Source organism: Balaenoptera musculus, chromosome 2 (assembly GCF_009873245.2).
Source record: "Balaenoptera musculus isolate JJ_BM4_2016_0621 chromosome 2, mBalMus1.pri.v3, whole genome shotgun sequence".
Classification (NCBI taxonomy): Eukaryota; Metazoa; Chordata; class Mammalia; order Artiodactyla; family Balaenopteridae; genus Balaenoptera; species Balaenoptera musculus.
Genome location: NC_045786.1, coordinates 95,981,704 through 96,270,061, shown reverse-complemented (window position 1 = coordinate 96,270,061; position 288,358 = coordinate 95,981,704). Strand labels below are relative to the sequence as shown.

At 36.4% G+C, this 288,358-nt stretch overlaps 1 long non-coding RNA gene across 2 annotated transcripts; it reads left to right on the top strand.

Moving 5' to 3' along the window:
* The first annotated feature begins 140,397 nt into the window (after positions 1–140,397).
* On the top strand, positions 140,398–268,608 carry LOC118890492. 2 transcript variants are annotated; one of them, XR_005018753.1, is made up of 3 exons: positions 140,398–140,482; positions 141,180–141,260; positions 266,386–268,608. It is a non-coding gene; the product is annotated as an uncharacterized LOC118890492 (long non-coding RNA). The 2 variants fall into 2 exon arrangements; XR_005018752.1 differs by lacking the exon at positions 266,386–268,608 and adding an exon at positions 248,020–248,068.
* Positions 268,609–288,358: the final 19,750 nt, after the last annotated feature.

Sequence of the window (288,358 nt, the reverse complement as noted above, 5' to 3'; positions counted from 1 at the left end):
AAATTTAGTCACTGGTCAAGCTAAGCTGAAGGTGATTCTGAGGAGAGATGACTTCTGCTAAAGGAGAACAATATTAATGGGAGCCCTTCACCATCAAATTAATAATTTCAGATAAGAAGATGCAGTGGGACAGAGTGTGTCTATGCACACGTGTGTGCCTGTTGCAGGATGCCAGGAGTGAAGAAAGGTTGAACTGAAAAATGATTTTGTACCAGAATTTTATTTTTAATTGCAAAATAATTTTACAAAAACCAATACCCAAATTCACCTTTTCCTAGTGCCTTATAATGGTTTGAGAGATGAATTTTCTAGTACAGAAGTACTAGAAAGTACACACACGCACCCCCCACCCACTCCAACAGAAGCAAGGGTTAAAGCTAAGCTGAAGGAAGATTAACAAAAGCTCAATGAAGAAATAGTAAACAGTGTTTCTATGGCTGAGTGGTAAACAACAAAAGCAGACCTTATTAAATACAAATCAAATACAAATGGCATCACTTTGTTTCTATGTTGTGTTTTTAATCAGCATCATTTTTTCTCTATCTGTGATGGTGAAACATTTCAAGGAAGGAGATTCATTTTTTTATTTTTAACATGAACATGTTTTTAAACTCAGAGCATAGATTATAGCCTGGGTTCAGTTATGTTTCTTTGACTCCCCAGTATGCAGAGAAGAATCAGCCTATTGACAGTAATCCTTGAATATTGATATTCTCTTCAACTCATCTAATATTCTTCACATATTCCTGGATCATTAAAGATGGATAAGAGAAATTCACAAACTTGTTTGTTTCATCTACCTAACTCGTAATATAATAGAGCCGAGCAAAATAAATCATGTTGTGTTATTTATTTTTAACTTTTCAACTTTGCTCCCCTCCAGAACATTATTTACCCTCAGGGTTTCAGATATCCATCCAAGCGGATGACTTCCAAATCTCCATTTTCAGCATTGATCTTTCACTCAAACTTCAGTATTCAATTTATAACAAGCTTCGAGACCTTTATGTCTTATGGTCTTGCAGACTCCTGATATTCAATAGTTCTCAAACCAAAATTGGGCACATTTCCCATACCTTCTCTCACTTTTCAAAATCTCACTCTCTGTTTCCAGAACTACAATTTTCCCATTCATCCAGGCTAAAGACCTTGAAATTATCCTTGATTTTGCCTCTCCGTCATCCCACATAACCAGACTGTTACCAAATTCTAACTTTCTTTCATGTGCAGGGCACTTCATACCTTTCCTTAGACTCCTTCTTTCATCTTATCTTCCCCACCTCCATTGGTACTAGATGAATGGGCTGATATAAACATGAAGGGAGCTTTCTCTTGGCTGGGCTGTCCTTGTCAACATTTTAGTCAATTAATTTGGACAAAATATACAAATCACTATGAAATAGGCAGATGGCAGGACTATGAAAGGAATAGGGAGTCCTTTGCTTGAAAAGAATCAGAATCCACAAGATATAGACTCATCACTCCCTTTCTTTATAACCTCTTGATGGTTCTCTATTGTCTTCAGCCTGGAGACCATGATTCTCATCCTGGAACATTAGTCTTTATTTCTTCTCATTGTGTTCCCTGCACCTTATAATTCCTTCATGTGTCGTGCCTTTTCACACCTCAGTAACTTTCCTCAAGGGGTTCCGTCATTTGGAAATAATCTCGTACTACAGGTATTTCTTCTTCTAAAAAAAAGCCTACTTACTCTCATCTATGCCATCCAGCAATCACATTCCTTGATATTTACCAGAATGAGTTGAAAACTTATGTCCACACAAAACCTGCACACAGGTGTTCATGGCAGCTTTATTCATAACTGCCCAAACTTGGAAGCAACCAAGATGTCCTTCAGTAGGTGAATGGATAAACTGTGGTACATCCAGACAATGAATATTATTCAATTCTAAAAAGAAATGAGCTATCAAGCCATGAAAAGACATGCAAGAATCTTAAATGCATATCAGTAAGTGAAAGAAGCCAATCTGAAAAGCTACATACTGTATGATTACAGCTATATGACATTTTGAAAAAGGCAAAACTATGGAGAAAATAAAAAGATTGCCAGGGGTTGGGGTGGGTGGGCACAGGAGGGATGAATAGACAGAGCACAGAGGATATTTAGGACAGTGAAAATGCTCTGTATGATGCCAAAATGATGGCTAAATGTCATTATATATTTGTCCAAACCCATAAAATATACGACACCAAGAATGAATGGTTAACTGTAGACTTTGGGTGATTATGATGTGTCAATGTATCAATGCAACGAATCTGCCAGTCTGGTGTGGGGGGGTGTTGATAACTGGGGGAGGCTATCCCGGGGGTGTATGGGAAATCTCTGACCTTCCCTTCAATTTTGTTGTGAACCTAAAACTGCATTAAAAAAAAAATAAAGTCAATAAAATAAAACAAACAAAAAACTCCTACCTATCCTTCAAGGCCTAGCTGAATATCATATTCTCTCTGTTGTTTTCCTCAATTCCCTCAACCCTCCTAATAAGAATAAATGCTTCTTCAGCTTTTGTTCCCACAGCATTTTCCATAAGCATTCCATCATAGTATTTACCATTTTGTGGTTTCTTTTATTTACTTCTCAGTGTCATAGCAACCTGTGAGCTGTTTGATGGCAAGTAGTTTTACCTTTATCTCTCTCTCTAAATTGTTAGCGCCCAAAGAAACAAGAGGCACCTAATGGGTACTTGATTGGTTGCTGTATTTTGTTCATTAGAATAAGGGGCCAGCCCTAACTAGGTGAAATTGAATGTGAAAAATATTCTGTTCAAGTATAAGCCACATAGTGTGGGCTTTGTGGCTTATCAGCTACATGAATAAAGGTGACCTGGAGGTTTAGTCAACAGTAACCTCATTTGAGAGCAATGTAATTATGGGTAGCATCAATAGGAATAAATAAGTTATGTAGACCACGGGAAGATATAATCCTATAGTCTCCTTCATTGGCGTGAAAAAAGCTATAATGCCTAAGATTTCTATAATACTCTCTCCTATAAAATTTTGGGGATCACATTTTAAAAGTAACCCAGACAGAATGAAACATTTTTTCAAAGGTGAACAGCAAGGATAGTGAAGGAAATAAAAAACATATCCTAAGAAGACACTCAGAAGGAGACAAGAACACTGATTTCTGATGATCCACTGAATGTCTAAGGTATGAGTGGAATTAGGCTAGTTCTGTATGACCACAGGATGAAATTAGCAAGTAAGGGGTATGAACTTACAGGAGTCAGATTTTGCTTCTGTGAAAGAATATTTTCTGATTATCAGAGTGGTATCTAGGTAGCCTAGCTCACCGCTAGAGGTGGTGTCACTTGGTACACACTGGGCATCTACTTTTTAGGAGTGATCAGATGGGATCAATTAGATATTCTCATGGATGTATTTTTTTCTTTGATTGACCCATTTATTACCATCAAAAATTAAAGAAAGAACTTATATACATTTAGATGGAGCAGAACTCGTTAGTTCATTAGTTGCCAGAGTCCACATTATTTTATTGTCATAATTATTTGCTGCATACATTTGTTTTCAACCTGCCTAGTTCTTGAAAACCTTTGAGTTTTCAACATCTGATTTGAAAGATTTCTTCCAGTTGTGAGATTTTAGGCTTCTCTTCCTCAACATAAATTTTCCTCTCTATCTGCACAGTCCAGTGTCTTCATTGGTCCATCGTAGTTTTCTTCACCTGCCTTGGAGGACCTAGTGTAGTATGAGACCACTGGCCTTGTAACTGAAGCTCTAAATTGGGCAGGCTTATCCACTTTGTTTTGGGCAGTAAGACTTGGACATGGAGGTGCAGAGATGAACTCGAGGTCTCTTCAGTAAGGATTGCTCACAAGAGGAAGAAGGACAGCATAGAACTAGGCATGCCCAGTGATCCTTTCCAAATTAAACTGTAAGATAAAGCAGTCTACTTCCCCAAGGGCAGGGTGAAACACAGATTTACACTTTTTGGGTTCCCTTCATAAGAAGGAAACACAAGGAATGGGAAAAATATATTTTCCATTAACATCAGTGTCTTTTGCTAATTATTTTACATGTGTAGATCTAATCTCCCCCAAAGATAAGATGTTTGAGAGCAGGCATTTACCATATTATTTCTTTGTTTAACTCAAAGTGCCCAGGACTGTGTAAAGACTTTATAAATACTAAATACCATCACATGATATAAACAGTAATGAATGAGAAATCCAGAGACTCAAGTTATAGTCCTAGCTCTGCTACTATGAGATCTTAATGTTCCAGGCCTCAGTTTCTTATCTGTGAAATGGGAGGATTGAAAATAAGTACTATCCAGGAGGGAATCATAAGCCTAAGACCAATAAGTATGGTTGAAATAGATTGCATGAATTGGTTATAAGAATCTATTCAGAAGTTAAAATGAAATAAAATGTAGTTATTCACTGATCTTGCAGAAATGACTTGCTATAATTGAATTTAATATAAGTGAAAGAGCTTGAATATCTACAAAAGCATCTGATAATGACATAAATGTCTGTTCTGCGCAGTTAGTTCCAATTTGCAGGTGCCTAGAGCATCTTCTTCCTGGGCAGAGTCGTATACTCCATACTTATCTTTTTCCATCTTATTTTATCTTTAAAATACTAATGTTCTGATCTGGCAAAGTGTTCTGGAGGAGAAGGATCTGGTAACCTAATTCACACAAAGGTGAGAGGTTCATGCTCTGTGTCTGTTCATAGCAGAATTGTAGGAAAGTGTTACACACTAGGTGGGGAGATATTTTTGGACATGGAGCCTTTTTCCAGCATCTTTCATACCATATTACACAGGCATCTGTTCAGTCTATGCACACTTATAAAGCCAACTCAGCCTGTGTTTGAGTGAGATGATGATTGTGCATGTGTGCGGGGTGAGGTTGTGTGTCATGCACCATAAAGGCTGGCTGACAGGGAGGTCCATGGCTGGCTGTTCCACATACAAATGGATTATCCTGTGAACTATCTTGAAATATATAAATCTGCTTGGATTCTCAAGGGATGGACTAGATAACTTAGTAGGGTATTTTTTTGTTGTTTTTTTGTCTGTCTCTATTTCCTGAGATCTTTTCTGAAAAAAAATTTTGGGTCTCACATGTTGGAACAATTATCCAAGAATATTTCATCCCTGAGAAAAATATAACCCTTGAGTTGCTGCCAAAGTCAATGAGATCTATGGCAGCTTGCCTTCTGCACACAGACCTTGCACATTAACACTTTAAGGACGCGAGCAGAGAGTACGTTTCACTGTCTCCTGCAGCTCACTTGTGAATGAAGGCGGGAGACTGACTAGGACCTCAAGGAAAGTGCCCTATGGCACCTGAGGAAAATTTTATTACAAATTATGTGCTAAATGGGCTCATTCTGTTTTTAAGGTTGCCAGTCATATGCTGTAAACATCATTTCTTTTCACATAACTGACAACTTGAATAAAATATTTAAAAGGCATTCTTCAAAGTTAGAGAATATTGTGACACGGATCATCAACCCGTTTCCTCTACTCCCTGGTGGCAAAGCTAACTCCACTTCCCAGCCCTCCTTTGCAGCTACTGGGTTTCAATCAATGAAACAGGGTTTCAATCAATGGAATGTGATCAGAAATGACATACCCGCTTGTGGGCCTGGCCCATAAAAGCTTCCCAATCATGACCCTTCATCTTCTTTTCTTTTTCCAGTTAGCTAGGATAGAGTCAGCCCCCAGGGTGACATTGGGAGACACTTGTTGAAGATGGTGGAGCCTGAGTCTCTGACTCATCTCTTTTTTTTTTTTTTTTTTTTTTTCTGACTCATCTCTTAATGAAGATCTACCCAACTAGAGACTCCTACACTGGACCATTATGCGACTGAGAAATTACCTTGTAGTGTGTTAAGTCACTGATATTTGTAGGTTTATCTCTTACAGTGGTTAGCATTGCCTTGATCAATACAGTTATGATTATATTAATTTTCCTGAAGGTCATAATTTATATTGAATGGTTTTTAGGAGGGACAACATGTTTTTTGGTATGGTAAAATTATGTCTGATAGGAAATTACACTCTTTGACTTTGAGATTTTTCCCTCTTCCACACCTGGCATGTACTATCTGAACATTTTCTGCTTCTGCCTAATCTTACCTAAGCTTATACTGATGCCCATTTGCCTTCTTGTTTTATTCTTTCCTCCTTTGTTTCTTCTCTTCCCTTTTCAGCTCTTCTGGCTCCCTTTTCTCACTTGGCATGTTCATTCATTCATTCAGCTAGTACAATATTAACCACATACCTATTACATATTAGATGTTTGCTGGGTACTGAGTAGACAGTGGTAAAAGAAATAGGCTTGGCTCTTCTCTCATCTCATGGAGTTTCTGTTGGGATATAGGAGATTGAAAATAAACTAGAAAATAAACAGATAAACTTATAATAATAAATTATGGTGTGTATTATGAAGGAAATGAATATGATCCAGGGATGAACAATAATGATGGAATGATGCAGGGAACCCTGATTAGAGAGGATTATCACAGAAGGTTCTGAGGAAGTGACATTTTAGCTGTGAACTGAGGAAAGTAGAAAATTAAACCATGGGAGGGGTAGGGGAGGAGCATTCCAACATGTGTAGTGGCACTGAGGCAGGAAAGTATTTCGCAGGTTCAAAAAAATTAAGGAGGCCACTGAGTGTAGCTCTGTGGATGACGGAGAAAACTATATTGAACAGATGAAATTAGAGGGTACATGGAACTGTACAGGACTTCAAATGTTGTGGGAAGGAGTTTGGCTTTTAATGGAAGTGCAATGACAAATGATTGAAACATTTGAAGTAGGAAAGTCATACAATTAATATTTTAAAAATACTCTAACTTTTGTTTGGAAAATAGATGGTAGGGAGCTCATGAAGAATGATAATCATCAAGGAGAATTTCATGGTTGTCCAGGTGAAACATAATGTAATTTGAACTGGAGGAGAGGCAGTGGGGACAGATATCAATGTATTTGCTGCACAATTTTAAATACTTGTGTGAAAAACAAACAAACAAACAAATAAATAAATAAATAAATAAATAAATTCCTGTGTGACCTCCAAGTTGACATGTTAAATGGGCATTTAGATACATGAGTCTGGAGATCAGAGGAGGGTTCTATGCTTTAAATATAAATTTGGGAGTTGTATTAGTGTATAGTGTTTTAGTCACAGAGAAGAGTAAAAGATCCAAGGCCTCTACTTATGCTCACAGTGTGCTTTTGGGGTCAAAAGTTCCTATAAAGGGAAACAGGATACTAGAGTGTCATTCAAACATGGCTGTAAGATAGGCAATTTACTAATCAACCCACAGCAATTAGAAATATATTTCCAGGTGGTGTTCAGAAAAGGTGATGGGCTGCATCAAGCCATCTGCATCCCCCTTTCAATCACCATTGTAAAGATGCAAAATTTACAAAAAAGGAAAAAGTTGACATTGAGGCTTGTAAACTATATACTGGTAGGTTTCCTGAAGGGCAAAGGGATTGAACTTGGAAGGAAATATGTAAGAACCAGGAAGTTGCTTGGTAGACAATGCTGAACCTCTGCTTGAACTGAGCTTTGTAGCTTCGTCTACGCTGTGGGTTGAGTCAACTCCACCCTGGTGACAGTCAAGAATGGTTTCTGGGGTGAGAGCCCTGGCTGGGTGGTGTTCTGCTTTAGTGCCAGGTCTCAGGTGTGTAGATCCACAGATGGTGGCCACTTGTGAGACTTATCACGGGACATGCCCTGAGATAAAGGCCCCAGTGGAAGGAGCATGCTTAGCTAAAATGTGAACCGAATCTTCTTTCCTTTCTCAGGCAATTAAAGAGCTTCGGTGCACACTGTTCACGCAGGCGATTCTTCTATTAGAGAAGCAGATTGACTCCATTTTGATCATCCTGCCCTCGTCTGCTTGGCAAGCGCAGTGTGATGTCCATATGCTCTATTGTTCCCGTCAGCAGGGCGCTAACGTTTCTTTTGCTGCTGCTCTCACTTCTGTGGGGGATGTTTTTTTAGCCCCCTTTTCAATGTTGCCAACACATACATATATATTTTTAAAACATAGCACTTATTCTGGAACTGCAGAAGGTGTGAGCTCTGTGTCCTCTAGCCATGGTACTGCATTTTCATTCAAACTCTGCTTCCTGCCTTCAAATGCAGCGTAGATTAGTTTTCCAAAGAGGTACAGATCACCAGTAAGTGGCAGTAGCCTGGCTTAAAGACAGGCTGCACTTACACTTCAGAGGCGACTGCCTGGAACTGGGAAATGGTTGCAGCCAAACGGAATTTATTAGCGGGATCTATAGAATGTGTTTGAAGAGCTATGGTGGTGTGAGCCGGCAGGCACACAGGTTGGCCCACCATCACACAAAGTCAAACAGGCCAACTGCTCAGGGGATTCAGACTGGCATGCCTTGTCAGCATTTCTTTATTTCTTCCTGCAGAGAGACACAAATGGAACAAATTTTCAGTCCCAGTGACTTATGCTTCTTGTGCAGTTTTCTCTCTTCCTTAGAGCTTCCTTCCATGTTCTCAGCCCCCACTCTAGCTTCTCTTCCCCAGATGGTGTTAAGGAAGCAATTGTTTCTTTAGTGGTTCCAGCTGATTCCCTCCCTGCCAGTACCTGGATTTCCTGTTGGGCTGGATTTTTAGTGGGGCTGAATTTTCTCAGTTCCTCAAGTAAGGATTTTAAACTCTATATTCAATGAAAGGGCTGTGGAATTTCACTTTTTCACAAGAACTAATCAATGTAAAGTGTGGGCTACACTGCACCTATTCTGAGAGACCCCCCCAGGAGTGGGAAAGATCCTTTATTCTACTTGGGGATATGGAGCATTCAAAACCCATTTCAGAATGTTGATTTAGTTCTTCCAGATGACTTCTGTGCAGAATGCCTTCCCTGCTAGGGATCATTCAATCTCTAGTGGAGATAGCAAGTTATGGTGGGAAGAGGATGGCCTTTGCAGCCAAACTCAGGTGGACTCAGATGTCAGCTCCATCTTTACTGACTGGGAGACCTTGGAAAAGCCAGCCTCAGTTTCCCTCTCAGCCAAATGGGATGAGGATCTAGTGGTGTGACTTACAATTTTGGGAGTGGGGCAGAAGAAGAATCTGATATTGTAGTGATAGGACTTCCTGTGGGATAATATTCCTAGGTTTTCAACATTTTAACTTTTTATCATGAAGGAAATCTTGTAATTTTGACATTTTAAAAACAAATAGACTTATAACCTTTTTTTTTTTTTCACACAATAGCCAACTTAACGCTAACACATTTCGTGATCTATTCCTTTTTTGACAGAAATCTGAATTCTCTATCCTAGGACCTTGGATTGGGATGCTGGGTGGGGCATGTTCTAATCTGTGTGTATTTAGTTGAGATAGGCAGATTTTCCCTCCAATTTTCCCCTTCCTCCCTACCAGCCCTCAGCATCAGGATTAAGTGAGGTAATGTTTGTTACATACCTGGAAATCAATTTGAACTATTTGAGGTTTAAGCGACTAAACTGACTTATTATCTCAATTTCCTTCCACATTCAATTTTATTTTTCAATACCAAACTCTCTTGAAAGCAGCCTAAACCTTCTCATTTCTACAACAGGGATTTTTTTTTTTTTAACATCTTTATTGGAGTATAATTGCTTTACAATGGTGTGTTAGTTTCTGCTTTATAACAAAGTGAATCAGCTATACATATACATATATCCCCATATCTCCTCCCTCTTGCATCTCCCTCTCACCCTCCCTATCCCACCCCTCTAGGTGGTCACAAAGCACCGAGCTGATCTCCCCGTGCTATGTGGCTGCTTCCCACTAGCTATTTTACATTTGGTAATGTGTGTATGTCAATGTTATTCTCTCACTTCGTTCCAGTTTACCCTTCCCCCTCCCCGTGTCCTCAAGTCCATTCTCTACGTCTGCATCTTTATTCCTGTCCTGCCCCTAGGTTCATCAGAACCACTTTTTTTTTTTAGATTCCATATATATGTGTTAATATACGGTATTTGTTTTTCTCTTTCTGACTTACTTCACTCAGTATGACAGACTCTAGGTCCATCCACCTCACTACAAATAACTCAGTTTCGTTTCTTTTTATGGCTGAGTAATATTCCATTGTATATATGTGCTACATCTTTTTTATCCATTCATCTGTCAGTGGACACTTAGGTTTCTTCCATGTCCTGGCTATTGTAAATAGTGCTGCAATGAACATTGTGGTGCATGACTCTTTTTGAATTATGGTTTTCTCAGGGTATATATCCAGTAGTGGGGTTGCTGGGTCGTATGGTAGTTCTATTTTTAGTTTTTTAAGGAACCTCCATACTGTTCTCCATAGTGGCTGTATCAATTTACATTCCCACCAACAGTGCAGGAGGGTTCCCTTTTCTCCACACCCTCTCCAGCATTTATTACAACAGGGATATTGTAATTATCTGTAGTTATCTGAAACTGCTACTACTGTTGTTGATAGAACATCTCTGTAATTGTGGTGGAAATTTTTTTCCTCTCCTCTTTCATAACTTGGGTGAATTTTATCTGAGTGTGAAGAAGCGCACAGCAGTAGTTTAAAAGAGAACCACAATGATGTCTGGCCATTCCCACCAGACTCTCTGACTCATTCCCACCAGATGCATCTCTGCCATATGAATATTCAGAGAGCCCCGAACAGTCCATTAAAAACAAAGTTGAGCTCTACCTGTTTATAGATTATTTCTCTTTGTAATTACACTATGTTTCAGCAACTAATGGGAATGAAACTTCTTAACAAAAACAACTGACTTTCCATAACATGAATTAAAGGAGAAATTAAGGTCAATTCTGTTTCAAATAACTGTCTCAAAAGGAAAAAAAAAAAAATCTCTTTGTTAATCAAAAGCATCCAGATCTACTTCCCCCTATTAATCCAGGTATATAGAACCTCCTAGCACTTGTAACCAATCTCTGTCTGCTCTAATGGATATTTGGAACCTTTATTGATTTGGGTAAATTTGCTTCTTCTAAGGTCAATAATGATAAATGAGTCATGTTCTGCATGAAGTGACTTGGTACTTTGAACTAAATGATTGTAATTATCTGTAGTTATTCTGTAACTGCTACTGTTACCGCTGTTGACAGAACATCCATGTAATTGTGATGGGGATTTTTTTCTCCATTCTTTAATAATTTGAGCGAACGTTATCTATGTGTGGGGAAGCTCACAGCAGAGGCTTAAAAGGGAAACAGGACAGTGTGGGGCACCTTCCCTTGTACTTTTGTCCTCATCTGCCACATTCCCACTCTTCTCACTCTGGGTTGGTGTTGGTCACAGCCTGCCACTCAAAATGATACCTGGGGACATTGAGGAAGGGGCCAAGCCATGTACTGCCACCCAATGCCTTTCCAGTGGTGAGCTTAATCAGGCTCAGAACCCAGAGATGAAAGGTTAATTGCCCACTGTGTTTCCTAGGCCATCCTAAGAGGGTATCTGTTTGGAAGTGATCATCTACCCTGCGGTGTTAAGTAAATACTCACTGGAGATGAGAAAACCCTGCCTGCCCACAGCCCTTGCTGTGCTTCCACCTGCAGCCGAGGTTTGAAGGGAGTCATCTATGTGTGGTACAAAGCCTGCATTCTGCTTCCACGATGCAGGACAAAGTACAATAGGTGCTGATGGCACGTGTGCTTTCAGCTGACCTCTGGTTCAAGGGCTTGGCCATCAGCGCCTCAAGCCTCCAGGTGAGGACAGTCTAGAGGCAAATTAGAATGGAATTAAAAGGAAGGAAGTTCCACTTCATACCCTCCACTAGATGCTTCTCCTCTTAACCAAGGGCCTAGAGATTTGTGTTTTAACATGCATAAAGCAAATTTTAAGTTTTTAAAATGTTCTAAGAGAAAAACATTAAGTTGGACAAAGTATTTCATCTTTCTGTGCCTCAGCTTCAATTCTAGCAAAATGAAGTTGAAAGAAATGACTGCATTTTGAAGATGTCTGGTTGCTCTAATCTAGGATTCTGGGACAATGGGGCTTTTAGGGAAAGGGTGCAGATATTACCTTTGAATGCAAACAGGTGTTAGAAATGTCTTTATTATGGACCCTCCCAGCCAGCACCAAGGAGACGGGTGAGAGTCCCAATTTTAGTCGTATGAGTGCTTCAAAACTCAGAAAGGGAAGAGAGATGGAGTCAAATCTTGCTGGGATGAGGAAGCATTTTGCTAGAAATAAAATGAAGAGAGAGAAAAGAACTCACTGGGTTAGGTCCCACACATGCCAGCAGACTTGCAGCAAGAAATACCTTTATAAACTACAATTAAAGCAGAATACTCAATAGGAGAGAGCAGGACACAACTTGTGCTTTCAGAAAGTACAAGGGCATAGATGACAAGAGCTTGCTTGAGTTTAAAATGATAGGCTGAAAAGGAAGAGAGGGATGAAAGCAGATGCAGTTCAGAACCCAGGAAAGAGGCTGTTTAATGTTGAAATTCACTACAAGGAGAGCTATGTGACTTAATGCAAGTTGCACAACTAGACAGGAGCAGACCAGGGCAGCGGATACCTCTGTGCTCTCTCCCAGCTGAGCTGATGTTGGGGCTTATCTCGCCTTTGGAGGAGCAGCTGTGAGTGGGGTAGGACGTTTTGGACTGGGCGCCTCCCTGTCTTGAGGGTCCTTCGTGGTGAAGAGGGAACAGTAAGGATTAGTCTTTGATTCCAGGACCTCTCAATCCCTTCCTCATTCTCCCCACCTCTCCTAACCTCTCAGGTCTAGAGGTTCCCAACTGAGATCCATTCTCATTTGTTTGTGCTCTGTTCTGGGAGCGGCTGGTAAGACATTTTCATCTGGTTCTCATTTCCCACATAAGTCTGAGACCTCCCCCAAATGTGGGTTTGTTTCCCATGAGAGTAGGGGAGTGGGCCATATCCCTTACCACCCCAGCCTGCACATGCTGATGAAAAAGGAAAACCTATAAATAACTGAGGTCACCTTCAGGCACTTCTGGCTCTCTCAGCTGAGGAAGGCATTTGTGGCTACCTCCACTGGTCTTATTTCTGCGGGCATCAGTAATGAGGTGGAAGCCCAAGAGAGGACAGCCATGCTCGGTCATAGCATGGCTGTGAAGGCAGCAAAATGAGAAAAGACACTGAGAAAAAATGGTACACCATGATTGATAGGGCCACTGCTCCCTTCTCCATCTTTCACTGAACAAACTGTTGAAACAGCCGACACTGCTGTAAAGCCAGCAAAAACTGATGAACTTGTAGCAGGTGTTAGCACTTGTAGCCATCTAATTTCAGCTTAAACTCCCCAGTCCCCCGAGAACGTAGTTATGGAGACGGGGGAAAGTGAGAGCATTCCTGTTTAAAGTCTGGAATCAGAGGTTTTGGCTAAAGGCCAAAACCTTTAACCCGATTAACTCCTCTCTGAAACAGGAGAACATCAAGAAGAGACTGAATCTACTATGTATTACAGATAAACCAAGTGGAGGGTCTGGTTCAAATAGTGAACCTGTTAAGAAAGAAGAGAATTAGCGCTAATGGACTGTTCTTTTTCTTTCTGCATATGAACTATATCAACTGCAGCCCTAATCCAACATCTGTCTGCCAGATAATGTGCACAGCTGTATGTGGGTCATTATTTGTCGAGGAACAGAATATCACATGGTAGATGCTGTGCACTTCACATGAATTGAAAGGAAATCTCTTACAGGAGGCCGCAAATATAGTTAGCCTTGCCTTTCAGTTTGGCCTTTATAATTATTTTTCTTTGAGCGCCCATTCTGCAGAGAAATTTACCTTAGAAAACAGAACAATGGAGTGGGCATTAGGGCAGCCAGCTCACTCATTTGCCAGGGCCTTTGTTCTTCACCAGCTCTTGTTGCAACAAAATACTACATCCATTGCATCATCTGTGCCTTGACTATCCTGCAAGTATTCCAGATTGAGGAGTGCAGGCAGAACTGGGTCTGTCATGGCCTTGGTGGACATCAACTTAATGTCAGACAAGGAAGTGATGCTGAACAGAGAACAGCAACTGTTCAATGTCATTGTCTCCCTGACATTATTAAAGAGGCACTTAGTAGACAACTGGGACTTGCTGGCTTGTTGGCTATTACTTTAACCTTTTTTTTCCCTACTACCAACCCATGGGGGTCTCTTCTGCTACTTCTTTTTCCTTCTTTCTTCCTCTCTCCCTGACCCAGGCCTCATCCTAACATGAACACTTCAAAGGAAAAGAGTATAGTAATTATTAAAATTCATATAAAGTGAAGGAATGGAAAATATGTTATAGATCGTATATTTGCAAAGGGTGAGAGGGAAAAATGCTTGTTGCTGGATATACCCCAGGGAAAATGAAGCATGTTGTCTGGTATCAACCCGTAATAGCCACACACATCCCAAGAATCATTTCACTGAGCCCATTGGCTGTCCCTGCTCAACAGGATTCTTGTAATGAAATAATGTGTAATAACATATCTTCCTTCTAGAAAAACTTTCCTTCTTCACTTGTGCAGGTGAGGGATAAGGGCACAGGGAAGATGGAGATGGGTGAGGTGGGTTCTGTTGCAGCTGCATTGCATACCTGGGCCAAGATGAGGCAGAAGCTGAGAGACGGGGGGAAGGATATTTCACAGACAGTTTAGTGCCCAAATTCTGAGAAGCCCTTTCATTGTTGTTGGTAAATGAGAAAGGAAAGGACAAACAAGCTCAGCAAATGGAGAAGCAGCAGTTATAAACACTAGGGGCCCTGAAACATCCCATGGAAATACTTAACTTTTGTACCTTTGTGTTGGCTTGTAACCTTTCATTACAAACAGAAATGCCATGGGATCAGTGCACAGCTATTTATAGGCTGTGATCCCACAGCATTTCATATCATCCTAGAGAGTTATAGACTACGCTGTGGGGCAGTCACTTTTGTTGAGGTCATCAAAAAACTCTAGTTACACCAATCAAGCAAAAAAAAAAAAAAAAAAAAAAAAGTAAACTAATGGATAATCCCTAAAGCAAAGAACTAACTTTGAGCGGTATGGGATCCTACATTTCCCATCTTCCATAAACTGGAATTTCCCTTTAAGGAATTAGATCAAAAATTATAATTATTATTGGCAAAACTGGCAATGGGAATGAAAGAATTCATTTTCTTCAGAAGTCAAACACCACGGGTTTGTTTGAAAAGAAAAAATGCTAGCAACTGCAACCTCTATCACTCTTTTCCTGAGCACTGATGGGAAGAGAACTATTAAGAAAAGTTATCCTCAGCAAATTATCAGTTGCTGAATTATGAAATTAGAGAAATTGGAAGCAGCTCTGGCTCTGGGTCTATTTCCCCTTTCCCACACCAAAATGGAATCTTAAGTGAAAAATTGCAGCATCTCCACCCTGTAATGAAATGTGTAGAAGAAATGAAAAATGCATTACTTTACCCCATGTGTATGTACTACATCATTACACCACTGAGAATTTCACTAATGATACAGAACATATGGGGGTCTTACATAATGAACTACAATGAGGTACATTAAAAATATAGATGAGTTTAATTTAATATATTTATTTAATTGCTTACAAAAAACTTTTATCAGGCAGTTTCATAAGACTTCTATAGATGTCTGTTCTTCCCATTGGTGGAGTCCAGGCTCTGTGTTATTGCCAGATTTACACCAGCATGAGTAGAAAGTGATTTAGTTAGCCACAATGAAGGATATCCTAAGGTCCAAACTCATGCTTGTTTTAATGATTTGGGTTGTGAATTCATTCTATTCATATCTTCTTCTGAGTGTTGGCTCTAACTCTGGGCAAAGTTCTGTGGTTCAGTTTAACATGTTCCCATTTGTGATAATCATTTTATTTCCCCCATAGGTTGTTGCCTTCTACCTTCTTTCTCTTCAACAAAAAAAACTGTTGGGAATATTTCAAAAGTTGCCATCCTAGTGCCACAGAGATATGAAAATATAATTTGATAGAGAATGTGAATGCTTTTTAATACAGAGTATAATTAGATTTTACATCCTTCAGGAAGTAGGAAGTAGTTTGGCTTATAGTTAGTATTGGATGGTAAATGTATTAGATTTAGATTACTCAGTTTTTCATTGGCTCTAGTTCAAAATTGTTTGTTCAGCTTTACTTGTGCAGTATAACCTCAGTCTCTAGTATTTTAAGAGAGTGAAACTACCTTAGGGTTTCAAAGAGGAAGAGAAAAACCTTATTTTATCTTGTACAGTTCTGATTTTTGTTTAAGAGTATTTACATTCAGGGCTTCCCTGGTGGCGCAGTTGTTGAGAATCTGCCTGCCAATACAGGGGACACGGGTTCGAGCCCTGGTCTGGGAAGATCCCACATGCCGCGGAGCAACTAGGCCCGTGAGCCACAACTACTGAGCCTGCGCGTCTGGAGCTTGTGCCCCGCAACAAGAGAGGCCACGATAGCGAGAGGCCCGCGCACCGCAATGAAGAGTGGCCCCCGCTTGCCGCAACTAGAGAAATCCCTTGCACAGAAACGAAGACCCAACACAGCCAAAAATAAATAAATACATTAAAAAAAAAAAAGAGTATTTACATTCAGCAACAGGTTGCAATAATTCAGAAACCTCATCCTCGCTTAAAACTCAGACTAAAACTCAATTTTCTGTTACGATAATTTTATATAACCCCTGTTACATCTCAATTTATGGAAATAATTAGAGCAAATTAGATCACAGGAAAGTTTAATTAACCAGGCATAGTTTTGAGTTAAAGTTCATTTTCTGTGAAAATTAGAAAAGCCTGAGTACTTGGTTCTTCATTATATGATGATTCGGCATCATACATCAGTGGCATCCTGGGCAAGTGAGGGTGGGGCAGTGGCCTGGAGGGTGATGTCCCACTGACTTGGAACTGGAGATAATGACATGAAACCTGAACAGTCAAGAAAGAGGAACACTGCAAATAGAGACCCAACTATTTCCAGTGCATTAAACTCCAGGCTAAAATTTCCTGCACTCGATTATGCATTTTCCACATTACTTAAGAAGCTATTGTTTGATTTTTTAAAAAAAATCAGCCTCATGGGAATTCCCTAGTGGTCCAGTGTTTAGGACTCGGCACTTTCACTGCCGTGGGCCCAGGTTCCATCCCTGGGTCAGGGAACTAAGATTCCACAAGCCACACAATGTGGCCAAAAAAATAAATAAATAAAAAATCAGCCTCTTATTCCTGTATCATATCTGCTGGAAGCCATAGGATAGTGTTTGTATCTGAATATTTAGGCATGGGAATTATATTTTATACATGAAGGAGTAACTTTTCTGATTTTACATTCACTATCATGCTTTAATTTTTCTAACATTCATATTATAGAGTTTTCTACAAAAGCAATATACATAACATGTGGCTTAATATTTACTTTGTATACACATAGAAGATTTGGCAAATCTTTTTCTGATGATTAAGGCCTTGAATTAAAATGTATCTAGTCATGGTACCTTTAAAGCCTGCTTAAATCTCTCTTTCAAGAAGCCTCCTTGAACCCTCAGTTTGTCTCCCCTGCTCTCTTATAATACTCTCTCGTAGTCTGCCTTGATTTACGGTTACTTATGCATACTCCCTACACTCTTGTAAGCCAGGGACCTTCTATCATCCATCTTTGCATATGCTACAACACTTAGCACAGGGTTTTGCCTATAGTATGTGTTCAATAAATATTTTACTGATTGTTAATGTGAGGAGCTGTTTATTATTCAGACCACACGGTTTTGAAACACATCTATGTGCAGTCTATACCTTTGAATTTCTTCTTTCAGTGCAGCAGCATGGAGAGCAAAGACTAACTCGATAACTCATACTGGAAGCAGCTCAGGGTCCACATGTTCACCACCACCCATTTCCCCTGACATTTCTATCCAGCTCACTCAGACAACAATTCCACTGTGGAAAGCAGGAATCACACTAGCCAAAAATCATGTTAAATCAATATTTTGTATCATAAGTGGAATGCCTTCAAACATGGAATTTGGCAGATCATACAGATCAACCATGAAATTAAATTTGACTTCCCCTGAATATAGTGGGTCATCTCAGAAACTTCTTGCACAGGGGAGTTTAAATAAATATAGTAAATCTTTATTCACTACAAAAAAAACTAAATGCATTTGTATGTAACTTACTCTCAAATTAAGAATATGAATCATTTAGTTTGATTTAAATTTGACCAAGTACATTTTTTTCCTATCTCTTTTCTATAATCACTATAGCATAAATTCTAACCATGGCCACTGTTTCCCATCAAAACACATAACTTTTTAATTTAGTTTTTTAAAATGCTTTTCTTCACCCCTTTCTCCCACCCCCACCCCTACCCTCTACCCCCAACCTCTGGCAACCACTAATCTGTTCTCTGTATCTATGAGCTTGTTTTTTTTTTTTCTCTCTTAGATTCTACATATAAGAGGGATCATACAGTATTTGTCTTTCTTTGTTTGACATATTTCACTTAGCATAATGCCCTTGAGGTCCATCCATGTTGTCACAAATGGAAAGTTTTAATTCTTTTCATGGCTGAATAATATTTCATTGTGCATATATACCACAATTTCTTTATACAGTCATCCAATAATGGACACTTAGTTTGTTTCTGTACCCTGGTTATAGTAAATAATGCTGCAATGAATATGGGGTGCACATATATTTTTGAGTTAGTGGTTTGGTTTTCTTTGGATAAAATCCCAGAAGTGGAATTACTGTATCATATGATAGTTCTGTTGCTATTTTTATTTTTTGAGGAAATTTCATACTGTTTTCCATAGTGGCCACAGCAATTTACATTCCCACCAACACTACACAAGGATTCCCTTTTGGCCACATCCTTGCCAACACTTGTTATTTCTTGTCTTTTTGATAATAGCCATTCTAACATGTGTGAGATGACTTCTTAATGTGGTTTTGATTTGCGTTTACCTGATGTTTAATGATGTTGAGCATCCTTTCAGGTACCTGTTGGTCCTCTGTATGTCCTCTTTGGCAAAGATATTCTGCCCCTTTTTAAATCAGATTGCTTGTTTTTGTTTTACTGCTGAGTTGCACAAAAGTTCTTTATGTATTTTGAATATTAGCCTCTTTCTAGATATATGATTTGTAAATATTTTATTTAATAGGTTGCCTTTTCACTTTGTTGTTTTCTTTGCTGTGCAGAAGCTTTTTATTTTGATGTAATCACACTATATTTTTGCTTTTGTTGCTTTTCCTTTTAGTGTCACATCCAAAAAATCATCACCAAGACCTATACCAAGGAGCTTCCACCTATGTTTTCTTCTAGGAGTTTTATGGTTTCAAGTCTTATGTTCAGGTCTTTAATTCATTTTGAGTTAGTTTTTGTGTATAGTATAAGATAGTGGTACAGTTTTATTGTTTTGCATGTGACTGTCCAGTTTTTCCAATACCATTTATTGAAGAGAATATCCTTTCCCAGTTGTATGTTCTTGGTTTTTTGATCATAAATTAATTGACAAAATATGCATGGGTTTATTTCTGGGCTCTCTATTCTGTTCCAATGATCTATGTGTCTGGCTTTATGACAGTACCATACTGTTTTATTTACTATAGCTTTGTAATATAGTTTGAAATCAGGGAGTGTGATGCCTCCACATTTTTTCTTTCTTAAGATTTTTTTAGCTTTTCAGAGTCTTTTCTGATTCTGTACAAATATTAGGATTATTTTTTCTTTTTCTGTGAAAAATGCTATTGGAATTTTGATAGGGATTGCATTGAATCAGTAAATTGCTTTGGATAGTTTGGACATCTCAAGATTATTGATTCTTCCAGTCCATGAACATGGTGTCTTTCTCCATTTCTTTGTGTACTCTTCAATTTCTTACATTAATGTCTTGTAGTTTTCAATATACAGGTCTTTTACTTTTTTGGTCAAACTTATTCCTAGGTGTTTTATTCTTTTTGATGCAATTGTAAATGGCATTATTTTCTTAACTTCTCTTTCTGATAGTTCATTATTAGTGTATAGAAATGCAACAGATTTTTGCTTATTGATTTTGTACCCTGTAACTTTACTGAATGTTTATTAGTCCTAAGAGTTTTTTGATGGAGTCTTTAGGGTTTTCTATATATACTATCATGCCATCTGTAATTAGTGACAATTTTACTTTTTCTTTCCAATTTGTATTCCTTTCAGTTCTTTTTCTTACCTAATTGCTCTGGCTAGGACTTCCAATACCATAAATAAAAGTGGCGATAGTGGTTATCCTTGTTCATTCCTGATCTTAGAGGGAAATCTTGCAGCTTTTCACTGCTGAGTATGATACTAGCTGAGGACTTGTCATATATGACCTTTATTGTGTTGAGGTATGTTCCTTCTATACCCACTTTGTTGAGAGTTTTTTCATAAACTGATGTTGAATTTTACCAAATGATTTTTCTGCATTTATTGAGATGATCATATGGTTTTTATTCTTCATTTTGTTAATGCAGTATGTCACATTGACTGATTTGCAGATGCTGAACCATCCTTGCACCCCTGGGGTAAATGCCATTTGATTATGGTGTACAATCCTTTTAATGTATTGTTGAATTTGGTTTTCTAATATTTTGTTGAGCATGTTTTCATCTGTGTTGATCAGGGATATTTTCTTTTCTTGTGGCATCCTTGTAATTTTCTTTTCTTGTGTCATCCTTGTCTGGTTTTGGTTTCAGACTAATGATGGCCTCATAAAATGTGTTTAGAAGAATTTCCTGTTCTTCTGTATTTTGGAAGAGTTTGAGTAAGATTGGTATTAATTCTTCTTTAAATGTTTGGTAGAACTCACTAGTGAAGCCATTTGTTCCTGGACTTTTGTTTCTTGGGAGGTTTTTGATTACAGATTCAATCTCCTTACTAGTAATCAGTCTGTTCAGATTTTCTGTTTCATCATGATTCAGTCTTGGTAGGTTGTATGTTTCTAGGAATTTATCCATTTCTTTTAGGTTGTCAAATTTCTTGGCATGTAATTGTTCAGAGTAGTCTATTATGGTCCTTTATGTTTCTGTGGTATCATTGTAATATCTTCTCTTTCATTTCTGATTTTATTTATTTGAGTCTTCTTGCTTTTTTTTTTCTTGGTGAGTTTAACTAATGGCTTGTCAATTTTATTTCTCTTTTCAAAGAACCAATTCTTTGTTTCATTGGTCTTCTCTATTGTCTTTTTGGGCTCTATTTCATTTATTCTTAGCACATTGTTTCATTTAGTATATATTTATTATTCTTCTCTAATCTTTGTTATTTCCTTTTCCTTCTACTAACTTTGGACTTTGTTCTTTTTTCTAGATCCTTGAGGTGTAAAGTTAAGTTGTTCATTTGAGACTTTTTTCTTGTTTCTTGAGGTAAATATTTGTTGCTATGAACTTCCCTCTTAGAACAGCTTTTGGTATATTCCAAAAATTTTGGTGTACTTTCATTTTCATTTGTTTCAAGGTACTTTAAAATTTCTCTTTGATTTTTTTATTTGACTCATTTGTTCAGTAGCATGTTGTTTAATCTCCACATATTTTTTCTTTAATCACAATTGCATAAAATTCCAACCATGGCCACTGGTTCCCATCAAAGCCTATATATTTTATGGTATCTGAGGGCCAAGATTTAATTTTAGAGAATAGTTAAAATTAATATCTTATGATATTTATTGTAATTAATAAAAATATCTATCATTGTCAGACTTATAAAGAGAGGTTGTAGTATAATTGACTGTATTTTATCAAACAAACATGAGAAAACAAAGGCATAGAGAATTTGCCAACGGTCACAGAGCAGGCGTAGTTTAATGTCAGGTGCATGTCTTTTTCTTGTGTTGTTAGGATGTTGAGCCATACCATCTGTCTGTGAGTCTCTGACTATTTATTATCTGAAACTGGTTTGCCTATCATAATGTCTTAAGCAGAGTCCTGAGTATCCCCCAAATACATTTCATTTGTCTCTGAAATGTTTGTAGACATATTGGAGTATTATGTCTGATATCATAGGAATTTGAAATGCATCAAATAAAATGAAAGCACACTGAAAAAATATAACTTCAGTGACCTTCTCATTCTACCAATAGGTTTAGTGAACTTGCCATACATTTAAAAAGAAGAATTTATGGTCTAAACAACCCCTCCCACTTTACCCAAATCATGGAATTTTGACTAAAAGTACCATTGAATTGTACACTTTAAATGGGTGATGTGAATTTATGATATGTAAATTATATTTCAATAAAGGTGTTAAAAAATAAGTATACTTCCTGGATTGCTGCAAGTGAGTAAACATCAGCAAACACGCATAAATTGTTTAGAAAGTCACCCAGATGTAGCTATTCAAAGTGTCATTTTAGACCAAAGGTTTGAATGCTGGAAGATAATTTATAACTCTTCTGGTTGCAAAAACTAGAGGCCCAGAGAGGTTGTATAATCTGGCCAATATCTCACAGAGAGTTAAAGGCAAAGGCAGGTTTTGAAGCCCATTCTCCTACACAGATGAGAGCAAGACTTGTAACTTTAGGTTCTCATGAGTTTACGGCATTGCCCCTGTTTTTCATGGTCTATACATCTTCTAAAGTTTATGATCTCTCAGTCATATTGTAGTCTTATGCTTAAAACTGTCAGATCACTTGGTACTGGCCACAGAACCTAAAAGTACCTAAATGAAAAAGGCTGAGTCTAAATAAATATTTCTGTGGGAAAGAAAACAAATGCTTCCTTTTCCTTTTCTTGGTTCTTATTTAATTAACCTTATAATTCATGCCCTTTGTTTTAAGCTATTTCAAGTCATTTCTGGGAATGGGTTAAATTTGAAATTTCAAAAAAATGAAATTATCAATCATAAACTTGGTGTTACATTGTCTACTCTGTTGATTTTCTCTGAAATCAAAGGTTGCAGATACTTAATAGTATTAAGTCTGCACTGAAGACTGGTAAAAACTGCCTGTATGCTAGAAGCCATTTTTGAATTAAAAATTTTTGAACTTTTATCTGTAAATGGAAATAGATCACTATGCTTGGAGCAAGTATCCATTTCATTGTACCATATTGTGAATGAATTCACTATAATGGAAACAATCTTTTTTTAACCTTTATTTTTAGCTGTAGGTCTAATTTCACTTTGAAAAATATGGGCTTCATATTTGCAGCCAAATGAACTTCATGTTTGCAATAAGAAAGATGTGCTTCATTATTTGAAATAATAACCCATGTTTTACTGAGAGACATAAAAGAAGACTGAAATGAATGGAGAGACACACCATGTTTCAATGTAGAAAGAGAATTCTTCAAAAACTAACTTCTTCCTAATTTCCAGGTTTAATTCAATTTTATTCTAGATCCTAGAAAGTTTTTTTCCCCTTAAATTAGATATTTTTAAGTTGACCTGAAAATATAAAAGAGTGATACGAGACAAGAAAATAAGGCAGGGGGGCAGGTATCAGAGGAAAAGTGATATGTAATTTTTAAAAACCCATGATAATAGGTATAATAATAAAAAATATGTACTGGCATAAGGATCAATGGAAATAAAAATGGAAACCAGGGGAAAAAAGACCCAGTATTGTATATATATATACTAGAATTTTTTTTTTTTTTTTTTTTGTATCTTAGTTCCCCGACCAGGAATTGAACCTGTGCTCCCTGCAGTGGGAGCGTGGAGTATTAACCACTGGACCACCAGGTAAGTCCCGACATATACTAAAATTTAAGTGAAATGGAAAGATAAAAAAAAAGCCACATCCTCTGGAATTTGCTTTGGATAGCAGGAGAATAAATACTGTCTTTCAGACCCTGCCCAATATCTTCTCCCCTTTTGCTTATAGAGGTGTTAGTGGGAAATTAATTCAACCAAAGGATTTAATACACAAAATTTGAAGCTATTTTAAAGACAAACTCTGATTCCAAAGCTCTGCCTGTTCTTTGGCCCCAAGTCTAACTTGGCCCCAAGCTAAAGCCATGGGGCTAAGTTAGACTTCCCATTTGGTTATGAATGCTATCTTAAGAAGAGGACCCTGAGATAAGTATTGGAGTGCAAGTAGTTGATTTGGGAGGTAATCCTAAGAAATACTGTCAAGGGAATAGAGAAATAAGACAGAGAAGGAAGGCAGCCAAGAAAGTTTTTGTTGTTAACCACCTTACCATTGTGGGCAAATGGAGCCTGATCTCGCTGGGAAAATCTGGGAGCTGGTGTAAAATATGCACCTAGACTCTTCTGTTCCAACCCATCAAGGGTAAGAGAACTTGGGTATTTACACAACAGTTATTTGTCGAGGGATGCTGGGTTGGGAAAGGGGCAGGCAGTAATCTCTGGGTACTTCCAACCGTCTGCTCCCATGGACCAAACAAACTTTGGTGGCCAAATAATGCCTCAGGCAATAAATCCAGGTGTTGGCAGCTGGAAGTCAGGCCAGTAAGCTCTGAAGTGCTAAGGGCAAGGGGATATAGATGAAGAAATAGCAGTGTGTCTGATACAAAAGCCAGTACTCTAGGCATTTACTTTGCACAGCAAAGAAATCAGACTTTTTAGTTTTCCTGTGATAACTTGAACTGAAAAAAGGTGGTGAAGGATGGTTGATAATTGCTGAGCTCAGGAAAGACATATGACAGGTGAGAGAACTCAGTAGGGAGAAAGCAACTGGCATTTGGGCAATCTAAGGAGAAATCTTTGTGACAGTGATTGGAGGGTGCTGCTGTGAAATTTTAGACACAGTGATGTTTTATGATGAATCTTAGGGTGTTTCCCCTTCCATGTTATACTCTCCTTCAATTATCTCCAAACTTTCAGTAAAAATCTGTTATGCATAATAGCCCTGTGTTAGCAGTGCCTTGGGAAATAAAGATGAAGGGACTGTGCCCATGCTGAGAATGAAGCTGTGCAGAGTGGTGATGAGATGGTTAGAAGTGGTTGACAATTGAGCAAGATTTTTATGTGAGGTGAGCACCAGAGAATGTAAATCTCCACAGGAATCCCTGGAATACTGGGAAGACTGCTAGTAATCGTGTGACTTTATGTAGATTTTATTTTAAAAAATAACCGCAGAAAGCTACAGGACTTGATTCTGTCTCTACTTAAAATTTTAATATATTGCTTATTACAAATTTTTGCATTAGTTTTGAGTTTTTAAAATATTGCATCAAAATATTATTTATCTTGATTATTGAGGTTTTCTTAGTGACTCCTTAAATTTTGCCCTGCAAGTAAGCTCCTCACTCATTTCATCCAAGTTCTGGTCCCAACATAGGGCTATTTAGGTCATCTGTGAAAGATAGTATTATAAATTACTGGGGAAAGAAAGTGGTGGTGGGAGAATTGATTTATCTATTTAAGAAAATATACCCTAAGTTCATTCTTTGTAGCAAATAAATTTTAAAGTGTTAAATAAATAAAATTAAAGTATAAGAGAATAATATTTGCTCTCAGGATACAGAAGTAATTCCTACACATATAGCATAATTGAACTACAGAACAACTTAAAACTTCAATTTGTTTCAAAAAATGTGAAAGGTAGACAAGGAAGGAAATTTACAACAAATATTTTGAAAGGACTAAATCATCAATATGTTAACTTGATTTTGGAAAAGTAACTTTGAAGTTTGAATAAGGATCCTTAAAACTGTCTGTACTCCTTAATACAGAAATCTCACTGCTAAGAATCTATCCTTATGAAATAGTTGGAGATGTGGCCAGAGACTTATATATAAATGTAGTATTATGTAGGGTTATCAGCAATAACAAAAATTCTTGAAGGAATCCAAATATCAAAAAATACAAAGATGGTTGAAGAAATCATGGCAGAGTGATAGGATGAAACATTATACAACTATAAAAAATATGCTTTTAAGAATATTTAACCTGGGCTTGAGCTACAGCAGTGTGTCCACATGGCTGGGGATGGCATAGCAGAGAAGGTGCCAGGAACATACGTTTGAGTTGAGATCATTGCAATGGAGACTACAGATGACTCAAGGACAGAGGCCCATCTTCCAAAATTTTCTGGATTTTAAATCCTAAGTTCTGTGCAAGATTGTTAAGGAGTGGAAATAAAAGGTGACTTAAACTGTATTTCTATCAAACCCTAGGGAGTGAGTTTCTACGTCAAATGTGATTTGATTTAGAAAAATAAATATATATCACACAAGATATATAATCTCTTAGTGATGGGATTATGGGTGATTTTCATTTTCCTGTTTATACTTTCCAGCATTATATTTAAGAATGTATTCTTGGAGCAAAGGATTTTTGTATCTCAGCTTATCACTTTGGCATATTTTCCAGATGTTTAGGAAAAATGTCTTTCAAATAAATGTTGTAATTTTTTGCTATAGGGAAATAGAGGCCTCAAAAAATGGAATTATTTTTTCCCAGTAATTTTCATATTTTGATAGTAGAAAGCCATATATGTGTAAAAGGGAATGAGAGGGCAGAAGTGTATTCTATGCTACAGCAAACAAATGTCACGACATGCTCTTTGGAATGAACTTAAAGATAGTTGATTAAAGATCATTTTCTGCGTTTCTTATATGGTCAGTATTCACTCACTTCTGTATGAAGCCACAGGTTGTAACAGGAGCACGGAACTGGATATCAGGGGACTGAGAATCTAGTACCCCTTCTATCACTCCCATCAAAGAGATCTTGGCCACCGTTCACCACCTTTGTTGATTCTAAAAGGAAGGATTTTCTGTAGGTATTGATTTTTGGTTGGGTCTCTTTGAAATATTTGCAAATGTGAATCTTGATTTACTAAAATCTTAGGTAGAATTCATCTTTGGATCTGCCCATTTGGAGCTTACAAAATACATGCCAACCAATGATTGTATTTTATTCAATCCTTGGTATCTTTGAAGCTGGAGACATAAATGGTCACAAGAGAACCAACCTCAGTTTCTAAAAAAGCAACATGTTTTTGGTCTGGGCAAATGGGAAGTAATCTCCCATTAGAAGAAGAATATATATATATATATATATATATATATATATATATATATATATATGTGTGTGTGTGTGTATATATATATGTATATATATATGTGTATATATATATGTATACATATATATATGACTAAACTTTTCATGTGAAGACAATTGATAGTATTTTTCTTTTTTTGATTGATGGCATTTTAATGAGCATTTTGATTCTAGGCATGCCATGGCCTCAAAAACTAACAGCAAATGTGCTTTATGAATAACAATGAATCTAGTCAGTACAGTACCATCATGTCATTTGCTCAGTGGGAATATCCAGTGCTGTACCACAAATGTTAAACTGTTCTTCCTTAAAGGAGGTGACATCATGCAAGAACTTCAAATCCAGTATTAAATGATTTTTTTTTTTTTTTTTAATTACAAACGCAGCATCCCCTCCCTGCTTTTTCCCTCATGAGTTGCTTTTTTTTTTTGTCTTGACTCCCTGACCCAACGAACTTAGTGAATCACTGGGTGCAGTTTGCTATTTGACTCACAAGATATATTGACTGGCAGACTCATATATTTTCTCCCTATTTACAAACAAAAACCAAAATAAAGAAGAAGAATGGAAGACAGGAATCTTTAAAAATTTTATTGAAAAATTATCATTTTGTTTGAGCATAAAGATGAATATCCTAGAGCTGTGAGCTAAGGAAAAGGGGAGTGGCCTGTGGAGCACACTTTGGATATGATGCCACCTTTCAGGTGGCTTTCATTTTCATGCCTGGGAGACGAGCATCTTAAAAAAAAAGCTGGCTATTGCATATAAAGTTTAGAGAATTGAGTATTGTCTACTAAAGCAACAAGATTTATGAGAGATGTCTGGCTCAATTGCATTAGGGAAAAAAAATGATTTCAAAAAAATCACTTCCCTGCCTTTTAAAATGAAAACCATCTGCAATGAAAATTTTTAAATGATAAATCTTCTCCTTTCACACTGCTACTGATAAATGGTTAGTTTTCTTCCTCTTTTTGGAGGGGGCAGAATAGATATATAGGAGTATGTGATATTTGTGTACACATACCTTTTATTAAATGTCTGTATACTTTTTTTCGGGAATTTTAAATAAGACTCTCAGTTGTTTATTGTTATTATTATTATTATTATTATTATTATTATTATTATTATGTGATATTATGAGAGCTATTGCATGGAAAATCTGGACTGTAACTTTTTGGAGTTGACATTCAATAACATTTGACCTTTCTTACCTCTGAAGAAAATATTATCCTGTCTCAATAAATATAGTGATTCCAGATCCATAGGGTATATTTAAGTCAAGGTCTGTTCAATGTAATATTTTAAATTAGTCAATTTATACAAGTTAATATTTATATTTGATGTTAAACATTCAATCATAGATGCTTTTTGTAATGCAGTATACTTTTCATTTTGATAAAAACCTACAAATTCTAGCATTTATTAGAAGTGTAAAAGAAAGAAATAACTCCATAATTATCATGTGCTCACATACACATGCGTGTGAGCAAACACATACAGGAGGGCAGTGACTGAAGTAATAAAGTTACATGTTAGCCTCTCTTTTTTTTTTGGTTCTCTACTGTAAAAGCATTTAGGCAAGTGTGTGCATTGTTTCCTTTTACCCAAATCCTGACAAAGGGTGAGAACCTAATAAATGGCAATGACAATTCACATAAAATCATTCTATATATTCTGTGACTCTCAGTTTATTAATCTAGAGTGCACTGAGTCTCATCTGGCTTACTGTGAAGCAGTAGGGAGTAGAACTATCTGTAATGGTGGTTTCTCTTCCTTTCCTCAAATATAGGGGCACCCAGGCTCCTTTGGAAACACGCGAGTTTAATTGGAAATTCTGGCGCCTACTTCACTAGTCATAAACTAGGTAATTGTTTCCTAATGCAACCTGGCAGTGCCATTGAGGGCAGATTATACAGAGCTGCCATCCTGAGGTGTTCTAAACAAGTGACAAATCATTAACAGCAAGTCTCTGGATCTCCGTGAGTGAGCTCTGTGGCTGCCACTGGAGGGAAACAAGACCAGAGAGGAGCGAGGGAGATCTGAGTAGGCAGAAGCTGCTGCATTAATGACTGGCATTGCCAGCACTGTGTGCTGCAGATGACTGCGGCATCTTCACTTTCACCTTATTCTCAGAGGTGTTGCTATGGGTACCATCTCAGAGGTGTCACAGGAAAAAAGAGCAGGAGGTAGACTGATGAACAACATAGGGAAGTAAAGGATATGCAACAGCACAGCAATATGAAGACATCCTTCCCATACAAATGAGTGTGTTGCATACTTCGATAGGGACCCATTAAATATAGAGGATGGCAGACAGGAGAGTTGGTTGAATTGTCAACAAATGACAAATAAAAGGTGCTTTGGAACTATTTTATGGCCCCAATTATCCATAAGATAATAGTAGTACTGGACCTTTATCACTCAGGGTACAATCTTTGTCACTAAAGTAATTTATGAGACCCTGGGAATTGTATGCATGTGTGGTATATGGGTGTTTTTGTGATACGGAAAGACTTGGGAAAGCTGTTCATTATTTTAAAGGCTATGTTTTTCTGCACTCTTTTCAAACTCCTGCTCCCTCCCATGATCACAGATTCTATGAAGGTGCCAACTCCCTAGCATTTTGACTCTGAAATTAAACGTCGTTGTAACCTTCCCTCCTGCAATATGTTAATCATCATTAGCCTAATTCTTTCTCTTTCTCTCTGTCATATGTTAGTCTTTGAATAAAAGTCAGGAAAAAATTATTAGGAGCATTTTAACAAATTGCAGCATTTCAATGATTATGTCACAGTTGTCAGATTCCTTCCTAGCAGAGTTAGAAAAGTGACATTTTCGTAGTCTCCTAAGTTTATTCAACTTATTAAAATAGCATAAACAACGTTGAGGTGGAAAACAGGTTTTCCTACAAACCTTTATTAGTGTGTTATAATCATAGAGTCCAACCATGTATATATTTATAGGGGACATTTTAAAAAATACTCCGGTGGAAATGCAGAACAACTTCCCCTCATAGTTTGTTTGGAAACTCAAAGTTCATATTTTATGGGTCATGTGGCATTCAGCCTTTCCAAACTGGCTGGAATAGTTTCTGTAGAGATATAGCTAGAATTTTTTTGTTTTGTTTTTGTTTTCTTCCCTTTTCTCTTATTTATTTATTTTTTTACTTTTGCTCTCCCATTTTAAAATCATGGTAGTTGCTCAGAATGTCAACCAAAATAACATTCATAATCTGAAACCAGTGCCCATTATTTTCACACATATATCATATAACTGTCATTGGAAACCAAATTCTGGGGTGATTTGACCAAACTCTTGGGAGGCTATTGCAGATACTTTTCTATAAAAAAAAATATGTTTTTACTAAAATCATACAAAAGGACCCTTGGTCCTGACCCTACTGCATATTTATTTTTTGTAGGCATCAATTTACTCAGGCAAAGAAACAGGAGAAGTTCTTAGAGAAAGATGAGGTCCTAACTTTCAGACACTTCTCTTTTTCTGGCTCTAACTTAAGGTATAGATCGTTGTTAGAACTAGAAGCAGATATTTATGGGAAAATGAAATTGAATTTGACTAAGCAGCAAGAGCTAAGACAGTTTAGAAAAAATAGAGTAGACCTAGTCTTTATTTATTAATTTGTTCATTTATTCAGCACTTAAGGAACAGCTCTCATGCACAAGGTACTATACTTGGCAGAGAGAAACAAAGACAAACAAGAGACAGACCTCTCCCAAGGAGCTTGCATCTAGAGGATGCCATCTTTAAATAGCTTCTTTTATAATGCTGTGAGTAGTGTGTATGTATACTAGTGTGATCTGAGATGTTTAGAAATGAGTGAAGTAGAGAGGAGTATAATTCACAGAAGGACTTCCAGAGTATCAAATAAAATAAATTATTTAGTTTTCAAAGGCTTTTCAGGTATAAAAAACAACTTGAAGTATTAAACACAAGATGAGCACAATGAAGGTAGCATTACAAATTTGTTAGACAGGGTATATGGGAGCCAATGTAAGGACTGTGATTGAGAGAAACTTGGGATAGATCTCCAAATTTGGGACTTTGTTACTTACATATTACTATTTCCACCTTGAGAAGAAAATATTCTTTGCTAAAAGGCATTAATTATTCCTGTGAATTGTGCCATCATGGAAAGTAAGCTTTAAGAGGTTCTTACAGTCGGTCCTGGGTTTGTACTATATGATCTGGACATTTTCTGTAGCAGATTTTCTTGAAATCAATTATTGTCTTTTATTATAAGGTTCAAAATAATTTTCTGTCCAACTATGATGTTAAGTTGCATCTAGTCCAACAAGAATAGTATTGGGGAGGAATTGTTTGTTTTGAAAAACTCAATCATTAGTCAGTTAACTGAAATTCTATCACTAAATTTGGCTTTTTTGTTTTGAATTTCTCTCATTTCCCAAGATTTAAAAATTGTCTGGAGATAGTAGAAACATTTAGGGTAATATAAAGTTACTAGCTCAGCACTTGTACTTACTGAACAATTAATAATGCCACCTGTCATTATTAGTGACAGTCAAGGTAACACATATTAAATCTTGCAAGACAGCTAGAGGCCATCAAGTCATCCTCCTTAATACTACAGATTTTAGTAAATTTTAGAAAATGATCCAGCTGACTTAAAAGTTGAATTTAACATATTTACAACCTCCAAATCTATTACCAGGTGACTATAAATTGCTTTGGGATTTTTTTTAATACTCAAAAAAGAGGTCAGCTTTTACTACAATGTAAAATTTAGAGGCTTTCTTGAAATACATCTTCAAGAAAGCTGCTAACAATTTTTATGAAACCATTAAATATGCAAACACTTGTAAAGGACAGTGTATCTCTATATACATACATATGTATATAAGTGTGTGTACGTGTATTTATACATATTTATATAAAACATGTGTGAATACACACTCTCATATTTATCTGTACATATGTCTGCCCCTGCATCTGGAAGAATATATTTGTGTTTGTAGAGAGTTGGTCCAGTGTTCATATCCAAATGCAGATTTTGACTCTTCGAAGCAAATTTTCATATTTGCATGTCTTCCTTTCTCAGTAGTTTTGCCAGTTGGTGTATTTCTTTGCTTGTTTCCACTTTTTCTTCCTCTGCAACATCCCCCATGAAGTGGCGCTGAAAGATCACGTTAGCACAGTTCCATGATGTGAAATACCACAAGTCTGCAATTTTTCAGTCTTGAGAGCATAGCTGGGTTGAGAGGATGGAAATCTTTCAGTAATTATACCAGTTTGTATTCGTCTCACATTTGGGACCAAATACAAATCCGATCCACTCTTTCTCCCTGTGAATATTCATAAAAAACAAAGTGCCAATTCTGGGCTAATCATGTATGGAACCAAACATGTTGGTAAGTCCTAAGTATATACTGTATGTATGTATACATAAGAATATATATATTTATATACACTAATTTTGCTTGTGTCCTCCTCTGTGCAATTTGTTTGTTTAGTATAGGGGTTGCTGTTATAATGTGTTAATAAGCTGCTGAAAGCTTGGCACCTATTACTTGAAATGACAGCTATGTTAGAGAAGCCTATTAACACTCATAGCAGCAGTTCTGCAGCTACTAGAAATGAATTTCAAAGAAAGTAAATGAACAAAAGCAATTTATATCTCTAAGGAAAGCAAATACCATGCCCAGAACCATATATATACTTTGGAAATGTACAGTATATAAAATGAAAAAAAAAAAAAACTCCTCTTCCAGTTAAAGAAACAACGGAAGAGAACTTTGGAGAAAGGAAGACTGCCTAAAAGATTTCCAAACAACCTTGAAGACATAAATGTTAAAGATACCAAGCATAACTTCCTCTCTTTGTTTCTATTGTATTTAAACTAGAACCATGTCAAACTCAGTTATAGGAATAGAACAGTATAGGTAGAGGAAATTCACTTTTCTCTCTGCGAGAAAAATTTAAATCATCTGGATTTAGCTCAAACTTTTTCTTAGTCTCTGAACTTAGAAGGATACCATTCGTTATTGTTCTGTGAGGCAGGGCACTTTATGAGTTAGTTCACCCTGCCTTTGAACTATTTTACTTACTTTTGACTGTCACTGAAATTTTACAAGATGGCTAAAAGTCCTGGTTAAACCTTAGCCATGATAATAAAAATACGGTAAGTTAGATTGGGAGTAGGTTTTTTTTATGATATAGCCTGTGTGTGTGTGTGTGTGTGTGTGTGTGTGTGTGTGTGTGTGTGTGTGTGTGTGTGTGTTGGGAAGGTTATATGATGATATTGGAGAGAGGATAGTTCCATAATTTTAGGCTAAACTTAGATTAAACTGTTAATTTTTAAGGCCCTTGCTTTTGAAACCAAGTGAAAGGAAAAACATCAAAAGACTTTTACATTTCAACTTACACACAGAACTTAGAAATTTTAGACCACTTTCAGGGTTTGTATAAAGCTATCAGCCAAAGGTTATAATAGGCAGTTTCATCCCTAGAGTAATTTACATTATTACCCTTATCTCTTTAATATTAGGATTGCAATGTCTTGGACACATAGTAGTACTGTCTTTGAATTCATAGCAACATCTTTGTATTATCTATGTATTGATCCTCTGCCCTCTAAAAATAAATCTTGAAAAGTCTTTGGGAGTGATAGAAAACAGGTGCATACTCTAAAAATCTGTATAAATGTAAACTCAAAACCATTCTCTGTGTGTGTGTGTGTGTGTGTGTATGCACGCACGTGCACATGCATGTGTTCATACACTAATAAGGCTCAAGTTTGGGACAGATTATTGTAATGTCAGAGGAAAGAGGTGAGCAGAAAGGCAGTTCTTCTGTCACTGAAACTCAAGGCAAAATATGCTTTGAATATTGTCCAAATGGAACTTCAGTTTTCCAGATAGGGAGACACTATAATTGCCCTTTGAGACACTAACTAGAAATGCTCTTATTTTAAGTTCCATTAACCAAAACTTACTTTTACCTGGCCCTTCTAAGACTCAACAGTACAATGACAATTGATACTCATTATGATTATCCTAAAGGGACTCAAGTAAGGTAAATTTTTGCTTTTCAAATTACTAATAGTTTAATTATGCCCAGTCTTGTTAGTATAAAGTGATTTTTAAAAAATAGATTCTAACATCTTAAAAATATATAATTTGTATATGATATAGATAGTAACTCTACTATTTAGAGTAGTTGAATAACCCAAATCTCCTATTCCATGTCTAGTAGAGAACAGGCCTGACTTAAAAGAAGCCGCATTTATTGGAATTTTCTAAAGACTTGTATTCAGAAATGCCAATTACCAGTTGTTTGTGAGCTGCCCAATATTATATTGTTCTGAAATAGTCTATGAAGTAGAATCTGGTCATTCAAAGGATAACAACAAAAACAAAGACTATGTAACATTAGCATTTCCAATGGTAAGAATTAATTTTATAATTTTACTTTTTAAAATGATTATTTAAGACTTTTATTAAAAATATGACATGTATATGGAAAAATTTATGAAGCAAGTGTGTATAGTTTAATGACTTACCATGAAGGAAACTCCCAGGTGGCCACCTCTCAGATGAAGAAGTATCAGTTGCAGCATCTTAGAAACTTCTTTCCAATCACTGCCTTCCCCTGCCTCCCATCACAGTAACCACCATCCTTACTTCTTTTCTTTTACTTTTATCACCTAAAGTCGAAGTTTAGTCTTATCTGCTTTTTACACTTACATAGATTCAACCGTGCAATGTGCATTCTTTTGTGTCTGGCTCTTTATAAAGTTCCATGTTGTTGCAGGAACTGTACAATATTTTATTGAATGGATGGATATTTGGTTACTTTTCAGTTTGAAATGATTTCAGGCAATGCCGCCTTAAACCTTTTACGTGTTTCCTGGTACACATGTGCATGAGCTTTTGTTGGGTAGATGTCTATGAGAAGAATTACTGAGAGATAGGTTATATGCATGCTCAACTTCAGAAGATAATGTCTATCTGTTTTTCAAAGTGGCTGTACCAATCAATTTACACTTCTGTTAGAAGTATTAGAGAGTCTTGATTTCTCTACTTCTTTGTCATCATTAGTTATTTTTAATCTTTTAAAATAATAGTCATTCTTGTGGTGTTTTATTGTGGTTTTAATTTCCTCTTCTCTTATTAGTAATGGGGTTGAATACTCCATGTATGCATTGGTTTACTTTTTGTGAGAGGCAGTCTTTTCTTTATTGATTTGTCACAGTTTTCATTTTTTAATGTTTTGTAAAGGAGCCTATTATTAGTTATGTGCTCCAGATATTCCACTGTGTGGTTTGTCTTTTTACCCTCAAATTAGTGTATTTTGATGAACAGGTAATCTATTCAAATTTTTAAAACTTTGGTCACTTTTTTTAAAGTTAATTTTTCTAGATATTCTATTTAATCTAAATTTTCAAATTTATTGGCATAACATTGTTATTATCTGTAGCATCCATAGAGAAGTCACTTTTTAATATTGATATTGATTATTTATGCCTACCAATCTTTTAATTTTATCAGTTTTATCGGGGTTTATCAATTTTATCAGTCTTAAAAAACAAATTTGATTTTATTGATGTTCTCTATTATACATTTGTTTAATTTGCAATTTCTCCCCTTTTCCTTATGTACTTCCATCTATTCTCTTTGGGTTAAATTTCTGTTCCTTTTGTAATTTAAAAAGATGGATGCATACTTCATTGAGGTTTAGTTTTTCTTCTTTTCTAATATATGCATTTAAAGCTATAAATTCCATTATAAGTAACTTTAGCAACATTCCATGATTTGAGAGGTCATAGTTCATTATCATTTAGTTCAAAATATTTTCTAATTTCCATTTTTATTTTACTTTCATCCATGAGTTATTTAAAGTATATTGCTTAATTTTCAAACATATGGGGATTTTCTAAATTGCTTTCACTTATTTCTAGTTTATTTGCATTGATATGAGAGCACATATTCTGTATGGTTTCATTCTTTTGAAATTTGTTAAAATTGCTTTATGACCCAAGAAATGGTCAGTTTGGGGAAATTTTCCTATATGCTTGAAAAGAATGTGTATTCTGAAATGATGGCCATGTTTAAATATGTTTATGATCATATTGTTAAATACTTCTATATAATTTCTAATTTTGCCTGTGTGTTTTATCAAGTTACTGAGAAAAATCTTTCATTATGATCGTCCATTTGTCTATTTGTTTAGTTTTGTCAGTTTTTTCTTTAGACTATGATAAGGGCACAAACATTTTAAATTGCTATAAATTTCTGAATTATACTTCTAATCATTACAGTGTCCCTCTAGGTCCATCCATGTTGCTGCAAATGGCAAGATTTCATTCTTTTTTATGGCTGAGTAATATTCCATTGTGAGTGTGTATATATATGTATATACATGTGTATATATGTATGTATATATATATATACATACATACATACATACCACATCTTCTTAAGCCAGTAATCTGTTGGTGGGCACTTGGGTTGTTTCCATGTCTTGGCTGTTGTAAATAATGCAGCTATGAACATTGGGCTCCATGTATCTTTTCAAATTAGAGTTTTTGCTTTTTTCCAGATATATACCCAGGAGTGGGATTGCTGGATAATATGGCAGCTCTATTTTTAGTTTTTTTAAGGAAACCCCATACCATTTTCCAGAGTGGCTGCACCAATTTACATTCCCACCAAGAGTGTACGAAGGTTCCCTTTTCTCCACACCCTCTCCAGCATTTATTATTTGTAGACTTTTTGATGATAGCCATTCTGACTGGTGTAAAGTGATGCCTTATTGTGGTTTTGATTTGCATTTCTCTGATAATTAGTGATGTTGAGCATCTTTTCATGTGCCATTGGCCATCTGTATGTCTTCTTTGGAAAAATGTCTGTTTAGGTCTTCTTCCCATTTTTTGATTGGGTTGTTTGTTTTTTCAACATTGAGTTGTATGAGCTGTTTGTATATTTTGGATACTAACCCCTTGTCAGTTGCATTGTTTGCAGACATTTTCTCCCATTCTGTAGGTTGTTTTTTTGTTTTGTTGATGGTTTCCTTTGCATTCTTTTTCATCGTCTCACAATTTGTCTTTAATTGAAGCATTTAGTCCACTTACCTTTAACGTATTTATTGATATATTTGGCTTAAATCTACTATTGTTTCAAGTGGTTTCTATTTGTACCATTGGCTCTGTGTTCCTTTTTCTCCTTACTATTTTCTTCTGGAGTAATTATTTTTCATAATTTTACTTTGATTCTGTTGGCATAGAAGTTATAAATTCATTTATTGTCCTTTTGATGATTACACTAGAAATTACAGCATTCATCCTTGACTTACAAATTCCTTATATTAATTGATGCTCTTATCCTCTTCTTGAATAATTTAGTTTCATTTACCCTCTCCTTCTTTTATATATAAATGTAAATGAAAAAATTTAGTTATTTTTGTAGTAAATATTTATTAATATCTACTCTAATATTTCTGTTTTGTAGGTTTCCAATTTTTGCTTAGTTTCCAGGCTTCCACCTAAGATTATTTTCCTTCCTATGAAGAAAGCCCTAGAGTATTATTTATTGTAGGCCTCTTGCTGAAAAATTCTCTTAGTTTGTCTGAACTGTATTAAGCTCTTATTCTAGGTGAATAATTTTTATTCTAGAAGAATAATTATAGAAAACTAGGACTCTAAGTTGACAGCAACATTTTTTCCTATACCTTAAAGATATTTTTGCATTATCTTCTGGCTTTCATTGTTTCTGTTGAGAAATAGGCTATAATCTGCAAAGTTTCAGTGGTTTTGCTATTATATCTCTTGGTATAGCTTTCTTTGTATTTATTTTTGTGGGGTTCATAGGGTTTCTTGAATCTATGGCTTGATATTTTTCATCAGTTTTAAAATGTTCTCAGCTATCATGTCTTCAAATGTTACCCTTGCTTCATTCTCTTTCTTTTCTTTCTCAGACTTTGAACTATATATTTCAAACTGTAGCTCTTTTAACTGTGTCATCTGTGTCTAACCAGATCTACAGGATCTATACTGAGCCCTTGTGAGTCTGTTTCTAATGTGGTTTTTACTATTTTTAAAGTTCCATTATTTTTGTCTCTCCATGTCCCTGGTTAGTTTTTTTTATTGTATGTGAAAAATTGTTTACAGAAATAATATGAAAACTAGGATGATGTCTTCTAGATAATATTTTATTTGCTTCTTCCAGATGCCTGGAGAATATTCTGTAGAAATTTTCATGCAGGGAAGTTAGTCCAGTGTCTGACATTGGGATTCTTTAAAGCTGCCATACAGTCATTCTAAGGTCTTATCTAATTCTAGTTTACCCTTGCTTTTTTTTTTTTTTTTTTTTTTTTTTACCCTTGCTTTTACAGTACAGCTTTTCTAGATCCTAACCCAAAGCAGGGAGAGTTCATAGAGCCCCTTTCCTTGGAGACCCATGGACTCTGATACAGGTCACTTATACTTAAGAGGCTTCCCCTTCTTAAAATTAACAGATGCCCTCGGAGGAAAAGGGGCCCTCAAAATACACTCATCTCCCTGGGTCTCTGTTCTTCCCTAGATCTTCAACTGATAAGTCTTTGCTACTTTAGTAGCTCTCCTATGCCTTTAAACATATATTTTTTGATGTGTATTTTGTTCAGCCTCTGGACTTCCTAAGGAGGTGGTTTAATCTGAATTACCTGGTCTGCTATTACTGTAAGTGGAAGTATTCTCCTTACATTTGTCCTAAATCTTTCTCAGTCTTTTATGAGTTTGAATAGTTTATGGTTAAAGTTTAGATTAAATTTTATTTGGGAAATTATTGATTATTTATACAAAGTAAGCTGGATCATATATGTCAATATTTTACATCTTGTTGATCTGAGTCTTAACCATGATGTGTCACTGCCTTGGGTTCAGAAGCAGATATTCTGATGAATATTCTTGTGAATGTTTTTTATTGGGAACTGTTCCTGGGAAAAACTGATAGGGACCTAGAAGAGAAGGATGCAAGATCCAAGAATTGTAACTTTGACATAATGATGCAGAGGGACTCTGAAGACCATGTTGGTCACACCTCAGAAGGATTCAAGTTGGGGCAAAAGAAGCTAGAATATTTTGACCCCTGTATCTCTCAGTTGTTGTTTAAGGGATGTCCCCAAGGTGACATAAATATGTATACTTCCTGCTTTCCAGTTACAGATGCAGAGACTGTTTGCATAAAAGCACACTGGAAGCTGGTATGCATCTAATTAGTAAAGGAATCTAAGGAGATATGTGCAGAGTAATGATAGTGGCTGCAATAACTTATAAGGCTCTGTCTTAATGTAGGTCCATGGATGCAATTCAGGGAGTCCACAACTTCAATGGGAAGAAAATATACTTGTATTTTTACTAACCTCTAATAAAATTTAGCATTTTCTTTAACTATGTGAGTAGTAATATTATCAATACCTGCAAAGCAGTACTTGTCCCTAAGTAGCACAGGACCTAGCACATAGTAAGTAAATTGCTCAATATATTTCACGTTTTTAAAGGTATAAAATAAAGAATACTGAAATTATGTTAAAACTAGTCTCTGAATTATCCACATTTCTAAAGTGAACCTTCTATAATTTGACTAGACTGCGAACATGTTGCTATAATCTCTGATCATCCAGTATGCTATTTAGGAGTATAATAACAATCTAGTTTACTAGTCAAAGATATGATGATTAATTTCAGAAGAGAGCATATGCCCAGAGATTTGGTTAATATTATATAAAAACATCATTACTAGCGTGGGGTATTTTCCATATAATAATTATATACAAAGAGTCCCTGCATTATTCTTTTATAGTCCCATTCTGGGGTCACTATAGAAGAATGGATTAGAGGGTGGATGACAGTGACTTTAAGCACTTATTATCTTAGATTCCTTAAATTTTATAACAAACTCCATGGCTCCATATATTTAGGAAGAGAAAGAAAGGAGAATCATTTTAAAAACTTGCTTTAACATATAATCAAGCATTTTTAGTTAACCTTTATGTTGCAGTTTGAAAGAAAAAAATTTTTAGCTAATTAACAATGGACATTTTTCTAAAATTAATACCTATACAGGGAAAGGAATGCTGTCCAGAACCAGAAGTTTTAAAAAAAATCTAAAACTCCCTTGTGAGCCAAATATCAACCCCAAAGCCAGAGATAAAGAATCCTTTTCAGTGTTATTCCAACATTACTTGTAGAATATAGTTTTATATCAGGAAAGCTATCTTGGATCCCACCTAAGGCAATTTCAATACTGAAGAGCCCAAGCATAATGTTATAGACCAGTCAGGTCGTTGGGATGGTTTGGCACCATAAGAAAGCAGCACAAATAGGCTATTAAGTATATTTGATTTATTCTACTTCCTTCCTGATATGAAATGTGCCTGTCCATTTTATGGAAAGCCAACTTTTTCTTTAAAGTGGTTACTTCTAGCTTGATGATCTTTTTAAAACTATGGAAAGATTCTCAGAAACTTGGAAGTTCTGTAAAGACTCATCCCTACTGATTCATGTGTCACCTCAAGTTCATGTTTACTTGGGGTTAGTATTACCTTCTTAGAAAGACTGTTCAACTCCAGTCATTTCCTGAATTTAGTAACTAAATCTCAATTACATTCCTAGCAGACTCTCATTTCTTCCTGGGCTTTGTGTATTCTTCTCTGGGCCAGGAGCTTCCTTGTATATCAAAGGCAGCTTTTTGTAGAGAAGGGAGACATGAAGGGGCAGAGGAGCCTGGAACCTGACCCTGTGTTACTGCTTCTGCTTGAGAAAGCTGAGAAGTTAAAAACACTCACTAAATAATTCCCTTTAAATCAGAAGAAAAATGATTTTTTACAGTTAACAGTTAGATGCGAGATGATTAATGTTTTCAACCTTGAGGGCAAACTCTGACTGTTTAGTATGAATTTTTTATTTCTGTGTTTCAAGTGAAAAATATCCCGGGGCCCTTTTGAATGTCAAACAATTAGTCCAAATTCAAAATGTATTAGGTTAATTGTGTATTTTTAATCTAATTTTAATATTTTTTGACGGTGAAATTGATAAGCTAGCATTTATTTGCTTTTGAAACCTTTCAAAGTTTATAACAATTTTTATCCCTTTTAAATGATATTAATGCTTAATGATAAAAGCCTGGCCTAAGGAAGAGATAACATTGAAGAACTATACCAACGCATGGGTCCAGGGTATAAGCTGTCTATCTGGTCTGCTTTCTTCCCATGAGTATGCAGTATATGTTCTGGAATTTAGTGTGGGGCTTTCTCCTCTGGGGGACAATTGACTCAGTTATAAGTGAGAGAGTAGGCAGATGTGAATGCCATCCTTAGTTGTAACACTAGATTTCATAGAAAGACAAAGGGACTAACCTATATGGTCTTTGTATGAGAGAATAAGAGGTAACTGCCTGTTTTTCCTGATAGGAACATAGGGACAGGCCTGAGTTAGGATCCCTTCTCATCTGTGTTACTCTGAGCAAGAATAAATTTCTTCAGCTGTTAAATGTAGAAAATAAAACCTACCCTAATATGTGTACCTTCAAAAACAAATCTGGAAGGTTATACAACACACGGGTAACAGTAGTTATCTTAAGGAGGTGATTTTATTTGTCTTTTACCTTAGATAGATTTAAACATTTTTTTAAACAAGAAAAAATGTAACAATCTTGTAGGACTATTTAAGTTTTGACTGTTCTCAAAAAATTTTTTTATCAATAGAGCCCCTTTTTGAAAAGGCATCTTATGTGAAACTTCGTTACATAAATATATGTATGCGGAGCTACTATGCTGACAAAGCCCCATGCCCTGGCCTTGTCTTCCTTCTTCGGGTAACCCCTCAGGCATCTCCATGAAGCTCTGAGCTCCATGGAATAGTGACAGAAACCCACTTTGATATGGGTTATTGGAGACCATGAAAGTAAAGGACCTTGAACAATGCCAGCCATGTAATATTTACTCAAGTAATGCTAACTATTAATGTTATTATTGTCACCAGTTGTTTTTAGACTTCATTCTGGGAGAAAGTAGTATAATTTACAAAAGGAGAAATGAGATAACACGTCCTTTCCTAGAAGAGCATTTACCAATTCCCAGTCTGTGGTGCTTAACTGGTGAGTCCATTTTGCTGGTCCAGACTTTGTGCTGAGCCTACTGGCCGGTCAGCCAGTGTTGTTGGCTCAGGATTACATAGTTGTACTTTTTCCAGTCTAAGCCATGCAGATAAAACAGTATGGGGGCAGCTGAAGTGTAGGCAGCCCAGGGGTGTGGAGCTTGCTGATATCTCTTCTTTCCACTGGGGCTTCCTGATTGCCTCCCTTAAAAGCTTAGCCTTGCCTTGTGTCTCAAGATCATACTCGACCTTTAGCATAAGAAGGAAGAAGGTCTCGTTTACAATTTGGTGATTCAGCATTGATATTCTGACTTATCATTGATATTCTTGAAACATCTCCCTCAATTCTGAAAACCAGGACTCCTACTGTGCGCTGGAGCTGACTTGTATTGGCTCATGGAAATCAGTTTTTCATTTTTGAGGAATTATGCAAGCTGGCAGTTGTTGCATAGTAGCTTGAAATCAGCCATGTTGGGAGTATTTACACTACAGAAATTGGCAAACTCTAAAAAAACAGACCTTTCCCCTGAAGAGTTATTGGAACATCTACCAGAATATCACTGGTTTAGGCCACCAACTCATGCTCTGTTTCTCATAACTGGATTTTTATTCTTTCCTAGACCAAATTTCCGCCTTCACATCACGAAAAGATTTGGATCCTTTATTCTTGTCAGACTTGACTCCAATGGCAGGAGTTTGATCTTATATCCCCGCTCTAAGCTGGGACCCTGCTCTCCATTATCTGCTCACAGATCTCTCCCAAGGCCTGTCTAGCTAAGATTTATGAATATATCACCATTGCAGTAGTCCCCCCTTATTTGCAGTTTTACTTTCTGTGGTTTCAGTTACCCACGGTCAACCACAGTCCAAAAATATTAAATAGAAAAATCCAGAAATAAACAATTGATAAATTTTAAATTACACGCCATTCTGAGTTGCATGATGAAATCTTTCACTGTCCTACTCTGTCCTGTCTGGGAGGTCAATCATCCCTGTTACCCACCATTGGTCGCTTAGCCATCTAAGCTATCAGATCTACTATTGCAGTATCCTAGTGCTTGTGTTCAAGTAACCCCTATTTGTACTTAGTAATGGCCCCAAAGTGCAAGAGTAGTGATGCTGGCAATTCCACTATTCTCTTACTGTGCCTAATTTATAAATTAAACTTTAGCATAGGTATGTATGTATAGGATAAAATATAGTACATAGAGGATTTGATACTATCTGCGTTGCAGGCATCAATAAGGGATCTTGGAACGTATCCCCCATGGATAAGGGGGGGACTACTGTACCTAGATTTTCTTGTCTCACTTGTTTGGGTCTTGAACTACCATTCTGCATTCCCTATTATGTGGTAATAGAGCCCTTAGTGCTTGTCCTAATATCCATTTATTAACTTCCTCTTTAATTGATATGTTTTATCTCATAGTCTGCAATTCCTTCCAGTCTGTGTTTCCAGGTCTGCTTTGTCATAGTCTGTCTCAATTAACTGAAATAACTCAGTAGTCTTTCTGTAGAATTTTTTTAAAGTTTTGAATATACTGCTCCTAGAGATCTTTTTCCATATTGTTAGCCTCTAAATTATTTAAATGTAATTTGTTAGTGGTTTTAATTTTAAAACCTAATTTAACACTTTAATAAATAATAACATTTAATACCCATAATGAGGGTTCACCATATATAGTATTTAATTTCTTAACACAGCACCTATATCTTCTCATAAAATAACTAACATTAATTGTTGCTGTCCATGTCCCAGACACTGCTCTGAGTGCTTTGCATGTATTAATTCACTTAGTCCTACAGAATTCCTGTGAGACATGTACTATTATCATCTTCATTTTACAAATGAGGAAATTGAGATAAAGAGAGGCTGTGTAGCTAATAAATGGCAGGGTGATGGTTTGAACCAGAACCATCTGTCTCCAGAGCCATGCTTTTAACCATTCTACTATCCTGACTCTTCCTAAAATGAAGCGCAAAGCTATTGCTTTTGAGAAACTCCATATTCTTTTATTGTTAATGTTGTCAGTTCACCCCAGGAAGGGGAGAAATGAGAAAGGTATAACCCAACAAGAGATTGTCAGACTGAAAATTCCCTTATATCCAAGGAGAGTGGGGAAATGACTTAATAGAGGGACCATTGAACTACATAGACTCACAAGCTAAGAAATATACTACCACACTCTCTGTTCCTTCATTTTAGTTTTTTCTCCAGTTATAACAATATTCAGTAATGTGGCCCATTATAGCAGATGCAGAAACTTGCTGAAGGAGTGGTATGCTGACTTAAGGAAAATATCTAACAAAATTCAATATAAAATGCATGTACATAAACGTGTTAAAGTTTATTTTATTTGAGCATAAAATTAAATATATAATATAAAAATCTGTGTTCATTATAATGTTCATACTGTCTGGTAAAACTGAGGTTCTGGAGTATCATTAAAGCTAGGATAATTCTGAAAATTTTTCTGTAATGATATTTTTCCCATTTACCCTCAGAAAAATAACACCAAATTATATCTATCCAGGCCATGACATTAGGCATATTGAGTAGGAAATAATGAAATTGAATTGTAGCAAGACAAGGATGAAGAGGCAATAATTTTTGGTCCAGGAGCATTTTCTGGAAAGTTCACAGGAGAAAGTAAAATCTAGCAGATTGAAAGGCCTCAGGAATCATCTGCATTAAAAAAAAATTCTCCAGATGATTCTTATGAACCTCATAGTTTAAGAACTACTCTTCAGCAGGTCAAGCTAGTAGTCTAGCAAAGAACTGAGTAGTTCACTGAATATTCCTAATTGCAATTCTTAGTCTCACTCACAGGGTGAGACTCTCAGGATAGAACCTAGAAAAGCAGAAATGGGCGGATAGTAAAGGAACATTTGTAAATGTCAATCCATGTGTAGGGGTTGTATCCTCCTTTGGGCTCTCATCACAGCTGCTTATCAATGGAGTTCATGGAGAAAAATGTGTGAAAAACATGGAAACACATTAGACAGGCAACTGGAGTCCCTAAAATGTGATTTCCACTTTGGAGTCTAAGCAGGAGACAGACCCAGCAGTGAGCCTGGGCTCAGTTTACCATGTTAACCCATTTTCTTACATCTTATTGCCAGAAGAATAGTGGAGGAGAGTTTGTTGTTTCTTTTACTGCATATTGTCAGTGGGAGAAATGGTTGATCCTCTTGGGGATATGCTTAGATTTACTCTGTCAAGTCCAACAGATACTGTTATCATCAATTTCATCAATTTCTAGTTGAAGAAACTGAGACAGATAACGTAAATGCTATGAATATATAGCTAATATATGGTGGATTTGAACTACAGACCAGGTACATGGTTCCTAGTGTTTGAATACTGCCTTCAGCCCATGTTTGTCAAATTTTTACAGAAAATATTTTGTAGAAAATATTTGTCTATGATACTCATGCTTAATTAATATCTGTTGAATTGAATGAGAATGAGGGAAAGACCCTGGCAAGCATTTGTAGCAGAGGCAAATCTTTTGTGCTTTTCCTTTCTTTCTTCAGTTGGCACTTCCTCTCTCTTCATTGCTCTCCGATCTGGTGCCTGAGCCCACTGCTTGTTTCCTACATGCACAATGTCTTCTGCTTTGGTTTTCTACCTGTTCCACTCAGCACCCACAACACCTACTCCCCCATTTGTGCTTTGACTTTCTCTCCTCTTCACAAGATATTGTACTCTTCCTCTGTCCAGGACCCTCAAGACACAGAATTCTGCTGTGTGATGGTCAGATAAACTGTTCCTTGCTGCTCTCTATAAGGTATCAAGTAATATCTAATCCAAGTTAAATTAAGCATTTCCTTAAGGAAGTACTTCCAGGGCTATAGAAATACTTGATAGGAGTTCCATTTTCAGTCAGGGATGCTTTGGTATGTTTAAACCCAATAGGCAGAGGCTTAATTCACTTATATATAAGGCCAGCCCTGAACATTGGAATTTATTTAAATACCCTCCAGAGACACTCAAGTCTTTAATGCTGCACACATAGAGATTCAAACCAAGCACACACACTGACATTTTCCTGCCCCTGCTTCCCTAGATGCTCACAATATTTAAGGCCGAGCTGATGTTGGGAACTCCCATGAGAATGGAGCTGCTCCTCTGTGAGTTTGCCTAATGGGGCAACTGGCATTTCTTAGTCTGCCAGAGGAGTGCTGAATGCAATGACTGCAAAGTCTCCAGGGGTTTCAGTTAGCTTGGAGCCCAATAGAGCAGGCTGTTCAGACTAGATCCAAACCACCTAAGAAATCAAGTATGAGGAAGACTGGTCTCTCTTTTTTCTCTCTCATTTCTCAGCTGCAAATTGCTATCTGCTTTGCAAGAGGCATTAAACAATGAAGAATAACTGATGCCACTCATATTTTAGTATCAACAAGACATTTTTGCATGCATATTCTCCTTTGATCCTCACAAGTACTATTTTTCTTTTTTTAGATCTGGGATTATGATGAGGCTGTAGATTTGGGATTTTTCTAGGTCTTTTTCAAGGCCACCTAGCCGCAGGTGTGACAGAATTATTCATTAAGATTTTAATTTGCAATTTGTTCTCAATTTTTCCAACCTCATCTTGAAATGGTAACCTGGCCTTTTTGTTCTTGAGCCCTTTGTGATGGGGTCAACATCAAAGTAACCCACCTTTGTTTTCTAACCTGAACTCTTTGAGGAGGTTATTCCAGGGAAATGGAGAGCAGTGAGAGCATTGTAGGGGAGGGGAATGTTTGCTGCAGTGAGCATGAAGGGAAAGGAAGACTTTCCCAAAGGAGAAGCAGCAGCGATCTGAGATACCTTGGAATTGGTGCTTTCACTTCTTCACAGAGCCTTGGAGTGGAAGCAGGACATCAGGAGGAAATGACTGTGATTCACCTAAGGAGGCTGGACCATAGGTAACAAGGTTCCCAGGCTCCACAAAGATATCCTGCCCAAGAAGGTGGGCACATGCCTGCCTCTTAGGGACCAACATGGGCTTGGACAAAAACCGTGTCAGGGGTGATCAGAGACCAGAGAGGCCACCATAAATTTCTGCTTTACATAATATTCTGAAACACTGATGTCATCCTGGACTGGGGAGAGATACACTCTAACAACTGGGATTAGATTTGAAGGGACAGGATTACTGACATTTGATCAGGTTTAAAAGCCTGAGTTTGTTAGGTAAAATTTAAGCCTATTAAGTTGGAGAGTTCAGAATAGCAAATTTCGTTGTCTTTCCACAGCGCTTACTTCTCACAAAATTTACATTTAGGTGGATCTCAGTGGGGGAAGATCTAGTCATGCCATTGTTATGTATGCTTGTGGCAAAAGAGAAATCCAGCCCCTGTCCGTTATCGGATTTTTCCAATATTAATTCTGTGGCCATGAACCACATTATATTACTGGATAACTTGATCTGTCAGCTAGTATCAGGGGTCTAGGATGCCCATTTGGGCAAGACTAGAGGCACAAATTCATCTCATGAAATAAGCTGATCGCTTTCTTTGGTGGGAGTAATGACTTATAAAACACACTGGAGGAGACTGGAGAGATTGCTTAAAAATCAAATTGCTTATTAGATTTTCCAGCTCCTTGAACAACTTCTAATATTTTCTAGACAGAGCCATTTACATATACGCTCTGCCTTTGGATGGTAAAACATAACAATTTTATTGTTATGTTGCTCCATAGCAGAAAAAATTTTATGATTCTGTGTTTCATTAAAAATCTTTGATCCCCAACTTAAATTGAGCTGAAGCTAAGAACTAGCTTACATATTTACATATGGTATTTGGTCATTACACTAAAAAACAAAACAAAAACAAAAGCAGGGAGGTTAAACAGAAAATCTCTCTGTCATGCTAATCTCTCATCTCCTCCTTCTCTTCCTCCTTGTCTTCTCTCTTCAATATACAGACCTCAGAGAAACACTACAGAACCACAAATTACTGTGGGGTGCAACTCCTACTTAATAACGACATCCCGTAAGTTAGCAAAAATCTGCCAACATCTGCAAGCTCCTCTACAGAGTTGTGAGCCAAAGTTAAAAATCATGTGTGACAGTGCTGTGGAAAATACAATTGATTCCAGTCTGATTGTGTCAGTTCCAAACAGAGACAATATTGATGATGCTGAACAGTAATCTTATTGGGCTTGGACCCAGTTGAACATTGGTCTTTGTCAACTCATTATTCCACTATCAGAGGGATCTCCGCGGATTGATCTTGCCAGCACTTCTTGATGTGTCTCACAAATCACTGTTCTCCTGTTGGCAGGCAGATTTGAGTATTGCACAGTAATTGCTGGGCTTTTTCCCCTCTTTCCCCACCTCACTCCCTGCTAGGAGACAGCAACTACACATTACAAGTCATTGTCACATGAAAGACCAAAAAGTACTAACAAGATAGAGTAGGTAGGTGTGCAGTCCTGGTGATGCCAAGAGCTATAATGCCAAGAGCCATACCACGGATATTTTTTGATTGGCAAAATAAAGTATTAAATCCTCTTTTTTCCCCTTTAGACAGTTAATTAGAGAGATCCCTGAACTTTTCGGAAGACTGCAGCATTGCCTGTAGGAAAGTTCAGCTCTGTAGTCCAAGGGTCTAGTTTGGGTGATTAATGTTGTCACTGCATTTTTAGCAAGTTTGAAAAGTGTATTGTCTCATAAGTAGTGGTGGGTAGGAATAATAAGGCAATGAGCATAACATTTTGTACAAGTGACCCAATTTGACATTCCCCTCTATACATAAAAGCCTTCAAAAATCAAAGTTATTAATCTAGTTAATAAGATACCAAAATATAAATGGATTTCTGGTGTTTCCAGGTGGACTGGTCAGGATAAAGTCAGGCCTTTGTAATGGTGCCACAGTTAGTTTTCTTCTTGGATCAAAGCCTCTGACAATAGTGTATCCATATATTTGTTGGATAATCTAGCTAATTGGAGGGGAGCACCACCAAGGATGATCTAGGATCACATAGTTTTAGAATGTGTATTTGACATCACATATGTCCTCAATCATAAGGATTTGCCTGATGTTCTGGGAATTCATAACACTTTGAATCAGTGATAGAAATTTAAATTCCAAACTTTTAAGCAATAATGATTGCTTAAAGGGCCCATTACTCTATATCTTTTGTAGTTTAAACAGCAAGAAATGCTTATGTGGTGTTTACACATATGAGAGATGAACACTGAGGCTGCTGGCTGAGATTGCTTCTTTTCTTCTGACTCCCTTTAGCTTTTACACTTTCTACACTCAGACCTGTATCTTATGAAGAGTTACCAAAAGAGAGATCTTCTATGAGCTTACTGCAAGTTAAAACTGGTTGTAATAAAATTTTTGTATACAGTATTTTGGAGGTTCCTGATAATGATGCCTGTGGAATTAGCAGAATCCTCATTGTGACTTCTTCCTTGCTGTCTGTCATTTCTGGAGTCAATAGTATTCTTTTGGCAGGAGCCATTCCTATACGATAAACTCCATCACAAAGCTGTTTGGTGATGCACTGTCATTGGTTAGAGAAGCTGAAGGTTGTGCTTGCACTCTACTCCTTGCATAGAATTGTTGTCTGCTTCCTACTCTGTGCCAAAAACTATAGTCAACTGAGAGTTCATATGATGGATCAGCCTAATAAAACTTGATTTTTCTTTACTGACTTCACTCTATTTACTTTTCACACCTCTCCTGGGTTGGAGAAGGTAATTGAGTGTTGGGATTTGAAGTCCTCCTGCTGGGGTGGCAGGCTGCATAGGGAGGTAAAAATAAGCAAAAGATAGTTAATTGGGTATCAAGCTTAGTTATTCCAGCCGAACATGAAAGCAAGAATTACACCAGAGGACTGACAGTGCAGATAATGGAGTGTTGACTGTTTAGAATCCATTTGACACCACAATCAGAGGGTCACCAGAGGTGAGAGTGAGGGCAAAGTTGCACTCTTCCTCACCCTCCTTCAACGACATTTTTAACAGCACAACTTGATCACCCTGGTCAGCCTTGAAGATATGCCGAGATGAGGGAATATCTCAAGGGTTTCTCTTTATCTTGGTTTTAGGTGAGAATATTGATGCTCCTGAGCTGATTGGATATGTGAAGAGCACCTAATTGAGAAACTGTGTCTTATTTTTTTACTACTGATGCATCATAAAAGAACAAAATACCTTTTTCTCTCCAACTTCAAGAATTGGAAGACTTCACCACATCAAGAAAGTTTGGTCACTGTAAACAGCAATCACTATAATTATTGGAATATACTGATAGTAGTGTTTAGTGGTTTGAATGCTTAAGAAATCATCATGTATCATCACTAAAAGAAAATCAGAGAGCAAATAAAGATTTAACCAAATGACAGCCACAAAAAGTCCATACCTAAAATACTATTTCCTTTTTGCCTATTTTTTCATTTTATTTACATATTTGAGGGGTTGAATTTTATTGTTTGTTTCTGGCAATTTCTCATGCCTTCTTTGGGACATCTACCTTAAGTGGATAATAGATATTTATACAGAATTCTTGACTATGAGAAAATCCAGGATTAGAGGAAATCAGGGGAGGGGTCTTGGCATGATTCTCTTAAGCATGTATTGATGCTTTCATGACCACCTATGTAGTTGAGGATGTAGAATGACTTAGCAGTTGCTTGTGGCCTTCAAGTCCTAAGACATAAGATAAAATAAAACTTCTAATGTTTAGAAAATGTAATGCTGGCTTCATCTTATTCCAAGATGCCATTTTAAATGGGAAACTAAAGGACAGCACAAAGATTCTATAGTTCTCAAAACACCCAATCCAGAAGGCCTTGTTAAATACATATCTTGAACCCCTCCGAGTGAGTCCCTCAGTACCTTCCTTTCAGATCAGAGATGTCCTATTAGCGGCTTGGCCTGAATACCAAAAACGCATAAGATTCTTGATTTGAGGCCTACATTTCTTGTGTTAGGAACCAATACTAACTTCATGGGTATGTGACCTGTGCAGTTAGGGCTCCGTGCTTGCTTCATGCTCTGCTGCTGCCATCTTGAGTTTCTTAATAATATTTGAACAAAGAGCCTCAAATTTTCCTTTTGCACTGGTCCCTACTCATTATGTGGTCAGTCCTGTCAGGGACCTCTGATTTGCTCTCATACTAAGTTGCTTTCTTTCTTCTTCCATCCCTTATGAGCAGAAGGAATGTAGAGATCTGTAGGCAGAGATACATAAGGGAGTTGTTTGGCCTTTAAGCATGTCTCATGTCCAGCTGTCCAGACTTTCATCCAGGGAGACCCAGCATCATGTTCCAGGTCATACACACGGCCATCACAGGACTCATCAAAATCCCTTCCCAGTGCTCTTGGTAATACTCTTCCAATGGGACCAGTCAACTTTTTATCCTTTAAAGTAACAACAAGTGCATTTTATTTTAAATTAGATTTCCCATAAACATTAAAGTGACTTACAAAATAAAAATAATACCCCTTCCCGTTTGAAAACTATAAATCAAATAAATCTGAAGTCTCAAAATAATATTCCTCAGATAAAGATAAGAAGAACATTGCCAGAGCAAATAGTCACCTTCCACAAAAAATGCCCATTCTAATTTCTAAATCTTGCCTACCATTGTACCATTTGCAGATGTTTAATGAAAATTATTTTATCTCTCATAATATTTGGCATCATGACTGTCAAAACTTAATTTCGTAAGAAGTACACCCAGGATTTTTTTTATAGCATTGTCAGTCCATAAGATGGGACTTCAGACCTGGCTTTGTCAAATGAGTTGTCCTTTGGAATTCTCTCTAGCACTTCTATCTGTGGTATTGTGCCCAGCTCACTGCAGAGGCTCCCAACAATTACTGTTCCCACTTTGTAAATATTTGCATGATTAATTTTTCCTCATGTGTGTATATCTAACCATGAATACAAACAGCTTTTCATTTCAAATAAGCGAGCAGGCACCCTGAGGGGCAAGATCATACATTTTTATGAAGTTGCTGCTGTGGAAATTTATAATTTTTGCAGAAAATTTCACTTTTTTCTGCGGCAAAATGAAAATTTAATCCCTGTGAAAATGAATTTTCATTTTAATAAAGTGACAACAATAATAAAACATGTAGATTCTTATAATTTTTAGGGGGAGCGGCAGTACTCTGTTCTCTTTGCATTTACATAGCACCTTTCCCAACAGTAGTGGGTACTTATAATTTTGAGGATTGTGTGTGCCTCTATTCCCATAAGAAAGAACTCTTGGGCAGCTTCACAAGTTATGAACATAATAAACCAAGGAAATAAAACTTAGGTTATTAAACACTTTGAGAAAATTTCTCTGATGTGAGGAGTCAATGCCAGAAATTTCTGTGATCATGGGGAAATCATTAAGACATGGAAAGCATTGAGAACAAGAGAAATTTCCCCTTACAAAGTTCTAGTAAAATAAATGTGTCATTTACTTTGATTTTATATTTTGAGTGATCAAGACAATTTAAGGGTCTGTGACTTTTTAATCCAAGAGTCTTTGACCACTTAATTCATGTTAGGAGTTTTAGATGACTAGTCTAAATGTTTGTCTGACGGCAAGGCATTGTTTCCCAAGGTTAGCTCTCACATAATCACCTTTGGGTGGTACATGAGATGACCTTAGGTGCTACAGTAATGAGCACTTTTTGTCTTAACTATGTAGATATTTTAATGAGTAATTGAATATATATATACACACACACACACACACACACACATATATATATACATAGTGTGTGTATAAAGTTTTTAACAAATCTTGTTCGCAGTACCTTAGAAATATCCAGTATGTGATCTCACCATCTTCACACTACATTCATGACCCATCCACCATGATATCTCTGCTAAATTAAGACCATAGTCTCCTAACTGACCTCCCTGCTTCTACTCTTCCTACCTGCAGTTGATCTTTCTCATGGGAATCAGAGATAAGCTTTAAAAACATAGGTTAGGTCCTGATTTTGTCAGCTCAAAATCTTGCGGTGGCTTTTCCTCTCGCTCAAAATTAAAGCTAGGATCCTTGCCATGGCCCACAAGCCATGCCAGGTCTTTCCTTTGGCTACTTGCCTGATTTTATCTACTGCCACTCTGCTTCAGCTTCCTTGCTATTTCTCCATCATGCTGAATGTAAGTTGGTTTCAGGCCTTTGGAATTTCTTTTCTTTCCTCTTTCTAGAATTCTCTTCCAAACTATTCACATGGCTCTCTTCCACACTGAATTCAAGACTTTGCTCAAATATCACCTGATTTGGCCCCTTCACTAGTAACTTCACTTTCTATCTCTTCACTCTGCTTTGTGTTTCTCCATAGCTGTTATGCCCAGTGGTAGACTGAAGAAATGGCCTCTATTTGTAATCCCATCCTGTATCTGCCCTCTTTGCCATGTGACTCTAATCTCTCTCACTCTGACACTGGGCTTGGCTATATGACTTTCTTTGGCCAACGGTATATTAGCAAATATGATGCAGGCAGAAGCTTGAAAAAGTGTGTGCTTGTTTCTGTTTGAATATTGCTCTTATGCACTTTCTATGAATACCTGCTGGAGGATAAGTTTCCTGGAGTAAGACTGAATCACCCTCTCATCCCAACCACAGCAGTCTAGAGTAGCCCACAGCTGGCTGACTTTCAGCTTTGTAAGCAAATTCGCTGGAGACTAAGAGAGATGAACAGCCAAGTCCTAAATAAACGACCCACAAACTCATGGAGGAAATAAATGATTATGTTTAAGATGCTCAATATTGGGGTGCTTTGTTATGCCACATTATTATGGCAAAATTATTATGGCATATATCCCCTAATGACATATTACATTTTAAAAATTTATCTACTCCAGAATATAAATTCCTAAGAATGAATGTTCTGTCAGTTATAGTTACTTTTAGTACATGATGTTTGACATATAGAAAATATTTATCTAATAAAAGTTTGTTGAACTCAATGTGTTTTATGGATAGCAGTGCTTAGGTTAAGTGTAAGGTAGGCAGTGCCATGACAATTCACCTAGGCCATATGAATTGCAGTTGCAATTGTAAGATGCTCTGGAGTCTGGGGATTGAGCAATTATGATGTTGGTCTACTAGTGATTAAAGTTTGGTAAACACTGTCTTAAGGTACTGGGGTGTTACATAATATCATGTTTCAAGCCTTTCTAAATAGTCAAGCAGAGGCAGGGATTTGCAGATGCCTTCTGTGGAACTTCCATACATATTTCCTCTAATCCTAATATACATCATCAGATAAGCAACTTGGACAGGGTGCCTAATCAATCCAGGAAGATGCTGTGATGACATTTTCAGAAATGTACAATCACAGAGAACTTTTACCACTGCTGCCTAACATTAAGGGATAGATAGTTTGAAATAGCTTTTTGGTTAATTCACATTCACTGTTAAATACAACAATTTATTGAACACCTAGTATATACATACATAGCCTTGGTCTGGGCCCTGGGGATACAAACATCAAAAGACATTGTTTGTTTATTAATACAGCAAAAGAATCACACTTTTTGAAAAAAATTGCTCAAAACAATTAATGACATTCACTAGGATAGGGGATGGGGGCTACAAAAATAAAAATATATAGATCTCTCTAGTCAGGTACTACATATAGCCTAAAGCTGAGTCTCTTTCTGATCTCATTCACTGAAGTATCAAGTCCCATGACCCACAATCATTTACCACTGAACATTTAAATAATAATTTGTAATTTGTTTAAGTGCTTAACCATAGTTGTCAACCACCATGTATCCAGTTTCCAGAAGTCAAAAAGATAATTGAATGTATCTAAGTAGCACACTCAGTCACAACAACAGAGCTTAAATGCAAGACTTCCTTCGTGTAATTTATAAGGCAGGAGAAGTGACTTTCTTGATGTTTTACTACTGTGATCGGAACTATTCTGTACCTGTTTTGCAGAACATCATTTTTTAAGTTAATATGGTCTTGAGTATGGCCCCACATACACTTGTGCTACCCGGTGAATTTGATATTTTGTTGTCATTGTCCAAATTAGCCAGCTGTGCCAAGATGGACTGACTGACTGTTGCATACTTGGTCTCTCCCAAATATATGTGTAGTATACATATATATCTAGTACATGAGAGCTCTCCCTTCACATTTTCTTTACTATTTTAAAATTTTTTAATTCATAAATTTAAGTATCAGATGGAATGTTTTGAAGCCAAAAAATGACCGACCTGGACTCCTGAGCTCCATGATTTATGTGTTCCTTGAATGCCATAGAGTGACCATATTACCCATACAATATTCACCAATCAAACAATTATATGTAAATCAGATAGATGTTATAGAAATTTCTTCCTTCTATATTTTATTTGTAACAAAGGCAGTATATATATTTTTTAATTTAAGTTGTCTTAGCTGCATGACAACTTTTTCCACTTTGGAGCTAGAAAAGTTACAATTCAAACTCTTTACATTAACATGCATTGGATATCTTGGAGAGAGAAAGTATGACTATGCATGTTTCCGCAATCTATTTCAATACAGAATCTGTCTCCCCACCCCCAGTGGTACACCTAGCTGAATTAATATTTTATAGAATATGGTTTGGGAAATTCTATGTAATATATACATATTTGAATCATAGCTTTATACCTGACCAATAATAATATTTCAACATTTAGTTAACTAATTACTAAATTCAACATTTATTAAGCACCTACTATGTTTCTGACTCCCTTCTGGGTTTAGGAGGAAGATACAAAGATGGTCTTTATACTCTTTATAATTTATTTTGTTATGTATTTTTAGTATATAGACTTGTTCGGGGTAGTACTGACCAGAAGCAATAATAAAACAAAGATACACATTTCAATTTATAAACCAACTAGTAAAGGTAAAAAACTTGTAATTTGGTTGTGAACACTGTAACACACAAAGGCAGGAGCTGGGTGTATTTCTCCATTTCGCTTTTTTTTTCATGTATTTCTCCTTCTACCATTATCTTTCCCCTTTATTCCTGACTCCTTTTCTGTTTCAATTTATTGTCAAAATGCATACATGTATGTCTTTTCACAATCTGTTAAATCAGTATTTTGTTAAATATTGTACTAAGTTAACCTGGTTATATTTACCTGGCATTTTGCCAATTTGACTTTGCTCTCATTGAGGGCAGGCAACTTTCAGAGCACCTTATCTTGCACAAGTTGTCTTTTAGTTATCTTTAGTTGTCTTTTAGTTATTTGGTAACTTGATTTAATTGAGTCATCACTTCTGTATACCAGTAGTGCTCATGACATCGAGCATTACTAATCCCATCGGTGGCCCCCAGGGAAAAGGGAGGTGAATGTTGCTGTACTAACACTAACAGGAAACACTGGGGAGACTTTTAAGTGAATTTTGAAATTGGTGACCTGGCTGGAGAGAAGGTATTTTTTTGAGCTTAGGCTGATATGATATATTCAAACATACATGCTCCTCTTTATTTCTCAAGCATCTGTATCAAAGATTTTACCATGATTTAAATCTGATTCAGGTGGTGAAACATCTGGAAATCATGATGGCATTTACTGAACATCATAAAATGTTGACATATAAAGCTAAAATTGTGTAATGTACCATTTTGTGCTAAATCACATGCCATCTTATGCTAGATTCTCCTATAGATGAGGAGTGGCAGGTGCCAAATATACAAGAAAAACTATGATGAAAATACTTTAAAGAAATTTGATTTACAAATTAATGAATTGGGAAAAAGTCTGCATTGTTCAATTTTGGTCATGAAACCTCCAAATACAGCTACCAGAATGATCGTTTTAATAGCCTAAATGTGTACCCAACAGAAATGTGATTTTTTAGTTAAGAGCAACTCTACAATATTATATTTCATAGGCTGAAAGATGGAAGTACTAGTCTGGATAAAATTATTCCCCATTTTTAAACTAAAAAAAAAAAAAAGAAAAAAGCAAAATTGGTTACAGCCCTGTTTCTGCAGTTAGAGAATTAGAAGAATTTGGGTTAGTTTGACTCTTTTGTTTTGCACATTTCTAATCCATCTTGGTATTTCGAGAAAAAAAAAAGAAGAGTTATAAGGAGGACATCTGTTGCTATTCATGTCATTTTTCATCTACATCAGGTTCCATCGTAGTTTAAGAGGGCCTCTCTCCCTCTCTTTTTTAAAATTGTAGTCCTTAACCAAAATTCTAAGGATTTTGCATTGCCTTTTTCACTAAAATTATTAAAGCAAACTGATATTGTTCCCCTCATCCTTTCCTATCTCCGTCAATAAAACTCTGTTTTCTTCCCTTTCATATTCCTGCCAGGTAAGGGATTGCCCCCTCCTCCTCTTCCTGTTCCTTCTCCTCCTCCCCCAAACCCTTCCATATGTGCTGTGCATGTTTTCCTTTCCAGTTTACTTAGGTTTATATTTTCATATTTACTGCCTCTCTGTATCCTATCCTTCATTCCCCAACCCAATCTTAAATTTCCTATTTTTTGCCCCTTTGCTTTCAAACTTGGCAACTTTGGAATTAAATAAATAGTAAAAAACCTATTTCTCTTTCATTCACAAGCATCTATTGAGCACCTACAGATGCCAGGTGATGTTCTACATACTGAGGATAGGCTGGGGAAACAAGATTGGTGAGGTTTCTGGTTGAATGGAGCAAATATTTTAGCATAGGGGGTAGGGGAGGATAGATAATTAAGAAAATCAGGTAAATTTAAGTGTTATATAAGGTTGCCAGATTTAGCACATAAAAATACCAGCTGTTGAGATAAATTTGAATATCAGATAAATAATAATTTTTTAAGATAAGTATGTCCCATACAATATTTGGGGTAAAATTTAAATGTAGTAGAGATTGACTGGGACAGTTCGAGGCAATTTTGCGCTGTCCTTTTCCCAGGGACATATATGTACAACTTGCACCCATGTGCCCATACTCATATTATTCTCTTGTGTACAGTCTCTCACTCCTGCACTCCAGTCTCAGCTGATCTAGATTTTGCTCATTTTCAGGTTCTGCCTTCTTTAAACATTTTCCTGCAATGATGCCAACTCACATCACTCTCTTCTTTAATAAATCACCTTTACAGTTACTATCTACGTTACACCATTAACATGAAAATACATGGTTCTAGTCCAATGCCGATATCCTAGAATCAATCTGCTGTGCTCTGCTGCCATATTCATGAACTCTCCTATATGTGTATTTCTTATACTTCCAAGTTGTAAGTACAGCAACTGTGAGCAAAGCCTCTGGAGTCAAACAGTTCAGGGTTCAAATCCTGGTTCTGCTACTTACTAGGACCTCACACAGGTTACTGGCTGTGCCTCAGTTTCCTCATTTATAAAAAGCGGAAAATAAAAGTCTCTCTCTCTCATAAAGTTCTTATTAAATATGACTATGTATGTTGAATACCTGCCTTACCCATATTAGATTTCCTCCTCCTCCTCCTCATTATTATGATTATTACCATATACATACAATTTCTAGCATAGTGCAGATTTGGGCAAAATTATTAACCAATACAGAGCTTCAGTATTAAGTGATCATTGAAATTAATAATGCCTCTATAGTTTTGCTTATTTCTTATATGTACCTGGCCCTCTTTCTGGTCACAGTGAGCAGTCAGGAACAATTTGCTTTGTATTCTTTTAGCAGAAAAAGAATTTATAGATTACATTAACTGGGGAATGAAAAAAAGGGAACATATTTAAAAGCACTACCATCCAAAAAAAAGAAAAACCCAAAACTGTAATATGTGAATTAAATGCTATCCATGCCTATTGTCTCTCATCTCCTTTGAAAAGGAAATTTCCAGAGGGCCATTCTCTTAAATGCAGAGGCTTTTGTAAGAGGCCATTCTCTTAAATGCAGAAGCTTTGGGTCACTGCTAAAAGTATTTAGTGACAATTGTGGTGATGGCCCCCTGATGATCTGTCCAAAAAAATTGGATTCTACAGCAGGTTTCTATATCTTCCATGCAGCAGGAAATTACTCATTTTATATTATGTTTTTGTAATTATTTGTCGTAGTTATGTCTGTAGCCAAGTTTGTAAATTGAATTCTACAGCATACCTTCTAATGTTATGAGAAATAAAATCTTTTGGGTTGAAATAGTGTATGTTTGGTCTTGCCAAAGAAATATGGGGGAAGCCTAGAATAAAATAATATGTCCCATCTGCATGAGAGATTAGTGGAAATGAAAAAATCATTATTACTATAAGTCTACAGTATACTTACTATTAAAAGTCTATAGTACACTTCTTAAATATAAGAATTGTGAAAGAAATACCTCCAAAATAGCCCACTAAACTGTGGTAGCTGAAGGTGAAAATTCCATTAGAATAAAAAACCAGAAGTTATTCTGAATGTGGTACTCTCTATTTGGAAAAATAAATCTTTGGGATAAATAATAGCATGTTAGAATTAAAATGACTATAAGACTATGGCTAGAAAAAAGGATCATAATAAGCTCTTCTCACCCCACTCTCAAAAACTGGATTTCTCTCCTTTTTTTAGATTATGTGAATACTCTAAATTACATCCAGAAGCAAACTGTCTTCTAGAGAAGCCTATAAATGGTCGCCTACACCACACACACGTACACACACATACACACACAAACACACACATAAAGATTTTGAGCTTGAATGACCATAAAAAGTTGATTTAACAACAAAAATAGAATAAAATTTGAATTACCATTATTCTCATAATCACTTTATGGATTTAATTACTATATGTGACTGAAGCTAAACTTTTAATTTTTATGAATTGAATTATACTTTTCTATTGCCTTTCATATTCAAGATGTCTTATTACTTATTTTAAACCCAAATCATAATGAGATTTAAGGACAAGGTATATTTGTCACCAGTGTTTTACATAGTGTGATATATGAGCTTATTCCATTTTTAGATAACTTCCCCAATTCTATTTTGAGTGATAGGGATCTATGTTGGGTGATATGAAGAGAAGAAAAAGGCCTAACCTTCTCCAAATATCTCTCCTAAATGCCTGGATGTGGCATCCTTTGCTCCTCCTTTCCTAGATGAAATTCTGACTGTTAGTATAATTGGAGGAATAGACAAAGGCCTCAGGAACCATTACATTTACTCCAGAAAGCTGATATGCATGACATCAGGGCAGTGTGTGTGAGTGTGTGTGTGTGTGTGTGTGTGTGTGTTGAGGGTGAGGGTTGGGGGAGAAGTTCCCTGAAAATGCCCCTTGATCCCCATAAGGACCCACTACTTTTCTTCAAATCAACTAATAGGTGACCAGTGAAGTATATCTGATCTAATGGATTTAGGATTTAGGAAACTCTCAAATGAGGGGGACACAGATGAGTAGCAGAATACTGGATAAGAAAAATAGAGCGGGTGCAAATGAGGAAGGAGGTAAAGGACAAGTTCTAATTTCATACTTCCTATGTGTGAAAAGGAGGCAACTGAGGATCAGGGAATCTAAATAATTTGGTAAAGGTGCTGCAAACTGTGCAGACTGATATTTGAACCTGGGTTAAATGACACCAGGAAGGTTCTTAATAAAATTCCTAACCAGACCAAAAATAATCTCCATGATATCTGCTACTAGAAAAAGGATACACTTAGAAGTTAATTTACAATTTATTTTAAATTCCTCATCTTCAACTGCCTTGGGACAGAAAGCTTCATTTCCTTTGCCCAGAGCCCCCTCAGTGAGTGCTGGCTGGTCATTTCACTGAGTCTTGAGCAGCCTGCAGTGACCTGCCCTTGAAGTGCGAGTTTAACAACCTTTGCCCAAGCACTCTCTGGCTCTTTGTACATCTTTAATAGTTTCCTTGACGGACTATGAAGAACTGCCAGATGACAGTTCTATTTCATTTTTGTCACTGCCTGCTGCTCCTTTTTTCTCTCTGGCTTTTTCTCAAGGGCATGATTCTATAAGTCAATGTGGCAATGTTCACGATGGGTATTGCTCTTTCAACCACTGTATATTGATGCAGTGCGAGCAAGTCATGGACATGTCAAGATTTCAGGCCTTCAGAAAAGTAATCAAGGAGTATTTTATAAACTCTAATGTCCTTTCCATTGAAAGCAAATTGAAACTGGGGATTGGGGTCTGATATTAAGGGTTTACTTTAAAACACTGCTGCCAGAGGCATAAAAAAGCCCCTTTGATTAATATACCACAGGATTGTGTTCGCTTGGAAAAAACACAATTCATGTGCTTTTGTTTGCCAAGTTTTAAATAAAACATTTGTCATTCTTGCACGCTGTTTATTACTAATTGCACAATTATTTTATTATATGGCACCAGAAAAATATGATTTAAAGCTCCTTCTGCGTTTTCTGTTTTAAGTAAATAATCACTTTAGTCAAAAATTATTTATTAAAAATTTTCAAACATAATGGAGATGTCAAGACTTTTTATTAGTGCTGCATAATGAAATAATTGAGCAATTAGTAATAAATTTTTCTTCTTGTGATTTAGAATAAAGAAAAAACAATAACTAAGGCTTTCTTTAAGAACGTGAGATTCTTAAAATTATCTCACATAAAATTATGCTGATGAACGTCATGTGTTTCTTTAGCAAAAACCAAATGAGGTGGCTTCTCCTTGTCGTCTCTGCTGGATCAATACAGCTATCATACACTGCATGGATGTGCAGATTTCTTTAGATATTATTTCTTTTGATTATCTCAGTATGGAGGGGGCAGGTTAGTTTCTTTTTTAAAAAAAATTTTTTATCGGAGTATAGTTGCTTTACAATGTTGTGTTAGTTTCTGCTGTACAGCAATGTGAATCAGTTATATGTATACATATAGCCCCTCTTTTTAAGATTTCCTTCCCATTTAGGTCACCACAGAGCACTGAGTAGAGTTACCTGTGCTATACAGTAGGTTCTCATTAGTCATCTATTTTATACATCTTAGTGTATATATAGCAATCCCAATCTCCCAATTCATCCCACCGCCCCCCCGCTTCGCCCCTTGGTGTCCATGAGTTTGTTCTCTACATCTGTGTCTCTATTTGGCAGATTAGTTTCAAATATTAGTACCTTGATATTTTCAAAAACCCTTTTATAATGATCATTACCTTTCATATGTTACCAAACTTCAGCTTTTATACGAAGAGTAGGAAATATCTTTAAAAGCTAAATGATACCTTTTTATGACATCATGATCAATAAATGCTTACTATGACATCTACTGTAAGGCATCCTCTCAGGCACTGTGAGGGACATGAAGACAGACAGGTATGGACCTGCTTTCAAGGAGCTCACCATCTAGCAAGGGTGATAAATGAATGTATACGGGTCATTAGAGTGCCAACTAAAGAGTAGACATTGGCAGAGTGATATGGGTTTTCAGAAGAAAGAAAGAAGCCTTATGGCTTGGGAGAGAGAGATATGGAGGGCATGAAAGGGAAACTATCAAGGGATTGACATGTGGGCTTAAAGGATGGGTATTAATAGAAACAGCTAACATTTACTGAGCTCTTATGTTACCAGGCACTCTTTGACTCTAAAGTCTTTTTTCTTAACCATTAAACCATAGGATGTGGTTCCTATGGAGGGACACGTATTCTTAGCAGAGGAAACAGTATGAGCAAAGGCATGAAGGGGACTGAGTTCTCCCTTTTAAATCATTTGTAGCTAGTACCGTAGGTACTGGCACATATAGGAGATGGAGCCACACCATTCAATTCCCTGCAATAAAGACTAGTTAGTGCACTTTCAGCTTGCAGTGTATGCCAACAGCAATATGAGCCCTAAAAAAATAATGTTTTCACCATGCAATCATATATTTCTTAACAAAATGTTGTTCTCTATTCTTCCAACTGTGAAATTCTAGAATTAAGCACCAAATATACAATAAGAATCATAAGGAGGACATTCAGGGCCCTTCTGAGTCTGGCCTCGATTTACTTCTCCTCAATCTTATTTTCCTCTTCACACACCTTATGCTCTAGTCAATTAAGTTACTGTTTCCCTCATGTGCCTAGTCCTATCACACAACCCACTGCTCTTGCATGCCCTTGGGCTTCTACGAGTAGTTCAGCCTAGAACGTCTTCCCTGTAACAACTAGAGCTCTTGGAGCCACATTACGTTTGGGGGATGTTGAGTGGCATGCGTCCTGATCTGGAGGATAAATTCTCAGATCTTTTGTGGGTGCTTACATTTCTATTACATTTATGAGATTGCTTATTGTCTCAGAACTGATTTGGAAAGATTGTGGGCCTACAAGTTAACTAAGTCAGCTCTTCCTCTCAGCCCCTTTCAAGGGCCATGCCCCTCTAGTTTATATTAGAGAATAGAACCCTTTATTTTACCTACCTCCAGAGCTGTTCCCTTTCCAGGATTCCTCATCAATTCTCTCACTGTTCATGGTGCTCCAGGTAACACCGTTCACTTTCCTGAACTTATTTGTTAACTCTCCTCTTTTCTAACACTGGGAAATTCTGGGAAAGTATCTTTCTTCCTACTGCTACCATGTAGTTCATTACTCACTACTTAGAAAGTCCTCTGGATCATTACACTCCTATAAATTTACCCAAGAGAAATGAAAACATATGTCTATACAAATCTTTGTAGCAAATGTTTATGATGACATTGTTAAGAAACCACTATCTGTTTTCCAAAGTAGTTAATCATTTTGCATTTCCACCAGCCATGGATGTGAGTTCGTTGCAAATTTAGCAATGTCAGTATTTGAAATTTTAGCTTTTCTACTAGATGTGTAGTGGTATCTGATTATGGCTTTAATTTGCATTTCCCTAATGACTAATGTTATTGAGTATATTTTCATGTGCTTATTTGGCATCCATATCTTTTATTTGGTTAAATTCTATTCTTTTTTGACTATTTTTAATTGGATTGTTTATTTATTATTGAGTTGGTTACTTCTAGCTTTTGGCAATTATAAACAAAGCTACTACACGTTTTTGTGTGAATGTAATTTTCAATTCACTTGGTAAATACCTAGGAGTGCAATTGCTGGGTCATGTAGTAAGTCTATGTTTAACTGTATAAGAAACTGCCAAATTGTCTTTCAACATGGCTGTACCATTTTGCATTTCTACTAGTAATTTATGAGAGTTTCTACTGGAATTTGAGTTGAACTGCATTGAATATATACCTCAGTTTGGGGAGGATTGACATACTGACAGTAGTGAGTCTTATAATCTTTTTTTTTTAAAGTAAGAGTGGTTTTGTTTATTAATTAATTAATTAATTTATTTATTTATTTTTGGCTTTGTTGGGTCTTCATTGTTGCGCGCGGGCTTTCTCTAGTTACATCAGATGGGGGCTACTCTTCGTTGTGGTGGACGGGCTTCTCATTGCAGTGGCTTTTCTTGTTGAGGAGCATGGGCTGTAGGCACGCGGGCTTCCGTAGTTGTGGCACATGGGCTCAGTAGTTGTGGCTGGCGGGCTCTAGAGCGCGGGCTCAGTAGTTGTGGCTCACGGGCTTAGTTGCTCCGCAGCACGTGGGATCTTCCCAGACCAGGGCTCGAACCCATGTCCCCTGCACTGGCAGGCTGATTCTTAACCACTGCGCCACCAGGGAAGTCTGGAGTCTTATAATCTTAAGAATGATATATCTCTACACTTATTAATCATTGTTAATTTTTCTCAGCAATATTTTGTAGATTTCAGTGTACAATTCTTATACACCTTTTATAAAATTTATCCCTAAGTTTTCACATATTCCCTAATATTGTAAATAGTATTTTTAAATTGAAATTTCCAATTGTTTGTTACTACTATGCATAGATAAAATTTATATTGACTAAAATATTCTATATAGATGATCATATTTTCTGCAAAGAAATTTTTATTTCTTTCTAATCCGCCTTTTCTTTTTTTCTTCTTTCCTTATCAGCAAGTACCTTCAGTATAATGTGAATAGAAGCAGTGAGAGGGGGAATCCTTTCCTTGTTCTTGATCTTACAAGGTCTTTCACCAATAGGTATGATGCTAGATGTGAGTTTTTCAAACATACCTTTTAACAAATTGAAGAAGTCCTTTTCTATGTTTAATTTGTTGAGCATTTTTATCAAGAATGGATGTGGATGTTTGACAAAGGGGTCAATACATCGATAAAACACAGCAATTCTAACTGTATCTGCCCCAATCCTTACTCTGAAATCTATTTTGTCTGATATTAATGTAGCTACTCCAACTTTCTTTTTATCAAACTTAGCATCTTTTCCCATTCTTTTACTTTTAACCACTCTAGTTTATATTCAAAGTGTGATTCTAATAGACGTATACAGTTGGGTCTTGATTTTTTATTCATCAGACAATCTTCTCTTTAATTGAAGTATTTAGACTATTTACACGTAATGTAATTATTATTACATTATGGTTGGGTTTAAATGTACTATCTTACTACTTGTTTTCTCTTTGTCCCACCTTTTTTGTTCCCCTTTTGGGGCTTTTTAAAAATATTAATTAATTTTTATTTTTCCATTTCCTCTCCATTGCTGGTTTATTAGCTACACTTCTCTTTTCAGTTGGTTGTTCCTCACTGCACAGATTAGACTGAGCTTTACAATGGTTAACCACTTGTCCAACATCACAGCATAGTTAAGCCAAAGCCCTTAAAATAGCTTAAAAGGCCTTACATTTTCTAGCCTTCAATAGCTCTCAGACATCATCTTTTTGTACCCTCTCTGTCACTCACTCTGCCCCAGCCACACTGGCCTCTCTGCTGCTCCTCAGACATGCAAGACACAGCCCCAACTAAGGGGTCATTGGCACTGACTGCTCTGTCTGGAAGTCTCTTTCCCTAAGTATCTACAACGTCTAACTCACCTCCTTCAAGTCTTTGCTCTAATGTCACTTTTTAAGGATGCCTACCCCAGATATAATATTTAAAATTTTATCCTTCTCCTCAATCTTCACTGCCAACCCTTCTTACCCCACTTTATTATTTTTAAAAATAGCATATACAATTTTTTAGGTATTATGTTTATTGTTTACATCTTTCTTTCTTCCAAAAGAATGTAAGCTGCATACAATCAGTAATTTTTTTTGTTTTGATTAATGATATATTCTAACACCTAGAATGGTGCCTGGCACGTAGTAGACATTTAACAAATGTTTGTTGAATGAATGAATACATTAGCAAGAATAAAACACAATCAGTAAAGCTGATTACACTGAAATATAGCTATGTAAAAACACTTGCAAAAACTATGTTCGACATGGGACTATATATGAATTTTATTCTGAAAATGTCATTCAATGTTGTTAAAACTCTATAAAATAAATATAATGTAGATAAAGTCAAGTATTTCATGTAGCAAGAGGCCATGTAAAGAGAGAAATAATTGGGAGACAGAAGAATAGGAGGTTGCCTGTCTGCTGTGATTCAAGAGGTTTTGAGCAAAAACCTTTTCTAAGCATTTTTCCTTTCCTCTCTCTCCATCATCTGACCGAGTCTAAAATTCCACTATTAGAGAGGTACACCTTTCAATTTTATGGAATTTTTTTCTTAATCTTTAGGCATTGCTATCAAAATGCAAATACTCCTGAAAAGGGTGGTAATATACTTTAATCTAGTATAAATTTACACTTTGGAGAGGATTTATTGACATCATGTTTAAAGCAAGTGCTTCTAAGAATGGGACCTGTGTGCTGACAAATAGAGCCTTCCCATGACTAACTTGACCAGCTTCATAATTCAGGCTGATGTGGACATTTTATTGGCCAGTGTAGCCACTGAGTGCACACTCTCATGTGTACATCCTGATGAAAGGGAGATTCAGAGGGACTTATTGGTAGGCACATTCCTTTTTGGAGCATTAAAAACCAGATCCTTTTATACACTAAGCTTCATCTTTGGTAGATAAATTTAGTATTTACTTAAAAAAAATTAAACAGACAGTGGTTTTCATTCATTCATAAAATTTTAAAATAAGATGGACCTTGTCAGGCAATGGCAGAGACAAGGTTGTGTGCCTGCTTTTCTATTTACAATGTAATGAAATCTTTAAATCCAGAGGTCCTCATGACTTTGTTAACTTCTTGTTTATCCAAAGAGATACCAGAGGTGATGGAGGCAAACATCAACAATTGTAACCCATCTAGAAGAGAACACACATGAAGGTAGGATAAGGTTCACTGAATTCAGAGGTGAGGTTATGTCTATGTGGTTCACCCAGAGTTATAGGAGTTTGAGTGACTCTCTTAAATTTGTAAAGTGAACTAAAAATAAAACTTTGGCATTTTCCCCCATGCTGTGTGGCCCTGATTATAAATGAATGGTCAATTGACAATTTCTTCAACAACTAAGAAGTTCTCAAAAGGATCTATTGAAAGATGAGATAAGAAATGAATGCCAAGGCATAGGAGTAAATTTTTTAAAGCAGACAATTCAATTACTCTTCCAATGAAATAGTCTATCATTATTATTCACATACCTTATCCCTTCTCATATTTTTCCAGAGCCTCTCTGAGCCTTAGTAGTATTGGATGCCTGCTTGTATCTTAAGGGTCTTTAGATCTGTAGGAGTTCACTACTGAAATGTAAATGGCACTAAGAGGACTGTGCACAAGCCTTCAGAAGTGTATTGGACGACATCACCCTGAAAGCAATACAGCATTTTTAATCAGGAGGCAATACTGTTCACTTTTCCTTTGGATGGTAAGAGGGAAATCACTTAAGGTTTGCTTTTTTTCTACCTCATATTTTGACTATTTATTCTATGGTTGACTCATAAGCAAAATGGGAGACAGGTAATCTGGCTAATCCATGGTTCAGCAATTCCTTTTAATTTCTGAATTATTCAGGTTAATTACAGTCAATAGTCTATTCAAATATCTAATAATTATCTGACTTCTCTTTGACCACAGAGATCCCTGAAAACTTAGTATTTATCATGTAGATGATAACAGTGGACCTTTATCAAGTACTTCTTATGAGGAAGGACCCATGTCACGTCCTTTTTTTAAAAATAAACTTCTAGTTTTAGAATAATTTTAGATGTATAGAAAGATTAAGGAGATAGTACAGAGAGTTCACATATACCCTGTACTCAATTCCACCTATTAATAATTAATTATATGTACATGTAATGCTACATCTGGTACATATACATTAATATGGTACATTTATCACATTTAATGAGCCAAATATTTATACATTATTAACTAAAATTCATTATTTATTCAGATTTCCTTTAGTTTTATCTAATGTCCTTTTTCTATTCCAGGATCCTATCCCAAATAACACATTACATTTAGTTGTCCTGTCTCCTTAGGCTCCTCTTGGTGTGACAGTTTCTTAAACTCCTTGTTTTTGATGATCTTGATGGTTGTAAGGAGTATGGTCAGGTATAGATTGTAGAATGTTCTTCTATTGGTATTTTTCTGGTGTTCTCATGGTTAGACTGAAGTTATGGGTTTGGGGAGGAAGATAACAGAGATACTTTAATAAGATAATAAGAAGATACTTTACAGAATAAAGTATCATTCTCATCATGTCAGATCAAGGGTTCATGCTGTCAAGATGACATCATTATTGATGTTAACCTTGACCACCTAGCTGAGGTAGTGTGTGTCAGGTTCTCTCAACTGTAAAGTTACAATTTCCCTCCCTCCCTAACCCCTTCCATACTGTTCTTTGGAAGGAAGTCACTATGTATAGCCCACATTTAACAAGTAAAGAGTTATGTTCTACCTCCTTGAGGGTGGAGTAGATACATAAATTATTTAGAATTTTTCTACATGAGGGATTTGTCTGCTCTCCCCAACTTATTTATTTATCCAAATGATTTGTTGTATCAGTATGGGCTCATGGTATTTGCTTTATATATTTTATTATAATCTAACATTATTTATTTTCCTGCTTAAATTGTTCCAACTTTGGCAATAGGGAGCTCTGTTGATTGGCTCCCAAGTCCCTTTAACATGCCCTGATTTTTGTGGGTTTCTTTTCTTTTTTGAGCACTTGCTTACTTTCTGACACTACAAGATGCTTCAGCTTCATCTTGTATATTTCCTGCCTCAGTCCTAAACTCAGCAATTTCTCTAGGATCCCTGGTTCCTTTCAATGGAGAATTAGAAATCAAGAACTGGGTGCTAGATGTGCTCATTGCTACTGGGGTGTTGTCGGTTTTCTCCCTCTTAGCTGACATAGCAAGGAAACATATGTGTATACTAACATCTGTATATACACATATTTATAAATATTTCTACATGTAACCATCAATATCTATATTAAACTAAATATGAATTCATACTGATGTTTCTAACTCGAATCCATTACATCATGGATCATTCTAGCCTCAACCTCTTGCTTATAAGTAGTGGTTGCAGAATTGTTAACCCATGCCTCTATGGGAAGCAACTTAATCAACTAGAGTATAGTACTTATGTGCAGTTTCTATTGCCTTTAGTCATGCAGACTCTACTCATTTCCATAGTTACAAAGGTAAAGACCTTTCCACTCTACCTCCTTCAGTGAGGTTGTTACATATATTTGTAATACAGTTAGATGATTTTGTCACATTCTACAGTTCATCCTGGGAACCTCCAACATTCTAAATGTTTTTTTTTTAATGTGTATATATTAAAGTTTGCTTCTGTGCTGCAAATTTCCATGAGTTTTGACAAATACATCTTGTCGTGTATCCATAATTACAGTGTCATACAGAACAATTTGACTGCCCTAAAAAAAATCACCTGTGTGCCACTTACTAATACCCCTGCTCTGAACCCCTGTGATCACTGATCTGTTTACCATCTCTATAGTTTTGCATTTTATAGAATATATTGCAACTGAGATCTTAAAGTATTTAGCCTTTGCAGAGTGGCTTCCTTCACTTAGTAATATATATTTATGTAATCCATGTCTTTCTGTGGCTTGATAGCTCATTCTTTTTAGTGTATGAATAATATTCCATTATATGGATGTGCCATAGTTTATTTATCTATTTTCCTCTAAAGGACATCATGGTTGCATCCAGTTTTGGGCGATTATGAATAAAGCTTCTGTAAGTGTTTATATGTGGGTTTATGTGTGGACATAGTTTTCAAATCAGTTGGGTAAATATATACAAGTGTGATTGCTGGATTATATGGTAATTCTATGTTTAGCTTTACAAAAGCTGCCAAGTTGTCTTCCAAAATGTCTGTAACTTTTTCATTCCCACTAGCCTTGTAATTTCTGTTGAAAGTGAAAATGTATTGAGTAATAGGAACTGGGGTAAATAGGATTGAGTGTGAGGAGTTATATTAATCTGTCTAGTAATTGGACTATGTTTAATATTTGCTGTGGCTATAGATAATAGAGCGTTTAAATTTCTCCATTGTCCTAGTTTTTGTCTCCTTTCTTGACTTTAGGCTTCCCTAAATACTCCTTCCCAGAGGGAGTCTGCAGCTTGCAGCTCTTTAGCTATAATATATCACTATTATATATCAATAGGAGCCCTGTTAATGTGATGGTCAGGTATGGGGGAAGGGAAGTGTTCTATAATCTTGTGAATAAATCTTAGTCTTTTAGAGAGCCTGTGTCTCCGGGAAGCAATCTTCACAAGTATTTCTCCATGATATAGCTTTCTCCTCCTCCCCCATTCACTTCTTTGGCTTCAGCATTCCTAACCTATTTCTTTGAAGCCCTGACCCCTGTAGATTTTTCTTTTTAATCTTAGGTGAGACAGGAAGGCTATTGGGGGAATATCCCCCAGCTGAGATAAGGCTCTGGCAAAGTCTTCTCTCTTTGAGGGTAGGCCTTTGTTATGGAGAAGGTCTGGGTTTACTACAGAGTGATTACTTTTCTCTAACTCCTGCCAAAGCCAGAGCCATGAACTAGGAGATCTTTTGCTGATTTTCACCATGAGAACCTTGTGAGATTCCTGGAGGTAAAACCCATGAGAGTGTGGGGGCCTTCCTAAGACTGCAGCCCCCGAGAGTTTCTCACTCTCATGTTAGTCCAGACTCAGCCTTCAACAATTCATCAAAATTATCATTTAAGTGTTCTTATTAGTTTATGACTCCAGCTGTTCTGTTCCAGGTAAGCAGATCTTGGCTGTGACCCCCTAGATTTGTTTGTCTTTCCAGATTGTGGATGCTGGTTTGCCTTGTGACCTCATTTCTCTTATGAATCCAAAAAAGTTGTTGATGTTTTATTTGTCCAGCTTTTTCTTATTATAGAGACAGGAGTGACAACATCCAAGCTGTTTCCATGTTGGAGCTGAACCTAGAAGTCTTCCATGCCAGGATCTTTACATGCATTATTATATTTAATTTTCTCAACAAGCCAGTTGAGTACAGACATACCTGGTTTTATTGTTTCACTTTACTGTGCTTCGCAGATACTGAGTTTTTTACAAATTGGAGGTTTGTGGCAACACTGCAAGTCTGTTGGCACCATTTTTCCAATAACATTTGCTCACTTCATATCTCTGTGTCACATTTTGGTAATTCTCACAATGTTTCAAGCTTTTTCATTGTTATATTTGTTGTGGTGACCTGTGATCAGTGATCTTTGCTGTTACAATTGCAAAAAGATTACAACTCGTAGCAGGCTCAGTGATGGTTAGCATTTTTTAGCAATAAAATATTTTAAAATTAAGGCATATACATCTTTTTTTAACATAGTGCACACTTAAAAGACTACAGTATAATATAAACATAACTTTTACATGTACTGGGAAACCAAAATATTTGTGTGACTCACTTTATTTCGATATTTGCTTTATTGCAGTGGTCTGGAACCAAACCTGCAATGTCTCCAAAGTGTGCCTGTAGTTACTATTATTGCCCTCATTTTATATATGAGAAAAATTAATTGACCCATTGAATCTTAAATTTTGTAAATGAGATTAAAAACTAAAATCAAAATGCTATGAATATTAGAGAGGGGAAAAAAGATAGTTTCTTAGGAAAATGCAACTTCTCAAAGTGTTGCCTATATCTGGTTTTACCAAAACTTGTTTGATGGTCACGTTATAGATAATAGCTTCTTTTAAGAATCAGTGTTGAATGATTTAAAAGCACTTTTTTTTTCTTTAAAGCAGAGATTAGTTATAACACTAGGTTATTTTCTGCCTAGGATAAAACTCATATATGTTCAGTTTGCATTATAGCTTCATTTTCATGCTATAATTTCTACTCATGCCTCAAGATTGAGTTATTGGAAAAGCTAGCTTGTGATGAGGTTCTTCTAGTAATTCCAAATAATGAAATACCTTGGAATGGATTCAACAAGTACCAAAAATGCCAAATTTGGTAGTTTATTATATTTTAATAAGCTTCAGAATCTTTCTTAATGTACGACAATAGCAATTTTTCTGTATTTGAATATACATTTTTCACTCTATCAGAGGCAACACAGAAGTACATATTCACAGAATAAGATCAAGAAAGTTACATTTCTGTTCATTCTTATATGTAAGTATACAGTAGTTGAAAGATGGATTGAAGTGGTTAAGTGATGTTCTCACAGATTCACTATGATGTGTCAGATAAAAGAGAACCATTAATTGTATATCTTATTTATGGGCAAACAGAAGTGGGCCCTATGGATTATCAAATATTGTGTGAAATATAACTAGGCCTAGTAATGCATTTTTGCTAATCATTCTATTGTTTTTCTGAACCTCAGCAGTAAAATAGTTTGCTCGGTAGTTGCTCAGCGGTTTATTTGCTTTCATGGCATTTGGGGGACTGTTTTCATAATTAATGTTTAAATTATGCTAATGAGTGGTTTGTGCGTTCTTTTTAGAGAAGGCCCTTGGTCACATGACACAGAGCCCTGGCAACATGCCAAACCTAGGAAAGTTCATATAATGTCAAAAGCATTGAAGAACCTGGAGGGCAACAGAAAAATACAGGTGTGCTGTTGTGCTGAGGTGATGAAAGGCATGCTTTTTCATGGCCAGTTCTCTGAAGTAACCTGTCAGGCAGCAGTTGACCTCTGAATGGGCAGGGATATGGTCTTTGGGTTAAAGACCCTATTTTCACAGTGGCTTTGTACTCATTAAGTACAGTTTCTGAGGTATGAATTCAGGGAAAACTATACCTTGTAAGTACAAAGTATAGTCACCAAGAAGGGGTTTCTGCTGCTAATATCTGCAGATTGACTGCCTGTGTCTAGGGGCATTTTAAACCAAAGAAATAGGAGCACCATTACAGAAACTGTAAATAGCTTCTGTACCTTAGAAACAAGTAACACGTTCAGAAGTGCAAACAGAGGAACCAGAGCAAATAGTGTAGATTACAGTCCTAAAGTAGGGAAACACTTCGTGTTCCTTATTGCAGGGATTCTTAATCTGAGATTCATTTGGGCATAGGGAGGAAAGGGGAAGTTTTCACAAATTTCTTGAAGTTATTGACAAAATAAGCCATGTACGTCCATTCTGATAGGAGAGATGCAAGTGCTTTCATCACATTCTCCAAGGTAGGTATTCATTAACCAGAAAGTATAAGAAAGATTAATAAACAGTGAGTTAGTTACATCTTTGAGTGGATACTAAAGAACTATGTTTATATTGCTTAAACTGAAAGATGGCTGAAATATCGCTTTGGGGGTAGGTAGACTTAGATTTGAACTAGAGCTCTATCACTTCAAATGACTTTGGGTAAATTACAGTTCTTATTTGTAAAACAGGGACATACAATGATACCTGCTTCATTGAGTTATTATATAATTTTCTAATTGAAGAATATAAATGCAATTTTAAAACACCTAGCAGACCACCTGCTATGTGGTGGGTACTCAATAAATGTTATTTCAAAGGTAGGATTCAAGAGTTGTTATGATATCTATAATTTACTTTAAAATACTTCTGCAAAAATAAAAAAAACACAAGCAACATGTGTGATGTATGTAGGTACTTCTTAGTTTGAGTCACATGCTATGCACTGTCCTAATCAAAATTCAGTTTTCAGGGGTGACTAGATGATGACCATCTCTCATACAAGGTGTGGCAGGCACACTTAAGACACAGAGAATTTGTTTCTTTGAACTTATGGAGCAAACTGTACAAAATGTTCTATGCCTGCTTGCTAGTAAATGTTTAATAAATGTCAACACATTTGGGAGACTTTGGTCAGAAACGTGCTCTTATTGAAGAGGCTATGACTGTAATTATATATAGTAACTATAATTATGTACCAAAAAGGTCAAAATACATGTGAGCAAATTAGCTTAGGCCAGTTTGCAAAAAGAGTTGAAGAGTAAAGCCACCAGGCTGAGCAAAGTAGTTTCATGCATAAGGAGCCCAAGTCCAGGCAGCAATGAAAAGGGAAGGTCAAACAGGCCCACTGTACAGGTGACAACCAGGAGGGCACAACTAACTAAGATCAAAAGAGGTAAAGGCTTCGAATGAAGGCAAAAGGGTCAGGAGAACTGAGAAATCTGAAAAGGCAGGGGAAAGGAAACAGGCAGATAGGCTACAAAACAACTTTGATAATCTAAGGCAGACCTTTGTCTCATCCAGGGACAATTCCTACTAGGGCAATACCTATTTCTGAGCATCTGCAGGTAGAGGTGAGTGAGGTAGATGAGAGAGAAGGGCAGCTGTTGGGAGGTATCTCCCAATATAGAGAGATCCTGACAAGGGCTTCATATTGTACCAATCCCTCTATATCTCCTTCTGTTATTCTTTCTATCCTCCTCTATAAGTTACTTGCCTTGAGGATGAGGAGAAACTAAAACCCTCATACGTTGCTGGGGGGAATGTACAATGGTAAACCACTTGGAAAACAGTTTGGCCATTTCCTATAAGGTTAAAGATGCATTTACCATATGATCCAGCAATCTCACTTCTGGTTATTTTTCCAAGAGGAATGAAAGCATACCTTCATACAAAGACTTGTATATGAATTGCTCATAGCAGCTTTATACATAAGAGTCCCAAGTGGAAAAAATTCAAATAGTCATCAACTGGTAAATGAATGAACAGATTGTGGAACATAATACAATGGAATACTATGAAATGACAAAAATAATAAACTATTGATAATCTAATATATTATTTGCTCCAATATTATAATGTACGTTATCAACTTTGTTGCTTTGTGAGCAGCATGGAGTAGGAGAATTCTTATAAGGAATATAAAGGCACAAAGGGAAAACATACCTGGTGAGGATTTTGGGCACAGAGACAACTCAGTGAAGAAAATAGTTTTAGTTTGGAGGCTACTCTGAAGATTCTCTAAGCAAGTCACAGAGGGTATCTACTCCATCTATGAAAGGTGTCAATTTTGGACATTCAAATGACATACAAATGAGGCATTTTGGAAACCATGCCCTCAAGAATTGGAAACTAAGCAATATATTTTTTTCACTATCTTCATTCCTTTTTAAAAATAACACCTACCTTGTTTCCCCTTTGAAAATAACTTATGCTGTTATTAAATAATAAAAAAATTTTTTAATTTGCCATTTCAAATTTTAGCATGACAATTGAATTTCCTTTGAGAACTCTAGTTACTGTGCCTGAAACCAGGAAAAAACAGGGAAAATAAATCCTCTTTGGGGATCTGTAATGGAACCTCTAAACTTGCATGAACCTTTTTGTACATATAGGAGTCTATTGGAAGAAATACTATACCCAAGACCAAGAACATAGTCCCATGGCATTTGGAAACTGAAATTTATAAGCAGGGTAGTAATCAGTGGAAAGGTTTTTAATTTAGGGTTTAATCAGAGGATGTTTGATTGCCAAGACTTTAAAAGAAAGCAATTTGTTTCTGTAGGTATAGGCCTTTATGTCAATAAATGATTATTATGTATCTCAATAATCTCCAGTAGAATTATCAGAAGAGTTTTCTTTAACAATAGTTCCTGATGAAGTTTCTCCACTAACTTGTGTTCTCCTAGTGAAAGTTAACTGTAAATGCATTGTCTCCCTGAATTCCCCCCTTTCTGAAGGGTGGGAAGGGGTGGCACAGGATTGCAAAAGGGAAGTATCTCTAGCAATGGAATTAGAAGCTTTTAATATAGTACAAAGGAGAAAAAATTAGTGAACTGTACCTTCTTATAGGTACAAGTCTCTGCCCCATCCTCTGGAATAGATTGTACAGAGCCTTTGGATAACTACTAGTCAATTTTAAATCAATGTCTTTCATATGATGAATTCAGAGAAACTTGTATAATACTTGATGTTTTGCTTTCCCACCTGCCCTCCTAATGTCAGTGCTATGAGGCAAAATGGGTGTAGGGGAACAGAAATCAGGCATTGGAAGCAAAGAGTCAGGCACGCTTGGGCTCTCAGAGGACATTAGGAATACACTAGGTAAAGTTATTGAGGCAACTGTCTCTATGACAACTAGTGCTTTCTTAAGAGAATAAAGACAAGCCACAAACTGGAGAAACTTATTTACAAAATACATATCTGATAAAGGACTTATAACCGAAATATATGAAGAACTCTTAAAACTCAACAAGAAAACAAACAATCCATTTTTTAAAAATGGATAAAAGATGTGAATAAGTACCTCACCAAAGAAGATATAGAGATGGAAAAAATAAGCCTATGAAAGATGCTCAACATTATATGTCTTTAGGGAATTTAAATTAAAACAACAATGAGATACACTACTAGATACACTACTAAAATAGCTAAAATACAAAACACTGACAATATCAAATGCTGACAAGTATGTGGAGCAACATGAACTCTCATTCATTGCTGGTGGGAATGCAGAATGGTAGAGCCACTTTGGAAGACAGTTTGGCAGTTTTTTACAAACATAAGCTTACCATATAATCCAGCAACTGTGCATTTACCCAAATGAATTGAAAACTTATGTCCACACGAAAACTTGCACATTAATATTTATAGCAACTTTATCCATTATTGCAAAAAATTGGAAACTACCAAGATGTCCTTCAGTAGGTGAATGGATAAACTATGAAACATATATACAATGGACCATTATTCATTAAAATAAAATAAACATACATTTTATATTTAAGTATAAATGTTACAATACAGTACATTACAATAGCAATGAAAGAAATGAGCTATCAAGAGCGGAAAATACATGGATGAATCTTTAATGCATATTGCTATGTGAAAGAAGCCAGTCTAAAAAGGATACATACTATATGATTCCAACTTCATGACATTCTGGAAAAGGTAAAACCAGAGAGACAGCAAAAAGATCAGTGGTTGCCAGGACTTCAGGCGAAGGGTAGGGGGATGAATAGGTGAAGCACAGAGAATTCTTAGGGTGGCAAAACTATTCTGTATGATACAGTAATGGTGCATACATGACTTTATGCATTTGTCAAAACCTGTACATTGTGCAACACAAAGAGCAAACCCTAATGTAAACTATGGACTTCAATTAATAATAACGTATTGGTGTTGGCTCATCAATTATAACAAATGTACCACATTAACGCAAGGTGTGTGTGAAGGGACAAAGGGGTATATGGGAACTCTCTGTACTTTCTACATGATTTTTCTGTAAAACTAAAACTGCTCTAAAAAGTCTATTAAAATAAAAAACAATAACAAAAACTATGCTTTCTTGAAATATTGGCCTCTAGGGCCATTAATTTCCCTAACCAATTAGGGAAAAACCTCTAAGCTTCCCTCCTTGATTTTTAGAGGTTACAACATGTGCTGACATTTATTATTCATTCAACAACTACTTACTGAGAGCCAATAATGCCAAGCCTCTACTGTTCTAGATTCTGGAGATACAGCAGTAAACAAAATGGATCAAGTACCTACCCCCATGGAGCTTGCACTTTGTGGCAGATGACAAGTACATTAAAAAATCATTAGAAAAAAGAAATGAAATGGAGGTATTTGTAATGAGGTGGATGGAGTTAGAGTCTGTCATACAGAGTGAAGTAAGTCAGAAAGAGAAAAACAAATACAGTATGCTAACACATATATACGGAATCTAAGGAAAAAAAAAAAAAAAAGGCCATGAAGAACCTAGTGGCAAGACGGGAATAAAGACACAGACCTACTAGAGAATGGACTTGAGGATATGGGGAGGGGGTGGGGTGAGATGTGACAGGGTAAGAGAGTGTCATGGACATATATACACTACCAAATGTAAAATAGATAGCTAGTGGGAAGCAGCCGCATAGCACAGGGAGATCAGCTCGGTGCTTTGTGACCACCTAGAGGGGTGGGATGGGGAGGGTGGGAGGGAGGGAGATGCAAGAGGGAAGAGAAATGGGAACATATTGTATATGTATAACTGATTAACTTTGTTATAAAGCAGAAGCTAACACACTATTGTAAGGCAATTATACTTCAATAAAGATGTTTAAAAAAAAATCATTAGAATAATTTCAGATCATGATAATCAATGTGAAGGAAATTATAAAATAAAGCATGGTAGTGGAATAGAGAGTGATATGGGTAGGAGTTGGGGAATCAACTTTAGTTAGGGTGATCCTGGGTGGCCTCTCTGAGAAGGTGTCTTTTAAACTGAGCCTTGAGTGTTGAGAAAGAGGCTGCATGGGGAAAGGTATACTAGGTAAGAGAAACAATAAGTTTAAACGACTGAGGCTTCAAAAAGACAATTGGTGTCACCAAGTATGGAGAATAAAATAGTGAGTGGAGGAAGATGAGGCTGGAGCAATGGGCTGGCGATGGGTCCTACTGCTGCCTGTTTCCTTTTATTCAGGGAAGCTTCCAGAAGAGAGGTTGTCCCAAAGTTCTTTCCAATGATTTTTGGAAGTCAGTATATGTATACCACTGGACAGACCTTCACTGTCCATTGTATTTATTCAACTGATACCTACTGCATAGCTGCAGAAGTAATGCAATAAGAAATTTCTGTATGAGCCAAGAACGTTTCTTAACCATCACGGACTTATACACAAATCTATCTCTGCCATAAGAAATTTCTGTGTGCGCCAAGAAACAGCAACTGCCATCAATAACACCACCCTGTGCTGTGCGTAATATTCTATAACTAAATGTTCTGTTTATAATCATGAAATGTTTCAAACATGATGACAATAACAAAGCAGATATCAAAATACTCATAGCCCAGATTTAATAGAAGTTAACAATTTGCCATTTTGCTTCAGAACTTTCTTTGTTTTTGCTTGTTTTTAAAAGAAGATGTTATAGAATACAGTTAAAGCCCACTCTCCCATCCTTCCCCCCCTTTCTCTCTTGGGATAGTTACTCTGACGTTCATACGATTTCCAGACATATTCTAAACATTTTCTATAAATGTATTTTTGTCCACAAACAATACATAGTACTGCTTCATGTATTTTTAAAATTTGTATAAACAGTATCATACTTCATATATATTTTGCAACTTGCTATTTTCCCCAAAAGTTGTTCGAGATATATCTAGATTGATTTAAGTAAATAAGATTAATTATTTTAAATCGTGAATGTTGGTGTATGGTGTTCCATAGGGAGAATAAACCACAGTTTATTTATCCATTCCCCTCATGATAGGCAGTTTAACTACTTGACATCGTGCCACAATGAAAATTTCTGTCCATTTGTCAGTCTTGCCATGTGATAGAGATTCTCTAAGGCATGCACCCAGATATGGACTTGCTGGATCATAAGGTACGTGCAGGTTCAATTTTATTAGGTGGAGCAAAAACTGCTAGTTGCCAACCCTAAAACTCATTCTTCCTTGATTTTCAGTTAGATACATGGTTGTCTGGAAGAAACATTTCCTACCCTTCCTTGCTGCTAAGTCTGACAATTTAACTAAATGTTGGCTAATGATATGTAAGTGGAAATGTTGTATGACAGTTTTCAGTATATGACCTTAAAAGATAGCTGCCATATATCCATTGACATTTCCTTTGCTTTGTTCCCTTCCTTGTTTCTGGTATCAGAATTACAGATATGTTGACTAAAGGTCTAGGGGCCATTTTGGACTAAGAGCATAAGGGCCCTACCGTAAGGAAGTCAGAACCAGGAGGAACCTGGGTAACTTCCTGGAGCTGCCTTACCAGCAACAGACTTTATTCCCTGAGACTTTATTGGAGAAATATGAACTTATTTCTTGTATAAGCCTTTGTTATTTTAGACTTTCTGTCACAGCCAGCCAGATATAATTCCAACGAATGCAGTAATACTCCAAGTTAGTTCTCAGTGGTTGTATTGTTTAATAGCCCCACAAGCAACAAATGAGCATGTAATTATCATATGTTATTTTATAATTGTTCAAAGCATTTTATAACTATGTCTCATTTTTATCCTTACATACCATGTGAGAAAGAAGAACAAGTACCTTAAGAACTCCACTCAGTAGTTCAGAGGGGTGAAACTGAGGGAAGTTCAGTGACTTGACCAATGTCTCATAATTTAGTGTCTGCTGATAGGTAAGGGTATCAAGGATAAATATGGTGTCTTACAGAGAAATGCTGTGCTCCTGTGGGGCTATGTAAAGGGACATTCTCCTGAGTATGATCTAGTTGCCCTGACAAACCTTACCTGTTCTACTCCCAATAATTCATAGAACATTGTGATAAAATCTATCATGAGCTGTCCTACTGCTAAATAGGAACATATTGAATTGTATGCTATAATGCCCACTTTGGGCACTGGATTGGACTGGAGAGAGTCATGGCAACTCATGTAGCTAACTGGGTTACAGAGAAGGGGAGGGAAAGTGTACATTCATCAGAGGGCACCAGCCAATTGCCTGGTGTCTTGGCACTGCTTGCCAGACAATTTGCAGACTGATCATTGGCATTGAATGTGAAAAAGTCACTGATCTCCATGCACAGCTGGAGGGCACTGGGCTAAAGACCATAATTTGAAAGGGATGAAGGAAATGAGACCTAATCCTATTTTAAATATAATTTCCTTCCTTCCTCCCTTCCTTCCTTCCTTCCTTCCTTCCTTCCTTCCTTCCTTCCATGCTACTGTGAGTGTGACTTAGAAAGAAAATGGTGTGGTGTCAGAACTATTCGGCCTGCTAGGTATGGTGGGAGAGGCTGTGCTGAAGGAGTGCCCAAGGACAGAGATAAGTTTCCTAGGAAATGTCCAGAAGTGGCTGTTGACCGGAATTTGAAATGGCCTGAAGATGTGCTTCTGGCTACTGTGCCCCTAAAAGGACTTTGTAAGCACATCAGAGGGCACACTTGTGTCAGGGGGCACTTTGGGGTTTGGTTGATGTCTGTCTGAGGGACCATGAGTTTCCATCTCCTGCCAAGAAGATGTTTGCCACCATCACCTTCTTTGTCACCGCTTATGTCAGAGTGAAAAGGACCTTTGAGTAGAGAAGCATGTTTGGTACAGATATGTGAAAAGGAGAGACTCTGGGGAAAGAAGAGAGACAGACATTATGTATACTTTGGCCGCTTATAAACTGAACCCTAGATCAGGTAACTTTAAATATACTCTCTTTAAAAACTTCCCCTGTACCAAATGTGTTTTCAGCTATTATGGGAATTAAGCTGCCCAATTTTAAATCTATTTTCAACACCAGTAAAAATTATAAATAGAGAAGAATAACCTATAAAACAAGCTCACTGTACTGCAAGATACAATCCAGTTCATATACGCCCAATAAATGCCAGCAAATTTTCCAAACCAAAATTTAACTATCTGCTTGATGTGGGAGGGCAACATACATGCTTAATAAAAATTTAAAATCCAAGCCTCAGGGCTCAACAAATTTAGTTCCTGCCTACTGAAATTCTCACTGAAAATAACATACTGTATGGAAAATGGAAAGTGTATGGAAAATGGAAAGTCTAGGGAAATGGAATTTCTACTGAAATTAGATAGACAGCTCTAATCCATTTAATCAACCGACATGAGACACTCGGCTCTGGTTGAACCGTAAAGGCTCTGTTTTTATCTCATTCTGCAGCTTCCTACTGATGGGGAAGCCACATAGAATGCCACGTGGACTGTGTTTTGAGAGGATCATTATGCAGTGAGAAGAATATACTGGATAGAGATTCTGGACACCTAATTTCCACTTCTGGTATTTCCTCTAAGTAGTTCTGAAGCCATGGATGATCTTTCAGCCTCAGTCTCCTTTATTATAAAATAGGAGAATGGAAGATACTCCCTAATATCTAGTCCAGCTTTAGTGGTCTACTATTATCTCAGCGTTCACTCCACTGATTGAGATTGCTTCTGATAAGAATATGATACAACAACATGGTGGAAACTTTCAGCATTTAACCATATCTGGTTCTCCTCTCCTTCCTGGATCCATTACAGTTAGGTAGGGACATGTGAATCTTTCTGATCAATGGACTCTAGATAGAATGTCTCTCTGGAGTAAAGAATAGAAGAGCAATGAGAGTTCTTCATTGTCTCTACTCCCCTGACATAGCAGCCTTGCAAGCTAAATGTTGAGATAGCAGAGCCACAAGATGGAAATGATCAGATCACTGATACTTGGAAGAGAGCTGCCCTGGAGAGCCATTGAACTTGCAAAGAACTTGGGAGAGTAAGAAATACATTTGAATAAGTGAGATTTTGAGGTCTTTAACTGCAATGTTATCTGTTCTGTAGACAAGAACATATCATTGCCTCAGACCCAGGTGGCTCACCCAGGTGACCCATTTATACTCATGCAGCAAATGAATAATTATTCACAGGCAAAGTCACACAATACATGACACAGAGAGTACATGTCCTTGTCTATACCATTGAAAGAAGGCACAGAAAGAGCGTACAACAATCACTCGAAAAAGGCTTGTTTAATGAAAGAATAACATGAAGTTCCCCCTCCTGTGTGTTTGATGGGAAAAGGGAATGTGTGGGAGGATAAACTCATTGAGAACATCTTTGTATCCTGAGCACTGTAGCACATGGTAGTGCTCAAGAAGTGTTGTTGAATTCAGATGAATTGAGTGAACACTTAGTATGGTGGAGAAATGGCTGACTTTAAAACTGACAATATAGAAACAAATATTGGTCCCATTCCTTACTCATAGCCTACACTTTAAAAATAGAAAATATCTAAAATCTATACATGTATATGATTGTCATTCACACATTCATTTATTCAGGAAATATTTATTGAGTGTGCCTGAATTGCTCACAGCACTATGTTAAATATTGGTGATATAGAAGTGGATGAATCCTCATGGAGTTTACATTCTGGGGGCATTGGGGCTGAATGATATCATGGACAGAGGAGTGATAGACACTAAATATTATTTAAATAAAATTGTTTTAAGTATTACCATGGAGAATCAGAGGATGCCTTGAGAGTATACCACTGGGGGACCCAATCTAGGCTGGTGGTCAGGGGAGGCTTCCAGTTTTAATCCAAGTCATAATCCTTACTCTGATAATTCGGTACCTGAAAGACTTGGCTGAATTTTTCAGCACACATGTGGAATCTTGCGACTGTGGCTTTACTTACAGCCACAGTGGTTGCCAACTGAAACCAAGGCAGATGTTTTTCCAGCATTTGCCTGGCTTTCACTTGGCTTGAATTTCAGTGCAGCAACATTAGTCGAGCACCCTGTTGCAGGACTCTGGTCTTGGGAAGTGGAGAAAAGTGAGGAAGGGATTCTATCTTTTATCTGCACCAAGATTTATGTGTGGTTTTGCCACTCTGTAGCCTGGAGTCCCTCCTTATGAAAGAGAGACTATTCTACAGATGAGGAAGCTGAGCATGGAAGGGTACGCAACTTGCTCAAAGTCACACAGTTAACAAATGCCAGTGCAAGAATTTGAACTCAATCAATCTGGCTCTAGAATAAAGGCATTTAACCTCTGATTTACACTATATTGCCTCTGTCAGTTCTGGGCTAAATAAGAGCAGAGTCATCTTACTAGGGGATCAAGTTCTGAGCTTATTATGTAGCTTAAAATCACTGTTAGCAAAATTACCCTGAAGATTCCTAAGAAAGTCTCTTGATAAATCCAATGTGGTATTTTTTTCTGACAGCTTGGGACAGATTGTTGCTTGCTTGGTTGAATACCTGATAAAGTAATTGATGCATGTTTGGGGACCATATTGATAGAAATGTCCACATGTATAGACACTAGAATCACCTGCAGTTGGTGAAATGGTCACTTTGAGAGGTGCAGTGATGCCGAGCCTGGCTGATGACACATGCCCTTTTCTAAAGAATCGCTTACACTGTTTATAGTTTTTCTCTCTATTTGTTTTGTTTCCTTTTTCTAAGCCTACATAATTGAATCCTAGCAGGCTAAGTACACTTTGGATACAACACTACTGTATGTTGATTTGTTACATTTTTTAAGGAATAGAGTCCTTTTATAGACAATATTTATTTCTCTCTTCCTCCCAATTTTCCCAATTTCCTAATAGAAATTGTAGGAAACTTGGGAAGGGAGAAAGGAATATTCTTTAAATGAAGTAGGACTCAAATCATATCACTTAGGTTAGTATTTCTGAGAGGATGATTGGGACATGGGATTTTAAAAATAATTTTTAATTGGATATAGTTGATTTACAATGTTGTGTTAGTTTTGGGTGTACAGCAAAGTGAATCAGTTATACATATACATATATCCACTCTTTTTTAGATTATTTTCCCATATAGGTCATTACAGGGTATTGAGTAGAGCTCCCTGTGCTATATAGTAGGTCCTTATTAGTTATCTATTTTATATAAAGTAGTGGGACATTGCATGTTTTAAGCAAGCTTCCAAAGTGATTCTTATGCAGCCTAAAGTTTGAAAGTCTTCTATGATTCTATCCTATCCTAGTGAAAGAATCACAGTGGGTCATTCCATCCACTGGGTTAACAGTGGAGTCTGCCTTTCATTTTATCATTCCCTGCAGTTCTATGTTCTGGTGTTACATCTGTGACCCTTAGTTCTTGTTTGCTGATTGTCAGATCTAATGGATCTCAGTGGACTAAGTAGGTCACTCGTCTAGTGCCAGAGAGAATTTCATCAAGTTGAGTTCATGCTACACTTACAACAAGGAACTTGAGTACCCAAATATCACTGTAAGCAAGATTGGTGTCTGTTAACTATATCTGTATTAGTCAGGGTTCATAGCTGCAAGCATCAGAAATGGCTGTCTATATTGAGCTGGAGGGGAATTTCCTGATTACCTGGAAATCTCTGGGGACTACCAAATCAGTGGGGACCTGGAGGATCAGGTGGAAAAACAGGCAAGAAGAGAGGAATTCTGGAGGACTGGGAACCAAGAACTGAAGCACAGATTCTGAAGCAGGAAGAGGCTGGAGTTTCTCGTTGCACCCCGTTAAATTCACCTCCCAGAAAAGGGTGTCTAATCTGCTGAGCGTGAGTCAGGTGTGTCTCCTTGATTATGCTGAGGCAGGGAGGGGATGGTCTGGACACCATAGCTCCTATAGAAGGCAGTGGGCACCAACTCCTAACACAAATGCACACAAGGGAAGGGGCTGCTCTCCCCAAGGGAGGCTCAAGTGGGGTTGGAGCCTGGGTGGAAAAAAAGACAAAAGCATATACTCCCATGCCTACCTGGGAGACAGCCTCCTCCTTGCAGGTGACCACATATCTTATTCTAATTTTGGCACCACAATCTAAGCTCTTCTTCTCATCTGTGTTTAAAAAATAGCTTATAGGGAATATTGCTATGACAAATATATAGCCTCTTAACACAAAGAAAAATACATCCACAAATGTTCTTTCTCTCTTTTTCTGCATATCAGCCAGGTGCTTTTATACGCTATGGAAAATAATAAAGAAACTAACTAAGGAAGTTGAAACTGTCAGAAGTATGGAATGGCTTAAAGAAAGTATATTTTGTTTGTTTGTTTGTTTGTTTTCTCTACTAATTCACTTCCGGATGCCCGAGGTCACTTATCATTCATTCATTCATTTGGTGTGTCTTAAGATCACGTTGTTGTTGAAGATGTCCTGCTGACTTGGACCAGCAGCTATTACATGTGGTCTCTTATTTATCACTCCTTTCCTGGATGGCTATGCCTAAGCTCTAGGTTTTGCTTGAGTTTGACTTACCTACCTCTACCAGCTTGTAAAATCTCACTTAATTGTTCATTTGTAACTTCGGAAAAACTATCTGAATCATTCTACTGGGATTTACTCAGCCAAATAATGTCATTTGGTAGAGAAGGGTATTTACATTGCTGTTGTTAATTTCCTCTAACTGTAGGAACCAACTTGACATGGCCAAAGGGGCTGGCTGACAGGAGACAGGAAGGAAATATATCCTTATAGATAGGTAAACACTGAGAGAGAAAGCAGTCAGAAATGTGCAAATATTTATGAAGACATGCACTAAAATGTTCCTGTAATTCTGACTCAGATCCATTCTGGAAAAAGTAGGGTGTACATTATAAATAAAATACCAACTATTATTTGGGGGTTAAAAATTGATAATCAGCTTACAGTGTTTGAAAGAAAAAAATTATACAGTTATGGCAAAGGAAACCGAGGCAGCAGGAAAGTTTTTGATTTGGAGTTGATGGCATAGTAGGTAGCAGCTCTACTAAACCAGAGACAGAGTCGGTAAAGGAAATCCATGCAGGAGTCTAATGGTAGACCCTTAAGTAAACACTTGCAGCCATCACTGAATATGAGGTACAACATGCCACCTTTTGAACTTCATTACCACTTACTCTCCTAAATTGAAGGCATATTTGAAATGCTAAGCAATTTACCCTGTATATCAAGGATTACTGTCTTGCTTAAACTATAGGTGCCAAAAATATTGACACATGACCCAATCAATGCAAACAACCTATTACTTACTTTCTGATTGACATGTAACCCTTTTGCTTAGTTAAAAATTTCTTTCCAAATCATTCTAACAGTTATCCTCCTGACTCCTCACGTATGAGAGGAAGGGTAGTCACAATCCCATTTTTACTTTTCCAAGTCAAATTCTTAGCAAATTTATTCTAGATTCAAAAAATAATTGCTATTTTCTTTCTATCTCTTCTCAGGGGGGGGAAAGAACCTTCAAGGCCTGCCATGTCTTCCTCTCATGGTGTAGCTGGGAAATGTACAACTCAGAGCTGCTAATGCATGGAATAAATGGACGGTCTTGCTAACTCCTATTATCATCATTGTGTCTAGAGTCTATGTCAGTTCGAAACTAAAATGTCCTCCTTTTCATTGACAGTACTTTAAATATCCCAGCAGTATCTGCATTTATATAATGCCCATCTGCACAATATCAAATCATCTTGACAAATGTTCCATATTTCTATCTTTGTGTGTGTGTGGCTAAGAAAACTGTGAGGTTAAACAAGAACTTTTGGGGGTTATATACATGTCTAAAACTTGCAGTCTTCACTGATAGTAAAAGGGTCATGTACCTTGGAGAAAACATGGGCAAAAATGAATTCAAGTAGATCAGAAATAATTAGTTAGGCCCATTTTATTTTCTACCACACTATTTTACATCATTTATATTAAATGCAAGAGACTGGAAAAAATTGACTTCTATTCAATGAGATTTGATTTATTCAACCTGTGTTATTACTGAAAATAGGATACCTTGTTAGTTGGAAAATACACTTAAAATAATGCATTGTTTTGAATGAATTATCAGGTTGATGAGTATATAATGATAATATTGATATTACTTTACATTTGCACAGAATGTTGGCAGTTTACAAAGTGCATTCATATGCATCCCTTTGCTCGATCCTCATAATTCTCCAGGTATTATTGTTCATATTTTATAGATAGGATCTGAAAACTCAGAGAAGGTTAAGTGACAGCTAATAAGTGAAAAGCAAGGCCTCAGTCTCTGGTTTTCTGCCTCCAAACCCTTTTCAGTAGTCACTTTTACCAAAAATAACCAAACAGAAAGATGGACCTTATTATTTTTTTGCCTGCACTGTTTCAATGGCCCCTTATCCACTGCCTCTAGCATCATCTTCATACTGCTCTTGATGTTCCCAGAAGCAATTCAAATCAGCATTCTCTCCTAACCGACTCCTCTTGGAGCTCCTTCACCTAGCAGTTAAATTTTGAACTCTTATTTTATCATCCAGTGTCCTTCACAATCCGAGTTACATTTGGCCTCAGCCTCATTCTTTAGTCCCTTGTCCCCTCCACATGGGCTATGTTCCAGCCATAGCAACCTCGAGATTTCCTCAATGTGGTGTGTTGTTTCACAGCTAGTGTTTTTGTACCTGTTGTTTCTTTTCCCTAGAATGCCTCTCCTTTATCCTCTACCTAGTAAGTTTCTACTTTTGACCTGAGAATCAGCCCAAAGATTACCTCCTGGATGAAGCCTTTCCTCCCTTCTTAGGACTCACATACATTTTATTATTGTTAATACAACAGGAAGTTGAAATCATGTGAATGAGCTTCCTAAGGTACAGACCATGACTTGTTGATCTTTGCATGCCCCCCTCCCCCCTGGACCTAGTGCAGTATCTGATATTCAATAACTATTTATGAATAAGGTATCAATCATTTCTTTAACTGCAGTAAAAATATCTTCATTTATTAGATATCAAAATTCTTTTACAGCAATCTACTTCCAGGTATATATTCAAAAGAATTGAAAGCTGGGTCTTAAAGATATATGTGCATACCCATGTTCTTAGCAGTATTATTCACAATAGCCAAAATGTGGAAGTAAGCAAAAGTGTATCAACAGAAAAAGTGGGTAAACAAAATGTAGTATATACCCACAATGGAATATTACTGAGCCTTAAAAAGGAAAGATTTTGTGACATATGCTACAACATGGATGAACCTTGAGGACATTATACTAAGTGAAATAACCCAGTCACAAAAATACAAATACTGTATGAGCCCACTTATATGAGGTACCTAGAGTAGTCCAACTCATAGAAACAGAAAATAGAATGGTGATTGCCAAGAACTGGGGGGAGAGAGAAATGGGGAGTTGTTTTAATGGGTATAGAATTTCAGTTTTACAAGACAAAAATGATCTGGATATTGGTTGCGCAACGGGGTGAATATACTTAATGCTACTGAACTGTACACTTAAAAGTGGTTACATTTTAAATTGCATGTATTTACCAGTTTTAAAAGATTAAGTAAAAAAATCCTTTTAAGTAACATTTCCTTCTTCATTAAAGAAATGAATGAACTAAAGAGATTATTTTGAATATTGCTGTATGTATACGTGGTATAGAGAAGAAGATAAGATGGAGCAAAAAACAAAATAAAAATATAAAATATTTCTACTCTCAAGAGCTGGCTTTCTAATTGGAGAGATAGAAATCAGACAGATAAAGTGCTGATATAATTTCAAAACAATAAATTCCCAAAACAATAGTTTAGTCACTACTGGAGTCCTGAGGTAAGATTGAGTAGAAGAGATTGGAGTTAAACTAGATTGATTGCAGAGCTCTTCAAGGAGGAAGTACATGTGTAGCCTGGTTTTGAAGATTCAGTTGAGCAAGTATTGACAAAGCAGCAGGCAATGGGCTCTGGAAAGATATAGAGAGGGACATGGATGAGCTATTTATGAGAGATATACTTGCTTTACAGGAAGTACTTTACTAAATTCTACAACAGCTATATCAAGTAAGTACTACCTATAATCTCTTTTATTTGAGTAAACTGAGGCACAGATAGGTTAGGTAACTTATCCAAAGAGAACGGATAGTAAATGGTAGAGGAAGGTTTTAAACACAGCAACACCTATGCAATTACCCAATAATGTGCTATGCTCTCCAGTCAATTCCCTTATGAAGTGATCCTCAATGTCTCTGTCTATATCCTCTTCCAAAGGTCCTATGGTTTACTGATGATTTTCAAAACTGGAACCCACTCCTTTAGGAGAGCTTGGAATCCAGCTGATTGAATGTTTACAGATAACTTGATGAAATAAAATAATTTAATAATAATATGAGATATTCAGTTTAGAGAAAAAAATATTTTGACTGTGTTTTGTTAGTCCATTTGACATCAAGATTGAGGTTAGGGAATCTACTTCTCTGGAAAATAGTCTCTGTCATCATGCTGTAGCACTCCAACTCTATTGCTCCATGACTGTTCTTCACGTATAGTACTCTTTTGTGGTTTATTATTTCAGGAAATTTCCTTTGCATCTTGCATAGTCTTTTCAAATGTATCGGGCTGCAGACTGTCATCAACATGTCTGACTTTCCCAGAATTTACATATTTTTTTGTTTTTTCCACGATTGCAGCAGATGTGTTACATTATTTTCAAATGAAAATCAAATATGGATAATAGGGATTCGGTGTGTATGACTGTGGTGGTAAGAGTGGTCAGGAAAAGCCAACTCTTCCATATTAAATAATATATATTAATATTAAATATGGGAAAAGACACATCATGGTTTGGATGCTGCTTACAGAAAAAGAGACTGTATTAATCTACATTAAATTATCTAAAGTAGAGTCAAATAGCAAAAAGAACAAGGTGGTGATTATTTAATCTTCATTCTGACACAAACTGGCAAGCTGCAAAGTACTTTACCATATTCAGAGTTCTTTTTTTTTTCTGTTTTAACATAAAAAAAGAAAAGAAAACATATAACTCAGTAAGGTTGTGTTAAATATTTGAAAACTATCTTTAAAAGATCAGGTCATAAGAACTTTGATAAAAAGTGAGAAAAAAAGTGCACATTTTACCAGGTTTCAAACTAAAAGGAATCTTTTACTATTTAAGCATCACTAGTTAGAAAATGTCTTTTGGAATCAGATCAGTGGAGACATGAAAGACAAGGAGAAGACTGTTCAAGAACCTCCAAAGCCCTTTTGGACAGCAGACCACTGACAAAATATTTCACTTTATTAAATATAAATGAGTTAGAGATACGTGGGTTGTGTTTTCCCCAGAATGAGCAGGGAGGGCCTTAAAATGTAAGGGAAAATAACGTTTGGCAAATCCTATTTGGTATTTTGCTGAACCTGAACCATTTTTGCCAAAAGTTTACTTTTGTGGCTGAGTTTGGAATAGAATACAGGAGTACAAAAAGAACTCATTGACTTACATAGATGTATGTGTTTTCAAGCTGAAAATGTTATAAAATCAATGACAATTTAAGATTCTTCTAGGAACAGACGGATTCATGCCAAAAGTAATGAATAACTTCATTGTCTTCTGGCCCCATGTCTGGGTGTGCCAGAAAATTTCAAATTACGCCTTATAAAATGTAAAGACCTGATGTAAGCCTGAGAGGTACGTATGTTTCAAGAAACACTCTCTTTAACAAAATCTAAATTTCAGGTCTCTGCCTTCAATTCTGATCTTCCAACCAGTTGTGGCATGTGTGTTGCCTTCACAGGATCAGCAAAAGCAAATAGGCTGGTGGGCCATATGTGTGTAACTGGTGGGCCCTGCACTGCTGTATTAAGATTATTGTGCTGCCCTGACTCAGATTCCCATGTGCTGTAGGTTTATATTAGGGCAATATTGTTAGACAATTTTTTTTCATTTACTTTGATTTATTTTAAACAGCAGTAAAACTTCATTTTTTTTTTTTTGTCTTTATTTAGGCTATTAAATGTGACCTAGAGAGACTTGAATTTTAATTTATTTATTTATTTATTTTTGGCTGTGTTGGGTCTTCGTTTCTGTGCGAGGGCTTTCTCCAGTTGCAGCAAGCGGGGGCCACTCTTCATTGCGATGCGCGGGCCTCTCACTATCGCAGCCTCTCTTGTTGCGGTGCACAGGCTCCAGACGCGCAGGCTCAGTTGTTGTGGCTCACGGGCTTAGTTGCTCCGCGGCATGTGGGATCTTTCCAGATCAGGGCTCGAACCAGTGTCCCCTGCATTGGCAGGCAGATTCTTAACCACTGCGCCACCAGGGAAGCCCGAAACTTGAATTTTAAACACATCATAGTGACAGACCAATGGGAAATCTTTGATTATCTTGAGCTATGTCTATCAATGCCATGGCAACTGGTTAAGTTGGGGTATGAGGAGCAGATAGGGAGGATCAGGTATACTGGTCATTTGGCATCAGGTATGGTTCCTTAGTCAGCAGGCCCTCTTCTCATATATCACCTGCCCACTCCCTCCTGCACATACGCATACATGCATATATCAGGAAAACAAACCCCCAAATATTTCATGTTTTAATAACATTGTCATCATAAAGATAGCACTTCAGGATAAGATATGTTAGAAGAATAAATAAAATTTCCTCATGTCTACAATATTCTATCAATAAATGATTCTATTCATGGTGCCTACATCAATGTTATTATTATTCCTCAAGAATGGTAAAGCAATTTTTTAATGTATCCTTGGAATTCCAAGACTGAAAGCTCTAGAGATGTATCTTACAATTTTATCTTTGAAACTTAGGACACAAACAATAACAAATAACAAAAGACAATAACAAAACCAAAGGGCATTAGTCAAAGTTTAAAGTCTCATTGTCAACTCATAATTTTCAGTCATACCTCAGGATGCATGCAAATTCTGCAAGAGAAAGTCTCATCTATGGATGAGTGAGTTAGGCTATTTATTCTAGTGAGCTCAGAAAAATATAGAAAGATTCTAGAAGTCCTTTCCTCTTCATCTTTCTTCTCATTTCCTATGTGCTTTAAGAAGTAACAAAGAGATGCCTACCATTTTGGCTGTGTAAATAAACAAACAAGAACTACTCTGTCTGCAAAGCTCAACCAGTGCTTTCTTCACTTATATCCTACTCACCTAACTGCCCTTCCTACATGCTTGCCCCAGGCCCCAGCTAATGATTTTTCTAACTTTAACCACTTTATAGCTTATCAAAGGGTCGATGAGGGATGTGCTCCTCTGCTGGTAACCAATGAGCCAACCTGCCCTCAATTCCCCCTGTAACTGGTAGCCTCCCCCTGCCCCCGAAGGGAAGCTTGCTGCCATGTCCTGCCCTGCGATCAGCTGCACACATTGGGTTGTTGCTTCAGGACCTTGCTTCAGATGTGTAAGATCCCCCATACATTAAACCATTAAAAAACAAAACAAAACAAAAAAAACTACTGGGTCTGAAATCTTGCAATTCTAATATGTTTTAGTAATCCATTTTCATGCTATTTCAGTTGAATTCCTTCCTTTACGTATAAGCAATCTGCACCCCAGTGCCCCAATGTGCAATAGGCTACAGGCATCCACACATTTATAATCAGCTTTGTTCATCATTTATTTATCTGGTTTCAGCCTATTAGAACAAGATCAGGAAGGATTCAATCTAAAGACAAAATTAATTGTATACACACATACTGGTTCAAAGCCAATGGTATGCACACATGGATAGGCAACTACCTATAAGATGACATTATAGGATGCTACAAGGCACACTATTTAGGAAAGGAATGGGGATTCTGGCCTTTTGCTACTGCCTTGGTTGAACATTAAAATTAGCTCTGTTCTTTGTAATACATTTGTGAATAGACGTCCTAGGTTTTGAGATAGTTATGGACATGTACATTGGAGAAGCTTTGTGTAATGAGGAAACTGATGGCTAGGGCAGGAGAAGGAGCAATTACCAAGTTCTTCATTTATAGGCTAGTGGTAGCCTTGACTTTGCATTGGTAATTATATGTTTCAGGGCAAATGGTTTGGATCATAGCATTTAGATTTTTGTAATTAAAATAGGTAATTAAGAGGGAAACGTCATGTAGATGAGGTTTGTAAGTGAATATCAACTATGAGCTATCATTTTCCTTATATTATCTCATTTCATTACCCAAACAACCTTGTGAGGTAGGAATAACCTCCACTGTTCAGATGAGAAGATAAACTTACATGAAATATCTTATCCAAAGTCACACAGCTAGTAAGTAGAAGTATAGAATCTGAACCCAGGTCTCCAAGGTACATGCCACAGCATGTAAGGAGCAATTCCATTTTGACTTTTAGACCCCGCCAGGACATACATCTTCAAACTATTTTGCATCAGAAATGCCTAGAAAAATTGTGAGTCTTTTTTTTTGGGGGGGGGGTAGTGGGGTCATTATGATGGATCTAAAAGTATCTTATTCCCTGATGATTGCCAAAAATTGAAATTTAAAAATGCAAGGAGGCGATATGAACATGTTCGAACTTTACCATTACACTTTTATTACAGGTAAACACCACAAACTTCTGTTTTCGAAAGAAAATTATATACTCTAGAAAGTGGATTTTTCTTTTTCTTTCTTTCTTTTTTTTTTTGTTCTTTCCCTTAAGTGGCATTCTTCTGGTCTGGAGAGGATTTTACCTTGGGTACTAAAAAGTAGTGGTGGAAATAGAGATGTTCAAGAAATTGCTAAAATTGCCATATTGTAAAGCAGAGTTTGATTTTGTGTACATATTCCTATGGGAAATTCATAACACATCTTAAGGCCCGTTACTCTTATTGTCACTTTTAAAGTTAGGAAATTGGTTTAGTAAACAAACCCAGGATTCCCAATCATACCCTGTCAAGTTCTTGACTCTGTGGCTCTTGCACTCAGCCATCTCCCAGAGCTATCTCCAAAAATTTTAAGGTATCAGATCCTTCCAGACATAAGGGGGAAAAATGAGGCTAATCACCTCCTTAAAGATTAATTATTTGTCAGCCAATGAAACTGAGCTTTTCTTTATCTAAGGAGTTTCCTCCACCACGATACATGATAGATAGTTAACACTCTGACTTCAGGAAATCCACAGCTCGGAGTAGTTTTGCTAATCCATTTCAAATACTATAGCTAGAGCTAATAGTGTCTGATGATCCCACTTGCTTGTAGAAAGGAATAGCAGACGTAAGAGAATGCTACTCCTACTACATAAAATTGCTTTGCTATGGATTTGAAACAACACAGGTTAAAGCACTATGTACCAGACAACTTACATATATCTCTTGGCATGTTTCAAAGACAAAACAGTATATGCGGAATTGAAGCAGGGAAATCATTAACTAAAATATCACCTTTACCTGATAAAATTTTCTGTTGAACTGCTGAAAACTCCTCTCTCTGTGGGGCAGACTGAAGGCTGGCAGCAACTAGCCTTTAAGCTCAGCACATTTTCTCAAAGGGAGTAAAAATAAAAGATGTGGTCCTCCCCACAACTCTCCTTTGTTATTGGTTACCCTTAAGTATTGGAACATTCGGAGGCTTATGTGTGCTAAATGAAAGGCTGCAAAAATTAAAGATATGGCAATACTTTGGACTGTATATTGTTATGTGTGAATGTCCTTTGCCAATTTCTACATTTCTCTAACAATGATAACTTTAACACACTGCATACCTTTTCAGAAATTTAAATTTGCCCAACTATTAACTCTGCTATTACATAATTCTCTTACCCTGTTGCCTTTCATTTGTCCTTCAATAGTTCCCTTTATATGCCTTTTGTTGTGGCTTTTCTTAGGTGGGACATTTCATATTAAAAGTTTTCTCTACTGTTTACATCTGAAAGTCTCTCCATGAAAGCTCCATCATATACGGTTAAGAAAACTACATTAGAAGTCCATTATAACATGGCTTTTATATAAGTTCTGATACCCTCTTGGTCTGTCACATTTATTCATAGGTTAAATGAAACTAATTAATCACACACTGATATAAAACTAGGCTGTGTTTCAACCAGGTTGATCTTGTTTGGGAAATACATGAAATCAGGGGCATGTAGGTCACTTCTGAATACAAGTGAAGATGGTATAATAGTCAATGATTGGAAAAGTAGGATAACTGGTAGAAGTCAAGTTAAATCTAGAATGTTACCAAAAATGTCTATAATTTGCATAGTTCAGAATAATAGTCAAGGATAGCATATCAGTCAAGAAAACAGTAACCACTCCAGGCAAGAGAAATTTTAATACAGGGGAATGCTGAGAAACCAAAAAGATGACAGTATGGTAACCCAGATAATTAGCAACAGCAAAAAGCCACTATCACCACTAGGCTGGAGGCTTAAAGGGAAAAGACAGTATTAGTTCCCAGTCTCTGGGACCACATTCAGAAGCAGAAACCACGTTAGGTATGCCTGATGATAGCTGAAACCAGTAAGGCAGAAACATCTGGCCTGATTTGGAACAGAGGCCCAGTTGCTATCATAGATATCACTTAAGGGAAAGGGAGAGGGTGAGACAGAGACAGATACAGATAGAGACAGAAAAATACATTGATTTTTCCTTTTATGCACCCTCCAAATTCCTTTTGATGCCTCCTATCAGCTGAACCTAGTTAGAAGTCAGTAAGTGAGACTGGGAAAAGTAATTCCCTGGAATACAGCTAGAGTAGCAGAGGGTAGGGAATGGATCTGACGGCAAACAGGCAGATGACATCTCAGATACATAAATTATGAAGGTAACGGGATTAGAATGTAAGAATAAGAACTCAATAACACAAATGTGTGATCTGATTATTCAGACGGATAGTTCCATCAGGTATGAAACTTTAAATGGTCATATATCTATGGGTTAATTGTACCTTGGTTTTTTCAAGGCACTGCCTGGATGCTAAATGGGTGATATAGATATTTAATGTGTGCTTTCTTCCTACAAAGGTGAGAATTACTTCTGTATAATTTTCCTCTGTGATTCTAGGTAGTTTCTCAAGGTGGAACTACAAGATATCAAATTCTCTTCAGTAAAGTATTTAGGGCATTGGGTTAGAGTTGACAGAAATGTAGTAAATGAAGTCATTTTACTCTTTTCAACCAAAATGAATCTTTTATTTACAGGTTATAAGCTAATTTAGAGTATGTATTAAGATGATCTCACGGAAGAGTTAAAACATTCATTTCGATTTTTCCTCTTCTGTTAGCAAATGATATTTATTTAAACTGAAGACCAATAATCTATTTTTACATATCTTTGAATCTATGTTCAAACTCGTGTTTCGTCAGGTGTTGCTCATAGACATATTTTAATCTCCTGAGTCAGAATCTTTGAAACAGGGCATGAGAGAGGCTAAGAAGTTCCTGTTTAACCTGAGAAACTCTAGCTCAAATTAACTTTTCTTGTTACTGGTACCTCCTAATAGATTAATTACACTTAGTCAACTATCACACATCTTACAGAACAGACCCATGATGATGTTTCCCCTTATGCAGTATTATGTCTCTGTGCAGAATGAGAGTGACCTAGAGGATTATTGCTCTTATGTGGAAAGACCAATGGAATCAAACTTATACCTTTTTCTACTTATCTTCACTGTAATTTTTGTAGATGTTAAAACAAATATCACATCTGAGTTAGGGTAAATAGGACACACTTCCCATCCTCTGCCAGTGGTCTTTCATTCTTCCTTATGAGAAAGCCTTGGATATGATGCTCATATTTCTTTAAATAAATAAGGAACTTCAATGATGTCATGAATCATCATGATTAGGAATGATACATCATTTCATTTGATACATTCAACAGTAAGTTGCAGAAAACTCAACTGAAAATGGCTTATACAAAGCTATTATTATCTTTATTATCTAACAATAAGTCCAGTATAATTGTTTTGGGGGTTTGTTGACTCAGGAGCTCAATGAAATCGTCATCTTTTTCTCTGCCATTCTCAGAACGTTGGTGTTCATCCTTAAGCTAGTTTCCTGCATTCCAAAGCAGTTTCAAGCTTTCACACCTAAACAATAATGGCCTCACATTTCACTGGACAGAATGGCATCACGTGCCTATTTCTAAAACAACCATGAAAATAGGAATGGAATTTACATGACCAATTTCAACTAAAGTCGATATGCATCTTTGGACTAGGACTTGGCCTCCTTTGAAGGACACAGCCACCAATACTCGAACAAAATCAAGAGTTTGTTAGTAGTGTTTGTGGTATTAGTAGTAGTAGTAGTAGTAGTTTTAGTAATAGTGGCAATAGTAATAGCTAACTCTTACATGGCATTTACAATGTGCTAGGCCCTTTTCCATTGATTATAGTATATTAACTTATTTAATCACCACCACAAGGATATGAGGTAGTTAGCACTATTATCTATGATTTACAGAGACATTAAATAACCTAAAGTCACACAGTTATTTAGCGGTGACACCAGGATTGTAACCCAGGTGGTCTGGCCTCAGAGGTGGTACTTTAAAAATTAATACTAGACTGCCTCTGTGGAAGGGTGTGTGTGACGGAATGAGGCATATGTCTATTAGGTAGACAACCAATAACTTCTGTCATAGTGAACAGAGCCTGGCACTGAATAGGCGCTCAAAATATTTGTTAAATATGCAAAAAAAAAAAAAAAGAATTGAATGAGTAAACCCTTTGATAGCCTTCAAATACAATGCCTTGTATCTAATAGTCACTCAATGAATGTTTGGTTGATAGTATACAGTTGTATTTCTGTACAATTTAAGTAGAAAATTTGGAATATGCCACAAGCTGTTCTGCCATTTAATATGCAAAGGTAAATGAGGGACAGTTTTCAGAGAGGAGGCAATTTTTCTTGACTGGAGTGAGATAGATTGATACCAGTTTTACTTGGGAAGCCCCAGAAGTCCAGGAAGCGGTTGTTGTCATAGAAAATACAAGTTGGTCCTATTGTTTAAACTTCTCATTATGCAAAACACTAGCAAGACACATATCCTGTGCTAAGATCCTCTATGAACTCTATCCAGAAGATGTCTGACATTTTACATTTGCTTTCCAGCCCTTGCTTGGGTTATTCACTGGAGAGAACACATCTCATTCACTACAGCTTCAAGTTCCCATAGCACCTGCATAGAGCACAGGTTTTATGTCTATGCGCTGCTCACATTTTTCAGAGAGACTATGAACTGGCTTGGTCCTCTTTTACATGCTATTAGGCTCAGCTCTTACATATAGTTTGGCAGAGATATGCATTATCTCATTTAATATTAAGTACGAATTCACATGTAGCAATCCACAGCCATAGACTTGGGTCTATCCTGTACCTACTTGAAGACATTCAATGAATGAAAATATGGATTTATAAACCAATATTAAGAAGTGATTATTCTGATTAAAAATAAATTAATAAACTTCTACCCCTGATAGCAGACCAGAGATTATTTACCGGAGTTTAGATTAGAGTGAAAAACATAGAAAAGAGAAAAACACTTAAAAGTTTTTCCATTATAGAAGATCACTAGGAAATGCCTTCCTAGGACTCCAGAGCCAAAGGAATAATCTAGCAATCAATGCCATCAATAACTTTCTCTACAGTATTTAATGTCAACTATTGATTCCCAGAAAAGCCAACCCTGCTCCAAATGTGTTCTTTTAATTTATGAGCAGTTCATTCATCATATCGTTCCCTCTGATCCACAGCAGGCAAGTGACCATTAAGTTCATAGCTTCCTAATTATTAAGAATGGGAAAGCCTCTCATAGATCATTCAACTCTGAATTGTTGTTAGTAATACAGAGATATAAGGTCTAGTTACTATCCCAGGGCTACATAGTTAACAAAGTGCAGAGCCAGGAGAATTTTAGTCTAGGGCTCTTTCTTCTCACAATATTACATAATGAATTCCTTTTCATGCCAAGGTCACCACAACTTAGAGTTCACTGCCTACACAACTTTACGCAATACCTAAAATACTATCCCCCAACCCAGATTACTCCTGTGTTTGTGGTTTTCCTTTAATAACCCTTCATTAAAGAGTGCAGAAGCCTCTTGGAGGATATAGTAGATTATATTTTCTGAAGATAGTCACATAATATTTCCCATTTCACATACTCTTCTACATTGTGACCTTTCCATTTTCCCATTAAGAGTGTATTTCTCCAACCTCTTTGAATCTGAATGAATCCTATGATTGTTATCTTCAGTAGGGCACAAAGGAAGTGGTGGTGTGCTAGTTCTGAGCATAACACTTAAGTAGCCTGGCAGCTTCTGCTTCCTGCTTTTTGGAGCGTCTACTGTTGAGACATTTCTCTCAGAAGTCAGTCTCTGTACTGTGAGAAGCAGGAGGCACATGACAAAGGCACGCCTAGATGCTCCAGCCCTGCTAAGCTTCCAGCTGACAGACAGTATTTTTTTTAACATCTATATTGGAGTATAATTGCTTTACAATGTTGTGTTAGTTGCTGCTGTATAACAAAGTGAATCAGCTATACGTATACATATACCCCCATATCCCCTCCCTCTTGTGTCTCCCTCCCAACCTCCCTATCGCACCCCTCTAGGTGGTCACAAAGCCCAAAGCTGATCTCCCTGTGCTATGCAGCTGCTTCCCACTAGCTATCCATTTTACATTTGGTAGTGTATATATGTCAATGCTGCTCTTTCACTTCATCCCAGTTTACCCTTCCCCCTCCCTGTGTCCTCAAGTCCATTCTGTATGTCTGCATCTTTATTCCTATTCTGCCCCTAGGTTCATCAGAACCTTTTTTTTTTTTTTTTTAAGATTCCATACATATGTCTTAGCATATAGTATTTGTTTTTCTCTTTCTGACTTACTTCATTCTGGATGACAGGCTCTAGGGCCATCCACCTCACTACAAATAACTCAATTTTGTTTCTTTTTATGGCTGAATAATATTCCATTGTATATATGTGCCACATCTTCTTTATCCATTCATCTGTTTATGAACACTTAGGTTGCTTCCATGTCCTGGCTACTGTAAATAGTGCTGCAATGAACATTGTGGTGCATGTTTCTTTTTGAATTATGGTTTTCTCAGAGTATATGCCCAGTACTGGGATTACTAGGTCATATGGTAGTTCTATTTTTAGTTTTTTAAGGAACCTCTGTATTATCCTCCATAGTGGCTGTATCAAGATACATTCCCACCGACAGTGCAAGAGGGTTCCCTTTTCCCCACACCCTATCCAGCATCTATTGTTTATAGATTTTTTGATGATGGCCATTCTGACCGGTGTGAGGTGACACATCATTGTACTTTTGATTTGCATTTCTCTAATGATTAGTGATGTTAAGCATCCTTTCATGTGTTTGTTGGCAATCTGTATATCTTCTTTGGAGAAATGTCTATTTAGGTCTTCTGCCCATTTTTGGATTGGGTTATTTGTTTTTTTGATATTGAGCTGCATGAGCTGCTTGTATATTTTGGAGATTAATCCATTGTCAGTTGTTTCATTTGCAGATATTTTCTCCCATTCTGACGGTTGTCTTTTCATCTTGTTTATGGTTACCTTTGCTGTGCAAAAGCTTGTAAGCTTCATTAGGTCCCATTTGTTTATTTTTGGTTTTATTTCCATTTCTCTAGGAGGTGAGTCAAAAAGGATCTTGCTGTGATTTATGTCATAGAGAGTTCCGCCTATGTTTTCCTCTAAGAGTTTTATAGTGTCTGGCCTCACATTTAGGTCTTTAATCCATTTTGAGTTTATTTTTGTGTATAGTGTTAGGAAGTGTTCTAATCTCATTCTTTTACATGTAGCTGTCCAGTTTTCCCAGAACCATTTATTAAAGAGTCTGTCTTTTCTCCATTGTATATTCTTGCCTCCTTTATCAAAGATATGGTGACCATATGTGCGTGGGTTTGTCTCTGGGCTTCCTATTCTGTTCCATTCAACTATACTTCTGTTTTTGTGCCAGTACCATACTGTCTTGATTACTGTAGCTTTGTAGTGTAGTCTGAAGTCAGGGAGCCTGATTCCTGCAGCTCTGTTTTTCTTTCTCAAGATTGCTTTGGCTATTCAAGGTCTTTCGTGTTTCCATACAAATTGTAAATTTTTTTGTTTTACTTCTGTGAAAAAGGCCATTGGCAGCTTGATATGGATTGCACTGAATTTGTACATTGCTTTGGGTAGTATAGTCATTTTCACAATGGTGATTCTTCCAATCCAAGAACAAGGTATATCTCTCCATCTGTTTGTATCATCTTTAATTTCTTTCATCAGTGTCTAATAGTTTTCTGCATACAGGTCTTTTGTCTCCTTAGGAAGGTTTATTCCTAGGTAATTTATTCTTTTTGTTGCAATGGTAAATGGGATTGTTTCCTTAATTTCTCTTTCAGATTTTTCATCGTCAGTGTATAGGAATGCAAGAGATTTATGTGTATTAATTTTGTATCCTGCTACTTTACCAAATTCATTGATTAGCTCTAGTAGTTTTCTGGTAGCATCTTTAGGTTTCTTTGCATATAGTATCATGTCATCTACAAACAGTGACAGTTTTACTTTTTCTTTTCCAATTTGGATTCCTTTTATTTCTTTTTCTTCTCAGATTGCTGTGGCTAAAACTTCCAAAACTACATTGAATAATAGTGGTGAGAGTGGGCAACCTTGTCTTGTTCCTGATCTTAGAGGAAATATTTTCAGTTCTTCACATTTGAGAATGCTGTTGCCTGTGGGTTTGTCATATATGGCCTTTGTTATGTTGAGGTAAGTTCCCTTAATGCCCACTTTCTGGAGAGTTTTTATCATAAATGGGTGTTGAATTTTGTGAAATGCTTTTTCTGCATCTATTGAGATTATCATATGGCTTTTATCCTTCAGTTTGTTAATGTGGTGTATCACATTGATTGAATTGTGTATATTGAAGAATACTTACATTCCTGGGATAAACCCAACTTGATCATGGTGTATGATCTTTTAAATGTGCTGTTGGATTCTGTTTGCTAGTATTTTGTTGAGGATTTTTGCATTTACGTTCATCAGTGATATGGGTCTGTAGTTTTCTTTTTTTGTGATATCTTTGTTTGGTTTTGGTATCAGGGTGATGGTGACCTCATAGAATGAGTTTGGGAGTGTTCCTCCCTCTGCTATATTTTAAGAAGGGTTTGAGAAGGATAGGTGTTAGTTCTTCTCTAAATGTTTGATAGAATTCACCTGTGAAGCCATCTGGTCCTGGGCTTTGGTTTGTTGGAAGATTTTTAATCACAGTTTCAATTTCAGTGCTTGTGATTGGTCTGTTCATATTTTCTATTTCTTCCTGGTGTAGTCTTGGAAGTTTGTACTTTTCTAAGAATTCGTCCATTCCTTCCAGGTTGTCCATTTTATTGGCATATAGTTGCTTGTAGTAATCTCTCATGATCCTTTGTATTTCGGCTGTGTCAGTTGTTACTTCTCCTTTTTCATTTCTAATTCTGTTGATTCGACTCTTCTCCCTTTTCTTCTTGATGAATCTGGCTAATGGTTTATCAATTTTGTCTATCTTCTCAAAGAACCAGCTTTTAGTTTTATTGATCTTTGCTATTGTTTCCTTCATTTCTTTTTCATTTATTTCTGATCTGATCTTTATGATTTCTTTCCTTCTGCTAACTTTGGGGTATTTTTTGTTCTTCTTTCTCTAATTGCTTTAGGTGTAAGGTTAAGTTGTTTATTTGAGATTTTTCTTGTTTCTTGAGGTAGGATTGTATTGCTATAAACTTCCCTCTTAGAACTGCTTTTACTGTATCCCATAGGTTTTGGGTCATTGTGTTTTCATTGTCATTTGTTTCTAAGTATTTTTCGATATCCTCTTTGATTTCTTCAGTGATCTGTTGGTTATTTAGTAGCGTACTGTTTAGCCTCCACGTGTTTGCATTTTTTACAGTTTTTTTCCCTGTGACTGATATCTAGTCTCATAGCATTGTGGTAGGACAAGATACTTGATACGATTTCAATTTTCTTAAATTTACCAAGGCTTGATTTGTGACCCAAGATATGATCCATCCTGGAGAATGTTCCATGTCCACTTGAGAAGAAAGTATATTCTGCCAGTTTTGGGTGGAATGTTCTGTAATATCAATTAAACCTATCTGGTCTATTCTGTCGTTATAAGCTTGTGTTTCCTTATTTATTTTCATTTTGGATGATCTGTCCATTGGTGAAAGTGGGATGTTAAAGTCCCCTACTATTATTGTGTTGCTGTCGATTTCCCCTTTTACGGCTGTTAGCATTTGCCATACGTATTGAGGTGCTCCTGTTCTGGGTGCATAAATAGTTACAATTGTTATACCTTCTTCTTGGATTGATCCCTTCATCATTATGTAGTGTCCTTCTTTGTCTCTTGTAATAGTCTTTATTTTAAAGTCTATTTTGTCTGATATGAGTATTGCTACTCCAGCTTTCTTTTGATTTCCATTTGCATGCAATATCATTTTCTATCCTCTCACTTTCAGTCTGTATGTGTCCTTAGGTCTGAAGTGGGTCTCTTGTAGACAGCATATATACAGGTCTTATTTTTGTATCCATTCAGCCAGTCTGTGTCTTTTGGTTTGAGCATTTAATCCATTTACATTTAAGGTAGTTATTGATATGTATGTTCCTATTACCATTTTCTTAATTGTTATAAGTTTGTTTTTGTAGGTCCTTTTCTTCTCTTGTGTTTCTCACTTAGAGAAGTTCCATTAGCATTTGTTGTAAAGCTGGTTTGGTGATGCTGTATTCTCTTAACTTTTGCTTATCTGTAAAGGTTTTAATTTCTCCATCAAATCTGAATAAGATCCTTGCTGGGTAGAGTAATCTTGGTTGTAGGTTTTTCCCTTTCGTCACTTTGAGTATGTCCTGCCACTCCCTTCTGGCTTGCAGAGTTTCTGCTGAAAGATCAGCTGTTAACCTTATGAGGATTCCTTTGTATGTTATTTGTTGCTTTTCCCTTGCTGCTTTTAATATTTTTTCTTTGAATTTAATTTTTGATAGTTTGATTAATATGTGTCTTGGCATGCTTCTCCTTGGATTTATCCTGTATGGGACGGTCAGTGCTTCCTGGCCTTGATTGACTATTTCCTTTCCCATGTTGGGGAAGTTTTCAACCATAATCTCTTCAAATATTTTCTCAGACCCTTTCTTTTTCTCTTCTTCTTCTGGGACCCCTATAATTTGAATGTTGGTGCATTTAATGTTGTCCCAGAGGTCTGTGAGACTGTCCTCAATTCTTCTCATTCTTTTTTCTTCAATCTGCTCTGTGGCAGTTATTTCCACAGTTTTATCTTCCAGGTCACTTTTCCGTTCTTCTGCCTCAGTTATTCTGCTATTGATTCCTTCTAGAGTATTTTAAATTTCATTTATTTTGTTGTTAATTATTGGTTTTTTGCTCTTTAGTCCTTGTAGGTCCTCGTTAAATGTTTCTTGTATTTTCTCCATTCTATTTCCAAGATTTTGGATCATCTTTACTATCATTACATTCAGTTCTTTTTCAGGTAGACTGCCTGTTTCCTCTTTGTTTTCCCCCATTTTATATGTTTGTTTGTTTGTTTGTTTGTTTATTTTTAATAGATCCTTATTGAAGTATAATTGTTTCACAATACTGTGTTAGTTTCTGTTGCACAACAAAGTGAATCAGCCATGTGCAAACACATGTCCCCATATCCCCTCCTCCTTGAGCCTCCCTCCCATCCTCCCTATCCCACCCCTCTAGGTCATCGCAAAGCACCAAGACAATCCTCTTGTGCTATGCTGCTGCTTCCCACCAGCCAACTCTTTAACATTCAGTAGTGTATGTACGTTGATGCTACTCTCACTTTTCCCCAGGTTTTCCCTCCCATCTCATGTCCTCAAGTCCATTTTCTATGTCTACCTCTTTATTCCTGCCCCACAACTAGGTTCATCAGTGCAGTCTTTTTTTTTTCTTTTCTTTTTTTTAGATTCCATATATATGTGTTAGCATACTGTATTTGTTTTTCTCTTTCTGACTTACTTCACTCTGTATGACAGCCTCTAGGTCCATCCACCTCACTACAAATAACTGAATTTCGTTTCTTTTTATGGCTGAGTAATATTCCATGTATATGTGTGCCACATCTTCCTTATCCATTCATCTGTCGATGGACATTTAGGTAGGTTCCATGTCCTGGCTATTGTAAATAGTCCTGCAATGAATATTGTGGTACATGTCTCTTTTTGAATTATCATTTTCTCAGGGTATATGCCCAGTAGTAGTGGGATTGCTGGGTCATATGGTAGTTCTATTTTTTTGTTTTTTAAGGAACCTCCATACTGTTTTCCATAGGGGTTGTATCAATTTACATTCCCACCAACAGTGCAAGATGGTTCCCTTTTCACCACACCCTTTCCAACATTTACTGTTTCTAGATATTTTTATAATGACCATTCTAACCCACATGAGGTGATACCTAATTGCAGTTTTGATTTGCATTTCTGTAATAATTAACGATGTTGAGCATCTTTTCATGTGCCTCTTGGACATCTGTATGTCTTCCTTAGTGAAATGTCTGTTTAGGTCTTCTGCCCATTTTTTAACTGGATTTTTTGGTTTTTTTGATATTGAGCTCCATGAGCTGTTTGTACATTTTGGAGATTAATCCTTTGTCTGTTGTTTTATTTGCAAATATTTTCTCCCATTCTGAGGGTTGTCTTTTTGTTTTGTTTATGGTTTCCTTTGATGTGCAAAAGTTTTATGTTAATTAAGTCCCATTTGTTTATTTTTGTTTTTATTTCCATTACTCTAGGAGGTGGGTCAAAAAAGATCTTGCTGTGATTTATGTCAAAGAGTGTTTCTCCTATGTTTTCCTCTAAGAGTTTTATAGTGTCTGGTCTTACATTTAAGTCTTTAATCCATTTGGAGTTTACTTTTGTGTATGGTGTTAGGTAGTGTTCTAATTTCATTCTTTTACATGTAGCTGTCCAGTTTTCCCAGAACCACTTATTGAAGAGTCTCTTTTCTCCATTGTATGTTCTTGCCCCCTTTGTCATAAAATTGGTGTCCATAGGGGCGTGGGTTTATCTCTGGGAATTCTATCTTGTACCTTTGATCTATATTTCTGTTTTTGTACCAGTAGCATACTGTCTTGATTACTGTAGCTTTGTGGTATAGTTTGAAGTTGGGGAGCATGATTCCTCCAACTCCGTTTTTCTTTCTCATGATTGCTTTGGCTATTCGGGGTCTTTTGTGTTTCCATACGAATTGTAAAATTTTTTGTTCTAATTCTGTGAAGAATGCCATTGGTAGTTTGCTAGGGATTACATTGAATTTGTAGATTGCTTTGTGTAGTATAGTCATTTTCACAATATTGATTTTTCCAATCCAAGAATGTGGTATATTTCTCCATCTGTTTATGTCATCTTTGATTTCTTTCATCAGTGTTTTATAGTTTTCTGAGTACAAGTCTTTTGCCTCCTTAGGCAAGTTTATTCCTAGGTATTTTATTCTTTTTGTTGCAGTGGTAAATGGGAGCGTTTCCTTAATTTGTCTTTCTGAGTTTTCATTGTTGGTGTATAGGAATGCCAGAGATTTCTGTGCATTGATTTTATATCCTTCAACCTTACCATATTCATTGATTAGTTCTAGTAGCTTTCTGGTGGCATCTTTAGGATTTTCTATGTATAGTATGATGTCATCTGCAAAGAGTGACAGTTTTACTTCTTCTTTTCTAATTTGTATTCCTTTTATTTCTTTTTCTTCTCTTATTGCTATGGCTAGGAGTTCCAAAACTATGTTGAATAAGAGCGGTGAGAGTGGATGTCCTTGTCTTCTTCCTGATCTTAGTGGAAATGCTTTCAGTTTTTGACCATTGAGTATGATGCTTGCTGTGGGTTTGTCATATATGGCCTGTATTATGTTGAGGTAGGCTCCCTCTATGCCCATTTTCTGGAGTGTTTTTATCATAAATTGGTGTTGAATTTTGTCAGAAGGTTTTTCTGCATCTATTGAGATGATCATAGGTTTTTAGTCCTTAATTTGTTAATGTGGTGTATCACATTGATTGATTTGCATATATTGAATAATCCTTGCATCCCTGGGATAAATCCCACTTGATCATGGTGTATGATCCTTTTAATGTTTTTTTTGGATTCTGTTTGCTTATATTTTGTTCAGGATTTTTGCATCTGTGTTCATCAGTGATATTGGTCTATAATTTTCTTTTTTTGTGATGTCTTTTTCTGGTTTTGGTATCAGGGTGATGGTGGCTTTGAAGAATGAATTTGGGAGTTTCTCTCTCTGCAATTTTTGGAAGAGTTTGAGAAGGATCGGTGTTATCTCTTCTCTAAATATTTGATAGGGTTCACCTGTGAAGCCATCTGGTCATTTGTTTGTTGGAAGATTTTTAATTACTGTTTCACTTTCATTACTTGTGATAGGTGTGTTTATACTTTCTAATTCTTCCTTGTTCAGTCTTGGAAAATCGTACCTTTCTACGAATTTGTCCATTTCTTTTTTTTTTTTTTTTTTTTTTTAATAGTTTATTTATTATATTTATTTTTTTGGTTGTGTTGGGTCTTCGTTTCTGTGCGAGGGCTTCCTCTAGTTGCGGCGAGTGGGGGCCACTCTTCATCGCGGTGCACGGGCCTGTTCGCTATCGCGGCCTCTCTTGTTGCGGAGCACAGGCTCCAGACGCGCAGGCTCAGTAGTTGTGGCTCACGGGCCTAGTTGCTCGGCGGCATGTGGGATCTTCCCAGACCAGGGCTCGAACCCGTGTCCCCTGCATTAGCAGGAAGATTCTAAACCACTGCGCCATCAGGGAAGCCCTGTCCATTTCTTCATGGTTGTCCATTTTGTTGGCATATAGTTGTTTGTAGTTGTCTCTTATAATCCTTTGTGTTTCTGCGGTGTCAGTTGTGATTTCTCCGTTTTCATTTCTAATTTTATTGATTTGGGTACTCTCCCTTTTTTTCTTGATGAGTCTGGCTAAAGGTTTATCAATTTTGTTTATCTTCTCAAAGAACCAGCTTGTAGTTTTATTGATCTTTGCTATTGCTTCCTTCATTCCTATTTCATTTATTTCTGCTCTGATGTTTATCATTTCTTTCCTTCTACTGACTTTGGGTTTTCTTTGTTCTTCTTTCTCTAGTTGTTTTAAGCATAAGTTTAGATTGTTTATTTGAGATTTTTCTTGCTTCATGAGGTGAGATTGTATTGCTATAAACTTCCCTCTTAGAACTGCTTTTGCTGCGTCCCATAGGTTTTGGGTCATCGTGTATTCATTGTCATTTGTTTCTATATATTCTTTAATTTCTTCTTTGATTTCTTCAGTGATTTCTTGGTTATTTAGTAGTGCACTGTTTAGCCTCCATGTTATTGTGTTTTTTACATTTTTTTCCCTCTAATTGATTTCCAATCTCATAGCATTGTGGTCAGAAAAGTTGCTTGATATGAGTTCAATTTTGTTAAATTTTCCGAGGCTTGATTTGTGACCCCAGATGTAATCTATCCTCCAGAATGTTCCATGTGCACTTGAGAAGAAAGTGTAGTTTGCCACTTTTAGGTGGGATGTTCTGTAAATATCAGTTAGATCTATCTGGTCTGTTGTGTCATTTAAAGCTTGTGTTTCCTTACTTATTTTCTGTTTGGATGATCTGTCCATTGGTGTAAGTGGGGTGTTAAAGTCTCCTACTATTATTGTGTTACTGTGGATTTCTCCTTTCATGGTTGTTAGCATTTGCCTTATGTATTGAGGTGCTCCTATTCTGGGTACATAAACATTTATAATTGTTATATCTTCTTCTTGGATTGATTCTTTGATCATTATGTAGTGTCCCTCCTTATCTCTTGTAACAGTCTTTATTTTAAAGTATATTTTATCTTATACTAGTATTGCTACTCCAGCTTTCTTTTGATTTCCATTTGCATGCAATATCTTTTTCCATCCTTTCACTTTCAGTCTGTATGTGTCCCTAGGTCTGAAGTGGGTCTCTTGTAGACATCATATGTATGGGTTTTGTTTTTGTATGCATTCAGCCAGTCTGTGTCTTTTGGTTGGGGCATTTAATCCATTTCTATTCGAGGTTATTATTGATATGTATGTTGCTATTACCATTTTCTTAATTGTTTTGTGTTTGTTTTTGTGGGTCTTTTTCTTGTCTTGTGTTTCCTGCTTAGAGAAGTTTCTTTAGCATTTGTTGTAAAGCTGGTTTGTTGGTGCTGAATTCTCTTAGGTTTTGCTTGTCTGAAAAGCTTTGACTTCTCCATTGAATCTGAATGAGATCCTTGCTGGGTAGAGTAATCTTGGTTGTAGGTTTTTCTCTTTCATCACTTTAAGTATATCCTGCCACTCCCTTCTGGCCTGCTGAGTTTCCACAGAAAAATCAGCTGATAACCTTATGGGGATTCCTTTGTATGTTATTGTTTGTTTTTCCCTTGCTGTTTTTAATATTTTTTCTTTGAGTTTAATTTTTGTTAGTTTGATTAATATGTGTCTTGGTGTGTTTTTTCTAGGTTTTATCCTGTATGGGATATCCTGTATGGGACTCTCTGTGCTTCCTGGACTTGGGTGACTATTTCCTTTCCCATGTTAGAGACATTTTCAACCGTAATCTCTTCAAATATTTTCTCAGACCCTTTATTTTTCTCTTCTTCTTCTGGGACCCCTATAATTCGAATGTTGGTGCGTTTAGTGTTGTCCCAGAGGTCTCTGAGATTGTCTTCAATTCTTTTCATTCTTTTTTCTTTATTCTGCTCTGTGGCAGTTATTTACACCATTTTGTTTTCCAGGTCATTTATCCATTCTTCTGCCTCAGTTATTCTGCTATTGATTCCTTCTAGTATATTTTTCGTTTCAGTTATTGTGTTGTTCATCTCTGGTTTTTTTTGTTCTTTAGTTCTTCTATATCTTTGTTAAACATTTGTTGTATTTTCTCAATCCATGCTTCCATTCTATTTTCGAGATTCTGCATCATCTTTACTATCATTACCGTGAATTCTTTTTCAGGTAGATTGCCTATTTCTTCTTCATTTATTTGGTGTTATAGGTTTTTACTTGCTCCTTCATCTATGACATATATTTTTGCCATTTTTTTTTTTTTATGAGTGGGATTGTATTCCTTTCTCTTACTGGTTGTTTGGCCTGAGGCTTCCAACACTAGGGTTTGTAGGCTTTTGGATAGAGCTGGGTCTTGGCGCTGAGATGAGGAACTACGTGAGACCTCACCCTGATGAGTATTCCCTCGAGTGTGAGGTTCTCTGCTAATCCGGTGGTTCGCACTCGTAGCTCTCACTGCAGGAGCTTCGGCCCAACCCCTGGCTCATGAACCAACATCCTGCAAGCTGCCTGGGGCAGAAAAAAAATAAAAATAAAAATAACAAAGTAGAAAATAAAATTAGACTAGGAAACTAACAGATATGTTAGGAAGAATATAAAAATAAAAATATAGATGAATCAACAGGTGGAAGGTACAACAGTACCACAATAGTAAAAAAAGAGGGGAAAAAAAGGGAGGGGGAAAGCCATGACTCTTGAGGGCAGGGCCTAAGCAAGGGCGAGGTTTTGGCTGTTGGCAGGGCCAATGCTCAGGACCCACAGGACTGGATAAGGCCCTGGGGCTGTGGTGGGTGGGACTTAGGCTCAAGGAACAGAAGGGGCCAAGATGTGCCCCCCACTCCTGGTCTCAGAGGGCAGGAGACCTCACCTGGGAACCCAGCAGGCTTCCTGGGCTCGAGCGGGTGGGGTAAATTTCCTCCTCTCCTCTCCTGCTCCTCTGGTCTGGGAGGGCCCCTCCTCCTGCCTCTCCTGATCTCCCTGGCCTCCCTCCTATGCCCACAGGGACACATGTGGCCTGAAAGCAGGTTTGGAGTGTGGGGGGGTGGGTATCGGCCTGGGAGCTCAGCAGGCTCCTGGCCCTGAGTGGTTGGAGCAATCGCCCTCTGCTCCTCTCCCACTCCTCCTGGAGGGCCTCTCCCACCTGCCTCTCCTGATCTCCCCGGCCTCAGGGGTGCCGATCCTGTGTGGCCTCCACTTCTCCTCCCCCTTCAGTCCCCCTACATCCTAATGGTTCATTTTGCGGTTCCTCCCGTCTCCTTGGGCATCAGAGTCCGCCACCAGTGGCCCGCAGGCACCCTACTTGTGCAGAGACGTTAACTCCACGTCTTCGCACACTGCCATCTTGACTCCGCCTCCCCTATTTCCTCTTCATTTGTTTGGTCTGGTGGGTTTTTACTTTGCTCCTTCATCTGCTGTGTATTTTACTGTTTTCTCATTTTGTTTAACTTACTGTATTTGGGGTCTGCTTTTCGCAGGCTAAAGGTTCATAGTTCCTGTTATTTTTGGTGTTTGCCCCCAGTGGCTGAGGTTGATTCAGTGGCTTGTGTAGGTTTCCTGGTGGAGGGGACTGGTGCCTGTGTTCTGGTAGGTTGGGCTGTATCTTGTCCTTCTGGTGGACAGGGCTGCGTCTGGTGGTGTGTTTTGGAGTGTCTGTGAACTTAGGATGATTTTAGGCAGCCTCTCTGCTCATGGGTGGGGTTGTGTTCCTGTCTTGCTAGTTGTTTGGCATGGGGCATCCAGCACTGGAGCTTGCTCGCCATTGGGTGGAGCTGGGTCTTAGTGTTGAGATGGAGATCTCAGGGAGCGCTCTTGCTGGTTGATATTACGTGGGGCCAGGAGGTTTCTGGTGGTCCAATGTCCTGAACTCAGCTCTCCCACCTCAGAGGCTCAGGCCTGACACCCGGCTGGAACACTGAGATTGCCAGCCACATGGCTCAGAAGGAAAGGAAGAGAGAAAAATAAAACAAAACAGAAACAAAAACAAAAAAACAAACAGAACCTTTGGACAAATGGTAAAATCAAACCTATACAGACAAAATCACACAAAGAAGCATACACATACATACTCACAAAAAGAGAAAAAGGAAAAAATATATATATATATAAAAAGGAAGAGGGCAACCAAACGAATAAACAAGTCCACCAAAGATAATAATCACTAAATACTAAACTAAGATAAACGTAAAACCAGAAACAAATTAGATGCAGAAAGCAAACCCCAAGTCTACAGTTGCTCCCAAAGTCCACCACCTCAATTTTGGGAACATTCGTTGTCTACTCGGGTGTTCTTCGGATGCAGGGTTTATTAAGTTGATTGTGGGGATTTAATCCGCTGCTCCTGAGGCTGCACAGAGAAATTTCCCTTTCTCTTCTTTGTTCACACAGCTCCTAGGGTTCAGCTTTGGTTTTTGCCCCCCCTCTGCATCTAGGCTGCCCTCAGAGTCTTTTCCCCTCCCAAACAGGAGGGGGTTAAAGCAGAGGCTGATTAGGACTCTCTTGCTTACTCAGGCCAGCGGGAAGGAGGGGTAGGGTAGTCATAATTGGAACACAGGGTGAGACTGAGGTGGCAGAGGCCGGCGTGACATTGCAACAGCCTGAGGCGTGGCGTGTGTTCCCCCCAGGGAACTTGTCCCTGGATCACGGGACCCTGGCAGTGGTGGGCTGCACAGGCTCCTGGCGGGGGTGGGGTGTTGTAGATAGTGACCTGCGCTTGCACATAGGATTCTTGGTGGCAGCAGCAGCAGTGTTAGCAGTTCATGCCCGTCTCTGGGGTCCAAGCTGATAGCCACGGCTTGTGCCCATCTCTGGAGCTCGTTTAGGCAGTGCTCTGCCTTCTGTGGGCACATGAGGTCAGAATCCCCTCTCCTCACAAAGGTCTCTTGCCTCTCCGGCAGGTCCAGACATTTTCCCAGACTCCCTCCAGGTTAGCTGTGCTGCACTAACCCCTTCAGGCTGTGTTCACGCAGCCAACCCCAGTCTTCTCCCTGGGATCTGACCTCTAAAGCCAGAGCCTCAGCTCTCAGCCCCCACCCACCCCAGCTGGTGAGCAGACAAGCCTCTCAGGCTGGTGAGTGCTGGCCGGCACCAATCCTCTGTGTAGGAATCTCTCCACTTTGCCCTCTGCACCCCTGTGGCTGCACCTTCCTTCGTGGCTCCGAAGCTTCCCCCCCAAACCACCCCCCATCTCTGCCAGTGAAGGGGCTTCCTAGTGTGTGGAAACCTTTCCTCCTTCACAGCTCCCTCCCAGAGGTGCAGGTCCTGTCCCTATTCTTTTGTCTCTGTTTTTTCTTTTTTCTTTTGCCCTCTCCAGGTACGTGGGGAGTTTCTTGCCTTTTGGGAAGTCTGAGGTCTTCTTCCAGCGTTCAGTAGGTGTTCTGTAGGAGTTGTTCCACATGTAGATGTATTTTTGATGTACTGTGGGGAGGAAGGTGATCTCCACGTCTTACTCCTCCACCATCTTGAAGGTCTCTGACAGCCTGTATTAATAGCTACCCATGGAGTGTGCCATTTTCAATGCCCAGCCCAGCTGAGTTTCAGATGACCCCCAGACCAATCTGACAGCTGCCTGTAAGTGCATGAGAGACCACAAGTGAAAACTGCCCAGATGAGACCTGTTAATTCACAGACCTTAAGATACACTAATTTTTATTTTAATTCTACTAAGCTTTAAAGTGATTTGTTACAGAGCAAAAGCAACTGGAATAGTTGGCACAGAAGTCAGCAGTCCTGGCTGCCCACAGATTCATAACATCAAACCTCAGATGCACTCTCACCTCTGCCAGGCAAGCCCCTTGTCAAGCCTCACCGACTCCCGTGAGTACCACTCACCTTGACAGATCCAGCTCTCCCACTCTTCCTGTTAGTGAAATCTGTCAGGTTTGAAGCTGATGGCTGGGTATGTGGATTTTCAATAGAAATTCTAGGAACTTCGAAGTTTCTTAACATAGAAAAAGAATACTCTACTTCACCATATGGGTATCTCCCTTAGGTAACAAGGGACAACAGAGGTCATAGAGCCCATGAGCAAGTTGGATATAGTGTTGACCTTTCCAGAAGCCACAGAACTAAGTTTAATACTCAACAAAGTAACTATTTTAACCTGGAGGAGCAGTATATTTGCTTTCTTTTTCTGCAAGTTTCTGATATTTACATTTTTTACCTTAACATTCTTTTTGCATACATGTCTTAAGTTGCCTTTAAATCCTTCTGATGCAGGATCTAAATTGCAAACAAATAATATTAAGTCCCTTCCCCTGGTCCCTGCTGGTCAGGTCCTCCTCCAAAATCTGTGACAGACGTTTCACTCTTCATATTTAGAATAGAGTTCCCAAAGCACAGGACTTGTACCAAAGGCAAAACATGAGAAATTTTAAGGTAGACCAGAGATTCCTAAATTTTTAATTTTAACAGTTATGTATTTATTTTTAATATATATTAGAAAAGATAAAAGATATACCACATATATTATCACACAGAACAAGGCTAGGTAAAAAAGTAACTAGGTTGATTTAAGTAAAAATATTAATTTAAAAATACTTGTGGATATGCCTAAACCATGATGGTGGTAAATAGATCATTGGGAAACACTGATTCGGAATATCTGAAAAACTGTCGGGTTCTAGGTTTCCCTGGTCTTACCAATGGTTTGTTGCTGGATAGTTACACCTTTCTGACTTACTGATTTCCTGCCTTCTTTCTGATTCAGCAAGCTATTACCTGCCACAGTTGGAACTCACACAACCAACGTTTTCCCTATATCTCATTTCAGCAGCAAGCCTAATTCACAATTTTTTCCATTTAATAGGAGCTTACCAAGGCCAGCTCAGCAACAACTTCATGGACTAAAGGCCTATTTTCTAGAGATACTCTTGCTTTTCAGAAGCTTCCCAGAGCTAAGTAACACAGGGTTGGATCTCCAGACCATGCTCAGCCCAAGAGAGCCCTATACCTGAGACAGAGGCATGACTCTCTCTCCCGTCCCCTTGCCTCCTCTGCCACAGCCTCACCCTCAGATTCTTAAGATGACTGAGTGAGCATATGCACTCACCTCCTGCCTCTATCTCCACCTTTAGTAACCACCACCATTTTCTTTATCTCTGCATCTTCATCTACCCCCTGCCACCTTCACTTTACACATTTTGTGTTAGAGTTGGAAATAGTGTATTAACGCTTTCTGCAAAGTTACAATTCATGTGACTCATTTAAATAAATTACCATTGAAAATGATTCTGGAGACATCTTTAGAAGGATAGCTTATTATGTTCTTTTATCAATGGGAAAAGGAACTATTTCCATTTTGGGACTTCAAGCACCGCTTAGGAACGTGTGCCTCTTCAATCTTAACATCAAATCAACTATCCCCTGTAAGCCAGATCAAGATCCACGGGCACATGCCCTGGTCTTAGATGCCTCACAGACATCCTCATTTAGGACCTTTGAGTTTACCGCCTGCTCTGGAGATACAGTTCTCATCAATTCCCATTTATTAGTAGGTGCTTAAAAAGAGGCACTTTCTGACATGCAATAAAAAGCAAACCTAATGAGCAAATGGCAGTGAACTTGAGGGGCACTTTAGGAGAAGGTCTATCAGTATTCATAGCTCTGACACACTATAAAAGACATTTCAGTGCAACGAAAATGTGTCAGAAAAGATATTGAGTTAGCCAAAGGGAGAATTTTCTGGTAAAACACATAAGAGCACCCATTTCAAGTGATCTGCAGTATTAATATATTTTCACCATTACTGACAACTCATTTACCAAGTGTCAGATGAATGGTACTGGAGACAGCCCTGATATTAACTCCCAAATGAGGTTCTATAACAATGAAAGGTGCATCAGTATTCCTCCCTAGCATCTTCTCTATAATTAATACCCTTGGCCTTGCTTAGGCAGTTGATGCCACTCAAAAATTAGAAAAATTATCTTTGAGAATAATTCTCATCATGCTATAAATGGCACATTATAGTTTATTTTTCACACAACTCATCTTTCACATGATACAGACAAAAGTTAGGATGTCTTCAGATTCTTAAGGCAACTTAATATTTCAAAGCACCATAGATAACGTCACATTAAGATTTTTTAGTCAATATTGTTTTCCTCAAAACAGTTTTTTAAAGCTAACTCAGCAGAAACAAAGCCCCAAACCTAAATAACAAAGTCAAGGCACAAACTATGCATCTCACATCATGGAGGGAAAAATGTATGATCACATTTGCACTTAATTAATATAATGGTAAGCATGGTCAATAAATGTAACCATTCCCTAAATCATACTGGTATGCTATATATATAAAATAATGGGAAATTTTTTTCTTTTTTATCCTCTTTTTTAATAATGAAATTCCAAATAGCTTTCTGTTTAACCCTTGATTTATAGCATCTATATTTTTATATTTTCTTTAAAGCATGCATATATGAATGTTGCACATTATGAAAGTTAATAATAATATTCACAGAAAATGGAAGACAGTGCTTGGAAGCAACATGAATAACGAACCTAATAAGAGCATACTGTGCGTTTTACTGCCCACGTCAGACTCAATTATTAATACTTTTCTGTATGATTTCCACAGGTGTTAATGTGGATTATGGAAGGGCAGCATATTTCCAGAACTATTACCTCTTTTGATCTCTGTGTCATTTAAATGAAAATACAGTTCATAAAGGTAATCTGATTAAATACTGGACTTTCTCATGTGAAATCTAGAGAAAAAAAGGCAAAGGGGAAGAAAGCAAATAATTCTATGGCACTGGCCAGAATTCAAGACCATCTTAAACTCCATTTAATGGTGAAACACAAAAGACTCCAAGTTGGCCTGCATTACATTTCTACATTCATTATAAATTTGCTATGAAAGCCGTGAGGCCACTTTATGCAGAAAATTGCAAAAATAGACATAAGAATTTCACTGGATAATTTCAGGTCAAACTATGTTAGTTTATTTGTTTTCTAGCTAGTGTAGGTAGTAAAGACATATTTTATGTTATCATGAATCTTTTACTTTCATCTGTAAGCTGTATTGCTAAATGCTCCAATAAAAACATGCAAAGCTCTCAGGGTATACAGGAAAATACTAATCCATTGTTGCTAATATTCTTTGTGATCTTACTGCATTCATTTATTCCTTCATCTATTTGCTCACTTATTTGTCATTCTACCATAATTTATTGAGCACGTAACATGGGCCTGGTTCTCTGCTAAGGCTTGGGTGATTCAGATGTGGTTATTGCACAGTTTGTAGTCTACGGGGAGGCTGAGTGGTGAGAAGATACCCTTGATACAATGTGGTAAATATCATGTTAGTGCTTACCCAGGGTGCTCAGTCATTGTGTGTACAGAGATGTGAGAGTGAGGTGATAGGGTGAGAGAGGAGTTAGCAAGGAAAGATTTCCTGAGGAGAACTCTGGACAGAATTTTCAAGGATGAGCAGGAAATACCATCATTTAATGGACATTCAGAAGACAAGTACCATCCAGCAGAAGGAGACTATGAACAGATATTTAGGGTGGTAGGATGAAAAGCAGAGTAGAGATTGAAGGCAAGGAAAGAACAAATATTGAGTGTATTTTGATCTCTACAGGAAAAAATATTGAAGATTCAATGAACTCTTTTAACTGGAAGTGGTAGAACTGAGGTTTCAGCGCATGGGTGAAGTGGTGAGCTTAGTTGTGGATTTATGTTTGAGGCAGCAGTGAGCCATATATTGGGATGCCAAATATCTAGTTGAAATTATATGTCTGGGAAACAAGAGATTTCATTCCTATATTTGTTTATTCATTTATATGTCAGGCAAATGAATTATTCTACAGGTTGCAGCTGTAGACATAGGACACAGCTCAAAATCCCTGCCCTCTTGGAGTTTATATTCTAGTGGGAATAGGGTGAGGTAGGGGGAGAGATAACAAGTGAAAATATTAAAATATATAGAATGTGAGTAATATTCAGTGTTAATGAGAAAATAAAGAAGGTAACAGGGATGGTGGCATTACAGTTTTGAGTAGGTGTCCAGTAAAGACCTCAATGAGATGACATTTATAAAGGAGTCAGGGGAGTGAGTTATGTGGATATCAAGGGAAGAGTGGATATCAAGGGAAGAAGGAACAGCAAGTGCAAAGGCCCCAAGCCTGGAACACGCCTGGCAAGTTTGAGAGAAAAGAAGATGAGCAGTGAGGCTAGAGCAGAGTGAGGGAGAGATTAGCAAGAGGAAGCGAAGAGCAAGCCAGATTATATAGGATCTTGTAGGACATTGTAAATGCTCTGGCTTTTACGCTGACTGAGAAACCATTATAGAGTTTTGAGCAGCAGCATGAAGTGATCCGACTCACATTTTAACAGGATTACTTTGGCTGTTGTGTTGAGAACAGACTAAATGGGACAAGGGCTGGAAGCAGAAAAATCAGTTGGGAGGCCATTGTGATAATCCTGGAGAGAGATGATGGTGGTTAGACAGGGTGGTAGAGGTGGAAAAGGAAAGAAGTCGTGAGCTTCTGGATTTATTCTGAGGAAGAACCAACAGTATTTGCTTATGGATTAGATATGGAGTGTGAGGGCAATAGAAGATGTAACGATGACTCCAAGGTTTTGGCATGAGCAAATGGAAAGGTAGAGTTGCCATTAACTGAGATGGTGCAGGGAGTGAAAAAGATAGAAAACTTGGTTTTGAAAATGTCAAATTGAAACGAGTATCAGATACCCAAATGGAGATGTTTAATAGTTGGTATATGAGTCTGGCATTCAGATGAGAGATCCAAACTAGAAATATAAATTGATAGTCACCCATGATATTTATGATGATATTTAAAGCCTTGTTATAGGATGAGATCACCAAGGCTAGTGTAGATGTAAAAGAGACAAAGTCCAGCGTGAGCCCTGGGACACTTGACAGTTGAGACACCTGGGAGGTGAGAAGTAACCTGTGAAGAAGAATGGGAAGAAACAACTAAAGAGGCAGGAGGAAACCCAGGGGAGTATAACATTCCAAAAGCAAAGTGAAGAAAGTATTCCAAGAGAGAGGAAGTGATACCTTTGTCAAATGCTGCTGATAGGTCAAGTTGGATGAGGAATGATCATTGACCTGTGAGTTTACCTATATGAAATCCTTTGGGACTCATTAATATATATACATGATACTAGAAACCAGTTTGAAAATTAACTAGTTTCAAAGATTGATGCGGTCAGAAATCAGATTACAGAGTTAAGGGTGGAAAGGAGGTGAGAAATTAGAGACAGCAAATGATGACTATTCTTTCCAGAAGCTTGATTATAAGAAAAGAAATAGGCAGAAATCCTTGCAATTAGTAGGATACCAATGTGGCAAGGAGAAAATATATTTTTTTGTAAAGACAGGTAGGCCAGAATTTATTCCTCTGGGCTAACAAGAGGAAGGAGCTAAGGAACAAGGAAAAGTTGAAGATTTAGAGGAGAACGAGTGTGACAGACAAAGGTTCCTGTGTGATTTCAGAGCTCCTTCAGCTCCTAGCCCCTACATTCATATTTGCCAGTGAATTGTCACCTAAGCAAATTCTTCAGTAGTCTGATGACGGCAGCCAATTGTCAGGGTACCACAATCCATGTGATCATCAATAAATGTGATAAAAGGATATATGTAATAGGTATATACACATATGGATAAGTAAGTATGCCAACTGGTGTGTATGTGTGTGTATATGTATATATGAGTATATATATATAAATGAGTATATATTATAAACAGTATATGTTCATATATAAAATATAAAAATATATTTCCTTCCTTCCTTCCTTCCTTCCTTCCTTCTTTTTTACCAGTATTACTCTTGAAGAAAGAGTATAAGAAATTTCACATTAATTGCTTTCACTAAGAAAGGAATCTGCTAAACATATCCATAAAAGAATATTTGGCTGAGCCTGGGATCCAGTAAAATTCTATGGTTCTCTAATGAAAGCTAAACTGAATTGTTTATAATCCAGTTTATATATCTAGTAAAGTAAAATACCAACAAGGATAACACAAACACTTCCAAGACAGATGTTTTCAGAGACAGCAAACATATCTCTGATAATATTGCAGTAAACTCAGAGTTTTATGATAAGAAATAGATTACATTTCCTTTATCATATAGAATAAACAATAGCATAAGCTGGGTTTTCTTTATTCAGTGAAAATAATTGAAATATAGAATGCAGTGTGTTTCATCTTTTCCCACATGCAAAGAAAGCCAATCACAAGGGGCTGGTGTGGGTATAATGGAGGTAATTTGAGTTTGGTTTCTGGATATTTTATCTCTTTCAAACACAATTTGTTTACCAAATCTAAAAAGAATAACAGCATAAAAACAAAAAAACCCTTTCACAATCTTAGATGAAAGCTTATCTTTCTTTGGACCATACTTTCCAATGCCCCAAAGTGCTAGCATAAATTGAAAATTAAACAAACTGCAGCGTTGTCAGAAATAATCACACACCAGGCCAGCCCTCCCACTTCTGTTCCTCTCCTACACAAAGCAGCTACAGTGCTGCATGGAACAGCCCCTTAAATCTTTATTGTATTTTGCCTCTGGGGTTTGCTCATCACTGCAGGTCTAAAAGTGTCTGTTACGGTCAGAAATAACTTAAAAAAAATATTGCACCACTGAGCCCACGAGGAGTTCAAATGACTTCAAAACTGTAAACTTGTAAAATGTAAGGTAGAGTAAGCACTTCAGCATTTGGAATAAACTGACTACTTCACTATGTCATCCTCGGTGCTCCTGTTTTATGAAGGCTAGAAATACTAAGTTGAAGCAAGAGAACCTATAAAGCCCCTGGAGGTACTTGAGAGTGGTCTTTCCTTCCTTGCCACAAAGATGAATAGCAAAGTCTGGATTCTGAAGCTGAAAGCTGTTCTTGAAACCTGCTGCACACTTCACAGAATGCTTTCCACATGCCTGGGTGGAGAATGGCTGGGTGAAAAACATTCTGAACTGAGAATTAGAAACCTGTGTTTCCTAGAAACCTATATTTTTAGACGTAACCACATGCAAGGGGCTTTCTGATATCAGTTAAGACAGTTCACGAGTACCGCTTCTCAGTTACTTCTTGGCAACTATGAGAAGAGTTTTCATGATCTTATGTTTTCATATTACTGATGTTGTTGGGCCATTTGCTTGTTGTTCTGTTGTTAGGCTGATAGCTAAAAGATGTAAAGTTTGCTTTAAAAATGAGGTTACAGAGAATGGGAGTAGACGGTTTTTTCTACAGGTGGAATTTTTATTAAAATAATTTATACACGTTTCAAAAGCAATACATGACTTCATGTTGGTTAGTCAATCTATTTGGAAGTTGTGATCAATCCAAATAAATAAAAATGAATATGATATTGAGAACTTAGCATAATAAAACAAAGGCCACCTTTCTTACTTTCTTAAAATTAATTTTTTATTAATTACAACAGAAGTTTTAACATATGCTTTGATGATGTCATCCCCTTAATTTGGCTTTGGCTTAGCTGTCACAAATGGGGCTTCTATTTGGATAAGACTGAGAAGTATATGTGTATATGTGTGTGTGTATAAATATATATATATATACAGATTTTTAATGTATATACATACACACATATGTAGATATAACTGTATATAGTATATATATATACATACACATATAAACATTTTATATATATGTATGTGTATATTTATGTATATATGTGTGTATAAATACATTCATGCAGAGAATGCAATAGTGAGCATGGGTCTTGGGCAGCATTTCTTGGAACAATTGGCCTTTAGCCCACAAGGCTAAAACTTATTAGAAAGTATAAATTATTTGTCACCAGGGGAAATCTCTGGTAAACCTAGAAGCACATCTCACTTCCAGATTTACATGATTAAAATTAAGCTGCCATATAGTTGGCATTTGTGCAGGAAGATATGATTGCACAACATTGGAGATTGCATACAGGAGTTGGCAGGCAACTGTGTTATTATCCAATTCAGAAACTATGAGATCTGTGTCTTCAGAGTTTAATGACAAGGCCATGACACTCTGTTTACATTACCAGATCTCAAAGTATAGCTCATACTACCTTAGGCCAGTTCAATCTAGCACTAAGACTCCGCACGCTCTTTTCCTTCTTTTAGGCCCAAGGCTGTGGCACTTATGCAACACAAGTTCTACGGAAGTTTTTTTTTTTTTTTTTTTTAATAAAGAAGGAACAAGGCTTTTTTTTTTTTTTTTCTTTTACTTTATTTATTTACTTATTTATTTTTGGCTGTGTTGGGTCTTCGTTTCTGTGCGAGGGCTTTCTCTAGTTGCAGCAAGCGGGGGCCACTCTTCATCGCGGTGAGCGCCTCTCACTATCGCGGCCTCCCTTGTTGCGCAGCACAGGCTCCGGATGCGCAGGCTCAGTAATTGTGGCTCACGGGCCCAGCCACTCCGCGGCATGTGGGATCTTCCCAGACCAGGGCTCGAACCCGTGTCCCCCACACTGGCAGGCGGACTCCCAACCACTGCACCACCAGGGAAGCCCTCTATGGAAGTTTTAATGCCATCTTTTGGAAACACATACCTTTTTTTAAATTTAATTTTTACTTTATATTGGAGTATGGTTGATTTACAATATTGTGTTAGTTTCAGGTGTACAGATAAGTGATTCAGTTTACATATACATATATCCATTCATCTTCAGAGTCTTTTCCCCTATAGATTATTATTGAATATTGAGCAGAGCTCCCTATGCTGTACAGTAGGTCCTAGTTGATTATCTATTTTATCAACATATATAGTAGTGTGTGTATGTTAATCCCAAGCTCCTAATTTATCTCTCCCCCACCTTTCCCCTTTGGTAACCGTTAAGTTTGTCTTCTAAGTCTGTGAGTCTGTTTCTGTTTTGTAAATAAGCTCATTTGTATGTTTTTTTTTTTTTTAGATTCCACATATAAGTGATATCATATGACATTTGTCTTTCTCTGTCTGACTTACTTCACTTAGTATGATAATCTCTAGGTCCATCTTTGTTGCTGCAAATGGCATTATTTCATTCTTTTTTATGGCTGAGTAATACTCCATTATATATATATCTGTACCACATCTTCTTTATCCATTCTTCTGTCGATGGACATTTAGGTTGCTTCCATGTCTTGGCTATTGTAAGTAGTGCTGCAATGAACATTGGGGTGCATGTATCTTTTCAAATTATGGTTTTCTCTGGATATGTGTCCAGGAGTAGGATTGCTGTATCATATGGTAGTTCTATTTTTAGTTTTTTAAGGAACCTTCATACTGTTCTCCATAGTGGCTGTACCAGTCTATATTCCCACCAGCAGTATAGGAGGGTTCCCTTTTCTCCACATACTCTCTAGCATTTGTTGTTTATAGACGTTTTGATGATGGCAATTCTGACCAGTGTGAAGTGATACCTCATTACAGTTTTGATTTGTATTTCTCTAAAAATTAGTTATGTTGAGCATCTATCTTTTCATGTGCTTTTTGGCCATCTGTATGTCTTCTTTGAAGAAATGTCTATTTAGGTCTTCTGCTCATTTTTTGATTGTGTTGTTTGTATATATATATATATATATATATATATATATATATATATATATAGCTGCATGATCTGGAAACACAAACTTTTGATTTTTTGCAATCATGTATATATCCAAGGACTTAGAAGAGCCATGTAAGGACATTCAGAAACTTAAAATTGTCAAAAAAAAATAGTAACAGTTTTCTTACATTTTCTTCAACATCAATAAAACTTCATTAAATATTGTTTATTCAATGCATACTGTGTTTCAGGCACTGTTAGAAAGTTTAGGAAGCATTATCTCATTAGAAAGTACTTTAAATACTCTGTCCAAAGTCACACAGTAAATCTTTGTAAAACCAAGATTCAAATCCACATATGCCTACTTCCAAAGCACATGTTCTTTTAAAGAAACATTTTTAACTTTGTATTTTGATATAAGCTTAGACTTAAAAGTTGCAAAAGAATATAAAATGTTTTGTATATCCTTTCACCAGCTTCCTCTGAAGTTATTATCTCACATAAACGTAGATTAACTACTGCAGACAGAAAATTAACGTTCACACAATATTATTTATTAATCTATAGACTTCATTCAGATTTTGCCCATTTTCCTACTAATTTCCTTTTTCTTGTTCACAATCTAATACAGAATCCTACCTTGCATTTGGTGTCACGTCTCCTTAATCTCCTCTAGTACGCAACAATTCCTCTGTTCTTCTTTGTCTTTTCATACCTTGACACTTAAAGAGTATTGATCATTTTTTGGGTAAAATGTTCTACAATTGGGTTTGTCTGATGTTTTCTCGTAGTTAAGGTTATGCATTTTTGACAAGAACACACCAGAAGTGGTGTGTTCTCAGTGCATTATATTAGGGGGTACTTGAAATCAATATTATGTATTACAAAGTAGAAATTTACTTTCCTACATTATCTTTGCCTTTTAATTGTGTGACAATATTAATGAACTATAATCCAGCATCACAGATCTCACAAGTGAGAAAGTTTAAACAGTTCAAAACATGCCATGTTACATCACTTAATAGAAATCACATTAGCTTCCAAGTCGTCATGATTAATTCGAAGGTTCTTTAAATTCTTAACCCAATTAGCACTGATTCTGTGTGCAGAGAAATGCTAGTAAATGTTTAATAATCAGCTTTCTGGGAGAGAAAACGCTCTTATTTGTAGCATTTGCTGATTCTGTGGTGTAAATACTCCCACCATGGCCCATTTCAAGCTACTAGTATTATGTCAGTGAACTCAGAGCTGGGAGGAGATACACACAAAATCAATTCTCAGGATCTGGTACAAGCAGGCTCCAACACATCACTGGAATAATATATATTTATAGATGGCATTTTCTTGATTCTAGGCTGCAGTTAGTAGAACCAGGGGACAAATACATACAGACAAGACAAAATTTAAAATATTCAAAGAATAGAATTACCATAAAAGACAAATCTAGTAATTCCTAGAGAGTCATATTTAAGAATTAGGATGAAATAATAATAATAATAACCTGTTGTCTTTTTCTCACATCTTTAAATAGTAAAGTTATTTGATTCAAAGTATTAAAGGATGTCATTTTAATTTGCCCAATTTCTAGGTGTTATTAAAAGTAACTTCAAAAACATAGGATGAGATAGTGCTTGCAAAAGAGTCACAAAAACTACCCTCTGCCTTTACCTCAATTAATTTTGGTGGCACAAAATTTCCTTAACTCCTCATTCACTAGGACACCATTAGATTGGAAATCAGTTTAATAATACACTCTGGCCTTCTTTACTGCTTATTTTACTAATGATGTCACAGCTAATCTTATAGAGGCTATTGGCAAGAGACTCATGAATGCCAATTTTAAATGAAAACTATTTTTTAAACATATTCCACAGTACAAGTTTGGCTTAAAACACTTTTTCAAAATTTAAATTTTTGCATGCTACTCTAAAAGAAGAAACACACACTCACACATTGGAAGACTGCTTTCAGGTATTGGATTTACTAATCAAATAGTAAGTGTATTTCAAAACAACTGACAGGTAACATTAACATCCCATGCTTTTTCTACACAGATCCCAATATCCATTTAAAGGAATCAATTCCACAGGAGAGTATTTTTTTTCAAATATGTCATTATCTCTATGTTGATTTAAAAGTTATAATATTTTATGCACATTGTGAAGGGCAGAATGGCCTCCCAAAGATGTCCACATCCTAATCTCCAAAACCTACATGGAAAAAAGGACTTTGTGAATGTAATTAAGTTAAGGACCTTGAGATGGGGAGCTTATCCTGGATTATCTGCATGGACACATTATAATCACAAGGGTCCTTATAAATGGGAGGCAGGAGGGTTAGAGTCAGAGAAGGAGATGTAACAATGGAAGCAGAGGTCAGAGTAATGTGGCCACAAACCAAGGAATGCAGGCAGTCTCGAGAAGCTAGACAAAGCAAGGAATGAATTCTCTGATAGAACCTCCAGAGGAACTCAGCTCTTTTGACACCTTGATTTTTAGCCCCATAAGACCCATTTTAGACTTTTGACCTCCTGCATTGTAGGATAATAAATTTATGCTACTTTAAGTCACTACATTGCTGGTAGTTTAATAAGCATCAGTAGGGAACTAACACACACATAAAACACACTTTTATTGAGATTAGCTTCATTCCTCTATTTTATGATTCATTTTAGCCTCTATCTTCTTCATCTTTCTTACCTTCCTCACTCAATATGTATGACATTCAGGGAAAAAAATGTATATTACATTTATAGGCCTGGTTTTCAAGTGAAACTGATGATTACTGCATATATCTAAAATAAATATTCCATCTGAAAGCATAGTAAAGTGTATTTTCAAAATATTTGCAACCATCATTTTAATGAGAAAGAAGCCCTTACTTAGAAATAGTACACTCACATAATTAAAAGCCTTTTTTGTGTGTCAAAATGTGCAAGCATTTAAAATGTTTCTGCTCTGAAAAACAACAACAGCAACAACTTATTACTTTGTGGTTTATTTGTATTGACACAAATGCCAGATAGGAAAAAAAAAAAATGCTTTGGTGTTGGAAATATCTTAGCTGACATTATCTCTATGAAACAATAGAAGTTAATGGAAGAAATTAAAACCCTAAAGTCCTACAAGACTTTGAAGTGTTCTTTGAATTAATGTTAGTTTAAATTCTCTCATGATATTAAATGTATTTTTTCCAGGTTTGAATTCTTGGAAATAGAAACCAGAAAACAAAATTAATCAGAATGCTCCTTTCCTTCATCACAAATAGAGTATGATGGAGTAAGTTTTTTTTTTTTTTTTTTTAAGTCATAAGCAAATGCCTGTATTTTTTCTTTTTTTTTTTTAAATTTATTTATTTATTTTATTTTTGGCTGTGTTGGGTCTTCGTTTCTGTGCGAGGGCTTTCTCTAGTTGCGGCGAGCGGGGGCCACTCTTCATCGCGGTGCGCGGGCCTCTCCTTATCGCGGCCTCTCTTGTTGCGGAGCACAGGCTCCAGACGCGCAGGCTCAGTAGTTGTGGCTCACGGGCCTGGTTGCTCCGCGGCATGTGGGATCTTCCCAGACCAGGGCTTGAACCCGTGTCCCCTGCATTGGCAGGCAGATTCTCAACCACTGCGCCACCAGGGAAGCCCCGGAGTAAGTTTTTATAACCTTATTCTGTTTAAAGAATTAAAGCTTAATTTTCACTTTAGGTAGTACATATCTGATCTAATATTTAAGTAACTATGTAAAATAGAAAGAACCATGAGCTAGGAATCAGAAGACCAGGTTCAAGTCCCAGATTAGTACCTGACCTTGGAAAACCATTTAATTGTCCCCAATACCATTCCATTTCTAGTATTACTTGCCCTAGCTACCTTGCAGGAAGTAAGTGAGATACAATGTAGACTGTAAATTACTATTCAGAAGAAATTTATAACTCAAAAAGAATTCTGAAATATCCCATAGAATTGTAATACCTGGAAGTAAAATGTCCCTAAAAGGGATGCTTTCATTTTCTCATTTGGAATCATATAAGTATGTCTGTGTGTGTGTGTCTGTGTGTGTCCCAGGCTGCTCATCACTGGCTAACAAATTTTAGAAGAACACAGATTTTCACAATAACTATAGATATTAAATTTTACATAATTAATTTAAGCCTATTTTTCAAAATTAAAAAGTAATAGAGATTTACTTATTTGATTATTTGATTGTAGATATCTAGAAATAAAAAATAAACAAAACTGTTGTAAGCCTCTAAAGATGTTGTTATGCTTAGAGTTAAGGCTCAGGTTGATCTTTTTAATATTGCAACAAGCTCACACATCATTAATCACTTAGAAGTGGCCCCAGGTCACGGTAAATTGATGGCCTAATAATCAGACGAGATGTTTGCTATTTCCAAATTATTGTCAGTGACTAGAATGAGGAGGTGACAATTCAATAACTAATGCTTATTAACTGGACTTTTTATTTTTCTCATGCTAATCAAGAACATAAGAAGTAGGAACGTAAACTGGAAGCATAAAACATACAATTACAGACACATGCACAAAGACAGGAACAATCATGGTAAAAGATGTGTTTATTAAAAACAACTCACAACTATCATTATGTATGAGTTGTTCTGTAGTTGGATATATTGTTTCTGCTTGTCTCAACGGTGTGTATGCAACCCCAAAATGGACTCAAAATCTTTTTTATTCTGATGTGGGCAAGAAAATAGCAGTGATGGGAGTGTATAGAAAGCATGAAGAGGATGCGTGGGAATTGAGCAAAATGGAATGCTAGAGGGGCATGCACATGTGGAAATAGAAAGGAAAATAAAATAGTAAAAAAATGAACGGAAAATGGGAGGAAGAAGGCAAGAGTTTGAGAGGAAACACGATGGGAATATAGTCAATGCAAACAATTTTGGTAATAAAGGAGGGTTTGAGGCCAAGGACATAATCAGATATAGAGCGTATCTGGTAGTGCTGTGCTTTGTCTCCAACCAACAAACCACGATATAGAATGAATTGGAGAAAATTACAGGGTGGTATTCAGCATGAAGAATGGTCTGCATTCTTAGGAGCCTGGTCTCTTGATATTAGAGTGCTATAGGAAAAGCTGGGAAAATATTGGAAAACACAATAAAATGAAAAACAAACATTAGCATTGGCCCAGAAACCATGTGATAAACAAAATTAAAGGGAGAGTTCTCATTAGAGAGTCCAAGGGTCCTGGATAGGCCTGGATAAGCATGGGATAAGGAAGAGGGAGGCAAAAGGAAATTGCAAGACAGAGAAATAGAGACAATCAGCTACATTTTGATGTTCTTAACTTCTATTAGGATAGTGAGGTAAAATGGAACTTGTGCACTTACAAAAAACAAATGATATAGATTCAAATTCCAATTTTGGTTTTGGAGAGATGGGCATGGCTAGTTGAGAAAAGCACTGACTCTGGAGTAAAAAAACCTATGTTCACATCTCAGCCCAATCATGAACTAGCAAAGTAAGATCTTTTATAACACGAGTTGTTGTAAGTCTAAGATTTAATTGGTTTCTTGGTCTTTAAAATGAGGATATTAACAGTCCCAACCTCTAAATTCTGTGAGAATTAGAAGAGAAAGCCCATGAAAAAGTCATAGTATTTATGTTGATGGTAATGTTAGCTAAACCACTGTTAATATTAACTATAGAACCTCAAGAAAAGCCCTGAAACTCTGTCCATCTTGGATGCCTAATACGTAAAATGAAAGTGATGATAACACATCCATGTTCTGGAGGGAGGCCTAAATGAGCTCATTTATGCAAAGTGTCTGACATACCATAGGCTCAAAGTAAGAAGTAGCTATTATTATTTTCAAATGCACTGGTTCCAAAATAACCCATTCCAGTTTGTTCAGATAACAAAAATATATTTAGAATGCCGGATTTATTTTTTAAGTTATATGCTTGATGCATTTTATATCAAGAAGAAGGGATCCCACACAGATTGATAGTGATATTTATACTTTTCTTAGGAAAAGCTCTGAAAATAAATAGCTTCTGAAAGTCATTAGACCACCAAAATTCTGTTTGTCTGTCAAATTAGCTTTAATTCTGCTTTCAATTTTCAAAATTCCATCCACCTCTTTTTACCATTATCATGTCCTCTGCTGGTGAAAAGACATAAGTAGTTGCCTCTGGGAAATAGTTCTGGATATACCAAGAGTTTTAAGATTTGTTCTCTGAAAGAGTAGATGGAAAAGACAAATCAAATTTATTTTAAAAACACAGCCTGATTTCCATTTACCCTTGTTTCCTTCATATTGCCATCATTTTTTCATATGCTATACAGCTAGCACCATGCTGAGTGCATAGAAGCCATGAAATAAGTAGTTGTTCATTCGGGTGTTTAGAAACATAAGACTGAGTTTTCCTCACAACATTTTCTATTTAATTGTATTCAAACACCCACATCAGCCATGTTTTGCAAAGAGATTTAGAGTAGGTGCTTAACTAGAAGCTACATTATTATAATTGATTTCCAAATTTTAAAAAATGCACACACAAATTTAAATGGTTATAATTAGAACAAAATACAACCCAGTCTTCTTTATTGGGGATCCATATTGCTGTCATTATAAATGTCACTTTTCAGCACCATGTCTCTTACCAAACAGAACTCAATTTGAAGTGCCAGTTTTTGTGAAAAACTTTATCCATTTGTCCAAATGGTATTTGGACAAGAGAAGAAGTTTTTCTCTTTGGGTTCATTTTCAGGTTGTTAGCCTAACCTAAAATAGAGCTTCTTTAAAAGTCTGCCCAAATGTTTACTTAAAACAGAGAAGGGACAGCTGAGTGTTGAGTGGTAGTGTTACATTGAGTGAAGACACGACTGTAAATAACTCCGCAGTTTGGAAATGAATGATGCTTTTGACAGAGACGATTATGTCGTATTGACAACATTGATGTCAAACGTGGAGTGAAAATATGAGATTGACTATCAGCAGTTTCCACCAGTGATCACTTGAAATAGCTTCTCTGAGATAAAGGAACAGTAACAAATGCATTCCTTTTTACTTACACCCTTTTCCTTCCCTCAGAGCTAGCTTAGTCCGGTTCCATTTTGGAGGAAAAGGATCTAGTGTTCACACTTCATCAAAGGAGGATCAAATACTCTTAGCTGTTTCTTTTTAAGTTAATCATTTCCAGGGCATCATTAGTCACTTTCCCCCCTAAACAAGGGAAGCCAAAATACCCAAGAAAAGAAGTCAAGCCCTGAACTTATATAGAAATAATTACAATTTCCAAGTTAGACCTGACATATCTGAAATAAGGTCTTTGTAATGAAAACCTCACATGGGGCTCTTAGCAGCCTTCAAAGTCATTGTTCACATAACTGCTAAATACTGGCTTACATTTCTGGGGTGGAGAATATTCTGTGTGGTAAGTTTTCCAGCTTGAAAAATGTCACATATTGGAGAGTCTTGATGAGGAAATAATTTCTTCCATATCTATCTCTCCCTTCCATTCATTTGTTGTATTATTGAGGCTCTTTGACAGGTATTTTTATTGAATGGAAATTTACTCTTTTTAATATGCACTAAAAGTTCTTGCATTCTTTAACATTCATATTTAAGCATGTAACATCATTTTAATATTTATTAAATTTAGGATACAGCATAAGAGTTGGCTGACCATATGTACATTCTGGAGTTAAAGTACTGTGCATAAGATCTGTGAGTCACTAAATCTGGATTTGGTCAGAAGAATTTGGAGAAGAATTTGTTAGGGCATAGAATGTCTGTATGAAAAATGTTTGGCCTCTCAGAACACTCTCAGAAGTTACAATGGGATATTTATATTGGCATAGAGCAGTGTTTCTTATGCCCTTGAGTTAATCCTGCCATTGTAGCCTTTCACGTTGCCATACGGCAGTGATGCTGGTCATCTATAGAAATCACATTTCTTACAATATGACCTTTCTATTTGGGGTGGGGAGATAGATTGGTGACTCTTTTGTTTTGGAAAGACAAATGGGGTGAGCTTTCTGTAAAGGATATGTGATTTTTCACATGGCAAAGAAAGTATCCGGTATATGATGCTAGAGCCAAACTGTTTAAAGCAAGTACCCCTCTGTGAAATATGTGTCAGTTTTTGAAGGCTCAAAACTTAGTGAGAGATTTATGAATTCATTGTCAGAATCACTTACATAGAGATATTTTCTTCATAAAGTGAAAAATAAAAGCCATCAAAGGAGAGAAAACTAACCAAGAACACATTTTAATTAAAGAAAATAAAGTAATTCATTAACTATATGACAATAGTTGATACCTTATTTCACTGAAAAAATGCTTTGAAATGTAATTTAATAATTCACCTTTCAGCTGGGTTCTACAAATCTGAATGTGTATTTTTTCACCACCACATCTTAATTTCTCCCTCATATTAGACCGATGGGTAGAAGATAGTTCTTAGTATAAAAGATTACCTAAAGGTCATCTTCTTATAGGCCTAGTATATTTATTTTCATTTCTAAAGAAGTACATATTATGTATTATTAAGATTTTGTATCAGTCACTATAAAAGAAATATTTTTGTAATAGGCCTGTCTCATTATGCAGAAATTTGGGAGACAATGCATTACGGTGGACTTTCTAACTTTATCTCCAGTCCCTGTGTCTCAGCTCCTTTCCTGCAAGATGATAGAACTGAACTAGCTCATGTCCAGGGACTTCTGGCTCTAAGACTTCATCAATCTATGATCCTTAATCAGAGAACTAATTTGGTATGTGTTCTCATATGAATGCTTTTTTGTTTTAATCTGAATTTTTCATTAAGTATGTTATTTTCTTTTAATTTATTGTTTTGAGAGAGCTAATAAGATAATAAAGCTCCCCTATTGATCAAGGCATTTTAAACTATTGCCTGTGTGGAACTTGTCTCCATTGTGCTTAAATGATTTTGTTCATTTTCACAAAGTACTAGAAAATTTTATGTGCACCTCGTATGTTGGTGTTTTCTTTCAACATCTTCATTGCACTCTAGTAGGTCAGAGTAGGAAGAGGTTTTGTATTTATTCAGATTTAGAAAATGGGTGTATTAAAAGGCCTCGATTGGTATTTCTCTCTCCTCTGTTCTCCATTCTTTTAACAATGTTAGAGAACACCCACAGTGGGGTCCAGGGCTGTGCTGGAATATACATTACTAAGTGGAGGATGTGTTTTCTTGCCTGCATGCTCACTATATAATGGGGAAGGTATGTACTAACAAATGAATGTACAAATAAATTTATAATTACATTAAAAATGAAAGTGAGAGGATAAAAAAAAAGGAAACGTCCTAGTGGAAATATTTATATGACAAAATTGAAAAAAGGCTGTTTTAGAAGGTGGCCTTAAATGGATTCTTGATGAAAGAGTAGGAGTTGCCCAGGTGGAGGCTCCAAGAGAGTATGCTGTACACAGAGGGAACAGCATGTGCGAGGAACCTGAAGCAGAAAATAGTTGGTGCTTGCAAGTTGGCTAGTGTGTAATAACATGAGATGAGTTTGGAGTAAGTCTAATTACAGGAATTTGTATTTAAGAGTAGGGTGATCATATGATTTATTGTCCAAAATGGGGCCCTTTGGATAATGAAAGTGAACACTGCTAATAGTTAAGCTGGCACAAACCAGGACTTGTCCCAAGAAAACTCATACAAATTGTTATCTACTTAAAGATAATATGAAGACAAATCCTTTAGGCAGTGGAATAATAAAATTTGATTTATGCCTTTGAAAGATCATTGTGTCTACTTTGTTCAGAGTTGATTGGTGGAAAGCAAAAATGGAAGCAGACTCTTGCAGTAGTCTAGATGAGGAATGAGATAATAAAAATTGGACAAATTTGAGACATAATTTGGCAGTAGGATTAACAGAACTTGGTGATGGATTGGATGCAGGTAGGGAGAAGAAGGGGGTTGTCAGATGACTTCCAGGTTTGCATTTGTATAACTGAGCAAATGGAAGTGCCACTTATTAAGATGTGGAAAATTAAAGAAGAGGCAGATTTGGGCCAGAAGTGGGGAAAGATCAAGAGAATTCTAAATATGAGATGCCTGGTGAACCTCCAAATGGAGATATCATGTAGAAAGCTGTACTTGGGATAGCAATCTACATTGTAGATAAACATCTAGGGATTATAAACATTTTTATGCTCTTGATAGCATAAGAATGTCTGAGATTACTGGGAAGGGATATTGAAGAGAAGATGGCCCAGGACTGAGTTCTGAGGAACACAAAAATTAAATGATAGGTAAAGAAGAAAGAAACAGCAAAGTCTTTTAGACAATTAAGGGGAAGCATTCTATATACTTCTCAGGAGGCCTGAGAGGAATTAATCTCTTTGCCCCTCTTTCCTACCATGTTACCCTTGATAACACATTTCTATTGTTTTAGCCTCTTTGCCTATCTTACTCTACAAAGTCTAGGAACACCTATGCCCTTGGATCACCTCTAAAATCAACTGCTTGCACACAAATCCTCATCCCAGGCTCTGCTTTGGATCCACGAAGGCAGGACCAAAGGAACAGAAACATGACCAGGAGCATGTGCTATTGCAGAAGCAAAGAGGTTTTTTCAGAAAGGGAAGAGTGGGAAAGGATTTTGAATGTAACTAAGAGGCTGAGTAATACAAGAACTGGTTTGATGATATAAATCATTGGTGATCCAAGAAAGAGCTGGAATGGTGGGAATATAAGCAAGATTGCCTTGGGAAGTAATAGCGTTGAGCTGGGGTTAAATTTTTTAAAATGTTACATGAAACACTGAAAAAGAATTTTGAAAGAAGTGTTACTTCCTTCTGTATAATAACAGGGAAGAAGGAGATGACTAGATGACTGCAGATGCAGATTTAGTCATGAGAAGATTATGTAGTATTTATTATGTCGTTTCTATATTCTCAGTGAACCATAAGGTTGGGTTATCTGCTGCGAACAAAAGGCAGTGGGACAATTGAAGGGGCATGGAGAAGGTGTTGAATAGTCACTGTGGTGATGAGTGCACGATCACTTTAGTCTCTGTTGAATGACCATTTGAGGCTGGGGACCATGAATGAACCATGATCCCAGTCTTCTCTATTGTAAGATTTTTGTCCAGCAGTGCTTAGTTCTGTGGTTGCTACTCAGAGAAAATGCATTGTTGGATTCATCACTGGGATTTGCAAAGTGGATGTGATGGAAGCAGAAAGCTCAGAGAATTGAGGACATTTGCAAAAGAGTCATTATAAAGAAGGGCTCTGGAACAAGAGCAATTGAAGGAAGGAAGTGAATTCCTGAGGGGGTTGGTAGATAGAAATGAAGCAGTAAGGATAAAGTACTGGAGTTCTCTGTGAGGTCAGTGTCACAGTGGGAATGCTCCAGAAGAATACGAGGTATGATAAGAGAAGAGGATCTTTAAAAGAATGATTTTGCTTGTGGTATAGTTGTTGATGATGAACTTTGTTAGGTATTACATTTCTCTAAACTCCTACAAATTCTGTTCTATGCTCTGATAGGGCTATGCAAGGATAATATACATTTTATTTTGTCTTAGAAAAAATTGCCTTTACTTTTTCCTTACTTGTGAAAGGCACTCCTTTGAACTGGGCTTGAATGATCACATTACCTATTTCTGGAAAGCGTCATGAATCTGATGGTTTTTTCTAAGATTCTAGGAGCCATACCTGTCTCCTTTTGCATTACCCTGGGACTTCAGGGACAAGCCAAGTTGAGGAGATTCTGATACTGAAAACAAATCACATTACTTCCTCCCAGGAATTTATAATGTCCAAATTCAGCAATATGCCAACTGTCACCTTATATTCTTTATATGCAAAACTACTGACAGCTATGTAACACTGTCATGTTGTTGTTGTTTTCTTCTGGGCCTTTGTATATGCCTTTGCCTGAAATGGCTTCCTTCTATTATCTCATATTCTTCCTTCAAAAACTGTTCAAACATTAACTTCTGTGTGATATCCAACTTGACCATTCCTGACCTTCCACTTAGTCAGTTAGTTCATCCATTCTCTGTGCCCAAATGTAATTTTATACATTAATTATTTTTTGTCATACGCTGTTATAATAATTTATTTACATGACTGTCTCTTGACTTGACTGTGAGTTTTTGAAGGCAGAGAACATGTTTCTTCATCTTTGTATTCTTAATGCCTAGCCCAATTCCTGGCATATTTTAGGTGTTAAGCAAATATTTGTTTTAAAAAAATTAAGAAATGAACTGATGAATTCCATTTACCTTTTTATAAAGCATGCAGCCATCACTAGCAACCATCACAATATTAAATGGCATACACAATTATAAGTTGTTTACTGAATCTTACATTGTTGACTGTCAGAAGAAAAGTGTCACGAAACATTTTCATAATGAAGCAGATCTATAATCTGGCATTTTATAATTCCTGTGCTGTTGTGGACTGAGTGTGATTTTAGGAGGTGGGGAGAAAGGGGAGATGCTGTAGTACTTCCCTATTTATGAGAGGACTGAGGAGCAGAGATTAAAATGCAGAATGGCAGTCAGATTAAAAGGGCTGATGAGATCCTAAATACAACCCTCAAGCCACAGGAGAGCCCAGGGGCAGCAATCTTGGGAGGACTACAGGCCACTGAGGGGAAGAAAAAAACTAACCTTCCCACCACTAAAATAACAAGAGATAAAATGAAACCTACTTATCAGATTTTAGAATTTTATCTGGACATAGAAAACCTTCAAATTATTTATTTATACATAGTGATATCAAGCTCTATCTACTTCCACTCCAAAGGGAACTCTTAAATAATCAAATAAAATGTTGAGTTTTCCTGCTGGAGTTATTCAAAGATGAAGAAGAAGAAAAAAAAAGATACGCAGGGTTTTGAGATGCTCTTTTTCTAATAACATGTTTAAATGAAATATCAAGAGTTATTAGTTGTTTTATTTTAATAGAGAAAATGTTCACTTTTTACTAAGTGCATTTCTATGTATCAAATCTACATATTTTTAGTTTTACATAAGCGTAAGTACAAATACTTCCTTTTATCTTTATGTTACAGAAAAGTAGACATTTGCTAAATGAGAAAACCCTTCAAATAGGTCAATTTTTACTCGAAGTTAGGGTTTAAATGTTTCTATATTCTAATTTACAATAAAAACTCATTTTAAATTATTTTAACCACTTATGTTAGCATACATTATTAAAAGCATTTTGAATAACATGCTTTTAATAATGCCAATTTTACAGACACACCAGCTTTATTTTGGCTTTAAAAATATAGTACCTTTTTAACATAGTAGCTTAAATTATTAAATCTGTTAACAGTTTCAGGAGAATGATGGGGTAAATGATGGATATTTTTCCACATAGGGGAAACTGAGGGAGAGAACTTATCAGAGGCCATTGCCAAAACTTGGGAAGTAAATAACTAGTTTGGGTTTACAAAACACAAAGGCAAACTAATGACACAAATAGATTTGGATGCCCCGGTGCCCAAACAGATAGATTTTTATTTACATGTCTGTCTTTGTTTCTCCAGCTTTAAAAGATTCTAGGTTTACAGGTGACGGAGAGGGACCAGCTGGGTAGCTTCAGAATATCTGAGAATAACTTTAGATTTAAACAAGAAGCTGGGAGGAAATAATAAAAAATAAAGACAAAAGGAAGTAGGAAGTTAGGATGATAGGAAGGAAGAAAAAAAAGAAGGAAGAATGCAATGGAAAGCGCTATACATGGTTGGCATTCTAGGGTTCCAATGATCACCTCCAAACCCCAGCAAGCCTCTGCTTAAATGGCCCCATTTTAGACAAAAGGCAAATACAAAGTCTCCTGATGACAATTAAATAAACAGGTTCATAATCTGCTTTATCTGGAGTGTCAAAGAATAATGAAAATAATGACAATGTCTACCTGACAGAGGCCAGGAGTTAAAAGTCATGTGATATGGGAGTTGACATGAACAATAGCCAGATATTCTAGGCTGAGAAGCAGAAAGTAAATCTCAGATTTGGGCCCTTGCATTTGGAAGAGAAGGAAAAGTAAAAACAAAACCAAGTGCCTTGAATTGTTTCTTCCGATTCCCATATTTCTAAGCAGAATAGAAGTCAACTTCCTAAATTTCAAGTTGTTGCTTACAGATCATTGATTTCCTGCATTTATTGGGAAATTGCTGTCTTTTTTTGATTGCCATGCATTAGATCATACTGTTTTCATCTTTCTTCATGCATATTTTCTACCAATCACCAGGGCACTTGCCTGTATTCATTGAATAATTGAGCCCTCCCCTAGATATTTTCTCATATCGATTATATTCATCATATTGGAAGATTTCCACATTCATGTGGATGACACATTCAGCACCCTTCCTTAACTTCTTCTACTGCAATGATCTTGATCTTTCCTCCCCTTCAGTCACCCAGTTCATGGCTAGAACTGGTATTCAAACAGTATACCCTGGCTGTTGAAATAGTAAAATACGTGTGTACTGGATGTTAAACACTGTCTGCCCAGATGCTCCCTCCCCACTCTGCCATGTCCCCCCACTCCTATGGGACCTGTCCAGAATTCTCCACAGTCCAGCAACTAAAGGGAAGATCCCTGATTCTGAGGAACAGCAAGACGCTGCTCCAGCTTCAGGGGCAGCCTGACCTGTCATGAAATGGTTTGAATGTCAGCCCTGTCCACGGCCATACACACAAATTTTATCAATATCTGAGACTATTTCACCTCTGAAATGATATGCCCCTAAATTTATACTCTAATCCCTCAATTTTGTCTTTCCATTTTTCTTATTCGTTTGCTCTTCTTGGCCTGTTCTTCCACCTCACTGAGCCCCCCACTACTCTGAGCGCTCCTTTTGCTCTCAGACTAACAGCTTTTCTCCACCTTCACTTGCTTCTCTATTAAACTTGGTCTGGTACTTTAACTCCATTCTCTCCAACACCCTCTTTTTATTGCCTTGTCCTTCTACCACATCTGCTCTGTAAGATGTAAATTAAATTAAGCCCACAATCCATCTACTTTGATCTTAAACCACCCACGCTTTGAAGAGAGCTAGAGAAAACCAAATAAGCTCACAGACCATTATGTGCCTCTGTGCTGCCTGGTGGCTTTTACAGTCCTTGGTCAGCTTCCTTGTCCCTTGTTATTTATTCCAAATTCTTAGCTCTCTCCTCTAGTTCCTAGTCTGCTTCTCAGGAAAGCCCCTTCACTTTCACCAGAGACTTCCCTCCAATTTTAGAGAGAAATTTGATATTCTCCGGCAGTACACTCATCTTTACATACTGCTACCTCAGCTTCTAGAATGTTGACCATTCATTTAGGTCCTTCGTTTCAGAGCCAAGGGAAGATGTTTCCCTTTATTGTCCAAGGCTAGGACTCCCCTTTTTTTTCCTTCTTCTTTTTTTTTTTTTTCTACTTCATCCTTTTCCATCACCTCTTAGACTCTCCTCCATCAATGATTCTTTCTTCCTCTGCACTGGGTCACTTCTCTAAGCTTGAAAATGTGCTCATGTCCCTTCCATATTAAAAAAGAAAACCCAATCCTTTTCTACCTGATGACTCTCCTTGCTATCACATTGTTTCTCCCTTTACACAATCAATTTATTTATTCCCTCAGCTCCCATTCACTCTTCCACCTCCTAAAAAGAGACTTTTGCCCAAGTCATTGAAACCATTGTAGTTAAGGTCACCAACGTCTTCCCATTTGTCAAATACAATGGACATTTTTTGACTTTTATTTTACCCAACCTTTCTGAATCATGTGATACTGTTGACAGCTTTCTCTATCTTAAGCTGCTGTACACCCTTGACCTGTATATCTTCTGCTTTTCTTTCTGTATGACTATTCCTCAGCTTTATCGAGTTCATCTATCAACTAAAGTATTTGTATTCTCCTGGATTCTATTAGTCCTGATTTCTTCAAGTGTTTCTCTCTCTCTGGATGATCTTATCTGTAATAAAGTTTTAACAACCATCTGTATGATATTTTCATCTCTCTATGGAATATCTCCAGCTAGCTAATGATGATGACATTAAAATTAATAATAATTATTAGTATTATTAACATTTATTAATCACTTTCAGGCGCTCTGCTAAGGTCTTTTCTTATATTAACTGATTAACTTAAAAGTCTGAGTTTTTTTCCCTACTCTTATATCAGAACGGTAAAGCAACTTGTCCATGTCACATAGAAATTAAGTGGCAAAATTAGGCTCCAAACCCAGCTTATTGGGCCCCAAAGCCCACACTTTTAACCACTTTACTAAACATGATATATCCAAAATTTAATGCATATTCCCTAAATTACTCATCTCCCTATATAATCCATTTCAGCTAACATAGTCATCTAGAGCAGAACACAAAACAGGAAATTGGAAGTCATGCTAGATTCCTCCCTTCTCCAAGCAGTAAGCCACCAGATCCTGCTAAATTTTTGTACCTCTTTCCTACATTCTTATCTAATGGTACTTAGTTCAGTGGGCTCATTATTTCCCTGATGCTCCATTGAAAAAGCTTCCTGATTGGATTATGCACATCCTTTTAGTCTTGGTGTCCTGCAATTTATCCTCTTCTGGGAACTATTTATCTTCTTATCCCATATATCTGATTATATCACTCCCCTGATAAAATGACTTTTAGTACATACACTGCAGCAGTTTCTCAGAGTGAGTTTTGTGCATCACTTCACCTTCCATCAGAATCACCTGGAGAGCTTGTTAGAAAGCAGAGTCTCAGGAATCACCGCAGGATTTCTGAATTAGAATTGATGGTGGTAGGACCTAGACTCAGTATTTTTAACAAGCTCCTTACCCATGATTCTTTTTCACCCTAGAATTTGAGCCTGTCTAGCCTCCATATCAGGTGCAAACACTTCAGAATTGCTGATAAGTACCATCTGACTGTGGCTTTTCCCCCTTGTTTCCCTCAGTTCTTTCCACTCCTCCACCTACTCTCTGCACTCCAGGTAAGCCAAACATTTTGCAGGCCCCCCCCTAACATGAAGCTTGCTTAAATATTGGTGACTTCATATGTGCTGTGTCTTCTACCTAAAGTCCCTTTTCCCTGTATGTCTGGCAAGTTGCTTTGTGTGTGTTCATGTGAATGTGTGTGTGTGCTGTGCACCTTGAGTCCTCATTAGACTGAAAGTTTCTCCCAGGACATTGTGAGCTGTTTAGTCATAGGAACTGTGTGTCCTGAAATCATTAAAAAAATACCATTCCAAGTTCAGGCTGTGTGCAACACTGTGTTATAGCCTGGAAAATTAGAATTAATGTGAATTTCGTATGTGCTCCGTATGTAGGGACTTGAATCTTTCAGCAATTTCTCTGTGGTTCATGACTGATTATTTGATTGACAATTCATATAAGCTTTTTGGAGGGAAATTTCATATTTGTTGGTATCTCTACCAATGAGCACACTAATGGAAATGGAATTCAAAAAAGCTGTTTTGGTCCTCTACAGAAAGCCCTAATCAGAGAAATGTTGGAAGGAGTAATTTAACTGAAATCTCTGTATGGTCTGTTTATATCAATATTTCACACTCCCTGTAACATGAATAATCCAAGGGAGGGAGGGATATGAATAATTGTGTTTATGTGTCAGATGTTGAACTAAGCATTGCTCTTCACAATTTGCCTGTAAATGTGTAATCTTCATTTTAGAGATGAGAAGACTCTGCTCAGAGGTGTCAAGCGACGTGGAAGAATCACCTAGTTAATAGGAGACAAATTTGGAATTTGCAGGTATCCTTTTTCCTTTCTTCTATTATACCTATGTTGTTTTAATTTGGAGTACATATGTATGAAGAATTTGCCTTAATAAGTAAAAGTTGGTTCAGACATTTTCTTTTCTGTGAAGAGCGGAAATATTCTATTGGGTTTTTCCAATAAAAGACAATTTTACCCACCAAGTAAATTAGATTATTTCTCCAAGTTTTAGAAAACAACACTAAGGATATATATTTTTTAAATTCCTAGTAGGTCTTTAAGCCTTCAACAAGCACAGAGAAGAGTAATACGCTGCCCATTACTTAGTGAGGGAGACATTTAATGCTAATTGCCAGATTGGTTACCTGACTGGTGGTGACACAGGTGGAAAGTGAAATTTGGGGGCTACAATCAAGGATTTCCCCATACCCTTCCTTTCCCCCTCCTTCCCAGCACCCTCTCTCTTCCGTGCCCCATCTCCAAGATGCTGGGACAGCTGGTTATCCATCTCATTTCCCTAACAGTTGCTTGCTAACTCTGTCACCAAGCTGTGCATTTGCTAGAACAGTGGATTTTCTTTATAAGACTGATGAGGAAGAGAAAAAGTACTTTGCATTGTTTCTGTTAAGGTTCGTCATGGTGTGTGTGTGTGTGTGTGTGTGTGTGTGTGTGTGTGTGTGTGTGTGTGTGTGTGTGTGTGTGTGTGTGTGTGTGTGTGTGTGTGTGTGTGTGTGTGTGTGTGTGTGTGTGTGTGTGTGTGTGTGTGTGTGTGTGTGTGTGTGTGTGTGTGTGTGTGTGTGTGTGTGTGTGTGTGTGTGTGTGTGTGTGTGTGTGTGTGTGTGTGTGTATCCCCGTAAGTCAGGGGGAACTATTAGGGGAGAGCCAGATCTCTTTAATGAGCCTAGAGGTAATGCAAAATTCATGTGCTTTCACCTGCAGTCGGGTGAAGCCTGGTGCACAAACAGAGAGAGGGAGGTGGGAAGAGTCAGTTATTTACGCTTTTGCCAAAGCAGGTACCCTGGCTGCTACTGGGCATCCTGACCCACTTGTTCATTTTTTAGAAAGAAGTGGATACTTTCAATGGGGAAAAACTGAAGCATCAGATTTGCTCCTTGGAGCATTAATAAAAGGGCTCAGTTAGTTTCATCTCATTATTTTACTATGAGTATTGACTTTGGCCTAGAGTCATGTATAGATAAAATGGTGCAAGGGCTTGTCCTAAGTGATTACTCAGAATTACAAATCATTTCACGTGTAACTGAATACTGCAGTCTAGCTGGCACCCTGCCCCTTGCTTCTCCCCCCCTTCCCTGTCTTTAATAGGAGCGCAAATCCAGCTTTGTCTGAAGAGGCAATTAATCTTATTCACTGAAAGCTGAATTTTAATTCACCAGCATGTGGAGGACATATTTGCCTATCACACAGAATTAGTTTAACAGAATTCAGGAAAAAAAATATTGGAGGTCCTGGCATTCTTGGGCAGGCAAAGTATCTTGTAGGTACATTCCTTTATTAGCTATCTACATACTACGGATAAGCTTCTTTTTGTAACGATAACTGTATTAGGGTAAACTGGGTTTATTTTGTATTTGAAAGTGGCTGATAACGTTTTATTTTCTATAAAGAAATCCACAAGATATGTGTGTTTTGGAAGAAAATGAGCATAAAGTGAGAAAGATAACTTTTAGTATTCTAGATATTCTAAAAGGCTATTATTTTTAAGAGCACAGTTTAGAGATGATCATTAAAAAAGGCGACACATAAAAATCTTAGCCTACATACATCCAAATCAAATCACATAGAGGGGTAAGTGGTGAGGTACAGAGTACCTTGGAGACTTGTGCAAAATCTGTTAGGCAAATACTGGGTTTCTGTAGTGCTTCTGCTGTGCTACGTTTTAACAGTTTTCCCCTGAGCAAGACCCCAGCCTTGTGTCTGAGGTTTGTTTCCCATGTAGGCAAAGTGTTTAAAAAAAAAACCAACAACTTCCTGAAACAGTTTCTTAATTCAAGAGATTTGGAGATTTGAACAAGAATATGATTTAATGCATGTCCGTGCTTAGTTAGATATCAAATTCCCATAAGGTCAGAAAACACATGGGCTTGGTTTTGTACTTCTACTTAACATGGCACTCCTCAAAGACTACTTTAAGGTAAGACAGATATCAAAACATGTAACTGTTTCTCCCCAGTGAATAGAGGGAATTTAATAATTGTAAAAAGCACAGATGATTGTCTATGCCAAATAATAATTAGTACAGCACAAATCTTAAGAGCTTAAAAGGTGCTATTGGCTTTTCTGTGGCTCCTTCCCCACTTTTGACTGTCTCATACCCCTGGAATTAACCCCCAAATATGATTGCTTCCATTACCTCTCCCAGGGATGCACTGTTGAATACTTAATAATGAGATGAGGACTCCAGGAACAATGGAACTCTTCAAAAATTATCCTAATGTTCTGAGAGTTTTCTTTTTCTTCTTTTTTTTTTTTTAACTCTTGGTGGGTGTGGAGTGGGAGTGGGGTAAGTGCAGGGAAGCTATCAGATTAAGTGTGCCTAATAGTCACCAAATGTCATGGCATAACTAAGCACAGGGCTGTAAAGTCACAAAGCTTTATTGCCTTGTCAAACCATTTGCAGTGCTAAACCAGGCAATTATTCTTAAAGGAAACATTTAAAATCCAAGGTTTTCACATTATTACCAGAAAATGTTGCTTTAAGTAGTGTCAGTGCCATAAAGATAGACTTTTGGAGTCCACATGTAAACATTGCATTATCTACATGTTAAGAATTTAAATTATGCAAAATTGGAATTTGGAGATGTGAAAGCCCAGCAACACATATTTGCAAATAAACACTTGCAAATGTTCCAAGACTTGAATGATGCATTGAAGGTACAGCAGTGTTCATCCATTACTTAATTTTTTGTAAGCTCTGCCACTGTACTAGGTGCTTAAGCTTATTTTGAGAGACGGGGAGCTCTTCTGCAATTCTTTGGTCTGTTTTATGGTCAGATCTTCAGTGCTGTGACCATTTGACCTGGGGAAAAAAAAAATCAAAGGTGAGATGAGATCAAGGAAATGGCAGAGCTTTCAATATTTCTTGTTGCTTCTCAGAGTATATAAAAATGTTCTATTTCCATTCCTCTTCACAGACATAACCCTTTAGGGAAGGTTCTGGGTGATACTCAACTTGGTGCTCTCATCTCAGCTTGGCAGGGTTCATCAGTAGTGTCCATTCCAGTACAAGGGTGAAGAAGCCCTCCATCAGCACTCTTTTTGGATAGAGGGCTTTTTTCTCCTGTCTCCTTCAAGAGACACAGGATTCTGCTCAGAATTCTTAATGAAGCCCCAAATAAGCAGTTATATTTCCATGCCTAATTATTCCTTCTCAGCCTGTAATCCTCTATCTGGATTGTCCTGAACATTCCCGAAGTCTGTCTATTGGCGGTCTGTCTGTCAAGGTAAATTTAATTGAAGTTTTAATGAATATAAAATAAGTTTATTGCGGTCAGCGCTAACTATGTTCCAGGTATAACCTTATGAGGCAGGTTCTATTACATCCATTTACAGATGGGAAAGAGAGGCCCTAATAGTTACAAGTGTCATATAATTTGCTCAAGGTAAAGAAGATCATAACATTTGAACAGGGACCTTTGACTGCAGAGCCTATGTTTTAAACTACTTTGCTATCTTGCCTTTTTACAAGCTACAGAAGATAAATAACTTCAATGGTTTAAGAAATTAAAGTGGCAAAATGAAAAGCAGAGAACTAAAATCAGGAGAGGAATTTCTTTCCATGTCTTAAAATCCAAGATCCCATCTCTGTTACAGCAGTGAGTGAAGATTTTCAGATGATTCCTTAAACCTCTTGCCAAACAGCCCTAGGAGTTTAAGGGCCTCAGATAAGGATCAGCCACTGTAGCAAATAAGACGATTCCCAGATTCAGAGATGCAGAGCAAGGCGTGTTTTTAAAATTCATTTTGAGAAATGTTAGGATGTTTTAGGTTGCAGTTCATCAGAAATCTCAAAATATCCCAAACAGTTGGGAAGTTTTAAAAAATGTCATATAATAAATCTGAGGGTATGGAATCTCAGGATTCGGTAATATAGCAGCTTAATTGCATCACTGAGAATCCAGATCCTATTCCGTTTCCCACTCTGTCATCCTCAGCGTAACTATTATCTCTACTGGTCTCAAGATGGGGACATAATTCCAGGTGTCACATCTCCAGGTATCACATCTCCATACACCAACACTAGAGAAAGAAAATGTAACTGCCTGTATTTCGTGTATTTTTGTTCAAGAAAGAAACCTTTCCTAGAAGTGTCTTTAGAATGTTTCCCCTCACACATAACATATAGTGTCACCTACAACTTGGTTGCATGTCTACCCCAAAACCAACCTCTGTTAAAGGGAATGAAATGTATATATACACACACATATCTTTTTTTTCTTAAATATGAGATGAGAAGATGAGGATGGAGTAGAGAAATTATTTTCCCTAGGAAAATAGGTAACTTTATGCCAAAGTCCAAATAATGGTGAGTTCCCAGAATCTTAGTGGTTAAAAAATTGTTTGAAGAGAGGAAAAGATAGAGGGAATATCAATGTGTACTGGATATTTCATTTGAGAGTCTAATATCCTAAGGTATATTTTAAGTCCTGTTCCCCTTGCATCTGTGGAGAGAGGACGAGTGGGCAACATACTAAAGTTTACCATCTATTCCTTCTTTCATCTTCCTAGGAAATAGAGTGAATGCCTCCATGTGCTATGTGCTGTGTCAGGTACTAGAGTGAGGAACAGTGGGAGTAAGGTTAGAAAAGTAGTAAACAAGTCAGAAAGTCTGTGTGAACTTCTGGGCCTTTCTCCTGGGCAAATCAGACAGGATTTGCTGAGATCAGTGAACTGTAACGCACTAATATATAGTATTTTTGGGAGATCCAACTGGAAGCAGATGGAAGGGGCTCATGTTCTCTGTTATAGTTCCATGTTGTTATCATTCCTATAATTGAGTGCTCTTAGAGGGGTGCTTCCCAGTGGAAAAGATCCCCATAATCTTTATTCCCTACCTTTTCTTAAAGATCTTCAAGCCATAAAAGGACTGAAAAGACAACTACCTTTTTGGGTAAATATGATTGTCATCAGTTGTCTGGTTCCTTAAGGCATATAGGAATTCAGCCCTTCCACCAAAGGAAGGCAAGTCCTGCCAGATTATCTAAGCAGAACCATATTTCTATTTGAAAGAAAACCTAACTTTAAAAGTATTTCTATATAGAAAACTTCTGACTTATGGTGAAGTCTAAAAAGCTGCTGTTTATCCAACTTATTCTCTGAACCATTTTAAAATAAATGCTCAAATTTATATATCTAAATAACTATTCAATAAAATGTCATAAAAATAAATAAATAAATGTCATAGACCCTAAATACAACTTCAGAAGGGAAGTTCCAATTTTTTTTGTTTTTAGTGGTACCTGTTTTGTTGGGATAAGTAAATAGCCTACAAAGGTGACTATTTTCAATACTCCTCTGTATAATTAAAAAATGATTGACTTACATTGTGCTTTAGGGTAATGCTTCATGTAAAGCAGTTTCCCTTTCCCTCTATGTCAGTGCCTGGTTAATGATCCAGCTAACAGTGATTGGAATAAAGCTTGTTGGATGACCAGCATTTGCGGAAATGAAATATGGGGAAATGGGATATCTACCATACTATCAATAATGTTTTTTTCAACAGGTAAAAGGAAAGTGGAAGGGGGAATGGGAGAAGAATAAGAGGAAGGGTAAAGGAGATAAAGAAAATGAAGAAGCAGAAGTAGAAAAAATAAGAAAGAGGAACATATATCTGAAATCCCAATGGGTTATTATAAAAGTTACAAGGATAACTACAGAAGTGAAGTCTAGATATTTTTGTAAAGAGATAATACATGAGGCACCTTTGAGAATTAGAATTGCTGACAACAGAATTTAAAACGATGTTATATTTATTGTGAAATTGCATTGCTTCTACTTATTTCATAAAATATATGCCTTTAGGGACTCTGGTTAACATAGTTTGGTTGATTATTGTGTTGTTTTAACATCCTGTGGTGAAAGCAATCTGGCAAACTAACCACATTACAGGACAGATTCTAAGGAAATTTACCAAAAGAAAGAAATCTGTCTGCTTCAACTCTATTTATACTTGGTGGTCCTATTGAGAATTTGATTTGGAAACACTTTTAAGAGCTTAGACTCTCTGAAATACATTGAACATTCAACTACCTGATGCTGGATACTTGTTATTATCAACTTGTAAATATCATGCATGAAGCTCTGATTTCTATTTTATACATGCTGGATGCAAATGTTAATAAAATATAAATCCCTCTTCCAAGGAGCTTATAGTCTGGCATGCCAAATAAATACTTAGGCTTCTATAAGAGGAAATAAAAATCAAAAGTTATGCTTCTATGATTATTATAGAATCTCTGGGTCTTAGAGATTATTTTTCTATTACCCTAACAACTTGAATATGGCATGTGACTTACTAATATGACTTACTAATTCAACCCTATAGAATTTCTCGAGTTCTTTGGCATTGGTCTGAAATAGCTGACCTGAGACTGGGGTAACAACAAGTTAGGAGTGAATTATGGGCAGGGGAGTACAAAAGAGGTTTCTCTTTAGCAATTCAATTTGACAAAATTTTTTTCAGCCTTACACATTACGTATTGATACTAGATCAGGTATTGGTTATCCTAGCCCAGAGAGTCATAAAGACATTGGTGAGAGGTATCTTGAGGGACTCTGGGATGAAAGTGTGTGGCCCAGATGATGAGTTATATCATGGAGATAAAGATCTTCACTGACCAAGAGGTTATTGCCTCTTTACAGCAGGCTCAGGTTCTAATTCATCAGAACTTTGATTCCTAGAAGCAGTGGGAAAAAAACAACTTCTAAAATTGAGTCATTAAGGATGACCTGTTTATTGCTCTTTGAGATGGAGAATGCATATTTACAAGTTGCTTGTAAATGTGTTTTTAAACATTTTAGAAAAATCTAGCATAAACAGCAGATCCTTATTAATGAAACTACACCTTGTTTTTCTGAACACTGCATTTTCTTATTTCATTGTTACTTTGGATTTTAGAATAAAAATGATATGAATAAGGGGCATTAATTCTGTACTCAAAAGTCATATAGTTCTAGTGAAGATATAAAGTATTCACTAAATGTAGAGGGAGAAATCTAAATAAACAAATTTCTAGCAACACAGGAGAACACACAAGTTCTCAGAAGATTTTTTAGAAAGATAAGCAAGATGCAAAGCACCCCAAATTAATTCCTGTCTATTTTTTTCCTGTATCTTTGTCTTTCTCCTCCTAAGAACAAGGTCCAATGTGATTTCAACCCTGAATACATTTCCTCTTGCTTTTGTAGGGTTGAAGACAAAACACAAGTTAATACAGTAAATATGTTTAGAAAATACAGCTCTCTTAGGTTAATTTTGTAGATCTGTTTTTGCAGGAGTAAGATTGTATTTTGTGGCACTTCTGGTCTTTCAGAATATTGACTGAGGCTAAGTCCCTGTTAAAGTGTCATTCATATCTATGGAATTCAAACACCTTGTTGATGGTACATAGTAACTATTGCATAAGTGTATATTGAATTAATTGTCTAAGTTATAATAAAAACAAAATAAAGCTCAATTCAAATGAACAATTTTCTATTTGATAAGACACAGAAGCTTTCATGTGAGTCGCTGTTCCTCAATTATGTAGAAGAGTCCACATTTGTCCTGTAGCACAACCACTAGACAAAATCATGCTTATTTTTTTTTATTTGACCATCTGAGTTAATTAGCCCCACCTGGCTGAGTTATAGTTCAATGAAAGGGAATTCTGAAGAGTTTTTCTTTGTTAGTTTCATGTTTGAAGTAAACACCCTGAACCTTTTATAAATGTAATGATTTTCTCTTAAAAACTCACGAGTATCATAACTATACTAATAAAAGCATAATATATATTATTAGGTCTGAAATCTTGGTCATGGATATCTGCATTTTAGAGGTGGTCTGTGTACAAGTGTCATAAATGACCATTTTACAGATAGATAATGTTCTTAATCCATAATTCTTTATTGCTGATGGTTATTGCATTAGATGATGACCCATAGCTGTTAAGAGTCAGTTTTTAATATCACAACCATTTAGAAAGGATAATGGACTCGGTTTTGAGACTTAACCTTTGGAGGCTGCAGGTTAAGAGGTTATATTTTGTGCACTGAAATGCCAGAAAATATCTACTTATTTTCATTTCTCTATGTACTTTTAGTAGTGTGGTTATGTACAGTAACTGTTATTTACTAAGCAAACTGAGTGAAAGTGTGACATATAAGATAACAAGTTTCTAGAGCAGTGAGATTCTTTCAAAATATACATTTCATATTTGGCTTCTATTATTTTTCATTTAGACACAAGAACTGAAATGTGAACAGATGTAACCTAAATCAGTTGAGGAATGTTTATTATGGTTGTTCAAAAAAAAAAAAAGACCAAGATAATAATTCATAGTTTTCTTAGCTAGTCTGAAAAGTTCACATGAATTGTAATGGGAAACTGGTCATTTAGGAAAATCATGAATCCCTTCTGGATGATACCTATCTCCAGCCCAGAATTTTCAGAGGAGTAAAATAGTGTCTATCTGGATTCAGTTAATTTCATTTCAGAAATCTAAATAGGGTTCCACTGTGGCCATTTATCATTTATTTTGCCACCCATTACCCATTTTCTTCTTAATATTACGCTAGTCCCTTTTATTTCATTATTTTGTTCATTGTGAATAAGCTTTGTTGGAGGAAAATTGCAGGCACTCCCCTTCTATGAAGCCAGAAGCTGAATGTATAAATAGAGTAATGGCTCCCGATAAATTACACCTTCCGTACCCATTGGGTTGTGTCTCCCCACCACACTGACTCTGGGCTTGACCATGTGACTTGTTTTGGCCAATAGGATATAAGTAAACATGATGCAAGCAGAGGCTTGAAAAGTGCTCATCCATTAGGTTACCCTCTCTTGCTTGCTCCTTTTAGAACCCATCCACAATGTGAAAAGGCCTAGGGTATGATGTATGAAGAGAGACTCCTGAACCAGTGGCTTCTTTGCAAAATTATTATCAGACGTGGGAATGAGGTCATCTAGAACCAGACAGTCCTCAGCTGATGTGCCTGTCCCCATTTTCTGTTACCTAACCTCTCATTGGCTCTCTGAGCTTCTTGAAAGTTTTCTAGGAAATTGCCTTTTACTCATTTAGCCAAAATTAGTTGCTAATGCAACCAAGAACCCAAAATAACATAGGGACTTTGAAAATGCAAAGGGATTACTTGAGAATAACACACAACCACCATGAACATACACAGATTCACTTAGAAGTTATGAGTGAATCATATGTATGTTAATTAGTTTTGGTTATCAAATATTCCTTACCAGAGAGTAGTTGATAGAACATTTTATAAGACAGATGGTGGTATTAACTTAGCCACCTCTGGGTAAGAATCTGAGTTTCCATTTACTTTTCACATATGTTGTATGGAGCTCAGTCTAGAAGTTACTCAAAGAATAGTTACAGTATTTGAAGACTTTGTGTCCTAAGCAGCATTCTTTTTCCCAGTTTCATTGAATATAATTGACATAGAATGTTGTATTAGTTTAAGGTGTACACAGCATTCCTTCTTTATTCCTGTATTCTCCTGAACTTTTTTGTGTGTCTATTTTTTCCCTTTGCCCCATGTTTCTACATTCTGTTCCCCATGCCATCTGGGGATTCTGCTGTTGCAAATTGCGCTACCCCAGTGCCTCCCAATGTTGTTCTGACATTTGGCATGTGCTGTTGCTCTCCTTTCACATCTGCTCTGAGCTCATCACCTGCTTTATGCTATTGGAAACTTGGTGTAAAATTCACATACAATGTGAATTATCCTAAAAGACAATGCATTAATTTTTTTTTTCCACCCATAGCTCTTCTCACAGGCTAAACTGCGTATTGATACATGTTTCTGTCCTTACCACTTTAAGGGCAGTAGCTTTTTGTCATTTTATCGCTTCAGTTCTAACCTGGGGTTGATGGGTGGTTAAATTGGGGCATGTGTGGATGTAGGCAATTTATAGCGAGAAGATCCTCGCTTTTAAAGTTGGCTATCATCACAAAGAGGCAAAGAATCATGTTGCTACTACCAGGCACACTGCTTTACAGGTAGTTGATGCTCAATAAATGTTCATTGAATTGAAGTTAAGTAATTTTCCAAATTTGGAGAATTGGTCTTCATTCTAGAACAAAGGAACCCATAGTTTGTGATATTATGTAACTACTTTCATGGTAAAAAGAAAGTTATTCCCTTTTGATACACAGATAAATATTCAGTCACAAAAGATAAGGGGCCATGAGAAGACAGAAGAGGAACATGAAATCTAAAATCCAAGAGAAAAAGAGGCCTTGGAGGTTAAGTAACATTTCCCTTTTCTTGCACAGCATCACTCCACCAAAGCTGTCACAATCTATTCAAAGACTGTAAATTTGGTGTTTTGTACATTAGAAGGTACATTCAACTGACAATGCTAGGAAATCCATTTTTACAACATAACAATTTCTGTCAACGTTTAAAAAATGTTTTCTCTATCCATTTCTTGGGAGACTCATAAAGCTGGCTTTCCTGAGTGTTCTTGGTTTCTGCTGTTTGTTCGTTCTTTAACTTTTTTTTTTCCTTCCATTTCGAGAAAAGCTGTTGGCCATTTTCTCATCTTCTTTGGCTTTGGCTGTGATGCTAGGTGATTCCAATATAATTAGGTGAGATTTTTATAGGCCCTCAAAGGCTAACAAAATAATAAATGTGGCAGTTCAAATAATAGCAATCATAGCAGGTCAAGCAAAAAAAAAAAATCCTTTGAACTGAGTGACAAACCTTAACATTATCAGAGTTTGGAAATGCAACACTCTTTCCTTATTTTTAGTTTTTTTAAACTTTTTTTGTATTGCATAGGGATATTTTCATTCTGTCTCAACTGTTGCTGATATCTTTTAAAATTTGCAATGCATAGATTCTGCTTACTAAGAAAGACTCAAATATTACTGCAAAATGGATCCTTTTCCTTGATTATATTTTTTCTAGACTCTTTCAAAGGATACCTATTTGTCTAATTACTCTTATAAATCAAGATGTTACAGATGTCTTTGAAATGCTTTTTTATTTGATTTTAAAAGTAATGTGTTTATTGCAGAAAATTACACTACAGAAAAGCACAAAGAAATTACAATAATTATTTTTCTAGTGATAACTAGCATTACCCTTTTATTTTGTATCTTTCTAGTCTTTTTTCTATGACTAGATGTACACATGTTTATGACATATGTAACTGGATTCATGCTTTTTGAGTAAGCAGTATGAAACATAAATTTCTTGACAATAAACAAAAAGGCTTATAAAACTTCAAGTGATAAAATTTCAAATGGAACCCTTTTATAATTAAAATGTGACAAAAATCTATCAAATTTCTATTGTTTGGGTGGGAGTACAGTTACTCCTTAGGTACGAATAGCTCTTGCTGTTTTGATGGGAGCATGTCAAAAAAATTAACTATGGCATATGTGAAATGAGAGATTTCAGATGGCACTACAAGTAACGTCCTGAGATCCATTTTGATACTTATTTTCCAAGTGACTTTAAGGCTGCTCACCTCTCAGTCCCCACCTGGCATCTTTTTCTCATGAAATTCAGCTGTTACATGTAACTGGTTGAAATAAGCAAAAAGAAAGCTCACAGCATTTTACCTTTTTAAGCATAGCTTTATTCATTTTTTTCCCTCAATGCTTAGAAATGTGGCCTGTGAAAGATAACAAGGCATGGTTTCGGAGCATGCCATAGCCTCTCTCAGTCTCCCCCACTCAGTGCTAACTCTTTTGTTTGTACAATGTTCTTTTATTCTGAGCAATATAACATTTTAGTTCTTGTAATAAACGCCTTCATGTGAAGCAGTTCAGCTAAGAGAATGTTATTAGACTGTGCTCCCAGGCAGTGCACCTCCACACGATCAATACAAAGCTGGGCCTCAGCTCATTCTCTCTTTGCTTAAATTCCCTGCAAATGTGCAAGAGAAGCAGCAGAGGGTGTCATCAATCACAGGCCACTGTGACATATGCTGAAACCTGACCAGGGCCGAGATGTTTTAATAAGGCATCCATTAAAACCCTCAAATAAATTGCAATTTGAAAACAGAACATAATACCAGCCAAGTTTTCCTCATCCATCTTGTGGCATGTCATGTAATGTAATTGCGTTGTTAATTTATCCAAGAACTTTCTCAGTACACTGTTACATTGGCACCGCTTAATTTCCCTGTAGACTGTGTGTGTGTGTGTGTGTGTGCGCGCGTGCACGTGCACACGCATGCATGTGAGACAGAGAAAGAAAGAGAGTGAGCAACTGGAGGAGAAGAAAAGACAGAATCTGTGTTTATTTCTGTGTGTTTGTGTGTCTGTGTGTCTGTTGGTTCCTTGGAGGAAATAGCCATGTTTCTGCTTAGCATGGCATTAGCCAGAGAGCTAGTCAGAAATTTGAAATGTTTGACATTTTGTCAATGGCCCCAGAGCATCCTGTCGCTGCCTCACCAACTCTGGCCTACAGCTGGACCACCTCTCTGCCATGGGTTTATGCCACTCCAGAGTGGGATCACTCAGAGTGCCTGTGGATCCCATCAATAAATATTGACAGAAGTGTTTAGGGGCTACTTAGGATCACCACACAATGACACTCAGGACAGTACTTGTTTTGGTTCCCTAGCTCTTGGGTTATAAGTGAAAAGTTTTGACAAGTGTAAGAAAAGTAAGAATTTATAAATCAATAGGAGAGAATGAAACAGTATTTCTGGAATAATATCAAAGTGATTGCATTGAATATAATATATATATGTGTGTGTGTGTATATATGTGTTATTTTTAAGAGCTTAGAGGAAAGATGCAGGCAGGCAAGGGCTCATATAGATTTCTTTGTCTTCTAAAAATCTAAAAATAAGTAATGCAATTCTTCATGTAGGGCTGCATCAGCAGATTCTTCACCTTTATTCTTCTAGGTTTTCTTAATCTGTTCTCTTTTTTTTCTGTAAGAGAAGCCATTGGAAAGCAGAGGGCAAATCCACTTCACACATTCCATCTATATCTAGGATGTCACAGTAACCATGTTGCCAATCAAATATTGGTTTAAAACTCTCAAATATCTTTCCTAGGCCTACTGTTTTTAAGTGTTGAACTAATGACAGAGGAGAGAAGACAGTGTGACAAAAGGGAAAAAAATGCACCATTAATCTACTTGTGTAGTTGTTGTTTTATGGTTAATAATGAAGAGTAAAATAGTTATTTGAGACCCAGTTAAATTAAAAAAGACAGTTAAATGTAAAGCATGCCAGTTAATAAATTAACAGACACCTTCTCTCAGTAGATTCTTATGTCTAAAGTTGTGTTATAAGTTGGCCCTAAGAATACAGTGACATTCTAATGTGCAACCTGCATACAAAGCATTCTCCAAGGCTCCACATTCTCACTATGCAAACTATTAGACAGTCACTGAGTATGAAAGGTGCCAGGAAAAGCCAAATTAGTTTCTGCTTTCTGCTAATGGATGACCTTTGTGATTTGGATCAGGGGCTGAAATTCACTTAGTCAGAAAGGCAGGAGAGTGGGGAAAACACCTAAAATCATTTTCTCTCCCTATAGAGGAGACGCCTGCCTACCACCTGTCCAATAAATGTCAATTGGGTCATTTTTTTTAAAATAAGCAGCCTGATTCAAAAGCACGGAATGCTTGGTTGAGAGGTACAGGGCGGTAGGAGTGAAATTGCTTAAAAATATAACATCAGAAAACATAAAGCATTTATAGATAACAAAAAAAAAATAAAACCATTAAACATTAGACAGGAGAATGGTTAGTTCTTTCCTAGGGACTTGGTTAACACCTCAGTGTTCTACGTAGATTCTTAAAGCTTTACTGAAATTTGAGCTGATTTATTATGCTTAGGAGAAATCATGTTTGGTTTCTTAGAGTTGAAAATATTTTGAGGTTTAGCTGAAATTTGTTTGGAATTGGGAGTGTAATACCCCCAGCAACATTCAAGGGATCAGAACCAACAGGAACTGGAATATACAAAAACACTTTCTTTAGCTCCACGTGAGCCTGGGTTGCCAACTTTCACATGCTTCTAATGTTAGCTCAAGCTTTCTGGCAGTCCCATTGTAAGCTCCATTTCACAGGAATCCTCTGCTATTTTGGCATTTTAATGTTGGCCTTGCTGCTTTTTATTTCCTTGTCCAGGAATACAGTCATTTTAAAAACAGCATAATTATTATTGGATGTGCATTTTTTTTTTAAAGTTCCAGCTTGAGATGAATTCTTTCTTGCATTTAGCTACTACCCTTGAAATGCACGGAAGGAATGCAACATGAAAGACACCGAGGACATGGACCTTTAATTCCTCTTGTGTATTGCGAGGGCAAAAATGAAATGTCAGTTCCCCAGGTGATTATATAGTGCATGTTGGCAAGAATGGAATAATTGTGTCCTACCCAGGGTGTGAGAAATGTATACATGGGGAGATAAAATTGTAAGGGGAGAGACAGTATAGGGTAAGCACATGTACAGCACAAAAGAATTCAATTGGGTGGATGACACAGGTCTTTGGCCTTTGTGGAAATCAATGAACTGCTGTTTAGGTGTCTTTTTCAAAGCACAGGGATGTTGAAAGGATAAAGCCTTGACTCTCTGATCCACTGAGGCTTGCTCAGTTAACCCTAGGATATTTTTAAGAAAGCTGATTTGTTTTTCTTTTTGATTTCCTTTTTCTCTCCCTTCCTTGAACTGATTTACAATTCCTGCATCTATTGCTGCCTTTAGCTATGAGCGCCATTATTCAGCTACCCTTTTTGTAATTAAATTCTGCTTGAATTGCTTATAGGCCTAACCCTCCTTAACTTCTGTCTGTGACCTCCTGTTTCTAAGTTAGTTAGTGACATTGTATTGGACGCACCATGAATAACCTTTGCTGGCTGCTAAAATACCCAGGTCTGAATTCAATTTGAGGTTTCTTTGTACAAATTCCCTGCAAACTTGCATTCAAATTCGAAGCCTGATCCATAAAAATCTTCTAGCAATATCATTCTAATTTCAGAAGCCTAGTGAGATGAAGCCATGTGTTATGTTATAAACACCCCAACAAAAGAACTGTGATCTTACCATGTTATTTTTTTCCCCAACGTAATTTTGTAAATGTTTTTGATTCTGCCTCACCATTTGGAGACTCTTGCATGTGTTACTCTTCCAAATTCCCTGCTTTAAAATCCCCTAGAGCCCCATAAGTGCTGGGTTTCTTAAAGAAATAGGTTACCCTCGCCCCTACCCCCTACACTCCCCACTCCTCCAAAAACAATCCCCATACAAAAGTGCCAATAAACTAACTCAGCCGCATACAATGATATTGTGAAGAAAACCTCAGGAGAAAACCATTTAAATTTCATGGCATAAATCTGAGCTCTTGGCCAGCCTTCCCTTAGCAAGTAGAAAGCACCAGTCTCGTGCTAATTCTCCACCAAACCTCGAGTTTTATGAAAGCTACATTTTATCTGTTTGGTTATTTGCAGTCACTCCAGAGTTTGAAAAGGATTATTAGCACCACTCACATTTTATTGTGGGAGTCACAGTACTTGGTTGACCCCCTTTTCAGGTCCTATTGAATTTCCTATACAAAGGAAATGAAAATGTTTTATATTTAATACAGCAGCACATAACAAGAGACTTAGTTATTACACAGAGAGCTGCAATTTTCTACCTTTGTTTCAGCTATTACTGTGGAGCTGAAATTTCCAAGCACATTTTTTTATGATTTGCTTACTGCTGGCTTTAGAGATGACAGTGAGGGGGCATGCCACCTTTATGCTACCTCCTCTATAGTAAGGGGCTTTCTGTTTGTACTTATTTATCTCACAAAAGAGTGGTCCAGCTTTTTACTGATGTCCCAATTTCTTGCAGACAGATCAATTTAAAAAGTTAAGGAAAAAAAGTGATCTGCCAGAAACCATGGATTGAACAGAGAGCATTTTCCTGATTTTACTCCCATGTGCTCTGAGATTACGCTGGGGCAAGAACTCCTGTTGGGCTCTTGGCATGGGCCAGACCCTGGTGCTAAGCACTTCACCTTTATTATTCAATTATTACAGTGATGACAGTGGAATAACAGGTAGGTATTCTTATAATTATTAACCTCTTTCTATAGATAAGGAAACTGAGGCTTAGGGAGGTTTTCTAACTTGTCCAGTGTTGCCACCTAGGATTGGAACCTGATCTGATTCCAGACCCTGCTCCTCCCTCTTTTTTTTTTTTTTTTTTTTTTTGGTAACAATAGTCATTTATTCTATCACTTTTAAAAACTTACTTTCTTTGATGCTTCTTTATTTTAACATTTAAAATTATTATTTTTTAAAAAAGTAGTATACAACAAACACACACATACTTTTTCAGATGGCTAAACCACCTAAAAGTAAGTTTGTCATTATGATACTTCTGAAAATAAGAACATTCTCCCATTTAACCACAATGCCATTGCCACACCATAAAAATAAACATTTCAGTAATGTCATCTACTAGCCAGTCTATATGCAAATTTCCCAGATTGCCCCCAAAATAACTTTTTGACCCTATTATTTTTGATTCAGGGTCCGATCAAGGAAGAGCTTGCCCTCTTAACTACTTTATCTACAGCCTCTGCAGAATACTGGATTTGGAGTGAGATTGCCACAGGTTAAAAGAATTAAGTACAAAAGCCGGTGCCTAAGTGCAGCTATCATATTGATTTATATATTATCATAGTAGGTCTATACATTCTAAAGTCCCTTTCCACTCTGACATTCTTGGAACCTGTGATGTGTGACACTGGCTATCCAAAGAGTGGAATAATGGAATAGTTTCGTGATTCCCTAAGCTGTTCTACAGTCATTTAGTCTCAGAATTAGTTATAGCTGCCATATTGAGCCTGGTTCTATCTTGTCATTGCTTAAATGATTCTAAACTGGCCTCAGCCAATCTGTTCCTAAACAGGTAACTCCTGACACTCCGGGATTCAAAAAGTCATTATTGAAGGATAAGAAAAGGGAAAACATGAGTAAGAAATCAGAAATGAGGAAGAACTAGGGAGAGAATGTGAAGAGAAAAAAAAAAGCAATCAGAATCAGGTTGATTAAATTTATAATTACAACAACATAGCAATAAATGGCCAAAACATATTAGTGCTTAGCATGCCTGGCAGAATAATGAGGATAATTATAATCATGAGGATTTTAAATAATGAGGATTTAAAATACTACATTTTAAATAATGTAGTATTTCATTTAATCCTTAAAAAATAATGTTCCAAAATAGGTTACTATTACCCCTTCACCATTTTATGGAAGAATTATTGAGTCTCACAAAGGTTAAGTATCTTGTCCAAGGTCACCTAGATAATAAAATGCAGCTGTGCTCAAACCCAAGCTGAAGAAGTGGGGAGGGAGAGGGGGAGCTAAGGAATGGTGACATTGGCAGGGATGAGTGGGCACTTCTGTTCCTACTGTGCCCTCTCTTCCCACAAGTTCATAGTCAACACATCCTGTCACTGGTCAAGAATCTCATTTTTTCTGTCTCTACTACCACTGCTTTAGTTCAAGCCAACGCCATGTCTTCACCAGATGCTTGCAGTAACTCTTAACAGACTCCCTGCCGCCAGCCTCGCCCTCCTTTACTCTCTACTATACTGGTCAGACCCGTTCTTCCCCGTGATCTTTCTCAACATGTCATTCCTTTGTTTGAAACTCTTTGACTGTTCATCACTTAGACCGATTGTTGTTAACCCTGCCTGCACAGAAAAATCCTGGAGAACTTTAAAAAACGTTGGTGGCTAGGCCCCCACCTCGGAGATTCTGATTTGATTATTCTGAGGGGGTAAGTTTCCCAGAAAAAAATACAGGACACCCAGTTAAATTTGAATTTCAAGCAAACAAATACTTTTATTTTAGGTATGTTCCAAATACTGCACTGGACATATCTACACTTTAAAAAAATGTACTAAAAATAAATTGTGTTTATCTAAAATTCTGATTTAACTGGGTATCTTGTATTTTTATTTGCAAAATCTGGCTATATGCTTGCATGTCTTGTGAGGAAGCTGAACATAAGTATTTTAAAAATCTCCCCAGGTAAGTCATGTACAGACTTATATGGAAACCACTGGAAACCAGAATGGAAACCACTGGCTTATAGGAAAAAGTTTGAATAAAATAATATCTAAATGTCTTCTTATGGCATAAAAGATCCTTCAGACTTTAGCCTCTGCCTCCTTTCCAAGCCTCACCCCCACCCACTACCTCACCTTCACCCTCCTAAATGCTGTATAGTCTATCTCCATGTCTTTGCACATGCTGTCTCCCAAGACTGGGATTTCCTTTCTGGGCTGTTTGATGAACTCCCAGTCATCCTTTAAGACCCAAATCTGACTTCCTTAGGTGAAGTGAATTGCATGGTCTTCTCTACTCCTGCAGACTTTTGTGTGTGTGTCTACTGTTCTGACTACTCCTGCTACTGACAGTTGTATACATTGTCTATCTGCTTTTTACTAAGCACTGTATTAGTTACTTTACATTCATCTCAAACTCACATCAATTTTGTGCAAATTAACATGTATTATACTTTTAACTTTAGTATATTCTAAGGTAATAATATATATTAAAAACAACATATACTAGAATTGTATACTTTTTGCCAAGATTCCTTTCTTTCCCTCCTACCCACCAGCCAACAGAACAGAGTAAAACAAAGCAGCTAGACAAACACTTGTCTCCATGACTTCAACATTTAAAAAGATGTTTATATTTCTCATCTCCCCAGCTACAACTTTGTAGTGGCACTACAGTTTTCCTCAATAACATTTTAGATGTACCATATATTAATTTATGTAAATCTTTGTTAAATGTAATTAAAATGTTACCATATTTGGTATTATGTATTTTCCATACCTAACAATGTTAACATATGTCGTATAGTAAAATTCAGTTAATTTGGATTCTATTAATAATAGATTATGATTTGGGAAAAGATTGTGCTGTGGTTACTTCTCATACTCAATGTTCATTTTACCAGATCACTTCTTTTGGAGTTGGAAACAGGAAGAAAGGTAGAAATGCCAGTTGTTTCATAGTCCCTAGGTTGAAACCTAACACAGATTTCCAATTGAGTAATGAGAGAAAAGCCCACTGAAGGAGGAAGTCAGGTGGTTGCAGTTGCCCCAAATACGTTGTTCATGTTGGCATTTCCCATTCGGAAGGCAGGTGGAACCTTCAGAGCAGGATGGTGACTTTTCCTATTTGAGCTCTCGGATTTAGAGAAGCTGCTGACAAAATTGATTTTTGATAAATTTTGTCAACTGCTATATGAACTTGTAGCATGTCTCATCACTTTACAAAGCAACCCAGAGTTTGCAATGTGATCTAAATTTTTGGTTGTATAGGCATCATATATTTCACTTCTTGTAACGGGAATAATGTTCTGCTCCACTAAGCTTTTCCCTTGTCCCATGTTTTCCTGTTTTCATCTTGTAGTGGATTATGGCCACTTTCTCCCATGTACTCTTAGGTAGTGTCAGGCTTCTCCTGCTTAATGTTAAGCCTTTCTAACTTCATTTGTTGGTTAAATGCCTGACTCCTCACTAGGTGGTGACTTCCTTAAAGGCAGACTGTCAAACATTTAGAGAAGAGCTAACACCTATCCTTCTCAAACTCTTCCAAAATATAGCAGAGGGAGGAACACTCCCAAGCTCATTCTACGAGACCACCATCACCCAGATACCAAAACCAAACAGAGATGTCACAAAAAAAGAAAACTACAGGTGAATATCACTGAACATAGATGCAAAAATCCTCAACAAAATACTAACAAACAGAATCCAACAGCACATTTAAAGGATCATACACAATAATCAAATGGGGTTTATCCCAGGAATGCAAGGATTCTTCAATATATGCAAATCAATCAATGTGATACACCATATTAACAAATTGAAGGATAAAAACCATATGATCATCTCAATAGATGCAGAAAAAGCTTTTGACAAAATTCAAACCCATTTATGATAAAAAAAAAAAAAATCTCAAGAAAGTGGGCATTAAGGGAACCTACCTGAACATAATAAATGCCATATATGACAAACCCACAGCCAACATCATTCTCAGTGTTGAAAAACTAAAACCATTTCCTCTAAGATCAGGAACAAGACAAGGTTGCCCTCTCTCACCACTATTATTCAACATAGTTTTGGAAGTTTTAGCCATGGCAATCAGAGAAGAAAAAGAAATAAGAGGAATACAAATTGGAAAAGAAGAAGTAAAATTCTCACTGTTTGTAGATGACATGATACTATACATAAAGAATCCTAAAGACGCCACCAGAAAACTGCTAGAGCTAATCAATGAACTTGGTAAAGTAGCAGGATATAAAATTAATGCACAGAAATCTCTTGCATTCCTATACACTAATGATGAAAAATCTGAAAGAGAAATTATGAAAACACTCCCATTTCCCATTGCAACAAAAAGAATGAAATACCTAAGAATAAACCTACCTAAGGAGACAAAAGCCCTGTATGCAGAAAACTATAAGACAATAATGAAAGAAATTAAAGATGATACAAACAGATGGAGAGATGTACCATGTTCTTGGGTTGGAAAAATCAACACTGTGAAAATGACTATACTACCCAAAGCAATCTACAGATTCAATGCAATCCCTATCAAACTACCAATGGCATTTGTCACGGAACTAGATCAAAAAATTTTACAATTTGTATGGAAACACAAAAGACCCCAAATTGCCAAGCAATTTTGAAAGAAAAACAGAGCTGGAGGAATCAGGCTCCCTGACTTCAGACTATACTACAAAGCTACAGTAATCAAGACAGTATGGTACTGGCACAAAAACAGAAATATAGATCCATGGTACAGGGTAGAAAGCCCAGAGAAAAACCCACGCACATGTCATCACCTTATTTTTGATAAAGGAGGCAAGAATATACAATGGAGAAAAGACAGCCTCTTCAATAAGTGGTGCTGGGAAAACTGCACAGCTACAAGTAAAAGAATGAAATTAGAATACTCCCTAATACCATACACAAAAATAAACTCAAAATGGATTAGAGACCTAAATGTAAGGCCAGACACTATAAAACTCTTAGAGGAAAACATAGGCGGAACTCTCTATGACATAAATCACAGCAAGATCCTTTTTGACTCACCTCCTAGAGAAATGGAAATAAAAACAAAAATAAACCAATGGGGCCTAATGAAACCTAAAAGCTTTTGCACAGCAAAGGAAACCATAAACAAGAAGAAAAGACAGCCCTCAGAATGGGAGAAAATATTTGCAAACAAATCAACTGACAAAGGAATAATCTCCATAATATACAAACAGCTAATGCAGCTCAATATCAAAAAAAACCCCAAACAACCCAATCCAAAAATGGGCAGAAGACCTAAATAGACATTTCTCCAAAGAAGATATACAGATTGCCAACAAACACATGACAGGATGCTCAACATCACTAATCATTAGAGAAATGCAAATCAAAACCACAAGGAGGTATCACCTCACACTGGTCAGAATGGCCATCATCAAAAAATCTACAAACAATAAATGCTGGAAAAGGTGTGGAGAAAAGGTAACCCTCTTGCACTGTTGGTGGGAATGTAAATTAACACAGCCACTATGGAGAACAGTATGGAGGTTCCTTAAAAAAAACTAAAAATAGAACTACCATATGACCCAGAAATCCCACTACTGAGTATATACCCTGAGAAAACCATAATTCAAAAAGAGACATGTACCACAATGTTCATTGCAGCACTATTTACAATAGCCAGGACATGGAAGCAACCTAGGTGTCCATTGACAGATGAATGGATAAAGAAGATATGGCACATATATACAATGGAATATTACTCAGCCATGAAAGGAAATGAAATTGAGTTATTTGTAGTAAGGTGGATGGACCTAGAGTCTTTCATACAGAGTGAAGTGAGTCAGAAAGAGGAAAACAAATACTGTATGCTAACACATATATATGGAATCTAAAAAAAAAAAAAAGTGGTTCTGATGAAGCTAGGGGCAGGACAAGAATAAAGACGCAGACGTAGAGTAATGGACTTGAGGACACGGGGAGGGGGAAGGGTAAGCTGGAACGAAGTGAGAGAGTAACATTGACATATACACATTACCAAATGTAAAATAGATAGCTAGTGGGAAGCAGCCGCATAGCACAGGGAGATCAGCTTGGTGCTTTGTGACCACCTAGAGGGATGGGATAGGGAGGATGAGAGGGAGACGCAAGAGGGAGGAGATATGGCTATATATGTATATGTATAGCTGATTCACTTTGTTATACAGCAGCAACTAACACAACATTGTAAAGCAATTATACTCCAATAAAGATGTTAAAAAAAAAAAAAGACTCATTTTCTCTATTCCAGTGCCAAGTATTGTGCTACCACAAACCAGGATTTCAGTATGTTAATTTGTTCAAAAGCTGACATGTGACATACAAAGTGCAACTAACAATGTTAGTTGTCATTAACTTGAAATAACAAATCAACAAATGATTGCATTTTAATCATGAGAACTGAGATATTCAATATAAAGAACCAAATAAATTGCTTAGCAAAAAGCAAACAGACAGTGCATACAATGGTTAGTAGGAGTAGTCAGAATAGCAGATGTTCATGGAAAACCCTGCCGGAATAGTATAAGGACAATACATTGACTTTGCCTAGGGAAGTCAGATTTGGGTCTTAAAGGACCAGTGGGACTTAAACAGCTTAAGAAAATCTCAGGCTTGGGAGATAACACATGCAAAGACAAGACAAGAAAGTGTAGGGAATTTAGGAAGATAGGTGTTTGGAGTGGAGGGACAGAGGAGATAAGACTTAAAGGCAGCAGAAAATTAAGACATGCAAATGGCCAACAGGTACATGAATAGATGCTAAACATCACTAATAATTAACGAAATGCAAATCAGAAGGAGATACAAGCTCACACTTATTAGAGCATCAACAAGACCAGAGATAACAAATGTTAGCAAGGAAGTAGAGAAAAAGGAACGCTTGTGTACTGTTGGTGGGAGTGTAAATTGGTACAGCTACTATGGAAAATAGCTTGGAGGTTACTCAAAAAATTTAAAGAAGAACTACCATATGATCCAGCAATTCCACTTCTGGGTATATATCTAAAAGAAATGAAAACATGATCTCAAAGAAATACTTGCACTTCATGTTCACTGCAGCATTATTCACAATAGCCAAGACATCAAAACAATCTGTTCACTGATGGATGAAAGAATAAAGAAAATGTGGTGTATATATGTATAAAATAAGATACTATTCAGCCATGAGAAAGAAAAATCCTGTCATTAGCAACAACATGGACGGACCTTGAAGGCATTATGCTAAGTGAAATAAGTCGGAGAAAGACTGATACTGTATGATATCACTTACATGTGAATCTAAAAAAGGCAAACTCATAGAAACAGAAATGTAGTTACACGGGTTAGTGGGGTGGCAGAAATAGAGGTGTTTGTCAAAGGATACCAGTTATAAGATCAGTAAGTTCTGGGGAATCTAATGAGTAACGTGGTGATTTTAGTTAGCAATACTGTATTATTATATATTTGAAAGTTGCTATGTGAGTAGATCTCAAATGTTCTCACACATAAAAGAAATGGTGATTATGGGAAGTGATGGATATGTTAGCTAATGCAGCAGTGGTAATCATTTTATGATATGTAAGTGTATCAAATCTATACATTATATACATTAAACTTAACAATGTTATGTGTCAATTATATCTTAATAAAGCTGGGGGAAAAAGGGAGGCAGGGGCCAAACTCTGAAGGACATTTTATGCCATAATAAATAGTTTAGATAATACTTCATTCATAATTTTTTCTGTAAGCCAGTGGTTTCAACCTTGCATGCACACTTGACTTACCTGCATGTGTTTATTCACTAAACGATTAAACACTGATCTCTTTCTAGACCCACAGAGTCTATTTTCACATGACCCATCTGCCTAATACTCTAATGTTTTTAAAAAATCTGTTAGAATAATATCACTTACATTTGCATGGTACTTTATACCTCTCAGAACAAATAGTTTTCAAAGAAAAAATAAGTAATTTATTTTGATCCTCACAACAACTTCGTGAAATTGATAGGAAAGTTGTTACAAGTTGAAAAGTTAAATTACCTTATGATTCGATATAACAAGCAAGAATACTAATAACAAACCATCTCCTGCCTCATTGCCCGTTCTTATCTATTTTTTTGTTTTTTTCCAGCTTCACTGAGATATAATTGACATGTATAAGTTTAAGGTTCTTCTGTTTTTTCCAGTTTTATTGAGATGTAATTGACATACGGTACTATATAAGTTTAAGGTATACAACATAATTATTTGACATACATATCAATACATCATGAAATGATTACCACCATAAATTTAGTGAACTCTTATTATCTATTGAACATGGAGCTATAATGCAAACAACACACAGAATATTTTATTTTCTTAGTAGCTGGTCTGAGAATTCTATGAAGGGAAAAGTCCACATTTGTTGGGACCCTTCCATGATGAGCCCCTTAAGATGAGTCTAAGACTTTTAAAGAGCATGCTAAAAACACAAGAAATAGCTTCTAATTTGTTTACAAAGACTAGTAGGGTCTGATAATTGTCAGGTCTTTGGTTTAAATGAACAAAGATATGCCATTTGGGGATATAATTTTGATCTAGATGAATTTCTCTGTATAATAGAGGGGAGAGGCATTCGAGGTTGGAGATTATCGTGTCTGGGGAGGAAAAAACAAGAGCCAACAAGACTACATCACATGGGAAGAAGAGACTGCCCCAGCGCATACCAAAAAGAGATAAGAACAAGATCTATGTCTGAGGTTGTGAATGTGATTGGAATCTTCCCTTGCACCTCCCTAAGTCATCTTCGCTTTCATACATTGCTCACTAATAATTATGCATGGAAGCTAAAAATAAGTATGAAAGGATGCCTGGTATTTGGATGCTATAACATAGCCTTATAGATTAAGGCAATTTATGTACATTATAAGGACCATGAATTTTGAAACCAGGCAAACATACTACCTGTGTGACTAAGGAGACCTTTTTCCTAAATTGGGATAATGATACTTAAGACAGGGGATCATCTCAAGTTTTAAAGTAGTGATAAAATATGTATGGAAGCTAGACTGAGATAGGTACCCTATATCATGCAGTAAACCATGGCTACAATTACTGATGCAAATAGACTCATCTAAATTGACAGGTCATAGAAACTCACATATTCATGTCAAGAGACCCTTGGAGCTGGAAGCCAGAGAACAAAGTAGTCCTGGACGGAATGAAACAGGCTAGGTTCAGTGAGCCATTTTTATGTCATTATTTCCCTCTACCTCCATTAATCTTTATATGCTCTCCAATTTTATATTTTTTAGACAAGGATTAAAATCTCATTTACACTAAGGTTTTAAGATACAAGTGGCTTACAAGGTTCAATGATATCTTTCTAGGGGTTGAAAGAGCATTTTATGGCTGATGAAAGTAAAATTAATCTTTGATAATGGAATTTCAGGCATCAAAAGCTGAGGCAGTGGGATTGAGAAACACCTCAAGCACTTGAATTCATACCAAGCTGATAGGCTCTTACTCTCCTTGTGCATGAGGTCTGCACAGTTCCTTTGCTAAGATCACTTTCAGAGGGTCTTAGAGTCCTATAACTGAGCAGTATTCATGCAGGATACATGTACATGGGAGGCATGCATTTCCAAAGTCTATGTGGCAGCAGTAGTTTTTAAGGAAATAAATTTCCTGGTCCTCGACATCCACATGAACTTTTGTCTGTTAATGGGTCTGTGGCTGATGCATCATCCTGATTCTTTTTTCATATCTCTTCTTTAACAATTATCCTCCTACTTTATAAAAGAAAGTCATACCACTCACCAGTTTGGCCCCAGGTGTAAAAAGGTCCAGCATACCAAAAGAAGGGATAATTTTTAATACTGTTTATCTGCGAAGCCTCCTGTAACCAAAGTGCTGTGAGAATGAAGAGTGACATTAGAACGGGGTGGTGTGGCACAAGATGACATTTTCTTTTTTTTTCTTTTAATTGAAGTATAGTTGATTTACAATATTGTGTTAGTTTCAGGCGTACAGCCAAGTGAGTCAGATTACATATATATATATATATAGATATAGATATAGATAGATAGATAGATATTCATTTTCTTTTCCCTTATAGGTTATTACAAAATATTGAGTATAGTTCCCTGTGCTGTACAGTAGGTCCTTCTCGGTATTCTATTTTATATATAGTAGTGTATATGTTAATCCCAAACACCTAATTTATCCCTCCCCCCTTTCCGCTTTGTAACCATAAGTTTGTTTTCTATGTGTGTGGGTCTATTTATGTTTTGTAAATAAGTTCTTTTGTATCTTTTTTTTTTAGATTCCACATATAAGCAATATATGATATTTGTCTTTCTCTGACATATTCTAATTCAAGTATATTTGTAAAGTAGGTAGCAGAGGTTATATTTCCTTCCAAGAATCTTGTCTTTTTTCCTTTGTGAACTATTGTCAAAGAATGACTGATTCTCATTGGAGAGACCCTTGGGAGCAAAGCAAAGAGAGACTATGAGAAATATGGAGGGTCATGAGGTAACAGATTTATGGCAAATTTTCATGCCTAATCTATCTTTATAATTACCTACTTACCTACCAACCTACTTACTTACCTACCTAGTGTACCTTAGAGCTGGAATTCAGGAGTGATATGTGTAACAGGATGATGTAATAATGTCAGACTTTTTTTCTATTAAAGGTAAATTTGATTTGATTGATTGGTTAGACAATGAGAACTGGTTTTGCCAAGTAGGTTAAATGGCGACCATTTTCCAAAAACGGAATGAACAAAATCTTCAGCTCTAAATTTTGAAAAAAATATATTCAAAGCATGTGATAAGATAAAAGCATTTTATTTAAAAATATACTGGCAAACATGTATTGAAATTAACCATATTTTAATTTTTTCGGCCTTCTTTTGAGTGTATCAGGACTCATACAAGATGCTTCAAAGTAAAAGAGTGGCAGGAATAATTAATAGTTATTTGATAGGTATTGATAAAACCTTCTTTGTATACTTCCCAGAAACTGAGGCAATGAATGACTCTAATGACTGGGTGACAGAGCCTTTCTCAAGACAGGTTGTTTATAGTTCTTTGTTTTCAGTGAAATTGAAGGAGCACCTAGTCAAGTTGTTAGCTGATAGAACACTAGAAATATTTTTTGATGATAGATCACTATGTGATATTTTGGCATATAACTCAGAGGAATACCAAGAATTGAGTGACGATGCTATAATAAAATTCCTTCCATTTCCATCTACCTACTTATGTGCACAAGGTTTTGCAGTGTTTATATCCATAAATGTGGAAAGGAATAGAATTGATGCTCAACTCTGTTTCCTTCTGGCAGTAATATTCATCCATAAACACATGAATCAATTGAAAATGAAGCCAGTCCCATCCATCTCATTATGAAATGAATTTCCAATGAAATTTATCATATATAATTATTATTTATACGATTTATGTCTTATTTCTACTCTTCATCCTTTGTTTACTAGTACTAATAATATTTGTAATCATAACCAAATTAGAAAATTCTTTTGTAGAGCCTTTACACCAAAGGGAAATAAATAAGATTTTAATTTACACACATTTTTATTTGAGAGAAGTAACATAGAGCAATCAGTAAAAGACCTTCACAAGTAAAAATGTGTGTCTTGGGATTAAAATTTAGTTGGGAAATTGGAATAAATATACAATTTGAGGAGAAGACTATAAAATTCAACTGTTAAGGCAATCTCATTTATTTATTTATTTATCTTTTGAAAGTAGATTACGGTAGATTGAAATTCCAGAAGTATTTAGGGATTTTGTTTTTTTAAATGTCAATATTCATGGTAAACCAGGAACTTTATACTCTGGCTGTTTAACTTGTTATGAAAAGTTTTAGATGTCAACTTTAAAGAGATTTTAATAATTATTTCAGGAATCAGGAGAGCAAAAAAAAAAAAAAAAGGAAATTTAAATACTGTAAAGGGGAAGAGACAATTGTGAAATTTTGAGTCATCTTCTCCTTTTGCCCATTAAATGAGTTTCTGTAGCTACAGCCAGGTCCTCACACAACTGCTTGTAAAAGCATCCCCCATGCCCCTTCTGCTATGAGAATGTGCAATAAAAATGCACCTGGGTAGCCGTATACCAGCACATTTTTAAAGGTTCCTAAGAGGGACCAAAAAAAATAATTTCTGATGTCACTATTTTACATTAAGATACAAATATTGCTAATGTAGAAGCTTAGACCCCCAAGTGCTCATTGTTTAGAAACAGTACACATTGAGTTTTTATGAAGACACTTCCCTCTCCAGTTCCTTTATCATTCTTTTCCAGTGGAATCCAATGAACATGATTGATATAAAGTTTAATGGGGATTTGGCCACAATCCAAATATACACTAACCATGGGAAACCTGGGACATGACACTGTGCTGATTCCACAGAAAATCCCTTCACTCCTATTAAGAATAGGTGATTTGGGAGTTAAGGATGAGCAGCTAAATTTTATCCAGATGTACTAAGAAATTGCATTTTCATGAGTATAGATGCAACTAGAAGTGGTCCCCTATAAAGATTTTAAAGACTACACAAGGTATATAGCCTTGACTAAAGACAGATTAATGAATCAAATGACTAATAATTAGTATTCTTAAAAAAATAATAATAGGGTGGGGGAAGGAAGGATTGGGAGTTTGGATTAGCAGATGCAAACTACTATATATAGGTTGGATAAACAACAAGGTCCTGTGTATAGCACAGGGAACTATATTCAGTATCCTGTGATAAACCATAATGGAAAAGAATATGAAAAAGAATACATATATGTATAACTGAGTCACTTTGCTGTATAGAAGAAATTAATACAACATTGTAAATAAACTATACTTCAATAAAATTAAAAATAAATAAATAATAACCAACCATTTGAGGTCTTATACTGTGATTGTCCTAGTGCTTACCCAGCTGTTTGAATACATTACCTGAGGTAATCCTCACAATAAATCTAATTTCGATGAATATCACTCTTGTTTTATAGATGGGGAATCCAAGGTACAGAGAGGTTGAGTAACCTTCCAAAAGTCACGCAGCAAATAAGTGGCAGAACTGGGGTTCTAGAGCCTTGTACTTAACCCCTCTATTACCCATTATTTTATGAAAACTCTGCTGCCATAGACAAAGAAATTTATACTTCTTGAAGGTGGGTTTTTTAAAATATGGCAAGGGCAGATGGAGGAGGGGGTTTGGGATAGTTTGGCCCTCTGCCTAGAATTAAACATTCACTAATTTTCTTTTGCTCTCTCCTGTTTCTGAGTAAATTGCTATACACACTTATTTTATTATCATTATTTCTATCTGACATGCTGTGCAAGAACATCACGATTTAAAATATCTTAATAACAACCCAAAGAAAGAGACTTAAAATAATGTTCAGAGAGAAAACAGATGGCCGCCAAGCGCGAATTCTAAATTCTTATATTTTTATATGGGGAGTAGATGTGGTTGGTAAAAGGTTATGCTAATAAGCAAAATGTTCTTGTATTGTTATGAGCTTATTTAAAATCATTTCTGAGATCTGTAAAATTGTTTAAATAGTAACCAAAGTAGATTCTGGCAAAATAAACTTCAAATCTTCCTTAAGAAGCTGATCTGATTTAAGCAGATTGCTGAGACTCAGTTAAAAACTCAGAGATTAAATGTCATCAATAGGATAGAACAAGGGCCATTCGTTTAAGGCCTGGCTGTTAGCTCATATTTGAAAATACCAAGGTACTTGTATAAACCTGGACTCTACACTGAAGCTATTTTTAAATCCCTATAAACTTCCCGGGGAAAAGCTCAGTAATAGGGCCGGGAAACTTGAATCCAGGATCCAAACTCCTGAGGTCCTTCTTGGTTGCCTTTGAACCCTGTCTTGCTGTATCCACAGTGCAGTCACCCCCTCCCCCTCCCCTTTCAGTGGCTGGCTGGAGTCTCAACTTCATGCAGGTTCATGCCCTAGTTCAAGAGCCCCACTGTCCTTTTCTTCACCTTTTTCTGGATGACAAATGTTTCCTTCCGTTTTAGTGATTTTGGGTTAAAAAAAAGATAAGTCATCTTCAAAACCCCCTATACAATTCTACAAAAAGGATTTATTCCTATTCCTGGTCTGCCCTTGGCGTTATCCTCCTAATCCAGCTGTAGTGATGTATTGTACTGGCTGCCTGCCACATGCAGAATTCTACCTCAGGACATCCTGCTGGAGGCAAAGGCCAATCTGGCCTGTTTCTCAGCGGCTGGCTTGACAAGCCAATACCCTAAGGATGACAACAGTATATGTGTATATATTTAGAAACACGCATACATTCCATGTGTGCTTGTGTGTGTATGTATACAAACACACACATATATACTGACTGTGCCATACATGCTCTGTGTTTGTATACATATGTATACATGTATTCAAAGTCCAGATGTGCTGTACACCTAGTCTAATATGAAGTCAATATGCCTCCGACCTTACTTTTTGTCCCTCTTAGTCTAAAAGGATATTGCTCACCCTTCAGTGTACTCTCAGAGCACAACTCTATCCTATACTGTGTTGACATGTTTTCACTTTGGGAATCCTTAAAGTACTAACACACCTTCTGACTTGCAAGTGGTAAGTGTAATGTTAAACGTTATGTTTTGTATTTCCGGGTTACCCATTCACACATCATTTTATTTTTATAAGCAAGGAAACGACATACCAATCCAAATAGATATCAACATAAACCTTGAACTTCCAGACCTGAAGGTTTAACATGGATTTCCCTCTACTCTATAAATCACTGTCCTAGATTCTACTAAATCTAGCTAAGCAAGGTCTATTAATATTTTGTCTGACAACACAGATGCAGTTTGGAAACAAGTGAAGGAAAAAAAAAGGTTACAAGTCCTGGAGATTCTTGGACGTTTCTCTAAACCTCCTATGCAATTAGAGAACACAAATTTAGATGGATTTTAACAGATTAAAGAGAGAATTGTAATGAAGCCAGGGCTTCCTTTAGAAGACTCTTTATTCAAAAAGGGTCTGGGATAACTGTGAATAAGACAGCAATGTGTTTTTTAAATAAAAAGATAGTGGGAAGCAAAGGTTAGGGCCAGAAGAATGAAAAACACCTAAAATATATCTTTCTTGATAAAAAAAAAAGCTTATTTAAATGTATAAATATATACTATAAATATTTAAAATATTAAAAGAAGTCAAATAACTCTGAACATATTAGGTGGTTCCAAAAACACTGTGCAGCTTAACACACAGGCTCTCCTCTTAATTATCTTTTTTTATTGCTCTAAATTTAGCAACTCTTTCTATTTGAGACTATAATCTGATGAGGAATCATTTTCTTCTGGATTTTTTCATCTAGAAATAATTTACCACAGACTTCTGGCTTTACTGAGGCACAACGTTTGAGTCTCATGCTTGTGCCCCTTTTTCACTCTAGTGATGAAATGAAACACAGGTTATTATGAATGGAGTTTCAAATAGCCTTTGAGGTATTTGTGCACAGAATAGTTCAGTTTGGGACAGAGTCAGAGTGAGAAATTTTAGGGAGAAAAACATGAAGTACTTTGAGGAATTGAACAATTAAAAACAAATATAGAAATAGTTACCCATGTGTGAGTACAGTAGAAACACAAAATACAGGATGATCAAATGAGTGAGTCAGGGAAACTTGGAGGGTGTGAGGTTTTGATTTGGACATTATATCCTAGTGCTATTCATCCTTTCTTATGGCAGTTGTCTGTAAAATGGGAAGTAGCTATCTCATTTAATCATACACAGTGAACTAAAATTGATTTGTTCAATGTCAATCAATATGTTATCTCTCCTGAAAGGCATTTCTGACCCTCCAATAGAAGAAATCACTCCCTCCTCTGTGCTATTTTTGTGCTTTATGTGTACCTCCACTGTGTATGAATCACCCTCTGTTATAATTTTGCTTTTTAATGGTGTTTTCCTGTACTTGACTGTGAACACCTTGAGGGTAGAAACTGTGAATCCTTGCACTGTGTGTCTTACTCAAAATAAATGTTTTATGAATTGATAGATGGTTGATGAATAGGTAACAATATTAAGCTGAATACTTGTCATTAAAAGTGAAAAGGCTCTTCTGAGACACCTCACATCAGCTCTTTCACTAGGGCTTCACTGAATCACCTTTCCTTTCAAGTGCATTCAAGAGTAATGATTCTGAACTACACTTCCTAAAAAGTTTCTTTGTCCCTTTTTGTAAGGTTAGGAGTAAGGATTCTGAATGACATTTCCAAATACCTTTCTTTTTTTGATATTACTACATGAGGTGTCACGAAGTAATTTAAAGAATTTTATCCTCCTTCTTAAAATTAATCCCTACAATGAGATGAGGACCCACCAGGGAACATTAATGATTAGGTGAGAACTGCTGAATAGACAAACTGTACAGCTGTTATGAAATCCAAACTCTATGAGTACTATTTAGAATATATCAAGTCTGTTTTTCTTATCCCATACTAATAGTTTATTTATGATAGCCATTGTAGCCAAAAATCTTCTAACTTATTTCTAACCACAACTGAGAAAAAAAAAGTTTCACTGATCTTGGGGGCCGACTTCTGAAGTGATATATAGAGCAGTATAGCATTAAAGAACCTGATTTTGACCTGAGTTTTTGACCTGTTAAGCAATTAATTTTTTTAGAGTTTTGTAATATTCATGTATATAAAATCATGCCTTTATTTGTAATACACTGTTTAGTTATAAAATATTCCTTTCCAGATCTCTTGCATATTTGCTGCAAATTGAGAAAAAAATGGCAATCATTTTACTGGTAGCATCGTAGACTTTCATTGCTATTGTAATCACCACTGCTCAGAACAAATATTTCATTATTATTCATTGAAGAAGCGTGTTTCACCCAGTGTTACACAGTAGTTGGCTGCAAAACTACTTAGAACCTAAGTCTTCCTTCCAACAAAATACCCTAATATAAGTCATTTGACCTTCAACTGGTTGGTAACCTTAAAGCTATAAAGGAATCTGTGAGTGTTTTATGGGATTGTTTCCAAATAGAACAAAAACCCAAGTAATCAAGAATCAGAACTTTATTAAGTTCTCAACACTGCCTGCCAGCTCAGGTGTCTTATCAGCTACACAATTATTTCAGGTTTCTACTATTTTCCTCAAGCCCATACTCCACAGCCTCTCTTCTCAAAGAATATGCTCAACTTCTAATTCTGCCAAGTTTATGGGCATCTCATTACCTTCACCTCTCAAATCTTGATCTAAGAAGATTCTGTCCTCTAACTCAAGGCAGGAAATGGCTACCTAGACCACAGATCCCCTGCCTAGCCCCACCCCAGTCCCTAATTCCCTCAAAGACTTCAGTCATAGTTCAGATTGGACATTTATCTTTAGCCTCAACTTTCAGCAGCATATTGATATTTTTCTTCCTTTCTAACTTTAAATGTCCTCTACCTTCTGCACCACCACTCCACTTACCTTCACAGATAAGGTATTTGAAAGAACAGTGTCTATTACTTCACTTACGTTACCATCTCTTTAATTCTGAGACACATTGCAATATGCTTCCTGATACCATTAGTCCAAAAAAAAAAAAAAAAACCTCACCACTGTGGTAAGTACATTGGATGCTTCTCAATTATTGCCCTGACTATTATAGAATTGGAAAAAATGAATCATTCAGTTCTTGAAGATCATGCTTACTTTGGGCTCTATGACCGGTGTTGTCAGTCTTTCCCGGTTTTTCTCCTACTTCTATGTCCTATGGCCTCCTCTACTCATATTTACATGCTCCTCAGTCTCTGTTTATTTCTTCTCACCATATAAGTCACTCTTAAATGAACTCATCCATTTCTGTGGCTTAATAAACTAACTGATTTCACAAGTATATTTATTGAGCACTGTATGTGTCAGTGAGCTACAAACCTGCATCCCTGGTCCTGACCTCTTTTCTGACCTCCAAACCCATATTCATATCACAATCATCCTAGTTCATAACAACATAAAAAAAGCCAACAGGCCCCTCAAGTTAGTAGGTCCTTGATGAATGTAGGCACAGAATAAAGAATCAATGACTGACTACTGAAGGAATTGATGAATTTCCCCTGAATCATCCTAGGAATTGCAGAAGACTCAAAAATCAGAAGAAACTCCATACCTGTGAAAGAGAGAGGGGAAAACTATATAAATACATGTTTAGTTGTGATTAAATAAGCCTTCAAATGAACACTAGGTGCATATTTTAGAGCCTTGCATTTAAACATATGTCAATTCCTAGTTCCTCCTCCTGCCAGCTAGGTAACCATAGATAAAGTACTTCATTTACTCATTCAACAACAACAAAAAATGGATAATAATACCTACCTTGTAGAGTTTTGTGAATATAAAATGAGAACTAATATGTGGAGTTCACCTAACACACTGTGCTGGTAATAAGCAGGTTCTCAGTAAATGGCATTTATAATTATTACAAGGTTTCACCTATGTAGTTCTGACAACTTGGTTTTAAACGACAAAATGAATCCTGACTATACTGGGTCCTTGAAAGCTTCAGAATGGAGTGAAAATTATCAAGCTTTTGGGAGAAAATGGTTAACTGGACAAACTAAGGTAAAGTGGAAGGAGAAATACCACTGGATTTTGTTGGTTATTTGAGAATCTTAAGGCTTCTCTTTATTGTATTATTATAATACCCTATATTATAATAATATCTATTATTTATTCTGTAGAATTTTAAATAATAGTAGTAATAATAATGACAGTAATAGTACCATCTACTTATTGTGCACATCCCATGTGTCTTACCTTTTGTTTAGATTGTCCCTAATGCATGATAGAAACTACAAAGAGGTAGTGCTGTTACTTAGTATTTTATGAAAGAGAAAATTAAAGTTCAAAGAGTTGGATCAATGAGTTAATGCCACATTTAATAAATACAGGGGTAAGATTTTCATCTGGCTGTTCTGACTTAGAGCCTGTGCTTTTCCTACAATATATCACATTGCCTCAGTGACTCTTATGATTCTCTCACACATCTTTACTCCAGTTGAAGGACCTGATTCTGATAACTCTGTTGTTGACTATTTTAAGCTGTGTGTGTGCTAGTGGACTGTAGCCAGGAGGCCGAGGTTCATTTGGGTCAAGGTCTAGTGGAGTCTCTGTCCTCTAGTCTAATCTGTTTCCAAACCCTCCTAACAACAGAGGCTGGATTGTTCCATTGGTCTTAATGCTCTCTTGTAGGCTTCTGAATCTTGTACCCTATTGGCTCTAATTAACTAAGATGGAAATTCAAGAAAAGAGGCCCTTCATCTTTTCCCCTATGACCAGTTCCAGCCTTTTCAGTGACAGAAAGCACCACCCTAGAGAGAGTGGTTCAGGATTACAACATTAATCTCTGTTTTGGGCCAGGACTGGCACAATAGCCTGGCCCCTAGCTCCAATAGAGGTTCTTAGACCTTGCTTGCTTGAAATTCTCCAGGGCGTGTTTCTCCAGGTCCCCAGCTCTCTGAACCCTTCTTTTCCCTGATCTTTGCCTTCACTAGGCTTTGACCTATCTGAACTATGGTGTCCTGAACTTACTTCTTGGCTAAAGCATAGAAGCACACACACAGCTTAACCCTTTTGCTCCTAATCCATCACTCATTGACTACATAGGTCACAAATCTGACAGTTGAAACATCTCATTCAGAGTCCGAACTCTTTCATGGTTAAGAAATTTTTGTAATTTCTTTGTGAAAATTAGAATTAAAATAATTATAAAACTGTATATGGTGACTCAAAAACCTATGTATTAAAAAAGTCAACAAAATTGTAAATAAGTAACACATATTTATTTTTATAAGGTATGTTTGATATTCATTTTCAACATTTATGATAGCTAAAGTACAATAAAAAAACTGCAATTTTCCTGCAAGATTCTCATAGACATTTTCCATGCTAAGTACATAAGGATGTTTAATTTATGAAGTGTTCCATTAGTAGTCCCTTCTTCGTAAAATTAATAAGCAGATTTGAAAAGTTAATTAAAACATATTTTATAAACATTTTAAAACTAGCACTTATTGCAATATATGATTTTAAAACTTCTTTAGACATTTTAGATAACAAGACTACAAGAAGAAAGAGCTAAATTCTAAGATCTATGAATGTGTAGTTCAGCTGACTTCTGAGAAATCCCTGCCTTCTGAAAAATCCCTATGAGTATAGAAATTTGATGACAAATGGCTGAAGATATATATTTTTTAAATCCCAATTAACAACTACTTGTGTTCAAGAATATTCACTTCTGTTTAGTTTATAACAGTAAAACATAGAAAATAGTCTAAATGTCTAACACATAGGACATTTTATGTTTTCAAAGGAAATTTATTATCAGTGATTTTTAATATATTATGTTCTTTGCATTTTCCAGATTATCTGTGAATAGCATAAAAAACACTGTGGGTAGATATTAAAACACAGTACCTAGCAATGAATTTTTTTTTTTCCAGTTTTGAGGGAAGGGGTAGTAGAAGACCATATAGCTATGATCTTATGTAGGAAGTCAAAACGAAAACAAAATCTATTTAGATCAAACAAAGACTAGGGTTTGTTAAAAATCATCTCCATTTGTACAACAGATGTTTCATATAAAACTTCTCTACATACATATTTCAACCCCACCTAGTTATCTGGAATTTAGCCTGAAGTCAGCCAAGACTTAGAAGAAAGTTCTGAGATAGTCTCCATTGAGTGCCAAAATAGGCAAATTCTGACATGACTTAAAAGAAGCAGAAGAATAAGAGAAGTTCAGAAGTAGTGAAGAGGATGCATTATGGAAAAGTGATGAAAAAATAACAGATGGTGTGGAGGTTGGTAGAATTCACTTGTTTTAAGTACAATAATACCCTGAATTTTCGATGGCTTTGGTGAGCTCTATATTGGCAGTGCAAGGTTTACTTGAATTTATGAAAAGGGTCCTTTCCTATTGTTTCCAGGAATGCATATGATTTTAGATACTAATAATATTGTAAGCATCAAACTACAGGTCAACTAAATTTTATAAGTAACATGATTCACTGGAAGAATGCATATCATTGAGAAACCTAGATCTTAAAAAATAAAAAATTAACCAGAAAGAAAAAATAAAGCAGAACATTTGTTAAAATCATTTATGTTTACTTTTATAGAGGTTCTAAATCATCACCAACCCTGTTTACTTTTAAGCACATGTGACGTGGAACAATGTGCTATGTAGTATCCTGGTTGAATTAAAGCATAGGATGCAAATATTAGCAACTATGTGTCTTAAATGCCTAGTACCTATAGCGTAATGTGCATTCATCTGTTTTATACACATGTAAAATATTAGCACATTTTGAGCACATATTTTCATCTGGAAATGTGATAGGCTTCAAGAAGAATCTGGGTGTATAGGACAAAGAATGAGTGGAGGAAAAAGAGAGAGTTGAGAGGTAAGAATGAACGTATTTTTTCTGGGAATTTTCACATGGAAAGTATAATATTATTTCCCTGCTGAGCTCTTGTCATCCTTTCTTTTTACTTCATAAACTCTTCAGTCTATTCTAGTTGAGTTTTCCTTTGAAGGCCACCCAGAAGCTCTGACCTGGCAGGCAATGGGGAGAACAGCTGACTTAAAGACTGTCTCAGAGAAATCTAAAACAACGTGGTTTATACTGCAGCATTAGGGATTTGGGTCGTTTAAATGGTAAAGATTACCAGACACAGATCTGGAGTGTAAATAAGCTTTCAGATCTTCATTTACCTCTCAGCTCACCTTCTCTCATCATATTAGTATTAATGAAATGCTGTTCCTAACACAGAGAAATATTTTTAATGGCTTGGTATAAGTTGATACCTTGTTCTTTGATTTATTTTTCTGAACATGATGATAGAGGCAGTATTGAAAAATGCTTCAAAGTGCAGCCTCAGACGCCAGATGACCTGGGTTCAAATCCTGGCTTGGCCACTGCTTAGCTGCGTTTAAAAAAAAAAAAAAAAAATTAGCCTCTCCATCTCTCAGTTTACTTATGGAAGTAGAAATTATAAGGATAGTACATATTTCACAGAGGACCTGTGCGAATGAGCTATTAAGTGTAAAGTGTTTGGCATATAGAGGGTGCTTAATAAACACTGGCTATTATCATCATGTTATTCTGTTTTCCATTCTCTCCTCTGCTCACTTTCATGAACATATCATTCTGAGGGTTAGAAATGCAGTCTGTGGCCACAAGTGTTTTACCTGTCTAGAAAGCATCTTGCAATGGTGACTTTCTCTTCATAGTTGATCTGAGCACCAGATAACCTGAGAATGTGTCAATGGTTAACATTCTCATGGATAGAAATCTTTGGGGGCAAAAATTGAGTACTTGATTAGGTCAGAATATCCCAAGGAAGTAAGACATTTACCTTGCATATGACTTCAGAGGAAGCTGACAGCCATTTTGACGCCAGGTCCAATTTTTCCAGAAGGCATCAGGTCTCAGGAAAGCCAATAGCCAGCTCTACTGGAAAGCCTCTTTGCTGACTCATACCTGTACGTTGTAGCTACTACTACTGCGAATCCATAGATTTTGGTCAAGAAAAGTGGTTTCTAAAATTCATCTGGAGTGTCTAATAATACCTTTTAGTTTTTGATGACATTATTGTTTTCATTATCTGTCTCAGAATTTATTTTTAAAATCTTTTCTATGTATCATTAAGAACAATCACAAGATAAAATGATCTGTGTCATAATCTCAGAACTATTTCTAGCATGTTTGGAACTGTAAAGGAAGGATGAGGAGATAGAAGCTAATATTTATTGGGGGGGGGTGTGTGATTATGTGCCATCCAATCCATTTAATCTTCATAACAATTTGATGAGGGAACTCTGAGGGTCAGAGAGATGAACTGACTTGCCTAAGGTCTTCCAACTCATAACTGGTCAAGCACAATCAGGTCTGCAGGACACTGAATTCTCTTTTCATCTCACCTTCTACACCATTAGCCAACCTATCTACAAGTCCTGAGTCCTAGATCTTCAAAAGTCGCAAATCCAACTACTTCTCACCACCCCCATTGCTACTATACTCATCCAAGCCTCCATCATCTCTTGCTTAGATTATTGTAAGAAGCTCTTGGCTGGTCTCTCTTCTCTACTTTTGCCCTGTTAGAGTCTATCCAGCACAGAGTGACAGCAGAATCTTATCTTGATCAGAACAAAACCCAGAGCCTTTATGCTGGCCTGCAACATCCTACATGATCCAGCTCTGCTAAGTCCCTGACTTCAACTCCTGTAACTCTGTATCTCAAATGGTTGGCCTCTTTGTGTTCATTCTAACATATTCACTTTTTATAAATAATACCTTGATTTGCAGCCATGGGAATTGAAAGCTAAACCTATGAAAAATGTACAAAGCCTTGATTTCTGATATCAGAAGAAGACAGGGGATGGGGATGATAAATTCGTGTGTGGTGGGGTAGAAGAGAGAAACATATTTCCTGCACCTTAAAAGACATGGGCTATGAAGAATGGTGGGAATGGATTCTGCTAGCCTTAAGACAGAAACAGAAAGATATAACATTTTAATCCTTGTATTCTATAACTATTGAGTCTACTATAAAAATGCATGACTTCTTTCTCACTTAATTCAGGTCTGTAGTCAAATGGCATCATTAGAGAGGACTTCTCTCACCATTCTGTCTAAAAGAGTATGACTTGACATTACTCTCAAACCTCTTACCTGCTTCATTTTTCACCACAGTTTTACTTGATATTGCCTTAACTTGCTTACTTACTCACTTTGTCTCATCTACTAAAACGTCAACTCCATGAGGACAGGGACTTGTCTGTCTTGCTCATAATGGATCCCCAGTACTTAGAAGAGTCCCTAGCACATGGAAGTGATCAATACGTATTTGTTGAATGAATAAATGATCTGGAAGGAATTTGGAGTGGGAAATGGGAGAGACAACTGGGGAATCAAATACTTGATTTCATCTAGATGAGTTAAGGGAGTTGCTCAAGCTCAATTTCTTGCTTATGGGCAGAACTAAGACTAAAACCTACACCTTCTCAGTTCATAGTGCACTGATCTTTATACTTTAACAACATACCTCTCTTTATAATAATTTAGTATATTAACTTAATAGCATACAAGAGAAAAATTTCAAAAGCCTCTTTTGCAGTAAAAATATCATCCTTATTTTTAATAGTATTTAAATCTGGGGCTCATACTTCAATACTTAGGGTGCCTTCATGATAGAATATGTCACAGAAAAAGGAAATAGAAAAGAAGGAAATAGAAAATCCATGGCCCTCCCCAAAAGTATTTTCCCAAGAAACATTAATGTGAATAATGTATAATGTTATGGCCTCTCTATAATGGCAAGAGAATATGCAAGAGGTTATAGGGATGAATGAATTAATTTTTTATTGGTCTGGATTTTCTCTAGAGAGAGATTATAAACTAGTTTGATTATCGTCATCATCATCATTACTACTGTCCATTGAACACTTGTTCAGCACTAAGCATTGCACTAGATACCTGACAAGTATTTGAATCTTTAATTCGCACAATAATTCCACATGCTCATTTTATAAGTATAGAAACTAAGGCTCAGAGAGGACACATTATACAGCTAGGAGGTGACAGAACTGTATTCAGATTGTTATCTGACTGCAAAGCTTAATGCATCCCTCTATTTCATAAGATAAAAATAATTTCTTATATGTTCTCCAAAGCACCTCAGTGCTAGCTATACCATGCAAGCTTAAACTATTCAGAATAAAATTTAGAGTTGGAAAGAACTTTAGAAATTATTTTTCCTAGGAAGGAATCTGTGACTCACCCTTTGGAATACAACTTTAAGGAATATCTTATTTCTTTAGAAGCAGAATTGGCCAGAGAACCAAGACCCCTTCGTTGTTGGTTGTTCTTTCACCATACCATGGCCCTTTTGTGTTGACTGGTATGAATATGATGCTCATAAGCATATTAAATTATAAATATAGTTTGGTATATGAGATTGTACCTTGAATCTGTAAATCGTTTTCATTTAGTAGAATTCCAATTCAAATCCTTCTATCTTCCACACAGATTAACCAAGAAAGCTGAAACTTAGCCTGAATCAGAAAAAAAATTTACTATAAAACTGTACCCTCATCGCAAAAACTCACCCTTTGTATAACGGGTCAAATAATGCCAAGTCTACTAATGTGTTGCGTACTATCTGCCTACATATTATACATAAGCACACACGTATAATCTGGCAATACACACTATGTGATATAAGGATTATGTAAATCAGAATTGTGAATAAATCCACTTAAATCCTTAGGTAAAATTAACATTACAGGAGAATTGTGTTGACATTCATAAGTTCATGTTTGCTTTCCAAAAATATTCATCCTGTAGATTGTAAGAAAAACTGGCCCCAACCAAAAGATTATATACCAGGTAGGGATACCAAAATGCAGTTCACACAAAGCAATTACAGTAAAAGCTGTGAGTTTTACTACTGCTTGGGGAATACTTTACACATTTACTTTTCCTCTATGAAAGAAACTTGTGCTAAGAAACCACTGCCTTCTCTATGCAAATGGAAAATATGGGATACCTGAGGAAAGGGTAAAAATACAGTTTAATTTCTATGTGAGCCTGGTCAAGTAATTTTAGAAGTCAAGCTGATGTGGGAGAAAAGTAAAATAAAATCCTTCTCATTTCTGAACGGGCTCTCCTTAGCATTTTCTTCTTAGGGTATAATCTGATTCAGAGCAGGAACATACAGTACAGTTAACATTCAACTTTAATTGCAATGAGGTGACAACAGACTGGGTAATGAGTTGTTTATGAGTTGTAGATGTGTTTACAATGAGTTGACAATGTGTTGGATAAAGTGTTCTTCTAAAGTTGTATATCTATTTACAGTGAGCCGTGGGGGATGTTCATTAGTTGTCGATTTGTTTGTTTACATTGTTTTCGATTTGCAATTGCTATGAAACAAATTGCACGTTGATGAAGGATGATTGTTTGTGTGCCTTAATGATTTACTGTAGTAGCTTGTCTGAAAAAGTACTTAACCCAGCCTCATCTGTCAGTTTCTACTGCAAAAGCTCCAAGTCACAATAGTTTTATTAGCATAGCATGGACCATTTGTAAGTACATTATGCATCTAAGAAATCTCAGGACTTTGTATTCAGCCCATTGTATTTGGGCCAGCAGACCTGAACTGAATTCTTTCTGCTTGGTACACATTTATATCTTTTGAAGTTATAACATGATTAATAGTTGGTTCTCAAACTCCCAGCTACAGAAAGAGTTCTACAAACCCTTTGTAACTCAAGGTACTGCTAATTTTTAACCTTATCTTTGATCCACTAACTTCTGTAAAAAAACCTTTTTTAGAAAGATCAGACTGATTTGAGGGTTACAATACAATTTTATAAAATATATTTTAACATATTGAGGGACAAAAGAGTAATATGCACCCTACATTTAAAAACACAATTTGCCAGTTCAGTCTGCATCAGTATGTATTATTTCTACATCTTGTGTGTTTCAAGAGATTTTATTTATAGAATGGAAGAAAAAAGAAACTGAACAGTACCCTCAACTTTACCATCTCAAAATTCACTTCATGTCCCCTTGTACATGTACTAGACCTATGTGTATTCATATAAGGGAGGTGATGTACACTGAGCCTCATTTATATTCCATTCATACGTTATGATAGATAAAGTCATCTTTTAATAATTTGAATGGAAAAAGTTATGAGTCAGAATTCATGGGCCAAGCCTAACTAAAGCTGTAGTCTTCAAAGCATCATGTATGAAATATTGTGGTTAATTCCTGAGATCATAAGAAGAAAAAGAACTAAAAAAATTAGGAGAGACAAAAGAAGCTACTAAAGTCAGGAATAATATGAGTTTAATAAATGGTAAATAATACTAATTTCAAGTTTCCAAAGTATATAACAATATCTTATTCACTCTACATAAAGGACACAAAGTAGTAGATTATTTTTATCCCCATTTTACATATAAAGCAACTGAGACCATAAGTCTATGTTTTTATGCAAAAACTGATTTTTAAATGCTGGCCTTAATTTTTTAAAATATGTGGAGCAAGTTCTTATGGAAAATCCTCATTTTATATATACAGCATATAATAGAAGCCCGATGACTTTTTGAAATCACATATCTAGAAAGGACAGAACTGGACTGTAAACCCAAATGTTCTGATTCCAATCTGGTGGTGTTATTGTCATTTCCTGTTCTATTTTGTTTTTATTATGCGAGAAGTAAAATCTCAAACCATGAGCCAACAATTTTTCTTGTTTAAGTCATAGATAGAGATCTAGTGTTTTATTTTTCCTCCTACTAGTATGTTATTATTTGCTGTAATATATTTACCTCCGTTTGAGAGTTCTAACTTACAGAAAAATAAGGGAACTTGATGAAATCCCACAAAATTGATGTTCTCCTAAACTCTTGACCCTCACTTTTTAGAAGCACACCAAATAGAAAGACTTACTAAGTCTGGTTTCTATGCTTGTCCCTGAGAATCATGTTTTGCCTCCATACCTTCAGTCAGCTTCGTAGGCATGGTTTTCCATGCTTAATAAGGAAAAGGAAGACATTTTAATTGTCTTAAAACTTTAATAGGTATATCAAGCAGTTATTTCTAAAGATATAATCCAAAAGGTCCTACATGCTAAATAGGGCTTTTGATTTCCATATAGGGGCCCTCATTTACTAGCATCCGTGGTGCCAAAGAAAACAGAAGAGATTACATTTTCCTCTCTCAATGTGCCATTTACCACTGTGAGCTTGAAAAAATAAATTCTTACTGCTTTCCAACATGCTGACCCTAAAACAAATCTGTCATTGGAATCTAAAGAAAAGACACTGGACGAAGTGCTGAGGTGTTGCTTCCAGGGAGTCATGTTAGCATATTCATGTTGGAAAAGATTTCATCTTGGAGGCTTCTGTTCATCTATCCAGATACTCTGCAAGTAAAAATGCATGAAATTTAAACCAGCTTTTCACATGGCCATTTTTTATGGCAGGCCATTTTAGCAGTGTAACAGGGGTAGACACCTATAAATGTATAATGTGATGGATTCAATTGTAATGCAGCCTGGATACATGTGGAGGTAGTGTTTGCCCTTCAGTGCAAATCCATTTTTATGTCAAAAGGAATCCATTGAAATTAATAGGGCATTATCCAAGCAATAAGTAATACTGTATATACAATGCAAAAATTTTTAGCAGGAAGACAGATTTTCTCTAAATAATGTGAAAAATAACCATGCAAAGAAATCGTAAATTAATGCATTAAGAATAATGCATTAAGAAACAGTAAAGCTTTTAATATTTTTAGAAGAAAATAGGCAGATAGATGACTGAGATCTCAACCTTTATTGGAATAATATCAACTAGCAAAATGTATTTTCTAAACCCACGTTTATTTTGGACACTGGCATTCAGGTCATTTTTAAAAATGTTAGTGAGTGTACCAATGTCACTGTACATATTTTCACTGTATAATGCAGTTGACTTTGCTGATCGAGAAATTATTTCATTCATTCATTTAAGAAATATTTTGGCGTTCCTATCAAGTGCCAAAAAAACACGTTAAGAGGATAGAGTAATAAACACAAGAGACATGATCATTATGTTCATTGTGTTAAAGGGTGAACTTTTCAGTTTCTGAATCTGATTTCTAAACTTTCCTCTGAAGCATTATTTTTTAATACTGAATTATTTTTTAGTCTCTTGACTATTTTCATATTTCACCTTCTTATGCCCAGTGTTTCTTAATAATGATATGCTCTCATACTTTTGTTCTTAAAGTAACTTTTATCACCTTATCTAGGTTTTACTCTTGTGTGTGCTCAATTTTCCTTTTCCCATCCCCAAGAAGCATTTTCTTACCATAAGGAAGATCACATGTTCAGCTCTCAGCTGGTACTCCACACATATTAATTTCTCTACCCCACCTCCAAGATGAACTACAATCTCTTAATTCCTCTTGGGCTTTATGGAATTCAGTGAAGAATCATTAAAGGGAGTTGGGAACTGGGGTTATATTTTTATACAGTCAGTAGTTCTTTACTTTCACTGTCAGTACAAAGTCATGACTGGCTATGTAGATCTGGAATGACCAGATCCAGGAGTCACTTGATTAAGAGAACTTGGCAAATGTTATCTACAGAAAGCAGGTGCTCAAGAAAAGGAGGGCGACAGACATGTAAGAATGGGAAAGGCCAGTGGCATGGCTGAGTATTGAGTCTAGCTTTCCATGGCTCAGAAAGGGACAAACAGGAAGCATAGTCTTTTTCAGGAGATCCAAAGCATATGAGGAAAATCACAAAATATTAATTGGCACAAATAAGCCAGTTAGGCACAGGACCCTGAACCTGAAGAATCAGTCAAAGAAAAGATGAATTCTCCCAGTGTAGGTTGATAAGACATCCAGTGTCTCAGAGCTAGTGGAGCATGGGAAGGAGGGACACTAGGAGTTAGGACCCCAAAGAATACATTCTAGGCAGTAGGACAATAGTTTATAGCTGAAGCTCACTAAATATTCTTCCTTTTCAACAAATTATACAGGCTGATGGGTATGATCTGAGGATAGAAGGATATGCCTCATTTCCTTTCTCAAAGCTGAATGAGGACTCTTTCATAAGATGTGTGAGGTGACCATTACCTGGGCCTGGAATGTATTGGGGTCTTACTGGCTTTTTGAGCCTTGACCTCCAGGGCAGGTGCATTTAGGAATGAGGAGACTTGATATGAATATGTTCCGGCCTTGTTACCCTCCTGCAATTTGCCTAACCTACAATGTATTTTCAGCTATTTTGTTGTGGGAAGATTGCTTTTTAGAACCTTTAAACCACAAAATTTGTTGAACTAAATATCAAATACTTATTTACAATCAATAAAACTTATTATGTAGTGGGTAAAGGATAAAACAGGTACAGCCTTACTTTTTTGAAAGAGCAGTTATGTCACCTGCACTCTTGTGATCGTGGCCCACTGTCTGAATGATGGGACCACTGGCTGATTCAATCAATTCATGCTCAGCAAAGCCCTGATCACACTCTGCTCACACACAGACCTGTATCTGCTGCAGCTCTCAGACATTTCTAACAAGGCTGTAAAAGAAGTTTATGTGGCACTTCCTACACTACATAGGACAGTTGAAAAGAAAAATTATCCACTCCTAATAAAATGATGTTATACACATCCCCAAAATGTCCACGAGCAGTCCACAATGTGCGAGACAGATCCTTTGCATCAGTCTGGACAAAAAAGTCAAGGATGAGTCATTTTGGAAAAAGGCAACTTGTTTTTTCATCTTAGAGTTAGAAATAGAAGTGATTTCCTGCTGGATGAGAATATGAGAAGTTTAATATGTGTGGAGGAAGAGAGGCAGGATTGAGCTCAAAGTCTTCCAATGGTCAGATTACCTGTTTATGGCACAGAGCTGTGGTTTTCAAAGGTATACTTAAGAATTACCTGGAGATCTTGTAAAAATGAGGTATCCTCAGCTCCACCTTCAGTGATTCTGATTCAGTTGATCTGGACTTTGACTCAAGTATCTGCATTTTTGATAAAGCACTTCAGGTGCTGTTTTAAGATAGATGGTTTGTGGGGTCATATGGTATGAAACACTGACCTGGAGTCCTGGTGGAGTTGACCCTGATTTCCACCCTTGAGCAATGTGATACACACTTGTCACAGTGGTTGGAAGAAGTTTCCTATAAGTCTCACGAGTGGGTATTGGTGTAGAAATATTTCTAGCTCTCTCTTAGGAAGGGAGCCACTTGTAACCACACAGATCTTCCCAAAGGAGTCAACTCCTTGACTCCTTGACTCCAAAGTTAAATTCTTTGTTGAAAACAGAGTGAGGCTTCAAGTGATAGCAAATCTGGATTAGAGAGGAAAAGATATATCGTCTTCCCCTTATAATAATGGAAACCTCAACAAGTACAAAAAAAAAAAACCAAACAAATAGACTGTCAGGGATTTTATTGTGAGAAGAAAGATCTAGAAGTGGAACAGGCTATTTATTTGAATTTTCCTATACCCTTTAAATATAAGCTATTTCAATGTTACTTTTCAGAGACCGTGACCTTTTAAGAAGTGAAAAGGCACCAAAATGCTATACGCTATATTGAAGCAGTTTATCAAAATGTCACCCAACAATTGATGCCAATTGCTAACAAGATATTGTGTTTCCTTATTTAATTGGCCAGCTTACCTAATTATGGCTGTCTTTGGATATCTATTGATGGGCTCTTTCAGAGAAAAAAGAAAGCATCATTTGAGGCAATTTCATATAAATACATGAGAAAGGGAGATAAATTAAGGGAACACCCCCAATGAGAATTATTATTAGATAAAGAAATTTACCTGTTTGCATGGATTCCTAATTTACAGAAACACCTCCATAATGTATCTAACACAAACCTGGATAATTGCCAATTACCCATGCTGCTATACCTTCCAAAAGTTATCTTGGCATACAACTCAGCAGAAAAATAGGAAGTACCCTGGAAATTACTCACAAAATGTGAATACCACATGTCAGAGTCAGTGAGCTTTGGATGAACTATAAAGAGTTTTCATTATTTAGGTCTAGGGTCTATGAAAGCAAAGGAAACAGAAATACATCCAATAATGTAAGGCATCGGAACCAGGAAATTTATAAGAAGGCTTAATCTATGGATGTAATTTAAAATACTGGGCCATGTTCAAACTGCGATGTTAAAAACATTAGCCCTGGCCATAGTAGTGATCACTCAGAGGTCAGGAAGAATACGATGTCAAACTTCCCGAGGTTTTTAGACAAAGGACTTTTAATGAGTCCTTTCCCTTAAGCTTTCCTTTTTTCTTATGTGGACATGAAAGACAAAACCTTAACACATTCCACAACCAATGGAGAGTCTGCCCAGTGCCACTTACCTTAAATACTATATTAATCTTATTTATTACCCATAGGCTGAGGCTTTAGATAATTAAGTGGGTTTAGGTCAATACATCCTCTGTAAAAATGCTAATAAAAAATTCCAAATCACAGAGAATTAGACATAATGATGTCAAAACTCACTTCTCTAGATGCTATCACCAACATTGTTCAGCTTTGGGAGATACAGAGAACATCAGAGGGTAGAAAATGATCTTAGGTTCTGTGTACAATGTTCATTAGGTTTGGAGCACTTCCTAGAGAGGAAGTTTGGGTATGTCTATACTGGATGGTCCCATTAATTCTCAGGACGTTTATACCCGGGGCTTGTTTATACCCAACAAGAACAGTATCTGCAGGCAAAATGAATCTTGGAGCCTTTAGGACATATCCAAGGAGTTACAAACCTCTTGAGAAGGACCTTCTGAGTACCAGACCCCACTTAATAAAATAGAAGGCTTTGGTGTACACTGCAAGCAACATGTCTTAGAAGTCTCGTATTTCAAATCCTCTGGATCACAAATCACTTGAGTTTTCATGGAGTAAATACTGGGTAAATATTCTGTGTTCCTCTAGCTTGCTGATTAATGCAAACTGTACCACTGGTCAGCTGTTTGATTTGTCTGATTTGTTTTAGAGCAGTCAAAAGCCCAGGTGAGATGAGGGAGTTTCATGTTCGGTGTAGAAACACATGACCAAAAGTCAGAAGACAAACTTGCCAAAACTACTTGAGAATACTGTAAAACTACCAGAGAAGGTATCCATGGATTGATGCCTCAGGTTATTAAGGATAAACTGTTTAATCAAAGTAACATCTCTTAATCACTGAGTAGTACTTTTGCTTGAAAGTAACAATGAGAAAAATACTTAAGTAACACTTTAAAACCAGTTACCAAAACGCTGATTAGAAGTACAAGGTTGCTCCAAAGTGTCCTGAATATTAACATCTTGTGATAAAACTATTTAAAATGAAAACACAAAGAAAAAAAAAAAACCCCATGGTGTGCCATGGTCAACTCCAGCGGCTAAGATGCATTTGGGCCATGTGAATGGTGTCCTACTGATTTGAGCAACCACAGTGACCCAGTTTATTTTGTTTCTGAAATATTTGTGGTGCTGAACCCTAAGAGAAAATTAAATGACGTAAACAAAATCAGTTAAACTTGTGTAGGGTGCTAAATTAACAATGTAACAAAACCAGCAACTGCCTGACTACATCCTGAGAGAGGGTAGAGGCATAAAGATTGGGCTTGAGACCATCAAACAGCCTATTACATCTTCCCTCATCTGGAAGGCATGACAGACAAAGAACTCACACTGAGACTTTCATCTAAAACTACCTAAAAATGCCAACTACTACTTTGGAGATCAACATTTTTCTTGAACCTAAAATTCTTTGTTTCCTCCCATAAGCATAACTACATGTAGGTTGCATTGTAAGAAAGAAATATTTATTTATTCATTCATAGATATATATTCATATATATATAAAGAGATGATCATTTACATAATTGTGGTTCTAAAAATGGTGAATTTATTCAAACTAGTTCTTTGAACGTGGGCTGGGTGCAAAAATGACAGTTCTATCTGGCTTTAGTAGTAAGATTCTGCATGGTGTTGCTTCTTTTCTAAAAATGTTGAAAAGAGCTAGTAGCTTACTTAATCATTTTCAAATATTCAAATTAACCATGAAAGCAGCTTTAGGATGAGCTATTAGAGAGAAAGTATAATATGATAAAAAATAACAATACAGTTAACTTGGCTTACCCAGTAGAATTCCAACCTCCTGCAGACCCTGGATGAGGGGGTATGAATAAGATGGTTTTTATAGAATAGGGGTGGAACAGTGTTATGGACTAAGTTGTGTCCCCTCAAAATTCCTAAGTTGATATCCTAACCCCCAGTGTGACTATTTGGAGATAAGATCTTTAAGGAGGTAACTAAGGTTAAATGATGTCATAAGGGTGGGACCCTAATCTGATATGACTGGTGTCCTTATAAGAAGAGAAACATCAGAGATGTGCACACACAGAAAAAAGACCATGTGATGACACAGATAAGTTGGCCATCTACAAGCCAAGGAAAGAGGTGTCAGGAGGAATCAAAACTGACTAAAGCTTGATCTTGGACTTTGAGCCTCCAGAATTGTGAAAAAATAAATTTCTGTTTAAGCCACCCAGTCTATGTAATTTTGCAATGGCAGCCAAAGCCCAGTAGGATGGATTTCATGGGTGACTCCCATGTGTTCGCAAATGACCATGTTTTCCCCTTTTATCCTGTACATGGAGTCTCACTGCCATGCCTTCCATTGTTCCCATGATATGCTTGGTGTGCATTTTTGTGGCCATTTGATAGCAGTTGACACTTCTGTCTTGTCTCCTGTTGTCCCCACATTGATTGTTTGAATTCCAAACTCCTAAGCAGCTACCATGATGGCCTGGGCTGTTTCCAAAGGAGATACCCTGGGGAGATGGAAAAATGCCTTCTAACTTATGGGATACACTTTGACACCAGGACCACAATGAGGCTTCCCGGTGCTCTGTTTGTTTGAGACACTGAAGTGAGACATGCTTTTTCATTTGCCTTATTCTAGCCCACCTCTCCCCAGAACTCTGCCCCTAAAATCTGAATAAAATTGGAGTTTTATGTTTCCAACTTAAGATCCATCTCAGCATTGTGTTATAACCAAACAAAATACCACACCAAAGCATTAACAAATATTTCAAGTCTTTTTTTTAAAAAATCAAGATATAATTGACATATAATATATGTACAATATGATGTGATATTTGTATGTGTTGCAAACTGATCACCACGATAAGTCTAGTTAACATCTGTCACCACAGATTTTAAAAATCTACTTTTATCGTGATAAGTACTTTTAAGGTCTACTTTTTCAGCAACTTTCACATATGCAACAGAGTCTTATTAATTATAGTCACTATGCTGTACATTATATTCCCATGACTTATTTATTTTATAACTGGAAGTTTGTACCTTTTAACCCTTTTTACCCATTTGCTCACTCCCACTTTTTCTTTTAGATTCCCAATGTAAGTGAAATTATGCAATATTTGTCTTTATCTGACTTACTTCACTAAGCATAATGCCCTCAAGGTCCATCTATGTTGTCCAAATGGGAAGATTTCATTTTTTTTATGGCTGAGTAATATTCCTTTTTGTGTGTGTACTTGTATATACAGCTCCTTTTCTGTATCCATTCATCCATTGATGGACACTGAGGTTATTTTCATAACTTGGCGATGGTAAATAATGCTGTAATAAATATGGGGCTGCCTATATTTTTTCAAATTAGTGTTTTTGTTGTCTTCGGATTAAATACCTAGAAGTAGAACTGTTGGATTACATGGTAGTTCTTTCTTTAATTTTTGAGGACCCTCCATACTGTTTTCCATAGTGGCTCGAGCAATTTACATTCCCACCAATAGTGCATTGGAGTTCCTTTTTATCCACATCCTCGCCAATGCTTGTTATTTCTTGACTTTTTGATAATAGCCATTCTGACAGGTGTGAGGCAATATCTCATTGTGATTTTGATTTACATTTCCCTGATGATTAGTGATGTTGAACATCTTTTCATGTACCTGTTGGCCATCTGTATGGCTTCTTTGGAAAAATGTCTATTCTCTGCCCATTTTTTTTTTAGTTGGATTGTTTGGGTTTTGTCTATTGAGTTGTATGAGTTCTTTATATCTTGGATATTTACCTCTTATCAGATATAATTTGCAAATAATTATTTTTTCCCACTTGGTAGGTTGCCTTTTCATTTTGTTGATGGTTTTCTTTGCTGTGCAGAAGTCTCCTAGTGTGATATAGTCCCACATGTTTATTTTTGCTTTGTTGCCTTTTGGCAACACCTGTTTGACACCTGTTTTGGTGTCAAATCCAAAAAACCATTGCCAAGACCAATATGGTTTCAGGTCTTTCCTTCCAGTCTTTAATCCATTTTGAGTTAATTTTGTGTATAGTATGAGAGATTAGTTCAGTTTTATTCTTTTGTATGTGGCTGTCCAGTTTTCCCAACACCATTTATTAAGACTGTCCTTTCCCTATTGTATTTCTTGGCTCCTTTATCATAAATTAATTGACCATATATGTGTACGTTTATTTCTGGACTCTCTGTTCCATTTATCTGTGTGCCTGTTTTTATGCTAATACCATAGTGTTTTGATGACCATAGCTTTGTAATATAGTTTGAAATCTGAGCGTGTTATTCCTCCAGCTTTGGTCTTCTTAACATTGCGCTGGCTATTTAGAATCTTTTGTGAATTCATACAAACTTTTGTATTGTTTGTTCTATTTCTGTGAAAGATGGCAATGGAATTTTGATAGGGATTGCATTAAATCTGTAGATTGCTTTGGGTAGTTTGGACATTTTAACACAATATTATTACAACCCATGAGTACATAATATCTTTTCATTTATTTGTGACTTCTTCAATTGATTTTCATCAATGTCTTAGAGTTTTCAGTGTATAGGTCTTTCACCTCCAGTTAAATTTATTCCTAGGTTTTTATTTTTTTGATGCAATTGTAAATGGGATAATATTTTAGATTTCTCATTCTGACAGTTTATTAATGTATAGAAATGCAACAGAGTTTTTTTTTTTTTTTTTTGGCTGTGTTGGGTCTTCGTTTCTGTGCGAGGGCTTTCTCTAGTGGCAGCAAGCGGGGGCCACTCTTCATTGTGGTGCGCGGGCCTCTCACTATCGCGGCCTCTCCTGTTGCGGAGCACAGGCTCCAGTCGCACAGGCTCAGTAATTGTGGCTCACGGGCCCAGCTGCTCTGCGGCATGTGGGATCTTCCCATACCAGGGCTCGAACCCGTGTCCCTTGCATTAGCAGGCAGATTCTCAACCACTGCGCCACCAGGGAAGCCCACAACAGAGTTTTATATATTGATTTTGTATCTTAAAACTTCACTGAACTTGATTAGTTCTAACAGTTCTTTTGGTGGAGTCTTTAAGGTTTTTTTATGTATAATATTAAGTCATTTGCAAATAGTGGCAGTTTCACTTCTTCCTTTCCAATTTGGATGCCTTTTATTAATTTTACTTTATTTTTTTGCCTGATTTCTCTGGCTAGTACTTCCAATACTGTGTTGAATAAAAGTTTCAAGACTGGGCATACTTGTTTGTCACTGATCTTAGAGGAAAAGCTTTCAGTTTTTCACCTTTGAGTAAGATATTAACTGTATCATTGTCATATATGGTCTTTATTATGTTGAGGTATGCTTCTTCTATACCCACTTTGGTGAGAGTTTATAATGTAAATGGTTTTGAATTTTATTAAATGCTTTTTCTGCATCCATTGAGATGATCATATTATTTTTATCCTCAATTTTGTTAATGTGGTGCACAACACTGTTTTGCAGATGTTGAACAATTCTTACATCTCAGGAATAAATCGCACTTGATCATGGTGTGTGATTCTTTTAATGTATTGTTCGATTTTGTTTGCTAATGTTTTGTTGAGGATTTTTGCATCTAAGTTTTCTATGTTGATAAGGGATTTTGGCCTGTAATTTTGTTTTCTTGTCCACTTTTGATATCAAGGTAATGCTGGCCTCATAAAATGAGTTTGCAAATGTTCATTCTTCCTCTATATTTTGGAAGATTTTGAGAAGGATTAGTATTAATTCTTCCTTTAAATGTTTGGTAGAATTCACCAGTGAAGCTGTCTGGTTCTGGGCTTCTGTATTTGGTTTGTTTTTAATTAATAATTCAATTTCCTTACTAAGAGTATGTTCATATTTCTGTTTTTTCATGATTTATTTTTGGTAGGTTGTGTGTTTCTAGGAATTTACCCATATCTTCTAGGGTGTCCAATTTGGTGTATATGAATAGTAGTCTCTTATGATCCTTTGCATTTCTGCAGTATCAGTAATAAATCTCCTAATTCATTTCTTTTTATTTTTAATATCTTTATTGGAGGATAATTGCTTTACAATGTTGTGTTCCTGTTGTACAACAAAGTGAATCAGCTATATGTATACATATATCCCCATATCCCCTCCCTCTTGAGCCTCCCTCCCAACCTCCCCATCGCAACCCTCTAGGTCGTCACAAAGCATCAAGTTGATCTCCCTGTGCTATGCAGCAGCTTCTCACTACCCATCCATTTTACATTTGGTAGTGTATATATGTCAATGCTACTCTCTCACTTTGTCACATTTTCCCTTCTTCGCCAGTGTCCTCAAATCCATTCTCTACATCTGTGTCTTTATTTCTGCCCTGCCACTAGGTTCATCAGTACCGTTTTTTTTAGATTCCATCTATGTGTGTTAGCATACAGTATTTGTTTTTCTCTTTCTGACTTAACTTCACTCTGTATGACAGGCCCTAGTTCCATCCACCTCATTACAAATACCTCAATTCCGTTCCTTTTTATGGCTGAGTAATATTCCATTCTATATATGTGCCACATCTTCTTTAACCATTCGTCAGTTAAAGGACATTTAGGTTGCTTCCATGTCCTGGCTATTGTAAATAGGGTGGCAATGAGCATTGTGGTACACGTCTCTTTTTGAATTATGGTTTTCTCAAGGTATATGCCCAGTAGTGGGATTGCTGGGTCATATGGTAGTTCTATTTTTAGCTTTTAAGGAACCTCCATACTGTTCTCCATAGTGGCTGTATCAATTTACATTCCCACCAGCAGTGCGAGAGGGTTCCCTTTTCTCCACACCCTCTCCAGCATTTATTGTTTGTAGATTTTTTTGATAATTGCCATTCTGACCAGTGTGAGGTGATACCTCATTGTGGTTTTGATTTGCATTTCTTTAATGATTAGTGGTGTTGAGAATCCTTTCAGGAGTTTGTTGGCAATCTGTATATCTTCTTTGGAGAAATGTCTGTTTAGGTCTTCTGCCCATTTTTGGATTGGGTTGTTTGTTTTCTTGATGTTGAGCTGAACGAGCTACTTGTATATTTTGGAGATTAATCCTTTGTCAGTTGCTTCGTTTGCAAATATTTTCTCCCATTCTGAGGGTTCTCTTTTCATCTTTTTTATGGTTTCATTTGCTGTGCAAAGGCTTGTAAGTTTCATTAGGCCCCATTTGTTTATTTTTGGTTTTATTTCCATTTCTCTAGGAGGTGGGTCAAAAAAGATCTTGCTGTGATTTATGTCATAGAGTGTCCTGCCTATGTTTTCCTCTAAGAGTTTTATAGTGTCTGGCCTTACATTTAGGTCTTTAATCCATTTTGAGTTTATTTTTGTGTATGGTGTTAGGGAGTGTTCTAATTTCACTCTTTTACATATAGCTGTCCAGTTTTCCCAGCACCACTTATTGAAGAGGCTGTTTTTTCTCCATTGCATATTCTTGCCTCCTTGTCATAGATTAGATGACCATAAGTGAATGGGTTTATCTCTGGGCTTTCTATCCTGTTCCATTGATCTATATATCTGTTTTTATGCCAGTACCATACTGTCTTGATTACTGTAGCTTTGTAGTAGAGTCTGAAGTCAGGGAGCCTGATTCCTCCAGCTCTGTTTTTCCTTCTCAAGATTGCTTTGGCTATTCGGGGTCTTTTGTGTTTCCATACAAATTGTGAAATTTTTGTTCTAGTTCACTGAAAAATGCCATAGGTAATTTGATAGGGATTGCATTGAATCTGTAGATTGCTTTGGGTAGTAGAGTCATTTTCACACTGTTGATTCTTCCAATCCAAGAACGTGGTATATCTTTCCATCTGTTTGTATCACCTTTGATTTCTTTCATCAGTGTGCTATAGTTTTCTGCATAAGGAGGCAAAAGACCTCCTTAGGTGGGTTTATTCCTAGGTATTTTATTCTTTTTGTTGCAATGGTAAATGGGAGTGTTTCCTTAATTTCTCTTTCTGATTTTTCATTGGTAGTGTATAGGAATGCAAGAGATTTCTGGGCATTAATTATGTATCCTGCCACTTTACTGAATTCATTGAATAGTGCTAGTAGTTTTCTGGTGGCATCTTCAGGATTTTCTATGTATAGTGTCATGTCATCTGCAAACAGTGACAGTTTTACTTCTTCTTTTCCGATTTGGATTCCTTTTATTTCTTTTTCTTCTCTGATTACCATGGCTAAAACTTCCAGAAGTATGTTGAATAATAGTCATGAGAGTGGGCACCCTTCTCTTTTTCCTGATCTTAGAAGAAATGGTTTCAGTTTTTCACCATTGAGAATGATGTTGGCTGTGGGTTTCTCATACATGGCTTTTATTATGTTGTGGTAGGTTCCCTCTGTTCCCACTTTCTGGAGAGTTTTTAATCATAAATGGGTGTTGAATTTTGACAAAAGTTTTTCCTGCGTCTATTGAGATTATCATATGGTTTTTATCCTTCAACTTGTTATTATGGTATATCACGTTGATTGATTTGCATATGTTGAAGAATCCTTGCATTACAGGGATAAACCCCACTTGATCATGGTGTATGATCCTTTTAATGTGCTATTGGATTCTGTTTGCTAGTATTTTGTTGAAGATTTTTGCATCTATGTTCCTCAGTGATATTGGTCTGTAATTTTCTTTTTTTGTGACATCTTTCTCTGGTTTTGGTATCAGGGTGATGGTAGCCTCGTAGAATGAGTTTAGGAGTGTTCCTCCCTCTGCTATATTTCGGAACAGTTGGAGAAGGACAGGTGTTAGCTCTTCTCTAAACGATTGATAGAATTCACCTGTGAAGCCGTCAGGTCCTGGGCTTTTGTTTGTTGGAAGATTTTTAATCACAGTTTCAATTTCAGTGCTTGTGATTGGTCTGTTCATATTTTCTATTTCTTCCTGGTGTAGTCTTGGAAGTTTGTACTTTTCTAAGAATTTGTCCATTTCTTCCAGGTTGTCCATTTTATTGGCATATAGTTGCTTGTAGTAGTCTCTCATGATCCTTTGTATTTCTGCAGTGTCAGTTGTAATGTCTCCATTTTCATTTCTAATTTTATTGATTTGAGTCCTCTCCCTCTTTTTCTTGATGAGTCTGGCTAATGGTTTATCAATTTTGTTTTTCTTCTCAAAGAACCAGCTTTTAGTTTTATTAATCTTTGCCATTGTTTCCTTCATTACTTTTTCATTTATTTCTGATCTGATTTTATGATTTCTTTCCTCCTGCTAACTTTGGGGTATTTTTGTTCTTCTTTCTCTAACTGCTTTAGGTGTAAGGTTAGGTTCTTTATTTGTGACTTTTTTTTTAATGTCTGAAACATTTATATTAACATATTTCCATACAAATAACCCAAAGAAAGCTTAGTATTAATTGTTTCATTGTTTGTTTGTTTGTTTATACTGCAGGTTCTTATGAGTATTCAAATTTATACACATCAGTGTATACATTTCAATCACAATCGCCCAATTCAGCACACTGCCATCCCCACCCCACCATGGTTTTCCCCCCTTGGTGTCCATACGTTTGTTCTCTACATCTGTGTCTCAACTTCTGCCCGGCAAACCGGTTCATCTGTACCATTTCTCTAGGTTCCACATACATGCATTAATATACGATATTTGTTTTTCTCTTTCTGACTTACTTCACTCTGTATGACAGTCTCTAGATCCATCCACGTCTCAACAAATGACTCAATTTCGTTCTTTTTTATGGCTGAGTAATATTCCATTGTATATATGTACCACATCTTCTTTATCCATTTGTGTGTCAATGGATATTTAGGTTGCTTCCATGACCTGGCTATTGTAAATAGTGCTGCAATGAACATTGGGTTGCATCTGTCTTTTTGAATTATGGTTTTCTCTGGGTATATGCCCAGTAGTGGGATTGCTGGATCATATGGTAATTCTATTTTCAGTTTTTTAAGGAACCTCCATACTGTTCTCCATAGTGGCTGTATCAGTTTACATTCCCACCAACAGTGTAAGAGGGTTCCCTTTTCCCCACACCCTCTCCAGCATTTGTTGTTTGTAGATTTTCTGATGATGCCCATTCTAACTGGTGTGAGGTGATACCTCATTGTAGTTTTGATTTGCATTTCTCTAATAATTAGTGATGTTGAGCAGCTTTTCATGTGTTCCTTGGCCATCTGTACGTCTTCTTTGGAGAAATGTCCATTTAGGTCTTCTGCCCATTTTTGGATTGGGTTGTTTGTTTCTTTAATATTGAGCTGCATGAGTTGTTTATATATTTTGGAGATTAATCCTTTGTCCGTTGATTCATTTGCAAATATTTTCTCCCATTCTGAGGGTTGTCTTTTTGTCTTGTTTATGGTTTCCTTTGCTGTGCAAAAGCTTTGAAGTTTCATTAGGTCCCATTTGTTGATTTTTGTTTTTATTTCCATTACTCTAGGAGGTGGATCAAAAAAGATCTTGCTGTGATTTATGTCAAAGAGTGTTCTTCCTATGTTTTCCTCTAAGAGATTTATACTGCCAGGTATTACATTTAGGTCTCGAATCCATTTTGAGTTTATTTTTGTGTATGGTGTTAGGGAGTGTTCTAATTTCATTCTTTCACATGTAGCTGTCCACTTTTCCCAGCACTACTTATTGAAGAGACTGTCTTTTCTCCATTGTATATCTTTGCCTCCTTTGTCATAGATTAGTTGACCATAGGTGTGTGGGTTTATCTCTGGGCTTTCTGTCTTGTTCCATCGACCTATGTTTCTGTTTTTGTGCCAGTACCATATTGTCTTGATTACTGTAGCTTTGTAGTATAGTCTGAAGTCAGGGTGTCTGATTCCTCCAGCTCCTTTTTTTTCCATCAAGACTGCTTTGGCTATTCAGGGTCTTTTGTGTCTCCATACAAATTTTAAGATTTTTTGTTCTAATTCCGGAAAAAATGCCATTGGTAATTTGATAGAGATTGCATTGAATCTGTAGATTGCTTTGGGTAGTAGAGACATTTTCACAATATTGATTCTTCCAATCCAAGAACATGGTATAGCTCTCCATCTGTTGGTATCATCTTTAATTTCGTTCATCAGTGTCTTATAGTTTTCTGCATACAGGTCTTCTGTCTCCCTACGTAGGTTTATTCCTAGGTATTTTATTCTTTTTGTTGCAATGGTAAATGGGAGTGTTTCCATAATTTCTCTTTCAGATTTTTCATCATTAATGTATAGGAATGCAAGACACTTCTGTGGATTAATTTTGTATCCTGCAACTTTACCAAATTCATTGATTAGCTCTAGTAGTTTTCTGGTGGCTTTTTAAGGATTCTCTATGTATAGTATCATGTCATCTGCAAACAGTGACAGTTTTACTTCTTCTTTTCCAATTTATATTCTTTTATTTCTTTTTCTTCTCTGATTGCCGTGGCTAGGACTTCCAAAACTATGTTGAATAATAGTGGTGAGAGTGGACATCCTTGTCTCGTTCCTGATCTTAGAGGAAATGCTTTCAGTTTTTCACCATTGAGAATGATGTTTGCCGTGGGTTTGTCATATATGGCCTTTATTATGTTGAGGTAGGTTCCCTCTATGCCCACTTTCTGGAGAGTTTTTATCATAAATCGTTGTTGAATTTTGTCAAAAGCTTTTTCTGCATCTATTGAGATGATCATATGGTTTTTATTCTTCAATTTGTTAATATGGTGTATCACATTGATTGATTTGCGTATATTGAAGAATCCTTGCATCCCTGGGATAAATCCCACTTGATCATAGTGTATGATCCTTTTAATGTGTTGTTGGATTCTGTTTGCTAGTATTTTGTTGAGGATTTTTGCATCTATATTCATCAGTGATATTGGTCTGTAATTTTCTTTTTTTGTAGTATTTTTGTCTGGTTTTGGTATCAGGGTGATGGTGGCGTCATAGAATGAGTTTGAGAGTGTTCCATCCTCTGCAATTTTTTGGAAGAGTTTGAGAAGGATGGGTGTTAGCTCTTCTCTAAATGTTTGATAGAATTCACCTGTGAAGCCGTCAGGTCCTGGACGTTTGTTTGTTGGAAGATTTTTAATCACAGTTTCAATTTCATTACTTGTGATTGGTCTGTTCATATTTTCTGTTTCTTCCTGGTTCAGTCTTGGAAGGTTATACCTTTCTAAGAATTTGTCCATTTCTTCCAGGTTGTCCATTTTATTGGCATAGAGTTGCTTGTAGTAGTCTCTTAGGATGCTTTGTATTTCTGCAGTGTCTGTTGTAACGTCTCCTTTTTCATTTCTAATTTTATTGATTTGAGTCCTCTCCCTCTTTTCCTTGATGAGTCTGGCTAATGGTTTATCAATTTTGTTTATCTTCTCAAAGAACCAGCTTTCAGTTTTCTTTATCTTTGCTATTATTTTCTTTGTTTCTATTTCATTTATTTCTCCTCTGATCTTTATGATTTCTTTCCTTCTGCTAACTTTGGGTTTTGTTTGTTCTTCTTTCTCTAGTTCCTTTAGGTGTAGGGTTAGATTGTTTACTTGAGATTTTTCTTGTTTCTTGAGGTAGGCTTGTATAGCTATAAACTTCCCTCTTAGAACTGCTTTTGCTACATCCCATAAGTTTTGAATCGTCGTGTTTTCATTGTCATTTGTCTCTAGGTATTTTTTATTTCCTCTTTGATTTCTTCAGTGATCTCTTGGTTATTTAGTAACATATTGTTTAGCCTCCATGTGTTTGTGTTTTTTACATTTTTTTTCCCTGTAATTCATTTCTAATCTCACAGCATTGTGTTCAGAAAAGATGCTTGATATGATTTCAATTTTCTGAAATTTACTGAGGCTTGATTTGTGACCCAAGATGTGATCTATCCTGGAGAATGTTCCATGCACACTTGATAGAAAGTTTAATCTCCTGTTTTTGGATGGAATGTCCTATAAATATCAATTAAATCTATCTGGTCTATTGCGTCATTTAAAGCTTCTCTTTCCTTATTTATTTTCATTTTCGATGATCTGTCCATTGGTGTAAGTGAGGTGTTAAAGTCCCCCACTATGATTGTGTTACCGTCGATTTCCTTTTTTATAGCTGTTAGCAGTTGCCTTATGTATTGAGATGCTCCTATGTTGGGTGCATATATATTTATAATTGTTATATCTTCTTCTTAGATTGATCCCTTGATCATTATGTAGTGTTCTTCCTTGTCTCTTGTAACATTCTTTATTTTAAAGTGTATTTTATCTGATATGAGTATAGCTACTCCAGCTTTCTTTTGATTTCCATTTGCATGGAATATCTTTTTCCATCCCCTCACTTTCAGTCTGTATGTGTCCCTAGGTCTAAAGTGGGTCTCTTGTAGACAGCATATATATGGGTCTTGTTTTTGTATCCATTCAGCAAGCCTGTGTCTTTTGGTTGGAGCATGTAATACATTCACGTTTAAGGTAATTATCGACATGTATGTTCCTATGACCATTTTCTTAATTGTTTTGGGTTTGTTTTTGTAGGTCCTTTTCTTCTCTTGTGTTTCACACTTAGAGAAGTTCCTTTAGCGTTTGTTGTAGACCTGGTTTGGTGGTGCTGAATTCTCTTAGCTTTTGCTTGTCCGTAAAGCTTTTGATTTCTCCATCAAATCTGAATGAAATCCTTGCCGGGTAGAGTAATCTTGGTTGTAGGTTCTTCCCTTTCATCACTTTAAGCATATCATGCCACTCCCTTCTGGCTTGTAGAGTTTCTGCTGAGAACTCAGCTGTTAACCTTATGGGAGTTCCCTTGTATGTTATTTGTCATTTTTCTCTTGCTGCTTTCAATAATTGTTCTTTGTCTTTAATTTTTGCCAGTTTGATTACTATATATCTCAGCGTGTTTCTCCTTGGGTTTATCCTGTATGGGGCTCGCTGCGCTTCCTGGACTTGTGTGGCTATTTCCTTTCCCATGTTAGTGAAGTTTTTGACTATAATCTCTTCAAATATTTTCTCTGGACTTTTCTCTCTCTCTTCTCCTTCTGGGACCCCTATAATGTGAATGTTGTTGTGTTTAATGTTCTCCCAGAGGTCTCTTAGGCTGTCTTCATTTCTTTTCATTCTTTTTTCTTTAGTCTGTTCCACAGCAGTGAATTCCACCATTCTGTCTTCCAGGTCACTTATCCGTTCTTCTGCCACAGTTATTCTGCTATTGATTCCTTCTAGTGCAGTTTTCATTTCAGTTATTGTATTGTTCATCTCTGTTTGTTTGTTCTTTAATTCTTCTGGGACTTTGTTAAACATTTCTTGCATCTTCTTGATCTTTGCCTCCATTCTTTTTCCAAGGTCCTGGATCATCTTCACTATCATTATTCTGAATTCTTTTCTGGAAGGTTGCCTATTTCCACTTCATTTAGTTGTTTTTCTGGGGTTTTATCTTGTTTCTTCATCTGGTATATAGCCCTCTGCCTTTTCATCTTATCTATCTTTCTGTGAATGTGGTTTTTGTTCCACAGGCTGCAGGATTGTAGTTCTTCTTGCTTCTGCTGTCTGCCCTCTGGTGGATGAGGCTGTCTAAGAGGCTTGATGGGAAGGACTGGTGGTGGGTAGAGCTGACTGTTGCTCTGGTGGGCAGAGCTCAGTAAAACTTTAATCCACTTGACTGTTGATGGGTGGGGCTGGGTTCCCTCCCTGTTGGTTGTTTGGCCCGAGGCGACCCAACACTGGAGCCTACCTGGGTTCTTTGGTGGGGCTAATGACAGTCTCTGGGAGGGCTCATGCCAATGAGTACTTCCCAGAACTTCTGCTGCCAGTGTCCTTGTCCCCACTGTGAAACAAAGCCATCCCCCGCCTCCGCAGGAGACCCTCCAACACTAGCAGGTAGGTCTGGTTCAGTCTCCCCTGGGGTCACTGCTCCTTCCCCTGGGTCCCGATGCGCAGACTACTTTGTGTGCCCTCCACGAGTGGAGTCTCTGTTTCCCCCAGTCCTGTTGAAGTCCTGCAATCAATTCCCACTAGGCTTCAAAGTCTGATTTCTCTAGGAATTCCTCCTCCCATTTCTGGACCCCCAGGTTGGGAAGCCTGACGTTGGGCTCAGAACCTTCACTCCAGTGGGTGGACTTCTGTGGTATAAGTGTTCACCAGTCTGTGAGTCACCCACCCACCAATTATGGAATTGGATTTTACTGTGATTGCGGCCCTCCTACCGTCTCATTGTGGCTTCTCCTTTGTCTTTGGATGTGGGGTATCTTTTTTTGGTGAGTTCCAGTGTCTTCCTGTCGATGATTGTCCAGCAGCTAATTGTAATTCTGATGTTCTCACAAGAGGGGTGAGAGCACGTCCTTCTCCTCCACCATCTTGGTTCCTCCTCCCAGGGACCTACTGCTGCTCCTGAAGGCATCGATTTGATGCCTTCCATGTTCAGGCCCCTGGACGCCCGTTCCCAAGACCTGTCCCCATAGTGAACTGCTGTGTCACAGGAGGGACATCCCACTGGCTGTGTATCCACTCTGGCCGGCTCAGCACTGCATCCTTCACGTGTGTGGTCACATCAATCCCCTGAGGGGCACCTATTTGTGATTTTTTTGTTTCTTGTGGTAGGATTGTATTGTTACAGGCTTCCATCTTAGAACTGCTTTTGCTGCATCCCATAGATTTCGGGTCATCTTGTTTTCATTGTCATTTGTTTCTAGGTATTTTTTGATTTCCTCTTTGATTTCTTCACTGACCTCTTGGTTGTTTAGTGCCATATTGTTTAGCCTCCATGTGTTTTTTTTTTTACAATTTTTTTTCCTGTAATTGGATCTAGTCTCATAGCGTTGTGGTCACAAAAGATACTTGATACAGTTTCAGTATTTCTTAAATTTACCAAGGCTTGATTTGTGACCCAAGATGTGATCTATCCTGGAGAATGTTCCATGTGCACTTGACAAGAATGTGTATTCTGTTGTTTATGGATGGAATGTCCTATAAATATCAATTAAGTCTATCTTGTTTAATGTATCACTGAAAGCTTGTGTTTATTTATTTTCATTTTTAATGATCTGTTCATTGGTGAATGTGGGGTGTTAAAGTCACCTACTATTATTGTGTTACTGTCGATTTCCCCTTTTATGGCTGTTAGCATTTGCCTTATGTATTGAGGTGCTCCTATGTTGGGTGCATAAACATTTATAATTGTTACATCTTCTTGGATTGATCCTTTGATGATTATGTAGTGTCCTTATCTCTTGTAACAGTCTTTATTTTAAAGTTTATTTTATCTGATACTAGTATTGTTATTCCAGCTTTCTTTTGATTTCTGTTTGCATGGAATATCTTTATCCACCCCCTCACTTTCAGTTTGTATGTGTCCCTAGGTCTGAAGTGGGTCTCCTGTAGAGAGCATATATACTATTCTTGTTTTTGTATCCATTCAGCCAGTCTGTGTCTTTTGGTTGGAACATTTAATCTATTTACATTTAAGGTAATTATCAATATGTATGTTCCTATTATCATTTTCTTAATTCTTTTGGGTTTGTTTTTGTAGGTTTTTTTCTTGTCTTTTGTTTCCTGCCTAGAGAAGTTCCTTTAGCATTTGTTGTAAAGCTGGTTTGGTGGTGCTGAATTCTCTTAGCTTTGCTTGTCTGTAAAGGTTTTGATTTCTCCATCGAATCTGAATGAGATCCTTGCTGGGTAGAATAATCTTGGTTGTAGGTTTTTCCCTTTCATCACTTTAAATATATCTTGCCACTCCCTTCTGACCTGTAGAGTTTCTGCTGAAAGATCAGCTGTTAACTTTATGGGGATTCCCTTGTATTTTATTTGTTGGTTTTCCCTTGCTGCTTTTAATATTTTTTCTTTGAATTTAATTTTTGTTAGTTTGATTAATATGTGTCTTTGTGTGTTTCTCCTTGGGTTTATCCTGTATGGGACTCTCTGCATTTCCTGGACTTGATTTACTATCTCCTTTCCCATGTTGGGGAAGTTTTCAACTATAATCTCTTCAAATATTTTCTCAGACCCTTTCTTTTTTTCTTCTTCTTCTAGGATGCCTGTAATTCAAATACTGGTGTGCTTAATATTGTCCCAGAGGTCTCTGCAACTGTCCTCCATTCTTTTCATTCTTTTTTCTTTATTTTGCTCTGTGTCAATTATTTCCACCATTCTATCTTCCAGCTCAATTATCTGTTTTTCTGCCTCAGTTATTCTGCTATTGATTCCTTCTAGAGTATTTTTTAGTTTTTGTGTTGTTCATTACTGTTTGTTTGCTCTTTAGTTCTTCTAGGTTCTTGTTAAATGTTCCTTGTATTTTCTCTCTTCTATTTCCATGATTTTGAATCACTTTTACTATCATTGCTCTGAATTCTTTTTCAGGTAGTTTGCCTATTTCCTCTTCATTTATTTGGTCTTGTAGGTTTTTATCTTGCTCCTTTGCCTATAAGATACTTCTCTGTCTTCTCATTTTGTGTAATTTACAGTATTTGAGGTCTCCTTTTTCCAGGCTGCAGGGCATAGTTCCTTTTGCTTCTTTTCTCTACCCCCAGTGGTGAGGTTTGTCCAGTGGCTTGCATAGGCTTCCTGATGGGAGGGACTGGTTCCTGCATTCTAATGGGTGGAGCTGAATCTTTTCCCTCTGATGAGCAGGGCCATTTCAGGTGATGTGTTTTGGGGTGTCTGTAAGCTTAGTATGACTTTAGGTAGTCTGTGTGCTGATGGGTGGATCTGTGTTCCTGTCTTGTTTGTTGTTTGATGTGAGGCATCCAGTGCTGGGAACTCCTGGCAGTTGGGTTAAGCTGGATCTTGGATTCAGATAGTGGTCTCCATGAGAGCTCTCAGTGATTAATCTTCTCTGCGGCCAGAAATTCTCCAGTGGTCCGGCAGCCTGGACTCGGTGCTCCCACCCCCAAGCCTCAGGCCCAACTACTGGTGGAGATACCAAGAACCCACAAGTTGCTCATCCTGGTAATAAAGGTGATTAAAAAAAAAAAAAAAAAAAGACTAACAACCCCCCAGAGAAATGGTAAAAAGTAAAATCAAACAAACAGAAACAAGGAAATACACACACACACACACACACACACACACACACACACACAAGAAACAGAAACAGAACCAAATAAATAAAAAACCAAGAGAACAACCAAACAACAGAACCCAAGAACGAAATCAAACAATTAAAAAGAAAGCTGACAAAAACAAAACCAAAAAACAAAACCAAAGCAGAGAATGGACTTGAGCACATGGGGATGGGGAAGGGTAAGCTGGGACGAAGTGAAAGAGTAGCATTACATATATACACTGGCAAATGTAAAATAGATAGCTAGTGGGAAGCAGCTACATAGCACAGGGAGATCAGCTCTGTGCTTTGTGACCACCTAGAGGTGTCGTACAGGGAGGGTGGGAGGGAGGCTCAAGAGGGAGGGGATATGGGGATATATGTATACATATAACTGATTCACTTTGTTATACAGCAGAAACTAACACAAGATTGTAAAGCAATTATACTCCAATAAAGATGTTAAAACAAAACCCCAAAAGCAGAGTGCCAACTGAAGAATAAAGCAAAGAAACAAAACAAACCAACAAAAATAATTAGGAAAAAAAAAAGAGAAATGGGAAAGAAGACAGAATAAAAGAAAAGCAACATAGAAATAGAAATATAAAAAATTAAAATAGAAAATATATTAAAGAAAAGACAAAACCCCAGAGAAAAGGTAAAAACAAAATGAAACAAACAAAAACAGAAACAAGGAAACACATACATGTAAAAGAAACAAAAACAGCCAAGTAAAACAAAAAGCAAGAGATCAACCAGACAAATAGAACTCAAAAATGAAATCAAACATTTAGGATTGAAACTAACAAAAGCACATAACCAAAAAACAAAACCAATGCAGTGTGCCAACTGAAGAATACAGCAAGGAAACAGAACAAACTAATAAAAATGATTTAAAAAATAATAAAATAAAATAGAAAAGGAAAGAACACAGGACAACAGAAAAGCAAAGTAGAAATTGAAATATAAAAATAAAAAATATGTTATAAAACACGGAGATCCCGAAGGACTAAATAACAAAAAAACTAAAACAGCAAGCAAACAAACAAACAAAAAGAAACCAAAAAACAAAATAATCCAGAACCAACAACAGAATGAATCAAAACATAATAAAATTAATAGTAATAATTTTGTTTCCCTGAGGTCTCTGTTGTAAGTGTCCTTGCACACACCGTGAGCCACAGCCCACCTCCGCCTCCGCAAGAAGCTCTCCTCTGCCTCTGGGCTGGTCTCTGGACCTGGTGTGCGCCTTGTGGGGAACACTTAGACTCTGATCTGGCCCAGTTCCTGCATGTGCTTGCCCCCAAAGTCCACAGCTGCCAGAGCTAGACTGTTTTCATTTGTGGGAACACTCATTGTCTACTCAGATATTCCATAGATGCAGGGTCTACCTAGCCGATTGCGGGGATTTAATCTGCAGCCTGTACAGCTGATGGAAAGATTTTCAATCTTCTTCCTTAGTCAACCCATCCCTGGGGTTCATCTTTGGTTTTATCCCCACTTCTGTGTGTGGTCCACCCACAGGAATCTGGTCCTAAGGCTACCTTGGAGCTCTTGGGTCTGCCCCTGTGAGGACCAGGCACAGAGGTGGTATGACTGCTTGGATTGCAGGAGCCCTGGCAGTGCCAAATGTGCAGGGAAGCTGGCGGCCACGGGTGCAAGAGATATGGCCCTAGTCCTAATTCATTTTTTATTTTACTCGAGTCTTCTCTCTTTTTCTCTAATTGAGTCTTGCTTGTCAATTTTATCTTTTCAAAAAGTCAGCTGTTAGTTTTATTGATTTTTTTTTCCTATTGTCCTTTTTGTCTCTTATTTATTTCCTCTCTGATCTCTATTTCCTTCCTTTTACTCACTTTCTCACTTTGGGCTGCATTTGTCCTTTTTCTAGTTCCTTGCAGTGTTATGTTGTTTATTTGAGATTTTTCTTGTTTCTTGAGGTCAGCATTTACTGCTATTAACTTCCCTCTTAGACCTATTTTTACTGCATCCCATAAGATTTTGTATGTGTATTTCCATTTTAATTTAAGAATTTTTTGATTCTCTTTTGAATTCTTATTTGACCCATTGATCAGAAACATGTTTAATCTCCACATATTTGTAAATTTTCCAGTTTTTCTCTTATAACTGATTTCTCGTTTCATGCCATTGTGGTTGGAAAAGATGTTTGATATGAATTCAATCTTCTTAAATTTATTAAGACCTGTTTGTGGCCTAACATATAGTCTATGCTGAAGAATGTTATGTGCATTTGAGAAGAATGTGTATTTTGTTGCTTTTGGGTGGAATGTTCTATATTCATCTTTTAAATCCATCTGGTCTAATGTGTTGTTTAATGCTGATGTTTTCTTGTTGATTTTCTATCCAGATGATCTATCCATTAATGAAAGTGGGGTATTAAAATCCCCTAATATTATTGTACTGTGGTCTGTTTCTCCCTTTAGGCCTATTAATATTTGCTTTACACATTAGGTGCTCCTATGTTGGGTACATAATTACTTACAAATGTTACATCCTCATGTTGAATTAACTCCTTTATCATTATGTAATGTCCTTCATTGTCTCTTATATCAGTCTTTGTTTTAAAGTCCATTTTTGTCTGATATAAGTATAGCTACCTCAGCTATCTTTTGGTTTCCATTTGCATGGAATAACTTTTCCATCCCTTCAGTTTGTGTGCGTCCTTACATCTGTAGTAAATCTCTCTTGTAGGCAGCATATAGTTGGGTCTTCCTTTTTAACCATTCAGCCACACTGTCTTGTTTGGAAAACTTAGTTCATTTACATTTAAAGTAATTATTGATAGTACTTATTGCCCTTTTGTTAATTGTTTTCTGTTTTGTAGTTCCATTGTTCCATTTTTCTTTTGCTCTCTTACTTTGTGATTTGATGATTTTCTGTAGTGGTATGCTTAGAATCCTTTCCCTTTTTCTTTTATGTATCTACTATAGGTTTTTGCTTGTGGTTACCATGAGGCTGAAAGTCTTTATTGGCATCTCCTAATAAAGAAAAGAAGATAAAGGGGGAAAATTTCATCACAAAATATACTATAAAACTTCCTAAGTATCTTTTTCACTCACTTATATATCAGAGTTTAATACCACGTGGCAAGTGCCTTGTGTAACAAGGAGTTAACATAGTAGGCCTGAGACTGCTGTCTTGGAAAGACCAGCTGCAAGGTTGGCTGATATCTGTGACCTTGGATTTCAGGAGGGTTCCCATCACCCTCACTGATAAGAATGGCTCACTATGCCTAAACTGTTTCTATAAACAATGTTGTTTATACCAAACACCTGATTTCTTTTGGGGAGTCTGTAATTTTTTTGAGTCAGGCAGAGAGTGCCTACATGACTAACCCCCAGTAAAAACTCTGGGCACCGAGTTTCTAATGAGCTTGTCACTACTGATTTTGCAATTTTGTTGCTGGAGGATTTAAGTGCACTCTATTTGACTCCATTCAAAGATGACTCTTTAAAGCTTGTGTCTGGTTTCCTCTGGACTTTGCCTCATGTGTCTTTTCTTTCTCCTGGTTTTGTTTTGTGTATTTTCAGTGTAAAAGATCATCATCAGGAGTACAACTACATACCCAGTTATTCTAGAGAATCATCAAACCTCGGAGTAGTCTTGGGGACCCAGAACACATGCTCCAATCTCTCTTCTCCTTTCCCTGTTGACACTTCAGCTGTGCTTTTCAAATTCTACAATCATTTTAAAATACAAATCAATTGACTGAATGACATCAGCAAAAATGGAGTAGGGAACTCCAAACTCTCCTTCTACAAAAGCAATGATTAGGTCTCTGGAATCTAATCAAAACATACCACAACCAGGGGAATGCTCAGTGAAGAAAGAATAGCTACGTTTCGGTAAGAGAGCTTTGTAGTGTTTAACTTAGCTGTTACAATCACCTACTCCACAGCAGAATGAATAAAAAACAATGATCCAGCTATATGGTGTTTATAACAGACTCACATTAGATCTAAAGACACAAATAGGTTGAAAGTGAGAGGATGGAAAAACACAATAGCCAAAACATAATTCACTTGTTCCACTACCCCACTATTAGTTAATGTTTTTCAGGCAATACTGACATTTGGGTGGAAACAACCCAATGTCCATCAACTGATTAATGGGTAAACAAAATATCATGTGTCTATACAATGGAATATTACTCAGCCATAAAAGGGAATGAAGCCATGAAAAAAAAATACATGCTACAACAGGATCAAACCTTAAAAACATGCTAATTGAAAGAAGTCAGACCAAAAAGGCTACATACTGTATGATTCCAGTTAAACGAAATATACAGAATTAGTATATCTATAGAGACAGAAAGCAAAACCGGTGGTTGCCCCAAGTTGAGGGTTTGGGGAAGAATTGGAACTGACTGCTTAATAGGTATGGTTTTCATTTTGGGGTGATGAAAATCTTCTGGAATTAGATAACTGTGATGGTTGTACAATATTATAGGTATACTAAAAGCCACTAAATTGAGCATTTCAAAATGGTTAAAATGGGGAATTTTACGTTTTATGAATTTTATCCCAACATAAGTAATATAAATCAATTTAGCCTCTCTTAGCTTCTTTCAACTCTTTTCTTCTTCTAATCAGGAGTCAATAATCACCATAAATTTTTAGAAACCAATAATAATAGTAATAGCTAACATTTTGGGTACTTATTCTGAGACATGCATTCTTCTTGTTTTAATCCAATCACAATAACCCTAAATAAGTAGTGATATCATCCACATTTTATAGATAATTACTTTGAGGCAAGGCCAGACAGTAAGTAAGCAGCAGAACTGGGATGCAAACTAAGGAAAAGCTGCATTCTGAAAAAAAATTTTTTTTATAACACTCTCTTCCTGGGCAAGGGAATAGAGGTGGAACTGTGTGTATGTTTATTTTAATATTTTTTCACACTGTCATGCTACAAATTCCTAAAATTTGGGTCAGAGAATAATGTGAGGGATAAATGCAGGGATTTGGTAAACATTTATCACTCCTTTTTGACACAAAAACATCTTTGGAGCAAGTTTGTGTACAAAAAGCCATCACCTCTTAGAGTGAGCTCCTTCCCTTGGTATAAATCTTGGAGGTGAGAGTCCTTTGACCAGTGGCTTTGGGGTCTCAATGGTCTTAGTTTAGGGGGCTATGGTGGGAAATATTGCACCCAACTGCTGTCAGGGATCCTACTGTTTTACCTGTGAAGTTCTTGGAGTCACCAGGCAGGAATTCCAGAATTTTTATTAAGTACACAGAAACCTCCACCACATGCCAAACAGACATGTACATCAGAGAGACAGAGACAGAGTGAGTGAGTGAGTATGTGTTGGGGGGGGTTGGGGGAGGTGTTAGGGAAAAAGTTGGGACATGGGCTGAGCAGAGGGAGAATTTGGGCTTCTGTACTTAAAAGAAAATGTACACTCAGACACACATTCTGTATGAAGAAATTATTCTGTTTTTTAAAGATAAATGATCAAATAAGAAAAGTATAGGAAAAATATCAGGGCACAGTAGAAAGCAAGTAAGATATAGAGGCTGGTGGGGCTGGGATAGAGACCTGGCTCAGACGTTTATGAGCTTCATGACCTTGAGTAACTTATTTGAATTCTAAGTTTCCTGACGAAGACCACCCACCTCTTAGGAGGGTGAAGCTTAGAAATAATAAACTCACATTCAAAAACAATGCCTGGCATAAAGAAGATATTGCCCCTGGGACTGCACACTGCAAAAATCAAACTTGAGAGTAGGAGGCATCACTAACCTATGCCCAAGTTAGACACTTTTTCAGAGCATGAGGGTCTAAGTAGGATGCCCTGTAATGAGTACTTGTCATGGGAGACACAATGATATAGTTTGAGGGACACTTTATACCAAATACACAAAATTAACTTGTGTTAAGAGACATGGGAGATGTATGCCAAAAAACTTGTATATTCAATAAGTGCTTTCAGAGGAGGAAAATGTTATGCCAACTGGAGAATCAGGAAAGGCTTCGTGGAAGAAGTGGAGATCACAGATGGGCCCAAAGTAGTGAATATTGCAGCTGGGGCCACTACTTGCACAAATAGTAAGAGGTTGAAAAGCAAGAGGCTTGAGTAGTTGATTTTGGCTAGAGCTGAAAATTTGTAAATGAAAGATAAAGAGGCAAAGAGGAAATGCATTTTAGGGCAAAATTCTGGAGAGTCCTTCCTGCTTGGCAAGTGTTCAGGATTTATCCAGAAAGCAGGGATGAGAGTTTGAGCCTCTGGTTGTAGGGAGCTGAGAGAAATAATGGGGCAATGGACAAAGACCCATGTACATGTAACACTCTTTCATAAACACAAGGTTCTATACATTTGGCCCTGCTCAATTAGGATGCCGTGAATCAAATTTCTGCAGGTCACAAGAATTATTTATAAACCTGCAATGCTTCACTAAATGTATACTCAGGTTAGAATTCAATTTATAAATTGGGTGCTGAGTTAGCACTGAACTGTCGGGACATAGAAATAGTCTCCTCCATTCCTGAGATTTTTTTTTCCTATCAAGCAACTATTTATAATTGATCTTTCCTTATTTTTATTCATGAGTCCCATTTGGCACCCATCTAAAATTCTGGCGATGTCTCTGTCAATTTTAATTATGTAGCTGAAGAGAAAACTTTACTAAGTAAAAATCTGTAGTTAACCTCTCCTCACTGCTCTGCTTCCTGAAAGTGTGTCCACAGGGCAAGAGTGTTGTTCTAGGAGGCTGAAGGAAAATATCTGATAAAGTAAAGCTTAGAATTAAAGTCCTTGTCTTAACTAATTAAAATGGTCTTATTTTCTGTTTATTTTCTATCTGTGCATCTTTCCTCATTTGTTTTGGCTGTCCTTATTACTAATTCCAGTTTCTGTAATCCTTCCTCTCCCTTATACACAGTTCATAAAGCAACTCTCCTGTTTCCATGCCAATGGGAGAACATATGAGTACAAATAATCCAAAGGTCATTTGCTTTTAGTTTTGGAATATGATATTGTTTTGTTAAAAGCAGACTTACTACTTAAATTTTTTTTGCTTAGAAACATATAAATATTAATTAGCATTGCCTGAAAAACATCACCTGAAGAGTGGGACAGTGGAACAAGTAGATTAGGTACTCTGCTGTGAGGCAAGGTGGACTAACCATGGATTAATAATCACTATAGAGAAGTCACTAAGTAGACAGATATATAAGAATTGATCAGAAATTTATGCACCAGGAAATAATATTACTTTATTTGGATGACTATTTTTTCTTTTCAAATTACTGGTTAAAATATATTTGACATTCCCCTCTCTAAATAGAATGTGATAGATCTCCAGTTCTGAACCATCACATATAGGGCAAGACTGAGAATAGACATCCACATGCATCTTCCCAACTTCCTAAGAGATACTTTCACATGAATATTATCTTATCACCTCAAAATCATCTTGTCTGAACAGAGCATTGTCTCTATAAAAGCTACTGGCAATTTCCATCTTCTGGTTATCCAAACTTCAGATCACTTTGCATGATTTTCCCTTTTCATCAATCTGTGCTGAGGGGGCACTCCTTTTCCCAACTAAACTTTAATAATTCAGAATCAGCAAATGTCATACTATGAAGTATAGATGAGGACAAGGGTTTCCAGTTCCACATGTAAGGAGTTTAGAGATTGCTAATCTGTCCTAACAAGTAAAATGCTAAACAGATTGAAAAACCAACAACTCTTATAGTATCTGCAAGTGGTGGGGACAAAAGGAAAACAGCTGCCCTGCAAATTGGAGATGCCAACAGGTGAATACATAGACTAACAACTTTATCAAAGCAGAGACTCCTAAGTAGAAACCACTGTGGTACCCAAGGCTAGGTAGGAAATTCTGAACTGTAATTGGCAAATTACTAGAAGCTCACAATTTTGTGAGATTTACCTCTAGGAGCTTGACCAGGTTCCCACAGTAAATACAGGAGAAAAATCCTCTCATGCTTCTGCAGGAGGAGGGGAAAGGGAACCATTTTGAAATATGCCAAAGCACTCTGTTTTTCTTAACAAGTTCTACACTCAGGAGAAACTCATTAACTAGAGCCTAAGCTGCTATGTTATGTCAGAGCCTAACTGACCTGGGGAAAGGATATTCCCAACTCCAGCCCACTCTACCTATACTCTCCCACCTAAGTGGGGAGAAAAAAAACTCAGAGACACTTGTGGAGTTCACAGTCCAGAAACATAAGATCACTAAAAGATTGAGACCTAATCAGGACTATGGAACATTTGTCTCCACCCTCATGCCTCACCACCATATTACAAAGGCCTATTGACAGCAGTTCTTTTTACTCAGTATATAGTGTCCAGTTATCAAAACAAAAGCCCAAACCAGTGAACAAAAAACAAAGGCATACTGAAAGACCTAAAAAAAAAAAAAATCAAAACAATACACATTTGAAGAGTGGGCAAGCATCAGAAACAGACATCACAGGGATGTTGAAATGATCAGACTGGGAATTTAAAACAATTATGATTAATATGCTAAGGGACAAATGGACAAAGTAGATAGCATGCAAGAACAGATGGAAAATGTAAGCAGAGAGGTAAAACCTCTAAGGAAAGAAAAAAAAATGCCAGAGATTAAAAAAAAAAAAAAAAGCACTAACAGAAATGGATAATTCCTTTGATGGCTTCATTAGTAGCCCATTAGTAGTAGATGTGGCTAAGGAAAGAATATCTAAGTCAGAGCATCTCAATAGAAACATCCAAAACTGAAAAGTAAGGATAACAAAGACTGAAAAAAAGCAAGAATATCCAAGAACCATGAGACAACTAAAAAAGTTGTAATATATACATATATAATGGGAATATCAGAAGAAATATTTGAATCAATGACTGAGGATTTTCCAAGATTAATGTAAGATACCAAAACACAGATCCAGGAATCTCAGAGAACACCAAGCAGGATAAATGTCAAAAAAATCTGTGCATAGGCATATCATTTTCAAATTACAGAAAATCAAAGAAAAAAATATTGAAAGAATGAGGAGGAAAGAACTTCCATATAAAGGAACAATGATAAGAACCACATCAGACTTCCCAAACTATGCAAGAAAAAGGGGAGTAAAGTGAAATGCTTTAAAGCATTGAAAGAAAAAAACCTCACCAACCTAGAATTTTGTACCCTGTGAAATTATCCTTCAAAATTAAGGAAAAATACTTTTCAAACAAACAAAAATTGAGGGAAATGTGTTACCAGTAGACCTGCCTTGCAAAAAATTTTAAAAGAAGTTCTTTAGAAATAAGGAAAATGATATAGATCAGAAACTCAGATCTACATAAAGAAAGAAAGCACATAAAAGAAGGAATAAAGGTAAAATTACAGCTTTCTTTTTTTATTCTTAATTGCTCTAACAAGTAACAGTTCAAAATAATAGCAACAATGTTTGATTATATATGCTTATGTATATATCTTATGTATGCTTATGTCAGTGTATATATAAGTATATATATTTATATGCTCCTAAGCATAGTTACATATGTGCATGTGTGTGTGTGTGTGTGTGTGTATATATATATATATACATATATACACTTATGTATGCTTATATATAAAAATAAAATAAATTACAGTATTTATACAAGGGATGGAAGGAAGAATTAGTATGATTTTGTTGTTATAATGTACTCACACTACCTATGAAGTGATAGTATTGTTTGAAAGTGGACTTGGATTAGTTGTATATTGCAAACTCTAGGGCAACCATTTAAAGTAAAAAAATTATAACTAATATCTTAAGAGAGAAAATAGAATCATGTAAAATTCTCAATTAAAACAAAAGCAGAAAAAGAGTAGAAGTCAAAAATGGAAACAAAGAACAAGCACAGCAATTCGAAAATAGTAAGAAATATGGTAGCTATTAATCCAACTATGTCAATAATTACTTTGTCAATTTTCCAAGTGCATCAATTAAAAGGAAGAGTTTGTCAGAGTGGATCAAAAAACATGACCCAACTATAGGATGTCTACAAAAACCTACCTTACCTATAAAGACACATTTAGATTAAAAGTAAAATGGGTAGAAAAAAATACACCATGCTAACACTAATCAAAAGAAATCAGGATGTTAATTTCAGACAAAGAATATTTCAAAGCAAGGAAAGAGATCGGGGTAAAGAAGGGTGTTACATAATGATAAAGGCATCAATTTTCTGAGAAGACACAATAATCCTTAATGTCTATGCACCTAACAAGAGAGCATCAAACTATGTGAGGCAAAAACTGATAGAACTGCAAGGATAAATACATAAATCTACTATCACATTGGAGACATTTAACACTCTATCAGAAATGGGCAGATCCAGTAGGCAGAAAATCAATAAGTAAATAGTTTAACTCAACAACACCATCACTCAACTGAATATAAGGACCACAGTGGAATTAAACTAGAAATTAATAACAGAAAGATAACTGAAAATCCCAAAATGTATGTAGATTAAACAATATACTTCTAAATAACACATGGGTCAAAGAAGAAATCTCACTAGAAATTTAAAATATTTTGAACAAAATGAAATGAAAACACAATTTATCAATTTGTGGAATGCAGTGAAATTAGTTTTCAGAGGAAAATTATAAAATCAAACTATATTATAATTCTATAAGTATAATAAGTATATTAGTATCTATAAGAATAATATTTTCTGTCTACTGGTTCTAAAATGAATCATCTAATGTTCCAGCTTAGGAAACTAGAAAAATAAAAACAAATCCAAAGTAAGCAGAAGAAAAGAAATATTATTTCTAAGAAATACTTCTTTTTAAGAAGTAATGCAGAATTTTTTTCAGAAAAAAATGGACTTTAACAAAAAGACAGTTGTTGGGTCAAACTACCTACTGTTTTTAATATAAGTATATGTGGTCAAATAAATATGGTCAAATTTTAGAAAATTGTGTTAATTTGCCCACATTTTTACTCACACTAATTTAAAAAATCTGGTCAACTTGTTTGACAAAATGTAAAATCCCATTTTTAATTTGCTTTTTCCTAATTACTTAATTTCTTAAATTACCCCAAATAACAGGGTTTAGGTTCAGGTTTTGGGAGGACATATGGTAAATAAATACTATCTGAGGTAATGGTTAAGTGAATAAGAATGGTAGACCTGAATAAGTAGTACTAAAAAATGAACAATCCATTTATTTACCCTAAACAATTTCACTTTTGTTTTCAGTAGAAGTGTGTGTCATATTCTATTTGAATAAATTTGTGTCTTAGTTTCTCTGGATTTAAAAAAAAAAAAAGTAGTGCAGAAATCAATGAAAAAGAAAATAGTAAATCAATGGAGAAAAATCAGTGAAATCAAAAGCTGAAATTGGTGACTTTCTAACCAGGTCAACAAAGAGAGAGAGAGAGAGAGGATACAAGTTACTAATATCAGAAATGAAAAGAGGTAACATCCCTACATATTCCATGAAAATGTAAAGCAATAAGAGAATACTACGAACAGCCATAGGCCCATGAATTTGATAACCTAGATGAAATAGACCAACTCCTTGAAAGACACAATATGCCAAAACTCACAGAAGAAGAAATACATGATCTGAATAGGCTTATAGCTATTAAAGAAATTGAATCAACAATCAATAATTTTCCAAAAGAGAAAGTACCAGGCCCAGATAGGTTCACTAGTGAATTCTACCAAACATTTAAGGAAGAAATCATAACAACTTCCTACAATATCTCTTAGAGGATAGAAGCAGAGGGAATTTTTCATAACTCATTCTAACTCATTCTATGAGGCCAGCGCTACCCTAATACCAAAGCCAGACAGAGACATCTTGTTATAAAAAGAAAACTACAGGCAAATATCTCTCATGAACATAGATGTGAAAATCCTCAACAGAATACTAGCAAATCAAATCCAACAATGTATAAAAAGAATTATACACCATCACCAAATGGGATTAATCCCAGCTATGCAAGGCTTGTTTAACATTTGAAAATTAATGTAATTCATCACATCAACAGGCTAAGGAAGAAAAATCACATGATCATATCAATAGATAGAGTAAAAGCATTTGACAATATCCAATAGCCATTCATGATAGAAAGTCTCAGTAAGTTAGGAAGAGAGGGAAACTTTCTCAACTTGATAGAGATGATCTACCAAAAAACCTACAGCTAACATTATACTTAATGGTGGGAGACTGGAAGCTTTCCCACTAAGAACAAGTACAAGGTAGGCATGTGCCCTCTCACCACTCCTTTTCAACATCATACTGGAAGTCTTTGTTGATACAATACGACAAGAAATGGAAATAAAAGGGACAGAGATTGGAAGGAAGGAATAAAATTTTTTGTTCACAGATGACATGACCATATATATAGAAAATCTGAAAAAATTGACCAAAAAAAACCCTTTTGGAACTAATATGTGATTATAGAAAAGTTGCAGGATACATGGTTAATTATACAAAAGTCAATTGCTTTCCTGTATACCACCAGTGAACATGTGGAAATTGATATTAAAAACATAACACCATTTACATTAACACTGCTCAAAATGAAATACTTAGGGATAAATCTAACAAAATATGAACAAGATGTATGTTAGGAGAACTACAAAACTCTGAAAAAAAATTGAACAAGAATTAACAGGGATATTCCAAATTCATTGATAGGAAGACTAAATACTGTCAAGATGTCAGTTCATCTCAACTTGATCTATAAATTCAATGCAATCGCAGTCAAAATCACAGCAAGTTATTTTTGTGGATATAAACAAACTGATGCTAAAGTGTATATGGAGAAGCAAAAGACCCAGAAAAGCCACGACAATTTTGAAGAAGAACAAAGTTGGAGGACTTACACTACCCAACTCAAGACCTACTATAAAGATACAGTAATCAAGACAATGTAGTATTGGTGAAGAATAGATGAATAGATTAGTGGAACAGAATAGAGAGCCCTGAAATAGACCCCATAAACATAGTCAACTGATCTTTCATGAAAGAGCAAAGGCCATACAATGGAGCAAAGATAGTCTCTTTAACAAATGGCACTGAAACAACTGCAAATCTACAAGCAAAAAAAACACACAAAAATCTAGACACAGACTTTACACCTTGTACAAAATTAAAATGAATCATAGACCTAAATATAAAACACAAAACTATAAAACTCCTAGATGTCAACATAGGATAAAACCTAAATAACCTTGAGTATGGTGATGACTTTTTAGATACAATGTCAGAGATACTTTCTGTGAAAGAAATAATTAATAAACTGGACTTCATTAAAATTAAAAATGTATATTCTGCAATAGACAATGTCAAGAGAATGGAAACACAAGCCACAGTCTGGGAGAAAATATTTGCAAAAGACATGTATGATAAAGGACTATTATCCAAAATACACAAAGAACTTTCAAAACTCAGTGATAAGAAAACAATCAGTCTGATAAAAAAAAAAAAAAGGGCCAAAGACCTTAACAGATATTTCATCAAAGAATATACACAGGTGTCAGATAAACATATGAAAAGATGTTCCACATCATATATCATCAGGGAAGTACAAATTAAAACAATCAGATAGCACTAAACACCTTTTAGAATGAACAAAATGCAAAATATTGATAACACCAAATGCTGGCAAGGATGTGGAGCAACATGAAATCTCCTCTGTTGTTGGTGGGAATGCAAAATGGTACAGCCCCTTTGGAAGAGAGTTTGGCAGTTTCTTCCAAAACTAAACATACCCTTATGACATGATCTAGCAAACACATCCCTTGTTATTTACCCAAAGGAGTTGAAAACTTATGTCACACAAAAACCTGCACATGGATGTTTATAGCAGTTTTATTCATAATTGTAAAAACTTGGAAGCAACCAAGATGTCCTTCAGTAGATAAATGGATAAGAAAACTGTGGTACGTCCAGACAATGTCTGGTAGGAGCACAACCACGCCTGATGGTTCAGTCTCATGGTTGATGACAAAACCCATTAAAACAGAGATGGAAAATCTAGAGACCTATAGTAACAGGATGAGAGTGAGCCTGGTGAGTTCTATAGTAAATTGGAGAAAACATGGCCTGTCTTGAGGATATAACTTTACCTGGCCCAAGATAAATGTTGCTTTCTATATTGAAGACACAGTGTTACCAGATATTTTGCATTTTCAGTAAAAGTTGGCCTTAGGATTATTGTTTAAAATATCCTAAAGCTTTAAGTGTTGGCAGCTAATTTTAAAAATATTTAAATACCCCACAGACCCATAGTATTTCTAACAGTCTGAATTTTGTTGATTGCTCCCATGGTGTCATTTAGCATACTTCACTGTCCTCTGTATTTCCTGATTAGTGGTAGTTAGGTCTAGTGGCTTGATTGAATTCAGGTTTGACTTTTTTTTCTTTTTCAGTAAGAATACTTTTGGTAATACATATCTGTCAGGAGCCACATTGTATCTGATTTTTTTCTTTATCTGATGTTTGCATTAGGGGTTGAAAATGGTGATATTCTAAATCTATCATTCCTTCTTCATTTTTTTGTTGAAACATTTCTATCAAGAGAAACTTTCCTTGTCAAGTAATTTTGTAGAGGAAGTGCAGGATAAACACTTGTTTCTTTCCAGTTTTTATCAGTTGTTAAAACAAGGAGTTGCTTCCCTGGCATGTTTCAAATATGACAAATTAGCTTTTGTTTTAATATCATTGTGATCTCATGGATTTAAGTATAGTTTTATGCTTTAGTTGTCTTCACACATTGTCCCTTATTGATGCTCAAATTGTACTGTGTAGGACAATGGGAGCCTCTTTCAGCTGGTTTCTGAAGTTTTTGTTTTGTTTTGACATGACCCTAGTAGTGATGAAGAATTTTATTTTCTAAAGTGATGAAATATTTCAGGCTCAGATTGTCAATTTTCTCACTCATCCCTAAGATCTCCTTTATGAGCAAATTTGAGCATCTTTTCATATTGTTAAGCACTATTTGCATGTCATTTCTATGAATTGCCTGTTTATGTCTAAAGTTTTTTTTTCTCTATGGTTATTGATTATTGCTTATCTCTTTTTAGAAAATTAAAGAATTGTTTTCATCTTGTCTAGGCAGGCCAACAAAACGCAACATTTTGGCCCCAGGCTGAAAGATAATATTCCCATTACAGATCTAAAGAATGACTCATTAGTCAAAAAGTACACAGAGATCATGTAACTAAAGAACATATTCCAATATAGGACTGCTCCAGTAATTCTATTCCACAGAAGAAACCAGATTTGGCCCAACTCCATCGTACAACTTCCACTATATGATTAAAATCTAAAGTAGCTTCTGGCTTCAAAGGCTTCAACTTTGACATTTTCCTAAAAATTCCCAAATTAGGTAAGATCCTTATGCCTGTTTCTCACTCAGCCTAAAGTTCTATAACGCCTAGTGACCCCACATTTCAGGTTTGTCAGGGTACCCAAAGTAGAACATGTTCTCAAAGATTGATTCTGGCAAGCCAAACCCTTGAGAGATTTTTAAGTTAGAACAAAAGCTCATTCTTTTATAATGAGGGAGGCGTGTGCACACACAAACATACGCACACATGTACACACATTAAATATATACACACATACATATATGTATAAAATTATTGACCAGAATATGCCTCTTTCTATCCCCTATTTCAGTAACAGAGTTCCAAAGAAGCTAGAAAGCAGTCAATAGGTGGTTATGATGTGTATACGTCAGGGTCCCAGGAAGAAGCAGATGACACAGAATGGGTAATTGAAGAGCATATAGTTAAATGTCTCTTTAGATAGGCATGATCAGGGCTTAAGGATAACGATGAGCTGAAGAAGAACCCAAGAAGTCTCAACACAATGGTCAGTATTCCCAATGCTTGACCGGAAAGGTCAGAGGGAGCTAGCTGCGACCAGAACCTGGTGAGAGCTGTAGCCTTTGAAGAGAGGCCACCTAACAGAAACTGTGGCTTTAGGTCAAGGACTGTACCCTGACCCCTCCTCCTGGTTCCCTCCCCATCTTGGTGCACTCCCACCTCTACCCCATTGACTGAGACCAAGTAGAAGTTTGAGTTAAAGAAGTCCTCACATACAAGCTGAGGAAGGTAACATCCTGGGGCACAGAGCAAAGCAGAGAAGAATGGAAACTGGATCTGGATGGGCAAATGAAGTTTATTCAGTCCATTGAGTCAGAGCCCATGGAAATCCTAAGTGAAATTTTATTGATGACATGGAAGGGCATAGAGAATGGTTCCTTCCTCAGAAGGCTCCTATCCTCCCGCGTTCAATACTCCTCTCCCTCTGACGGTGTTCACGAATGTTCATAGTCTCCAACTCATCTTTTTTTTTTAGACTTCTTTCAGACCAGCCTGTTTCTGCTCACACCTTTCTTTAGACTGGTCTCAACGTGACTGATTCTTTTCTGGTTTCCAAGTTCATTACATTTCTGGGCTAAAGTTGAGGTTGCACACTCATTACATAAATTGGGACCAGGCATTCTCAAGGCTTCTCCGCCACACATCACAAACAGTGTCTTGGGTGATTTTCTGCAGATAGCTATTATAAACGTTTGACTTTTTCTCTTATTTTAATCTTGGATTTCTATGTTCTTATAGGGGGAGAGGGGGCCCCCTATAGATTCTAATATTCTTCTGATGCTATCCATCACACACTGAAAAACCACCATCTCCCCATTAAAGATAGATATATGTATAAATCTGTATATTTATCCCATGGCATAGTTTAGTCAACAAAAGTATTGACTGAATAGATAGTAGGTGCTGAGCCTGGCAAGCACTGTTCTAACTTTGAGTGAGAGAAGTAGAAGAGTTAGGAGTCTAATTGCAATGGCAGAATGCTGAATGCAACTGAAATTTATGCAAACCAAGAATAGAAGGGATTTATTTGAAAATAGATTTGGGAAGAAAGAAGAAAATGGTATATTCAAAAGAAACACACAAATTGTATGTATTGAACAAAACTTACCTGAAAGAGAGTGAAACCAATTTAACAAGTCAGACAGAGTAATTCAGATTTAATGTTACAAGCACAAATAAGTCCAAGGAGCAAGGCAGTTCAAGGAAGCTTAACTAAAGTTAAAATCTGTGTGATTATCCATGTTTGGATAATGGTTAGGGCCTAACTTGTGATGGGTAATATGGAAATGGAAAGAAGATACAGGTCTCTTTGTTATATCTGGTGCAAAGGTGCTGATAAGAAAGAGAAAACAGAAAATGACTGCAGGTGTCAAAGGAAAACAAAAAAATGGTAACAATGTAGAAAATAATGAAAAATTAAGGAGTGGCAGATTGTGGGGGAGGAAAAGTGCCAACTTTAGTTTCTGACATATCCACCTTTAGGTTTTGATGGTTAATCTAAATGATACTTTTCAGGAGACACCTGAACCTTCATAGCTGCAAAAGGCTACGTTATCAAACTGAGAGCAGACAAAATAAAGTTGGTAAAGTGTTTCTTCTGAGTATATGAATTCCCTAAAGCAAAAAGGAGAAGGAATTCTGTAAATATGCTTAGGAGTTACTAATTTCACGGCAAAGCGTAATCAGAGAATAGCAGTCAGAGAACTAAGGTCAGGAGAGTAATATATCATGGAAATCAGGAGAGGAATGCAATGTCAAATGCCCAGAAGAAAAAATCATTGGTTTCCAAACAACAGACCATAAATATAATGTAAGCTTCCATTTTTGAAGACTGTTCTTTCATTTCCTGTACTAAATACAGCATTAAGATTTATTAAATATGTTGCATACACATAAAATAATTACATCTACCCAATAATTACTTGGATGATAAATCAATCATCACAGCATTCAATATGGATTTTTGCATTGCAAAGTCTGTGAAGTATTACATGTAAGCAATCAAATTCTCTTGAATCCTGATCAATTAATACATTTGTTTTTTTCTGAATAAATTTAAGGAATTTGATATGTTACAATTTGAAAACTTTTAATGTAATTAATGATCAAATGAGAGCTGTAACTGGGTAGTTTGTTCTGCTCTGGTGATTATATGGAATGCATCATGTATTTTAGCTTTTGCAAAGACAATTTTGACTACAGTTTGTGTATACGTGAAAGTGTGAGGTGACTGTGTGTTAGATCATAAAATGGAATATGTTAAAATTTCTCTTGTTGGTAAAAAGATCTTGAAGATAAACAGTTGAGATTCCTTTCCTAGTGTTATTCAAAGAGTGTTTGTTTAGCACTTAACTTTTTGATGTATATGATGTATATGTTTCTGTGTGTGTGTTTAAGAGAAGGGGGTTCTTCAGTAAGGTTTTCCAGAACTATGTTGCTATAAGTAGCAATACGGATGTAAGTGGGATCAAACTTTATTGGAGAACATCAAAGACCATATCAGGAAGCCAAGTGATGTCAGATTATTATTCAGCATACTAAATAAACATCCATTGTAAAGTACAGTGCACTAACTAGAATTGCTGCTTCAATGAAAGCAGTATGGGAAAGTTAATGAATATCACAGTCTTCAATATGGAAAATAGTCTAAACGCAAAGCTGGAATAAAGCTTGTTTCCAGTCAGGTTGAATTAAGGATAGATGTTATGTACCCAAATATAAGTTATACAATTATGGGGGTAAGCCCAGTTACATGCTTCTGAATTTATTAGTTGGTAAATGTCAATCTCCTACTAGTATTAAAAGTAAGTTTGGGGAAGTTAGACCATAAGCTACTAAGGAAGGAGAGCTTCACATACAATATTATTGTCTCTAATTTTTTTTTTTTCCAAGTAAAACTGTACTTTTAGAAACATGGTTCCAGTTCTTCACCTAAAGTCAAGTATTCTATTTTACAGATATTTGTATTCTTTATTACACACTAAAATTGATTTTTTTCTTTTTATTTTGTAAATTCAAAGATAAAACACATTTAAAAGGAAACAAATTTGCCATCTGAAAGACTGAGGAAAATTTTTTTTTCATCTTGAAAGGAATGTGTATTTGAAATCTTCAAGAATGGAAGTTGCTTTGTAATGCCTTGTATTACGATTTTATTGCTATTTTCCTTTTTTATTTGTGCTGTCCATAATGAAAGTGGTAAGTTTTATTTATAAAGCCTAATTGATATCTTGCTGCTGGTAACGTACATTGATACATACAGTTTGTAAAGCAATTTGGTAATATATAAAAGATCTTAAAAATGTTAATTCTACTGACCCAGTAATTCTAATTCTGATAAACATTTCTAAGGAAATAATCCCAAACATGCAAAATGCTTTATATGTAGATGTTCATGACAGGTCTACAGTTGTGAAAAACTCCAGAAATAACAAAAATAGCCAACAATAGAATGATTAAGAAAACTGCTATATATAGATAATGGAATTGTATCAGTCATTAATTAATATGGGTTTAAATACCAGACAGTAGCTTGGAAATTCTTATGATTTAATAAATTTAAATGATAAAGGCAATATAAACCAGCATCAAAAATAGTGTTTTAATAGATGTTTATTGATGAATGAATGATTTAGTGAATGAAATGATCGCAGGTAAATCAGGCACACTATTTCTTCTAGGCACGTCTACTAGTAGAGTTAGAAAAATTAAGCACTAATTTACTGCATGACAGTTGGGAATCACCACCAAAATGAAATTTGCATAAACAGAGAAAAGAAGAGTTAAATATATATTTTTTTCAGTCTCCAATAATGTTTTGACACTATTTTTTATTGCTGACATAGAATTTAAAAAACAATTTAAAAGTTTTATGTACACTCCATAATCAACCAAAGAGAAAACTCTTGGATGGCCTTATACTAAAATGATGAATTATTTTTTCATATGTATTTTTCTTTTATTATTGAGGCATAATTGACACATAACACCATATTTGTTTCAGATGTACACCATTTGTATATATTGCAAAATGTACAAAAATCATAGTAAGTCTACTTATATCCATCACCATACATAGTTCTAAAAATTTTTTTCTTGTGATGAGAACTCTTAAGATTTATTCTCTAAGTTATTTTCAAATATGCAGTTTTTATTAACTATAGTCACTATGCTGTACATTATATCCCTATAACTGGAAGTTTGGACATTTTGACTGTCTTCACTCATTTCTTCCACTCCCTTACTCCCCATTCCCCACTTTTGGCAACACCAATCTGTTCTCTGTATCTATGAGCTTGTTTTTCTGTGTATTTGCTTTTGTTTTTGTTTTTGTTTTAAGATTCCACATATAAGTGAGATCATACAGTGATGTCTTTTTCTGTCTCGCTAGCATAATGCCCTCAAATTCCATTCATGTTGTTGCAAATGGCAACATTTCCTTCTTTTTTAAAGCTGAAAAATATTCCGTTATGTATATATAAACCACATTTTCTTTATCTGTTCATCCTTCAATGGGCACTTAAGTTATTTCTGTATCTTGGCGATTGTAAACAATGTTGCAATGAACATGGCAGTGCATAAATCTTTTTCAGTTAGCATTTTCAAATTCTTCAGATAAATACCCAGAAGTAGAATTGCTGAATCATATGGTAGTTTATTTTCAATTTTTTGAGGGACCTCCATACTGTTTTTCATAGTGCACGCAACAATTTATATTCCTACCAGCAGTGCACAAAGGTTCACTATTTCCCACATCCTCTGCAACACTTCTCATTTCTTGGCCTTTTGATAATAGCCATTCTAAGAGGTGTGAGGTGATAATCTCATTAGGTTTTGATTTGCATTTCTCTGATAATGGTGATGTTTAGCATCTTTTCATGCACCTGTGGCCATCTGCATGTCTTCACTGGAAAAATGTCTATTCAGATCCTCTGCCCATTTTTATTCATGTTGTTTGTGGTTTTTTGCTATTGAGTTGTATGATTTATTTATATATTTTAGATATTAACACCTTATCAGATACATGACTTGCAAATATTTGCTCCCATTCAGTAGGTTGCCTTTTCATTTTATTGATGGTTTTCTTTACTATGTAGAAGCTTTCCAGTTTGTAGTCCCACTTGCTTAGTTTTGCTTTTTTTCGCCTTTGCTTTGTCAAGTCAAAAAAATCATCAGAAAGATCAATGTCAGAGAGCTTACTGCCAATATTTTTTTCTAGGAATTTTATGGTTTCAGGTCTTACATTCAAGTATTTAATCCATTTTGAGTTAATTTTTGTGTATGGTTTAAGAGAATGGTCTGGCTTTATTCTTTTGCAAGTGGCTGTCCAGTTTTCCCAACACTATTTATTGAAGAGACTTCCCTTTCCACACTGTAGAGTCTTGGCTCCTTGGTCATAAATTAATTGACCATATATGTATGGGTTTATTTCTGGGCTATCTATTCTGTTCTAATGATCTGTGTGTCTGTTTTTATGCCAATACCATACAGTTTTGATACTATAGATTATGTAATAGTGTTTGAAATCAGGGAGCATGAGGCCTCCAACTTTGTTTTTTCTCAAGATTGTTTTGATTGTTCAGAGTCTTTTTTGGTTCCTATAAACTTTTGGATTGTTTGTTCTATTTCTATGAAAAATGCCACTGAAATTTTGATAGGGATTGCATTGAATCTGTAGATTGCTTTGGGTAATATGGACATTTTAACAATGTAATTCTTCCCATCCATAACTAATGAATAGCTTTCAATTTATTTGTGTCTTCTTCAAATTCTTTCATCAGTGTCTTATAGCTTTCAGTGTACAGGTCTTTCACCTCCTTGGTTAAATTTATTCCTAGGTTTTTTTTTTTGGATGCAATTGTAAATGGGATTGTTTTCTTAATTTCTCTTTCTGTAAGTTCATTATTAGTGTATAGAAATGCAAGATATTTTTGTATATTGACATGGTATCCTGCAACTTTACAGAATTTGTTTAATCTAACAGATTTTTGGTTGAGTCTTAAGGGTTTTCTATATACAATATCATGTCATCCACAAATAGTGACGGGTTTACTTTTTCCTTTTCAATTTAGACGTTTTTTATTTGTTTTCCTTGTTTAATTGCTTAGGCTGTAACTTTCAATACTATGTTGAATAAAAGTGGTGAGAGTTTGCATCCTTGTCTTGATCCTGATCTCAGTGGAAAAGTTTGCAGCTTTATATCATTGAGAATGATATTATCTGAGGGCTTGTCATATATGTCCTTTATTATGTTGAGGTATGTTCCCTATATACCTACTTTGTTGATTATTTTTAGATCATAAATGGATGTTGAATTTTGTAGAATGCTTTTTCTGCCTCTATTGAGATGGTCATATGCTTTTGATCTTTCATTTTGTTAATATGGTGTATTACCTTGATTGATTTCTGGATATTGAAGCATCCTTGCATCACTCAAATAAATCCCTCTTGATCGTGGTGTGGGATCCTCTTAATGTATTGCTGAATTCAATTTGGTAATATTTTGTTGAGGATTTTTGCCTCTCTGTTTATCAGGGATATTGACCTGTAATTTTTTTCTGTGGTATCCTTATCTGGTTTTGGTATCAGGGTAATGCTGATTTTAAATGAGTTTGAAAATGTTCTTTCCTCTTCTATTTTTGGAGAAGAGTTTGGAAAGGATTGGTATTAATTGTTCTTTAAATGTTTGGTAGAATTTACTTGGTGAAGCCATCTGGTCCTGGGCTTTTGTTTGTTGAGAAGTATTTGATTATTGATTTAATCTCCTTACTAGTAATCCATCTGATCAGATTTTCTATTTCTTCATGATTCAGTCTTGGTAGGTTGTATGTTTCTATGAATTTATCCGTATCTTCAAGGTTCTCCAGTTTATTGGTGTATATTTTTTTATAGTAGTCTCTCCTGATCCTTTGTATTTTTGTGGTAACAGTTACAATGTCTCCTCTTTCATTTCTGATATTGAGTCCTTTTTTTTCTTGGTGAATCGAGCTGATAGTTTGTCCATTTTGTTTATCTTTTTAAAGAACCAGCTTAGTTTCATTGATCTTTTCTAATATTTTTTTAGTCTCTATTTTATTTGTGTCCACTCTTATCATTTTTATTTCTTTCTTCTACTAATGTTGGGCTTTGTTTGTTCTTCTTTTTCTATGCATTAAGTTAGGTTGTTCATTTGAGATTTTTCTTGTTTCTGGAGGTAGGCATTTATCTCCATGAACTTCCCTCTTAGAACTGCTTTTGATGAACCACATAAGTTTTGGTATGTTGTATTTCCATTTTTATTTGTCCAAGTATTTTTTTATTTCTCTTTTGATTTCTTGACCAACTGGTTATTTAGTAACCAGATAAAGCATGCTGCTTTATCTCTACTTGTTTGTGAATTTTCCAGTTTTTTTCTTTTAATGATTTCTAGCTTCCTACCATGATGGTTGGAAAAGATGCTTGATATAATGTTAATCTTATTAATTACTTGTTTTGTGGCCTCACACAGCAGTCCCCAACCTTTTTGGCACCAGGGACTGGTTTCATGGAAGACAATTTTTCCACAGACCGGGGTGGGGGAGGGGGGTAGGGTTTGTTCAGGCAGTAAGGTAGCGATGGGGAGTGATGGGGAGCGGCAGATGAAGCTTCACTTGCTCACCCACCACTCACCTCCTGCTGTGTGGCCCAGTACCTAGCAGGCCGCAGACTGGTACTGGTCTGCGGACCGGGGGTTGGGGACCCCTGGCCTAACATATAATCTATCATAGAGAGTGTTCCATGATCACTTTAGAAGAATGTGTATTCTGCTGCTTTTGGATGGAATGTTTTCTGTCTGTTAAGTTGCTCTGGTCTAATTTGGTTAAGGACAATGTTTCTTGTTGTTTCTCTGTCTGGATGATCTATCCATTTATGCGATGGGGTATTAAAAGTCCTCTACTTATTATATTGCTGTCTACTTCTCCTTTTAACTTTATATTTGCTTTATATATTTAGGCACACAAATACTTACAAATGTTACATCCTTTTGTTGAACTGACCCATATATCATTATGTAATGCCCTTTTTTGTTTCTTATTGCAATATTTGTTTTAAACTTTATTTCGTTTGATATAAGTATAGCTATCCCAGGTTTCTTTTGGTTTCCATTTGCACAAAATATCTTTTTCATTCCTTCACTTTCATTCTTTGTGTGTCTTTACATCTAAAATGAGTCTCTTGTAGGCAGCATAAAGATGGGTCTTGTTTTCTTATCCATTCAGTCACTCTATCTTTGAAGAATTTAGTCCATTTACATTTAAAGTAATTATTGATAAGTAAGTACACATTGCCATTTGTTAATTGTTTTGTGGTTGTTTTGTAGTTCTTGTGTTCCTTTCTTCATGTTCTCTTCCTTTGTAATTTGATGACTTTATCTTTTGTGCATTTGCTATAGGTTTTTGCTTTGTGGTTACCAAGAGGCTTACGTATTACAACTTAAGTGAAAGCATGCTAAACTGTACATTTTACTGCCCCCCCCCCATGATTTATATATTTGATGTCACATTTTACATCTTTTTAATTTGTGTTTCCCTTAGCTAATTATTGTAGTTACAGTTATTTTTACCATTTTTGTCTTTTAACTTTTATACTAGCTTTATAAGTGATTAATTCCCCAACTTTACTATGTATTTAACTTTACCAGTGAGATTTATACTTTTATATGGTTTTTTTGTTTGTTTCTTAGTAATTAGCATCCTCTCTTTCATCTTAAAGAAGTCTCTTTAACATTTCTTGTAAGGTTAGCTTAGAGGTGATGAACTCCTTTAGCTTTTGCTTATCTTGACGTTCTCTCTCTTCTTCAATTCAGAATGTCAGTTTTTCCTGGCAGAGTATTCTTAGTTGGAAGTTTTTTCTTTCAGCACTTTGAATATATTGTGCAACTCCTTTATGGCCTGCAAAGTTTCTGCTGAAAAATCTGCTTATTATCTTATGGGGATTCCCTTGTACATAACAAGGTTTTTTTCTCTTGCTGCTTTTAGAATTCTCTCTTGGTCTTTAAATTTTGACATTTTAATTGTAATATGTCTTGGTGTGGGTGCCTTTGTATTTAGCTCTGTTGCTTCTATTTGGTACTTATATTTTCTGTCTCTTTATTGAATTTTCACTGTGTTCATCTATTCTTCTCCCAAGTTTAGTGAACACTTATGACCATTATTTTCAACTCTTTATCAGGTAAATTATTTATTTCCAATTCATTAAGAAGTTTTTTTTTTTTTCCTGATATTTTGATCTTTTTTTTCACTTTCTGTGTTGGTTTCTATGCACTAGATAAAACAGCCACCTCTCCCAGTCTTGAAGGATTGGCCTCAAGTAGGAGATGAAACTTATTCTTTAACCCTGCCCTACATCTTGGTTGTCTCTATAAACCTTGAGATTGTCCAAGAAGCCTATTTTATTTTTAATGGTTCCCAGTATTTGAGGGTATGCCAAGACCTGTCTGGGTCCCAAAGGGGAGGATCTCAGTCAGCACCTAGATTCAGGCTGATTGGAAGTCATACCCTCAGGCAGCAGCTTTTAAAGTATGCATATATATACACAGTTCTGTGGGACCACAGGTATAAGCCCACTGGCATTCCATAGGTGTTTACTGGCAGCAGACAGAAAAATCAAGGTACCAGACAAGGGCATAAGCTCCTTCCTGGGAGATACTGGTGAGCTGGAGTAAGGCAGAGGGAGAGCACAAAGATTGCATCACTGGCCTTTGTTCCTTGAGAATATTTCCACTGATTCCTAGATGTAGGCCAAACCAGAAGCCTGCCTTCAAGCTAAAGCTCTGGGACAAGCAAACAGGCCTCTTTCACTGAAAGACTGGGGCTGCGTTTCAGTCTGCTGTGTGTGCAGCGTCCTGGGGGTGTTAAGAACCATCTCTCTGATGGTTACAGTCCCATGGGACCTCGGAATGTTAGTCCTCCTGGCCACCAGTGCCATGTGATCAAGAGCAATCCCCTGGGTGGCACCCATGAAATCCAGGTCACCAGACATAAAAATCGGGGCTGCAGATGCATGTAAAGGTTTTCCTCCAGGAGATGCTGGCACCCTGGAGCATGACAGAGGAAGAGTGTAAAGATGGTACCTGTCTTCTGAGGTCTTAGGAGACCCCTTGGGTTGTAGCTATGCATATATGCTAATAGATCTCTTTCACAGAAAAGACTAGGCTCTTCAGAATGTTTCCTCTTGCTGTACCCTGGAGACGGTAGTCATTTAAAAACTCTTTCTCTGTTGGCTACAGTCCTGTGGGACCCTCATGTGTAATCCCTACTGGCCAACAGAGTCAGAGGATCTAGAAGTGTCCTGTGGGTGTCAGCCACGAAAATTGGGGCCCCAGAAGAGGGTACAAGTTCCTTTCTGGAAGAGGTCAGCACGTTAGAGCAAGGCAGAGGGAGAGTGCAATGATGGCACCTGCCAGCTTCTGTTCCCAGAGATTACCTCAACTGCCCTTAGATGTGTGTTCAATTAGATGCCTGCCCCTCAGGCCAACACTTTAAGATAATCATATCAGCCCCTTTCACATAAAGTCTGGGTGCCTCAATTGGCTGCTTCTGCACTGGGCCGCAGGGCAGTGAGTCTAAGCTTGTGAACCCATTAAAAGCCATTTCTCTATAGCCTTTTGTGTCTTGGGGACTTGAGCCTCATTGATTTTCAAAGCTAGATGTTTTGAGTGCTCCTCTTTCATAGGCAGACCTTAAAATTGGGGGTGCCGATGAGGGGTTCAAATCTTTGCTCATCAGAGAGAAGCTCTGGGCTTTGAGTTTCTTCCCAATTGTGGGTGGCTGTGCTGGGGGTTGGCTTTATAGCGAGATTACGTATCAACCCAGAGGAAATTGTTCCATGTGTAGCTATAGATTCAATGTGTCCATGGGAGGAGATGAGTTCAGGATCTTCCTAAGTCACATCTTAAACTGGAACCCTACTAATAAAGATAATTCCTTTTAATTTCCAGAGTATTTTCAAAATATGTCTCTCATACACATTTTACCTGTAAGATAGGCAACTAGTAAAATATTTTTTTATATATAAATCTAGTAATAAACTGAAATATTTTCATTGAAGTCATTGTAACCTCACAACTAAGCTATGAGATCTCTAAACACCAGATAGATAGGTCCATAGAGATCATTAGTATAAGAGGTACATGTCCCCTTACAAACAGTTCACCATCACTCACTTTTGCACTCTTGATGATATTGTGTCTGTAGTTGTTTATGTTTGTTAAAAGCCCTGATACTCACTGGATATTTTATTGGCCTGTTGCAAAATAACCTCTTGTCCAAGTGATTCTCTCTGTTCTGTGAGAAACATGAACACATTTAGAAAATCACTGTGTAGCTAGGGACCCAAACAATGCCTGAATATTCTAGACTCTATCAGTATTATATCTGAAAAGAAATTAATATAATATAGTTTCTGTCAATAGTCACTTTTGCTTTTTGGCATACTCAATATTCTAATTTCAAAGCAGTCTCATAAAAACTATTATGCATGTAATCAAGCTAGAGCTCCTCTTTCTTTTGGAATTATAACTAGAATGACCATATAATTTTTCAGCCATAACAAAATACTTTTAGAGTGAATGGAGAAACTGTTCATAATTATTTGGGGACAACAAATATAAACTGGGAATGTCCCAGGCAAACAAGTATGTATGGTCACCTTAATTGTAATGGTCAATATAAATAAACTTACAAAAACGTGTTAGCTTAGTAATTTTAAAAGTCTTTGGTTATGTTAATTAAATTACAGTGAAAATGGAACCCTAAAGACAATCATTTTCTAAGCATATCTCTGATTTAATTACTTACTATTTCTTCTTATTATTATGATGATGATTCTGTAGGATGGCCTACGACAGTATATCAAATTCTACTTATAAACTAATAAAAGTGTTCAAATCATGAGAATACAAACTCACAGAATCAAAGAGAGTATCTTGGAGCTTATCTAGTCTAATGTTTTTAATTTTCAGATAGGAAAACAAGGATGTAGGAAATCAAAGTAAATTGCCCAATGCTATATAGTTCATTAATTGCAGAGCCAGAGATATATCCCAAGTGTCCTAATTCTCAGTTAACAAATCAGATTTTTGAGTACACTACAGTTGAACTTTGAACAATTCAGGGGTTAATCCACATATATCTTATGATTGGCCCTCCGTATCAGCAATTCCTCTACATTCATGGATTCAACCAACCATGGACCATGTAATATTATAGTATTTATTATTGAAAAATATCTGCATATAAGTGGACCCATGCATTTCAAACCTGTGTTCAAGGGTCAACTGTATTTCAATTACTTTTACCTACTTCTTTTCTTTTGAAATGATATTTAGGACAACTCTGGAGTAGAATAGAATAGCTTTTAACAGACCAACAATCCCATTGAGAACCACTAGAAAAGTCATCCATACCACCAAAAAAAATAATAATCTGTTAAAGACATTGGAGAACTACTGAAGCAACCAGGACAAGAGAGAAAAATGTTTACAGAGAGAGAGAAGTGCAAAGATGAGCTTACATGTAGCCATTTTCCTTTGAAGTCGTTTGTTGATTCCAGCACATGAAGAAAACTTGAAAATCCAGATTTTGTGTGGATAGAGAACCACTGGTGAGTCACAGAGAAACAAGCAGTCTTAAGAGACTGGGAGATAAAATTGGAAACTTGAGTACTTAAGGTCACAGTGAGAAGGAAGGGATAAAGAACTGGGCCTGATACACAGCTGGTTTCCCCCTCAAGGTATTTGCTGAGTTCTGAAGCTACAGAAGACAGGAGAACATGAAACTAAGCAGAACACCTATAAAAAGCAGAGGGGAATTTTTTGCAGTCTTGCCTTACTACAAAAAAGAGTGTTGAGTATAGGAGGAACCCCCACCCCACCCAAGAAAAGGGGGATCCTGGTGAACACACCACCTCCTAAAATGAAAAACCATGGACAGCTACACCCTAAGAACAAGAGTGAACTACTCTGAGCTTTACTAAGCTTGCACTCTTGTCTTAGCTCAGCTCAATGATTGATTGGATTAAGGTGATAAACCTCTATCTGCCTAGTAGAGGAAAGGGTGAACCTCTCTAAAAGAAGATAATATCAACTGAATATTAGTTCCTGTGATATTCATATATGCAATGTCAACCATTCTGTCAAAAATAGTCATGCCAAGAGAGAGAACCATACAACTCCACCCAACAAATAAAACAAGTTTTTTTTTTTTAAAAAGGGCAAGATAAGCAGGTGATCTAAATATTTATATTAGCAAAGACTGAAATAAACTATTAATAATATATTTGAACAGATGGTTAAAAACAAATAGAAAATGGAGAATTTCACTAGAAAATTAGAACTATGAAATAGAATCAAATGGAAATTTTGGAAATGAAAACTACAACTAGTTTTCATGACTTGGTATGTGGATGGATAGAAAATATAGATAGAAAATATCCAAACTAAAACACAAAGAGACACAATAATGGAAAAATTAAAGAACATAAGAGACACATAGGACACATTGAAAAATAAAGAACATATTATAATTCGAGCCCCAGTAGGATAAAAGAGAATGGGGCATTACAGTATTTGAAGAAACAGCACCTGGGACATTTTAAAATAATTTTCTAATAACTATTAACAGCCTATATATATGTGAGGAAAAGCAATAGATCACCCAGCAGAAGATTAGTTCTAACCATCCTGGAAAGCTAAACAACACTGTAACTTTGTAAGCCAAAGCCTCCTTCCTGAAGTCCCTTGTTTCTCATGTGAGAATTTTTTCATCAGGTTCCCTCTTCTTAAGTGACACTCTATGACAAGCCATGTTCAACATTATCTGTCTCTGCACGCAGATGCATAAAGGATGTATCTGGTGGTAATATTTTAGAGTCCAAAATCACTTATGTGAGTTAAAGCACTGTTTCTGAAGACCCATGTTAAAAAAAAAAAAAAAAAAAAAGCAACAAGAATAACAAATTAGTATTTTCACATCCAAAACTATCTTAACTAGTTTGCCAGGTATATTCTTTTTTCTTTTTTAATTTAATTTTAATTTTATATTGGAGTTTAGCTGATTTAAAATGTAGTGTTAGTTTCAGGTATACAGAAAAGTGATTCATTTATACATACACACATTCCATTCTTTTTCAGATTCTTTTCCCATATAGGTTATTACAAAATATTGAATAGAGTCCCCTGTGCTATATAATAGGTTCTCATTTGTTATCTATTTTATATATAGGAGTGTATATATGTCAATCCCAATCTCCCAATTCATCCTTCCCACCTTGGTAACCATAAATTCGTTTTCCACATCTGTGACTCCATTTCTGCTTTGCAAATAAGTTCATCTGTACATTTTTCTGGATTCCACATAAAAGCGATGTTATACATTTGTCTTTCTCTTTCTGACTTACTTCACTCTGTATGACAATTAGACTCTCTAGGTCTATCCATATTTTTGCAAATGGCATTCTTTCTTTCTTTTTTATGGCTGAGTAATATTCCATTATATATATGTACCACATCTTCTTTATCCATTCCTCTGTCGATGGACATTTAGGTTGCTTCTGTGTCTTGGCTATTGTAAATAGTGCTGCAATGAACATTGGGGTGCATGTATCTTTCCAAATTATGGTTTTCTCTGGATATATGCCCAGGAGTGGGATTGCTGGATCATAAAGTAGTTCTATTTTTAGTTTTTTAAGGAACCCCCATATTGCTCTCCATAGTGGTTGTACCACTTTACATTCCCACCAACAGTGTAGGAGGGTTCCTTTTTCTCCACACCCTCTCCAGCATTTATCGTTTGTAGACTTTTTGATAATGGCCATTTTGACCTGTATGAGGTGATACCTCATTGTAGTTTTGATTTGCATTTCTCTAGTAATTAGCGATGCTGAACACCTTTGTATGTGCTTTTTGGCCATCTGTATGTCTTCTTTGGAGAAATGTCTGTTTAGATCTTCTGTCCATTTTTTGATTGGGTTGTTTTTTTTGCTATTGAGCTGCATGAGCTGTTTGTATATTTTGGAGATTAATCCCTTGTCAATCACATCATTTGCAAATATTTTCTCCCATTCTGTGGATTGTCTTTTCGTTTTGTTTATGATTTTCTTTGCTGTGCAAAAGCTTTTAAGTTTAATTAGGTTCCATTTGTTTATTTTTGTTTTTATTTGTATTACTCTAGGAGGTGGATCCAAAAAGATATTGCTGTGATTTATGTCAAAGACTCTTCTGCCTATGTTTTCCTTGAAGAGTTTTATAATATCTGGTCTTACAGTTAGGTCTTTAATCCATTTTGAGTTTATTTTTGTGTATGGTGTTAGAGAATGTTCTAATTTCATTCTTATACATGTAGCTGTATAGTTTTCCCAGGACTATTCATTGAAGAGACTGTCTTTTCTCCATCGTATGTTCTTGCCTCCTTTGTTGTAGGTTAATTGACCATAGGTGCATGGGTTTATTTCTGGGCTTTCTCTCCTGTTCCATTGATCTATATTTCTATTTTTGTGCCAGTACCATACTCTTTTGATTACTGTAGCTTTGTAGTATAGTTTGGAGTCAGCAAGTCTGATTCCTCCAGTGCTGTTTTTCTTTCTCAAGATTACTTTGGCTATTTGAGGTCTTTTGTGTTTCCATACAAATTTAAAAAATTTTTTGTTTTAGTTCTGTGAAAAATGCCATTGGTAGTTTGATAGAGATTGCACTGAATCTGTAGATAGCTTTGGGTAGTATAGTCATTTTTGCAATATTGATTCTTCCAATATAGTGGTGTGTAATTTTCTTTTTTTTGTGGTGTCTTTGTCTGGTTTTGGTATCAGGGTGATGGTGGCCTCATAGAATGAGTGTGGAAGTGTTCGTTCCTCTGCAATTTTTTGGAATAGTTTCAGAAGGATAGGTGTTAACTCTTCTCTAAATGTTTGATAGAATTCGCCTGTGAAGTCATCTGGTCCTGGACTCTTTTTTTGTTGGAAGTTTTTTAGTCAGTTTCAATTTCAGTACTTGTGATTGGTCTGTTCATATTTTCTAATTCTTCCTGGTTCATTCTTGGAAGGTTGTACCTTTCTAAGATTTTGTCCATTTCTTCTAGGTTGTCCATTTTATTGGCATATAGCTGTTTGTAGTAGTCTCTTGTGATCCTTTGTATTTCTGCAGTGTCTGTTTTAATTTCTCCTTTTTCATTTCTGATTTTATTGATTTGTGCACTCTCCCTTTTTTTCTTGATGAGTCTGGTTAAAGGTTTATCAATTTTGTTTATCTTTTAAAAGAACCAGCTTTTAGTTTCATTGATCTTTTCTATTGTTTTCTTCATCTCTATTTCATTTATTTCTGCTTTGATCTTTATGATTTCTTTCCTCCTACTAACTGGGTTTTCGTTGTTCTTTTTCTCTAGTTGCTTAAGTGTAAGGTTAGGGTGCTTATTTTGAGATTTTTCTTGTTTCCTGAGGTAAGATTGTATTGCTATAAACTTCCCTCTTAGAACTGCTTTTGCTGCATCCCATAGGTTTTGAATCATTGTGCTTTCCTTTTCATTTGTCTGTAGGTATTTTTTGATTTCCTCTTTGATTTCTTCAGTGATGCATTTGTTGTTTAGTAGCATATTATTTCGCCTCCACATGTTTGTGTTTTTTTTACAGATTTTTCCTTATAGTTGACTACTAATCTATAGCATTGTGGTTGGAAAAAATGCTTGATATAATTTCAATTTTCTTATATTTACCAAGGCTCGCTTTGTAGCCCAGCATGTGATCAGTCCTGGAGAATGTTCCATGTACACTTGAGAAGAATGTGTATTCTGCTGCTTTTGGATGGGATTCTCTATAAATATCAGTTAAGTCCATCTGTCCTAATGTGTCATTTAAGGCCTGTGTTTCCTTATTGATATCTATCTGGATCATCTGTCCATTGATGAAAGTGGGGTGTTGGGGTCCCATGCTATTATTGTGTTACTGTTGATTGCTCCTTTTTTGGCTGTTAGTATTTGCATTATACATACTGAGGTGCTTCTATGTTGGGTGCATATATATTTACAATTGTTATATCTTCTTTGATTGATCCCTTGATCATTATGTAGTATCCTTCTTTGTCTCTTGTAACAGTCTTTTATTTTATTTATTTTATTTTTCATATTTATTTATTTATGTATTTATTTGGCTGTGTCAGGTCTTAGTTGCAGCATGTGGGGTCTTAGTTGCAGCATGCAGGATCTTTGTTGCAGCATGTGAGATCTTTTGTTGTGGTGTGCGGGCTCTTCATTGTGGCATGTGGTCTTCTCTCTAGTTGTGGTGCAGGGGCTCTAGAGCATGCGGGCTTAGTAGTTGCAGCACGCAGGCTTAGTTGTTTCGTGGCATGTGGGATCTTAGTTCCTCGACCAGGGATCAAACCCACGTCCCCTGCATTGGAAGGCAGATTCTTAACCACTGGACCACCAGGGAAGTCCCCAGTCTTTATTTTAAAGTCTATTTTGTTTGCTATGAGTACTGCTACTCCAGCTTTCTTTTGGTTTCCATTTGCATAGAATAACTTTCCATCCCTTCTCTTTCAGTTTGTATGTGTCCATAGATCTGAAGTGGGTCTCTTGTAGACAGCATATATATGGGTCTTGTTTTTGTATCCATTCAGCCTATGTCTTTTGACCCAAGCATTTAATCCTTTTACGTTTAAGGTAATTATCTACATGTACGTTCTTATTGCCATTTTCTTAATTGTTTTGGGTTTGTTTTTCCAGGTCTTTCTTCTTCCCTTCCTCTTTTGTTCTCTTGCGATTTGATGACTATCTTTAGTGTTGTGTTTGGATTGCTTTTTTTGTGTGTATGTGTGTACATCTATTGTAGGTTTTTGGTTTGTGGTTAACAGGAGGTTTTGATATAGCAGTCTATATATATACAAGATCGTTTTAAGTTGCTGGTCTCTTAATTTCAAATGCATTTCCAGTATCCTGCATTTGTACTCTTCTCTTCTCATGATTGCTGATTTTGATATTATATTTGTGTGTGGATGATACCTTTACTGTATTTTGCCTTTAGGGGTGAGCTTTCCCATTTTTAATTTTCTTGTTTCTAGTTGTGGCCTTTTCCATCTAGAGAAGTTCCTTTAGCATTATTGTAAGCTCGTTTGGTGGTGCTGAATTCTCTTAGCTTTTGCTTGTCTGTAAAGCTTTTGATTTCTCCATCAAATCTGAATGAGAGTCTTGCTGGGTAGAGTATTCTTGGTTGTAGGTTTTTCCCTTTCATCACTTTAAATATATTGTGTCAGTGCCTTCTGGTCTGCAACTTTTCTGCTGAAAAATCAGCTGATAACCTTATGAAGATTCCCTTGTATGTTATTTGTTGCTTTTTTCTTATTTTTTAAATATTTCCTCTTTGTCTTTAATTTTTGTCAATTTGATTAATCTGTCTTGCTATGTTCCTCCTTGAGTTTATCCTGTATCCTGTTCCTCCTTGAGTTTATCCTCCTTGAGTTATCCTGTATGTGCTTCCTGGACTTGAGTGAGTGTTTCCTTTCCCATGTTAGGGAACTTTTCATCTATTATCTCTTCAAATATTTTCTCAGACCCTTTCTCTCTCTCTTTTCCTTCTGGCACCCCTATGATATGAATGTTGGTGTGTTTAATGTTGTCCCAGAGATCTCTTAGACTGTCCTTATTTCTTTTCATTCTTTCTTCTTCATTCTATTCCACAGCAGTGGTTTCCACCATTCTGTCTTCCAGCTCACTTACTCGTTCTTCTGCCTCATTTATTCTGCTATTGATTCCTTCTAGTTTATTTTTCATTTCAGTTATTGTATTGGTCATCTTTGTTTGTTTGTTCTTTAAATCTTCTGGCTCTTTGTTAAACATTTCCTATATTGTCTCAGTCTGTGCCTCCATTCTTTTTTAAAGATCTTGGATTATCTTTACTATCATTATTCTGAATTCTTTTTCAGGAAATTGCTTATCTCCACTTCACTTAGTTCTTCTTCTGGAGTTTTATCTTGTTCCTTTGTCTGGAAGGCAGATATTTCTCTGCCTTCTCATTTTGTCTAACTTTCTATGTTTGTGGCCTCCATACCACAGGTTGCAGGATTGTAGCTCCTCTCGCTTCTACTGTCTGCCCTCTGATGGGTGAGGTCAGTCCAGGGGCTTGTGCAGGCTTCCTGGTGAGAGGGACTGGTGCCTGTTCACTGGTGGGCGGAGCTGGGTCTTGTCCCTCTGGTGGGCAGTGGTGTGTCAAGGGGTGTGTTTAGAGGTGGCTGTAGGATCAGAATGACTTTAGGCAGCCTGTCTGCTGATGGATGGGGCTGTGTTCCCACCCTGTTGGTTATTTTGTCTGAGGCATCTCAACACTGGAGCCTGTAGGCTGTTGGGTGGGGCCAGGTCTCAGTGACAAATTGGTGACCTCTGGGAGAGCTCACACCAATGAATATTTGCTGGTTCCTCCGCCACCAGTGTCCTTGCCCCCATAGTGAGCCACTGCTGACCTCCGCCTCCCCAGGAGACCCTCCAAGACCCACAGGTGGTCTAGCCCATGTTCCTGTGGAGTCATTACTTTGTCCTGGGTCCCAGCACACATAAATAAGAGAATAACTGAATTGTGTAGTATTTTAAGAAAATTAATTAGATTATTGAGAAGATGAATAGAAGAGAAAATAGAAAATAATTAGGAAGTTTTTGTGATACTAAAAGGATTTTGAAACTGAGCTTACCTGAATTCCTACAACCAGAACTTAGAATGACTTAAATACCATGTAGAATGTAGGGTGTTAGAAAGGAACATCCTCATTGAGCTATAGGAAAAGAAAATTAGATTAATGAGCTGATTTTTCTTCTACCTTCTACCCATGCACCACTCCATTCTATATCCTCTGCCCTGCTTGGTGCCTCAGTTGGCCAACCCCTACAGATGCATCAGCGACTGGGCTCCCTTGCACTCTGGCTTCTGGCTGAGTTGAGCCAATGGGAAACATCAGCAGGAGGAGAACATGTTTGGGGCATATCTTCCTGCTCTCTGCCTGCTTTGTCATCACACCTCTAGAAATAGCTGCCTCCCTCTATGACTCCAGCTCTCTCTGAGCTCCAGTAATACTGTTTTTCCACTTGCTCCTTCAGCAGTAGGAGTGTTAATGGTTTCTTCTGCTGCTGGTTTCTGGGTTCCTCACCATTCTTCATTGGTTCTCTTGGCCCTGCCTACACCTCCAAAAGGTTTCCTTTCATAAGAGACTCTTCATTTGAATGATCTGGGGAAAATTCTGTTTTGTACTAATAACCAGACTTATCCATGAAACACTAATGGGTAAACTAGATATTTATAGAAAATAAACTAAATTATTATCTTATAGGTGCTTATTTATTTTTAAACATAGCAAATATTTTTTGGGGACAAAAACCCTTAGTGGTCATCTTCACCAACTCTTATTTTTAAGTGTAAGGTCTATACCTGGGATTGGAGGAAACTTGGTATAAAGGACAGACATGAACAAGGGTGCAGGAATAAGAGGGAACAGGCATCAAAGCAAACTTGTGCCTACTTTGTATTTTTCTTCAGTGCCAACTTTGGCCTTGAGCTTGAGTTGCTGATTTTAGAAGAGACTGAGGGAAAAAATCAGGAAAATCTGGCTAGTGGGCAGGGCTATGACTACCTGATACTCTGGGGACGCTGTACTATGTAATGCACAAAGCAGATGATTCTATCTATTTGATGGAGCAACACACACTCCCTTACATGTTTGTTTTGTGCAGTTTCTAGGACTCATATTTTTTGTGCTGACCATTAGTCACTTAGCATTAAGTAAGAACTCAGAAGTTCCATAACTTTTCCAAGAGACCTATTTTAGCTTGTTATATAACCTTGTCATGGCTTTCCTGCTTATGGCAGTTTGAGGACCTGGTGGCAGTTTTTTGTCTCTATTTACATTTATCTACATCCTACATTCTGTGGCAACTTCCTGAACTTGGGAAACCTCTTTAATAATTCAGACTATGATTAGGAAAGGCCTAGGGTCCTGGTTCCTGTCCTGTCACTGAGAGAGGTCCCTTCAGACCAGAGACCATCTGGGAAGCCTAGATACTCCTGATGGAAGTAGTGCAGACCCCCAAGAAACACTGGAATAAGACTATAGCTTCTGGCATCTTCTGGATGTGGGGTAAATTCCTGCTCAAGGCTTCTTTGATACAGACATGCAGCTCTGAGGGCATCTTAGGCTCCCAGAAAACTCTTGAGCTATCTCTGGACTAAAACTACAGCCCTGGGAGCAAAAGTTGTCCTTAAGTGACTGAATGAATAGCACTCATGTATTCTCTCATCCCTGCTCTGCTACAAACCAGGAATGGGCAAGCTGTCCTTGCTTCAGTCTCTCGTGGCTCTAGTGTGTGTGTTTCTTTCTCCGTGATCAGCCCAGATTTGATCAAATCTGAAAACCCTACATAATGTATGCCAAGCGCATTCAGATTCATTTGCATGTAAATCATCCCAGATGACGCTTTATAAAGATTTCTAAGATGCCTCTTAATAAGCATTTTCAAGCCTCTTTTATTTTTCTGTAAACACTCTCTTTAATCTCAAGCTCTGGAAGGTTTGAATTTGGTTTCAAATGGCAAACCCAGGAATTTTGAGCAGATTCTGACAGGCCCGAGTTCTCCCAGTACTACTTTTCATCCGTCAGAGATTGACTCAGAATCCCTTGGCCAGACACATGAAGAGTCCCAGCTGTCAACTCACGTCTCCCACTGGTACTTTATACTCATTGGCTTTAAAAGCAAGAGTGTTTTCATGTTTTAAATGCTCATTTACAAACCGTTTCTCATCTCTTGAGTTTCTCCAATGTTCCCGCTGAGGCCTCCATGCTCCCAGGGGAATTTTCTCTCGTTTAGGAATAAATAGGAAGAAGGGGGGTGAGAAGAACAGCCCTCTTCTGATAAGCTGTCCCAGCTGACAAGCCCTTCCCCTCAGACGCATCCACTTAGATCAATGAACATTTCACAGGTTTAACCAGTTATCTTCAAGAGAAGACAAGGCCGTTACGTAACCACACATACAGAGAGGTACGCAACATAAAAAATGCTTCCCACAGATTTCAAATAGGAAAAAATGTGAGTTTCCTATATTATGCAACCCCATAGGAATACCCTTCTCCTCTCATTCAATTCTTCTTTAAACCAGTCATTCATTTTGTTATTGTTTCCTTATAATTAAAAAAATAAAAAATTCCACTAACCCTCTCTTAAGCAGTGTCCTCATTTGTCCTGTATATTTTTCTGTATGCATATTTTCTATATTCATAAACACAGATCAACAAATGTGCAATTTGGAAATCTGCTCTTTAGAGACATTTGTTTTAGAATCTTGTGTGAATATTTATCTGAATTCAAACATATATGAAACTTGAGTTTTTGTAGGATCACTGTTACATTGACCTTCTATGGTATATAGTCAGGCCCTTCTGCACATGGTCCACAAATACATACTGAATGAATGATTGCAAAGATTGAAACATACCATTTTCTGATTTTTAAAGTATACTTTAAATAATAGCAGAAATATGTTCTGTTTAGGTCTCTGAACTGGATAAAACACAAGTAATAATGATTATTATTGGTAAAATAGTCATTAATAATTATTATGTAACTAACACTTTATGGTCCACAAAATTCTTACATATACAATCTATTTTTACATACAGTTTCATTTTTCATCTTGAGATACTGGTTCGGTTTATTTGCAAGCTATATTAGTCTCCATGTTAAAGGTATCCAGGCATCTTTTATTACCATTTCCATGATGTAATTGTGGGATTATTTTCCCCCGAACCTAGGCTTCCAAAATATAGAAGCTGATTGAGTTCACTAATTTACTACACTTTCTGGTATATGATATAATGCATGTGGAATGTCTCCTCTCTTCTCAAACCTAGTAAATTGGTTAGAATAGAGGTCAAAATGCTGTAATAAAGATACTCAGCAGTAGAGTAGAACAGATGAGTTAGAAGCCTATATTCCTCTCGCATTACAGCTCAGAGTTGAGCAGTCCAGGGGTGGAGGCTTCCTTTTGTCCATAGGAAATGTAGTGCTCAGGCTGCTGGATACTCTGCCATCCTCAGTGTGTGCCTCCCATCTCTGGCCCAAGGCAGCTATTCCAGCTGTTGCCATTTCCCAGCCAGGAGAAAGAGGGAAATGTATGTGGAACAGCCTTTAAGGTCAAAACCTCAAAAGGCCACTTCTTGTCAAACCTACTGCAAGAACTTAGTCACTAAGTCATATGTTACCATAAGGGAGGCTGGGAAATATTGTGTCTAGCTGACTTGCCACATGCCCTGCTGAGATTCTATAACTAAAATGAAGAAGGAGCAAATGGACACTAGAAGAAAATTAGCAACGTCTGCCACAATTTGGCCAAACTATCTGTGTACTTGGGGTATGTTCACTTGTCTGGGAGTCGGGAAGAGCAGAGGAGGCATCTGAAAAAAAAAAAAAAATTGTCCGAAGAGGAAGCCAACGTCAAGAGCTTTGTCCCATAGCATTTCTTACATTGTTGAAGGAAAGGAACAGCACTGAGCATAACATCAGGTAGGTCACCTGCACATCTTTTTGACTGGCCCCTATGCACATGTATCTGAGTCCTCAGGAAAGAGAAAGCTAAACATTTTTAACAAGAAACAACATTTTTCACCCAAAGTCTGTTTGGAAAGAGCAGTGCAGAGTTAGTTGGGAGCAACCTTCCAGGGTCTCCAGACAAGGCAATACAGGGAGGCAGTTTCAATGGTAACACCTGTCTCAGTGGTGCTGAGGCAGCACAGGTGGCTTCAGAACTAGATTGTTGGATTGGAGTTGGCATTAGCAGGCATGGGGCAGGGGGCACATGGGCCGCCTGGAGGTCCTACCTCAGTAGAGGAAAGTAGCCGGAAATGACTCCATGGAAGGCACAGTTGGCAGTGAAAAGGCACTGTCTGCCCAGCCCCAATTCCCAGAACCACCATATTGGAAGATGATTGATTGGAAGGAGTCCCTGGGAGAGAAAGTTGACCCTCACCTACGAATAAGAGTACAAAGTTAGTGTGATGTCATTCGAAAAGTCCATTTTTATTTTTCTACTATAAAAACAGTAAAACAAATTTACACCTCTGTCTACTCCCCCCCAAAAATATTGACACATGGTATAGTTTCTGCTTATCTATGCCTAGGTGTTAGTTTCCCAAATCCAACAGTCTACAGTAATTGGGTACACAAAAGTTAAAATAATAGCATTTACTCAAATGACTCTTTTCATTATTTAATGGACAAAGTACAAAATAATCCAAAGGGCAAATGCATTTCTCAGATACATTCACCAGCAGTTTTTCTCTAAATTACAAATATAGAACTCAGAATTGTCCCCCTTCTAAAATTATCACAAAAGCCAAACAAGACGAAAGCTATTTCCCCTCTTCATATATTTATAAAAGGTCCATCATTTCTGTCTCTCATTACACAGTAACCCTATCTTCAAAGTGACAAGAGATGCATCTTTATGTAAATGCTTTGAACTACATGTAGTACAGATTTCCACATGAGTCAAGTTAAAATTCATTTCACGTGGTCTGAAAGTATAATACTCTACCAGATGAATTTGGGTGGAAGCAAAATGGTTCAGCACATTTGATTTTCCATTGACTTGATATTTATGTTGGGTATTCAATTGTTTTAAAGCATGACTAAAGAGTGTAAAAATGCTATAGGAATCCATGAGTCCAGCAGAATTCTCTGCTCGGCTGAATTCCCTGAGCTACATCTATATGTATTTTCTAGACCTGTTAGAACACTCAAGCCTTTTGAGTATTCTGGGATTGCAGTGATTGAGGAAAGTGGTCATTGTAAATAACAATTTTCTATTTAAAACCCTTTCAGCAAAGAAGCTTCTTTCTTTCCCATACAGGTGCAGGATTCCTCAAAAATTTCAAGCAAAAGAAAATGAAAAATAAAAGGTGATTTTTCCATAGGGCAATGAAATGGCTCAGGGATATATTAGTTGACTTTTATATTTTTATTTCTCTCCTTAAAGCCAAGGAAGATTTCTAAATTTTGACAGTACACAGGGTGGGGGCCAGCAGGGAAGAAAGTAAGCTTGGCAATGTGGAATAGATTCGTAGAAGTAATTGACTTTACTTAGGATCTAACTCTGAGGGAAAATGCTGCAGGAGGCTCAAGTTTTATTGCCATTTTTTATTATTTTTGTTTAGTATTGGCTTTACCCTTAAAATATTTAGCCTCTTTCACTTGCTGTGATCCTCCCCAGCAAACACTGAACACTGCTTATCATGTGGTCAGCCTTGGATAAGATTAAGTATTAGATTTTCACTTTCCTCTCCCCTCCACCTCCTCCTAAGACTCTGAGGTTCTCACATTGTAATTTCAAGATTTCTCTCTTTTTCCCTTTTTTAAGCTGGCAAAAACTGCTTTTCACTTGTATTAAAACTGTCAAAACTGCCCAAAGGGGAAAAATATATGTTTTCCCATTGGTACTGAAAAGAGTGAAGAAGCATATTTTGGCAGTTTCAGTGTAGGTGTGAAATTTTCACACAGCTCTACTAGGGAGGTACACAAGTCTGGCCCTGTTGGAGCATCTGATATTTCATGGATGGCAATTTCTTTAAAAGGTATGGCCTAGGGCTAAACTAAAAGATGGGGATTTAAACTAGAAATGATAGCATTACGTTGAAACAATTGTCAATTATGTGAAAGATGCTTTTGCATATTTAGAAAGCAAATGGTGCCCCTTTAAATTTTCCCTATGGCAAGTTTTATTGTAAAATAAAGATTTGGAGTTATACATCAAAAATGTAGTTTAGCCTATAGAACCCACACCATAACAATGCAAAATATATTAGACTGTGAGGTATTGATTTTACATGAAAGCATATCAGTTAGTGAAATGCAGAAACCAATAAAGCATCACCATGGCTGGGTAGGAGATCTCTAGACACAATTTATTTTTACACTTAAACCAATTATTGGCTTTGTTGCATTTTTAAAAAGTATGGCATATATTCTTAGAAGGTTTTTTAAAAATTCAATCAAATCAATTACATCGATTTCATATCCTATATTAAGCAACAGTCTTACATTAGAGTTGACACATTTTGATGAGTACTGTGAAAGTACCAAAACTGGGCTAAATTCTCTGAATTTTTTCCAAGGATTTGGCTGCCCAACATGAATATAAATATTGATTTTTATTTTACACACAATTTATAGGCTGATCCATTGCTGATATTACCTTACAATTTAACAATGGAAATTTATTGAAATAAAATGTTTACCGCCCAACCTGTTTTCAAGACAGTTTTAGAATATTAGATTAATAATTGATCAGCTTCACAGAAGAGTGAGCTGTAATTTTTAAATCAAATAGGTTCATGCAAGCCAATCCTCTATACATATACACAAGGATGTCTCAATACAATTGAATCTTATTTTATTATATTTAGTATACCTAAAAATTCATGACATATAAGAACTAGTTATTTCTATTCCTAATAGAAGATATCTAAGAAATACTTTAGGTTCACAGTCTCTTTCCAGTTCTTGCATATTAGGTGTTGTTGAATCTTCTTCTCAGATTTTATATATAGCCATAACTTTTATTTTTATTATAGAATCAGTTTTTGAGATATGGGAAATCTCTAATGGAGGAATCTCAATGTATCACTCAGTCTTTGCTTGAATTTTTTTTTCCAGGAAAAACAGGTATATTTTGTAATCACTCAAATTTTAGAAGTGGATTCTTATGGTAAAATGAAATCCTTTTTCCTATGATTTTTACTTAAATTAATTCTGTCTCTGGAGCCATAGAGAATAAATCCAGTTCATATGATTATAATTCAGGTATTTATGGATGTATATCATTCTTTCCCTTGGCCTTCTTTTCTTTAGGTTTAAAGCCCTTGGTTTCTTTAGTCTATTGGCCTCAAGTTTGTAATCTCTTATCTAGGACATTCATTAAACTCTTTTCTCACCATTTTGAGTTCATCTCAATCTTCATGTTTCGACCCTAGTAATTTCTCTCCCTTACTATCTTTTCAGTTATTAGATGCTGTTTCTGTAAGGAATTTAAAACATTAATTCTGATCAAGAAACCAGAAAAAGTTGTCCAGAATTTTGTCATTTCCATGAATCACAATTTGGGTTCTCAGGACACTGTGTAGATCCTCTTGCCATTGTGCATCTCAGCATTCACCCCATGCAACCATCAAACCAACAGCTTAAGAACCAGGCAGGGAATTTCTCAAATGCTCCAAATAGCTGCACATCACTATAGATTATGACTGCTTGGATTTAGGGAACATTTTTTTTGGCCGGGGAAACATTCCAATGGGATAGATTAATCTATGTAAACCACGTAGCTCAGCTGAAACTGCTGTTCCGCATTCTAAATTGCCAGCTCCGTCTCCTTTCTGCACAGAAATGCACATTTCTTCCTATAATAAAGATATTTTATAATAGCAATAAGGCAACTCCAGGGTGTGTGGTTATCACGAGATAATCATACCCTAGAGGGATTACAGACACTTGGCTGTGCCTCATAACACCCCATGTGTGTGTTTATCTCATGATAACCACACTCGCTTTTGTATCTTATTGCCTAATTATCCTCTTCTAATGCAAAATACTAATTTTTTGTCTGAAACAATATGTGCAAGGATGCATTGCTAACAGTCACATGAAGACATTGACAAACAATGCTGCTGTTACCCTATATTCACTTCCACAAGAAAATTGATACACAAGAAGAACATTCTGAGAGTGAGAGGAGAACATTCCAGTCCATTTCTGAATGAGCTGCTTCTTAAAATGACTATATAGAAGCCTCTGTTTTACCCATTAATGCTATAAGATAAATTACCCAGACATTTTTTTTTCCTCTTTTAGACTTAAGTTCTCTCAATTATAATTGAAAACTAGAGAATAAGCAGGAATTTCAAACCTGAAAAAATAAAAAGACACTAAGTTCATTTACTTCCAGAAAGTTAATGGCAGAGATTGATTTTGATTTATTGAGTTATCTAATTTAATAAGAATGTCTGTATGCTGCTTAGTATTCCTTCACATATATTTCAACTGTCAACCTTTCCAGTTGAAAAATATAAAATTTTGTACCTTACAGTAGTGTGATTCATACAAGTCTATCAATCTTGAATCCTTTTACTAACTTTTATAAAGTGAAATTATTGCCTACATAATTATCTCCATTGTGCATAGTAATATTTATTATTTTTACATTACATTATTATGTAACAGTTAAAGCCAATAGCGGTTACATGTACAGATTTCCTATGAATCTGATCTCAGGAATGAACATTTTCCAGTTTTATTTTCTGAAGTTTTATTTATAGATCTTTGAATATATTTAAGACCCTGCAAAGGCCATTAAGTACTCTACTGTATTTCAGTACTTCAATTAAATTTAAATTATTCTGAGTAAAAAGAAAGCCTAGTTTTAGAGGACTTTTGCAGAGAAAGTAATGATATAGTCTTAGAAGTTCATTTCATATATGTATGTGTGTGTGTGTGTGTGAATTCATGTGTGTATATACATACTACCTGTATTTTCAATAAATATTCTTTCAGTACTTATTTCCGCAGAACATGACAATTGTTCTCAAGGTCACTCCTTATATTTTCTTAACCTTACAAACTCAGTTTCCTCTTCCTGGTTTCTGACTTCATAAATAACACTGGGTCGAATTTGCCTCAGGTTAATAAGCCTGTTCTTTCTGAACTGTCTGGTTACGGGATGCAAGATGAGCTATCGCTCTCTACCGGGAGTCCTGTTCCGAGGGTACATACTTGAACTTTGATTTTAGGAATGGATTACCCACCTGCATTTACTAACAAAGACTGCGCTAAATCTCAATCCATAAATCACAGGTAAATACAGCAACAATTATTAGTGACTTGAGGGCATTAGATTGTTGTAAGGACTAAAGGGTGAAAAGATACTTTAGAAGTTGCTACTCCATTAACAGGGAAAATGCAATGTTTACTTAACTCTCATTTATTTACTGGCACATAATTAATGGGAAATACTGTTTTATTGTTTATAGACACAGGCATATTTTCTTAGAACTGAAAGGCATCTTAGAGCTTATCTATTCCAATCACCTCTTTATATAGCCAAGAAAATTTGACAATACCATCTATTCCGTTTACTTATTTTTCACTAAGAGCCAGAAAGGAAGATCTCTTAAATCAATATACATAATTATGTACACCAGAAATGGTGTGAGCCTGAAATTAAGCAAACTTAGTTAAAGCAAACCTTTTTAGACTACTAGTTCTGGACATTATTCTTCTTAGCATGCAGTTGGGGAACCATGAAGAGTTGAGTAGTCTGAATAGGTGAAAATATTGGACAACATTCCAAGCTTTTGAATGCCCTATATTTTCATTTGACTTTGTGAATAAAAATTGCCAACATGTAGTTGGAGAAGATTCTTAGAGTTTTCTAGGTATTAAGCAGTTGTTATGAAAGGCTTCACTACTAGAAACTAACTAGGTTCTGGATACACTAGCACAACTATTCTTTAATGCATTGCTGAAATCATGTGTAAGAGCAAAACTTTCCTAGAATGAATAAACACATAAGAAAAAGAACAGTGAGCTGAAAGTGGAAAAAGAGTGGCAAGATGAAAGCAAATAGGAAAGTAAATTCTGCCTTTGGGGTAAATGCTAACACTAGTACTGGGATAAGGAAAGGAAACTATGCCTTAGGCCCATGATTTTTTGTGGCAATCCAATTTAGTAAGAAATTAATAACAAAAAGATACATTTTAAAAACAATTTAGAAACTAAAAATATAGTTCACAATTACTGACAGTATAAAGAAGATAGAATGGAATTGGAGGAACAAAACAAAACTGAATGTAATTAAACTATACAAAATTTGTAGAATGCAGCAAAAGTGATAATTTGAAGGATGTTTACAGCCCTAAATCATTACATTACATTAAAAAATTGCTGAAAAATAACAACCTAAGCATCTAATATAATAAATCAGGAAAAGAACAATAAACTTAAATATGATAGATAGACCTAAAGCAATAGAAGACTAGAAATAATACAAATAAAATTAAAAATAAAAAACAAAAATGCAAAAGAGAGTATCTACAAAGAAATGGTTCTTTGAAGAGAACCTAAAGTAAAATTGATTAAAAAAAAAGAAAAATGGAGATGATGCATAAACAATATTAGTAAGAAAATGGGAAATAATTGTATACAGGTTAGATTTTTTTCTTTAACAGTAATTTAAAAAAATTTTTTTATACAGCAGGTTCTTATTAGTTATCTATTTTATACATATTAGCATATATATGTCAATCCTAATCTCCCAATTCATCCCACCCCTGCTTTCCCCCCGTGGTGTCCATACGTTTGTTCTCTACATCTCTGTCTCTATTTCTGCCTTGCAAACCGGTTCATCTGTACCATTTTTTCTAGATTCCACAAATATGCATTAATATACGATATTTGTTTTTCTTTTTCTGACATATTCCACTCTGTATGACAGTCTCTAGGTCCATTCACGTCTCTGCAAATGACCCAATTTCATTCCTTTTTATGGCTGAGTAATATTCCATTGTATATATGTACCACCTCTTCTTTATCCATTTGTCTGTCGATGGGTATTTAGGTTGCTTCCATGACCTGGCTATTGTAAACATTGCTGCAATGAATGTTGGGGTGCATGTGTCTTTTTGAATTATGGTTTTCTCTGGGTATATGCCCAGTAGTAGGATTGCTGGATCATATGGTAATTCTATTTTTAGCTTTTTAAGGAACCTCCATACTGTTCACCATAGTGGCTGTATCAATTTACATTCCCACCAACAGTGCAAGAGGGTTCCCTTTTCTCCACACCCTCTCCAGCATTTATTGTTTGTAGATTTTCTGATGATGCCCATTCTAACTGGCGTGAGGTGATACCTCATTGTAGTTTTGATTTGATTTGCATTTCTCTAATAATTAGCGATGTTGAGCAGCTTTTCATGTGCCTCTTGGCCATCTATATGTCCTCTTTGGAGAAATGTCTATTTAGGTCTTCTGCCCATTTTTTGATTGGGTTGTTTTTTAATATTGAGCTGCATGAGTTTTTTATATATTTTGGTGATTAATCCTTTGTCTGTTGATTCATTTGCAAATATATTCTCCCATTCTGAGGGTTGTCTTTTCATCTTGTTTTATAGTTTCTTTTTCTGTGCAAAAGCTTTTAAGTTTCATTAGGTCCCATTTGTTTATTTTTGTTTTTATTTCCATTACTCTAGGAGGTGGGTCAAAAAAGATCTTGCTGTGATTCATGTCAAAGAGTGTTCTTCCTATGTTTTCCTCAAAGAGTTTTATAGTGTCTGGTCTTACATTTAGGTCTTTAATCCATTTTGAGTTTATTTCTGTGTATGGTGTTAGGGAGTGTTCTAATTTAATCTTTTACATATAGCTGTTCAGTTTTCCCAGCACCACTTTTGAAGAGACTGTCTTTTCTCCATTGTATATGTTTGCCTCCTTTGTCATGGATTAGTTGACCATAGGTGCATGGGTTTATCTCTGGGTTTTCTATCTGTATACAAGTTAGATTTAATTGTGACTAAGAACTATGAATCTCTTAATGACAAATTTGAAAATTAGAAAAATGACACATTTCTAGAAAAATGTAACAGTACAAATGACTTGAAAAGACATTGAAAAACTATATATTCTATATTCATTAAAGTGTTTGAAAGCCAGAACCAGATGATTTTCCTGAAAAGTTCTACCGATCATTGAAGGAACATACCATTTCAATATTACATAAATTTTTCCAGAGGACATAAAAATAGAGGGCACTGTAAGTCATAATATGACTAGTATAATTCTGAAATGAAAAAATGGTGTTCAAGGTAGGAAAATCACAAGCCCATTTCATTCATGAATTTATATGAAAAATTCCACAAAAACATATTAAAGCCTGATTACATTTATTATAGGAATTTCAGTGTGATTTAATGCTATTAAATATACAACTATAATTTACTATACAGGTAGATTAAAGGAGAAAATGATTTTCTTTTATTTATTTTATTTTATATTGGAGTATATTTGATTTACAATGTTGTGTTAGTTTCAGGTGTACAGAAAAGTGATTTACTTATACATATACATGTATCTTTCTTTTTCAGATTCTTTTCCCATAGAGGTTATTACAGAGTATTAAATACAGTTCCCTGTGCTATACAGTAGGTCCTTGTTGATTATCTGTTTTACATATAGTACTGTGTATATGTTAATCGCAACCTCCTAATTTATTCCACCCTGCCGCAACATTTCCCCTTTGGTAACCGTAAGTTTGTTTCCCAAGTCTGGGTGTCTGTTTCTGTTTTGTTTATAAGTTCATGTGTATCTTTTTTTTTTTAGATTCCACATATAAGTGATATCATATGATATATTTGTCTTTGTCTGACTTCACTTAGTATGATAATCCTCAGATCCATTCATTTTGCTGCAAATGGCATTATTTCATTCTTTTTATGGCTGAGTAACATTCCATTATATATATGTACCACATCTTCTTTATCCATTCCTCTGTCAGTGGACACTTAGGTTGCTTCCATGTCCTGGCTATTGGAAATAGTGCTGCAGTGAACATTGGGGTGCATGTATCTTTTCAAATTTTGGTTTTCTCCTGATATATGCCCAGGAGTGGGATTGCTGGGTCTAGAGCTAGATTGGTAGCTCTGTTTTTAGTACTGTTCTCCAAAGTGGCTGTACCAATTTACATTCTCACCAACAGTGTAGGAGGGTTCCCTTTTCTCCACACCCTCTCCAGCATTTATTGTTTGTAGACTTTTTGATGATGGCCATTCTGACTAGTGTGAGGTGATACCTCATTGTAGTTTTGATTTCCATTTCTCTAATAATTAGTGATGTTGAGCATCTTTTTATGTGCTTTCTGGCCAACTATATGTCTTCTTTGGAGAATTGTCCATTTAGATCTACCACCCATTTTTCGATTGGGTTGTTTGTTTTTTTGCTATTGAGCTGCATGAGCTATTTATATATTTTGGAGATTAATCCCTTGTCAGTCACATCGTTTGCAAATATTTTCTCCCATTCTGTGGGTTGTCTTTTCATTTTGTTTATAGTTTCCTTTGATGTACAAAAGCTTTTAAATTTAACTAGTTCTATTTGTTTATTTTTGTTTTTATTTTCATTATTCTAGGAGGTGAATGCAAAAAGATATTGCTACAATTTATGTCAAAGAGTAAATTTATGTCTACCTATGTTTTCCTCTAAGAGTTTTGTAGTATCCAGTCTTACATTTAGGTCTTTAATCCATTTTGAGGGTTTTTTTGGTATATGGTGTTAGCAAATGTTCTAATTTCATTCTTTTACATGTAGCTGTCCAGTTTTCCCAGCACCAGTTATTGAAGAGACTGTCTTTCTCCATGGTATATTCTTGCCTCTTTTGTCGTAGATTAATTGACCATAGGTGTATGGGTTTATTTCTGGGCTTTCTATCCTGTTCCATTGATCTATAAGTCTGTTTTTGTGCCAGTATCATACTGTTTTGATTGCTGTGGCTTTATGGTATAGTCTGAAGTCAGGGAGCCTGATTCCTCCAGTTCTGTTTATCTTTCTCAAGATTGCTTTGGCTATTCAGGGTCTTTTGTGTTTCCACATAAATTTTAAGATTTTTTGCTCTAGATCTGCAAAAAAAAATCTGTTAGTAATTTGATAGGGATTGCATTGAAGCTGTGGATTAACTTGGGTAGTACAGTCATTTTGACTATATTGATTCTTTCAACCCAAGAACACGGTATATCTTTCCATCTGTTTGTGTCATCTTCAATTTCTTTCCTCAGTATCTTATAATTTTTTGAGTACAGGTCTTTTGCCTTCTTAGGTAGGTTTATTCCTAGGTATTTTATTCTTTTTGATATGACAGTAAATGGGACTGTTTCCTTAAATTCTCTTTCTGATCTTTCATTGTTAGTGTATAGGAATGCAAGAGATTTCTGTGTATTAATTTTGTATCCTGCAACTTTACCAAATTCATTGATGAGCTCTCATAGTTTTCTGGTAGCATCTTTAGAATTTTCTATGTATAGTATCATGTCAACTGCCAACAGTGACAGTTTTACTTCTTCTTTTCCAATTTGGATTCCTTTTATTTCTTTTTCTTCTCTGATTGCCATGACTAGGACTTCCAAAACTATGTTGAATAAAAGTGGTGAGAGTGGCACCACTTTTTTTAAATTTTTTTTAGGAACATACCCTTTTATTGTCTAGCTCCTTTGACAGTTTCATGTCTCTCTAAAGGAGACGGGAAGTTTGGAGTATTAGTGGGTCTTTCAGTGGAAAAGAGGAGTGGGCAGGAACACTGGAGGTGAGTGAATATCTTAACACATGGAAATGTGCCACTGGAACATCCAAGCCCACACCTGGCATGCTCCCCATCACAGTCTGCTTTATTGTCCCTTTAAAAGAAATATGGAACAATATGTAGCAAAACAAATAAATTACTCTCCATCTCTCAGAAAGCAAGTTCACCTTCTGGACAGGTGCTTCCAAAGAAGTGAGCTTTTCAACTTCCTTGGCTCCAGCCAGCAGGAGATGAGAGGCCCCTGCTTCCCACATCTCAAGATTTCTTGTGGTGTTTAGTTAGACTTGGGATCTTGTTGCTTGGGCATCTCTCTTCCATCTTCCAAATCCATCTCTGCAGCAACTGACATACATAGGACCTGGAGATACCACGTGGCAGATGCCACAATCCCGTGGAGGCAAAGAGGTCATTTGTGTTCTGGCACTCTGATGATAAAGAAGTAAAAGGGCACTTCTTGTCTTATTCTTGTCTTGTTCCTGATCTTAGAGGAAATGCTTTCAGCTTTTCACCATTGAATATGATGTTAGCTGTGGGTTTGTCACATATGACCTTTATTATGTTGTTGAGGTATGTTCCCTCTATGCCCACTGTCTGTAGAGTTTTTATCATAAATTGGTGTTGGATTTTGTCAAAAGCTTTTTCTGCATCTTTGAGATGACCATATGATTTTTATTCTTCAATTTGTTAATGTGGTGTATCACACTGATTGATTTGCAGATATTGAAAAATCCTTGCATCCCTGGGATAAATCCCACATGATCACGGTGGGATTTTAATGTATTGTTGGATTTGGTTTGCTAGTATTTTGTTGAGGATTTTTGTGTCTATGTTCTCAGTGATATTGGCCTGTAATTTTCTTTTTTTGTGGTATGGTATCTTAGTCTGGTTTTGGTATCAGGGTGATAGTGGCCTTATACGATGAGTTTGGGAGTGTTCCTTCCTTGGAAATTTTTTGAAATTGTTTCAGAAGGATAGGTGTTAACTCTTCTCTAAACGTTTGATAGACTTCACCTCTGAAGCCATCCTTGTTCAGTTTTGGGAGATTGTATCTTTCTAAGAATTTGTCCATTTCTTCTATGTTGTCCATGTTATTGGCAGATGGTTGCTTGTAGTAGTCTCTTATGATCCTTTGTATTTCTGTGGTGTCTGTTGTAACTTCTCCTTTTTCTTTTCTAATTTTATTGATTTGGGCCCTCTCCCTTTTTTTCTTGATGAGTCTGGCTAAAGGTTTATCAATTTTGTTTATTTTCTCAAAGAACCAGCTTTTAGTTTCATTGTGTTTCCTTATTAATTTTCTGTCTGGATAATCTGTCCATTGGTGTAAGTGGGGTGTTAAAGTTCCCCACTATTATTGTGTTACTGTTGATTTCCCCTTTTATGGTTGTTAGCACTTGCCTTATATATTGAGTTGCTCCTATGTTGGGTGCATAAATAGTTACAATTGTTATATCTTCTTCTTGGATTTATCCCTTGATCATTATATAATGTCCTTCCTTGTCTCTTGTAACATTCTTTATTTTAAAGTCTATTTTGTCTGATATCAGTATTGCTACTCCAGCTTTCTTTTCATTTCATTTGCATGGAATACATTTTTCCATTCCCTCACTTTCAGTCTGTACGTGTCCCTAGGTCTGAAGTGGGCCTCTTGTAGACAGCATATATATGAGTCTTGTTTTCCTATCCATTCAGGCTGTCTATGTATTTTGGTTGGAGCATTTAATCCATTTGCATTTAAGGTAATTACCAATATGTACGTTCTTATTGCCATTTTGTTAACTGTTTTGGGAGTGTTTTCATAGGTCTTTTTTCTACTTTTCCTCTTCTGTTCTCTTCTCTTGTGATTTGATGGCTTCCTTTAGTGTTGTATTTGAATTCTTTTTTCTTTTGTGTGTGTATATCTGTCACAGATTTTTGGTTTGCATTTACCATGAGGTTTCAGTATAGCAGTCTATATATGTACAAGATTGTTTTAAGTTGCCAGTCTCTTGATGTCTTTAACTCATTTTGGTATCAGGGTGATGGTGGCCTCATAGAATGAGCTTGAGAGTGTTCCTTCATTTGCAATTTTTGGAGTAGTTTGAGAAGGATAGGTTCTAACTCTTCTCTAAATGTTTGATAGAACTTGCCTGTGAAGCCATCTGGTCCTGGACTTTCATTTGCTGGGAGTTTTTAAATCATAGTTTCAATTTCAGTACTTGTGATTTGTCTGTTCATTTCTTCTTGGTTCAGTCTTGGAAGGTTGTACCTTTATAAGAATTTGTCCATTTCTTCTAGGTTGTCCATTTTATTGGCCTATAGTTGCTTGTAGTAGTCTCATATGATCCTTTGTATTTCTGTGGTGTCAGTTGTAACTTCTCCTTTTTCATTTCTAATTTTATTGATTTGAGTCCTCTCCCTTTTTTTCTTGATGACTTTGGCTAAAGGTTTATCAATTTTGTTTATCTTTTAAAAGAACCAGCTTTTAGTTTCATTGATCTTTGCTATTGTTTTCTTTGTCTCTGTTTCATTTATTTCTGCTCTGATATTTATGATTTCTTTCCTTTTACTAACTTTAGCTTTTGTTTGTTCTTCTTTCTCTAGTTGTTTTAGGTGTAAGGTTAGGTTGTTTATTTGAGACTTTTCTTGTTTCCTGAGGTAAGATTGTATTCCTATAATCTCCCCTTTTAGAACTGCTTTTGCTGCGTCCCATAGGTTTTGGATTGTTGTGTTTTCATTGTCATTTGTATCTAGGTATTTTTTGATACCCTCTTTGATTTCTTCAGTGATCCATTGGTTGTTTAGTAACATATTGTTTAGGCTTCATGTGTTTGTGTTTTTTACAGTATTTTTCCTGTAATTGATTTCTAATCTCAGTGTTGTGGTTGGAAAAGATGCTTGATATGATTTCAGTTTTCTTAAATTTACCAAGGCTTGCTTTGTGGCCCAAGATATGATCTATCCTGCAGAATGTTCCATGTTCACTTGAGAAGAAAGTTTATTCTGCTGCTTTCAGATGGAATGTCCTATAGATATCATTTAAATCTATCTGGTCTGTGTCATTTAGGGCTTGTGTTTCCTTATTAATTTTCTGTCTGGGTAATCTGTCCATTGGTGTAACTGGAGCGTTAAAGTTCCCCACTCTTATTGTGTTACTGGCCATTTCCCTTTTTATGGCTGTTAGCATTTGCCTTATATATTGAGTTGCTCCTATGTTGGGTGCATATATATTTACAATTGTTATATCTTCTTCTTGGATTGATCTCTTGATCAGATCATTATGTAGTGTACTTCCTTGTCTCTTGTAACAGTCTTTATTTTGAAGTCTACTTTGTCTAAGAATTGCAACTCCAACTTTCTTTTCATTCCATTTGCATGGAATACCTTTTTCCATCCCCTCACTTTCAGTCTGTATGTGTCCCTAGGTCTGAAGTGGGTCTCTGTAGACAGCATATATATGGGTCTTGTTTATCTATCCATTCAGCCTGTCTATGTCTTGTCTTTTGCTTGGAGAATTTAATACATTTACATTTAAGATAATCATTGATACGTATGTTCCTATTGCTGTTTCTTAATTGTTTTTGGTTTGTTTTGGTAGGTCTTTTTCTTCCCTTCCTCTTTTGTTCTCTTCTCTTGTGGTTTGATGACCAATGTCGTGTTGTGTTTGGTTTGCTTTTTCTTTTTTGTGTGTGTATCTATTGTAGTTTTGGGGTTTGCTGTTCCCACGAGGTTTTGATATAGCAGTCTATATATGTACAAGGTTGTTGTAAGTTTCTGGGCTCTTTCCCACCTAGAGAAGTTCCTTTAATATTTTTTGTAAAGCTGTTTTGGTGGTGCTGAATTCTCTTAGCTTTTGCTTGTCTGTAAAGCTTTTGATTTCTCTGTTGAATCTGAATATGAGCCTTGCTGGATAGAGTATTCTTGGTTGTAGATTTTTCCCTTTCATCATTTGAAATATATCATACCACTCCCTTCTGGCCTGCAGAGTTTCTGCTGTAAAATCAGCTGATAACCTTATGGGGATTCCCTTTTATGTTACTTGTTGCTTTTCCCTTGTTTCTTTTAATATTTTTTCTTTTTCTTTAATTTTTGTCGTTTAGATCACTATGTGTTTTGTCATGTTCCTCCTTTGGTTTATCCTGCCTGGGACTCTCTGTGCTTCCTGGACTGGGCTGATTGCTTCCTTTCCCATGTTAGGGGTGTTTTTAGCTATTATCTCTTCAAATATTTTCTCTCATCCTTTCTCTCTCTTTTCTCCTTCTGGGACCCCTATAATGAGAATGTTGGTGTGTTTAATGTTCTTTTATCTTTATTCTGGTCCATGGCAGTGGTTTCCACCATTCTGTCTTCCAGCTCACTTATCCATTCTTCTGCCTCAGTTAGCTATTGATTCCTTCTAGAGTATTTTTCATTTCAGTTATTGTATTATTCATCTCTGTTTGCTTGTTCTTTACATTTTCTATCTCTTTGTTAAACATTTCTTATATCTTCTTGGTCTGTGTGTCCATTCTTGAATCATCTTTACTATCATTCCTCTGAATTCTTTTTCAGGTAGATTGCCTATCTCCACTTCACTTAGTTGTTGTTCTGGAGTTTTATTTTGTTCCTTCATCTGGAACATATTTCCCTGCCATCTCACTTTGTCTAACTTTCTGTGTTTGTGGTCCCATAGGCTGCAGGATTATAGTTCCTCTTGTTTCTGGTGTCTGCCCCCTGGTGAATGAGGCTGGTCTAAGAGGCTTGTATAGGCTTCCTGGTGGGAGGGACTGGTGCCTGCCTACTGGTGGGCACAGCTGTGTTAAGGGGTGTGTTTAGAGGCAGCTGTGGGCTCAGTCAGACTTTAAGCAGCTTGTCTGATGGCTGATGGGTGGGGCTGTATACCTGCCCTCTTGGTTGTTTGGCCTCAGGTGTCCCAGCACTGGAGCCTTCAGGCTGTTGGGTGGGGCCAGGTCTTGGTGTCAAAATGGTGGTCTCCAGGACAGCTCACACCACTGCCTACTATCTAGGATCTCCACCACCATTGCCCTTGTCCCCACAGTGAGCCACAGCTACCCCCAACCACCCCAGAAGGCTCTCCAAGGCCATCAGGTTGGTCTGGCCCAGGCTCCTATGAAGTAAATGCTTTGTCCCTGGGTCCTGGTGCACATGAGACCTTGTGTGCACCCTTCAGGAATGACATTTCTGTTTCCCCCATTCCTGTGGAGTTCCTAAGATCAAGCCCCACTGGCCTTCAGAGCCAAATGCTCTGGGGGCTCCTCCTCACAATGCCAGAGCCCCCGACTGGGGAGCCTGACATGGGGCTCAAAATGCTCACTCCTGTGGAAGAACCTCTGTGATATAATTATTTTCCTATTTGTGGATCACCCACCCGGCAGGTATGGGATTTGATTGTATCATGAATGTGCCCCTCCTACCGTCTCATTCTGGCTTCTTTGTCTTTGGAAGTAGAATATCTTTTTTGGTAGGTTGCAGTCCTTTGTCGATGGTTGTTCAGCAGTTAGTTGTGATTTTGGTGTTTTCATGAGAGGTGGTGAGCTCAGGTCCTTCTACTCTGCCATTTTGTCTGGGGATTGATTCTGAGAAAATGATTTTCTTAATTGATAAAATGCAGTTTATAAAAGTCAATATTAATATATTTTTATAAAATCTTTTAGCAAACTATGCAAATAACATCTTAATGGTGAAACATTATAATCATAACTTACTATGAGGATGGATGTCCAGTAACACCAATTGTTACCAACATTGTCCTAGAGTTTCCAGCCCATACAATAAGAGGAGAAAAAAATTTTTTAAGGTTTGGAGAGGAAGAAACAAAACATTTGATAAACAATTGGTGTAATATTTCTCAACATAGACAACTACAAAGAATATGCAAAACAATTTCTGGAAGATTAGATAGATTAGTAAGTTTGCTAAATATAAGATCATTATACAAAAACCCATTACATTTGTACACAACAGCAAAAAGTAGAATAGTTACAACGTACAATAACAAAAAAATAGATGGTAACTAGAAATCTAAAAAATTCAAGGCTTTTATGAAAAATATATATAGAAAGAGAAAATCTCAATAAATAAAGCATATACCATATTCATGGTTTACAAAAACTCAAAATTACTAAAAAGTTTCAGTGTGATTTTGATCATAACCTCAATGGGTATTTTTACAGGAAATTGACAAACAGATCCTAAAATGTATAGGAAAGAACTAAGACTAAAGAAAGTGAAACTCTTCCTGAAGAAATGATGGGAGCTTACTCTACCAGACACCAAAATTCATCATAAAGCTGTGGTAATTAGGGCAGTAGGGTACTAGTGCAGGGATAGATAAATAGATAAATGTAAGAGGAAGGAACAACCATAAACAGATACATGCATCTATGGAAATGTGATGTACAACAAAGGAGATGTTACAGATCATGGGAAAATGAGCAACTCTATTAAATGGTGCTGTGGCAATTGTTAACCCATATAGAAATATCAACATATAGCTTTACACAATAAGATACAAGAAAATAAGCTCCAAATAGATTAGAATTAAATGTGTAAGTCTAAACTTTAAGCTTTTAGAATAAATTATAGGAGACTATCTTTAAAGACTCAGAATTGCAAAGGTTTTCTTCAGCAAGACACACACACACACAAATGCTAACTAAAAAATAAATCTTGATAAATATACTTTATAATTTTAAATTTACTTATTAAAATACGAACATGAAAAGATAAACCACAAACTGGGAGAATATGTAATCAACAAGGATTCATATCAGTATATCAAAAAAAAAAAAACTGCTACAAATTAATAAAATAACCCAATAGAATAATGATGGTAAAATTCACCAAAATGAGGAAATTCAGAAGGGAAATTAGTTTTAAGAGGAAAATGAAGTTTTATGGCCTGTTGAGTTTCAAGGTTATGGTAGAAGTTGTAGATCAATCTGACCAATAGACCACAAACTGTTGTGGAGATGCAGGGTGTAGGAGGGGACATTTGCTTAGCCTCGTAACCTGGGGAGGGGAGAGTGCCAGGGAGCTGAACAAATGTTAAACCAGTCATCTTGTTTCAGCCTTGTCCTGCATCCTGGCTTAGTGCTCTGTTGCCTCCCCCAACCCCCACACTCCTACACCTCTACAACCCCAACCCCATTCTGCAGCATGAATTGACTTGCTTCTCACTGGCCTTGCCTTCCCTTATCCCTTGTGGATAAGAAGAGTTCAACTTTATTTTTTTGTTGTGCTTTGTTATATAATGTGCATCATTCTCAAATGCCATCTTTTTGTCCCCTATTAGCTTTGTCCTTGTGAGCTTGCAATGCTTTTTATCCTTTGTTGTTGATTTGGTGAAGGGTAAAGATAAATTCATATGTCCAATAGGCCATAATTTACTTGAAACTCTCTACTTGAAAGTTATCACTGAATTATCACCGTGCCTATCAGCTGAGGTCTGTAGGTTCTCTAGGTCTCAATTATGTGCTATTACTGAAAACTATATTCTTTGGGTGTGAATTTTTGGCTCCAGCACTTACTAGTTGTTTCAGGCAAGATAAGCTATTTAATCTCTTAGCTGACATTTTCTTATCTACAAAATGAGGCTTTTTGTTGTGTAACCCACAAAAATCTTTTAAGAATTGATAATGTAAATAAAATTACTGAGCGGTGTAGCATATGTGCATTATCTTGCCACTTCCACCTGGTAGAATAATTGTAACACCTACAGTATGAAATCTTGACTGTAATCGACTATGTTTTTCCTGAATTTTCTGGGCTGCTTTCAACTAGAGGATAAATGTCCTTCCCTAAGAGACACTATAGAGAGGATTTCTGTTTTGGTTGGAATATTGGACTGAGTGACCACTGAGATATTTTCCTCTGGAGATTCTGATTCCACCTTTCTCTTTTGTTTTTTTCTTTACTTTGAGGGTTGTCAATAGCAGCATTTAATCTGACTGAGAAAAGCTTAAATTTAATGAAACTGATCATTCATCTATTCTTCTTGGACCCCTCTTGGGGACCGCCATAGAATATCCTACTGAATTTGACACTGTGGCCTGGATGCCCAACAGTTTGGTGATCCGATCTCTGTCTCGTCTCGAATATGCTAAATGTTATATTCTTAACCCCAGCACACTGCTTTCGTTTCTTTATAGGAAAAAGAAGGGGAGAGCTTGGCCAAGAAGGTTTGGTCCAGCCGTGAATGAATATGAAATCGTAGGAGGCTGGGCTCATAGTGAGAAAATAATGCTGGCATTAATCCACTTAGAATTGCACAGTGCTCCCACCCCCCCCCCCAACACACACACAATGTGGATTGGTTTAACACCCTTTGTTGGTGTTATTTGGCCATTCCCTTCAAATGCTAATGACCAGCTAGTTTTAACACCCTTTATTGGTGTTATTCGGACAGTCCCTTCAAGTGTGAATGAATAGCTTGCTTTGTTTCCAAAGACAGGGGAGCCAAATAACTTCGGGGCCTAGAAGCAAATTATTTCTCTGGTATAGACCCACCCTGAATGATGAATTGGGCTCTATGGTGGCTGTTTCACTGAAGACTGGCATTTCCCTACCCATCGCAAACCAGGCCAAAAAGGAGCTAAACCATTTTCTCCTCATTATCACCTCATTAAGTTCCCCAAGCCAGTGCAGGGCTGGAGTAGAGGCCTGCTACAGGTAGCTTAATGAGTTTCTTATTTATAGGTCCCTGTGCTGTTATGCAAAAGCTTGTTATTCCCAGGCCTAGAGTATGGCATTTTCTAAAGGGAGTTGAGAAATGCAATTATCAAGCATCTTAGTATGGGCCTCACACCGTTTCTTGGCCACTTGATCGACAATAAATAAATACATTTGTTAGATTTGTAGAATTTGATATTGTGCTGTGGTGTTTACCCTACTTTTCTTGTTTTTTTCTTCTAGCAACACAGAACAGATGCTGCCCCAGATGTGGAAGATGCAGATGTTTGCCAGTTTCAGAATAACTCCAAATTCATAACTATATATGGCATTCTACAGATTCCTCAGTTTGATTTTGAGGAGAAAAGTTGTCCCCCCACCCCACAAAACGTTGTTTAAATATTTTTTCCTGCTTTATATGTGACTTGGTGGTCACATTTAATTGAGAATTGAAAACAAGTTCCATTTTTAGTTACCACAGAAAGATACTAAAAATTGCTATAATTAATATGCAAATATACAAATCAGTGCTCTGTATTTTGAGTTTTCAAAAAATCAATTTACTAAACATTCAGGCACTGAACATTTACTAAGCACTATGTGTCTGGTAGTGAGTGAGGTACTGACAGGATGTAAAAAGATAAACACACAAGTCATTGTCATAGATTCAAAGAAATGTATCATCTAAAGACGTCCTAGCAGTTATAACTTAGATGTATATAGAGACATATATTTATTCAGGTATATGCATATAAATATGTATGTGCATATATTTCTTTACAAAGATATTATACTAAAGGAAGCAGAGAATAATATTAAAGCAAAATAAAAGTTGACCAGTAGAAAAGAGATCAAATAACAGGTACAACATCTGTTGTCATATAAAAATATAAATAATTAGACTTCTGATGTCAGAGCAAACGCCACACCACTGGACCTAATTAAAAGGGGGGAGAATCTGGCTATATTCAAACTATTATAAACAGTTAGTTAAGCAGGCACAAATAGTTCAAATATTTGAGTGCCTGTGATGGACAATATGGAATATACAGAAAGCATATTATGAACCCTCTCCTCATCTTGTCTATAAATAAGCAGGGGTAAGGTAGGTACATAAAGACATATAATACTGTACAGAAAATAGCTCATTGGAGAAGTTAAAGAAAATGCTAAAAGTGCCAGGAGAAATTCTTCCAATTTAAAGAATCAAAGAGTGTAATGGATGTGTTAGAATTTGAGTTTAGATTTAATAGGATGGGAGGGTTTCAAAAGAGTGGTTGCTTCAATATTTCCATGTGGGACAGACTTAGCGGCAACATGTGATTGTCAGGAGCTTCAATGATAGAGCCTTGTCTTGAAGTTATATTTTCAGTACCAGTTCCCTATTTCCACTTGGGTTAGAAAGTGTGGGTTATATTTGAGGTGGCTAACTAACTGGCCAGCAGACATGGATAAGGAAGTGGTTAAGACTCACCCAACTCTGTACTATTTCTGCACAAAAAATTAGCAAAGGTGTAAGATTTCAGGTTACATTCAGAAAATATGGATTAATTTTTCCTGGTAAGAACTTGAAGTATATGTATAAAAGAACAGTACAAGATACACATTAAAAAATAGAATAGAGAAAGAGAATATGAGGACTAGAGAAAAGTTGGATCAATAAAGCAGATTAGGAATTTCAGGCTTTGCTCTCTAGCCAGTAGAAAGCATTTTTTTCTTCCTCTAATTGTTTTGTTTTCCAAGCAATAAGACAGAATGATCAGACGGTTAATATAGAAGTGACTTGATGGATAGACTGGAAAAGGGAAAAACTAAAGGTAGGGAGATCATTTAGGGGCCTATTCAATAGTCTAGGTTAAGGTGAAAAGATGAATTTATAGATAAGGTAGAAAGAAGAAAATGAATTCAAGATGAATTCATCACAGTTTAAACACTAAGTTAGTAATTTAGTTAGTTAGAACACTTTCATGGTGAAAGGTTGTATAATTAAAGGATAACTAAAATTTCAAGCTTGGATAACTATGGGAATGTTATCCCTAGTTAGCAGTGACAGAACTGTGAAAATCTATCTGTGTTTTGCTTTAGAATTTAACAGTGGGAGAGATGAAAAAAAACTCTTCTTTGGACTTTTAAGGTTGGAAGTTGATATCTTTTACAATAGACTATCCAACAGGCAACAGAAAACTGGAACTGTAGTTTTACAAATAATTGCTGCTATAGAATGAATGAGAGAGACTTAAGACAATGTAGAAAGAAAATAAAGAATGGGAAGATCAATTAGGTATGTTGTATGTAGGGAGGAAAGAGAAATCGGAGGAGAAAATGAAGAATCAGAATTGTGAGAGCAACAATAGATTAGTTCATTTTTGCAGTAGTTTATGTAAGAGGAATATTCAAGAAGAAATGGTAAAAGAGTCAAACAGTCTAAATAAGTCAAGTTCAATAATTGAGAAAAATTCATTGTATTTGTTGAATAAATGGTAAAAAAAATGGTAAGAAATGGACAGTTGAATATTAACAGTTTTTAACTTTTATATATATATAAATATATATTTATATTTTTATATATATAGAACAGTTCATCCCAAAGCAACAGAATGCACATTCTTTTCAAGTGCACATGGAACAGTCTTTAAGATAGATCATATATTAGGCCACAAAACAAGCCTTAATAAATTTAAGAAGATTGAAATTATATCAGGCATCTTTTCCCAACCACAATAGTATGAAACTAGAAATAAATTATAAAAAGAAAACTGGAAAATTCACGAATATGTGGAGATAAAAAATATGCACTGATAACCACTGGGTCAAAGAATTAAAAGAGAAATTTTAAAAAAACCTTAAAACAAAAATGGAAGTACAACATACCAAAAGATATGGGATGCAAAAAAAAGCAGTTCTAAGAGTGAAGTTCATAGTGATAAATGCCTACATCAAGAAATAAGAAAAATCTCAAACAACATAATTTAACACCTCAAGGAACTAGTGAAAGAAGAGCGACTTAAGTGCAAGGTTAATAGAAGGAAGGAAATAAGAAAGATCAGAATGGAAGTAAATACAATACAGACTGAAAAGACATTAAACAGATCAATGAAACTAAGAGCTGGTTCTTTGAAAAGCTCAACAAAACCAAGAAAAAAAAAAGGACTCAAAATCAGAAATGAAAGAGGAGATATTACACCCCAAACCACAGAAATACAAAGGGTGAGAGAGCCTAAACAATTATACACCAACAAGTTGGACAAACTAGAAGAAATGGCTAAATTCCTGGAAGCATACAACCTGCCAATACTGAGTCATCAAGAAATAAAAAATCTGAACAGACTGATTACTAGCAAGAATATTGAATCAGAAATAAAAAAAAAACTTCCCAACAGAAAAAGCTCAGGACCAGATGGCTTCACTTGTTAAATGTTTGTTTGGTAGAATTCAAAAAGAATTAATACAGAGGCTCCTCAAACTCTTCTGAAGAATAGAAGAGGAAAGAACACTTTCAACCTCATTTTACGAGGCCAGCATTAACCTGATACCAAAACCAGACAAGGATGTCACACACACACGAATTACAGGCCAATATCCCTGTGAAGCATAGGGGAAAAAAATCCTCAACAAATATTAGCAAATCAATTCAAGAATACAATAAAAGGATCATACACCATGATCAAGTGGGATTTATCCCAGGAATGAAAGAATGGTTCAACATCCACAAATTAATCAATGTGATGTACCCCATTAAGAAAATGAAGGATGAAAATTACATGATCATCTCAATAGATGCAGAAAAAGCATTTGAAAAATTCAACATTTATGATAAAACCTCTCAACAAAGTGGGTATAGAGAGAATATACCTCAACATAACAAAGCCCATATATGATAAGCTAACATCATACTCAACAATGAAAAGCTAAAAGCTTTTCCTCTAAAATCAGGATCAAGTAAAGGATGCCCACTCTCACCACTTTCATCCAACTTAATATTGGAAGTACTAGCTTGAGCAATTAGGCTAGAAAAAGAAAAGCATCCAAGTTGGAAAGGAAGAAGTAGAACTGTCAATATTTGCAGATAACATGATATTATTTATTCAAAACCCTGAGACGTCACCAAAATAACTGTTAGAACTAATCAACACATGCAGTAAAGTCACAGGATACAAAATCAATGTATTGTAATCTGTGGTATGTCTATTCACTAAAAATGAATTATCAGAAAGAGAAATTAAAACTATCCCATCTACACCTGCATCAAAAAGAATAAAACATATAAGAATAAATTGAACCAAGGAGGTGTTAAGACCGGTACACTGAAAACTATAAGACATTGATGAAAAAAATTGTAGAAGAAACAAAAAAAAGTGGAAGATACTCTGAGTTCATGGATTGAAAGAATTAATATTGTTAAAATGTCCATACTACCCAAAGCAATCTATTGATTCAATGCAACCCCTATCAAAATCATTAGAGAAATGCAAATCAAAACTATAATGAGGTATCACCTCACACTGGTCAGAATGGCCATCATCAAAAAATCCACAAACAATAAATGCTAGAGAGGGTGTGGAGAAAAGGGAACCCTCTTGCACTGTTGGTGGGAATGTAAATTGATACAGCCACTATGGAGAACAGTATGAAGGTTCCTTAAAAAAATAAAAATAGAAATACCATATGATGCAGCAATCCCACTACTGGGCATATACCCTGAGAAAACCATAATTCAAAAAGAAAGATACATGTACCACAATGTTCATTGCAGCTCAATTTACAATAGCCAGGACATGGAAGCAACCTAAGTGTCCATTGACAGACGAATGGATAAAGAAGTTGTGGCACATATATACAATGGAATATTACTCAGCCATAAAAAGAAACGAAACTGAGTTATTTGTAGTGAGGTGGATGGACCTAGAGTCTGTTATACAGAGTGAAGTAAGTCAGAAAGAGAAAAACAAATACCATATGCTAACACACATATATGGAATCTAAAAAAATTAAAAATGGTTTTGAAGAACCTAAGGGCAGGACAGGAATAAAGATGCAGACATAGAGAATGGACTTGAGGACACGGGGAGGAGAAGGGTAAGGTGGGACGAAGTGAGAGAGTGGCATGGACATATATACACTATCAAATGTAAAATTGATAGCTAGTGGAAGCAGCCACATAGCACAGGGAGATCAGGTGCTTTGCGACCACCTAGAGGGGTGGGATAGGGAGGGGGGGAGGGAGATGCAAGATGGAGGAGATATGAGGTTATATGTATATCTATAGCTGATCCACTTTGTTATACAGCAGAAATTAACACACCATTGTAAAGCAATTATACTCCAATAAAGATGTTAAAAAAATAATTCCAATGACATTTTTTACAGAAACAGAACAATCCAAAAATTGAATGGAACACAAGACCATGAATAATTAAGGCAATCTTGAGGTAGAAGACCAAAGCAGGAGGTATCACCCTCCCTGATTTCAAACTCTTTTACAAAACTATAGTAATTAAAACAGTGTAGTATTGGCATAAAAACAGACACACAGATCAATGGAACCTAATAGAGAGCACAGAAATAAACCCACTTATGTAGTGCATTAATTTACAACAAAGGAGCCAAGAACAATGGGAAAAGGACAGTCTCTTCAGTTAATGGTGTTGGGAAAACTGGACCATTATCTTACACCATACATAAATATCAATCCAAAATACATCAAAGATTTGAACTTAATGCCTGAAACCATAAAATTCCTAGAAGAAAAATAGGTGGTAAGCTCCTTGACACTGGTCTTGGGGATGATTTTGTGGATTTGACACCAAAAGGCAAAAAATGCAAAAATAAACAAGTGGGACTATATCAAACTAAAAACCTTCTGCACAGCAAAAGAAACTATAAACAAAATGAAAAAGCAACCTCCTGAATGGGTCAAAATATTTGCAAATCATATATTTGATAAAAGGTTAATATCCAAAATACGTAAAGAACTGATAGAACTCAACAGTAAAAAAACAATCTGACTAAAAAGTGGGCAGAAAATCAAAATTACTATGAGGTAACACCTAACACTGGTCAGAATGGCCATCATTAAAAAGTCTACAAATAACAAATGCTGGAGAGGGTGTGGAGAAAAGGAAACTGTCCAGCACTGTTGGGAATGTAAATTGGTGCAGCCACTATAGAAAATAGTATGGAGGATCCTTAAAAAACTAAAAATAGAGTTGCCATATGATCCAGCAATCCCACTCCTAGGCATATATCCAGAGAAAACTCTAATTTGAAAAGATACATGCACCCCAATGTTCATTGCAGCACTATTTACAATAGCCAAGACATGGAAACAACCTAAATGTCCATCAACAGATGAATGGATGAAGATGTGGTACATATATACAATGGAATACTACTCAGCCATAAAAAAGAATGAAATAATGCCATTTGCAGCAACATGGATGGACCTAGAGATTATCACAGTAAGTGAAGTAAGTCAGAAAGAGAAAGACAAATACCATATGATAATCACTTATATGTGGAATCTAAAATATGACACAAATGAACTTATCTACAAAACAGAAACAAACTCACAGACATAGACAACAGACTTGTGGTTGCCAAGGGGAAGTGGGATTGGGGAGGGATGGATTGGGAGTTTGGGATTAGCAGATGCAAACTATTATATATAGAATGAATAAACAACAAGGTCCTACTGTATAGCACAGGGAACTATGTTCAATATCCTGTGATAAACCATAATGGAAAAGAATATGAAAAAGAATGTATATATATATATGTATAACTGAATCACTTTGCTGTATAGTATAAATTAACACATCAATGTAAATCAACTATATTTCAATACAATAAATTAAAAAATAAAAAGTGGACAGAGTCTGAATAGACATTTTTATAAAGAAAACATGCAGATGCCAACAGTTACATAAAAAGATTCTCAACATCACTAATCATCCAGGAAATGCAAATCAAAACCACAATGAGATATCACCTCACACCTATTAGAATGACTATTATGAAAAAGACAAAAAATAACAAGTGTTGGCAAGGATTTGGAGAAAAGGGAAGCCTGGGGCACTGTTGGGATTGTAAGTTGGTGCAGCCACAATGGAAAACAGGTGGAGGGTCCTCAAAAAGTTAAAAATAGAACTACAATATCATCCAGCAATTCCACTCCTGGGTATTTATTCAAAGGAAATGAAAAACACTAACTCAAAGAGATATATACTCACCTATGTTCATTGCAGAATTATTTACAATAGTCAATATCTGGAAATAACCTAAGTCTATCAATGAATGACTGGATAAAGAAAATGTGGTATATATATATATACAACAGAATATTATTCAGCCATAAATAGAAGGAAATGTTGCCATTTGTGACAACATGGATGAACTTTTAGAGAGTGTGCTAAGTGAAATAAGTCAGAGAAGGACATATGCCATATGATCTTTTACATCAATCTTAAAAAAAAAAAACCTCATAGAAACAGAGATCAGATTGGTGGTTGCTGGGGGCAGGGTGGGGGACAGAGTGTAGGTTTGGTGAAATGGGTATCAAAAGGTACAAACTTCTAGTTATAAAATAAGTCATGGGGATATAATGTACAGCATGGTGATTAAAGTTAATACTGTAGTGCATATTTACAAGTTGCTATGAGATTAAATTAAAACAGGTAGAAAAAGAAAAATACAGTTAGATAATAGAATTCAATTCACAAATATTACTAATTGCATTTCATGTAAACAGACTAAATATTACACTTGAAAGACAAATTCTGTCAGACTGCAAGTGAACAACAATATGCTAATCACAAGAAACACACCTTAAATATGAATATACAAAAAAGTTAAAAGGATTAAAAAAAATTAGCAAACATTTTCTTTTGGAAAGCTAGTATAACTACACACATAGAACATTTACCAAAACAAAGTATTCAAACCATACAGAGTATGTTCTTTGACCATAATTAAACTTGAAATCAATAACAAAATGTTAATTAAAAAATACTCCAAATATTTTGTAAAAAAAGCAATAGATTAAATGAAGAAATCCAAAAAATTTTTATTTTGGAAAGATGAATAAAAGTAATAATCCTCTAGAAATATATATTTTAAAACAAAGAGGAAAAAGCACAAGTAGCCTTAATAGGAATGAAAAATGGGGTATTCCTCTATATGTACAGATATTACAAAGATTATACAAGGATATGATGAACAACTTATCAATAAATTTGAAAAATTAGATGAATAATTCCCTTGAAAAACATATAACCAAAAATGGACGAAAGACAAGAAAACTGAATAGTTCTATATATTTTAAAGAAACTGAATATTACTCTAGAAGGTGTGTCAAAAAAGATCTTGCTGTGATTTATGTCAAAGAGTGTTCTACCTATGTTTTCCTGTAAGAGCTTTATACTGTCTGGCCTTATATTTAGGTCTTTAATCCATTTTTGAGTTTATTTTTGTGTATGGTGTTAGGGAGTGTTCTAATTTCATTCTTTTACATGTAGCTGTCCAGTTTTCCCAGCACCACTTATTGAAGAGACTGTCTTTTCTCCATTGTATATTCTTGCTTCCTTTGTCAAAGATTAGGTGACCATAGGTGTGTGAGTTTATCTCTGGGCTTTCTTTCCTGTTCCATTGATCTATATTTCTGTTTTTGTGTCAGTACCATACTGTCTTGATTACTGTAGCTTTGTAGTATAGCCTGAAGTCAGGGAGCCTGATTCCTCCAGCTCCGTTTTTCTTTCTCAAGATTGCTTTGACTATTCAGGGTCTTTTGTGTTTCCATATAAATTGTACAATATTTTTGTTCTAATTCTGTGAAAAATGCCATTGGTAGCTTGATAGGGATTGCATTGAATCTGTAGATTGCTTTGGGTAGTATAGCCATTTTCACAATATTGATTCTTCCAATCCAAGAACTTGGTATATCTCTCCATTACTTGTGTCTCCTTTGATTTCTTTCATCAATAGCTTATAGTTTTCTAGTACAGGTCTTTTGCCTCTATAGGTAGGTTTATTCCTAGGTAGTTTTTCCTTTGTTGCAATGGCAAATGAGATTGTTTCCTTAATCTCTCTTTCTGATCTTTTGTTGTTAGTGTATAGGATTGCAAGAGATTTCTGTTTATTAATTTTGTATCCTGCAACTTTACCCAATTCATTGATTAGCTCTAGTGCTTTTCTGGTGGCATCTACAGGATTTTCTATGTATAGTATCATGTCATCTGCAAAGTGACAGTTTTACTTCTTTTTTTCCAAATTGGCTTCCTTCTATTTCTTTTTCTTCTCTGATTGCCGTGGCTAGGACTTCCAAAACTACTGAATGATAGTGGCAAGCGTGGACATCCTTGTCTTGTTCCTGATCTTAGAGGAAATGCTTTCAGTTTTTCAACATTGAGAATGATGTTTGCTGTGGGTTTATCGTATATGGCCTTTATTATGTTGAGGTAGGTTCCCTCTATGCCCACTTTCTGGAGAGTTTTTATCATAAATGGGTGTTGGATTTTGTCAAAAGCTTTTTCTGCATCTATTGAGATGACCATATGGTTTTTATTCTTCAATTTGTTAATGTGGTGTATCACACTGACAGATTTGCGTAATGAAAATAAAAACAAAAATAGACAAATGAGACCTAATTAAACTTAAAAGCTTTTGCACAGCAAAGAAAACCATAACCAAGATAAAAAGACAGCCCTCAGAATAGGAGAAAATATTTGCAAACGAAGCAACTGATAAGGGATTAATCTCCAAAATATACAGTTCATGCAGCTCAATAACCAAAAAAACAAAGAACCCAATCAAAAAGTGGGCAGAAGACCTAAATAGACATTTCTCAAAAGAAGACATACAGATGGCCAACAAACACATGAAAAGATGCTCAACATCACTAATTATTAGAGAAATTCAAATCAAAACTACAATGAGGTATCACCTCACACCAGTCAGAATGGGCATCAAAAAATCTACAAACAATAAATGCTGGGGAGGGTGTGGAGAAAACAGAGGTCTCTTACACTGTTGGTGGGAACGTTAATTGACACAGCTCCTATGGAGAACAGTATGGAGTTTCCTTAAAAAACTAAAAATAGAACTACCATATGACTCAAAAATCCACTCCTTGGCATAAACACAGAGAAAACCAAAATTCAAAAAGACACATGCACCACAATGTTCATTACAGGACTATTTAGAATAGCCAGGTCATGGAGTCAACCTAAATGTCCATCAACAGAGGAAAGGATAAAGAAGATGTGGTACATATATACAATGGGGTATTACTCAGCCATGAAAAGGAACGAAATTGGGTCATTTGTAGAGATGTGGATGGACTTAGAGACCGTCATACAGAGTGAAGTAAGTCAGAAAGAGAAAAACAAATACTGTATATTAATGCATATATGTGGAATCTAGAAAGATGGTATAGATGAACTTATTTGCAAAGCAGAAATAGAGACACAGACGTAAAGAACAAATGTACAGATAATAAGGGGGGAAAGGGGGCTGGGATGGATTGGGAGATTGGGATTGACATATATACACTACTATGTATAAAATAGGTAACTAATGAGAACAGACTGTATAGCACAGGGAACTCTACTCAATGCTCTGTGGTGACCTAAATGGGAAGGAAATCCATGGAAGAGGGGATATATGTATATATGTGGCTGATTCACTTTGCTGTACACTAGAAACTAACACAACATTGTAAAGCAACTATACTTCAATAAAAAAAAAAAAAAAACTGAATATTGAAATTAAAATCTTTCCACAAGGAAAACTGGCCCAAATAGCTTCACAGATAAATTCTTTCAAATATCTAAAGAAAAAATAGCACCAATCAAACACAACTCTTCCAAGGGTATAAAAAGAATACTTTCCAACTTATTTTATGAAAATAGTATAACTGTGCAACCCAAACCTGACAAAAACGTTAAAAAAATGTGTAACCATGTTAACATACTAAAGGAAAAAATTCCTATGATTTCAATAGATCCAGAAAAGTTTGTGATAAAATCCAACACCCCTTTCTGGTTTAAACACACACACACAAACCTAGAGCATTATGCTTCTATTAAACACTGTACTAGAGGTCCTAGTCAAGAAATAGAAACTAAAAGTATAGGGAGGGCAAAAACTTCCATTTAGAAGTTCTAGATATAATACAACAATAAAGTACACTTGAGGATTGCTAAGGAAGTAGATCTTAAATGCTCTCACTACAAAAAAGAAATGGTAATTATATAGGACGATGGAGGTGTTAACTAACCCTACTGAGGTGATCATTTCACAACACATAAAGGTGTCAAATAATGCTGTGCACCTTAAACTTATACAATGTTATATGTCAATTATATCTCAATAAAGCTGGAAAAAATGATATGGAATGGAAATGTAGAAATAAAACAGTAATTATTCACAAAAAAACATGATTGTTTTCCTGAAAACTCCCAAAGAACCCACAAAATCCAATAGGATTAATAAGTGAATTTAGGTGGGGTGGGGATGGTGGTGTGGTGAATTGGGCGATTGGGATTGACATATATAAACTGATGTGTATAAAATTGATGACTAATAAGAACCTGCAGTATAAAACAAACAAACAAACAAACAAAAAAAAAGTGAATTTAGCAAGATCCCTGGCTACACAGTGAATCAATACATATATATAACTAAATAGTTTTCTGATATACTAGCCGCAGACATTTGGAAAATGGAACTTAACACCATTTACAAGAGCATAAAATGAAATACTAGGAATAAATCTAACAAAAAATATGCAAGTCCTCTGCACAGAAAACTACCAAACGCTACTGAGAGAAATTAAAGAAGACTAAAATAAGTGGGAAATATGATGCATTTATAGATTGGATATCAATTTCCCCAAAATACAATCTCAATCATAATCCCAGAAAATTTCATTTTGCAGATATTGACAAACATTCTAAAGTTTTTATGGAAACACAAAGGACCAAGAATAACTAAAATAATCTTAAGAACATATTCAGAAGATTCATACTACAATCTATACTACCAGATATGACTTCTAAATCTACACTAATTAGAATGTATTATTGGTACAAAGATACACAAATAGACCAATGAAGCAGAAGAGTCCAGAAATAGACCCACAATTATATAAGCACTTGCTTTATAAAGTTACTGCTGAAAAAGTTTCTACACCAGTGTCAGCAAAATTGCCATTGTCTTAAATACTTATATACCTAATATTCATATCAGTTTGAGAGATATTGTCACACCATTTTACAGACAAGAAAAATATAAATTTTAACTCATCTTAAGGTGAATTCTCTATTTTCCTAAGTATTGGCAGGACTTCACAATCTTCTCAGAACAAATCAATTTTGACATCTTTCAAGTTTCATTTAGTAAATTGACATTTCAATGATCATATTAGTACCTAAATATATGTTAAATGAGATTTACTGGCATATTAAAATAAAACAACTTTAAAGAGATTATATAGACATAACTGAAATGATATTTCAATTTCTAGGCCATTTCAAAAGCTCATTATATAAATTTCTATATTCATGTAAGAACTTCAAAATGTTAAATTTATTTACCTCCAGGGAATGTCTAAGATGTCGGATCTTCCTAAATACACAGTTTTCACACGTAACACCATCTTGAAAACATCTGGACTTCCCAGAAACCACAGGGAAAGGAATAGTCCTTCAACACCTAAAACAACCGCATTCCTATCAGGGTAAAATAATTTTCTAAGAAAATGTTTGATTTTTCTGTAACTACAATTAAAATATAAATATATACAGCCCTGTTGTTAGTGTAGCTATCTGATCTTTGTATACTTTTGTGGGAGGGTCAGGCAAACTTGCTCTCTGAAGATTCAAACAGCTGCTTTTACCCAGAGACAAAATCTCGGAGAATTCAGTAGGCTGACAAGAGAGACGACCTTTTGGTAGCATGTACATGTAGCTGAGTACCAGTGCAATTTAGAAAACAGAACAGGTTTCTTTTCAGTCGAGAGTTACAAACAGTATCCTTTTGTATCTTCCTGGTGCCTCACAGTAAAAGGGAGATAAGTTTGAATGTTTGTCAGCCAATAAAACAGAGAAAGTATACCATAACATAAGACAGGAACAAGGAAAAAATCTTGTATGATAAAAAAAAATCAAAGAATCACAAAAACAAAAAATTAATATAATGATGAGAAATAATATTTTAAAACATTTTTTGTAAGTAAATCTCATAAAAAGTTTGAAATCGAATTCTGTGGGGGCATTTCTTCTGTAAGCAGCCCATCATTTTGTGTTGCTTTGCCCACAAGTCTCAAACTCACGCCATAAGGGAAACGTGTGCTACCTCTCCAGTTTGACCTGAGCTCTAGTACCTCCCAACACGGGTGTATTCTCTGCCTGCCCTGGAGTCAGGAGAGACATGTCAGGGCAAAGGACTGATCCAGCACGTTTAGAGAAACCGAGCCTATAGGGTTTCCCATCCAAACTGAATCAGAACTCAATGCAAAGAAGTTCACAAGGCAACGGTTTGAAGAGAACTGACCCTGAAACAGATGCTGGGCGATAGCTGTCAAAGGGGCACTTCTCATCCCAGGGCTTGCTGCCACTGGGCTGCTGACATACACAATTCCTGCCAACTCACTAGGATTCAGGGATTCAGGCAGGAATCTTGGCTTAGGCTCTCATTCCACCATTTATATAGGATCTTGGGTAAGCCACTTTCCTCCCCTCTAGACTTCAGTTTCCTTAAATCCATAATCAGGATTAAAACACCTGTCATAATTACCTTGGGGGATGGTTCTGAAACAAAAATATAATGACAAGGGAGCATTCCTTGGGACTTCTCTATAAATACGATCTTTATCTTTGTACACGTTTAACAGTATCAGATACTATTGGAATGGGTCTCGGGATGGGGAATAAATTGAGTCAAAACACCTGGGTTTAAGTTCTTAGTCAATTACTAATACTCTGGGTCAGATGGAGTGATAGGCATTTAGGATACAGAGGTGAAAAATCACTGGGACATCTTCATCTTTAAGGTAAAAAATATGGACTAGATAATATCCACTAATATCCAGAGCCACTCCATGCAAGAGTATTTATACACTTCTACCCTGCTGAGCCAGGGCTGAGCCCATGTGGTTTGCTTTGGACGATAAAATATGAATGGAGATTGTATTTATTTCTTCCACACAGAAAGGTTAAGTTTCAGCACGTAGGTTGCCTCACTCTCTTACTTTTTCCATGCTTCTCACATTATGGAAAGATGTAGTAACCCCTCCAAAAACAAAAACAAAATGAAACAAAAAAAACAGCATACACATGGCTTGACCAAGGAATGCATTTTGTTTTAAGGGCCCTAAGGTTTTAGGCTTATTTTTTTCTGCAGAATGATCAAACTTATCTTGACTGATATAACAATGAAATGATTTTTCCATAAAGTTAAACCTGTTCAGTTTAAAGGACTGGACTTTATCCTGAGTTTATATTCTTCCAACATTTTTATGCTGTGATAAAATATCATTTCCTGTATGAAACAATTATCATGCTGTTAGGGGTAGAATTCCAAAATGTTGGAATTATGCAAATGCAAGAAGTTACATGAATACAATAAAAATATACCATATGACTGCTAGTTTAGGAGAAATTAATTCCAATAACTGCTAAAGTATGCCTTCAAAAGACCTGCTCACTAAGCCTTCCATCATAGCCCTTCAGACTTTCTATGTGAGAATATCAAGTTTTGGGTTTCACATTGGGAATCATGATAGCTTTGTTTATGACCTTAGAAACACTGTGACCAGTCTCTGAATATCTCACTGATACAACCTCCTATGGATGGACGAAGTTATCAGATGGTGTGTACTAGATGGCTGCCTTACTATGTTAAGGCATTTCAAGGCCATATTACAATTGACTGCCTTCAAACATCTGCCCGAGGATTTTAAGTGGTGTAAAAACTGGTCTGTAATTCCTTTACAGACTGGTCTGTAATTCCTGGTGTAACATCTGGTCTGTAATTCCTGAAAAGGCTTCTGATCAAACACCAAACCGTCCAGGACTCAAGCCTGTTTGAAAGAGCTTTTAGGCTAGAAGAAGCAATTTTTAGAAAAATAAGGTAAAATTCTAGAAGCACGTCAAAGACTGTTATGATATGAGCAGTTTCACGTAATGAGTAGATTAGATTGGAGGTGAGGAAAGAAGAGAGAGAGTAAGAAGGATGAAAACTGTCAAAGTGGGTACAACTCGGCCTTTGCCAGTTCAGAATTATGAAGGCCTCCCTACAGCCCTGCTGAGTCTTTGTACTGCACAATTCCTTGTGTTTTATTTTTCTTTTAGCCTTTCCAGTGGAGCTAACAAAAAACAAAACAAAATAAAACGCTCCCCAAATACTAAACAGCTGTCTCCAAGACCAGAAAGCATCAGAAAAGACCCTAAAGAGTTGTCTAATCCCAGAGAAAGATCTTATTTAAGTGGAGAAGTGCTTACAGCAGAAACCTTGGAAATTTCAGAGAGTGGAATTTTATTGTCAGAACTTTCAATAAAAGTGCAGCCACAGATCCTGGGAGCATTAAATAAAAATTACCAACAAGCTGTCTTACCTGTGTGCACTCTACTGAAAGGAGGGGCAAACGTGAGCAAGTAGCACTTGTACATCAGTCAAAACTCTGACAGCTACCCTGTGAAGTCTGACGAGCTGCCATGTGCTCGACTACCTAAGATACTCTTAACTGAACCATAAAAAGACAAATACATTAGTAATTGTATCCCTCCTGTCAATGTCCTTTTTCGTGAACTTCTCAAGCTGTTGGTTAACATTGTCTGGAGTGATTTATCAATATCTTCCTAGCTTTCTTATATAAGACAGAGGCACTTGATTTTTCTCCAGATTGTTTTTTTGAATTGATTTAAGAAAATGATACAGATGTTGCCAGTTTCTGGACCTCTCCTTTCACTCCCTGCTCCTTCTCCTCCTATTAGGAAATCAAACCAATAAGATTAACATAATCTTTCTTGGAATTGACTGATCTTTTTAAATAGATCCCATGATAGACATGTGTAAAAATCAATAGCAGGCACCTCATTTGTCAAAGCTAATGACTAAACTCATTTTGAAGTTCAATAGTGGTTACTGAAGAGTGGCCACACATTATATATCTAATCCTGTAGGTCCCTCCACTCATTCTGCAGAACAGAGAAAACGTAGGCTTTGTTGCTTGAGGCACAATATAAAAGCTCGGGTTATCATTTTATTTGTATATGTTTATTTTTCTTCCAAAGCATGACTATTTCTTGATTGTTCAAGCTAATATGTTAAAGAAAGAAATGAAGAATCAATTTTACAATTTGTAACACCTTCCCCCTTTTAAAACCAGTTCGATCGTAAGCTCCTTCAATTATAAACTTAACTCCTTGAGGTTATGGGCCATGTCTTACATATTTTTAATATCCCCAGAGAGACGAACATAGCGATCGGGTCACGGGTTAGCACAAAATAAAGATTTGGTTGAATTAAACAGAATTAAATTATCCAATATTTTGGTCCATGCCATAGCAGTTATCTCAGACCAGACATCCATACCCACTATAAAGAGCAAAAGATGCAGTTTTCTAGCAGACCCTTCTTTGATGGATGCCCTGCATCACAGAGTGGTTTAAGCAGTGTTTGCTTCTGAGGTGTTCTTGCTACCTCCCACAAAACCTTTTCCTGGATTTGCAAAAGTGTGAAAACGGACAGTTTTTTATACAATGCCCTCCCCCCTTTTAAATATCCCCTGGTTATGGGTGTATGCCAGCAACAAAACATCCTGAAATCCAGAAGAGAGATCTGGATGAAACACATGTAGCTCCTAACAAATTCAGATTAGATTTTAAAATTATTATTAATAAAGGCAATATCTTATACCTGCCTAATGCTTTATGCTTTACTTAGATTCTTTACATACACCATCTCGTTTCCCAACCCCATATCAGGACACTTCATAAATATTTCTTTCATTTCCCTTGAAATTCCAAATTGTGGTTTACTGTTCCGTATTCCTTATTTCATCAGTGAGTTGCCTTTTTCTGGGCTTCAGGTTGTATATTGTATTGCATGCCCATTGGACACAGAGAGCCCATGGAATCAATAGGTCAGATACAATTTGAAACTCCCTAGGTAATGGATTTTAAAAACTGCTTGAGGGTGGGGGAGAGAGACAGGAGGAAAAGGAATCCACAGAAACAATAACTGAAGTGGAGTGATACATTCACGATGGGAGCTGGAGAACTCCTGTTCTTTATAATAGCTTCTCAGGGGAGAAGCCGCCCTTTTCCAGAAGGAAGTGTCCTGGGAATAGCAGAGCCACTGCCATTCCACTGTTTTGATGAACAGAAACCTTATCAGTGCAATTCCTCTTGAGAGTTGAAGGGAGAAGGAAGGAGTTTAAAGACTTTTGAAAAATGTGGGTTGTGAGGGGATGAAAGCCCAGCACTTGGCTGGTTCCTTTGGAATATCTCTTGTGAAGGGGAGGGTATCCTACCAAATTTAGGTCCCTCTCAGAGCTCACAGATCCTGACAGCTGATCAGAGCTTCCTGCATGAGTTTGTTCTTGCCAGGGGAGAGAGGGAGCACTGAAGTGAAAAGGATGTTGAATGAAGTAAATACAAAGTATAAAAACAAAAATGCTTGCCCCCAACATAAATATCACAATGTGATCATATTTTCAATTGCAGCTGTGCAATGAGAATGTCAAAGCATCAGTCATTAAATAATAAACAGCATAAATCATTTTGACTTAAGAATAAGTCACAGGCACCTTGCAGCTTCTAATTATTTTTGCATCGCATGGCTTTGTCTCTCATTGCTATGAGACTCGCGGAGGTTGGAAAAATCAAGGAAGCAGGTGAAACTTATACTGTCTCACATCCTGGTTTTGTGGCATTTATGAGGCAAAATAGGCTTTTTTTTCCTATTCATGGAACATGGAATCCTCGAAGCCTTAATTATCTGGTGGCTTAGGAGGGGCAGTCTAAAGCCACTCCATATCCAGCAATAGGCTGTTTATGTGGTACCAAAAAATCTGGGTTTTTAATGAAAAGCATCTTGGTGTTATTAATACCTCTCATTTATATTGTATTTTTTAAAAAAAATATATTGATATTTCTCCCCAGTGCCTTTATGCCACAAGGGTCTGTTTCCGGCTCACAGCCCGTGTTCACTGTGGGGCGGTGGACTGCTCTTCTCTTTGCTGTCACACAGAGGCCCAGGCTGATGGCAGCTGTGTCGTAACACTCCCATGACCACTGAGTCAGAGGAAAGAGATCAGGTGACTCATGTGCTGGCTGTCAATGTTTCACCTGAAAGTGACACGTGTTCAATTTACTCATGTTTTGGTTACCAAGCACAATCGCACCTCCTTTTTTTTTTAGACAGCCTTATTAAGGTATAATTGAGGTACCATAAAATTCACCCATTTTAAGTATTCAATGATTTTTAGTAAATTTACAGAGTTGTGCATCCTTTACCTCAATCCAATTTTAGAACATTTTTCTCACCCCCTGAAGAAGCTGCATGCCCATCTGCCATCTACCCCCATTCCCACGCCAGGCCCAGGCAACCAGTGGTCTCCTTTCAGTCTCCATAGATTTGCTTTTCCTAGGCATTTAAGATAAATAGACATAAAATAGATGGCCTTTTTCATCTGGCTTCTTTCACTTCGTGTGATGTTTTTGAGGTTCATTCACAATGCAGCCTTATCTGTAACTGTTCCCTTTTATTGCTGAGTAGTATTCTATTGTACCGATACTTTACATTTTGTGTACCCTTTCACCCATGGACGGACATTTGGAATGTTTCCACTTTTTAGCTATCATGAATAATGCTGCTATATTTGTATACAAATTATTGTGTGGAAATATTTCCCTTTTAAAAAGAAGTATTCAATAACATAATAAGATGGGGAAATTTTTATTCTCCATTAATTCCTTTTGAGAGATGAGTGAGTAAGAGGCTAGAAGTCTCTTCACACTCCCTACTTTAAATCCACTGCTGCCTCATATCAAGACTTCCTAGACAGAAAAAGAAATCAGAGAATCTGGACACTTTCTCTGGGAAGAGTCTGAGCGAAGTAACACCCAATAAGGGACAGTTGAAAAGAAAATTGGGAGAGGAAGGCAACCATAGCTAAGATGGAATTTTCTTATCAGTTATGCACTGTGATATGCATATAACACAACTAACTCTGTGTTGCTCAGAAAATCTTTGGTAACACCTACATTTTTCATTAAGCTTTGTGTGTAGGTAGATTCTTTGGAAACTGACTTGTATGTCTGGGTGTATATAGTAGACATTTTTGCTTATGTACCAAAAATCAGTAGTCTGTTGTTCGCCTTTCTTAACAAAAATCCAGATTTCATTCTGGTGTCCATCCTTCAATCACTGTTCTTGTGCTTGAGGAAGGGTAACTCCACCCCATACAGTACATTATTTTCCTGGTCATAGCCATAGCTTCAGTGGTAGGCATGTAACCTTAGCTGGTCCAATCAGGATGAAGTTTAGGAATTCTGCTGGAATTTTAAGAGGAAACCCCTCTCACGTGGACTTGAATGAAGAAGAGTGCAGCTTTGGTTGCATCCTGTGACCATGAGGGAGCCAGGCTTAGATGAAGCTTACACGGTGAACAGCAGAGCACAGAGGTAATGATGTGGGAAAACGGAGTTCACTAATCTTCACTCTTCAATTTAATTTTCCAGGTAGGAAATTCAGTAAATCCCCTTTAATATTTAAGCCCCTTATAGTTTGAGTTGGAATTCTTATTCTTTGCAACATAAAGATTCCAAACTGACATATACTTGGAGTAAAACTACACACAGTACAGGTTGTAGGTGGCAGTAGCCCTGGGACCTTGAGATGATAAATTCTCGAAATTAGTAGATAACATAGGCTGTAGAGTTGTCTGGAGTCTGGGTCAATTATATACCCTGAAATCTAAAGAGCAGGAAGCCCCCAGCTGATATATAGGTTACATTCATTTCTTTCCCACAGTGTTTTTGTAACTAATATGTAGTGGAAAATAAAGAGCTAAAAGTACTTTGACCCATCTCTGTGATACCTGGGGAGCTGTACCCTTTGATCCTATATAGCAGTAGGGACCTTTTAAATGGAGAAAATCGGAATGTGCCATAGTGACAGGATTTGTTTTGTTTTCCTCCCCAACTGTCTGACTAAATGAATCTCCTTGTCCTCTGTTTATGGGAGAATCCTATGCACATGTCTATGACAGCACTTAACACCTGAACTCATCATATGTTTACTTTCTTGTCACCCAACTGGACTGGGAATCCTTGAGGATAAAGATAGTGCTATTACTCTGTCTATTTTCAGCACGTAGCACAGCACCAGAACAGTAATGGGATACTCAGTAAATCTGTTTAACAAATTGAGTCTACACGCTTATATTTTTTTCTTCAAAACCATAGTCTTTCTTATAAGAGACAGCCTCACTTCATAGTGGAAAGAGAAACAATACAAAAGGCTGTGATTGTTAAAGTTAATGTATTTCTACTTCAGTTAGTGACTAGAAAATCTGAATAAAGTCTGAAAAACATCTATTTGGAATCATCAGAGACTTTTCAGGGAGTTCATAACTGGAGGGACCAAAATCCTGAATAGAAGGAGAGTTCACTGAGGTGATCTCAACGGTCTGCTTACTACTTTTCTCCTTGGGACATATGACAGTTCTTAAGCAGTACAGGATAGAAGGCTGAGAAGCCAGAAAAAAGTAACTGTTAGGAGGAGAAGTATAAGCAAAGTTTTGGTGATCTCATGGCACTAAGGAGACAAAAATTAGAGTTATGATTTCTAAGGTAAGCAGGGTTTGAGATACCAGGATCTTGGAGAAAAGTGAGGTATAGGGAAGGAAACCTGACACTCCACATTAGTTTCCCTTTTGAATAATTTGCCAACTCTTAAGTTGTGTGGTACAAAAGGCAAATAAAAAACTCAATAAAACTTTCAATCGTTCTCGGCGTTCTGAAGAAAAAGAATATGAGTTCAGGACCCAGCAAATGTGAAAGGTCCTGATAAACACCCTAGAATCTCATTTGGGGCCCCTATGGGGACTTCACCTCAGGAGTTGAGATGAAATAGAGGTAGGATTGATATTAAGAGCTCTGAAACTTAGTCTGAAATCAAATCATTTTCTCATAGGATTTAGATGTCTACTCTAGTCACTTACCAGAAAAAAAGGGAATCCTCTGTAGTGAGAGAATAACACCCATTGTCTATAATTTCTCACATACAAAGTCTGTCATTCAACAAAGATTACCTAACATACCAGGAAAGAGGACCCAAAGGAAAAATTGACAATACGAACAGACCCACAACTGACCAAGACACTAGTTTATATAACTGTGACTAATTTGTTCAAGAAAAATGGGTAAAATAATGAAGAATTTTACTACATATAAAAAGTCTATAAAAATAATAAAGTGAAAATTCTGAAACTGAAAAATGCAGTCACTGAAATAAAAATTTTAACATATGGCTTTAATATCAGATTGGACAAAGAAAAAGAGATGAGTATAAACTGTTCAAGCTCACACATGGAGAGGAAAAAAAAAGGGAAGGTACAGAAAATATCAGTAGAGATATATGGAACATTAAAAAAAAAAAGGTCTAACCTATTTGCAGTTATAGGAGTTATAGGAGACAGAAAATGGACAGAATGAATTTTTAAAGAGAATGGCCAAACATTTTTCAAAACTAGCAGAAGTCATTATGCCAAAGATTCAGAACTCTACAGCCTGATGAAGGATAAAATACATAGAAATTATATATATATAAAATAGAAGTGATAAAAAATATATTTTATATATATAAATAAAATAGAAGTGATTAAAATCAAAGGCTTAACTGCAGTTAGAGGAAAAATGCACATTGTCTTCAGGGGAGCGACATTAAGACTTACAGCTGGTTTCTCAACAGACATGATGGAGTGCAGAAGACAGTAGAGTGCTATCTGCAAAGTGCTGGGAAAAATTAAAATTCAAATTTAGGATTTTATATCTGATGATAGTAATCTTTAATAGGAAGACAAAATATATGTCTCTAGACAAACATGTACAGAGAGAACTTATCTCCAGTATATCCCAATTGAAGTAAATACTAAAGGGAGTTCTTGAGGTAGAAGGAAAAATGTTTCTATATTAAAACTCTAAGATGCAGG